The 288,358-nt window shown below is 36.8% G+C and overlaps 1 protein-coding gene across 5 annotated transcripts; it reads left to right on the plus strand.

Moving 5' to 3' along the window:
* Positions 1-7,940: 7,940 nt before the first annotated feature.
* On the plus strand, positions 7,941-229,125 carry LOC149563971 (transducin family protein / WD-40 repeat family protein). Of its 5 annotated transcripts, none has more exons than XR_016364136.1 (16): positions 7,941-8,454; positions 52,070-54,805; positions 56,521-56,998; positions 67,298-67,526; positions 70,501-70,665; positions 75,876-76,148; positions 76,319-76,594; positions 76,960-77,364; positions 77,528-78,946; positions 79,354-79,410; positions 103,461-103,886; positions 148,263-148,437; positions 148,609-148,742; positions 180,234-180,515; positions 180,930-181,108; positions 228,551-229,125. XR_016364136.1 is itself a non-coding variant. In XM_089827077.1 (16 exons), exons 1-16 carry the CDS (start codon positions 8,028-8,030, stop codon positions 228,659-228,661), a joined length of 7,803 nt encoding a protein of 2,600 aa, XP_089683203.1. In that variant the 5' UTR covers positions 7,947-8,027; the 3' UTR covers positions 228,662-229,125. The 5 variants fall into 5 exon arrangements, 3 of the variants coding, with proteins under 3 accessions (XP_089683203.1, XP_089683204.1, XP_089683201.1); XM_089827077.1 differs by having other exon boundaries at positions 7,947-8,454; positions 148,578-148,742; XM_089827075.1 differs by having other exon boundaries at positions 7,949-8,454; positions 148,263-148,486.
* The last annotated feature ends 59,233 nt before the right edge of the window (positions 229,126-288,358 follow it).

Consider the following 288,358-nt stretch of genomic DNA (forward strand, 5'->3'; position numbering starts at 1 on the left):
TTCTCCTCCATCACCCAATTAACCAAGCTTCCAATATTCCACCCCCATCACACTAGCTATTCGTGTCAATCCACCTCCACCTCTGACACACGAGTCTCCAAGGAATCTCCTAGAGGAAATACAAGAAAAGTTGCCTCCAACAGTCGGTAAGCCATGTCATCTAATCCAACCATGTGAAGTAGTCAATAATGAAGCTTCCCCATCTATAATATCACCTCCATCTCCCATAGCTATCATCTCCATACCACCCATTGAATCGCTCCACATCTCCTACTCCAAGCATTATCCAAATCCCATATAATGAACCTCATGCATCCACTCCCATCCATTCCTGTCAAGATCTTGTCCAAAAGCATGTTGAACTACCCTCCAACAGAACAACAAATCCTGCCATCTCACTTATTCCCCTACATGATCCACTTTTACCATCCCCTCCATATCTAAATCCTACCATCTTACTTACTCCATCTCAAGATCCCTTTCACTCAACCCACCCAACTCAAGATCCTATCCTCCCATCTCCTCTGCTTCATGATCATACATCTCCCATAATCCATGATGATAGATCCATCGAAAAAGAACTAATTATCATATCCAAAGCTCCAACTCCTTTAGCTAGTAATGGACTCACATCTTGTGTTCCAAATAATGAACATCTTATTGAAAAAAGAAATGAAAATGTATTTCTAGATGTTGGTATCCCCGCTATTCCTGCATGGTCCCAAGTCCTTCCATCTCCACCCCAAAGTTCCCATCCATCTTATTCTGCATCTATTTTGGGCCCTCATCCCACTCCTTATCTCCAACCCTCCATTTTGGGTCCATATATCCCTTATCTAAATCCCACACCCTTTCCATCCATTTTGGGTCCTTACATACTTAAGATGAATCCTTTATCCCCTCCATCTATTTTGGGACCTACACCTTCCCCGTTTTCATCTATTTTGGGCCCATATCCTTCCCTCCCTCCATCCATTTTGGGCAATTATATCCATCCATATCCTATGTTCCAATCTATCCTTCCATCCCCTCAAATCCACCAGCTAGATCATCAAAGGCACTCACCCTTGAATCCCTTCCAACCTTTAAACCCTATCACTCCATCAATTATCCCTCCATCTCCTCCATGCTCTTGTTCCCATCCCATGGCTAATAGAAGCATATTGGATGCCAAAATACAAAAGCATAAATCCAAAAATCCACAAAAATCCAAGTCTCAACATGTCACTTCTAAAATAGATGTTCAAAACAAGAAACATTTAATCCCAATCAAAGAAAAAGTCAAGAGGCCACAAAAGCCCAAGCTAAAAAAGTCAAAAATCATGTGGATACCCAAGATGCTCATAAAAGAAATGCATCTCAAAGAAAAATCTCAATTGGCATCCATTCATGCTACTCAAAAAGCCTCATCCATCCATCCTTCATCCAAATCCCCATATAAGCATCCTTCATCCCCCCAATCCACTTTTAGTCCATTGCTTCTTATCCTAAATTTCCCATCCTCCATCTTCCAACTCTACTTTTAGTCCTTATCTTTCTCTTCCTCCATTTTCTCCTCAACCTCGCTCAAAACCATCTTTCCCACTACTTTATCACCTCTCAAGGTGTGTGCCAATGATGATCTTTCCATCTTCCTCATCCATTTACCCACAAGCCTTATGTCTTCGCATCCATTATCTGTCAAACTCCCACCCACCATCCCACTTGTTCAATCTAATCCTTTTTCATCCATCCTACCAACATCTATGAGCCAAAAATAGCTGAAGAAAGCCAAAATCATTCCAGCTAAGTCCAAAGTCAAAAAGTCAAAAAAAAGAAGAAAAAAAAAGAAAAAAAAAAGGATAGGACCACACACATCTGAATGCACTAGTTCAAGAATAGTTCTTTCCTTTACATTAGTTCTTATTGGAAATTCATTTCTATGTTGTTTTCCTAATGCACATACATCGCAACTAATTCTTTCATCCTTAAATATTGGAAGACCTTGCACCATCTCTTTTCTTTGTAGAGAAATCAAATCTTTTAAATTTAAATGTCCATACCTCTTATGTCATAACTCTTCAGTAGACACACTTGTAGAAGTTATTTCATGATGATTTTCCATATTGATATTAAGTTTATACAAACCTCCTATCCTGATTCCTTCATCAATCACATCATTTTGATTTTTCATATCTTTAACTTGGCAACCTCCCTTCAAGAACTCAACTTTTAGACCTTGATCAGTAATTGTTGAAACTAAAATCAAATTCTTTTTTAATTCCTGGGACATACATAACATTAGAACGTTGCTTTAAATGGCCATTAGGTAATTATATACTTATATCACCACATCCTTTTACATCATGTAGACCAATTATCTCCTAAATAGATCTTTCTACCATCATCTTTCTCTTGGATATTTTTTGACCAACTTTTATGACATGACATGTGAATTGATGCTCTTGAATCTATAAACCAATCATTACAATTACTTGATTCAATTGAAAGAGAAGAATAAAAAACAAACAATTTTAAATCATGAAGGTTTTCACTTATTGTATCTTGATGACCACTCACAAAATTACCTTCATATTTGTTATTTTTGGACTCGTTATACTTCTTTTTTCTACATTCATAAGCATAATGTCCAAACTTTCCACATTAATTGTACAATTACCATTTTTCTTCATATTTGGTTTAGATGACAACCTTTCATGATACCTCTTTTCATCGCTATACCCTTGATTGTGAAATTTTTTTACCTTCGTTATTCTTTGGCCATTTTTTTTTCCTTTGAATGACTTCTTGTCTTTTGCCATCAAAGCTAAATCCACACTTTGAAATTTGTTGTCCACATGCTTGTTCCTTTCTTCTTCTTATAGAAGGACACCTGCCAAATTCTCAAAAGGAGTGTTTCCTCTTGTAGCCAAACCAATAATAAATACTTGATAATCACACACCATTCCATTCAAAGGAACAGTAGCTAAATCACTACTTGAAATTGATCCACCAATATTAGTTAATTTATCCCTTAATCCTTTATTCTAGATAAATAACTACTAAAATTTTCATTTGCTTCCATTTTAATTGAAAGTAACTTGCTCTTTAAAAACAAAATTCTATTTGAATTTGTAATCTCATACAAACCTTTTAAGGCATTCCAAGTACCAGTAGAAGTAGTGATATCCCTTATATGAGGGATGATAAAGTCTTCTGTAGACATTTATAAAAGAATCTTGGATTTGCTTTCTCTTTTCTCGCAATCTTGAACAACATTTGGAGGTATAGTGGGCTTAGCCTTAGAATCATTTACAATGGTCCACATATTATATCCCTCAATTAGAGTATGCATCTTAAACTTCCAATTAACATAATTGGAACCATCTAACTTATTTGACTCGGTTAGATAAGAATCAGACAAACTTGTCATTTTTGAAGTAACCAAAGAACAACAAATAATGAAAATTTACCAATCCTTGAACTCAAATCAGATTGTTGAACATATACCTGTTACAAATTTGAGCAAATCAACTCAAACATGGCATCTTCACAGCTACTCCACTTCCTGAAAGCTGGATTAGACCTCTTTCATTATGAATTGCTTTTACAACCTATCAAAAAAGGCTACACTAAGCAAGAGACAACACAATAGGGCATTACAACATTCCTAAGCTCTGATACCAAACTACAAAATAGAATAACAAGAATACAAAGCATAAAACATAGCAAATGAAGAGCTCACTGATTTTGTCTATTGAAAACAACATAAGCAATGCATATTTATATACAAACCACAACCAACTACTCTCCCATAAAACCAGAAACAAACTCTACGTCTAGTTGTGACTAATTGACAACAAATTAAGCCTTATTGACAATAAACTAGAACTGTTGACAACAAACTGGAACTCTGAATAGATCACCAGTTCTTTACAGACTCCTATTAGAACTCAAACTATGACTCTCTCTTTGTTGATTTATTCCAACAAATATATTAATATTTCACAATATCTCTAGAAATATCTTTTATTTGCTTTAGTCTTTAAAGTGTGCCTCCATATTTTCCATACATGTGACAAAAATTCAATGCTTTGAATTATGCTTTGATGAATGTCCACGCCTTGTCTTATTACTCTAAACATCACACATTAAGCTTTATTTCAAGATCAAAAGTGTTAAATACTCAAAGTTGACTTATTTTTTCCAAACTTATTTTTCTTTTTAGTGTGTGATGTTTAAGGTGGCCCTCCCATTTTGGATAGGCCAAAAGGATGTTAAAAATGTCTATCAGAGCATTCCATAAGAAAAATAATTTTTTGGATAGCGAAGTCAATGTCACAAGCTTAAATGGTTACCATTCTCCATGTGCTTCTTTAAAGGATTGATATATTTAGCAATCAAGAAGTTGCCTACCAATCATGTAGATTCCAGAGTGGTGTTGTCAAATTTTGCATGGCCCAACCTACCAAAGATGTCACTCAAGGAAACATTTGTTTAGGCTTGTAATGAACAATATGTATATTATGTATCTATATTACCATTTATACAAGATGTTTATGATGACCCAATGAGTTAGAGCAGCTGTCAAGGGAGGATGTGAACTAGCCTCGCAATGAGGGAAGCATTGATTCCAAAGTACATTGTTTTGTCTCGACTTATGAAACTTAATTTAGACACCCATGATTGCTATTAAAATAGGAGTAAGATCATAGTAACACAAATTCCATGCTTTCTTATGTATTAGGCACGTGTAAAGATGCTAAAAGCATAATAATCCATGTAGTTCTAAAGTTTATTGTTGGGAAAATGTAAAAGAGCCATTTTAAGAGTGATGCTAGGTTATAGGTCATTTGTGAGTAGATTTCAAAAATAATATTTGGAATTCTTCCAAAGTTTTTAAATTTCAAGTTTCTTGGGTTTGGATTTAAACTTAATTATAAGTAAGTGAAGATTTAGCCATTGGCTAAGCAACTGAAAAATGCACCCGACGTGACAATTTTTTTAATTTATTAATTAATTTAAAAGTCAGAGAATTGGTTCTTCGACTTAAAAAAAAATAAAAAAATCAAAAAATCATAGGTGCATTTTTTGAGTTGCTTAGATGTTGTTGAAGATTTAACATGACATAGTTAAAAAATGTGTTTCCTCATAAATAAGGCACTTCTTTAAACCAAAAAAATCAACTATTTCTGGGATGGCCTTGATTATTATCCAAATTTACTCTTTTATTAAATCGTAAATTTTTATATGTCGAATAAAATTTTATTTTTATCAAAATTTTCATTTCTTCTATATATCTATATTGTATTGTATATGATTCAACTATTTATTTTATATATTTTTTTAGTTATTGAATAATTAGAAGAAAAAAGAAAAGTTTTTGATTGAATGTTTTTGAATAAAAAAATCTTATTAAAATTCTTCTCTTTTATTTGATTTGATTAGCCCATAGATAATGGGTCAAAGTCTAGAGTATTATTAGTACTTGTCCGTAGGCTAAGTACTATTGTGATAGTTTTTAGATTTCATGCATTAACTAGTGATTAAAACTTTTCATTTCTAAGGTTAGAATTAAATATTTCTAAATTCTATTATAAATTAATACATTATGCATAGTATAGATGCAAGAGTTTTAATTTTATAATTTATAAAAAAAAATTCTATTATTTGATTGGATGAATCCAGTTAACTCTTATATGGGGAAATTTATGGATTGTAAAACTAATGTGATATGTTTGAGTAGACTCCAACCTAAGATCTTCAAGATGAGAGGTTTAAAGTTTGTAATTGTGTTTTAGACTCTTTCGATAAAAATAAGATATTGTTTTAAAAATTAGTTGACAAATTAAATATATAAGAAAATGTTTCTTTGGTCTTCTTAATGTGTTAAACCCCTTTTGATTTATGATTTATTTATTAGAATCTTTTTTTGTCAAGAATACTTTGGAAAATGAAATATTTGTGGTATTCTTTTCAACTTTTTAACCTAAATAATTGAGACACTAAATAAGCATTTAGGTGAAAAGTGAAAAACCACCATTACCAATATCAAATTTTAGAAAAAATATATATTATAAGAGTGACATTGATGAAAAGGTTAAAATTTATGAAAACATATTGCTCAATTAAATATAAAGCATGTTGAAAATGTTTTTGTATAAAGCTAACTAATATTGAAACACAATTAACCTTTTAAATTATAAATTATAAAAAATAGATAAATTGATCTCCAGTGAGTCATAGGTGTACTTTGTAAACTTTATCTTAAAATATCAATCAACCATTGAACCTTAATCCAAACTAATTGAAAATACAATTAAGCTTAAAATTCAATATATGAGAAAATATATAATTATTTAGTTCTGAGAATAGATTGTACATAGGTTAAATAATGATTTTTTATGATGACACTTCTTATAGGACATTAATTTTTTTTTTTTTTTTGTGTGTGTAAAAAAAAAAGTAAATAAATTGGATCTTTTACCATTATATTGAAATTCTAGAAAAGGTTTGTAAGATATATATTTGATATACTTTTTTAAAAAACTTTAAAACATCCCACCCAAATCTAATAAATTTATTTAGCTAAATTTGAATTTATAAGTAATTTAAATTATAGTTAAGAAAATAGTTGGTGAAAACCAATGGATGAAGAAACATAATAATAAAATGGAAGAGAAGGGAAATAAGAAAGAGAAGAAAAAGGAGGAGGGAGGTAAGGAGAAGCATAAGCATAAGGAGAAGAAAGAAAAAATGGGAAGGAAGAAAAGATGGAGGAAGGGAAGGAGAAGCATAAGCATAAGGAGAAGAAATAGAAGAAGGGGAAGGAGGAGGATAAGGAGAAGCAAAGGTAGGAGATGTAGAAGATTAGAACAAAGAAGGAGATGACTAAGAGGAAGAAGGAGAAGAAGAGACATAAGGAGATGAAGGATGAGCAAGAAGAAGAAGGAGATGAGACAACCAAGAAGGAGGAGGAAGACAAAGAAGGACATTTTCCATGAGATATTGATACTTAAAAATGTGTGTCGTTATTCATTGGGTTAGGGTTAGTATTATGGTTAGAGACAACGTGTGTCATATAAGGATTAAGATGTGATTTATGCTTCAATTCTATTTGTGGATATATCTTAATAGGCAACTAATATGAAATCTTAGATTGACTACATGATCTTTTATAAATTAAATTTGATACCAATGGGTTTGCAAAGAAGCAAGTGTTGGGATTTAGATATTTGGGGAAGGTTTAAACACATTCACAATACATGGGGTCATTCTCCTTGCTTTCATCAATACATTCATGAAAATCAATCTTATGGGTTGTAATTATCTCACCATTTTCACAGAGGGTATTTCTTGAGGAGGCTCTAGAAGCTTTTTAACAAAGACAATCAACATGTGTCAAAAAAAATTAGCAACTTTGGAAATTCGTATTAACATCCATCAAAGCATAAATGAGAGGATTTTTTTAAATATTGTAATTGACCTACTAGACATATATAGAAAATATGAGAGGACAAATAAAGTCATTGAGCCATTTGCCAAAATGCCTCAAGGAACTATGGTTTCATAGAATACTATGATTGTAGGCTATTCACAAAATGGACTTGGTGAAAAGGCTAATCTTTCAAGCATATGCAAATGGCCAAAGAAAAATGTAGCACACTCAATTGTCTCCTCCATGTATTAGTTAATATACGTTTACACTAACAATAAAAAAATTAAAAATATATTATTTGTATATCTCTATCAGCACAACTATTACACTTTCTTTTGATGCAAAATACTAGCAAATATTTTTTAAAACAATCACCTAAAATTTTCAAACCAAAGAGAAATATAAAAAAAAAAACAAAAAAAAAAACCAAAAAAACTTGGTGATAAATGCCATACAAAAATTTTTAGTTGTTACAAAGACAAAAGTACATAAATAGTTACCCACCGGAAAGGGGTAAAAAGTGTTAAAGATCAGAATATTAAAATAGACCGAGTTGCAGTGATCGACAAAAATGGGCGGATTGATTTGCAGTTAGAGATCTGAATTGAAAATGGATACAGGTGAGGAGTTCGAACCGCTGCAACTTAGACCAATTCAGTGCATTCCACCCGCCCCGAATTCGAGTACAACTGCCATTGATTGGATTCCCGATTTTGTGGGCTTCGGATGGGTGGCATACGGAGCAGGCCCATTTGTGGTGATCACCACCACCCAACTGCCAGAAGGGGAAGAGGAGCCAATTGGCCCCTTCTTTCAGCAAATTCTACAGCCCTTACAATACGAGAAGAGCAGAAAGAAGGATAATGATGACGACAATGACGATGATGACGAATATGAAGAAGACGAAGACGAAATCAGGGCAGTTGCTTGGGCACCTGTTATTCCTTCTAATGGGCTACTCGCAGTAGGAGCTGGAGAATTCGTCTATGTTTATGAACCGCACAGTTTAGTTGCTGGCAATGCAAGTTCTGTTCCAGGTATTTGTAATGCTATTTTGGTTTTGATTCAAATTATATTTTTTAAAATCTTGAACATGTTAAATTCTAGTAACCAAGCTACAGATTAATTGCACAATAAATTCACACAGAATCTGTATCTGATTACTCTGGGTTAATTAACTGAAACTAAATAGTGGAAGCAAAATAACAAAAGCCAAACACACATAGACAATAGCACAAATATACCCAGGAAACCTCAGTTTGGAGAAAAACTTGCAAGTGTTGGGATTTCTATTTCAACCTTACAACACACTTCCTTTCAAAGCTAAATAGAAACCAATTCAATTGTTGGATCTTCTATTCAACCTAAAAGCAGACTTTCTCTCAAAGTCTAGTAGAATTCAATTCACAGTTTGCTACTACAATCTTACATAGGTACAACTCAACTGCTCTACTTAGCTTGCAAGAAAAGAATGTTTTCTTGCTTTCTTATGCTTTTCCAACTTAAGTTGCTTTAAAGCAACTCCACTCCACCTTTCGAACTAAACAACAAAAAACTAACACTCCCTCTTAGCGAGGAAGGTGTTCTACACAACACCCAACTTATCCTTGAAGAATATACACTTATTCTCCACCAGAACCTTGTTAGTATATCTGCTATTTTTTTGCCAATAGGAAAGTATTGGAGTTCTGCTATCCAATTCTCCACTCAAACTCTGATGAAGAAAACCTACACTTGCACCTTCTATCCAGCTACAAGAGCAATAGCAGACTATAAGATTGCCACAACAGTTATACATAAATAACTTTAGTCTCACAATCCCCTTTCTGCTAAGAAAATAACTCTCACTAAATGTGCACACAAACACTATGTCAAGGAACTCTCTTCCTCTCAATTATTTCTAGGAAATCTCTTCCACTCCATATATCCAGGAAATCTCTTCCTTCCTCTTTATATCTCCAGAAAATATCTTCCTTTCGATACCTAGGAAATCTAGGAAATCTCCTCCTCTTAATATATAAAGGAAATCTCTTCCTCCAGGAAATCTTTTCCTCAATGTCTCTATGCAACCCATCCTTGCTCCTTGGATCCACACCATGCAAACCCCATGCCAAAAGATGATCACCATAGCCACCCTGCAACCTATCTTTACTCAATCATTGATTGTCATAGCCATAACAAAAACTAGAGACAATTTTTTTTTTCCTGTAATCTTTGTCATAGATCTTGGCTTTGTATTGAGAGTGCATAGCACTGATACCATGCTAATTCTCATAGCTTTGATAGCATGTTAAATTCTAGTAATCGAGTTACATATTAATTGCACAATAAATTTATAGAAAGAATCTCTATCTGATTTATAACAATTATTACTCTGGGTTAATTAACTGAAACTAATAAGCAGAAGCAAAATAACAGAAGCCAAATTCACATAGACAATAACACAGATATACCCAGGAAACTGCAACTGTTGGAATTTCTGTTTAGCCTTACAACAGACTTCCCCTCAAAGTCTAATAGAATCCAATTCAATCATTGGATCTTCTAATTAACCTAACAACATACTTTCTCTCAAAGTCTAATAGAATCCAATTCCCAATTTGCTACTGCAATCTTACATATATAGAGCCCAATTGCTTTACTTAGCTTGAAAGAAAAGAATGTTTTCTTGCTTTCTTATGATTTAAATCATATATATAATCACTTCCTATTTTTCTCAAACTCACAAACTTAGAAATGTTCTTTTAAAGAATTAAAACAAAACTATTGCTAAATATCCAACTTAAGTTGCTTTAAAGCAACTCCACTCCACCTTCCAAGCTAAACAACAAAAAACTAACAGAACATGGGTTATATTAGATTATTCTTTGTAATTTTCACACCACAACCTCAGCACATGGAGTTATGAATATTCTTATTGAATAAACTTGTTAAGCATGTCCAATGGAGTTCCATGTAGCCTTATGCAGCGAGGTGATTAAAACTTTTGTCACACCCACCATTGTATCATAAATCCCGACAATTAGTTGATTTTTTTATTGGAATGGATATATAGGAGTAACAATTTTAGAATGCCACCATGCAATAAATGCCTGCTTAATTGAAGGCCTTGCAACTTCATTTCACACTAATCATTAATTGGGTGTAGAGATCTTTTGAACTTTTGATTTATAATTTTTTTGTTTAGGAGTAGTGATTGGTATTATTATTTATAAAATAATATAACATGCACGCAAAAAAAGGTGGAAGAAGTCACACCCCAAGCCCAAACATGGATAAAATCTAGATGATGACACAATAACATGTGGCAAGAGTTAAAGAACTAGTGCAACCTTAGCAGACTACATAATATCTATGGGAGGCTCCCAACAATCATGTCATCATTCATCATTATCTTCTGTCATCAAGAGGTTGAGTGTCACACGTAGGTGATATAACGAGAGCAAAGTGAGGGGATTTGCAAGAGTTTAGCCAAATACCATACTTACATGAAAACAAAAGTAAATACTGAGAGGGGTAGGGGGCCAATCAGTATTTTAAATTTTATCAATAGTCAAGACAAATTCATCACAGTAAAGTTGAGACAATGATGCTCAAGATTTATCACATGGAAACCCTTTTGTGTAAAAACCATGGTTCACTAATAATCAGGAAAGAGGTACAACTCAGTACAAAAGACCAACAACTCATATTTAATCAGCTACCAAGTTTAGGCTTCAACCTCTATCACCATGAGCAATGACTCAACTAAGCTGATTCAAATTTCTCACCCATCTATCACTATATGAGGTATAAACGAGTTGCAAAGAGACCACTAGGCAAGGATAATTGTCTTGAACCCAACAGGCTCACGCTATTGTAATATTGGATAATTTTGTTTTTGTTTGGAAATGTCTTGCAATTTTGTATTTTTTCAGAATATGATGTTTGAAATTTCCAGAGATATGAAATACTGAAATAAATGCTGGAAAGAATAGACAACTCACTTCTAACAATGCCAAGTCCCACTAAAACTTGCAATTAGGAGATTGCAATTAATTGCTAGCAATTCTGGAAATTACAATGAATTGAGATGAACCTGTAGGTTTAATTGCAGTAGATGCAATGAAGAAGATCACAGCTACGTCTCTCTCCTATCAATGCCAACACTGCCAAGAACAGGTTGCAGTGATACTAAAAGCTCACACCAAATGACGTGAGTGCAATACAGGGATAGACGCCCAACAGTGGTATCAAAGAGACAATCTGCAGGCTATTTTGAATGCCCAATCTGCATACACATCATCCAAACACAAGGTCGCTTAGTATGAAACATAAAGCAGGAAGAATGGCACTTGAAATTACTGATGCAACTTTGACACGGGCCTTAGGATTGTAGCACAGCCTTAAAATTTGCTACCGTACCCCTTCGAAAATGATGACAAACACATAAAATAACTGATCGCCGCCTCTGAAGTGTAATTGCAGCAAGTAATCAGACCACACACAGTAATCAAAGGACTGCCTAGGCAATAAGAATGTGGCATCATTCAGCTAGGAAGACTTCCAATGCCAAGCACCATAAAGCTGCCCAAGCTAAGAACAAATAGCAGTAATTTTAATGCCAAAATGCAGAGATAATTGACGTCAAATTCCAGAGATGATAAACAACAATTTAGCAGCACACATTCACCTTCCAAATTACAGTAACCTCAGACTAGAAGGCTGGAATGTAAACGTTGTTTACCGCATAGGGTAAGAAGTCCAACACAAGTATAACACGATTCAATTCCGAACAGGTACTTTATTTATGTATGCATTTGCAGATTACAATGACTACAATGATTTCCGATTACAATTATGATTCCAAAGTCCATCTCGGAGGTGTACATATACCTTTCCGAAGGGGTGACTCAAGCGTCATGCGCCTGTTCGGATACTACTCTACCCGTTGGCTACATTATACATTTTACCGACAACACCATCCCCCCCAAAAGAAAGGTCGTCTCCGGACGACAATACAACAAAAATCAAAATTTTCTAACGCAATACATCAATGCATAAGTACTAGACAGAGGGATGCGTCCCTGGCGTAGTGGCCGTCCGCGTTCGCAACTCGTTCACCTCTGCTCTTAGCTTGTAGACCTGTTCCTTCCCGATCTTCAGCTCAACTTCTGCTTCCAACTGGAGTTCTAGGGCTGACTGCATCATCTCTCCGACTTCCCCCAATTCCCTCTCCTTTTCTGCTGCCATCTTTTCTTTTTCTGTCGTCAATTGTTCATTTTCTATTGCTAACTGTTCTTTTGCTGCTAACAGGGCTATCCTCTCGGATTGCCAGGCCACCCTCTTCGATTCCCAGGCTGCCTTCTCCGACACAAACCTGGCAGCTGACTCCTCTCGAGCTCTCTCAGCTGCTAGCTGGTTCGCCTGACTCCTCCGAAGGGTGTAATATATCTCCTTGTGTAACCTTGCGATCTCCTGAATCAGTATCTCAATCCGGCTCTCCTTCACAGGTTCCCTTGTGATGGACCAATCCTGTCGCATCTCTGTGGTTTTCACATCGGGTGTAATAACCCCAATAGGTTATAACTTCTTCAAACACCAAAAAAATCTTTATACTTCAGTTGTTTGACATTTCATCAAACACTTTGCAAGCAAGCTCTGATACCATTGTAATAACCCCAATAGGTTATAACTTCTTCAAACACCAAAAAAATCTTTATACTTCAGTTGTTTGACATTTCGTCAAACACTTTGTAAGCAAGCTCTGATATCACTGCAATAACCTTGCTCAAATCTGCCCTCAAAAATGCTGATGAAAGCTCAAGGAATTTCATCAAACAATTCACATGCAAGGGATGTATGACTGATATAGTATTTCAGCTAGCTTCAAATGACTTTTTTTCCAATTTGCATCAATGAGAATCTAGTGATAGAAGATTACAATGAACTACACAATGACCTAACATGAGTGTGCTCCTAATTTTGACAATATTTAGTGCATATATTATGATCTAAGCATGAGAAAAGAACACCTACAGCCAACTGGCATTTTTGCAAACAGTTGGTATGCAAACTATCTAGCTGATAAATAATGAGATTGAATTGCTTAAATGACACCAGCAACTATTATCTTTTTGATTGCAATCAAATTTCTAATACAATGCTCATGAAATATGGCCAAGACTTTGGCATTTACATGGATTACCAAAATGACAATGCTGGTATAATGCACACTTACAGCTGAAACTTATAATACCCTAAAAAAAACAATACTAACAAGGGAACCTGGTTGTAGATGGCTGTAATAATTTTCCTTCAATGCTGCCCCTTCTGCTTTACTTTTTCGAACTGCTTTTTCGGTTCCGCTTTTTCCGCTTGCTTTTTCGATTCCGCTTTTTCCGCCTGCTTTTTCAGTTCCGCTTTTTCCACTTGCTTTTTCGATTCCGCTTTTACCGCCTGCTTTTTCGGTTCCGCTTTTTTGGACTGGTTTTTCGTTTCTGCTTTTTCGGATTGCTACCCTGTTGAATCTCAAGACCATATCTTTCAATGGCGTCAAGATTTTCAACTTGAAGGGATTTCGTCCTTCAAACTATTAAGACATAACCTCTAGAAAATTCTCCAATTTTTTTGATATTTCCAACCATGCTTAAAAGAAGCTCTTCCATTTCTTTTATAGTGTTCTCACAAGAGCTCCATCCTTCGTTTTCTCAATGTGGGATAAAACATAACTCTCTTTATGTAACTTATGTCTCCAATGTGTTATAAAATAAAAGGAACTCTTTTAATTTAAATATTTTCCACAAACTATAGTCTATGTATTAATAAAGTTAAATATTTAAATTTAACTTTATAAAATAGCTTTATCAATGCAAAAAAAATCTTATCAATGATAAACAAGTCTTCTTGCCGATTTTAAACAATTACCATCAACATACCGCTGCCACTGGATGTCCACCCATGCCCAAGATGACTTACTATAAATAGTAAGTATGCCCAAAGTTGCCTCAAAACCCCTCAGAAAGACCTGCAACTGAAACTATCTAGGCCAAATGGCCTCTAAGCCCTTTTGATGTCCTGGTTAGCCTACGGGACCGTGGGGAAATAGGCTAACGACAACATCATGCTATGAATGCTAAAAAGGGGACATTACATCGGGCCATCCCCTCTCCTGAAAACAAACGGTAAAGACAGCTGGACACCCCATCCTCATGAAGGATATGACTCCCTCCAGCTCCTTCCCTACTGACTCCAATGCCTGCATCTTTGCCGAATCTATAACCTGGCGAGCCCGAGATGCTAGAGCTGCGACATCATCAAGAAAAATTGCCTTTGTCCTCGTTGCCTCCTGCACTAGTGGGTGCTTCTGCTATGTACCCATAGCCTTCTCTACTTCATCCGCCATACGCTCAACAGCGCTACGCGTTACTCCCTCATTCTATGCCTGCGCAACCTCCTGTAGTGGGTTCTCTGAAACTGCTTCCCGCGTGGGTGTCGGCAAGTATGTCACTCGAGGTGCTGGAGTTCGGTGGAACTTTGTACTCAGAAAAACACTCACCCTTTGTGTCCGGTCCTCTCTCTCGCTGTCCTGCTCAGGTGATACCAACAGTGTTGTGTCTTCTGCAACCACTGCATCAGATCCTGCTACATCCAGTAGGACACTTGATGTCCCCAATTTCTCACCTATGGGTACCTCCAATACCCCTGTCTCCGTGTCTATCTCCATCTCCCTGTCAGGTACAAAATTCTCTCCTGTATCTGGTAGAGTCTCATGAGCCGGTTCCATTGGTGCCACCGGGGCTACTATCTCCGTCGGTGCTAGATGTGACTCTGCTACAGCTCGTGTCTCTATAGTGGGCTGCGTCGTAACTGAGACTGGTGTCATCACTATCGGCTGTCTGATTTGTCCAAACCCTGGGATACCATGTATACCCACCGGAACCAAGTGTGTCGTAGGCGAAAGCACAGGCCGTGGAAATCTCAAGGGTGTAGCCGTGATTACTCCTACCTCTTCGTCATCTTCTTTTTCCCCCTCAGACCCATTCTCCTCTGAAGATGTTTCCTCTCGGCCACTATCGGTGTCACCATCATCCGGCCTTGGTCGCTTTTGCCCTATTGTTTTGGTGCCGAGGGTATCCAAGTGCTTCTGCATTATAGGTGGTTCGCCAGGCGCGAGTGGTCCTGGTTTTGCCTCTAGGGCATCATTCGGGATCAGCCGCGTCGTCGCATCCAAAAACAGACCAATAGCATAATGTGGCATATAGAACGTTTTGTGCTGCAGTGTCATAAACTCTGACATCCGCTCAGCCAATAGTGCTGCCCAGTCATATACTCTGCTGTGCAAGATTCCGTTCATCATGGCTACGTGTGGAAACGAGATATTTGAAGCGCGGCTCGAACCTGTGAGATGGCTTTTAACTATGTTCATCAAACAACGCCAATGCCCCTCTTGGATATTAGATTTCTTTAGTCCTCTGCCTTTGGACGTGACTGAAAGAGCCTCCTGTTCTACCTGCGACAGGTCTCCGCACACAAGTTGTATCAATTTCATCTTCACTTCCTGGCTTAACTTCTTCGGCTTGCTTTCTATTTTTTTCCCACCCTGAGCATGACCAGGTATGCCAAATACTCGTGTAAAATCTGCCGGTCTGAATGCTACCGTTAACTTGCAACCAAGATATTCAAATGCACTGCTTCTGGAGAACCTGTCATATGTTTCAATCATAATGCGCAAAAACCCCTCGTAGTCTCTGATGCAAAATACAGGCATTTGCACTACCCATTCCACCTGTGCTCTTCGGATACTAGCCTTCACCTGGTGGTTGTCTGGGGTCTCCTGCCACTATTTTCGGCACTCTGCACTATTTAATCCTTCGAATGTGATACTCTGTACTGTAGGAATTTCTCCTTGCTGCCTGGTTTGCTTTGCTTTCTTACTTGCGCCTGCACTAGTGGTTCTTGTATACATCCCTCCTGCTACACGAATTCCTGACGGTAGTGTCTTCAGGTTCTTATTCATGTCCTCGTCCAATTTTCTCTTCCAAGCCCTCTTTCCAGCTGACTCCATATCGTTACCCTTTCGTCTTTTGTGAATAAATGTCACACCGTTCTGGCAGTTACTTTTCCACAGGTTTTCTAACTTCCGTACTGTACGGCTTCTTAATTCCAGCCTCCGTAGTGATGGTACAGCTTCCTTGAAATTTTCTAGTACGGCTCTAAAAGAATTTCTTTTTATCTTGCTTGGAAATGCTCTAATGTTTTTTCAATCCTTAAGATATCCTCCCTCCTGTATTTCCATCTGCTTCAAATCCCTTCTTGGTACGGTCCTTGTAATATATATATATATATATATATATATATATATATATATTTTAAAAATCTTTTTCTAGCCGTCCGTACGTTTGATCTCCTCAAGGAATTTATCTCAGCCATACGGACTCTTCTCCTTCTTATTTGACTGGGTTAGCAGCCGTACGGTCTCCAACTGCCATTTGCTCCCCAATCCGTACGGTCTCCAATAACCAATTGCTCTCCGTATCACTGTATGGTAATGTTCCTCAGGCCGTACGGTCTCTTATTTTCCTCAGGCCGTACGGTAATGTTCCTCAAGCCGTACGGTCTCTTATTTAGCTTTCCTGTCTCCTAGGGGCCGTACGAGCTTTCATTTAATTTCCCTATGTTCGTACGGGCTTCGTTATTATCTCCCAAAGGCCGTACAGTCGTCTTCTTCTATGCTGGTCTGTCCGTATGGTCTTCCTGACTTGGATATTCTTGTATCGCCTTTTTAATCTTTATTTTGTTTATTTTATTTACTTATTTATTTTTTATTTTTTAATTTATTTTTTCTTTCTTTCCTTTCACCCTCCTTGAGCCCGTACGGTCATGAAGGTGGGCCTTACGGTCTTAAATCCTGCTCCTCAAAGACTCCTGTTGCCAATTTTACCTCTTTATACATTTATTTTATACTTCATTTTAGCAACTCGTGCTTTTCCAACTTCAGTTTATTATTTCATATTTAAAACTATATTCGATTTTAATATTATACATATATACACTATTTACAGACATTTTCTTCATTCACTTATTTGTCTGAGGGGAATCCTTCTTTTCCTTGTATATTTTTAACTTTGATCCATTTACGGCATCTGGAATTTCTTTTCCGTCTAGTATCCATAATTTAATTGCTCCGTTATATCCAACTTCTCGTATTTTGTACGGTCCAACCTATTTAACTTTGAATTTCTCAGGCCTTATTTCATTTCGTCCATTATACTTCAGTACTAACTGACCTGGTTGAAAGTTGTTCAATTTTAGGTGCTTGTCATGCCACGCCTTTCTCCTTGTTTGTGTGACTTCGATGGCCCACTGCGCCTGCAACCGCCGCTCATCGAGTTTGTTCAGGTTATACAACCTCTCTCGTAAGCTCTCCATATCGCCCAGTTTATTCTCGATCGCTATCCTTAAACTTGGCACCATGAAATCTGTCGGCACCACTGCCTCCTGTCCGTACATTTGCTGAAACTGGGTATGTCCTGTAGTTACTTTATACGAAGTGCGGTACGCCCATAAAGCAGATGGTAACTTCTCTTCCCAATCTTCTCCCTCAACTGCACAGGATTTATAAATCACTCCTACCAAAATCTTGTTCGTTGCTTCTGCCTGTCCGTTAGCTCTTGGGTAGTACGGGCTCGACAATGAATGGTAAATTTTGAAATCAGTAGTGAGTACTCTAATTACATGGTTAACAAAATGTCCCCCACGATCACTCGTCAACTGGAGTGGGATCCCGTACCTTGTAATAATTTGTTCATATAAAAATTTTGCTGTGCTGACTGCAGAATTGTCTGGCAATGCGCGTGCCTCCACCCATTTAGTTAAGTACTCCGTTGCTACCACGATGTATCGGCACCTTGTTTTGCTCACCTTCAGTGGTCCGATAAAATCCAGTCCCCACCTCTCAAACAGTTCCTGTGCATGCGAGGGATTCAAAGGCATAAAATCTCTCTTCAATGGTTTTCCAGCCCGTTGGCATGTATCACATGCAACGACCCACTCCCTGGCGTCATTGTATACAGTCGGCCACCATAGTCCTGCCAAAAGTATTTTCCGCGCAGTAGTATTTGGCCCCATGTGTCCTCTCGCTGGGCCTTCGTGTGCTTCCGTTAGTACTTTCGGAATTTCCTCCTCGAGGACACATCGTCTTAGAATCTGATCTGGTCCCATTTTATATAGTAGGCCATTAATTAACTGAAATGTCCGGCTTCTCAATACCAATTTTCGTCTTTCGTTTGGTGACATGTCGCTTGGAAACTGCCCCCTCGATAGATATTCTCCAATGCGTGTGTACCAGGCTGGTAGTACTATAACGTGAAAAAGTTGCGCATCTGGAAAATCATCATTAACTCCTTCAGGTGGCTCCCCCGATTTTATTCTTGATAGGTGATCTGTACTCACATGACTCTTCCCTGGCTGTACCACGATCATAAATGTGAACTCCTGTAATAATAACAACCATTGACTTATTCTTACTTGAATAATCGGCTTATTAACCAAATAGAGTAATGCCTGATGATCTACATAGAACACAAATGGAGTGGCCAACAAGTAGTGTCTAAACTTTTGTACTGCATATACCATCCCCAACGCTTCTCGCTCTGTGGTACTATAATTTCTCTCCGCTTTTGACAGCAATCTGCTTGCAAAGTACACTGGATGGTCCAACCCGTGGTTGCTAGTCTGTGCCAGTGTTGCTCCGATGGCATAATTTGAGGCATCTACATGGACATGAAATTCTTTATCCCAATTCGGATAGGCCAAAATTGGAGCCGTAGCCAACCTTGTCTTCAATCCGTCAAAGGCTTCGTTTTGCTCAGCCTCCCATCTGTAAGTTTCACCCTTGCAGGTGAGTTTGTCCAGCGGATAAGAAAATTTTGCATAATTTTTGATAAATCTTCGATAATAACCGATGTGCCCCAAAAACGACTTCACTTCCGACACATCCGTCAAGGGTGGCATCTCTAAGATCACACGGACCTTGTCTGGATCCGTCTTCAGTCCTTCTTTACAAACTATATGCCCAAGCAGCTTCCCCTGCGGTACCATGAACCTGCACTTCTTCGGGTTCAATGCTAATCTTGCTCGCCTGCACCTCTCCATACATTCTCCTAACGCCGTTATGTGTTTGCCTTCTGTGCTAAAAATTGACCAATCATCTAAAAATGCCTTAAGATTTCCAACAGACATTTTATCAAATATATATAGGATAATCCTTTGGAAAGTCGTTGGAGCATTACATAATCCGAACGGCATCCTGTTATATGCATATACTCCATCCTCGACAATGAATGTCGTTTTTAATTTATCCTCCTCAGCGATGGATATTTGATTATACCCCGAGAATCCGTCCATGAATGAATAAATTTCATGCCCCGCTACTTCCTCCAAAATGCTATTTGTAAATGGTATCGGAAAAGGGTCTTTAATTGTCACGGCATTCAGACATCGAAAATCCACACATATTCTTATCTGTGTCGTATCCTTTTTCAAGGATATCACGATCGGTGATACCCACTCACTTGTCTGCACTTTAAAGATGATACCCGCCTCTAGCATCTTGTCAATCTCTTCCGTGACCCGTGCTGCATTGTTTTTGTTCATTCGGTACGGTCTCTTCCGTACAGGTACTGCGCCTTTGATTAATGGTATCCGATGGACACATAGTTTTGGTGGTACTCCTTTCAAGTCCTTATACGTCCAAGCAAAAACATCCTTGTATTCCATAAATATTCTGAATGCTGCTGCCTTTAATATTGGGTTCCAATCGTCTCCTACAAGAATGTTCTTCGGATTTTCCTCATCACCCAAGTTCATTGCTTTCACTGTCGGCTCTTCATATTTTATTAGTTTATCTTTACTAAACGTATGGGTGGGTGTTTCATCCACCTGCGCTTCCCCCTCCTTCAGTTCACTGTACTCCTTCGGAAACTCCTGGCCTTCTTTTCCCTCCTTGACACTCAAAATATTACAGCTCGGAAAGACCTCATAGTCTTGCATTTGCCAATGTAACAGTCCATTCACGGAGTCAAATTCGTCATCAGTTGAGCCTCCTTCTAGTCTCAACACCCCTTCATCATCTGGTTCCATCCTTCTTTTCCCTTCGTCATCACTCTCGCCATTGCCTTCTGAGTCCAACGACGCGGCTTCTTCCCCTACCATCTGTGTATGCAAATCGATTATAAATCTCCTACCTCCCTTCTCCATTGACAGGGTGTTCCTTTTCCAATCATGCTTTACCTTAGCCTGCACCAACCACCCTCGTCCTAGGATGGCATCATACCCTCTTCTCTTTAATGGAATGACTACAAAATCCAGCAAAAATGGTTGTGTCCCAATTGTTATCGACTGTGCCATCAGAGTGCCCAAGGGTTTTATTCCATGTTGATTTGCTGTAAGTAACTGAAAGGTGGGTGGCCATAGTGTTGGTTGTCCTAGTTTTTTCCAGATATCTTCCGGCATCACATTCACTCCCGATCCTCTATCTACTATTGTATCTGTTAACATCGTACCCAGAATGCCCATCACCACTACTGCTGGGTGTCTGCCTGTTGTCAGTGCTAGTAACATCGGATCTGTTGCTGCCGCTGGGGTTGTTTTCTTGCTATTCTTTGTTCCCTCCTGGCCATCTTGTGCTTCTTCCATTGCTCTCGGAAATGGTGTCATATTTATAATGGCCGTACGCAGCTGTGGCATGGTAATAAGAAGATCATTTAATTTAACTGGCACCTCCATTTGCATTATCTGTTTCACCATACTTTGTTCTGCCAAGTTTCTTTTCGGAGTTACAGTACTGTCTTTTATTTATGACTTCTCTGCTATCATCTACTTTTCTATCTCTGCTCGGGCTTTCTGTGACCTCTCTTTTTCTTCTTCCGCATTCGGATAGTTTGCCTTCCTCGCTTGCTCCCGTGTGATCGCCGACACGTTCTCGTTCCTTGTTTCAATACTTAATAAATTTACACTTTGTTTAGGACATTTCGAATCTTCATGGTCCCTTGGACCACACCATCTGCACAGTAGCTAGGGTGCCTCTTTCGTAGTACAGTCCCTCGCAAAGTGACCCCAAAGATTACATGCCCAATACTGTATCATCGGTCTTCCACTTGCATCATATTGTATTCTACTTCGGCCTCCATTGTTGTTGTTATTGCTTCCACCCCTTCTGCGTCTATTGTTATTTCTATATCCACTTGAAGTTGCATCATTGCCCGCGTTATTGCTATTGTTCGACGCTTCTTGCATGAGTAACACCTGTTGGTGTCCTTTTGCTTTCAAGTTAAACGGACACTCTTTTAGGGAATGCCCCACCACCTGGCAGAGGTCACAAAACTGCTTCTTTGAGCATGAACCCTTCGTATGTCCGTCCTCCTTGCAATCTGTACACCACAATTCTCCTTTTACTGTATCTAGATTCTTTTTCAAATTTTTGAATTCTTTCATCATCCGTAGCATGTCTTTCTGTAGCTCTTTCACCTTCTTGTTTGATTCCTCATCACTACTACTACTCCCCGAGGATGAATCATCTGAATCAGAGGACTTATGCTTTTTCTTCTTACTCGTCTTCTGTTCACTTTCTAAATCCATAGCGCGAGTATACACATCGGTGTATGATGCCGGTGGTACAATCTTCATTTTCTTTTTAAGAGCCGGCCGTAGCCCCTCCACGAACCACCGTTTTTTCAACCCATCCGCTGGTTGACTCTCCATCTTTCCGATCAATTCCTTCAGTCGCCTGGCATAGGTTCGGACTGTCTCATTCTTTCCTTGTTTGGTACTGTAGATTTCTGCCACTATTTCATTATCATCTCGAAGTAATCTGAATTCTGCTATAAATTCTTTTTTAACATTATCCCATGTATTAAGTTTCTGAGGACTAGTGTTAGAAAACCAGTCTATCGCCACACCCCATAGGGTCGCTGGAAGTTGTCTTACCCAATCATCCTCATCCGTCACACCATTTGCCGTCCATATGGTTTCACACGTTTTACAATGTCTGATAGAGTCTGCTGAACCATCACCGTGAAACTTGGGTAACTTTTCTTTAGGGCCAGCCATTGTTACTTGTCTTGGATTCTGAGGTACTTGTGTACCCACGCTGTTCTGAACTCCCGCGCTGTTCTGTGTTCCCGTGCTATTCTGTACTCCCGCACTGTTCTGTGCTCCCGCGCTATTCTGGACTACCGCGCTGTTCTGTGCTTCCGCGTTGTTTTGGTCTTCCGCGCTGTTCTGGACAACAGTCTTGTTCCCAACAACTGCGTTGTCTGGTGACAAGTCTTCAAGTGATGTTCTATTCTCCACCTGTATCCATTCGTCCGGTGTATCAGGAACGAAGAGATCCCTCCACGCTCGTGCTCCCTCGGCACTCCGAGCCATGCGAGTTGCTTCCCTTCCGTTCGAACACTCTCCCCTCAGTGTATACAGGTTAAGAAATTTTTTCCTTGTTTCCTCCACCAAATTCAAGCGTTGTCGAGTTTCTTCCAGCAATTCCTCGGCACTCCTTAGCCTACTAGGTGAGTGCACTCCCTCCGTCTGTGCCTCTTCACCCCTTCGGTGCCCCTTGGCAATCTGCTGAAGTCTCTGTCTGCATTTTGCTTGCTGTGTTAAAATTAAAATTTCTTTTGCTGTACTTAGTTCATTCTTATCTTTCACCTTATTCCGATCTTTGTTTGGCAAATTCGGCATCAATCTTCATATAAATTCCTTCGTTCCAAGTTCGTCTGGCGACGGCGCCAAATGTTTACCGCATAGGGTAAGAAGTCCAACACAAGTATAACACGATTCAATTCCGAACAGGTACTTTATTTATGTATGCATTTGCAGATTACAATGACTACAATGATTTCCGATTACAATTATGATTCCAAAGTCCATCTCGGACGTGTACATATACCTTTCCGAAGGGGTGACTCAAGCGTCACGCGCCCGTTCGGATACTACTCTACCCGTCGGCTACATTATACATTTTACCGACAACAAACGTCCAATTTAGTTCAGAATTATCAATCCAATTTGCTCTACAACAGCAGGAAATTGATTCTCAGTTCAAGCGGAATCAGTCCTCGAGAAAATTCACAGCTCAAAGCCTCACATGAAAATATATCAAAAGCAATAGACAAGAATGAATCTATTTGCTTGATGAAGCCTCTTATATAATGCAACCTGGCTTCTCCAATACACCTTTCATTAAAGTTGCTTCATCAACACTCCTTTCAATTAGAAGCTTTCATCTAATTATTTTAAATAAATAACTCTCAAACACATGGCTTTTATGAAGACACTTTTCACTTAAGAGGCTTCTTCAACACACCATCAAATTATAATATTTATATTATAAAGTCGTTTGTTAAAATAATCTTAATATACAACTTATAATATAAAGCTCCATGAATTTACCCAATTAATCACTGAAGAATCCAAATCACTTGGTGCCTCAGTTGCACTGCTCAAAATAGGAATTGGCCACAATTGACTTACTATCAACAGCAAGTCAATCGATAGGGACCCTCAAATCACACTGTCAGCTCATGAGGGTTGCAATGATGAACTGACTAAGCCCAGCTGGGACATTACAGTAATCTGGGATGGTATATGAGAGCTTACTCTTGATTAATATCTCTGCTAACTATATCACATAGTTTAGAATAAAAATATTGTATGGTAGTGAACCATATCATCACACACTTCCTTTTCAGTTCAAAACATGCACTCCAGTGTCTTCTATGTTCAGCTTAAAATCTCAAGTCTTAACAAACTTTTCACTCTTTACATTTCCAGCATCTGGTGTCTAGCAGCAACCTTCAAAAATTTCACACACCCCTATTAAAACTCACGATATGTTCTTATATCTATCTCTAAGAACATCCTGCCCTTTTAAAAATGTCATGTAAACATGTTTCAGCTATTCAATATTGTCGTGACAAAAACATTACAGCTTTGCAATATTATAACATAAGACAAAACCATTATGAGATAAAACCTTCCAGCATTTCAATAGTTTGTGTTTTTTTATACTTCAGGTCCTGTCATAGGCTGCAAGAAATAACACTCGATACCACAATCTTGCCTTTTCAAATTTATTCTGGACCTTAGCTTTTAATTGCAGAAGCGGTGTGTATATTTGTTTTGTTCATATGCCCAGTATTCTATTAACTTCTCAAAAATGACAACAGCACAATATGTTTTAGCAACCATTTCATAATCATTGTTTCTGTACCTATATGCAGAGCTAGAAAGAAGCAAAACTCCTGTCAGAGTTAGAAACTAACAAAACTCCCGTCAGAGGCATATAAAACACATGGCCAATATGTGTGTTACAATATTCAGAATGCACACACTAGTTGAGAAGAAAAAATGTGACTCCTTCCTGGCAGATACTGCCGTCAACAGTTACTTTGAACCTTGCAGGCAATAGCAGAGATTCCTTCTGCACATGCATGATCATTTCTAACAGACGTCGTGATGAAAGATGCCTTGTATAGGATGAGTTCTGGCATGTTTTCTTTTACCAATTGTCAGGCCCACTAAACCTGCCAGCACACCATTCATGCACTCAGTGCATACACATTAGATTTGAACACACATGTCAACACTTGATGTATTGGACACCATCAACACACCATTAGATTTGAACAGTTATTCAAACAACAATCATCAAGGAAAATAACTAACAATCTCCCCCTATTTTTCATTGATGGCAACCCCATTTTGGAACCAACTGCAATAAGAATGTCCTGCAAACATACAACTTTCCCTGACGAGTACTACTCTCCTTTTGACATCAACGACCATCAAACATTGAGGTGAAAGATAAATCATTGAAGCACTCCCCCTGAAGGTAGGCATTCAGTGAGGTAAGAGTACACCAAGTCTGCTCTAGAGATATTTAAAGTGTTCCCGAGGTAATGGTTTAGTAAAGATATCAGCCACCTATTCTTTAGTGCACACATATTGTAGCTTGATAACATGGTTAACAACCTGCTCCTTCAAAAAGTGAAATCTGATTGGAAAATGTTTAGTATGTAAGTGAATGACAGGATTCTTGGAAATATCTATAGCGCTAGTATTGTCATAGTAGATAGAGATAGGATCAACAGACTAAACTTTAAAATCGAGCAACACTTGTTTCATCCAGATTACTTTCGTGCAACACAATACAACTGCAATATATTCAACTTCAACTGTAGATAGTGAAGTGCAAGATTATTTTTGGCTTAACCACGAAACAAGACAACTACCAAGGAAAAATGTGCTACTACTTGTGCTTTTCTTATCATCAACTGAAATGCCCCTATCTGAATCAGTATAGGCTGCTAAAGTAAAATCAGAACATTTTGGATACCATAGACAAAAATTAACTGTTCCTTTTAGATACTTGAAATCCTTTTTACTACTTGTAGATGAGTCTCTTTAGGCTTAGCTTGAAATCATGCAACATAACATGAGTTCAAAACAACTCAGGTCCCCATATTTCATTTCTTTAGGCATCCAAGTTGGTGACCAACTTCATTTTGTATATTTAACACCAAAGTGAATATTAAAGCATAACTTTATTACCTTAGAGCAGAAATGATAATTGACTGATTGAATGAGTAGTTACAAAGGAGACAAAGGCTCCTTAGATAACAGAATACAAAGATGCTATTTGTAAAAGAAACAATTGTTAATTAAGAATTAAAATATATGTGGCTTTCATTTCACCAAAATCAGAGAAAAGAGTTGAGGCGTTTCCTTTCAAAAGGCTCTTTAATTATTAAAAAAAACTTTAGTCCACATTTTTCATTTCCCGAGGCATCCATATTGGTGAACAACTTTATTTTGTATTTTTGACTAATATTAAAACATTACTTTATTGCCTAACTGGATGCATAAAGTGACCAGATACATCTGAAGATACATAAAGTTATAAGATACATTGACTTAAATGATCATTACAAGGTTAACAATACAATATTATCCTAATACCCTCCCTCAGTGGCTAATTTATTAACTAACTCTCCTACATAACTCTTAACAGATTTGCAGGTCATTTGGCCATGAATGCATAAAAGGGTGTCCTCTTCTCTTCATAACACTCTGCTACATTAGCCTTCTGCTAAATGCCTCCCTTGTGTTGCAAAACTTCTGAATATGATCAAGTTTACCATAATCTTTCCAATACGATGTTGAATATTAAAGCTATCCCTCCATTTATCCAGAGATATCAAGATCAGCTAAAAAAGACATTAATAAGTCTGGAAAACAACGATTTTGCCTAAAATAGTCAAAAGTAGTGTTATCCTCTACTGTAGCTTGGCAAAAGTCATTGATAACAAGACACTTTTTTTTCATTTTGTAGCCTATGCATTCTATGCACACATTTTGAGGTAATCCTTGAAAGCCCATCCATGTGATTTGATCACTCATAAAGTCTATTTGATCTCATCACCATCTTGTACTTTTGCTTTCACGAAGTCCTTTCTGTTTGGGTGTTAGAAATTTTTAAAACCTTGCAAAGTTGGGTGTTAAACCCGATATTACAAGTCTTCTTTTGCACTTAGTTGCAATTTGGGTTTCAAAACCCAAACTGGAGGGTTATTTTATGTCGCAAGTTTAAATCACTTCTAATTGTGTTTCTAAACTTCGATTGCAATTGGAATGCATTCTACCCAACTCTTGCAATCGGGTTTTTAAAACCCGATTGTAAGAAACTCAAAAGTTAAAACTATTCTTTTGCAATCAGGTTTTCAAAATCTGATTGGAAGACATCCTTTGCATTTTTTAAGATACCTAAGTCAGGTTTTAGTAGTTATGCAATTCGGTTTTCAAAACCCAATTGCATGTTAAGTCACTCCCACTTGCATTTGGGTTTTCAAAACTCGATTGCAAGGTAATCTCTATCACACATGTAACTGGGGTTTTAAAACCCGATTACATGTCAAAATTCTAGCTCTTCCTTTTGCACTTGCAATTCAGGTTTTAAAACCCAAATTGCAACTTTGTCATACTTTGTGACTTTTTTTCTCCAGCTTGCAAATTTCGGGGTTTTCTTCCAATGTGACACGAACCCTTGTCAAAATTTCTCCAGATCCAGCAATCTTTCACATCCATGCTACAATTCCATTTCAGATGCTAGTTTATGCACATTTGAATTGAATAACTATGAGGTACGAGCTACCACGTGAAGATATGAGGACTTCATTGGTGAAGAGTGTTGGCAACAGGTCGTGTCTCTAAACAGTTTATTTTCAGTCATGCATTATATAATTTGTTTTTGACATATTACATGTAAAGTGAGAAATAGTTATTACATTAGTAAGATAAGATAAGATAAGATAAATATATTATTGTCCAACAAAAGATCACCAAAACGTCTATGGGACTGAAAGATTATAGCAAGATATCTGACAACAACAGGACCACCAAACGGTGTCCGAGAAAAGCGATCAACAAAAACAAGAAGAAGAAGAAAGATATAGAAAGTGGCAGCAACAAGGACTAGGAGTACAAGTCAAAATTAAGTAGGAGTGTACTGTTGAATAAGTCAAGAATCGTAGTTCTTTCCTTCCTTTTTCTCATAACCTCCCCACTATAAGTATAAGATTGCTCATTGTAAATCATCTTTTAGGTAAGGAACTAAAATCTGCCGGAGTTATGTAGCACTATAAAACTTTTCTTTTACATTGCAAATCGCTTTTTAAGTCAATAGAAGGAGCAATTGTGTGTTCAAGCTTTGAGTTGGAGCATAATCTTAATTGATCATAGGGTTCTTTCACCATTGTGGTTGCATAACTTTGAATTAATTTGAGGTATTGTGGATATTGTTGTTGTGTTTTAGAGGAGTTTTAAACCTGATTTTTGTAATCTTTGAGCTCCAAGTGTGAGTTTAAAGAGATAGTGACTAGTGTTTGAATTAAGCAAAACTTGACATTAATGTGCTACAATCTTTTTTATCTTATTGCACAAGTCTTTGAGCTTGTGTAAAATTCTTGGTTAGTTTGCTGGTATGCATAAGGTTCTTTTATCTGACCCTATGGATATTGCGATTATTGTTTAGTGGAGTTATAATTTTTTTAAGAGATTTGTTTTACTTAACATCCATCCTGATTTTTTTTAGAAACCCTCCATTCATGATTTTTGTCAAAAAACTGAATGGAAAAATTCCTTTACATGAGCATTAAAAAGCCCTCTCCATGGGAAAATGCGAAAACCCTAAAATTTGACAAACAAAACCTCCAAAAAAATGCAATTCTGAGGTAGAAACCCATCACACTCAATAGAAAACCATAGTTCCTAAGCTGGACTTGGCAAGGCTGACTCAACTCATGACTCGACAAAATGAAAAAACTCTTCAAATTTAGAGATTTTAATGATTAAAAACTATTTCATGCACCCTTTATTGCATATAATTTAAAAACATTATAACATCATCAAATAGAAGCTAACATACATAAACAAGAAACATAAATGATAAATCCACCACATACGTAAAATGTAATTTGTAGCTGAAGTAAATAGAAAACATAGGATCATATGACATAGATATATAGAGTTATAAATGTTAATCATGGAGGAAACTCCATAGTTTAGCACGTTTAAGCTGGAGTAGTACTAGGATGGGTGACCTCTTGGGAAGTTTCGGTGCTTCACCTCTGTGAGCATCACCTAGATCCAATGAGTGTTAAATGTTCCATTTTATTCTCATGAGAGATGGATTTGTGTGATGTGATGATCTGTTCCCTGTAACTGCTCTCAAACAACTTTCTCCAAAAAAATGTCAATTAGATGAAATACGTACGAAATTCTAGAGGACAGTTCAAATAGGTGAATTGGTGTATGGATGCCAATGTACGAGCAAATGGGAGGCCGTATGGTACATGCCATAAGGTATAGTGTGGGACAACAGGTGTGCCATACAGTGATCGAAGAGGGAGGTACAGTGAGCAGCTCTTGCCATACGATGATCAAGGAGGCCACACAGTAGATGAAAGGGGATGTAAAAGCATGCGGTGAGGGCCAAGAAAGCCGTACGGTATTATGATGTCCGTACGGTAGAACAAAGGGGTGTCGGAAGGGTGCACGGAGAGGAAAGACTTATTGAGGCTGTACGTCCGTACAATCATAGGGGTAGGAGGATGAATGGTGAAGTAAAGATGATGATGAAAAATAGAGAAGTTTGACAACGCCGTTTCAACCACAATGCAATATATAAAAAATAAGAATAACTTGCAGATAATTAGCGACCAAATAGATACACACTTGTACCAAATAATAATAATACTCCACATACAAATGATGCTCCAATTTGCCAAATGTGAGCCAAATAGTCTATAGACGAAATAGAATCCCACCGAAATCGAAGAGCCAAGTAGGGAAGATCTTTCACTTCCGAAATGGTGAACGAAAGAGAATCCCAACGGGAATTTCCAGTACAAAGAAACAATCCAAATTGCATACCAATGACTACCTACAAGCTGTGCTTAAATACCTGCCTGGGAAACCTTTCTGAGGGTGTACAAAGATAGCCGATGACTACACCATCTTACAAAAACTAAAATAAAAATGGGTGCGAGATATACTAAATTAATCGGAACTACAAATACACATTATTAATTTGGGTCCCGTCTTAACTAATTAAAGTAACTAATTAAAGATCCTTTTGTTATATTATTTAAATTCTGGGACCAGTTAATTAATTAATTAAATTAAATTATAACATCCAAATTTGGGGACATGACACAGATGTGGAGTATTATTATTATTTGGTACAAGTGTGTATTTGTTCGGTCTCTAATTATCTGCAAGTTATTCTTGTTTTTAATATATTGCATTGCGTTTGAAACGGTGTTGCCAAACTTCTTTGTTGTCCATCATCATCTTTGCTTCATCGTTCATCCTCCTGCCCCTGTGACCATATGGACGTACGACCTCAGTAAGTCTTCCCCTCTGTACACCCTTCCGACACACCTCTGTTCTACTGTACAAACATCATAATACTGTACGGCCTTCTTGGCCCTTGCCACATGCTTTCACATCTCCTTTCATCTACCGTACGGCCTCCTTAGTCACCGTACGATAGGAGCTGCTCACTATACCTCCCACACTATACTGTACGACACACTTGTTGTTCCACACTATACCGTACAACCTGTATCGTACAACCTCCCATTGGCTCGTACATTGGCATCCATACACCAATTCACCTATCCGCACTATTCTCTGGAATTTTGTACGTGTTTCATCCAATTGACATTTTTTTGGAGGGAGTTGTTTGAGAGCAGTTACAGGGAACAAATCATCATAGTGGTATTAGAGTTGGTGATTCTGCTAGCCTGTTGGAAGAATGGAGAGCTTTGACTTGGATTACACTATGGCTCAGTTTTCAGCCAATTGGAGGGCACATCTATTAGTCGAATACTCCAAGAATACTTTTGCGTGCCAACTATTGGATGGTCAAGTACAAGATGATAGTTACAAGGTGATTGGCTAAATCATTTACCACAAAGGCAGAATCTACTTGGTACCCAAGACCAAGATGAAGGAAATGAGTTCGGAAGTAGGTACTTGCACAAAGATCATTGAACCAACGCTCGATGATCAACTTGATGGAAATTTGGGTTCTACGAACGACCCTCCGAACAAGCAAGCTCTACCAGTAGTTGTTTAGCCTCTTGGTGATGTGGATTCGATCGAGGGTTATTTGCAGGAGCAATCTTTATAGTTGGCTGATTATGAAGTCTATTCCCCAACAACAATCATGATGGATTACATAGATGAATTTCAAGTTTGGGGTCTTGGTGATTTGGGATGAGACAATATTTATATCAGAGTGGCGCAACGAAAGTTTGACGGTAATGTGGTGTTGCAGAGGATTGATGTCATTTCACTTGTCTCGCTTGCGCGTTTGATTTGGGACCCTAGAGCTATTGGCATTTCGTTTGATGATGGATTGCTTGAGGACGAGCAATCTTTGGGTAGCGAGGATTTGTCATGTCCCCAAATTTGAATGTAATAATTAAATTAAATTAATTGGTCCCAGAATAAAAATAATATAACAAAAGGACCTTTAATTAGTTACTTTAATTAATTAAGATGAGACCCAAATTAATAATGTGTATTTGTGGATTTGATTAATTTAGTATATATTGGACCCATTTTTTTAAGTTTTCGTAGGATAGTGTAGTCGTTGGCTATCTTTGTACACCCTCGGAAACGTTTCCCTGATAGGTATTTAAGCATGACTTGTAGGTAGTCGTCGGTATGCAATTTGGCTTATTTCTTTAAACTGCGAGTTTCGGTTGGGATTTTCTGTTGTTCGCCATTTTAGAAGTGAAAGATCTTTCCTACTTGGCTCTCTGGTTTCATTGGGATTCAACCCTCACCTTATTCCATTTGTGTACTGTTTGGCTCAGATCTGGCAAATTGGAGCATCATTTGTATGTGGAGTAATATAATTATTTGGTACAAGTGTGTATTTGTCTGGTCTCTAATTATCTGCAAGTTATTCTTGTTTTTAATATATTGCATTGCGTTTGAAATGACGTTGCCGAACTTCTCTGTTTTCCATCATCATCTTTGCTTCACTGTTCATCCTCCTGCCCCAGTGACCGTACGGACGTACGACCTCAGTAAGTCTTCCCCTTCGTACACCCTTCAGACACCCCTTTGTTCTACCATACGGACATCATAATACCGTATGGCCGTATGACCTTTGCCCTCACTGCGTGCTTTCACATCTCCTTTAATCTACTGTACGACCTCCTTGGTCATCGTACGACAGGAGCTGCTCAATGTACCTCCTTCCATCACTGTACGACACACCTGTTGTCCCACACTATACCGTACGACCTCCCATTTTCCCGTACATTGGCATCCATATGTTTACCGTACAGGTAAAGAAAATGAACGCATACAGACAATGAACATGAACAACATAATTATATTCGCAATAGTAGATGAATGATTTACAATGATCCCAGACGGGATATAAATACTACTGCCGAACCTTCTCGAAGGAGTCTGTCGGCCACAACATTACATCCGCTACAAACTATTTACTTGTCGGCTACAAAATACAAAACATCGACGGTAGTCAATCCGTCGGCTACAGAAACACCGCCGGACCCATCCAGTCGGCTAACACCATACATCAATTCACCTATTTGCACTGTCCTCTGGAATTCTGTACATGTTTCATCTAATTGACATTTTTTTGGAGAAAGAATTGTTTGAGAGCAGTTATAGGGAACGAATCATCACATGTGAATCGCTACTCATGAAACATGGGTCAATGAGTTCGACTCAAAAACAACATAGTTAAATCCTGATAACAATATCACAATTTCACTTACTGTGGAAAATATCCCCTACTTATCAATTGATGAGCTTAAGGGGCTTTCTAATAAATGGTTCATAAGGCACAACACTTGGTGAAGGTTTGCAAATGGGGTTGCAAGTAGAGTGGGTTTAACTATGGAGAAAACTTCGTAGTTAAGTGCGCTCAAGCTGAAGTAGTACTGGGATGGGTGACCTCCCGAGAAGTCCTGTTGCTTCATGAGTAACATCTAGATCCAATGAGTGCTAAGTGTTCCATTTATTCTCATGAGAGATGGATTTGTAGGATCACTACTCATGAAACTTGGGTCAATTTGTTTGATTCAAAAACTACGTAGTTAAATCTCGATAGCAATATCACAATTTGACTTGCCGTGGAAAATATCCCCTACTTATCAATTGATAAGCTTAAGGGGCTTTCTAATGAATGGTTAATAAGGCACAACATTTGGTGAAGGTTTTGCAAATGGGATTGTAAGCAAAGTGGGTTTAAGCGTGGAGGAAACTCTGTAGTTAAGTGTGTTCAAGCTGGAGTAGTACTGGGATGGGTGACCTCTCAAGAAGTCCCGGTGCTTCACCTCTATGAGCATCACCTAGATCCAGTGAGTGCTAAGTGTTCTATTTATTCTCATAAGAGATGGATTTGAACCTAGGTCAATGAGTTTGACTCAAAATCTACACAGTTAAATCCTAATAGCAATATCACAATTTGACTTGTGTTATCAATTTTCCACAATTCATTAGAATTTTTCAAACCAACTTTTGGTTTAGATTGTGTAAGATTTTTTTTATCATCAACGTTTCGGATCACACTTTGTGATCAACTCATATGATTGCATGCTTCTCTTTCTGGCATCTTAATGATGGATCATAGAGTGTGATCCGAAACATTGATGATAAAAAAAAAAATCTTATACAATCTAAACCAAAAGCTGTTTTCAAAAAAACAATTTGACTTGTTGTGGTAAATATCCCCTACTTATTAATTATAAATGTTGTCAAATCATAAATGTATGTAAGATCCATGATGATGAAATAGTAACACTGTAAACAACAAATGAGTCTATCTTCTCAAGCTCTAGCTCAAGCCTCATCGTCATTCTCATCATCATCCTCAAGCTCGGTTGCAACCTCAATCTTTGAGTATCCTATCTGCCTACTAATAAGGCGTCTAAGGTAGGTCCTAGAGGCCTGAGTAGCCATAGCCCCCGCATGTGAGGCAAACTCACACCAATAGGGTGTGTTGTTTGTGGCTGTGCATGCGCATATGCGTTTGCTAGAATGTGTGCTATCCTCTTTTGCCATAGTCGTAGTGTTAACCTCTATATCTACCTGGTCAACCCAGTCAAGGTCCTCCTCACTGAAGACTGAATTGGTAGCCTCAATGAGCCACTCTGCCTCTAGATTGATCTCCTCCAAAGTGATTAGAGATGTGTTAGGGTCCAAAATATATTTGGACCTAAGAAAAATGTTGTAATGAACAAAGACAAGATCATTCAACCTCTGCACAAACAACCTATTTCTCTCTTCGAGTGGATATGATTGAACATGGACCAATCGCACTCACATCCAGAAGCACTGCCTGACTAACTCAAAATACGAACGACAATTTTCTGAAGATTTGGGGTTGAGGGCCCAAATATTTGCCACCATCTATTTGAAATAAGGGAAAATAAAAATAAGTAATCTTATTTACAAGTACAACTTTAAGGCTAAATTACAAAATCAAAAGTTAAAATGCATAACTTATAACTTTATAAGTCATAAACTTAAGAGTATATTATTTTTCCTTGGCTATAATGATGTCCGAGCATCTGCACATCCTGCTATAGAAAATCACCTCTTCTTGATTATTAAATTTATCTAGCTCAATCGCTGCATCATTGTATATAGGTCGATAAGAACCTCCTTGTTCGCCTTGAAGTTAGGACAGAAACAAAATGTTGGATTTAGGTAATAAGTTGCTGCATGGATGGACACGAGAAACTGATATTGCTATCTCCTATCAATGATCTCCCAAATGGGCCATACTTTTCTTGCACTCCTGCATATTGGGATCTAATGACCTCCTCAGCCCTAGCCATACAATCATATATGTAGCCCATAGAGGGCTTCTCCCCATCGACAACTCATAGGAGATTTGAGGTGCTCAGTGGCTTGTGTATAATGTAAAAAAAATTTAACTCACAAATTAAATATAAAAGTAAAACTAAATTATTAAACAAGTACTAAATGTTGAATTGTAATATATTTACCTCCAGTATTTCTGTAGAAGGTGTCCAAAAATTAGTCTCATCAAAGATGCAATTTGCCACATCTATCCCTACAATGGTGGTAGCTAAGGAAGAGGAAGTCCACTCCACCCAATAAGCATACGCCTTAAATATTCCCTTGATTTCAACAAAGATTGCAGTGTGAGGAAATTTGAGGCAAATCTCGTGATATTAGGTTGAGCTAACTCCTTTTGCCCTATGTATTTCCTCATTATGTCTAATGTCTCCTTTTTTAGTAGATTTTTGCAGTTGGCTTTTTAGTTCATCAACGCGATTCTCATGTGCTGACAGTGGGATTTGAGGGCCTCAGTTGTGGGGTTATAGGATTTTCAACAACCTTTAGTGAGTTTTGACTCAATTTTGAGGAACTTACTATTTATAGTAAGTCATCAATTGGTTCCGATGAGCTTAGTTGAGTTAGAGGGGTTGAGTGATGCTCTCAGTTTTTATTTTGGGCTCCAAGAATTTTGAAGGGAGCGTCTATTTTTAGTAAGTCACCCTGTCAGGTTGATTCATCCTTATTCTTCATTAGGATCACTTTACTGTTGTTAGATTTCGAAGGGCCTGCTTTGAGTTTCTGTTGGCCAGCATAATCATGTGTGAAGAATATATAATTTGCTGCGAACTTGCCGATAGCTAAGACGTGATCAGGTTCATTTCAATTGTAAAACCATTTATAGCCACATAGTTTGTTAACAAATAAATCCTTGTTTCATCTATTTGATTTAATACATCAAAAGTTGCAATTTGAAGTTAATTTGTGAATGGGCATATTAGTTGAGTTTGTGGTTTAATATTTCAGTACAACTATTTTAATGTATTTATCTATCCAAAATGTAAATAAAACCAAAAAACATTAAATAGTAGAAAAAGAAACAGCACATCCACATTGAGCAATTGTGAGTTGGCTCCGGTTCTTTACATTATGCTAAGGACCATTGGATGATTGTAGATAAACTTGCAGATATTCTTGGCCCTTTCAACGCATGATTTGACCCACTCAAGCTTACTAATATCCTCCAACATGAGGTCAAGGGAATGAGCCACACAAGGAGACCAAAACATTTTGGGGTGCCTATACATCAAAAGTTTACAGGCAACAATTTTAAATTAATTAGAAACTTACACATGTTAAGAAATTTAGAATTAAAAAAGTTCAAATAAATCTATAGATTGTCTTTCCATCAAATTTTCAAAATTTGTAAAGTTAAAAGTTAAACGCTTACTTGTAGCAATATAACTTGCTGCATTATTTGTCACCACCTACACAACATCTTCTTCCCCCACCTCTACTATGACTTCCTCGATAACGTCACATAAGTATTTGGTATTTTTAACATGAGATCCTACAAAATTTAAATAGAGCAAAATAGTTAATTATCATGGATCATCATCAATCAAAAGATCAAAATTCAAATATTCAATCATGATTCACAATGCATGTAGGAAAGTAGCTTGATCAATCACCTCTATAGGAAACAAGAAAATTTAGGAGTGTTCTATTCCTCCTATCCCTCCAACCATCAGTCATGATAGTGCAACTCTTTTGGGTCCATGCCTTTCGGTGGTCCTCTAGCTCAAGCTTCATATCCTCAACCATTTCATCTAAGAGGTAGCTACTCAACTCAACATCAGTAGGGGCTTTAAACCTTGCACCACAAACAGTTGCGGCATCTATCATGCCTTGCCAACAAGAGACTTGTTACAAATAGATTATGGTTAGATGATAAATCATTATGTAAAATGAATTTATGATTATAGAAGTAGAATTAATTAAAGTTTTAATTTTTACTTTAAAGAAAACAAATAAATAAGAATTAATTACCTAGCTGTATTAAATGGAATGTTGCAAAAGTCAAAAAATTTGCAAATCTTTTTTTTTTGGCAGCATCATGGATGTCCTTGTTCCAATCCATGCTCTCAAGTGAGGATTGTGCGCTAGCAATAGTGCGTGGCACAAAATAACTATCCAATATTGACTTCAGCACTTGAAGTCGAAATGTAAAAGGGCTAGTAGTAGGTGTAGCACTAACACTAGCACTAGCACTAGGACGAAAGAGAGGCCTAGAAGAACCCTTTCCAACTCAACCTGCGGATGAGGATGTGGATGTGGGAGGATGGGAGCCAAAGGCACTAAATTCTTCAAGTTGCCTTTTCTTTTTTAACTTCTCTTGGTCAATATATTATAAAATCGGTTTATGTTAGTAGTTTGTTGAGTGCACACAGTAACATCATGTCCAGATATGCCAGTAATATGGTATTTGAATCTATAGATGCCACCATAATTTATTTCATTATAAAAAATACATTTTGTTTGATTTTTTGATCTTCTACGAAATTCATTAGTATTTTTCCAAGCTAGATCCAATGGGGGTATTGCCAAAAATGAAAGTTAAGGTTGCTACAATAAGAAAATTCAATTAATAACTTAAGCTAATAAAAAAATCCGGAAACCTACATTTTTTTGAGAAAATTTTAAATACTTTTTTTCAAATTTGTTCCAAAAACATTGTAGGGTTTGCACCTTTTCACTTCACAAATTATTTAAAAACATTCATGAATTACAAATTAAAATTAAAAATAATTTAACAAACAATGAAGGATATATTAACATACAAGAAAGACAATCTTTTGGAATTTTAGAATTGTAAGGCTTTCTAGGTTTCCCCTTTCTTTCTCTCTTAGGACATTGATACGACAACCGACCAAATTCTTTACATTGCCAGCAAGCAAAAACTTTCTTACCTTTAGGTCCTCTTTTGACAATCAATGATACAACTTCACCAATCTTCTTTTCTTCTTCCTGCATTTCTGCCCATTCTCTAGCATAATCACCACAGGTACTTGGACTTTTGGTTAGTACTCTCTTATCCTTATTCACACTAGCTCTAAAAGCAGTCTCAAATCTAGATAGATTAGGCTCCATTCTAGATTCAAATGCTTGCAACTTTCCAATCAAAGTTTCTCTGTTAAAATTTGACATAATTGGAATGACTTCTTCTACAGCAATTACCTCTGTTTCACAAGCAAGAGTTAATGATCTCAGAATTTTATTACATACGTCATCTTCAGTTATAGTTCCACCACAACCTTTGATGGCTGCAACAATCTCAGTGATCCTTTGAGCATATGACCTAACTGATTCATCTTCTTGGATCTTTGCATTTTCAAGCATAGTTTTCCAATTCTTTAACTTAGACTTCTTTGCATATTGATCTCCTTTATAAAGTGCTTCTAACCTTGTCCAAATATCATAAGCAAGTTGTAGACCTTTTACCTCAACAAATGCTGTTTCTGGAAGTGAAGAGATCAATGCTTTTGTAGCATACATGATGTACATAAAGAGTTCTTTCTCCTCATTAGCGCAAGGTGTTAATTCTGTAACTATGAAATCATACTGGTCTGATTCTATAGATTGTACAAATCTGAGAATGCATGAAACCCCTTTGGAATTAAAGCCTATAAACAATTGTCTCTTCCTTTGGTTATGATTGGCGTCTTCCTTGGAAAATACTATTAAGACTAAACTTGATCAAACTTAGTTTAAACACTAACTAAATGTCTTTAGCATTTGATGCCGATTGCAAGGAAAAGCAATTAAGGCCGACTAGAAGGGGACATGTCCTTTCTAAGGACATGCCCCTTGGTTGCTATATTTAATAGGGTGTGAATGTGGATAAAGAACACACATCAATACTAAGTTTGCTTCTTTAGCATTCTCTACGTCATTTGAATTATAACAGAAGTAAATATTATTGCAGAATTGTATACAGTCAAAGGAGAAATAGTATTCAGTCTGATATAGACAAGACCATCTCCAACACTAGAAGGCATTTCATCAGTCTGATTTATTTCAGAATTTGCAGAAACTTTACATGGTATCAGAGCTCTGGTAGTTGAATCTTGGCTCTGTAAATTGACAATCAAATTTAAAATACCTAGCAAGTCCTTATACCTTCAATGACAAACACAATCAGACCTGAAGATAGGTTTGATGGAAAAGAACACTTCATTACTTAAAAATTCAGAATTATGATGATTCTTGAAGACAATAATGTTATACAGTTTGTCGATACAGAATCCAAGTGACCTGATGTTGATCCTCATAAAACTATCTGGATTAAAGGAAATAGGAAAGACATGCAAATCATATTAGATGGGGTTAAAAATGAAATACTACCTACCCTAATCAAACATCATACCACATTTAATATGATGAATGCATTATTAAATGCATGAGGTTAACAATGCGACTAGAACCCTTGCACTAAAAAGACAACTAAATCATAAACAGATAAAGAAGGGAGAATCTATGAATTCATACTTCTTAAGGGTGGCTAGTCTAAGAGATGAACTTGCAAGCATAGAGACCATAATTGAAGACAAAGAGCTAACATTTATGACTATAGATGGGTTACTGGATTCATGGGAAACATTCTCACAAGGAGTAAGTGCTAGAGACAATCTTCCAGATTTCGATAGACTCAAAGGAGATTGCCTTCAAGAAGAATCTAGGAAACTTAAGAAAGGAGGAAAATTGAAAACTGAAGATGAAGAACTTCATATTCTCAATACAAATTCCTATAAAGGTAAAAGAAGCTTCAAGAAGAAGAAGGGTAATCAAAGAAATGAAAAACTTAAGAAAGATTTATCCAAAATAAAATGCTTCAAATGTGAAAAATTTGGACACTATAGATCTAATTGCCCTGAGAATACGAAGCAACAAGTAAACTGTACAAACGTTATCGGGAAAGAAGAAAACTATGATCTTGAGAATCATGTATTATATTCTGCATTGTCAAATGAAGTATCAAGCAAAGCATGGGTAATTGATAGTGGATCATCTCGACACATTACAAGATATAGAGAAGTACTAGATTCTATATCAGAAGTTGATGGCAAAGTTACCATTGGTGATCATTCCTCTCATTCAGTCAAAGGAATTGGGAATTGCACCTTGAAATTAAAGTCAAGTATTTCTCTACATCTCAAAAGAGTACTCTTTGTACCAGGAATAAAGAGGAATTCAATCTCTGTTACAACACTTGAAGATGATAGACATAATGTTGCATTCATGGATGGTATGTTATTTCCTTGTAACTTTGACAAGACAAGTGTTCTGATTTTTAGATCAGTCTGATTTGGATGCATGAGTTCCCGTAAGTATTGGTCACTAGAACATATTGTCCCCTCTAAACAGATTGGCATTTTCCTTGTGGCTTTTATAAGCCTTCTTATTTACTAATGTGGTTAGTTAGTTACTAGCCATTAGTAATTCTTGGAATGGGCACCAATCTTGAGGAAACAATTATGTTGTTAAATAGGCCAACCTAGAGAGGGAATGGACATGTCCATTCAATGAACATGCCTCCTGAGTTAGGTATTAGGGAGGGCTAGATTGTAGATTAGAAGACACACATAAATCTATAAGTCTGCTCTTCTAGCAATCTACCCAATTAGAATCATCTATACAAATGTAAATATTTGCAAAAGATCCATGACCTTAACATGGTATCAGAGCAAGGTTCCTTTGAAGAAAACTTTACCGCTTAAGGAAGATCCTATAGACTTGAATACAGATGTTCCGAATGAATGCAAAGGAAGAAAGTTATGTGATAGACATGAAAGACATTTTTGAGCAGTGCAAAAAAGGTAGAAGGTACCTTAGAATAGAATCTTGGAAGAATATTAATATATTAAATAATTTAGAGAAGTAATACGAATTGTCATACTCATATTCCCTTTACAGTCAACAACATGCAAATCTTTAGTGGAGTATGATTGTAATCGCAAACTTCATCATCAATGGGCAATATGTTTGATTTGGACTCACTAATAATAGAATACTGGAATTAAATAAAAAGAAGAATGTAGGTAAAGGATAATATCACTGACATTTTAGAAATATTGAGAACAAAAAAAAAACAATCATCAAATGATAGATGGGTGATAATCTTGGTAACTATTGATTATAAGCAGTGGGTGCAAAGATAAATGGCATAAGAAATATGTGGCAAGAAAGACGAGAACCTCATTATCTATATTACAAGATGACCATATTACAAGTCAATATGTTTTTTATGACCTTGAATTCGTGCTGATGGAATGGAGTTTTCCATGGTTGTCAGCAAGAACGATTTGCAAGTTAGGAGGCAAAGTGGCATTTTGTCATTGCGGGCGTCACAGAGGGAGAAGCTACTTTGCTTTGCAAATGACAAATGTCGAGTGGATTGTTTGATTAATCAGGTGGGTGAACAAACAGAGAAATCAGGGATCACAGGCAGCGAATTGAATTCCACTCTTGGGAAACCATTTTATTAAGTTGGAAAGTGTATCTAAGGCTTCCTCATTAATGTAGAATTGGTCGAAAATTAATCAAAAGGAAGAGCATGTGGAAGTCTTTTGTGAAAATTAATCTAAAGTCTGTTTCGTAACATTTTACGGAGATTATGACAGGTCATCATAGAACGAAACCTAACCACCTTGGAATGAAATTGGGTGGATGTATGAAATTAAGTGAGCGACACTTTGGAGTACATAAGGGGTCGAACCCATATCTTAAACATAAGTGATCAAGGGAAGATCCCTCATCGACAATCTCAAATGCCACGTGGATTCAATGGACCTGCTGGCAATGAAGTATAGATTGAATGAAAAGATAGTAATATATAAGAAGTCCATTGAGGGATGTAGAAATATAAGAAGGTAAGAGTAACGTTGGGTATATTGTAATTTATAAGTATTTAATAGACCACTCACGATAAGACAAGGTGAGGGATATAAAGTCATAAAGGGTCACCAAAATGAAACCCGAAATTATCGGAGGTCAAACAAGTGAGGTATGTTATGTGAAGTTCATTGAGCAATTGGGGGGGCTCATCATTAGTCTACACAAGAGGCGAACAACGCTACTTAAGTCTGCTTGAGTTGCCTTGCTGTCCCATAGGCTATTTTTAGCCTCGTGGACGTTAAATTTTTATCTATCTATCTATCTATCTATATGGCTTATTTGAACCTTGGACATTCAAGATAAGTCGCAGAGTTTTGGATTGTTCATTATTATGAGAATAGTGACAACGTTGTTGTAGAATGGTCATTATATGAGTCATTGTGTGATGCTGGGATTACCTTCTGCATAGAACAAAGGATATGAAAACAAATGAGACAAGTCTACAACAACATGTGGCCATTGGGACTGCACTTATTGCTGCACATAGTTCATAGAATAGTTGGATGGCTGAAAGTAAGGGTTATTAAGAAGCCACTAAATCTATAAATGAAGTTATTACAATATGTAACTTCCTTTCCAATATATTGAAAAGGGAACCACTATAAAAGGGAACCTTGGAATAAGAACAAATGATTCTATTATCTTAGACAAACTCGATTATTTTGTCTGAGAGGGAGTTTATCAATGAAGATAACTCATGGATAGAATCACTGATGAGATGCACATGGATAAAGATTAAATCATGAGACTACAGATCATTTTACTCAAGGCATTTCTGATCTTCCCTCAAGTCCAAGAGGGAGTGTTAATGATTGTGGACTTAGAAAAGATGCATTCTATATAACCTTATAACTATTCAGATTATTAGTATTGGTTCTCTTAGAAAAAAGGGAATAAAGTGACATCATGTTGTGACACTAAGATCATGGATATTAGCGTGGTATGCCTTCCTGACAAAAGGTGAAGCTAAATGATCTTCAATGGTGAATCTTGACTCAGAGGGAGTAGACCATGCTTTATTGATTCTCAAGTAATAAAGAATTTGTAGCAAAGAAATCATAAGTATCATTTTATAAGAAGGTTATATGTCAGAGAGAGTACCTAGAAGATCAAGTTGACTTCCCGAGATCTAGGTTATACAAACTCAGACTGAGTGTACCATGTCAAGATGGTGTATACTCATAAAGTACAAAAGCTTTCATCAAGGTTATGATGGAAAGATAAGTATCTATTGTACTTGAGCTCTTCTTTTACCTTATGTCTACAATATCTTTCATTTGTATTTTTTTTATAAGAAGAGTATGTGCCTTGATTTTTTTCTGAAGAATGTTCTTGTAAGAAAGAATTTTTGGATTAAGAGGGAGTTTGACATCTCATCAAGGCAACCTTGAATAAGGAGCTCGAAAGATTTGATATTGAGTAGGAGTCTAGAAAATCTAAAGTGAGCAACCATCTGATGGGCCTACCTTTATAAACATCATGGTGTGGAAGCATTTCTCAGCAAACAGTCTTGCAACATTAGTTTGCAATAATAGAAAACAATCCTCCAACATGAATTTGTAGTGATAGCAAATGAGCTTATGTTGTTTCAAATCAGTAGAAGACTACTGGCAAATCTTGAATAGATTCCAGATTGTGTTGTGAAAGAGACATTTTGATGTCTATGAATCACAACTTGGATAAAGAGAGAATTTAATTATTCTCTAGACTTTATCCTATTAGAAAGTAGGTATTCTTATCAAACCTCTTTTAGAGTGATCATCTCAGGAAAGATCCAAGTATGATTGAATTGTTTTGTATTCTTATGATAATTTATATTATTGTCAGGATATTGATTGTTATGGGGCTTCACTATTTGTGTTTGTTATTTAAGAGGTGATGATCTCTGAAATAATGAACACTTGTATAAAGACATTATAAGAGATGACAATCTCTGAGATAATGTTCTGACCAGTAGAGAACTACTAGCAGATTTGGATGGAATTAAGATCATGTTGTGATAGAGGCATTTCTATGTCTATGAATCACAACTTGGATAAAGGAAGAATTTAATTATTCTCTGGATTTTATCCATTGTACTGACAGATCTTAATTTAGGATCATTTTGTGATATGAGCTTGTCAGTGCTTATGAGTCACAACTTGGATAAAGGAAGAACTTAATTATTTTTTGAATTTTATCTCGTGTAAGGCATTCTAGTAATGGATTGCTAGTAGAATCAAGATCTTGGACGAAATCAAGATCATGTTGTGACAGTGACATTTCTAAAACTCCAGACGTCACAACTCGGGTAAAGGGAGAATTTAATTATTCTCTAGTCTTTATCCTTAGTATTGCATTCTATGCAATACTATTATCACAAGTTTAGGTAATACTTCATATCATAAGCCTTGTCAAACACCCTGTGTTACAAGCCTAGGTGATTTGATAGTTTGTATTACGAACGATGCTTAGTGATTTGATCACAAGCTCCAATGATAACTTATATTACAAGATTTGTAATATGATGTGTTTTCAAGTATCATTTGTATAATGATACATCATGCTTGAAATTCAGAAAGGTATAGAGTGTATATCTATGCTTAGTCATCTCTATTGATTTTGCTAGATATGTCTCTATCACTTATCTTATCAAGTTAAGAGGGAGTGTTAATTCCTTGTAACTTTGACAAGACAAGTGTTCTAATTTTCAGATCAGTTTGATCTGAATGCATGAGTTCCCCTAAGTATTGGTCACTAGAACATATTGTCCCCTATAGACAGATTGGCATTTTCCTTGTGGTTTTTATAAGCCTTCTTATTTACTAATGTGGTTAGTTAGTTACTAACCATCAGTAATTCTTAGAATGGGCACCAATCTTGAGGAAACAATTACGTTGTTAAATAGGCCAACCTAGAGAGGGACATGTCCATTCAGTGAACATGCCCCTTGAGTTAGGTATAAGGGAGGGTTAGATTGTAGATTAGAAGACATACCGAAATCTATAAGTCTGCTCTTCTAGCAATCTGCCCAATTAGAATCATTTATACAAATGTAAATATTTACAGAAGATCCATGACCTTAACACGGTAAAGTAATGACCTAGTCTAAGAACTCTTCATTTAATAAATCAAAGTTGATTGGTCAAAGAAAGGGATTCTTGTATGAATTAAATACAAAACCTAGTCAACCTATTCAAGCCTTAATTCATGAAGCTGCTGATATAAACAAAATATGGCATAGATTGTTAGGACATCTAAATTTCAAAGCCTTTTCGACTATGGAGAAGATGGTTACTAGTTTGCCTAAGTTGAATAAAGATCATTCAAGCATATGCAAAGGATTCGCTCTGGGTAAGAACACCAAAAGTCCATTTCATGATAGCAGCAGAGAAACCAACAATGTTTTGGAATTAGTCCACTTAGATTTATGTGGACCTATGTCTATTCCTTCTTTTGGAGGATTCTGGTATTATATAATTTTTATAGATGGCTTCTCCAGGAAAACTTGGAGTTACTTCTTAAAATGTAAAGAATCAAAAGAAATCCTTAAGAGATTTAAAGAATTCAAAACCTTAACTAAAAACTTATCAGGACATAAAATGAAAACTCTTAGGATTGATAATGGAGAGGAATATGCTTCAGATTTTCTTAAAGAGTTTTGTAAAGAAGTAGGAATTAAGAGGGAATATACTATTCCTTATAACTCGCAACAAAACGAGGTAGCAGAAAGGAAGAATAGAACAATTATAGAAGCAACAAGAGCTATGACATTTGATCAAAATTTAGAATATTATCTTTGGGCAGAAGCCTCTTGTACTGCTATATATATTCAAAACAGAAGTCCTCACTCCTCCCTTAGAGATAAAACTCCTAAAGAAGTCTTTACTAAGGTTATACCTAATATAAGCCATCTTAGGATATTTGGGTGCCTAGTATATATACATGTTCCAAAAAAAAAGAGAATTGAGTTAGAACCCTCCGGGAAGAAATGTATTTTTGTTGGGTATAGTGAAACATCTAAAGCATATAGGATTTTCATACCTGGTCAGAAAAATATTGAACTTAGTAGGGATGTAATATTTGAAGAAGATTTAGCATTCAAAAGAGCCCTAAGTTCTGAAGATCCCTCTCCCTTACCTAGTTTTGAAGAAAATACTAAATCTAAGTTTCAAAGGGAGAACATTGAAGAAATTGAAGATGAAATTCAAAATCTTAATCTTGAGGAAGCTCAAAATCCAAAGAAAAGACCACTTTGGGCCATTAAGACAGTAGAGGAAGCACAAGACTTCGCTGCACTATCTAGAACCTTCAGAGAAAGCAAAAGATCCAAAAGATTTTCTAGTTATGTATCAAGCATGATTGATTTATCTAAATCCAACCAATGTTTTAGATGCTATTAAACATACAACTTGGAAGGATGCTATGACAGAAGGATACCAATCCATTATTAAGAATGATGTTTCGGAAATTGTTCCAAGACCTGAAGAAAAATCTATTGTTTATTCTAAGTGGATATTTAAAATCAAGGATGCTGCTGATGGTAGCATTGAAAAATATAAAGCCAGATTTGTAGCCAGGGGATTCTCTCAGAAAGAGAGAATTGATTATGAAGAAACCTTTGCTTCTATTGCTAGATACACCTCTGTAAGAGCAGTCCTAGCTATTGCAGCATTGAAGGGATGGAAAGTATATCAGATGGATGTAAAAACAACATTTCTAAAAAGAAGAGGTATATTTAGAACAACCTAAAAGATTTGAAACTCATAACCCTAAATTTTTTGTTTGTAGGCTCAAGAAAGCTCTCTATGGGCTTAAATAGGCTCCAAGGGTATCTTACCAAAGAATTGATAAGTATCTCACTCGTTTAGGATTCTCCAAGAATGAAGTTGATCCAAATCTCTATTATAAAAAGGATAAAGATGATATGATAATATTGATACTATATGTTGATAATTTACTAATAACAAGTGATGATCATCTTATAGATGAATGCAAGAAAGATCTAATCAGAGAATTTGAAATGAAATATTTAGGACTCCTTCATTACTTCCTAGGACTGGAAGTATGGTAGAATTCTGACAGCATCGTGCTTAATCAAGTAAAGCATACATTAGACATCTTGAAGAGATTTGGAATGTAGAACTGCAGGCCTATGTCTTCTCCAATGGAGACTAATCTACATAAACTTAAGGAAGCAGCAGCAAAATCACTCTCTATAGATTCTACTCTTTATAGACAGATGATTGGGCCTTTTATGTACTTGGTAAATACAAGACCTGATATTTGCTATGTTGCTAATGCTTTAAGTCAATTTATGTGTGAGCCAAAGGTGATTCACCTAGTTGCAGTTAAACACATCATGAGATACTTGCAAGGCACTCTTAACCTTGGGCTCAAGTATGAGAAAGTTGACTTGAACCTACATGGGTACACAAACTTAGATTGGGCTGGAAGTGTTACTGATAGGAAAAGCACTTCAGGATGATGTTTCAGTTTAGGCTCAATTATGATATCTTGGATATGCAGAAAGCAGGCATCAGCAGCACAAAGTTCCACAAAAGCTGAATACATTGCCGCAACAATGGCCTCTCGGGAAGCAGTTTGGCTTAGAAAGTTACTTGTGGGATTATTTGGTCAACCCATAAATTCTACTATTATTCATTGTGATAATCAGAGTTGCATCAAGCTTTCTATGAATCCAATTTTTCATGATAGGTCCAAGCATATTGAAATTCCTTACCGTTATGTAAGAGATATGGTGGACAGGAATATTGTAAAATTAGAATACATTTGCACTGCAGATCAGACAGTAGATATTCTTACCAAACCTCTCTCTCGAGTGAAGATAGATCACTTCAGAATAAGACTTGGTATGGTTGAATTGTAATACATTTGTATTATTTAATTATTAATAATTTTGAATTAAAATTATTATTGTCAGGCTATTGATTGTTGTGGGCTTCACTATTTGTATTCATTATCTAAGAGGTGACGATCTCTGAGATAATGGACACTTGTATAAAAGACATTATGAGAGATGACGATCTCTTAGATAATGTGTTGAACGGTAGAGATCTACTGTCAGATCTAGATGAGTTCAAGATCACATTGTGATATAGACATTTCTATGCCTATGAGTCACAACTTGGATAAGGAAGAATTTAATCATTCTCTTGATTTTATCCTGTGAACTAGTAGATCTTAACTCAGGATCATATTGTGATATAGGTCTGCTGGTACGTATGAGTCACAACTTGGATAAAGGAAGAATCTAATCGTTCTCTGGATTTCATCCTGTATGTTGCATTCCATGCAATACTGTTATCACTAGTATAAGTGATAAGTCATATCACAGGTATAGTAGTATGACATAGTATCATGTGTTCAATGATACCACATGTTTAGAAGATTCAGATAGATATAGAGTATCAATCTATGCTTATTCATCTTAATTGATGATGCTAGATATATTATCTCTCAGTATGATTATCAAGTTAAGAGGGAATGTTAATTCTGTAACTATGAAATCATACTGGTCTAATTCTATAGATCGTACAGATCTGAGAATGCATGAAATCCCTTTGGAATTAATGCCTATAAACAATTGTCTCTTCCTTTGTTTATGATCGGTGTCTTCCTTGGGAAATACTATTAAGACTAAACTTGATCAAACTTAGTTTAAACACTAACTAAATGTCTTAAGCATTTGATGCCGATTGCAAGGAAAATCAATTAAGGCCAACTAGAAGGGGACATGTCCTTTCTAAGGACATGCCCCTTGCTTGCTATATTTAATAGGGTGCGAGTGTGGATAAAGAACACACATCAATACTCAGTCTGATTCTTTAGCATTCTCTACCTCATTCAAATTATAGCAGAAGTAAATATTATTGCAGAACTGTAACAATCAAAGGAGAGATAGTATTTACTCTGATATAGACAAGACCATCTCCAACACTAGAAGGCATTCCATCAGTCTGATTTATTTCAGAATTTGCAGAAACTTTACAGAAGGAAGATCCCTTTCTTCCTTTACAGTCTTCCAAGTTTATAATCCAATATTCAATACCCATGCAGATCAAGTAATTTATCATCTTGTTATTCCAATTGTCATAGTTAATCTCCATCAAACTTCAGACTTTCCTTTCTCAATGCCATGGATCTCCTCAAGCTGCTAAGCTTCATTATCAACAAGGACTTGATGCTTTGATACCAATTGTTAGAAAGTGAAGTCCACCAACTCAACTGTGGGCTGGGGGGGGGAGGGGGAGGGCAGGGGTGAATTAGTTGTGTCCCAAATATGCAACTTAAATTCAACTTCAATAAGCAAAATAGTGAACAATGCCAAGAGATAAAACATGCACAATGTGTTGCTAACTAGGGAAACCCTTGATTAGAGGGAAAACCCAGATGGAGATGGTACCCACAAAATGATGTACTAATATAAAAGTTCCTCGTGAAAGGATGTGACCTTGTTAGGAGCCAATTATAATATAATCAGTACATTAGTCCCTATTAGGAGACTTTAAATCCTTGTTCAGAGGATTCTAGCCCTATTAGGAGCATAAGGAAGACAATTGAACACATTGTCCAAATTGCTTCTGCTACTGTTATACAAACAGATCTTTGGGATAACAAATCCAAGCAATGAATTGACCAAAACAACAACTCAATTGCCAATACAATTCCTTTGAAGTTCTCAAACCAACATCAACTCAATTTTCTACTTTGCTTTGATCAAATTCACATCCTCAGAATCCGAACATAATCACGTATTACACAATTGTTACACTTCAACTCAAGGAAACAATCTTTCCTTTATACCTTGTCCTAACAACTAATTAGATCGGCCTTTGAGCTTCCCCAATGTGTAACTTTTTACGTAGGACCTCATTAAGATATTACATTGATGCTCCACATGTCATATTGCAGTTTACAACCTCCAAAATAATCCTCAATACAAGAGTCAGCTCATAGTGAACATATCACACTTTACAGGTTTAGCGACCTTCCCAAAATGATCTTCAAGATGTGCTAGCACCAGTGTCTTTTGTCATGATCTAAGCTCACTCACCTTAATTCAATCTCGCTCATAAGATATAGCCAATTATCTGCAACTTGCTGTACTGCACATTGGTCTATTACCAGTCTTTGCAAAATGATCTATAATTTATGCAACTCTCCATATAAACATATTTGAACACAGATATAGTATCTGGAAACATTCCCGAATATTAATATAAGCTCGCTTAATGTATATTGTCATATCCCAACTTTGCTGATCAATCCAATCTCTGTGATGTACATAATCTCTGCTTGTCACGAGCATAAACATATTTATGTCGACATCAATGACAGACCTGTCATCAATACAACACATAACAGTCATATCCGCTTCCTAACAGATGTAATAAATCTGAAGGAAGCAGGAAGTCAATCCTTACATAACCGATGCCACCAAGTACTGATGTCACCATGAAAGTTAATCCCTGATGCCCATACATTTATGACGGTGACAGAAGAAGAGAGCTAGTACACCTCTGACCCTTCAAATATAGAGACAGTAAAGAAAGAATGTACAGAGAAGATAAGATCTAGTATTTATAATGTCTTTGATGAAGCTTTATACTAGAAAACATAAAAGTCGTGTCAAATATTGAATAATAATCTTTCCAACATAAACCCAAATTCAGCTATCGGACTAGCTTTTGTCCAAGGCACTTATTTATAGGTTCCAAATGCATATTCTTTTAGGGATACAAAAATAGTAATTAATTATCTGGCAAGCGCCTATAGCACAATGGTAACCTTGTGAGCCTCTCATCTGGGTGGTCTTGGGTTCAAGTCTATTCAAGCTCAACACCTAATACTGATTAATCTTAATAAATAATAATAATTAGTCTAGTCTTTGGCCATTTACCTATCAAAACGAAAGAAAATAGTTATTAATTATCCCCAAAAACTTTAAAAAAGAAGAGAAGAAAGATATAAATTATATCTAATCTAAACAACTAGTATAATTAAAATTAAGGTGGCCTAAAACTTTATTGGCCAGAAAAAGAACCATTGAAAAGAACCATTGCTAAAAATAACAAATTGATGCAAGAACATTCACTAATTTTGAGGTATGAAACCTGAAGAAGCAGTTGTACCCGGCAAAACAAATTTCTATAGATAGCATCTGTTTAAAAAAGGGAGTTGGATGAATGAAACCCCTCTTTGTGATTTCCTGAAAAAAAGCAATCTCCTGAAAGTAGCAGATTTTAAAAACAGAAGTTTTTGTTCTCAAAATATGGAAAATATTCTATTGAACACTGAAACTACAACATGAAAAATCCTGCTGTAGTGAGTTACAAACACTAAGATGTGCAAAACAGGGACAGACAATAACTTTACATCTTGGCAATGCCCTTTCTGCCTTCTTGTGCCAATCAGATCGGTCAGAAACCTCCTTGACCATGCTCCAGATGATTTTTTGCTGCTTAGTCCGGTTAATGGGTACTAGGCACATAATATCAACTCAGCTATGTTCAAGATGCTGTTCATGTCCAGTCTACCATTTCTAGGCTGATTTTCTTGAATCATCAAACTTTTCTGGTCTAATCACATAGTTTCTTGTTTCCTTTGTTGCAGACCTTTTTTTTCCTTTCATTAGAACCTTAGCTGTAATAAAATCATTCCTCTTTTTGGCCTTTTGAATGCTTTTGGAAGATGGTTTAAAGTCCTGATATGGGTTTCTTGGCCATTTTCAATGTCTTAGACTCTTGTTTTCGCATAGATATTACCTTTTATTATTCTAAGATATATGTTTAAGCATTACCATTTAGGAACATGACCAAGGAGGTTATGTATATTATTATCAACTCCTATTTTAATAAAGTGAACCAAATTATGATAGTTCTATTATATATGTTGGCCTAGTTACACAGCTACACTAAAATGAATAGATATATTAGATCAATAACCGCGTTTCATTTTCAAGGCTCCTGTATCATAATCATAATTAAGTTACTAACCTATGCAACATCCTATATTTACAGCTTTTGATATTTTAGAGTAATCATTAGTTCATACCCAGATGTATGCAACATTTAGAATCAGTTGAAAGAGACATGTCAAAAGCCTAATTGATTCAGCAGTTGTTATCTAAAACATATAGCACCGACTCCAGAAATGTTTGTTACTTTATTTGAGAGATTATTGAAAATGAACTGATGCTTATTTTTTCAATCCTTTTCCATATTATGTGGGATTTGATTCTTACTTCCCTTTTTCTTGTATTTTTAGATGAAAAAAATAGTAACTATCCACTATTTTGTGCAGAACTGCCTTTGGCTTGGAGGCAAGATAAATTATTATCACATTCTTCCAGAGTTAATGTAGTTGTATGGACAGAATCTGGAGATGGCTTACTTGCAGCAGGATCTGATGTCATCATGTGGGTTAAGGGGGAAAGTGGTTGGGTTCCACTGTGGAAGTCAAACCTTAAGCAGCCTCATTTTCTTGCTTCTGCAACATGGTCGTCTGTGGGATTGGCAGCAACATCAGCTGATGGCTCAACACATGCAAGATGCCCATGGTCTATGACACAGACACCTGCTTCATATAGGGGGACTTCAAAGGGCCAGGTGAGTATTTGGCATTGGAATGAAGTTTCCAGTCTACAAGAAATTGAGCTTTCTCATCCACAACCTGTTTCAATGATACAATGGAGGCCATCAAACTTTGCTTGTTTCCAAAGAAAGGTATTGCTAACTTGCTGCTTGGATGGATCTGTGAGGTTATGGATGGAGATTGATAATAGGAGAACAAAACTTGACAATGTACATAGGAGGGAACTGTCTGATAAACACACAAAGGCAACATTTTTTGTGACTGCAATCATAGAAGTGAATCAGTGTTTGAATGGATTTCTTGGAACAGACATCTCAGTCAGGTGGACACGTGAGATGGGAGGTGATGGTATACAAAGTAGAGACAAAATTGAGGTAAGCAGTTTTGATGTGGTCTCCAAAGGCAGTAATGCTGGTAGCTGTGAATGGTTGCTTGGAACTGGTCCTAATGCCTCTGTTGCTTGGTGGTCATTGCATTGTCTAGATGATATATCTCCTCCCAGATATCCACGTGTATCTCTGTGGAAGAAAAGAACTGATCTGCTTCCCCAAAGATTGAAGCTTCCATTAGTTGGGAGCTATTTAAATTCAGATGCTTGTTCTGTGCTTGTCAAAGCTTTCATTCAGAGGGTTGGCAAGATGTTGTCAGCTCCACCATCTTCAGTAGACTTATTTGAGCTGCTACCACAAAATATCTTCAGCTTGTCACGGTTAGAGGCCTCAATGTCAATTGCTGGGTTTGGCTGTTCACTTGAAGAAAATTTAAATTCTAATGAAGAGAGTGTAAAGAATTCACGTGTCTCAAGTGAAATCCTTAACCGAGGTGGTCACTCGGGAACTATTTTACAGGTGGAACTGCATCCTATTATTGAAGCTGAACTTGCCGCCTCATTGGATTCTAATGGGATTGTGCTTATTTGGTCTTTAAACTCAGTTGTGGAGCCTCAAGTTGAGATTCCAACATTTATACATCCTGCATGGAAACTATCTGATCAATTGCGAGGTTGTAAAATCTCCGAACAAATCAAATATTGTTTTCTTACATGGGCACCCCTGCTTTTGAAAGATAATCAATCTCTTCTCTTTGTTGGACATTCACAAGGATTTGATTGTGTTTTTATTCAAAAGGAGAGTATTATTAGAAGAACAACTACTCAGCATGAAGTGGCCCGTGCTATTCGATTGCCTGAGACTTCTTCACAGCAACTGAAATCCATCTACGCGACATTATTGTCAGCTGTCTCAACTAAAGACTTCATTAATTATGTTGTTCTGGTTTTAGGATTAGGGAAGAGAAATGAGATAGTCATGTCATGGAAAATTTTGCTCCATGTTCGGCATGAGGGCGAGATTCCTTTAGAGCAGTTATCTGAATATTATTTGAAGAATGGAATTGCTCTAAATATAAATTATAATAATGAAATCAACCTGGCAAAGAATGGTTATTATATTTCAGCTGAAGCATGTTTACCTAAGTTTGTCAATTCCAGTGCTTTGGTCCAGGTCACAAGTATTGCTGTTATGCCTACAGGCAATCAGTTTTCCTTCTGTGAACAATCAGGTGGTGCTGTACATGGTGTAGTGTATAATACCTCTGCCTATAACTTTGCCACATGCCATTCTGATGGTGTTCTAAAGCTTTGGAAAGTAAGTGTCCCCCAAGAGTCTCTGGTCCCACATTTTCAGACAGTAGAGATTTCATGGAACTGTGTGGGCCTTATTAAAATTCCCAAGGGTACAGCGAGAATAATTGCTTTGGCTAATTGTGGCTGTAAGATTGCAACTGCAAGTTATATTGTATCAGAAGATGCAACAACTATCAGTATTTGGGATGCCGAAAGTTATTTGGGAGATGGTAATTTTGTACTGGAGGACATAATATATTTTCAACATTGTGTCACTGCCTTGGATTGGCTTGCTATAGGCAATGGCCAAATGCTGCTAGGTGTTGCTGTGCAAAATGAGGTGAGGGTTTATTCTCAAAGAAGGCATGTTAGTGACATATCTACAACACAACAAGATACAACAAATTTACATATTTGGTTTTGCATTGCATCAATTTGTACTACATCATACATAAGGGCTCTTTCTTGGGGACCAAAAGCAACACTGCTTATTGTTTCATCTAAGCTTGTTTGTATTGTTAGTCAATGGGCATATACTGCAGACAGGAAAATAAAAGAATCAAAAGGACAGAATTCTGCTCATTTGGATAGTCTTTGTTCGCAGGGCTGGAAATCACTAAAGGATGATTGTGAAGCATCATTAAAATTGTCAACTAATGAAAATGGAAACAAATGTTTAAGCATGGCCTTGGGGAACGTTATTGAACATTACCTTCAACATGTACATGGCTCAATTCACAGCCTCTTAGAAATAGCCGATGAAGTAGGTGGGCCATTACCAGCTTATCACCCGAGTGCAGTGCTTCATTATCTGTTGATAGGTATCATTTTGACAACTGATCATATTATATCTTTTCAGAGACTTTTGATCATGAGTTGTAATGGTTTGATCTTTGTGCCTTGAATCAAATGTAAATATGGATAATATCAATTTCTATTTATGCATTATATTTAAATCCATGATGCCAATTTTTGATCTTCAATATAATTAGTCTTTTACTTTGTTGTTTGCAAGAATTCATAAAACATAAGTATGGGGAGATAAAATGCCCTTCAAATTAGTAGAGGAAGCTCCTTGATCTAAATGAAACCTAAGCTGAAGTTAAATTGACCCTAGACACCAAGTACATACAAGATATATAAACATATATAATTTACAAGATTCTTTGGTGAGTGTGTGGGGTTGCAGAAATGGAATTATCAATCTATTTTTTGCCTCATAGAAAGGCACCTAATTATTGACAGCAGTACCTTGCGAATGAGGTGTCCAGATTATAAAGAGTGAAAGTGAAACGACGATTCTAAAGTTAACACACAAACAACACTTCCTGGCAGGGTAAACCTCAGACTAGCTATCCAGTGCAAATAAGATTCAAAAGAATAACATTTGTGTCACATAATTCCAAAGAATAATCAACTAGTTTGCATGCAAAGTTACAATCTAGTTGAATAAAAACATATCAGAACAAACCTTGACTCTCATTATTCACAGCCAGTCTAGTCGATGAAATCACAAACACAGGCTCCAAAATATTTCTGGTAACATAATCATTAGCATAAACCATCGTTTCTATTTCATGTGGTCAATTTCAAAGAACTTATTTATATGAGAGAAACCTCCAATCAAGAATTGTCTTGTTTCATACATTGGAGAACGTTAGAATACAAGGATTGCCATTGGCAAAGTTAGCATGCTATAGTCATTAGATTGTTGAATTTGAGTCATGGTTGGCAGGAAATGCCATTTTTGTAGTGCAAAAATGCATTTGTGCAGAAAGCCAATAGAGCAGTCCCATCTAAGGTCAAACTAGAACATAATCAGTTCTCTTTGAACTTAGTCATTCCTCTTTGGTAACAAGTTTGACAACAAAACCTGGTGTCTCAAAGACTTCAGGAAAAATTTAATATTTATTCTCTGACTTGAGTATACAATGTCTTTATTAGCTCGTGCTCATATGCATATATAAGGAACATCATAATTCCTATTCAGTTACCCATGCTCATAAGGGTTCTATAATATCTATGAAGAATGTTATATCAATGGTATTATATGAATATTTGAAAATTTCTTTATTTTTAACAGTTGTCTGCAGCTGTCCCTTAAAAAATTGCCAAAAACTACCCCCATGCCAGAAACATGTTCCTCCATCCCCTACCATCCCAGTCCTGGAAACTTGGTGGAGCTTAGAATTTCAGGCTTCTTGGAGCTTAGAATTTCAGGCTTCTTGGGTGGTATATTAGAGTTCATATCCATAAGATTGGATGTCTTCTACTCCTCAGTCTTTCCTTTCTTTTATGTGAGTCATATAATTCTACATTTTTCATTTTTATCTACATGCTGATTTCATCCAATGGAGATTTAAAGAAAAGTTTTGGTTTTAAAAAATAGATGACAATAGTTAACGAAGGCAAGACAAATAATTTGTATTGCTATAGAATATAAATTGACTATATTTTATTAAATTTGATTATAAATTCTCATTGAATTTGCAAATAAAAATCTGACATTGTTCTATAATTTTTTGACATTTTTCAGGAAATAGAAAACGTGCAGTTGCCTCTATGAGACATCTCATGGCATATGTCAATTCAGGAATCGCTCACAAAGAAAGTAAAGAGCTTCAAAAGCCAATCCTTTGTATACCCCAAGTAGATTTGTCTAAATTTTTGCAACTGAGATCAACAGAAAGAAACCTTGATAGAGAACTGCAACGGGGTGTTGGGACAGGTTCTGTAATTTCTACTACTAATGTATGGACTCAAACTGGCGCATCACATTCAAATGCGAGCAGTTGGTTTACGGGGGAGCAAAATCATTTTGGCAAGGATTGTGATGACGTATTTAGTAAAACTGAAGTTGAGAGCTTCATTACAGCTCTTGAGAAATGCCCTAGAATACCTGGTATAACAGATGGTGAAAGAATTCACCTTTTTGCTTTATTAGATCTTTTGGCAGAAATTAGCAGTTCTCACGAAGCTGCACAGTATGAGAATTTTGATGAGCCAGCTCGAAGGTAAAAATTTTAATCATGAATTTCAGAACTTTTTAGGTGTACTAGAAAGGAAGTCATGATTATTCCAATAGGCTTCATCTTGTGAATCAATTCATTTACTGAAATTGTGCCATTGTTTAGAATTTGCCTTTTCACATTGTAGAGGAATCCAGAAAATTTAAGTTAATTTTATGATATAAGACGACCATTTCTTCATGGGAGCTATTCTCCAAATTATCTCACTTAATATTTCTTATATCCAAAAAATTTAAATCAATTTTATGATACGAGATTATCTATTACTTCACAAGAAGCTACTCTCCAACTTCTCTCACTTAAGATTCTTATAGATTCTGGACTGCAATTGTTATAAATGAGAGTGCCTTGGAAAAGTTTAAGCAATTAGTGATGGAATGGAATTCCGGTATATTTTCTATTAGTTCCTCTTAAAACCTTTAAGTGTGTTAGATTGTGAGTGATCACATCATCGTGTCCAACACATGTGATTGCATCAATGTGGATCACATGGGGAAAGTATTGTATTATCATAGTTACTTGTTACTTTTAGCTGTCTCCTAGTACACATTGTCAAACTTTATTAGGAGATGGCATGCTAGTATCTGTCCTAATATCATATCCCATTACTTGTATCCATAGTAACGATCTTTGACCTTTCTTGAAAATGGCCTCCTCTGTAAATCATACCATTAAGAGTATCCACCAATGTGTTTCTATGAGCACCAATAGTTTTCTCTAGTACCACTTTTAGTATCCATCTCTTGGTAATTATGCAACTAAGTGAACTTAGTATTTAATTCTACTTCTTTGTTGGTTGTTGTATCAGCTAGTTCCCTTTGTAATTTGGTGAGATGGGATGAAGACCATAGGGACAATTAGTTGTATGTACAATATTTGCAACTCTTGTTTTGCAGCTAATACTGTGATGATACTTTTGAAGCTTGCTAGTTTGTGGTCCATCTACTCCACATAAGTATTAATGTGCTCAGTTTTTGACAAGGTTGTTGAATTGTGTGACATTCTCTCATAGGTTTGTTGATATCTTTGTTTGTATCTGACAGGTGCTCAGCTAGTTTGGATTGTATCAAGAACTTTTTGTGAAGGATCTTCAATCTAGTGACCAAACCAATGACAAGATGGTGAAACCAATCTTCATGTTCTACTCTTTAGAATTTTGCATGATTTGGTGAAGGTTGCGATGTGGTCATTTGGATGTTGTGTGCCATAACCATGAACTTTGGATTTTTTTTCCTTGAACCCCGAGGAATGTAATTGCATTCCACAAGAAATGAAGGGCTAATGCTAGATTCCCATGAGAGAGGAAGTGGAGGCTACACATTGTTGTTGTTATGGGTATTGTCATGCCATGTGTGTTACGTAGCCGGACAAAAGACCCCTGACATATTTATAATTTTCCAATAGGCTATTGATATTCTGCAAAGGGAATTTAATAATTCGATTCAAGTCATCTAAAAAGGTAGCTTTATGTTTTATATGTTTTATTAAAACAAATCTGATTTTGGTTGAAATTATTAAATGATAGTATCAAATGTAAAAAAAATTGAATTTATTTTCAAAAGGTAAAAATGGGAAAGGGGAACATATTAGATTCCCTCAAAAATTTATAAAAGAGGGGCTTGTGAAAAAATAATGCATCCATGTTCAAAACTAAATTTATTCAAGGTTGAATAGAGTTCATCTTTGCTCTTGAGGAAGAAAGCCCTTGAGTCCTCCGAATTGAAGGTGAATGTAATGTCCCCATTTTTGCCAGTATCAAAGTTTGAGAGATTAGCCTATTATTGTGATACCTATAGGCTAATTATAGTGGATAGAGGGTCTTTTGAGGCAATGGCTTGGCTTGGGAGGGTCTTATCATCTCCAAAATTTAGTAAGTTACAAGTTGGTCTTTGTTTGGCTTAGATTGGACTTCATTTGGGCTTAGTTTTGTCTACTTACTATTTGTGGTAAGTTGGGTGTTGATTGAGATGGACCCTTTCTATATTTAGAAAGTGCATTTGGTCACATGGAGAAATAATAGGCGTGACTCTTATTTCAGACGACATATTTAAATGATGAGTATTTTGAGAGTTATAATATTTTTAATGACCAAATTATTATTAAATCATTAAATAATTTATTATAAAGTTATAATTTGACTTTATAATATCACTTAAGTTGAGGGTTGAGTCATCATTGGAAGGGGCCATTTATTTCTTTAAAATTATGCCCATGCCAAGTATTAAATATTGCCAAAAGAGTTAAGTTGGAAAGTTTAAAGAGTTGAGTTCTTTTGGAAACTTTTGTTAACAAAGGCATTATAAATATGAGCTCATTTCATTGGGAAAAACATGCTTGAATTTATTTGCTTTTATTGCTTTTGTGGCTTTTTGAGGTTCTGAAGTTTGTGCCCTTGTTTTTTTACCGCATAGATTAAATGATTCAATGATTAATGCACACAAATAATGACACGAACAACAACAGTACTCCTTTATTCACATATGCCAACAGGTTACATACGGAGCATGAGATAAGATCCGATAAGATAAGATGCTTTACAATGATCCCAGACGGGGTATAAATACTTTCCGCCGAACCTTCCAGAAGGGGTCTGTTGGCTACATACAACATGTCCGCTACAAACTAATCATTGACGATGTCGGCTACACAATACAAAATCTCCCACGACATCAACCCGTCGGCTACACAGTGTTTACTGACGACATTATCCCCCTAAAAGAAAAAAAGTCATCTCCAGACGACAATTACAAAATATTTGAGACAAATTAACAAAACAAAATACATTAACTGACTAACAAGATAGATTTGATTCTGTCACACCACTTTCACATTCATCCCGTGCCTGCACCAAACTGGTCTGCAAACCACGATGCATCTGTAGCCTCTGCCAACACAATACTGTCTCTTTAATCAAGCTGACCTTGATAGCCACCCATGCTGCTTTCTTTGTTTCCAACTCCTGGGGACCCTGAGCCAAGTGGTGCTGCACTGCCTCCAACTGGATGATCAGCTCCTCTCGAGCTCTCTATGCATTCACCAAGACAACGTCACATCCAACACCTACTCCAAGTGCCTCTGGTACACAGACACTCCATGCTTGCAGTAGCTCCAAGTCTTCATCAACTGGTCATACTTCCCACGAATGATATCCGCAACGACTAGGGGTCCAGGGGGCAATGCCCGCAGCAGGGTCGAGGGGCAGTGCCCCTCGCCACCAAGACGAAATTAACACTCCAAAACCCACACAAAACTGCATGAAACACACTGCTTTTATAATTTCTTCTGGTCCCACACTCTTTCTGGCAATCGTTGATACTTCCCCTTCCCTTTGGCATTGTGCATTGCTCATTTCGAATTGCTTCAATTTGTCGTTTTTTTTTTTTTTAAAGAATCTCTTGCTTCCTGAAAGGTACGACTCCTTCCTCTTGGTACACATGCAACCCAGTTACATGCTGCTCACGGGTTGTAAGGCACATGAATTGTGAATGCCGTTAATGCTAGCTCCAATCTGGAATCCTCCGAGGCTAATATGGTGTTAATTGCTCTAGTGAATGAAGTAATTCCTGCTTTAAGAAAAATTATCCAAATGTTTACTGCATAGATTAAATGATTCAATGATTAATGCACACAGATAATGACACGAACAACAACAATACTCCTTTATTCGCATATGCCAACAGGTTACATACAGAGCATCAGATAAGATCCGATAAGATAAGATGCTTTACAATGATCCCAGACGGGGTATAAATACTCTCCGCCAAACTTTCCAGAAGGGGTCCGTCGGCTACATACAGCATGTCCGCTACAAACTAATCACCGATGATGTCGGTTACACAATACAAAATCTCCCATGACATCAACCCGTCGGCTACACAATGTTTACCAATGACATTGTTGAAGTATAAAGGTCTATTTTGAGGATTTGTTATCCATTGCTGAAGTATAGTGGAAGATTGTCTGAAAATTGGCAATGCAAATTGTTGCTGAAGTATAGCAATTTGATTTGTCTTCTCAACTGCATCAATTGTGCAAGAGAAATTGATGTTTGTGAGTGAATTGGTCTGATTCGAAAGGGTTTAGAGATAGAGATTATAATTTGTAGACCTGCGTTTTCCTTTGGAGTTTGATGTTTTCTTTATTGGGGCAGCGTCTATTACATGCTAACTGTGATCTGCCTTAAGTTGGAGGGAGCATATTGTTGTACTTTGTTCCTCGTACAAATCTGCTGCAATTTGATATCTACAGCAGTCACCTACAGGTTCTTCATTTAATTGCAAATTTCATGAGAGTTATAGTTATGTGTTTCAATCATTAGATTGCATGCCAAGTGTTAGTAAAAGTGCCTATTGACTGTAGATGCACATTTCACAGGCTGAAATCATATGTATGTATTTAAGTGGTAAAAAAAGATTGCATTTGTACTTCAGCTTCTTTGTTTGGACATTTAATAACCATTTGCATGCATCTAAACTAAATTTGAACCATTACAAGCAAGCGGAAGTAATCTAAAGATAAAAGACAGCGAGATAGAGATTTCATGCAAAGTGTTTGATGAAATCTGAAACCATTAATCTTGTGAAGAAAAATTGATGTTTAATTAAGCTACCACTTGTTGAGGGGTATTACATTGGTATCAGAGTGGTTTCCTACCATCCTGTGGGGTAGGAAAATATTTATTATTTCAGATTTTCTGTTGTAATTAAAGTGATCAGCACTCTTGTTGATTCTAGCTATGGATAGATACAAGAGGCCAAATAGTTCCGAGAGCTGGAGGAGTAGTGAGGAAGATAGCAAAAAATTAAATTCCTTGAGAGAGAGTATAGAAAAAATTAAGCTTCATCAATAGAGGATGGTAGAGAGCTTGTTGAATCCGGAGATAGTTGAGAGGGCAGCAACTTTATGGTTTCTGCCTTTAGAAGGTCGATAGGAAGGAAGCTTGAGTTTGCCTCGACAGGTCTCTATGATTTAGATGTACCTCTATTTAGTACAACAACTGCTAGCCCTATCTGTAGTGTTGATAATGAACTTGTTTCATAGAAATCAGTAGATGTGTCAGTACCCTTGGTGGATAGCGGTATTGAGCTTCAACACATCAAGGCTCCCACAGTTGTTATCACTGATACTTCAGGCTTTCTTGCGGAGGGGATTATTATTGGAGACTTATATGTCAGCTATCGTAGTGTTGCTCTAGTGTAGGAGGCAATTCTTCCTTAGGTGGGACCGAGGCACATATGTAGTCACCCATCTATGATGTTGGTGATCCGGGTGTTAAAGTGGAGTTAGTATATATGGGTTCATGCTCTAGTATTATTGATTGATAGCTTGACGTTGAGTCATGTGTGCAGAGTCAGGTGCCAACACTTGAGGCTTTATTGGGAGATTTGGATGCAGAGAGTATGGACGCATCTAATGATCCATTTGATGATGCTATGAGCATCATTGGGTATGACTCCCCTTATCAGATATTGGGTGATGGCTCCAAGGAGGTTTTGGATGGGTCCTCGAATCGATGTTTACAGGATCTTACTGTTGAGGTGGAAGTTGAGACATGTGAGGGCATTGATACTACGAGGGCTTCCATTTCTTTGGATGAGGAGTTGGTTGAGGTACATAGTAGTTGTATTTTGGATGCAAAGTTGTGCTAGGATGATAGCACACGTATGAGCAATCTTGTGGTGGGAAGTTCTAATTTAGTTCCATAGCACAGTGCAGTTAGTAAGATAGAGAGCTTGCATAGGAATCAAGGGTTACAAAGGCATCATGTGACTTGTCAGTTGAAGGTGAGTGAAAGTGACATTTCTTTAGCTCTTGAGCATTATGATGCTATCCATTAGATGCTAGCTACATCTAGTTGTGGTGCTCCTATGCCAGATGAGCATAGTGAGAGTAGTCTTTCCTTAGCAGAGGTTCATGCACTTTGAGAGGTCACCAGCATCTTGAAGCACAACTATTCACAGTTAGTTGCTGACAAGGATTACCTTCTGGAGTGTGGTAGCACCTGTTATGAGATTTTGTTAGAGAAAGAGGAGGAGGTGGTTGAGCTCACCTAGGAGCTTGAGGTGACTGTGGACTCTCTTCAGTGTATTCAGTTGGCTCTTCAGGAGTCACAGTCATAGTTGGATGAGGTTATTGTGGAGTTAGAGTTGGTATAGTTGACACCAACCAGATCTTGTTCAGTTGCATATTGTGGTTGGTGGTGGGTCTCCTTCCACGGTTGGGGATGAGGGGTGTGATGATGTGGCAAACACATCCATTTCGGATATGGGTGCAGTAGGTACGGATGAAGTAAGAGTATTAGTGGAGATGGGCTCTCGTGGTGATTTGCTTCTATTTGCTAGAAGCGAATCTATTTCTTCATTTCATACAGTTGGTAGCATTGGATAGTTGGTAGTGCCACATTTTCAGAGAAATCAGTTGTGGATCATAGGGGAGCAGGTTGATGCTTCCACATTTAATTTCTACTGCATAGAGTCTTTCAGGGAGTATCTTTTGGAGAGTTTAGATGTGCGAGAAGATTCATACAGTGTCTGAGGGTACTCTCATTCAAGGCTGTCATGCTATTCGAAGGTTGGTGGGAAATATTGTAGAGACTCTGTCTACAATGCTTCCCCACAGGGATTTTATGGTTGGGTTTGCTAAGAGGGTTGCCTAGGATCTTGCCCAACCGGTTGTTTGGAGTCAGAGATTGGAGCCATTTTTTGATTCCTAGTTTGACACTAAGGAGCCCTTGACAAAGATTGGGAGTTTTTATCGGCATTACACTGTGAGGAGTGCTCATCACTTCTCTTTCAACCCACAAGTAGAGCATTTGGTTTCACATAGGTGTGGGTTGACTCCATTTTCATAGCATCCATTATGAGATGGGTTGGCACCATCTTTTGCAGATGGGATCGACAGTTGCAAGTTAGATCACTTGCATTATCTGCACACCTAGGACAGCTTATTAGAGGTTGGAGTTGGTGATAGTAATTCAAGTACATATGGTTGTTCTCATCTCTACAGTGTGGTTGGGTCTGTGGATAGTCAGCACAATCCATCATGGTCCAAGCCACACAGTTTGGGAGTGCAACCAACTAGAGGTAACACTAGTAGAAGGACGACAATATAGAAATAAAAACTACCAAAATTTATTAGCAACAGGAACGACCCCATTAGACATTTCCATACATGTGAGACAATTTGGCTAAGGAATGGAGTAACTGATGAAGATGAATGGGTCCAACAGTTTCCAACAACTCTACACGAAGTTTCCATTGATTGGTACTTCGATATGGACAAATATAAGTACCTGGGATAACTTGAAGAAGGAATTTTTATATTGTTACGCTTGTTTCAAGATGATAATGAAATAGTTTTCTGAATCTACAGTACGAAGTAGGAGAAGAAGAAAACCATGAGAGCTTACAATTGGAGGTTGAAGGAATTACTGAGGAAGATGGAGAGCCAGCTTGTTGACAGATTAAAAAAGAGATGGTTTGTGGAGGGATTGAAGCCTTCTCTCCGAAAGTAAATGAAAATTGTATTGCCCATGTTTTATGCTGATGCCTACGATAGAGCCATGAATCTTAAAAGCAAAGACAAAACTTCTAAGAAGAGGAGCAAGTCCTCATCCGAGAGTGATGACTCATTTGAAGAGAGTAACAACGACGATGAGTAAAAAACGAAGGTGCATGCTCTTTTAAAGGATATGGAACAAATGACGAGGGAGTTTAAATCTATGAAAGAGAGTTTGGGCAAAAGTGATCGAGGGGAACTATGGTGCATTGATTAAAGGTAGAACGGGCACATAGAGGGTTTCACCATTGAAGAGCATTCTGCAACATTTGTCAAGTTATGGGTCATTTCAACAAGGATTGCCGACAATTCATGAAGACAAGGAGCCAATAAGTTCTCTTTACACAAAGACAATTGTCCATCTTCGAGGTAGCAAACACATGCCAACAGACAAAAAGACAATGCATCATCAGGCGGGTTTTGAAAAAATTGGCACAAAGGGAGATGAAATAATGACAACAAGAACAAAAGTTGGATACAATATGATTCTACTAGACAACTGATGATCCATTGTTGAGCATGTAAACAGTGGGGTTGCTTTGCTTGAGATTGTCAAAAGGACACACCATAGAAGTTGTGCTGATGGTGTGTCTCTGGAGACCATGAGGATGTTAAGTGCTCAAAACCTAATGTTAACCTGCTAAACATTGAAGGAAGCATGGGTGAAGAAGAGGTACTAGTCGTCACTTATGCCCAAGCAAAGCAAGCAACATATCTCAATCCCTGTATTGAGAAGCAAAGGGTATAGTACTCCAGAGAAGAGATTAAGAAAACAATAAAGGTACAGAAGGAGACACATGAGAAGGTGTCCACTTCTGGGGAGATAGAAGTAGAGCATAATATATTAAGGAAGATGTTACAAATAAAGGCACTAATCAAGTTCCAAGACCTCCTTCATACCATGCCTCAGTTGTGGACAACATTGTTGAATACCTTGTCTGCACAACCTAGTACCACACAATGAACTGATCTTCCTGTTAGGTCTGCAATGGAGCCGATGTTGCTCCCAGTAAATAATGACTGACACCTTGGGGTCTTAGAGATGGGCATCCTCAAAGCTATTCTAATGGATACCATTGTAGATGGTGGGTCCAGGGTAAATGTTCTTTCGGAGGAGATGTGGAAGAAACTCGGAAAACCAACTCTGTGGCCTCCTACTTTCAATTTACTAGGTGTAGGCCAATAGGGAATCAAACCCTTGAGGACATTAATGGTCAAATAGGTTACTATAGGAACACAACCATTCATGTTGGACTTTGTGGTGATTCCACAAAAAAAGAAATGATATGATGCCATGCTTGACAGGGGATGGTGACAGTGAGGGTCAATCACAATTTGAAGAAAAACACTCTCGATGGAGAGCGAAGGGCGGAAGTTTGTTATCGGTCTCCGTACTCAAAAGTTTACTCTCTATCATGGTAAAGTCGTGTCTAATATTTTGTTCCCCAAAAGTAAAAAATAATGAAGGCTTTCTGTTTCAAGCTATCTATAACTAGTGTTGTAAGAAAAAAACGTTGTCATCAAAGTTAATCCAAGTCTACTAAATCAATGTAAGCAATTAAGTGTAAACTGTAGGAATGATAAATTGATAATCAAATGTGTATAGAGTAAAATATTTAATTTTAAGATTAATCTGGATGAAACTTTTTGATGTTATATTGAGATCTAGTTTTGAATTTTCATTGTGTAACGACATTTTGAGACTAGACTATTGTTATTTTTGTAATTTATGGATATAATCTATTTAAATATTCTATTGATTGTCAATTGTGAGTATCACTGTTCTTATAATTTTTAATATTGAACTCACACACGCATACATTTAGACACACCCACACACACACATAGATTCCCATGCTCATACCCCAGGTTTTCTATGCTCTCTTAGATTCTGATGCCCGCTCCTGCACCCACACCCATACCCACACCCACACCCATACCCAAACTGTTAACTTAGATTTAAACTTTATAAGTGCAGGAGGTTCTTCCTATCAAATGTTGTCTCATGCTTTGTAGGTCCTGAAAGCTTTATATTCTTTTCAAAATTAGTTTTCCAATTATTTATGTGGCCACTTAATGCACATAAAATGACATTGAATTTAGAATTAGTATGCATTTTTTTCTTATTAATATTTAAATGCATTTCTGAAATGAAAAGTAATTGGCAACACCATGACACTCCCACTTGGCTGTATTGTGGTGCCTGTTTATTTGAAGGTCCAAAGAATATGAACTTAAGATGACAGCCGCAACAACCACAATATGGTTCTCTCAACTGAATAAAATCAATTATGTGATAAATATGTATGGCATAGAATTTGGCTCATCTGGTGGTTGTAGATAATATTTAAGAGCCTAGTTCCCTAATCGGTATTATATGGTATTATTGCCTGTTGCCTGGGAAAACAGAAGTAATCTCTTTCATTGCCTTTTGAATCTTTGCTAGGCTACAATAAAATGTATCGATTCATTATTGTAGCCACAATTATTTCAGATATGCGTTATTTATTGTTTCAAACTGTCAATAGAGTATGAAATTTAATCTGTACTGTCACCATCAAATTATTAGTTTATTCCAATTCATATGTTCCTTCCAAAACTATTTAATTTTTATAATTTTTTTACTTTATTCCTGCAAGAATATATCTTGTACCAAAGTGCTAATAGCTTTTCCTCAATATTCTTACAATCTCCACTCACGGTTCTGTTTACTGTTCTGCGCAAAAGGTTCTGGATGTTGGTGCATTTTAGACGACTTTCTTTAATGCGGAAATTGGGAAGAGCTGCAACAGCTGAGGAACTGAAAGTAAAGTCAATGACACAAGCATGGGCTTGTCAATCAAATTGTCAGGATGTTTTGCTTGATTTATGCCTGTCAGATGAATTATCCTGGCCTGCATTGCAAAGTTTAGGAGTGGGGTTTTGGTTTACAAATGTGACTTCACTTCGATCAAGGGTAAGAACTGCCTTTTCTTTACAGTTGTTTCCTTTCCTTCTTTTTGATAGAATTTTATTTCTTTTTGACTAAATTTTTAAACAAAGTGTTTTTAAATACACCAAAACCAGCCTGGTAAGGTCTTCGAAACGGTAATTGGATGAGACATTTTATTAGAATTTGTTATCTGTACTAGCAATAACTCCTCTTTTGCATACATCCCGTATAAACTTATGTCATTGATGCAATTATAATTTGACTCCATCAATACCATTATTACACTTGTAACCTAGTTGCTGTGCACCAGCTACATGGCCTCCATTTTTTGTAAACACCCCGATATGTATTCACAGTTGAAATCTGTTGCAAACTATTGTGATGATTACACAGTTTACTTCATCAACTTTAAGCAAGAATGGATTGAGATTAGTTGCTGGTACTATCAATATATTTGTGAATGTTAACAGTCAAATGCTGCTTTAGCTCTAACCATGACAAAGGAGTTATCTTGCATGAAGAAATCTGTAGTGAATGTTTTCGAGGAAACTCTGATTGTGTGGCTGTGACATTCTTCTTGTAATGATAGCTAGAGATCATTATCTGTCTCAAACTCAAAAGCTTGATAAGCATTCAACCTTGTTGAGTCAGTTTTTGGCATGCTGATATGTTATTTATTCAAGTTATAAATACTATAGTAAATCAATTGTGCTAGGTTTTACTATGATAGCACAATTTTTTTGTAGATTCAATTTAGTCTATGTTTATTCTCAGTAATAAGATTAATTTTATTAATGAAGTAAAAGCATTACAAATTAAAGATCAATTGTCTGAACAAAACACCACCATCCGGCTCCACCATCAAACTCATCCCCACCACTTTTGGCATGATCATTTTCAATTTTCACTACAAAGATGTCAACGGCCTAAACCTTAGCCCTGCACTACAACAGAGACCACCCACGTCTTCATATTCAAACTCCAAAATTGCTGGGACCCCAAGAAACAAAAGATCAGTTCTGAATGATTTACAATTAACATTTAACATTTAAACTAAGAGCCAAAAGGACACAATCACCAGGACCCTTCCTTGACATTTACAGAGACGCCTACATATTTAAAAAAAAAGAAACATGACATTCTTTCATCCCACTACCCCCAGAAACCATTACACAGTCTACAAGAAAAGGTCAGACCCATTATAAACAGAAAATTTCAACTTTCATAAAACATCACCCAGAGACAAACAACATTATAGGAACCCTACGTTCTTAGCTTCCTCATCTTGCTAGTGCTACACTGTGTTCATTTCTTCGCCATTACATGCACATAACCACTCATTCAGTCTCGCCTCATTGAACTTAGGCATCCCAACATCATTCTTCCTGCCCTGTTCATCTCTGCATGCCTGGAGCCATTTGTTCATTCTCTTATCGTCCTCCTCTGTCCATCCACTCGCCTGCTTCATTTCTTTGATGTCCTTATCCAGGAAGTGAATCGTTACAACCAATTTTAGTACTAACCAGCCACGGGGGGCCTCCTTGAATCTTTGCCTCCAATGTTTCTCATCAAACTGCCAGACATATGGGGTGTATTTGGTACCTTCAATCTTCTCCGATCCACCTTGTCGATTAGACAGATTTATCCCCAATCTTAGGATTGACTGCTCAAGAATGTTATCCATGACCCCAAGAAATTCTCTTGGAACAATGGTTTCTATCACCATTTTGACAATTTCCTTCTCTTCACCTAACTACAAACCCCAAAGCCATAATCTGCAATGTACCCATTTTTTAGTTGTGGCGGAGTTGATGGATTCAATCCATCATTGGGTCCTTGTAGGTTGATATTGGTGTTTAGTGGACCTCGTTATGGAGTTATTAGGCTCTCCAGTGGCCAGTGGTGAGTTTTGAGGGACTTACTATTTATAGCAAGTCAATAGATTGTTCCGATGATCTCAGATGGTTAGAAGAGTTGAGTGATGCTCTTAGTTTTTAGTTTTGGCTTTTGAGTTGGGCTCCAAGAATCTTGGGAGCATCTATTTTTAGTAAGTCACCTCGTCAGGTTCATTAATCGTCTTTCTTCATCAGGATCACTTATGCTCCCAGATTTTGATTTTGACACTTCTTAAGTCATTTTCACAAGATGGGTGAGTTATGATTATTATTTAATTAAGTACGCTGAGGTTTTTATTTTTGCTGGTATTGTATATTGACCACCTGATTGTCATTGTTCGTTGGAACTGGGTTGAAAAGTTTTAAATCTTGGGCACAAGAAACAATGGTCTTGTGTGTTAGAATATCATTTGAAACCTATTAGCATTTCATTATAATTTATTCGGTACATAATACACACTGCAAAACATAATGTAAACAGCAATATGAACATAAATGATAAAATTCTGTTTTCCATGATTCATGGGCTAAGCTCTCATTTTATTTTCTTTGTATATCTCTAACTATTGAATTAACATGAAATTATAAAAAAAAAAAAAAACTTACCTTTTGATATCCAAAACTTTTTTCATTTTTTTCGAAAACTCTTAATCATTTGGTTCGCCGATTTTTCCCCCAATTTTTTTGTGCTGCCATGCCCCATCAGCTCTCATGTGACTCTCGTGAAGCAACATCCCTTTCTTGTGTAGCTTTTGTTTTATCTTCTTATTTGAGTTATTTCTTGCTGGTTATTCCACTAACTGATGAGTAAAGTATCTTGTCTAGATGAAACTGGGAAAATTTAGTCTTTCCAAAGCTGTTTTAGATGTTCTGCCATTTGGTTTCTTATCTCCAAAATGGGTAGTCATATCTTAGATTTGCATTGTATTTGCTTTAGGTCACCAGAAACTTCTTAGTAGACATTTCAGGGTTCCTATAAGGATTTATTTTCTTTCACAAATAATTGATTGGCATATGCTTATGTGCCGGATCTTGCTATAAGATATACCCAATTTTCTTCTTTAGAGAAGAGCTTCCAAATAATGATTGTAGGTACTTTGCAGATGGAGAAACTTGCTCGGGCACAATATCTGAAAAGAAAAGATCCTAAGGATTGTGCACTATTATATATGGCTTTGAATCGACGGAATGTTTTATTGGGGCTTTTCAAGTTGAGCAGAGATGAAAAGGACAAGCCTTTGGTTGGATTTTTGGCACGTAATTTTGAGGTATTAGTTTTGTGGTGCTTTTCTTTCAGAAGATTTATATAGTCATGTATTTTATCTGTTTTTGCTACTTTTAACAGATTACAGATTCTCATAAGAGAAATTTGTTTTTACCCCCTAGAAATAAAGATTTTGTAAATGCTTTTAAAGAATTCTTTTTGTATCTTGATATTTAATTTTTAAACTATGTTAGCTAGACTCTTACTTGACACTCAATGAAAGGCATAATTTAAATGACTCTCTCAACACATTTAGCAGTCGATCTTTCTATATTATGTTTGTAATGCATTTGATCTAACCTTGTAATCCCTTGGATGGTGTACCACTAGTAGTGTCACTCCACATTCTGTTATAATTGCACTCATCTTTGAAGAAGTGGAAGTGGCTATAATTATTGTAATTGCATTCTCCACTGAATAAGTGAAAGTGGTTGTGGCTCATGAGTGTTGTGGTTGCACTGACCACTGAATAAGTAGAAGTGGTTCTGATTGCACTCACCACTGAATAAATGGAAGAAGCTATAGTTGTTGTAATTGCACTTAGCACTGAATAAGTAAAAATGTTTGTGAGAAGTGTATTTGTTCATTGTAATTCTAAACTCCATTTACTAAACATTGAAGTGTTTTCCTTTCAGTTCTTGCATAGCACAATCCAACGAAGAAGTAAAATTCTGGTTGGCATTGCCACCAAGAGTATTTTTCTTTTAAGTCCCTGCTTTCCAGATAGTTGGTGTGGTCCTATCACCTTGTTTTGTCAGCCTCACCCAGCTTGGGATCTGGGCAATTGAAAAGTGACAAGGACATTGCCTTGCAATTTATTTCCTTTAAAAACTTTAATTTTGTTGGTGGTGGTTATTACACAGCGTTAAAAGAATATGGCAAGTCTTCTCCTACGAAACTACGGAAAGAAGCAAACTTACTAGTGCGCCCTTTTAAATTTGCAACTGCTAATAAATGATGTCTCTTAGGGTGCTTGTAAGATGTATTTGGTGGTGATTTTTGCCTTTTAAATCATAGTTTTCACACATCCAAGTTTGCTTATTCTTCAAGTAGAAGATTAAACTCAGAACAATGAATGGCACGAGTCACCATATGGTAGTTTCTTTTTGCAAATAAGTCACCCTACTGCTAATATGTTGCTGCAGTGTTGGTTGTAATTTTGATAAAAACTCTCTATGCCTACTTCCATGATTTCTTATGATGGAAGTATTGTCATTAATGTCAAAGGTAGGTCATTCATCTCAGTAAGACTGTAAGTAAATAGTTGAACAGTTTGGTGAGAATATTTTAACAAGAATGTTATACTAAATTATCATTAATACAAATAAGAGATGGGAGCTATGAAGGATCCATGAGTGGCTTGGCTTGATCATATTCAAGATTACCAACAGGCAATCAAATTCAGTTCTATGGAGTCCCTTACATTGATTGGAATATATAATTGATAGCAATGCATTTGATTATAATATTAAAATATCGAGAATGACATATAATGAAGGTTTTACAAATACTCCTTTAGAACAATGATTGGCTTCATATATAGTAGTTAAACCAGACAGTAAACAATAGATGAAAATAATAAAAGGATGTGTTTTGTCATGAAACATTCCAGTCAGCATATAAGGTGCCACGCAAGTAAGGAAGAAGCATAATTCATGACATGTCAGAGATAAAGGAAGGTAATCAATGAATATAGACGGTGGTAAAACGAGGAAGTCGGATAAGAGTATTGACCAAGAGACAAGAAATGTAGCAATATTATAAGACGGTGATCTTTATCAACCAATGATTAGAAAAGGACAACTTCAGATCGAGACAAACATATTTTATGTTGACACTCAATGATGTGGAGAAATTCTAATCAGACGTATAGACAGCAGCAACTAATGAACGGTCTTCAGAGAGAAGACGGTGACAAGATTATATGCTATGATAAGTACGACAAAATTAGACACCTATATGTTGTAGTCATAAGTTAATGTGATGGACGGATATCCTCAGCACTGGCAGGTGGCATCAAACAGAGAAAATGTTCCATACCAATTACTGTGTCGTGCTCCTATGTGTTCATCAAGGATATGAGTATGCAACGATGAATTGTTATGGCAGTGATAATAACAGAGGAGTTGGCACCGTTCAAATGTTCCAGAAACTTTGTTGAAGTCAAAATCCTAAATATGGCAAAGCAAATGAAGGCAGCGATTAAAAGACAGAGGAAAGGAACAATTCAAAGGGGGCAGTGGTTATTGTTATTAAAAGATCCATGAAAGAGAAATGTATTGTCATTATTTAGAACAATGCAAATGAGCGGTAGGTTGGAATTTACATTTCAAACCAGCAACTGTTTATTTTTAGAAAATATGAAACGACTTCAGCAATAGGTTGTGAAGGCAGTAATAGATACAGCCATATGTGAAGTCTGAAAATGATTAAATTTCATATGCGTCAACAGCAATCGCAAGAATATTAAGAGGTTTGAAAATGGACTTATGGCAATCACGAAGAAATAAGAGAAGGATTTAAATTCAAAGTGGTAGCAATCGAGATTTATAATATCTATTGATATTAGCCATATAGAATAGAAATTATTGAACATCTATGAAAGACCAGATGACCATGCCACGTCAGAATTTCCTCAGTCAAAGAAATGAAGGGCACGACAATGTTTATGTATAACAAAGAGACCTTTAAGTTTTCTACACGTCGAGACCAACCACGATGACCAAGCAGCCATAAAAGATCAGAATATGTTGTGGTATGAAGGTTTGAACAAAGTCACGATAATATGGTCAGCGATAGACAACGACATCATAAATGGTTGATGCATCGATAGACCCATAGTGTTCGTAGTTTAATCGAATAGTTATATGCAGATTGCAAACATAAGTTTGCAAAATCAAAACATTAATAATTTGCAATTTGGAGAAGGGTCGATAAGCGTTGATGGCTGTAGGAAAATCTTAAGAAGCAAACCAATTGACCAAAATGTTCACACCGTGGAAATCAGATAAGGAGCATTAAACATTAATTCATTTTCAGTAGTGCGTCCGCAGAACTGGGCAAGGATTATTGTCGCAGATTATCTTCAAAACAATAAATTTATATAAACTGTGACTAAATATAAAGGATGTTGGACAGCAACAGAAAAGGTGTTTGTATTTAATAGAAACATACTTGTTTGGTTAGATATTCTCATTATGTGCGTTAATTAAAAGAAAAGTCAAAAAGGTGTTATTTATGAAGAAGAATTAATATTATGACTTTTTCATTTGAAGAGTCACAACTCTAAGGGCCCGTTTGGCAATGGGAATACAAGCGGAATAGGCATATGTAAATTCTTAAAATTTTGAATTCTTCATTTGGATGCACCAAAATGGAATTGGAATGCGAAGTAAAATAGGAATACGTATTCCAATTTTGGCCCAAAAATGGGGTTTTGCAATTCCACCCAAATAGGTGGTATTGGAATATGTATTCCTATTCCACTTTTATTTATTTTAGAAAACATAAATTTTGGGGTCCGCGAATTCCCCATCAAATATTCGCTGAACTAAACAGAGAACAGGAATACGTAGCCCCATTTTCTATTCCAGAATACATATTCCTATTCCTACAGCGAAATGGGCCCTAAACTAAGGGCCCGTTTGGTTGATGGAATAGGAATAGAAAAATTGGAATACGATTTTTATTTTCTGTTTGGTTCGTCACTTAGAATAGGGAATAGGAATACATATTCTCATTTTGCCTCTAAAATGAGCTTATACCCATTCCAAAAAATAGCTGTTATTGGAATAGCCATTCCTATTCCCAATATTACATGCCTATTCTCCATTCTTCTGCCCGCAGCCAAATGGGCCCTAAAAGGATATATGTAACAAGAAGGATATTGAAAAACAGATAAGTTAGAAGTGGAAGTGTAGAGTCAATGTGAAGGAAAAGAATATGAGAAGCAGATCAGTAGTTTTGAGTAAAAAGAACGTGAGGAGCATGTCCAAGGAAGTATGTGAAGAATATAAAGGAATAATATAATCAGATTAATATCTGATTTATATACATACAGATATACATCAGAAGTATGGCATCAAAGCAAGAGAAAAATTAAAGAGCATGTAAATAGAGATCAAAGAATAAATTCAAAGCACAAGATAGAAAAATAAAAGGCGGTTATTTCAGAATATAAATAATAGAATAAAGAGTGGAGGTGAATGAGAAGTTATGCAGATATAAATATCAGACCGAAGAAGATGAATTAATTGTCCATGATCAGTTGAGTGAGCAATATAATCAAGGTGGAAAACAGTTTGTGTGCAGTGGGTTGGTGCTCACAAAGACAAAAGTGGGAGTTGGAGCTTTGAGTAGGTCAGAGCGTGCGAAGTGTGGGAGTAGGAGCTTCTAGTGAGTTGGTGCTCATAAACATAGGGGTTGGAGCCTCTAGTAGGTCAAAGGCTACAAAACATTGTAAAAAGAACAGTTCATATAAGAAGGCAATTATTTGCCGTGGTTTTCTCCTACATTGGGTTTCAACGTAAAACATTGTGTCCTTGTGTTCATGTGCATAATTGTTCATTTCAGCATTTGGAGTTAATTGTTTGGATGAAAGTTTAAATTGACAAACTTGTTATTATACTGATTCACCCCCCCTCTTAGTATAATCGTGTGCTCTTCACTTTACCAATGTATTGCAGAATCTTTTGACATTTTACACTTTGAGAAGGCATCAATTGACATCAAGAACTCTGTGTCCATTTAGAACCACTAGTAAGTTGATTGACGTGTGATTTCTACCATCCATCTACCATTTAGGAAAAATAATGAGACCTTTTTCTCTGCGAAATTCTATTTGAACTTTTACCATCACCTCATTTTTTTTCATAACTTCTTCCAAGTTTGCACAAGGGCTTACTAAAAGCTTATGGACTAGGAGCTTTGAACCCTATTTCAGCAACAGTCAATTCATTGGCTGATTCCACTTATTCAGCTTGACTTATGTTTGTCACATGCACTTTGAGTCATTGCATGCATCTCCTTCCAATGAATATTACTCTATAGTGGATATTTTATCTTTATATTATGGTTCTCTGAAGGTTTGCCTCTTGCATGCCTTGATGTTGAATCTTGCTCATTACAATCATGAGTCATATCATACAGAGCTTTCTGCAATCTATTAATTTAATCGTGATCATAACTCACATCCTGGTCAATATGGGATTACAGGAAGAGAAAAATAAAGCTGCTGCTTTGAAGAATGCCTATGTCCTGAAGGGAAGGCACCAGTTTGAGCTGGCAGTAGCTTTTTTCTTGCTTGGCGATGATCCTAGTTCTGCAGTTTCTGTTTGTGCAAAAAATCTAGGCGATGACCAACTTGCATTAGTGATCTGCCGTCTTGTTGAGGGTTCAAATGGACCACTGGCAATGGACCTTATATCAAAACATATTCTTCCGACTGCAGAAGGAAGGAAAGATTACTGGCTTGCAAGCATGTTGCAGGTACTTAGGATTTCTGGTGCAATATTACAGCTATACTGATGACTTACTACCATTTCAATTCATAGTTGGATATAACACATTATACAAGTTCTTCAATGATAATCTGGATGTCATTTTATATGTGCTAACCTTTTCGCTGAAATGAAAATCGCTTTATAATGTTGTTGCAGTGGTTACTTGGAAATCCTATGAAAGCTTTCCATGAGTTGATTCAACCATCCACAGCATCCATGAGCACAGAACAAAGCATGCAGATGGACAACTTATTGTCTGGCTTAGCTGAAAGTGCCGACTTGGCATGTTTAGACTCTAACATTGGCCAGTTCTGTGCAATGCTAGCTATGAAGAATAGTGTAAAGAGAAGTATAGGGGAGAGTAAGGCAACCTATTTAGCAAGGTGGGCTATTATGAAGACTTCAAATGCCTTGAAAAGGTCTGGATTTCCAGTAAGTTTCTTGGGCACTTCATTAGACTTGTAGCTTAAGTGGAATGCACTGAAGCATTTTTAAAATCCTGTTGCACTGTGACATATTAATGGTATTTTCTTGAGTTTCAAATTTATAAAACAATTAAATGAATGTTTGATACTAAATAGAGAACAGTTTTATATAGAACATGGAATTTATCTAGAATTTTGTGTCTTTTGTTTTATCTTCTTGCTGGAGAATTGTTACAATATTTGATATTGATTTTTGGATACTATCCTTGTTTACCATTATTCTTAATTTCCACATATTACACTCATGTCCGTAGGGTTCATTTCCCAAAGGAGTTTTAGTCCACTAAATTATTATTATTTTCTTGGTCTAAGGTTGAAGCCCTGGAGTGTCTTTCTCTTTCCACAAATTTTCCTTTTAAGGAATCATTCAAAGAACATTCTCTCCTTGAAAGCCATGAAGATCCTTTGGAGAATTATGAACCCAATATCAATAAAGGCACACAAATTAACTGGATATCGAGAACCTTAGCAGGAAAGATGGAAAGAACATACAGGCTAAACTTAGCAATGCAGTATATGTCAAAGGTTGTAATTGCATATCCACAGTGGGGATTCTTGCATCCATCTTCCTGTAAACTAATGCTTGATACAGGTGCTGAAAGCCAGGAGGAATCTCAATATCTTGTGTTAGTGAAGGAAGTGGATCTTAAGTTGGGTACAGGTCTTTCTGTTATTGAGCAGAGGTACTTTATACAAATTACTGATGTGATTCAGGAGGTATGCTTGTGTCATATAATTTGGGAAACTTTTAATTGCTTGATGCTGGTATATTACTGTAATTTGTGGCCAATCATTGCATATTTTTTGGTTTGGTGACTGCTTAATTCTTTTTCTTTATCTCTGGAGGGGTTAATAATTTTGTACTTTGATTTTGTGACAGCTTGCGAACTTTTGTTACCATCATGGACGACAAATTTTCTGGTGTCATCTATTACATGCCTCTATATATCCTCAGTTTCCAAATGCATTGCAGATCACAAAAAGCCATACTATGTTTCCCTTCAAAGCCGAACTGCTCCAGAGAGCTACAAGAGATACCTTTAATGTTCTCAGTAGTGTTGTTCAGGCTTGTGGTAATAATATTTCATCAAAAGATGTCCTTATTAACGTTAATGGATCCGGTGAAAGTGAATCTGATTATCATTACTGTTTTTTAAATCTTAGAGAGCTTCTATATATTTCTTATGACATAAAACTTCATACACAGTATGTGATCAATGAAGGGTCACATTTTGAACAACAACAGGAAATTTTCAAGTTACTTGATCTCTTAACCCTGGTCATTTGTGTTGCTCTTGCCTGGTTAAGAAGGGATGCAAGAATGCTACTTACACTGATTAAAACCACTATGTTGCATGATAAAGATAATTCTTCAGAAAATATTAAGATGAAAGGAGGACATCAGCAGCTGTATTCACTTGCGGATCATGCACAGCAATATCCAATACTAAATAGCACGGCTAAAACCTTTAATGACAATCAACAACAAGAAAATAGTAAACAGGAAAAGTTCAATTTGCAGCTAATTGGAAATCCTAGCAGGTGGCAGCTTGTTGGAGTTTGTTTATGGGGCCGTCTTATGACTTCGATCAAGGAACAGTTAAATGAAGTGTCCAAAAGGAACAGTTCTTGTTCAAGGTCAGGTGGGTTTGATATAGAATTTTTTAAAAGATTATTATCAAGTACCTTGGAATCAATTTCTGCTGGCTTAATAAGGCAGTTTGCATGGTATTTGAGGCAAAATTTACATACAGTGCCACCAAATCCTATTCTGTTGTGGCTCTCAAATATGGGTAATTTTGTGAAGAGGGAAGCTCAAAACAGAGCTTTACACAATGTTGAGCATGAAGATTTTCAATATGAAAATGACAACATTTATTTTTCACAATTGGGAATCGATGATCTAGTGACATCTGAAAACTGTAGTGATGTTAATTTAAAACAAGTTTCAGAATTATTAGTGATTCAGAAGGATCTTTTCTGTCTTCTTAAATCAAAAGGGTTTACAGAATTTGCATACAGAAATAGGGCAGGTGTTGACAGTTGGTCTCACCTTGCAAAAGAGTCAAATGATGAGGACAGTGTTGTGACTAGTACGGGAGATATTCAAAGAGCTCTAGGAAACAATAGAGCAGATGGTCTGAGAAGAAAGTCCGTTGGATCCACAGTGAAGAGTTCAACATCTCATGATCAAATTGTTCTGGGTACAGAACAGAAAATAGCATCTAGAAAAGAGAAAATAAGCAAATCTTTTCAGAAGCCAAAAGAAGTATACCGAAGAAATGGAGAATTGTTTGAGGTAATTCAATAATTTTGATATAGACATTTATTTCAACGTTCTCTAAATGATTAAGTTGATTCCAAGTATGATCTCTCGTGTTGTGCTCCTAACTCTCTGCAGTACTTCTATTTTGTTTCTTTTGACATCTGTGAATGTTGCACAACTGCTATCTCATACAGGAACCTTATTGCTACAAGTTGCATAGGCATCATGTCTCATGGATGCCAATGAAAATGTCATATTAAGTTTTACCTATTCCATGCTTTGCAGTTGAAACATTATTTGTTGTTTGATCTGGAGGGAGATTGCTAGTCATGTTTGACAAATCCATTTCCACTATTTTGTAGCGATTTCTTCTGAACTGCTTCAGACTTCTGGATCCTGATGGTGAGAGTAATTTGAATTTATTTGTTGTTTCTGAACAGGCAATATGTGTGAATTCTTGCAATCCAGAACAAGTGGTCATTGCAAGCAATCGCAAGGTTCTAGCTCTTCCTTCTCTCCATTGATTAGCCAATAGCTTGTGTCATTTTTTAAAGCTTTTATTGTTCAAATGGTAATGGAATCCTGATATTTGTTCTTATTTTACCAAAGTTAGATCATGTGGTATTTTGGCTACTTAGCCATGAGCTAAGAAAAATATGTTCCAAACAGTGGAATAGTTGAGTGACAAAACTCTTAACTGTATTAATTTAGATGTCTTATAAGTGGAATAGAAAATTATATTAATATTAGGTTCTGTAGATGGTATACCATAAGGGAGATGTATAGGCTTCGATTTTTCACTAGTCATATCTATTCTTTGACTAAGCTTATTTGATCAAAATATATTCATAATATTTCATTTAATAATTACTTGTTGAAAATGTTTTCATACCATTCCATGTAAAACCCCTATTTAAATTACACAGTAATATGCAAATTCGAAAACAAAAAGAAAACTTTGACACAAAAGTTTCTGATTAATAATTTAGTTTTGTATTTTTCTATTTACTTATATGGGGTGTTATGCAAGGAATATAATATAAACATTAAGAATACAGAAAACTGAAATAAAAGAACATGATATTTGCAACCACCAAATGATAAATGATTATTACAAATAAAAGCAGACCGTTCTTAATATAAATTCGCTCATGATTTTTCCCAAAAAGATGTGATGTCCCCAATTTTGAGTTGCGGCAGAGTTGATGGATTCAGTTGGGTCCTTGTAGGTTGATAGTAGTGTTTAGAGGAACTTGTTGTGGGGTTATTAGATTCTCTGATGGCCAAAAGTGAGTTTTGGCTCCATTTTGAGGGACTTACTATAACAGTAGATTCCGATGAGCTCAGATAAGTTAGAGGAGTTGAGTGACGCTCTTAGTTTTTATTTACAGCTTCTAGTTTGGGCTTCAAGAATATTGGTGAGATCATCTATTTTTAGTCACCCTGTCAAGTTTATTCGTCATCTTTCTTCATCAGGACCACTCATGTGTTGTCAGATTTCAATTATGATGTTTCTTTTGTCATTTTTGCAAGATTAATTATTATTTAATTAAATATGCAAAGGTTGCTATTTTTTTTGGTATTGTATATTGGTCACCTTAGTATCATATCTTGTTGGAATCTTATTGGAAAGTTTTAAATCTTGGGCATAGGAAACAGTGACCTTGTGTGTCAGAATATCATGATATTTATGAAAAGGTCATTTTCGGAGCCAAAGGGAGTTAATAAATTATATTATTCAAATATATGCTTAAGTATAAAGCAAAGGGGATTTAAGTGAAAAGTGTATTCATGAAGCTCCTTGCAATTTGGTTCATGGATGAAGCCACACTTCATTTAATGTTATATAAAGGACTTCCTTATGAAGATTGATCATTCCTTTGCCCTTTGATTTTATTACATTTTGTGATCTATTGAGGATTTCAACATTGTTGTTTTGTGAGGACTGACTCCTCCATTTTCTATTGTGCTCTGAGCCATTGAAATATGGTGAATTGTGCTATGATTTCATAGGTTTAATTATGTGATAAGGATTGGAAGTTTGGTGTTCTATACCAAATTATCCATTAATCTATTGCTGTTTGATCAGGGTTTAGAAGCTAGGGTTTGGTCTTCATTTCTGTGTGAATCTGTTGTTACTTTGAGGGTGGTTGATATCTGCAATCAAGCATTACTGGTCTGCGATTACATTCCCACCCTGTGTGGCCAATTTGATGGAATTATCAGGGGTTATCGGGAGTCATTGTGGAGTTGCGGCTTCTTGTTTTGGAGCTGCACTTGGGCGTTCTTTATCTGCATATTATAACATTTCTTTGGCAGCCTTTACTGAGAGGTAGTGTGGGAGTTTTCTATAATAGCATTCCATACTGGGAAGCTGCAATTCATTCTGCTAAGCCTGCTAAGCAGTGTTTGTATAGGGCTGCTACAACAAGGCTTAGCATGGAGTTTGGTGAGGTCTGGATGCAATATACATTGGACAGCAACAATAATCAAGGGTCCTTATTTAATTACTTTGCGTAAGTATTGACTGTAATAATTTGCAAGTGTTATAATTGCAAATCAATAAATTTATCCTGGCTTACTTAGTAGTTCTTTACTAGTTATTTGTTACAACATTCTTATATTATGAAAATACCAAAAATATAGAAACCAGTTAAGTAGCAGCAATAATCTTAGGATGGAAGCAAGAATTTCACATCCGATGACAATTGACAGGGCAGCTAGGTATATGGTTTCCATTTTTTAAAGGTCTTCAATGAGAAAGCTGGAAGATAAACTTCAAGTGACCCTGAGGAGATGCAAAATGCTTTCTATAGTTTTTACAGTAACTTATTCTCTTCAGAGATGACTCCAGATAGAAGAGTAGTTATGGAAGAATGCTTTAAACTCATTCCTCTCAAAGTTTCTGAGGAACAGAATAATCTTAGTAAGCATATCTCGGTGGGGGAAATTGAAGCTGCTATTGATACCTTTCCTAATGGAAAGTCTCCTGGTTTGGATGGATTTCCAGCTGAGTTCTATAAGAAAAATAAAAGTTGGATCTGCCTTGAGCTGTTGGTTGTTTATAAAGAAACTTTTAAGAAGGGGTCATTAGGGGGATCCATTAATAAAGGAGTTATTAAGCTACTGCCTAAAGTGGGGGATAAGTCTCTGGTTGAGAATTGGAGACCTATTACTTTATTAAACCTGTCCTATAAAATTCTTGCTAAAGTGCTTGTGAGAAGAATTGCTTTGTTGCTAAATAAATTTGTTTCTCAGACACAAATAGGTTTTATCCAAGGGAGGTATATTCTGGAGAATCTTATCACTAGTTGGGAGGCCATGAATGGGGCTAAAGATGATGGGCAAGATGTAGCTATGATTCTGTTAGATTTTGAGAAAGCCTATGATAGGATTGAGTAGGGATTTGTTATTGGTATGCTTAAAGCATTTGGCTTTCCGGAAACATATTGCAATTGGATAAATGTTTTATTCAAGGATGCCAGTACTGTCATTGATGTGAATGGATGCATGTCAGAATCTATTGTGCTAGAAAGGTTGATTAGGCAAGGTTGCCCGATTGCCCCTTTGCTATTTGTCATTGTAGCGGATGCTTTGTTTTACATTCTAAGGGCAAAGGAGTTGGGACCACCCCTAAAAGGTATTTCCTTGCCTAATGGGGAAGTTTTTCTTAATGCTCAGTTTGCAAATGATACTTCTTTGTTCTTAGGGCTTTCAGAGGAGAATTTTGAGAATGCCTTTAAAAGGATTAATTTCTTTTGTATGGCCTCCGGGTCCAAGATTTCACCTTCAAAGTCTAATGTGTTGGGTTGGTTTGCTGATCCACCAGATTGGTTGGTTAGCAAGGGTTAGCACTGGTCTGGCCTGAATTAGATTGTTAGATACTTGGGTATCCCTTTCTCAGTTGATCCAAATCTCAATAAGATGTGGGAATGCGTGTATGAAAAAATTAATAAGAAACACTTGAAATGACAGACTCATTCCTTGTCTTTTGCTGGTAGATTGCAAGTTGTGTAGAAAGTTCTTTCCTCTCATCATATTTTTTATGCCTCCGCTTGGATGTTTCTTAACTCCCATGTGAATATGTTAGAAAGAATTCTGCGAGATTTTCTTTGGTCAAATGGAAAAGGGAGTAAGAAGAGACATTGTGTTAAGTGGGAATGGTGTTGTCAAGTAAGAAGTTAGGGAGGTTTGGGTTTGAAGGATCTTAAAGCCCAAGGAATGGCTCTAGCATCCAAATGGGTGTTAAAATCTCTATGGGGAAATGAACCATGGAAAATCCTTATTAGAAATAACCTTTTGAAATTAGTCATTAGGAAAGGCAAGAATCAGAAGGATATTCCAGTGATTGATATTGTTTTAGGGGAGTTTAAGATGAGATTGTTCAGGTCAAAATTTTTTCAGACCTTTTGGAAGGCTTGGATTGTCAGCCGACTGGATTGTCGTCGGTATTTTTGTAGCCGACGGAATGATTTTCGTCGGTGTTTCTATACTCTGTAGCCGATGGGTAAATAGTTTGTAGTGGACATAATGTTTGTGGCCGACGGACTCCTTCAGGAAGGTTCAGTGGATAGTATTTATATCCTGTCTGGGATCATTGTAAAGCATCTTCTATTGTTGATCTTATGAAGCATAATGTAATGTCTGGCATATGCGAATATAATAAAAGGAGTTTTCTGTTCGTGTTCCATTGTTTGTATGCACTCATTTATTTTACCCATACAGTAAACATGGATCCAGGTGAGGAAGTTTATACAGGAAGAGAAGCAGCAGGAGGACCTCCTTATTTCCTTGTGAAGGATAGATCCATTTGGTGGGGGCTTTCGTATAATAATAAAGCTTTGGCCCTTACTCAAAGTTGTTCTGCCAAGGCTTGGAACTTGAAGGGGATTTCATTGATTCAGGATATCTTGATGGGTGGGCAGTTAGGGGAGTAGAGCAGTTAAAAGACAGATTTAATATTCCCAATTCTCAGAAAAAGACTTACACATTGATTAAGAAAGTGATTAAGTTCAATAGCCCCTGTGATATTATTGATTCAAAGGTCTTTCTTGATAAAGCTAAATGGGCTGATGGTATTCTGTTGAAGGATACCACTTCTAAAGGGTTGTATCTGTGTGAAGAATGATTCTTCTCTCATTGCTAGAGTGATCTAGTGCTGGGGGCAAATTAATCTATTCTCTGATTGGTCTTTCTTTTTTGAATTTTTTTGGAAAGGTTAAGCCGAGCCTAAAAAGATTTGTTTTAAATGGTTGCTGTTGTTAAAAAAGTTAGCCGTTGGTCAAATTCTTTCTTCTATTGGTCTATCCCCTATGTCTTGCAGTTTGTGTAATGTGACTAAGTCGTTTGAACATTTACTTTTCCAATGTGTTTATGCTCGTAAGTTGTGGTCTATTTTTCTTGGCTCGTCTTGTCTATGGAACTATGAAGGTAGTATCACCTGGAGTGATTCTTGTTGGTTGTGTAAAGAAATTTGATTCTAAACTTAACACTTTTTGGTTTGCTCTTTCAACCGAGATTTTATGGACTCTTTGGAAGGATAGGAACAAAGAAATCTTTTAGGAGAGAAGGGTACTTACTGAGTTTAATTTTAAACTCACCCATTTTCACATTATGTCTCAGGTTGCTTTGGTGTTACATATCTCCAAGAGTGATTTCATGATCCTTATGCGAGAAGGCAGCCTGCTGATCAATAAGGATAATGTGCATTCAGCAAATTATATTGCTGAGTACCAGAGTTTGTTAGCTCCTTCAGAGGCAGCAAATTTGAACAATGTAAGTAATATGTTTCAAGGATACAGTTCAGCCAGTCAGGAGGAGGCAACTGCTGATGTGACTCAAAACCTTAATGAAGTTCTAGGGGCTCAACCTGATCATGACAGCCATAATGATGGCTGGAGCTAGTTTGTTTCTTAAGTTTAATTTTTGTTATGATAAATATGTAAAAAGCTGTAATCAATGAAGTAAATGTAAAATCTGATAGTGCTGCGATCTTTTAAGTTTTGATATCACTCCCCAAAATTTTTGTAACTGTATATGTAATTGGGGGTGTGATTTTCTGTTTTATCTTAGACTCTTGGATATGCTTGTAAATGTTTAAACTATCTTAATAGAAAAAAAAGCTGGAAGATAAACTAGGTTTTTTCACAGGTAAAACATCCATAAGTCTTCACCATGAGTTTTTAGCAGTTGGCGATAATGGTAAAGATGTTCCCGTGCTTAGTGTGGTAGCCACTAATCCTATCAGCACTTATGATGTTGGAGATTGTACACAAGGACATGTAGATGTGTTTGTTTCATTAAAGGACAATAACATCAAGTAGTAGCAGTTTGAGGATTTTAGAGTTAGTGTTTTGGAAAATGCTAACTACCTTTGATGGTAATCTTACATCAGTTGGTAGTAGTGGGGATATGGGTAATATAGGGTCTGATTTTCAGGGTAGGAGTCCCTTATGAGAGTATGTTGATTATATTGTGGATAGTGTGAGTGCAAAAGATGCAGTTGTTACCATTGTTAGCATAGACTCTCTTGATGACAGTGTTGTTTTTGAAGAGGGTATGAGCACTGACACTTCTAATTTTTATGGCAGTAGTCATAGTGTTGGGTCAATGTAGGGGACAAAAATATTCTCATGTGTAGAGAATCAGGGCATGGAGCTACTTAGTGATGCTACTCATGATTTCAGTGTTATAGAGGAGTCAGGTGATGTAAACTTATGTCCTAGTGTTGTTGATTCACATGATGACATTAAGTCATGTATGCAACAATAGGTGACAACAAAGGGGTCTCAGTTGGACGGTGTTGATACTAGTGTTTTGGAGACATTTGATCTTCACACATGTTGATGATTCATGGTGCAACTAATCTAGTATATCATATCAAATGTTGGGTGATGACTTAGAGTATTTATTGGATGATGATAAGTCCCCAGATTATGACTTACAGGGATTTACTAATGAGGGGGAAGCAAAGAAATTCGAGGAATTTGATACAACAATGGCTTCCACATCTTCAGAGGAGGTATTGGTAGAGGTACCCAGTATAAAATCCGAAAATCCGATATAGGGAAAATCCAAAAATATAAAATATATAGGAAAATTTGCATATATACATTACATTCATATGAAGACATGGATAAACCATGCCATTCAATCGTAGCCCAGTTAGAGTCAAGAAGAGATAGACCCCAAATCATTGCACCATAGAGAATAGTGGGTCTAACCAGGGAATCCAATAGACAAAGCTTGGACTAAGTGTCCTAGAAATGGTGTTGGAAGCATTGCCTCTCCAGGAGGGCGAGAGATCCCATGCCCTTGGCCACTCTAGGAAGGTGGGCCAGTCTCATACTGAAACGAGGGCCGAAGAACTTGACCCCCAAGTAAGTGTAAGAAGAGACAATCTCAATCTACTGGCCCTGAAAGCTAAAGTGGAGCTGTGAAGTCTTCAAGCAGTTAAAGACCATAACTCGAGTCTTGCTCAGGTTCACTCATAGCTGGCGCTGATCACAAAACAAAGCAAGTCGATCAATAAGCCTCTGGAGCCGCTCTGGAGAGGAGGCCGGTAGAACCACATCGTTTGCGAACATGAGAATGGAGATCAGAACTTGGTGCAGGTAACAACCATCCCTAGGGAGCGAAGCCTCACTGAGGAAGGACTCACTGAGGAAGGACTCAAGCTCATCAATACAAGTGTCGAATAGTGTAGGGGAGAGCGTACATCCTTGCTTCACCCTGATGGTGTTGTGTATTGGATCAGAAAATCCCTCTAGAGTTCTAAATCTGCCAACCACTGTCTTGTAGAGTCTCATGATTGCCATCACAAAAATATCAGGAGTACCAATATCTCTGAGTCTCTGAAAGAGAGCCCCCCTAGGCACCGAGTCAAACACCTTACGAAAGTCTACAAAGCAATAGTAGACTTTCGTAGAATGGTGTCGTGCCTCCTCAATGATAGCTCGTAATGTCAAGATATGATCCATGGTCTGGTAGTTTGCACAAAATCCAGCGTGCCCACGAGCATGACACTGTCGCCTATCAACCTATCTGGTAAGGATAATGTTTAGCACCGTGGCATAAAGCTTGGCGAAGGTACGCCCAATCATGATGGTCCTATAGTTACTGGGGTTTGAAGCTAGCTTGGATTTATGAATCGGGTAGATCACATTTCTCGACCAGGAAGTAGGGAAACCAGTACAAACTGCCATGTTGAAGAGCATCGGAAGAATGGGGCACAGGATCAGAGTATTGAGCTTGAAAAGCTCAGCTTGAAAACCATCTTTGTCAGCCGCTCCACTGTATCTCATGAGTCTAATGGTCTCCCCAACAATGGAGGGAGTGAAGAGGTGGTAGTGGGTGGGAGAGGTGGGGTGAGTGGGAAGTTGGTCCGGGATATCGTAGAGGATGAAGGCATGCAAAACTGGGGTGTGCTAGTTTAGAGTGGAAGGTAGGGGAACAAAGTGCGCCAAAAGGATTTGGGATCATTGGTGAGTGTGTCGCAGAAGGATCAGCACTAAGAAGCCACAAAAACATGCTTCTTGTGGCAGGTAAGTTGGTCATAAGAGGAGTGCAACTGTGTATGAGGGGGAGTGGGCAGTGAAGGAGGCATGCAAGGAGAGGTGGAAAGACTTACACTCATCGTCAAACCAAAGATTCATCAGGCAGGATTTATGGTTAGTATGACCGAGGGGGGAAGGTTTAGTGGGGGATGGAGAGGAGGGCAGATTCCCAAATACCATCAACAACTAGGTCAAAAAGGGGTGATATCTAGGAGGGGTTAGTGAAGCGGTCCGGGTGGAGCAGTCGTCTGAGATGGAGGGTGAAGAGGTAGTCATTGCCATCAGAAAAGTGAAAGGTAGTATGGGGACAACGGGAAAGGGTGGGGGGTGGAGCTGGGGTATGGGTGGGGGCGAGAGGGGTGAAACTGATACAAAGGCTAGCGATAGAGTGATCAGCCGGGGGGGGGGGGCGGGTAATGGTGAATCTGGTGATGGAAGGAATAACAAAAGAAGGTGCAAGAATGTAGTCCACCATACTTGCGCCGCCGCCATGGGGCCAACAGGTGAAGGACTTAGAGCTTAGAAAGCAACGGAGTCCATTCATAATCAACAGGTCAAAAGACACACAAAACTAAAGGAGATGGCGACCATAACTCGAAAGAGGCTCTAGGCTGTCAGAAGAGTCACGCTGAAAGCCCATACCGTTCGGATCCCACTCCTTTGTGCAGATTGAATCAGTAAGGCGGTCGTGCTGGGAGGTCTGGAGGTCTCTGGTCCGAGCATTAAAGCCTCCCAAAATGTGATGTCGCCCAACCCAGAGAACTTCGAGATGCACTCAAGAAGGTTAGAGAAGGGATCACCATTGATAGGACTATGGATAGCGTATGCAGAGGAGATCGGTGGGAAGTAACATACTACAATGAAGATATCTTTGGAAGACTTCACAGAGTGGCTGACTTGGATCTAGATCCACATGAATCGAGCTGCAGTATCAGAGTGGACAACCGAAGTAGCATTGAAGAGGTCGTCTTTGATCAAACAAGCAACACCACCCAAACCCCGAACACCCCCAAAAGTACAAACCTCCTCCCTACAAATTGAGAGCCACCTAAATCCTTCGAACCCTGGGAGAGGGCGAACTGGACTCTTGCGAGTCTTCGTAACCACAAGAATATCCACCGAGCCCAGAGCATCAACAAACAAACCTAGTAATGACCAAGGAGTACCATTACTGTTCCAACAGTTGACATGGAGGGAGGTAGATGAGGAGGTCACAACTCCATGCGACTGCTGGTGGGACCGTCATTTGGTCTGAAGGGTTTGGCCTCTGATCCTAGCCAACGAGCGGGGAGTCACGAATAATAGCTCTAAGGTTATGGATCGTTGTCCATTTATTGGCTTGCCTCGCCTCAACAACCAAACTCCTTGAATGTTGCAATCCAGCCACCTGCGCTCTTGTGAGGCCCTCATCTAAGAGGATCTTTTCCGAGAGAGGGAATAGCTTCCTCTACGATCGGAGGGCTTTCAATTTGTCCAAAGGCGAGGTGAATCTCAAAAAGAGTGTACCATCCGGTCCCACCCAACACGTGTCCAGCGAAATATCAGTGATACTGAGCTGGTTAGCGAGAAAGGAAGGACTGCCCAACTGCCATGGGATCTACAATAATCGTAGGGAGGCCCCACACTCTGAGGTTAAGCTCACGGGCCCTCCTCCATCGTTCCTTGGTAATCTGTCCTTGGACGATCTTTTTGACACCAATAAGAGGATCTGATATGGGATTCACACAGAAAGAGACCCACGACTTAGCCTTTTCTTCTGTTTCCAATAGAAAAGTAGTGTGTTTCATCACAAGATCACATTGCTGGTTTCTGAAGGAGTCCAGGTCTGCAAGCCGATTGATGACCATGTCAAAGTGTTTTGTTATGTCTGCTGTTTCTGATAGAAGAGTAACAGAACAAGTGGAAATGGTGGACATGTTGGATTCAACCTGTATTTTAATTGCTGCCATAGTCTTAGAGAGTTCAAGAACAATATCTCTTAGGTCCTGGTTATCAACTTCTGCCTTCATCAACCTGTCAGGGAGTCTTTGATATATGAGTGGGGGTGTTGGAGTGTTTGCTGTTAGTATAGCAGGTCCAGTTTTTGGGAAAGGCTTAGATGATCCCATTTGAAGCTAGATGCAAAGTGCTAGCCGCAGTGTAATGGGCACCCTTGAATGTCCCAAAAAACTAAACCAAATTGCTGAAAGGAATTATGTCAAATAGTTTGCATTCAACCTCTTATTTCTCTGTTTAATGTTTTAAACCCCTTATAACTTCGGAAATCAAACGTTTATTTGTTTGTTGTGTTTTGTGCATGGAATTGGTATCATACAACATAAACAAGAAAGAAACTACAATAATATGCAAAGTGGAAATGAACTACTGCCAATAAAATGTTATTTTCGAAATTCATAAAACCAAATACATGGCAGATTTATCAACTCACTAATTACTTCAGCATTATTGACATAATACTCTAGCCCATGCTTTCGAACTTGCTGCTACAGTGCCGCATGATTAGTGCTGCTACAGTACTTTGTCCTTCAATCAGTCCACTACCTTCGTAATATCATTCCCTCAAAGCGGCATAAGCGTCGGACAAGTAGTGAAGAAGATATGAGCAAAATACCAAATCTGCCTGTAGCTGGAAATGCAACTAAACTGCCTGATAATGAAGCCGATAACAAAGAATTCCAAAGGCCAAACCCCAAGGGAATGACATCTAGAATGTTACAAGAGAGGATAAACGTCCTCAAATGCCAAGAACGGAGCTGCAACTCACACACCAATTTCTTCTCATATTCAACCTGTCTAATGAAGCCACAAATGCTTCCTTTTATTCTATTTCCAAGGGTCCGCTCAACTCATATGGGCAATGTGGGATAAAAGATGTGTAATATATAAAACATATAGTAAAATACCCCTTATGTCTCCCTTGGGTACACATCCCCATAAAATAAATATTAAAGTAACACTTTAATATTTTACAATTAAATTAGACGTTACTTTAATAAAACTTCAGGCATTAAAATGTATTAGCAATCAGACTCCGAATAATGCGAGTGATAGCTCATCGGAAAGCTCTCACCAAGGAGTATCAAATCCAATCACCAAAATTGACCTGCACTGTGTCCTTCCGACTTACTAAAAATAGTAAGTATGCTTGAAACTGAGTAAATCAACTTCGTTTTGGCCCAAATTGGAAATGACTAGGCCAAAACACTCCAGGATCCCATTAAACCCTTCGTTAGCCCTCGGGACCATGTAGAACAAGGCTAACGCACACACACTTGGTCAACTGCTAAAATGGGGATATTACACGCAGCGGCAAGAAGAAGCCACCAAGTATGTGCAACAATCGTGCATCAAGGTTGTTGTTACCAACAAAGGCCGTAGGGAACAACAACTTGGGTTGAGCAGGGAACAACACCGCTAGTCGAGCAGAGAGCTGAGAGTTGTAAGCAAGTAGGTGAAAAGGATTAGGAGCCAAAGCAGTGATGGTCGTCATGTGGGAGAAAAAACAAAACCGGGGATAAAACATAGTCACGCAAGGGTATCCACTGGCAAAGACACGAGGGCGACATAAGGGCAGCCACCGGCAAGCTCGAGCAAGGTCGGGGCTCCAAATGTGAACAGGGAGAGGTGTGCGAGTAGGGTGAGCAACCAACGACAACGAGAAACCCGCACTGGTTTGGAACACGATGCTAGTAAAACCAGTTCGAGCAGAGAACAAACACGAGCAAAGAACAAACATGGGCAAAGATGGACGCCACACTAGATCAAAAAAGAAGGTAACCCTTACCAATAAACGTTGCTAGACACATGTCATGCGGGAACAAAACCAGGGCCATCGAGGGTTGACGCGTAGGAGTCAAGATGGGCGGGAGTCCAAAAACATCAATCTGCAGAAGAATCTTGGAATTTTGAATAAGAATTGACAACAATGTTATCAATGGCAACGAGAATGGGAGAACATATTTAGAATTCATTTTCAATAGCAATAAGAACAATAACCCACCTCCAAATTGAAATACACTACTATCATTTAATTTTGAAACTACATTTCTGATTCATTGTAAGTATTAATACAAAAGGGTCCTCTATACAGTTTTGATAATGATATAGGTCTGTTATAGTAAGACGATATCTTGATACAACTTCCAATATTCACCATATCTTCCACATAGGACCAAAATCAACCCAAGACCAACCTAGCACTAGTGTATTGTGAGAAAATGACATAAGGATGCATGTTTTAGGTCTATTATGCACTTTTCAGACTTTCCCAGCACCTTGCAAATAGTCTGCAATAGAGTTCTGAGCATGTAGCATGACTATAACAGCAATATTAATTCCATGATTCTTAACAGAATGTTGTCAAATACTAATAAGAGGGCCCCAAATAGCAGGAATTAACTACCAAACAGTAATAAGCACATTAGGGCGAACTAGGAAGGAGGGGTCCACTTGAAAGTTAAAAAAGAATAATATTTTATAAGTGCTGATGTTGTCTATAAAATTGGGGACACGCAGCCATCTTGGGGATTTCCAAGGCATCCCCAACCATCCCTGGGACGTACAAACATCCCAATTTTTTTTTCCTAAAGTCCTCAAGTTTTCGAGACTTTTCCTGGAAGTTTTCAGAAAAGGGGGATGGGAGAAGCCATAGAAAGGGATGTTATACATGGATAGTTTCCTAAATAGGTAAGAAGTCTATAGATCTTGAGAATTATATTCATATGATGGTCTTGAGATAACTATTTAGTGGGATATTGAGGTATCTTGTGTGCTTGTTATGTATTGTAACTTGGGAATTCAGAAGGAACTTCAACACTTTAGAGACATTGTGGCTTAACTTTATAACACCAAACAAGGAAAAAATGAAAGTGTACGAGCTTACAGTTGTAGGATCAAGAGTTGTTGGGTAAGTTGGAGATTCAAAATGTCGATGTGTTAAAGAAATGTTGGTTCATCTAAGGATTGATTCCTTCACTAGGGAAGAAGATGAAGGTAGTAACTCAATCCTCATATGTTAAATCTTACAATTAGGTGATGGACTTTGAAAGCAAAAACTACATCGCGAGGAAAGAATAAAATAAGTGTTGAAAAAACTATGGAAGATAGCAGTAGCAATAGTGAATCAAAGGTGGTGCAAGCCCTTCGATGGGATATGTTGTGCATGATGAAGTAAAGGGCCAAGAAAGGAGGCCTCAAGGAAAACAAATAAGTATGGCACACAGACTGTAAAGTATGCCACAAAATAATGGTGAAAGGGGATACTACATTGATCTCATAATATATGGTCAAAGGGATGCTCTTCTTGACTTCGTGGTCAAGCCTTGCATATGCTTGGGCAAGTTCATTCAGATTAAGGTTGGGTGTATTTAATCTCCTCATCTCCTCTTCATTGCCTTTTCATATTTAAAATAAGAGGATGAGTTGTTTCTAGGGTTGATCCTAATATAGTTCTATTGTCACTTTCAGTTTGGTTAGAAGTGATGTCACCTTCATTCTTTGGTTGGGTCTAAGAGTATTCATGGTGATGGTTATATTCTATAGAGGTTGAAGAGCTTAATATGTTTGACCATTTTTCTCCAAAAAAGTCTTCAATTCATTTCCATTTGTTCACATCTTTTATTTCCTTGGCTTGCAAATATCTTCTATTCCCTTTCTAGAGCCCTTAAAGTTTAAAAGCCATTTGAGTAAGTAGCATTAACTATTGTTTGTTAGTCTGTGGTGACTGATAAAGGAAGTACTATACACTCACCATAAATTTTTATTGGGGCTATTTTATTGCCTATTTTTCTGAGGGCCGACATGTAATTATTCTAGCCCTAATTTTGTAAGCGACAAAAAAGATTGTATAAAATGGCTTAGGGTTATGGATTTTATAGAGTGTGATGAGATAGTAGCTTCATGTGGCGGTATTGAGCTGTAAGGGATTATAGATTGTAATCCTATTGTAATCATTGGATCATAAAAATAAGTGACTTGTTGTTCGGTGGATGTAGCCTAGGTATTGGGTGAACCACGTTAAATCTTTGTGTCTTGTGTTCTCTTCTATGTGGTTTATTATTTTCTGATATTGGTTATATTTGCATATAATCGTTATTTTTGTCTTGTTAATCCTAACATTGTTTGCCCCTTAGGCGAGTAGGAATGATTCTCTAATACCACTTGTAATGTCCCAAATTGTAGTTGACCTATTTGAGTGCAATTGACATTTCCAACAATAATGTGCTAAAGTGAACTTTATAATCATTGATAGTTTGAGAAATAATGAATAAATACATTAGTATGTGTAATACAAGGTTATAATAAGAATTATGACTGGCTAATCCCATAACCAATCATAATTTTGGTAGGAAACTCAGAAAGGCTCTAGTAAATTGCTTGACCCAACTAAGCCTAAGAGCACACACTTATCCAAATTCCACAAGCAACAGGAATGTCCAACTATAAAAAGTTCCATCTCTTGGGTAATCAACTCACCTTTCAGCCCAGGCATGAATGTCTATCTATGACTATTTCCATCCCTTGGGGTAACCATCATTCCACAAGCGATAGGAATGTGCAACTAGGATTAGTTCTATCTATTGGCTAATCAACTCGCCTCTCGGTCCACAAGAGGTAAAAATGTCTAGCTATGACCAATTCCATCCCTTGGGTTATCGTAGTCAGTTCGTGGGAGCTACTAAACTAGACCTCCCTTACTTCCTCCAACTTTACATTTTATTGATTATGATATAAATACATGGCTATATATAAGCAAAAATATAGTATAAATATGAGTTTTATTGTAAACAATATTTATTGATGCATATAATCAGATCGAGTGCATTAAGTGCTTACAAACTGATTTCTACAAATGAATATAGGTAGATAAGTTGCATAAAATATTTATTATTCATAGCACAATTACTGATTAAATGCACAATGGCTGTATAATACGATCTAAGCTATTCTTATTCTTTGTAGCAGAAAAGTCATGTCCTTCCAAAGTCACACCTCTTCCTTCTAGGCATAGTTGGAAAACTCATCGAGGCATGGAAAAAAATTCGGAGAAAGCTTGGCTAATTATTGACCAAGATCTAGGGAACTTATTAAATTGCTTCAATTTAACTAGAAATGCATGTTTTTTGCAAAATTCAATAAGAAGATGCATATAATAAGTCAATAAAAGAGAACACAAAAGAAACAACTTTAGTCTAGATGTATTAAAACACAAATTGGGTACAAAATCACATTCTTGTGAGGAATGCTGATGGCTGGAAGCAAAACAGTAAATAATTTTTGTAAACCTAAAAGTAAATACATCATTACAATTACATCTTCCTTTTCCCAACTCTAGTAAAAACTAAGGGAGAGGTAAAACTACAGGGTCTAGTCCTACAAGTTTGCACTAGTAATTGTAATACATCATTACAATTGTGACTTGAGGTCGCCAAGTAGTGATTTCTGCATAGACATGTGCATTGGAGATAGTGGTGCAGAAGTTGGAGTAGGTTTTATCTTTCATGCAAGTTGGTTGCCCATCTGCCTTTACAGTATGCTTCAATGCACGAGGGTGGCCTAGCATAGAGACTCTAGAGATGAGGCAGGAGTGGACTGCTAGAGAGCCTGTGGTAGAGAGCCGAGTGGAGAACCTGACGCAGGAGATAGTACGGCAGTATTTTACTGCTTTGTATCTTTTGTTACACTCTCCTTTGTACATGCCCTTTACGGCCGTACGATGACTGAAATGTAATGTGCCTGAAACTTTCTTTATCTATGTTCGTACAACAACTGAAATGACCTCCTATTAGAACTTAATACCATGTTCCCTCTATCTCCTTCTAAAGCCGTACGGTGCTCTTCCTTTCCTATAGCATATGGTTGCTTCTTTGCTATCCTTTCCCTTTGCCCAGTCCGTATGGTGATCCAACTTAGCCTTCTTGTTTTGAATGGTGCCTACTAGGTTGTATGGTCTTTAAGTTTTACCTCCTTTGGTCATACATTACATTTTTAACTCATGTGTTGGGAAGTGTCTGTACAGTTTTTGGTTTCCTCTTATGGTGTTTTGATATATTGTTTCAAGTCATACTTTTATATCATAATGCTAGCAATTGCCTATAGTTTTTAATTTTTTTTTTTTGGTTCAATATGTATATATTTTATTACTATTATTATTATTAATTATTCGTATTTGATTTGTTCAGGTATCACCTCAACCGTCATTCCTCTGATGGTAAATATTTAATTTTGAACCATTTACCGGGTTGGTCACTTCCTTCCTGTCTAGCATCCAGAGTTTGATTGCTTCGTTATCGCCCACTTCACAAATCTTGTATGGTCTAACCCACTTTACTTTGAATTTACCAGGTTTGATCTCATTCTGCCTACTATATTTCAATACTAATTGGCCTGGTTGGAATTTGTTCAACTTCAAGTGCTTGTTGTGCCAAACGTGTGCCTAAACTATGAAACCTCGGTGGCCCATTGTGCTTGTAGTCTTTGTTCGTCGAGCTTGTTCAGGTTATATAAGCTCTCTTTGAGACTCTCCATGTCTCCCAACTTGTTTTCAATTGCTATTCGTAAGCTTGGTACCATAAACTCTGTTGGTACTACAACCTCCTAACCATACATTAATTGAAATGGGGTGTGTCCCTTGGTGACCTTGTAGGAGGTCCAGTAAGCCCATAGTGCCGATGGTAACTTCTCTTCCCAATCTTCACCTTCGACACTGAACGATTTACAGATCACTGATACCAAGATTTTGTTTGTTGATTTTGCTTGTCCGTTTGCTCTCGAGTAGTATGGGCTTGAAAGTGAATGATAGATTTTAAATTGTGTCATAAGTAATTTGATGACATGGTTGAGAAAGTGTCCTTCGCGGTCACTTGTCAGTTGAATTGGTATGCCGTACCTTGTAATGATTTGTTAATAGATGAATCTCGTCGTACTGAGTGCAGAGTTGTCTAGTAGGCCCCTTGCCTCTACCCACTTTGTGAGGTACTCCGTTTCTACGACGATGTATTGACATATGTGGGCTTTGCTTATCTTTAGGGGTCCAACAAAATCTAGTCCCCACTGTTTGAACAGTCCCTATGCATGTGAGGGGTTTAGGGGCATAAAATCCCTTTTCAATGGTTTTTCGTCTCCTTGGCATGTGTCCAATCCAACGACCCATTCCCTGGCATCGTTGTGCACTGTAGGCCACCACAATCCTGCAAGAAGTATCTTGCATACAGTTGTGTCTGACCCTATATGTCCGCCTGCGGGCCCTTCATGTACTTCTTTTAATACTTTCGATATCGCCGGAGGATTTGGTCAAGTCCCATCTTGTATAGTGAATTTAATGTCCCCATTTTTGCCAGTGAATGTAATGTCCCCTTGAGTTCCCCGTGTTGGCGTAGTTTTTATTCATGCGGTCTGGTTGCTTTTGTACGGGTACTGCTCCTTGTATTAGTGGGATGGCGGTGGACACACAATTCTGGTAGTATCCCCTTCAGGTCTTTGTATGTCCATGCAAAAACATCTTTATACTCCATGAATATCTTAAATGTGCCACTTTTAGTACTAGATTCCAGTCATCTCCCATAAAAATGTTCTTTGGGTTGGCTTCGTCTCCTAAGTTCATCGTACTCACTGAGGGTTCTTCATATTTAATAGGTTTGTCTTTGCTGAATGTATGTGCAAGAATTTCATTGATTGGTGCCTCTCCTTGACCTCTTTGTACTCTATTAGAAATTCATTTTTTCCATCTTCGTTATTTCCTCCTTCCACTCCTAACATGTGACAACTTGGAAAGAGCTCATAGTCCTCCATTTGCCAAAGGAATAAGCCATTCAATGAGTCTAGGTCATCGTGGGGTCCTCCTAATTTCAGGATTCCTTCCTTATCCAGTTCCATCCTCTTCTTTCTTTCGTTGTCTCCCTTTTCACCTTCAAAGTTCGACAAAGACGCTACATCTTCCCCCACCATCTGGGTGTGCAAGTCAGTTATAAACCTGCAACCCCCTCTTCCCATCGAAAAGGTGTTCCTCTTCCAGGCCCTTCTTACTTTTGGCTGTACTAGCCAACCCCTTCCGATGATGGCGTTGTAACCTTTCCTTTTCAACGAAATGACCACAAAGTCGAGTAAGAAGGGTTGTGTCCCGATTGTTACAGTTTGTGCCGCTTGAGTTTCGAGGGGTTTGATTCCATGTTGATCGGCGCTAAGCAATTGGAATGTAGGCAGCCATAGGGCTGGTTGTCCCAACTTCTTCCACGTTTCCTTAGGTTGCACATTTATGCCCAATCCTCCATCCACAAGGGTGTCCGTTAGGATGGTATAGAGGATACGCATCTCAACTACTGCAGGGTGTCTTCCTGTGTTTAATGTGAGTGGCATTGGTTTGCCATGGGAACTTCACTTCCACTGTGTGTGTTCTTCCCTGGCTCATCCGCCATCTTTGGGGATGGTGTCATGTTTAAAATTACTGTTCGTAACTGAGGCATTGCAAGAAGGTTGTTTAGTTTCATAGGAACCTGAACTTGCATTACCTACCATATAATGTTTTGTTCTATGTGGTTCCTCCTTGAGGTACCCGCAGTGTCCTTTGTTTGCGTTCTTTCGACCACCATCTCTTTTTCTATTTCTTCTTTTGCCTGTTGCATCATTTTCTTCCACTCTTCAGGATTTGGGTATGTTGCCTTTTTCACTTGTACGCGAATGATGGCTAATGTTTCTTCCTCACATCTTTCTATAGTCAACAGGTTCACCTCAGGCTTAGGGCATTTCAAGTCATTGTGGTCTCCAAGACCACACCATTTGTAGAGTAGTTGTCATGTTCCCTTTGTAGTACAATCCCTAGTGAAGTGGCCCCATAGTTTGCATGCGTGACATTGTATCATTGGCCGTCTGGTTAGATCGTATTGTATCCGGCTATGACAAATGGTTTGTCCTTTATAATCATGTTTTGAATTCTGTATACAATTTAAATATAAGATAACACGGTGATTTGGCATCTTAAATATGACCATCATAGATATAGTGAAAGATCAAATTGTTTCTGTAACTGTGTCCTGTTTGTCTCCCTACCGGAGGAGTTAAAATTCAATCTGGACTAATTTAAGATTGCATATATATTTGATCTGTCGCATCTTGATTATTTAATTCTTAACCATATAGGTGCGTAGAATTTTATAAAGTTGTATGTGGAAATCTTCATTGTAGTTGACTTTATTGCCTGAATAAGCAGAGTACTGATCTTTTTATTATTGAAGTCAGAAAATCTATATCTTCCTTCCTACAAGCATCAAATTCATTATTGACAAACCTTACACAAAACCTTCAGTTCAAACATTCAACATTCAGTTTCATTTTGATCGAATTCAAAGACCTTGCCAGCCGGAGAACTCCCAAGCTTAGATTCACTTTAGAAAAGCTCTAAACCAAGTGATCAAGTTCGAGGAGAAGGTCTACCCACCTAGGTGTAGCAGAGCCTGAAGTGTAGAGGAATCAAGGTGATTCCCATTCGTTGGCCAGAACTGATTGAGAGATCCTATCGGAGAAGTGGCAAATTCTTGGATTTCCAATCTGCGGTTTTAGGAACCAACAGATTGGTGACTCTAATGGGGAGAGTTGCTCACAATACATATTGTGAAGTTACCTAGAGTTTCAAATTTCGTAGACTAGAATCAAAAAGTAGTTATATCAGTTTGTTTGGAAGCGTGCTTTGCTGGAAATAAGAACCTGGAAGATCAACGCATTCCTCGAAAGAGGTGGTGACTCTGCATTAAAAGTTTAGTTGGTAGCTTTGCTGTGGGAGAAGAATTAGAAGGAAATGATTTGATCATGTACTATGACTAGGAATCATATTTATGTTACGCCATGGAGGAAGCAAACATACATAGGGGGGATGTGTTTTTCAATCTGGAAAGATATGAAGGTGAGACATTGGCACATTTGTATATAAGGATGGTGAATATTTTTCGGGAGGTACCTTCAGACACATGCCTCCATGCAAGGAATTGATAAGAAAATTTCGTGAGTTGGGAATCTCACCAAATGATCCTGATTTGAAGCTTCCTTTCCAAATATTGGATGAATGTACGAGTTATCTATCTCCTTTGGATGCATTTTTGAGCTTAGAAAAACAAGAAGAAGAATTTGCAATACAATTCTTCATGAGGAGAGTTTCAAATTTTGTGAAGTTACCTAGAGTTTCAAATTTCGTAGACCAGAATCAAAAAGTAGTTATATCAGTTTGTTTGGAAGTGTACTTTCCTGGAAGTAAGAACCTGGAAGATCAACACATTCCTCAAAAGAGGTGGTGACTCTATGCATTAAAATTTTAGTTGGTAGCTCTGCTGTGGGAGAAGACTCAGAAGGAAATGATTTGATCATGTACCATGACCAGGAATCATATTTATGTTACGCCATGGAGGAAGTAAACGGACACCCTTGGATGCATTTTTCAAATTGGAAAGATATGAAGGTGAGACATCGGCACAATTGTATGTAAGGATGGTGAATTTTTTCGAGAGGTACCTTCAGATATCATGCCTCGATGCAAGGAATTGATAAGAAAATTTCGTGAGTTGGGAATCTCGCCAAATGATCCTGATTTGAAGCTTCTTTTCCAAATATTGGATGAATGTACAAGTTATCTATCTCCTTTGGATGCATTTTTGAGCTTAGAAAAACAAGAAGAATTTATAGTGCAATTCTTCATGAGGATGTTTAATGCCTATCAAAAAATACCTTCGGAATGTAGACCTCCATCATCTGATCTTCTCAATAGAATGCAAGAACTAGGTCTCTTGTATGATCATCAGTTTCTTATCTTTCTCAAGCTTATGGATAATGAACTAGTTGCAGAAGAGAATGAATGCAGGACTGAAGTAACATATGAGTCTAATGATATTTCAGACTTGGAATGGAGAAGAAATTTCTGGACAGTCTAATGAGGAATCCGATTATGATGATATTTGTATGACTACAGATGTTAGCGAATGTGAAAATGAGGAAGAGGATTCTCTCAGTGTGGAAGAAATCAGCCTTGTTAGATCTAGAGTATCAGAAATATGTTGAAAGAAATGGTCCAAAGTTTTTCTCAATTCACCATGGTGAGTAAGGTGTTGGATCAGTTCATTCTAAAGGGGTACTGGATGAAGGAGATGACAATTCATAGGAATCCATTTGTGAAGATGAAATAGAATTGCATACAATGTATGAACATGAGGAAGTTTTAGGAGATAATGAAGATTTTAGTCTTGTCGATGAAACATTTCATGATCCGAAAGAAAGCTCTCATGATAATACATCTGAATTCTCTATATTCTTGAACCCATTGTTCGAAGAAGAAGAAATAGAAGATACATCTGAATTCACTATATTCTCAAATCCATTATTTGAAGAGGATTTTCTATGCAATCAAGTCTATCAGCAACATGGTGAAGATAGCAGGCCTAATGGAGTTTATGAAGCTCATGATATGCATTCAGAAGGTGAGGTGTCTTTCAGCTCGTCCTATGAGCAAGAGTTGTGTAATGAGATGGAATCAGCCAAGCATGATAAGGAAGATAGATTGAAGGATACTTCTGATGATTGCTCATTTGATCATACCCTTGGTATGTGTGAAGTGACGTCTTTTGAATGTGGATTGTCTTCAAAGTCTTATTGCAGAAAGGATATGCATTTTGAGTATGGAGTGGAAAGGAATTTTACACGAGGATAATCAAGCAAAGGAGTGATCTAGATGTTTGTATGACTGATCAAGTACATAAGAATCCTCAACCCAGCAAAAACCATAGTGCACTTGATGACTTCTTGAAGGCTGAACAAAAGCCAAACTGTATAAATAAAGCAATGAATATTGTAGTATTCAGAAGAGCCAAAGTGTTACATGATCAGAATTATGTGTTTGATAGAAGAAAGAATCAACATTCATTTTTGGAGGGCCTAGGGCCACCCAATTTCACCGTGCATCATGTGAATCATGGATGCTTGGTCTGCTCCTCCAGGGATAGCTGGAATCTCATTATGCCCACAAGGAGCATATGTCCCCAATAAGAGCAACTGATGCAGCCCAAATTTTATAAAATAAGGGCTTCCATTTATTTCCCTCTTACATCCATATCACTATCAATTTAATCTTTTGGATCACTAGCTTGTTGCCATAAATTTTTATATCTGATTAGTTATGATGTGATTTCCTCTTATATCCCCAGGTTGCATTTTCAAATTTCAAACATGCAAAAATGCTCGACTTAAACAGATGCATCAAATTAGATGAAAGATGAATGTCAAATGCTTTTCCTTCTCTTATCTGTATATTTTTTTTTCTTTCATTTTTTGTTGTCTCATGCAAATAATTGTACTAGTTAATGTCTCGGTTTTCTCTTTTTTTTTGGCTTTCTCAAGTCTCAAATTTCTTTCTTATATAATAAAACGCCAAGATGGTTAATGAATGTTTTCGGGATCCTAGGATGCCCCTGACAATGTAAAATCATGGGATTTGTGCACGAGATGGTTCTCTAAGGGTCTGAGACATCTTGGGAACATCAAGAAGGAGAGGAAAGAAGAGAAGACATAGGGGGATGTTCGTACCTTATATGCATCCTTGGAAGGGCAGGGGGCATTTCGTGTCTTGTGAGAGCCAGGTAGTAGTGTTTGTGGAACATTATTGTTTCTGGTGGCTGCTGCCTCTGTAGGTTGTCTTTGTTTAATAATCCATTTCCTATCATTACAGTGGGCCAAATGTTTGTTTCATATTTTTAATAGATAACCTATTTTTATTTTATTTCTCAGTTTGTCTTCTTGCTTTTGGGTTGTCTGCCTACAGTTCCTATTCTAATCCATTTTTTCACAGTGCTTTCTTTCTCACTTTTTTCTCTGTTCATCTCCTTTTTTTGTTACATTGTGTTTATCAGTGGCAAGTTTGAGAAGTTTGGTAAGGACTAATTGTAGCTGACTATGTACAAAAGTAAAATCTTTAGCAAATTGTTAGAAATAATTTAGTAATAGTAACAGAATATTTAATTGAATAAATATTAATATATCTGTCTATCATAAGATTAGATGTTCAGTTTTTATATTTTTTAGGAACTTCTAATGTAATCATAATTATATGCAATTATAAACATCTTTTTTATCATTTTATTCCAAGCACTTCCTCCTGTGTTGTCATCTCCCTAGGTGTGCTTGTTTTACATTTGTTTCTTCAGCCTTTACCCAGTTGACTTCAGGAGGTTAAGCTTCCTTATTATTGTTTTCTGAGGCAGTTGTAAGCTCTAACTGTGCATGCCAAAGAATTCTCAAAATTGAATTTGGGTTTCTCATAGAAATAATATTCTCTTCTGCATTTTATCCTTCGCTGCTTTTTGTACTCTCCTCCACCTCTGCTGGATTTCTTACATAAGAAATTTGTTTCTTTAGGTTTTTCAACAAGTTTTCTCTTTTACATTGCCAGAAAATGTGTCCTGCTCTGATAGAAAGGAAATCTTAAACACAGCCAGTATGTTGTTTTAACATACAAAACTAAATACATTTAGTTTTACTAATCTTTTACCTATTTGCTTTTCTTATTACTAACAGGAGGGCATCTTATTCAATGTGAGTTTACTGGATGTTTTTGCCTGGATTTACAATTATAATTGGCATTAAAGGAGTGTAATGTTATAATGGAAATAAATTGACCCAAAGGTATTGGAGATGTGAAATTGAGAATGTTTTTTCTAATTATTGTCAAATAAAAAATTCATTTTTGAACACATTGAAAAGAAATACGAAACTTAATCTAATTGCCATTCTCATTGCTAATGAACCATTTTGTTCTTGAGGCTATCAGGTCATACATTATGCCTTTAACTTTGATGGAGGGATTAAGGATTATTTTTCCAGAAGTTATGGTTTGCAATATTTTTTGAAATGTAAATGGAGCTTATATCTACAAATTTAAGCTATGTAAATAGACATGGATCATTTAACTTCAAGTTTTCTTTTCCATCTACAACTTATATTCTTGCTGGCTTTTCTTTTTGTAGGGACTTATCTATCTTAACTTGATTACCGCGGAACCTCACTTTGATTCATTTGAATATTTATGGTCAAGTGTTGAGTGGCCAAGGAATGGGTGGGCTGGATCAGAGTCTACTCCAGTGCCTACATTTGTGTCACCTGGAGTGGGGCTTGGAAGAAAAGAAGGTTCAAGCCTTGGTTTGGGTGGAGCTACAGTTGGATTAGGTTCATTACCAAGATCAGGCAAAGATTTAAGTGGTGTAACTTTTGGTATTCCTGGCTATGCTGGAATTGGAGCAATGGGACTAGGTTGGGGTGAATGGGAAGATTTTGAGGGATTTATTGATCCTCCTGCCACTGCCGAGAACGTAAGCACAAGGGCACTGGCCAGTCATCCTTTAAGGCCTCTATTTCTTGTCGGATCCAGCAACACCCATGTTTATCTCTGGGAGGTAGATATCTTCATTGTCCACATAATTTCTTTAAATGATTTGATGGTCCAACATCAAGCTAATGAGCTATGTTCACGTAGGAGATTAAGTTTATTAAATCCAAGCACAGTTTCATTTTAATTTTTCTTTATCCCTTTCTTGGTGGCACTAAGGGGTGTATGTAAATGGACGTTCTTTCTCTCTCGTCTTGTATTTTGGGTTCAATTTATTTTCATGATTCATATTATCTCCTTTTGGCACGTAAACAGACAATTTCCTGCTACTTTCGTCCACTTGTTACATCCTTGACATTTAACAGTAGGTTCAGGATTTTATTTTTCTTTATAGTTGGCTGAATATGATATATTAGTAAATCTTGAATGCCACACCTCCAAGATGGCCCATAACTAGCATTTTCAGATATGAGGAAAACCTTAGATAAACACAAATAATGCCTTTTTGATGTCAACTTTATTTAATCATTTTGATGTGATCTAACCTTCTATCATAAACCGGATGGGCAGTGCTATATATTGCTGGAACTTTGATATGTTATTAGTGGAAGAATATAACAACAGATAATTGAGAACTGCATTTAATTGCACAATGAACAAAATATTATAATTGAAGTGCCAAATGAGATAACTGATAATAGGTGTATGTAATAAATATTATGTTGCTGTTAATAGAGACTCTGCACAAGAATAGCTTATGTACAGGTTAGTGCAATACTAGTAACATTATTTAGGATGAGCAAAATATGTAATGTAATAAGAAGGGATGTGCTCTTCTACTTGTACACTATTGATCTTGTCAGGTTTAGTACATTGAACATGTCATACAATGCTGGTCCTTTCTGCCATATGCCATCTTCACCAGAAGCATCAGTTGTTCTAAGAAAACATTGTTATACCACAAATTCTTAACTCATTCTGTTCTATGTCTCACAGATCTGATATTGTCTAAATAATTTCGTACAGATATTCAAGAAAGTTTCTAGAATAGTGTTATCTTGCATTTTGTCACCATAAAATGTTGGTAATAGCATGAAACTTTTTCAACCTAGTTTCGTGTTTCTGTAAGGTTGAATTTGATATTCATTTGTTTAATGTTGATCGATTGATCAATTTCAATTCGTATATCAAATTGTTTTATTGAAGGCCTTCGTCAAGTTCTTTTCGTTTTGCTTTCTATCAAGCCTTTGCTTGATTTTTGAAGCCTTCATAGTCCGTTCTTTGCTTTTGAGTTTGCATTTGCTTATTTTTAGTCCTTTGGTTTTGCTCATGTCATGCCTTTCAATTTTACCTTCGATTCGGTCTAACCTAGAGGTCAATCGGAGTTGCCAATCAAGAGTTATACCCATTTTAGTGCCTCAAAAGTGGAAATTTTAGGTGCAACAACACGAATTAAAAATATGTTATATTTTCAATTTGACATTCACTTTTTGAAAAAATATAACATTATATTCACTTTTTGTTATGTTTTTAAGTTACTCTTACTTTAAATTTATAACTTAAAGTGACTATAGTGCACTTTATGTTATAATTTTAAGTTGAGTTACTTTTAAATTTTTCACTTAAAGTAACTATATAACTATATAGTTACATTTTAAATTTTTGCTTTTAAAATCAAATACTTATTTAAATGTCACTTTAAAATGATGTTTATGTATTATATTGAATAATATGATAAATGAATATTGTTTTTTGACCCATTTGGTGACATTTTTATAATTTTAAATGAATTACATGAGTAAAAGGCTTCAAAAGTGGACTTTTTATATGCAATTGCATGTAAAAGCTATGAAAAGTGGAAGCTTTTCATGCCATTGCATATAAAACTCACTTTTGAGGATACGTTTCATGCCATTACATCAAAAAGTGCCTCAAAAGTGGACCTTTTTAATGCTATGACATGAAAAGACAAGTTTTTATGCCTAAGCATCAAAATGATGAAGACACTTTAAAATATGCAAGTGACTTCAAAAGGTTCGATTTTGCATTAAGACATATTTTAAAATGTGTTATTTTCATTGAAAAGTCCGATTTTGAGAAGAAAATGTGTTCTTGCTCCCGAAGAATCCAATTTTGGCCATAACTCAAGATTTTCTTCATGGATTTGAATGAAATCTTTTGCATTCAAGGCGTTTTTACTTGGTGATGATTTTGCTTGCATCAAAGATGAGTTTAATGTGCTGAAAATCATTTTTGGGAGTTCATATCTAGGGCACGTTTTTGTGGAAAACTCCAAAAATTTTCATTTTTGCTCAACGTTTTTGCATGGGGATGAATCGATTTGCTCTTTTTGAGTGATTACATTGTATCTTGGTTCATATTTTGGTGTTTAAACACCAAAATGTTTTACATGGAAATCTATGGTGAAACACGTTTTTTCTAAAAATGTCCCATGAGCATAAATCTTAAAAAATGTTGGAAGTTGGAGAGTGTTTAGGGCATGTTTTGGCATTTTGCAACAAATTCTCCTTGTTTGCTGCCCTCTCTCATTCAAATTTGCAAGCTTGGAAAAGGTCTCACCATTTAAAAAAAAATTTCAAACCAAAGAGCATCTTTTTCCTTCATATTTGGCACTTATTCTTCATATAAGTGGACTTCTTCCCTCTTGTAATATAATTCATGCTTATCTTTGCTAATTTTATGAATGAAATTATTAGATGGATGCCATTTGTGAAAATCTTTGCCAAGGAAAGTGCATTTTCCCTTTAAATATGAAGTTTTCTTTCATTTTCATGTTTTTGGTTCTTTCCCAAGTCCCAATTTTGAATTTCAGCTTTGAAGTGCATTACATCTTGGCATGTTTGAGTTATTTTCTGAAGGTATGTTTTTTGTGTTTTGTGCTTGCTTGCCGATTTCTCTCCACTTGGAGAAGTTACAAGTTTTTTTCCAAAAACTTGTTTTTGTTTCATTTCATGTGAAAGCATCATCATCTTTCACATTCCATTTCCATGTCACGACACTTCATCTCTCACTCAGCAAAATGCAATTACATGTTTTCCATCTCATTCGCCATCCGCACGTGCACGTAATCCCATTTTCCACTTCCATTTTCACCCATCTCATTTTTCGCTTCCATTCGCACGACACGATTACATGAAATGTTTTACTTGTAATTACATCCAAAAGATCCGATTTTGATTTAAAGTCATATTTTGGAAAGTCAAAAAGATGTCATTTTCACTTCCCATGTACTTTGACTTCTTTTCACTAAAAGTGACTATAAAACTCATTACCTCATCTCCATTTTTCATTTCTATTTCTTCATATGCATTTGTGTTTACATGAGTAAATACATGTTTCCACCTCATTCCATGCTTTACATCTTGACCTTCATTCGCACATACATGTAAAGTTTATCCTTCACTTGTGTTTGCATCTCATTTAACCTTCCACCTCTTGTTACATATTGCATTTACATATACTCATTTTTCGTATAATAAAGCCTTGAAAATGCTAAGTCACTTTTGAAATCAGCAACTTTCACTTTGCACGCATTCTCAGGCGTTTCACCTTCACATTCCATTTCATTTCATCTTCCATTTTCACATTTTCATTCCATATTTCGTTCATTTCATTTCACTTTCCGTTCCATTGCATATGCATATGCTTTCTCTTTGAGGTTACTTTGTTGAGTTTGTGAAGTCTCTAATCCATTTTCGAATCTTCATTGCTGATTTGAAATTCACTTGTATAGAGGTTACTTTTGATGATGTATTTATGTTTTGGGATTTTTGTGTTGCAGCACAAGCACAAGATAAGTCCTCGCGATCTAAGTCCAAAGGGAAAATGAAATATCAATATGATAAAGAATTGGCTCATATAGCTCCTTCTTCAGTCACATTCTTTTTGGATAACGTGTTGGACACGAAAATTGGTCATGTAGATGTGGCTGACTTTCTACAACAAATTAAAGCTCTGACTAGTCATGAAATTAAGCGCATTAGGAGAAGCAACATTCATTTGGTATCTACTTTTCCTATGGCAGCTATAGAACCTGACTTTGTTTATGGATGTGCACAACGTTTTACTTCTAAGACAAGGACTATAAAAGATGCTGATGGCAAGGTTATCATTAGCCTTGATCCAGAGATTATATAACAAATCTTCTAAGTTCCACATAAATCAGAATGTGTTGATTTGACTAAAGAATCACCATTGGCTTGTTGGAATGAGCAAAAGAGTAATTATCAGAAGTATGTCAACCTTTACTGGGTAGACAATAAAAGAAGCAATTTTTCCAAATGGCCAAAGACGCTTCATCAGTCAAACTTCAAACAAGAGTACAAGGATCTCATCATCCTTCTCAGCAAGATTTGTGGCCTTAAAGATTCTTCTGATTTTGAGCCGTGGATGTACAAGTTTATGTTTCAAATTATGGAGAATAAAGAAGACATCTTTTGGGAAGAACTTATCTGTAATGCACTTTGCCAACAGATATGTAATGTGGGAACATCAACACCTTTCTACATGAATTCTTATCTAGTCTACATCGCTGCTGCTATGGGATCTTTCTCTAGTCTTTCTACCAAAGGAGATCGTCTTCAAGTTCCTATTTGGGACTACTATGACCAAATCACTTTGGTAAATAGTAAGTTCCACTACAAAAGAGTCCAAGATGCCTTCTTTGGACATTGCAGGTGCTTGTTTGATAAGCTGTTGTCCATCAAGAGATTATCTGATGTAGCATGGGAGAAGGTGAACTAGTACAGCTGCATTTTTCTTCAGTTTCCCACTTTCCAATACTTGAGAGTTGGATATTTCAAGGGAGAACCGTATACCTTATCTAGGTCTGCTACAGATCGAATGATCCTGATGGAGCTAGCTAGACAGCTCATGGACGTGCAGAGTGATTAGCATGCTTCACATAGGCCTGGATTTGACATTACCTCAGCTAAGCCTTTGGCTATTGGCAATTATTCAATTGTTTGTGTGCCTAAAACAAAGAATATGGAAGCAAAATTGCAGTTGATTACATTGAAAAAGTTCAAGGCTAGGTTTGATTTTGACTATCGAGAAATGAATTCTCAGATAAAAAGAGCTTATACTCATGTTCATCGCATTGAGGACATTTGGAGTAATATGAGAACAGAACTTGACATCATGAAGATGGATTATTGCGGATTAACTTTGCAACAAATAATTGATCTTAATATGTTGGAAATCTTTTTAGATTTCAAGTTGAAGATGATGGCAACATCCTTGATTCAGAATTTCATCAAGCCGACTTTGATAAGAAGTGCTCTTTTTCTATTCAATGGCAACAAAAGGAAGGTACATCTATCATGGATGGGTTTCAATCCATCCTATTAAACACTAACAAATGGTTGAAAAGTAAAGGCCTTAAAAAAGTAAATCCTAAGATGGGCCTAGATTGTGGAAGTTTTTTTCTTCTCGGTAGGAAATCACAATTTGAGATCATAGGGAAAGATGGTGCGTTATCTTCAAATGCCAAGAGTTCCCTCAAATTCAAGTTAAAGGGCGAAAAAGGAAGTGAAACATCTCAAATTCTTGAGTCAATTCAAGAATCAACGACAGAATCAAAAGAGGATTTGGAAACAAAATCTAATAAAAAAGTTTCGGATGAAGAAGGGCAAATCATGATTACATCTCCCCCAAATCCCACACAAGCCTGTACATCTTCTATACATGAAGAAACCCTTTTGCAAGAGGTTGATGTTGATGTAGATTCATTTTCTATTGTTTTCACTCATTCCATTCCAGTCTCGGAGGTTAACACCATGGCTCTTCCTATTTCATCTGTTGGTCCTTTTGTTCCTGCACATGAACAATATGATCACTTAGCTATCACAGAGACATTTGCAATTCATAAATGTGTCAAAGAGATGAATGAAATGGAACAAAACTTGATTTATTCTATGACTCTAGAAGTAGATAACCTGAAAGAAATCCTTGATGATTGGGATGAAATGATAAAATTTGGTCTAGATGCTATGGTCTCATGTGATATTCTTCCATCATATGAGATGTTCTTCAGATTTAAAGGGCTCATTGGTTATAAGGAGGAGACATTAAGGAAGTTGATGACAAAGTTGCAGGTGGCCTTGGGAGATTGTCAAGCAGTTGAGACAAGTGTTACTTGTGATTTGGAACAGATGAGATGACGTGTTATTGATGATTTTGGTAATCTTTTGGCAGCAGAGAGAGTGATTTCCAAATATACAATCAGGATCAATGCTAATGTAGATTTTAAAGATTTTGGTTCGCACACGATGAACAAGTTTGTTTTGTATAAATCTTTGACAAAACACTTGTTAGATACTACAACAGCAAATTCCAAAGTTGTGCAATCAGCACATGAAAATGCAGTAAGAGTTGAAGCCATATCAAAGACGATGGAAATTGCCGATCTTCCCACAGTGCGTGACATCGTTGTCAAATTCAAGGCACTAAGAAACAATCTCTGAGGTTGTTGTTTTGTTTCGTGTTAGTAGTTGTAAAAGATGTATTACATGAAGATGTGTAATTACATGTAATGCGAGTTACATGAATGTAAAAGGATGTAATGCGAGTTGCATGTGCAGTTGAATGTAACCCTTTATTTTCTATAGTTAGACTAGGTCAAAGTTGGTTGAGCTGCTCCCACTTTTTCCTCCACCTTTTTCTCAACTCTTGTGCCTATATAAAGGAGTGCCCCCTCATTGTAAAATTATCATTATCTTTATGCAAGAGAGCTTTGGAGGAATTGTGTTAGCAGAACTTTGTTTGTGTAAGCACTATTTTGAGAGAGTGAATACAAAGGAGCATTTGTGTTACATTCCAATTTTAAAATACTCCTTTGTAATGTTTGTTGCAATTTCAAGTTCATCGAGGATGAACCACAAGGGTAATGGTATGTTACATCTCAATTTTTGACCTAATTTGAAATATAGCTGTTGAGGTTCACATGAAGTCAATTGGTAGTTTGATTTGTCATAATCTGGCGAAATAGTAAGATAGTTAATCATTATGATTTCAAGTAAAAATGACATGTTAGTTGATTGTTAATCACGAACTCATGGAACTGAGAAGATGGTTAACTGTTATGATTAATTAGGATTAAATAATTCATTATGATAAAATAATTTAACTGTAGGGAATTTTCTTGCAGGAAACATGTCGATAGGGGGGAACATTGTCAGAAAGGAATTAGGCACAGAAGCATCACCATCACTGAGTAGATGGGTAGAGGATCTAGCGACTTGAAACAAGATACATCTGCGGGACCCACATGGGTTATTTAATAAATGATTTATTTAAAATAATTGAGTTAAAATATAAAACGTATGTTAAAGGATTTTAATTTATCTTTCATCATATTATTTTAATAATAATTTATATTCATGCTTATAATATAAAAATGATTTAGTATCATTATAAATTAATAATAAAGTGATGTTTGCATGTAAATATAAATATAAGATTATAATAATGTTCAAAATATAATATTCGAATTATTATTTTTTCCAACTCTACTCTTTTTTTTTAATATCTTTGCTTTTTAACACTTGGCATGGTTAATTGATTTTATTTTCTGGCAATTCGAATTGTCTTTTCAACTCTTTATTCTTTTCCTTCTTTAGTGTTTTTTTCATATATTATTGTATTTTTGCGTTCGAATCCTTCTTGATAATTGAAGGTAGCCGAATAGCCAAGCCGACCATTAGATAAGAGTATCGATGATCGTTTTGGGGATAACTTCTCCCTCTTTGCATTTTCGTGATCCTTCCGATCACCTACTATTGCTTTTAATCAATGTCAAGAGTTGAAAATTAACGCACTCTTGTGACTTTGGTGCTACGGCACATTCATTCTTTTTATGCTTAGAAACCTGTCTGAACCATCTGATAATATACCCATTGTAGGAGGGCATGAGCGAGAGAAGAAATAACACAAGGGAGTAGTGATATGCCATACGCCTTCCTCTCTCCACTATTTTTTCCAAATGATCACAGAAAGAGAAGTGCAGGAGATCATTGTTTCCGGCCACAGGGTACAAAATGTTCAGGTCACGTAAGGTGTATAATGCCCAATTTTTAAAACATGTTTTGTCTATCCTTTCTTTTATTTTCTTACTGACATACTAGTGGGTCCTGTTATGTTCTGCTTTACATAATACTGTTGCCAAAGTTATATACAGTCCGAATGGAGAATGTTAAAGAAAAACATAGCTTCTATCCTTAATTGTAACTTCTTAGGGATTGATATCGTGTCTCCTGTTTTGCTATCAAATAACCAAGAGTTTGTCTCAGATATGGATATGTAAGATAATCAGAGTTCCGCTGAAACTTGCTAGAAATCCGTTAATACATTTAATCATAATGCTATGCCAGTTGAATATTCTACTATGATCTTCTTTCATGTAAAACTAATTACTGTTGCCAAGTTAAATACAGATTGAATGGAGTATGCATTTATATAATTTACTAGTGGGAATTCATAGAGTCTGTTTACATGTCACTGTTGTTCTTTAACCATGAGATTATATCAACCATGGATATGGGAGATGAAATTCTAATGATAACCATGAACTAATGAACCAGCATTTGAGACAGATTGATAAACTTTCAAGCAGCACCATTCATCTTTCAGAACTTATCAAGTTATGTGATTTACCCAAAACTGAACCTTGCATTGAAACTTCTACCAATTTGCTTCAGCTTATCCAATTTTTATAGCAGTTTACTACAATACTTATCATGATAATTCGTTATCTGGTTGATATTATAAATTCTCTTTAAAATAGGAAGTGATAACCAAATAACCATAGAATGGATCCATGAATCATTACACCACTAGACATTATAATTAAACATTCAATTCTGAAATCTTTTAATTTGCAAAATAGCTAAGTATTCTTACTTTTAGGAGTCTTTGTGCCCTAATTGTAAAGTTTTACCATATAGAAGTACGACCGGACTTAGAGCCAAACTGGTACATTTTCAAGTAACCTTTGAGTTAGTGAAGGTTTATCGGTATCACTGTTTCCAGCTCTTAATAGAAGTGTAGTTAGAAATTTACCTTGCCCATTACTCGTTCCACGAGTAAGTGGATCCTTTCTGGAAAGTTAAGAAGAAAGGATATTGGTAACACTCTTTTTACAAAATCTCTTGACTTCTTGCTTACCTTGAGTTGATCCAAGGAACAGTGAGAAGGGGGAGTCTTCCCTGTAAGGTAGGAGAGACTCTATCTCACACGCTGTGGCTAGTCATCCTATTTTGTGACTGGATTTTTTACCCAAAACTGTCGGTTGCAAAATATTCCCCCAACAATTTTTTGGCGACTCTGCTAGGGATCACGAACGCATTCGGAAGCCTCTTGCTTTCATTTGAAGTTTAGTTCCTTATTCTGATTGGCATTACTAGTTATCACACTGGCAAGTTTTGAGCACGTGTATTCCTGGAGAAAGAAGGGAGATAGTTCTTCTAGTTCTACCGGATCATTTTGGGCACAACGGGCTCATTTTGATTTACTTATTAGCATTCCCTCTCTTTCCTGTACTACAAGTTATCCTCCTCCTAAAAAGAAGTCAATTGTTCCTAGTTTTTCCTCAAACCCCTTGTGTCTATTGCACAATTACACCTAGCTACTACCAACCTTCCAGTTATCAATATAGCTACTAGTCCTTGGGGAGCAACTTTTGGTTCGTTGAATCTTGCAACACCATTGCATGCATTACCTCAAGGTTCTCGTAAGAATTTTCCCAAATTCTACGAAGACGGTAAGCAACATTTTGATGAACTCATTACAGCCTTTTACATTGTTGTGGGAGTCTTTGGTATTGAACATGAAGATATATCTGTAAGGCTCTTTATTGAGACTTTACAAGGTATAGTAGCTGATTGGTTCTATAATCGAGAACCTAATTTCATCACTGATTGGGCATCTCTGCATGTTAAGTTCCTTGAAAGATTCAAGCCTGCAAAAGATGAGCATGCTCTCCTAGCACAACTCACTCAAATGAAGGGGGCAAATGATGGAATGCGGGAGTTTATTGCTAAGTTCAATAAATTAGCTAACATAATTCCTATTGCTTCTCAGCGCACTGCCACGAATTTGAAGTGTTTCTTCATCAACACTTAACTTCCTGAAGTTAGCTTTTTACTTCGAAGGGTTGCCCCTCCAACATTGGCTCTCACACAATCTTTGGCAACTGAGATTGAAGATGATCTGATCCTGGTGGGAAAGATTCGCAAAGATGCTAGTTAATTCAAGAATAATTCCTCTTCAGAATCCTCTTTGTCGGGTACATCTGATCCACTGGTTCAAAAGCTGGCAAATGAACTTCTTGCTCTCAAAAAACAGATATCTCAAGCTTCTTATGCAGCACCAAATAAGGATATTCCAAGGTGACCTTATCTTAATACTGCAAACAATTATGCAGCTAAGAATCAGAATAAGCTTCGAATGGTGACATCATATTATTATTGTGTCCAAGGTTATACCTATTAGGTTATGCATGTCTAAATACTTGTATACTTGGGAAATTATTTTATCTTCATATCCTCTCAATGTATATGCATATTTATATATATGAATGGTAATAGAGATAAGCTTGAATAATCTAATACTATGGTGACACCATACTTTTATACTTATGTGCATCTATATATATATATATATATATATAATATAATGATGAGAATGCCAACATAAACCATTTAAAGGTACGTATTTTGATTATGTTTAAATGTTCAATATTTTATTGATTGTCCAACTAGCTCATGCATGTCCAATGTGTGTATCTAGTATGCAGTCACTAGGTCCTCAACTATGGTGATTCAAGATTCATACCCATTTGCCCGGTGATGGTGATGCCCTTGTGCCCAATTCTTTTCTGACAATGCTTCCACCCCTTTGACGTGCTTGCTACAAGAAAATTCTCCACAATTAAATCATATTACCATAACAAGTTATTAATCATAAATGATCATAACGGCTAACCGCCTTTTCAATTCCCATGAATTCATGATAAATAACCATCTGCAATAGCTTTAAAATATCATCATAATGGTTAACTAACATATCATCTTGATATGAAATTATAACAATTAACCATCTTACCATTTCACATGATTATAACAAATTTCAACTGTCAACCGACTTCACGTGAAACCTTAATGGCTATATGAACATTTTAAATTGGGTCAAAAATTGGAATGTAACATTTATGTTATATTTTCATGTTGAGTTGCTTTTAAAAAATTTCACTTAAATGACTCTATTAACTATATCATTGATTTATTTCTCGAGTTACTTTTTGTTTTATTTCAAAACATATAAGTTAATATTGCTTTTTGAATAATATTTACACATGATATATTAAACTATATAGTGTAAATACTACTTTTGACCCAATGAAGTGATATTTCCTCAAAATTCAATTAAACATATGCTTAATTGGTCTTTTAAGTCGTGAAAACTCAAGTTTCAACCCATTTACATGTCTATGTACAAAGGGCCGCCAAGAGTGCGATTTGCACTAGAAAGACATTTTTACCACTTGAAATGGGTTTTTAAAACATGTAATAGACCTTCAAGAGTGCGATTCGCATGAACTTGGTCTTTAACATGTTAAGTATAACATGTGAATGCATTTGGAGTCCATGATTTTTCTTTAAAGGCGAAAATCGTCAATGTGTATTACATGTTGCATATTTTAAAACATGCAAAAGAGGTTAGAGAGTGTGATTTGCACTTCTTTTCATTTACATGCAAATGAGATGCATGCGTTTGGGCCTAGAGAGTGCGATTGTTCTCTCAACATCCAAAGGCATAATTTTAAAACATGTAATGAAGCCTTGAGAGTGCGATTTGCATGTTGGACTTATATGCATTTTAAAACATTTAAAACCTCCTGGAGAGTGTGATTTGCCTCATCTCCAAATACATGCATTTTAAAATATGGAAGCTCTCCAAGAGAGTGTGATTTGGCATTTTAATACATGCACATGCATTTGGAGACCACGATTTTGCATATTGAATCCAAAAACGACTCATGCCCATAGAAGAATAGGGCACATTTTTGCTAAAAATGCCCAGATTTCTTCCTTTGCAAGCCACAAAATTCATCACAAGCAGGCATTTTTGAGTTTCAAAGTATACAAACGCATTTGGGGCTTATGATTTTGCATATTCAAGACAAAAGTGACCCAGATTTTTGCATAAAAGGGCACGTTTTTGTAAAAAAAGTCTAGAATCAACGTTTCCAGCCCATGAATATGCATTTGGAAGAGACGTTTTGGTTTTTGGATGCATGATTTTCTATCTCAAGACCACGTTTTTCCTCCATTTCTCCAAAAACAACTAATTTACATGCCTTTAGAGGGCACATTTATACCCAAAAACAACCCAATAGATGCATTACATCAAAAATGTCTTGCATTTGGAGGTCTTTAGAATCATGTTTTTGGCATTTACGTGTAAAAATGCCTCATGTTTTGACATTGGAGGATCACATTTGCAAGATTTGAATAGTCGAGAGTTGTTTGGGAAATTTGAATTTGGAGCAAAGTCATTTATTCCAACTTCTCTATCTTCCACATTTGGCTCTTTGATCTCTAAGTAGAGGTCTTCAATGTTGTTTGTCTTTTCTTGCTCACTTTGCTATTTTGTTGCATATTTTGGCTTATCCTCGTACATTTGTTCAAAAACACGCCATGTATTTTGCAAATTTTCTTTAAATAAGATGAAAACCTCTATTTTTGAATACTTGAAATTTTTGCAAACTTCAAAATCAAAATTGCATATAGGAGAGCAACTTGATATTTGTCATGTCCGAGTCTATAACCAAAAGGTATGTTTTGTATTTTGTGCATATTTTTGCTTGTGATCTGCTTGGTGTTTTGTTTTTTTTTTTCGAAAAGAGCTAAGGATTCTTTCCCAAGAATGCAAGAGCATATTATATCATTTCACATTTCACCTTTTCATGCAAGTGCATCACATCTTTTCATATTTCACCAACACATGTCAAAGCATATTATGTCCATTTTCCTATATATGCAATTACATCCAAACCCTTTTACATGTAATTCCATCCTCCAAACCTAATTACATGTTTACATCAAGTAACAATACACGTAAATTACTTTACATGTAATTACATCTAGAAAACTCGATACTGCAAAAAGGTCACTCTTTTAAATACCAAAGTCATCATTTGCATGCATCCTTACATGCCTAGCTTGCTAGCTTGCATTCTTTATCATTTATAGAAAAACCCCATCCTTGCCCACATGCAATCCATCCTTCTAAGTCCCATCTTGGCCCTTTTTATTCAAATACATATGCTTTCTGGATCATTTCCAGCCTTCATATGTGCTTCATGAGTATCTAATCAATACTTAGAACCCTTATCCCTTATGGATCCATCATTTTAACTCACATCCCAGAGTTTTCAAGGATCCAATCTCATTGGAAGATGTTTTTATCTTCATGTTGCGACACATTCAAGATATCTGAGAACTTCTCCAAAAAAGACATCTCATCAAGGAGACATGCTTTGATTTTTAGGACGCAATTATTCATTTGATCTCCGTTTTCCCAATGGTTGTCTCAAAACTTGAGTTTGTGTGGGAATGTGCCAAATGCTTTGCTTCAAAAAAAGCAAAAGCAAAGAAAGAGTTCAAGGTGCTAATGAAAAGTTATTTTGAATTTACATCTGAACACCATCAAGAAGGTTTTCAAAGTGTCTGAGACTTCAAAATGTACCAATCTACAAAGGATAGTTCACAACAACTCAAACGAGAAAAAGCTTGATCACTCATGAAAGAGAATGTAGTGGTGCGGAATACATGAATCCCTGATCCCACAATCATCACGAAGTACAGGCTTTTGTTGATAGTCTACATGATTGATTCATTCATAATTAACAGTTTCAACATTTTCTTCAAGTGTTTTCCAGCTTTGTAGATGTAAAAGATGGATTGCATGTAATTCAATCGCATGTAGGTCAAACACATGCAATGCAATCATATATATTCCGATTACATGTCCCATGACATGTCATCTAATAATTTTTCTCACCAAGTTTGACTAGGTCAAGGTGGCTGAGTTCCTCCCACCTTTTTCTCCTTTTTCTTACTCCTTTTTCCTATATAAGGAGTGCCACCCCATTGTAAAAATCATCTTTTGTTGTATGCAAGAAAGATTTGCCAAACTTGTGCAAGCATAACTTTGGTTGTGTCGTACGAATTTGAGACAAAAGTGATCAAAAGAAGCAATTAGATTCGAAGCTTTGACTGGAAGCAATTGTGATAGAGCAAATTAGAAGCTTTGATTGTAATTTGTGCCTATTGTCCTTGATTCATGTTATTATTGTGTGTTCAATAATAGAGCATAGTGAGTTAAGAAGTGTAATGTCCCCATTTTTAGCAGGTTCCTGCAGTTGGCTTGGTTAGTTCACCATCGCGACCTTCGTGAACTAATAATGGGATTTGAGGGGCTTAGTTGTGGGGTTAAAGGCTTTTTAGAAGCCTATGGTATGTTTTGGCTCCATTTAAGGGAATTTCTATTTCTAGTAAGTCAAATTGTTGGTTCCAATGAGCTCAGTTGAGTTAGAGATGTTGTGTGATGCTCTCAATTTTTATTTTGGGCTTCCAGTTTGGACTCCAAAAATTTTGGAGGGAGCATCTATTTATAGTAAGTCACCCTGTTAGGTTCATTCATTGTCTTTCATCATCAGGATCACTTTGGTGTTGTTAGATTTCGATTCTGATGCTTCTTCTGTTATTTTCTCAAGACGGGGGAATTATTATTATTATTCATCTAAATATGCTGAGGTTGCTATTTTTGTTGGTCTTGTTGGTTGGTAACCTCAGTTTCATAGCTTGTTGGAACCGGGATGAAAAATTTTAAATCGTGGGAACAAGAAATAGTGGCCCTACATGTCAGATTATTAAGTTATGGTGGAAAAGGTCATTTTTGGAGCCAAAAGCAATTAATAAATTATATTAATGACACTTTATTATATTTTAATGTTGTGTGTGAGAAGTTTCTTAAGCGAAGTTCATTTGGGAAACTTTGTGCCATTTGGAGATTATAAATATGAGCCCATTTGATGAGTAAAGCATTCATTTATTTCATTATCTTATTTTTTTTCTTGTCTTTGTGACACTTCTGAAGTTCTAAAATTTTGTGCCCTTGCTGAAGTATAAGGGTTTGGGATCTATGGCTGAAGTATTGTATATTCAATTCTGAGATTGCTTGGCAGATTGTGCTGAGGTATATGGTTTGTCATTTCTTCTATTGTATTAACTGTTGCTAAGGAGAAGTTTAATTTTTATTGCTGCTAGAGGTTGTTTTGGAATTTGTGAAGGGATTCATTAGAATTGTTATATCAAATTGTGTGCTGGTTAATTTGGAGTTGGTTGAGCGTCAATTTATATCTGTTCTTGGGTGTTATTTTCTATCTCCACTTTGGGAGCAACATTTTCCAAATCTGCGGTTGCATTTGTTTGTCAAAGAATTCTTTGTTGCTGCTAGTCTTCATATCAGAGGGTTTCAAGGCATGTCTTACCTGTAAGTTTATGGATTGTAACTTCTAATTTTTCTAGGTATTGTTGATTTAGATAATAAGGGTTATTTAATCGATTGGGTGGTTGGTATTTTGTAAAAATACTCAATATCTAAATTGATATTGAAATCTAGAATTTTTCAGTTGTATATTCCCTATGTAATATCTAAATATTTGAGTTGAAATTATTATTGCAAAATCTTCTAGTTTGCTGCTATATTGTTGTATCAAAATTGCAAAACCTCAAGAAGAAAAAAAGAAATCAAATTTTCAGCACAGATTGTTTGAGAGCCACTTGGGTTATTGCAGTGGTATCTGCATGTAAAGTATTTGACGAAAGGTCAAACAACTGAATTATAAAAGAATTTGGTGTTTGATGAAATTATAACAGTTGGGGTTATTACAAGAAGCAACTGGAGCCGAAGCTTTGACTAGGAGTGGTTGTTGTAATACATAGACTAGAAGCTTTGACTGTAGCTTGTGTTACCATCTCAAATTCATGGAAAATAGTTAGAATTTCCCTACTTTTGGAAGTCTTTGTGCCCCAATGATAGAGTTTTTTCTTATAGAATAGATTAAAATTAAAAAGAAGTTATAGAATAGAAATCATCTACTTCTGCAAGTCATCGTGGCCCACTGGTAGTGATTTTCCTTACAAATTAGACAAACAAGACTTAGAGCCAAACTGATACGCTTTCAATCAACCTTTGAGTTGGTGTTGGTTTATCGGTATCACCTTTTCCAACTATAAGATAAAAGTGTAGTTTAGAGATTTAATCTTGCACATTACAAGTTGCACATGTAAGTCGATATTTTCCTGAAAGAAAAGAGGAAAGAATATTGGTAACACCCCTTACAAAATCTCTCAACTTCTTGCTTACCTTGAGTTGATTCAAGGAATGGTGAGAAGGGGGAGCCTTCCCTTTAATGTAGGAGAGATTTGGTTTCGTACACTATGACTCGTGTACCTATTTTGTGACTAGAATTGAACAAACCGTCGGTTGCAAAATATCCACCCAACTAAAATGATTACTTATTATAGTAAACTTGATTTTATAATGAGGAATATATTATTACCATGGTAATTCTCTTTTGTAGGAGCGTGATGAAGGGAGAGAAGCATTGCCAAAGAGGAAATTGGATAAGGGAAACCAATCCACCTATGGGCCGAGAGGTATGAATTCTAAGCACCAAGGCTAAGGGGTAAATGATTAGGCAAGAAAAAACATACTATGGATTACCATGAGCTAACCTGGTGAATAAAAAAAAATGATTATAAAAGGAAAGATCACTAAGCATTAATCAAAATGAAGAACTAATGTGTTACCTTATAAATTGGAATGATCTTAGAGCTTCCTGTGATATCTGGCATGTTTTTATATAACAATACCATAGTATCTACATATGCTTGCATATGTATACACACGCACACATATATGTATGCGTAAATTCAAGTGAGACGTGTTGGGTGAATATTTTGCAACCGACAGTTTTGGGTAAAAATCTAGTTGCAAAATAGGATGACCAGCCATAGCGTGTGAGACAGAGTCTCTCCCACCTTGAAGGGAAGGCTCCCCCTTCTCATCGTTCCTTGGATCAACTCAAGGTAAGCAAAAATTCGAGAGATTTTTATAACCTGGGTGTTACCAATATCCTTTCTTCTTATCTTTCAAAAAAGAATCCACTTGTGGAACGAGTAATGGGCAGGGTGAATCTTTAATTTCACTTCTATCAAGAGTTGGAAACAGTGATACTGATAAACCTTTACTAATTCAAAGGCTAATTAAAAATGTACTGGTTTGACTCTAAGTCTAGTCCTACTTCTATATGAAAAACTTTACAATTAGGGCACAAAGACTCCTAAAAGTATGAATACTTAGCTATTTTGTGAATTAAGAAGATAATATAAGCTACAGACAAAGCTTCTAGCTATACACTTTCACAATTGCTCTTGGTCAAAGCTTTGGCTTCAATTGTTTCTCAACTCTTTTCTATTCAGTTCACTAGAACAATTACCAATAACACAAGACAATATGAATCATAGACAAAGCTTACAATTCACACAAATAACAATCTCACTTAATCAAAGTTAAGTCTCAAATGCTCCTTTGTATTCACTTTCTCTCAAAATGGTGCGCAAATAAAAATAACAAATTCTCCAAATTTCTCTTGCATAAAGATAATGATAATTTTACAATGAGGGGGCACTCCTTTATATAGGCATAGGAGTTGAGAAAAAGGTGGAGGAAAAAGTGGGAGCAACTCAACCAACTTTGACCTAGTCTAACTACAGAAAATAAAGGGTTACATGCAACTGCACATGCAACTCACATCACATCCTTTTGCATACATGTAATTCACATTACATGTAATTACACATCTTCATGTAATGCATCTTTTACAACTACTAACACGAAACAAACAACAATATTAGAGATTGTTTCTTAGTGCCTTGAATTTGACAATGATATCACGCACTATGGGAAGATCAGCAATTTTCATCGTCTTCGATATGGCTTCAACTCTTACTGCATTTTCATGTGCTGATTGCACAACTTTGGAATTCGCTGTTGTAGTATCTAACAAGTGTTTTGTCAAAGATTTATACAAAACAAACTTGTTTATCATGTGCGAACCAAAATATTCAGAATCGACATCAACATTGATCCTGATTGTATATTTGGAAGTCACTCTCTGTGCTGCCAAAAGATTACCAAAATTATCAGTATCATGGCATCCCATCTGTTCCAAATCACAAGTAACACTTGTCTCAACTGCTTGACAATCTCCCAAGGCCACCTGCAACTTTGTAATCAACTTCCTTAATGTCTCCTCCTTATAACCAATGAGCCCTTGAAATCTGAAGAACATCTCATATGATGAAAGAATATCACATGTGACCATAGCATCCAGACCAAATTTTATCATTTCATCCCAATCATCAAGGATTTCTTTCAGGTTATCTGCTTCTAGAGTCAAAGAAGAAATCAAGTTTTGTTCCATTTCATTCATCTCTTTGACACATTTAAGAATTGCAAATGTCTCTGTGATAGCTAAGTGATCATATTGTTCATGTGTAGGAACACAAGGACCAATAGATGAAATAGGAAGAGCCATGGTGTTAACCTCCGAGACTGGAATGGAATGAGTGAAAACAGTAGAAAATGAATCTACATCATCATCAACCTCTTGCAAAAGGGGTTCTTCATGTATAGAAGATGTATAGGCTTGTGCAGGGTTTGGGGAAGATGTGATCATGATTTCCCCTTCATCTGAAACTTCTTTATTAGATTCCGTTTCCAAATCCTCTTTTGATTCTACTGCTGATTTTTGAATTGACTTAGGAATTTGAGATGTTTTACTTCCTTTTCCGCCCATTAACTTGAATTTGAGGGAACTCTTGGCATTTGAAGATGAGGCACCATCTTTCCCAATAATCTTCAATTGTGATTTCCTACCGGGAGGACCAAAACTTCCACAATCCAAGCTCATATTAGGATTTACTTTTTTAAGGGCTTTACTTTTCAACTATTTGTTAGTGTTTGCTAGGATAGATTGAAACTTGTCCATGATAGATGTACCTTCTGTTGCCATTGAATAGGAAAAGGGCACTTCTTATCAAAGTTGACTTGATATAATTCCGAATCAAGGCTGTCGCCATCATCTTCGACTTAAAAATCTGAAAGGATTTCCAACATATTAAGATTGATTTTTTGCTGCAAAGTTAATCCGTAGTAATCCATCTTCATGATGTCAAGTTCTGTTCTCATATCAATCCAAATGTCCTCAATGCGATGAACATGAGTATAAGCTCTTTTTATGTGAGAATTCATTTCTCGATAGTCAAAATCAAACCTAGTTTTGAACTATTTCAATACAATCAACTGCAATTCTGCTTCCATATTCTTTGCTTTAGGCACAAACAATTGAATAATTGCCAATAGCCAAAGGCTTAGCTGAGGTAATGCCAAATCTAGGCCTATGTGAAGTATGCTGATCACTCTGCATGTCCATGAGCTGTCTAGCTAGCTCCATCAAGATGATTTGATCTATAGGATACCTAGGTAAGGTATACGACTCTCCCTTGAAATATCCAGCTCTCAAGTATGTGAAATTGGAAAACTGAAGAAAAAAGCAGCCGTACTGGTTCACCTTCTCCCATGTTGCATCAAATACTCTCTTGATGGACAACTGCTTATCAAACAAGCACCTGAACCGTCCAAAGAAGGCATCTTGGACTCTTTTGTAGTGGAACTTAGTATTTGCCAAAGTGATTTGGTCATAGTAGTCTCAAATAGGAACTTAAAGACGATCTCCTTTGGTAGAAAGACCAGAGAAAGATCACATAGCAGCAGCGATGTAGACTAGATAAGAATTCATGTAGAAAGGCGTTGATGTTCCCACAATACATATTTGTTGGCAGAGTGCAGTCCTGATAAGTTTTCCCCAAAATATGTGTTTTTTATTCTCCATAATTTGAAACATAAACTTATACAACCATGACTCAAAATTAGAAGAATCTTTAAGGCCACAATTCCTGTGAAGAAGGACGATGAGATTCTTGTACTCTTGTTTGAAGTTTGACTGATGAAGCATCTTTGGCCATCTAGAAAAATTGCTTTTTTTATTGTCTAACCAGTAAAGGTTGAAGTACTTGTGATAATTACTCTTTTGCTCATTCCAACAAGCCAATGATGATTCTTTAGTCAAATCAGCACATTTTGATTTACGTGGAACTTTGAAGATTTGTTTTATAATCTCAGAATCAAGGCTAATGATAACCTTGCTGTCAGCATCTTTGATAGTCTTCATCTTGGGAGTAAAACACCGTGGACATCCATAAACGAAGTTAGGTTCTATAGCCGCCATAGGAAATGTGGATACCAAATGAATGTTACTTCTCCTAATGCGCTTCATTTCATGACTAGCCGAGGCTTCAATTCTTTGTAGAAAGTCAACCACGTCTACATGACCAATCTTCGTGTCCAATACATTATCCAAAATACATGTGACTGAAGAAGGAGCTGAATGAGTCAATTCTTAATCATATTGATATTTCATTTTGCCTTTGGACTTAGATCGCAAGGACTTATCTTGTGCTTGTGCTGCAACACAAAAATCCCAATAAATAAATAGATCATCAGAAGGAACCTCCATACAAGTGAATTCCGGATCAGCAGTGAAGATTCGAAAATGGATTGGAGACTTTACAAACCAAACAAAGTAACCTCAAAGAGAAAGCATATGCATATGCAATGGAATGGAAAGTGAAATGAAATGAACAGAATATGGAATGACAATGTGAAAATGGAAGATGAAATGAAATGGAATGTGAAGGTGAAACACATGAGAATGCGTGAAAAGTGAAAGTTGCTGATTTCAAAAGTGACTTAGCATTTTCAAGGCTTTATTGTACAGAAAATGTGTATATGTAAATGCAATATGTAATGGGAGGTGGGAGGTTAAATGAGTTGCAAATGCAAGTGAAGGATAAAGTTTACATGTATGTGCGAATGAAGGTCAAGATGTAAATCATGGAATGAGGTGGAAACATGTATTTACTCATGTAAACACAATGCATATGAAGAGATGGAAATGAAAAATGGAGATGAGATAATGAGTTTTATAGTCACTTTCAGTTAAAAGGAGAAGTCAAAATATATGGGAAGTGAAAATGACATATTTTTGACTTCCTAAAATTTAACTGAAAATCAGACCTTTTGAAAGTAGTTACACGTAAAACATTTCGTGTAATTGTGTCGTGCGAATGGAGGCAAAAAGTGAGATGGATGAAAATGGAAGCGAAAAATGGGATTACATGTATGTGTGAATGGCGAATGAGATGGAAAACATGTAATCACATTTCGTTGAGTGAGAGATGAAGTGTCGTGACATGGAAATGGAATGTGAAAGATGACGATGCTTTCGCATGAAATGAAACAAAAACAAGTTTTTTCCTGGGAAAAAACTTGTAACTTCTCCAAGTGGAGAAAAATTGGCAAGCAAGCACAAAGCACAAATTGCAAAAGAAATAACGTACCTTTGGAAAATAACTCAAACATGCGAAGATGTAATGCACTTCAAAGCTCAAATTTGAAATTGGGACTTGGGAAAGAACCAAAAACATGAAAATGAAAGAAAACTTCATATTTAAAGGGAAAATGCACTTTCCATGGCAAAGATCTTCGCAAATGGCAACCATCTAATAATTTCATGCATAAAATTAGCAAAGGTAAGCATGAATTAAATTACAAGAAGGAAGAAGTCTACTTACATGCCAAATATGAAGGAAAAAGATGCTCTTTTGTTTGAAAAATTCTTCAAAAATGGTGAGACCTTTTCCAACCTTGCAAATTCAAATGAGAGAGGGCAGCAAACAAGGAGGATTTGTTGCAAAATGCCAAAACGTGCCCTAAACACTCTCCAACTTCCAACATTTTTGAAGATTTATGCTTATGGGACGTTTTTAGAAAAAAATGTGTTTCACCGTGGATTTCAAAGTAAAACGTTCTGGTGTTTAAACACCAAAATATGAACCAAGATGCAATGTAATCACTGAAAAAGAGAAAATTGATTCATCCCCATACAAAAATGTTGGGCAAAAATAAAGATTTTTGGAGTTTTCCAGAAAAACATGCCCTAGATATGAACTCCCAAAAACGATTTTCAGCACATTAAACTCATCTATGATGCAAACAAAATCATCAGCGAGCAAAAACGCCTTGAGTGCAAATTGTGGAGCAAGAACACATTTTCTTCTCAAAATTGGACTTTTGAATGAACACAACACATTTTAAAATGTCTTTATGCAAAATTGGACCTTTTGAGGTCACTTGCATATTTTAAAGTGTGTCTTCATGCAAAATCACACTTTTTGGAGTGCATTACATATTTTAAAACATGCTTATGGGCAAAATCGGACCTTTTGAGGTCACTTGCATATTTTAAAGTGTGTCTCACCTTTTTGATGCTTAGGCATAAAAACTTGTCTTTTCATGTCATAGCATCAAAAAGGTCCACTTTTGATGTAATGGCATGAAAAGTATCTTCAAAAGTGAGTTTTATATGCAATGGCATGAAAAGTTTCCACTTTTCATAGTTTTTACATGCAATTGCATATAAAATGTCCACTTTTGAAGCCTTTTAGTCATGTAATTCACTTAAAATTATAAAAATGTCACCAAATGGGTCAAAAAACAATATTCATTTATCATATTATTCAATATAATATGTAAACATCATTTTAAAGTGACTTTTAAATAAGTATTTTATTTTAAAACCAAAAATTTAAGATTGAACTATATAATTATATAGTTAGTTTAAGTGAAAGATTTAAAAGTAACTCAACTTAAAATTATAACATGAAGTGCACTATAGTTACTTTAAGTTATAAATTTAAAGTAATTGTAACTTAAAAACATAAGAAAAAGTGAATATAATGTTATATTTTCAAAAAGTGAATGTCAAAATGAAAATATAACATTATATTTTTAATTTGCGTTGTTGCACTTAAAATGTCGACTTTTGAGGCACTAAAATTGGCATAACTGTTGACTGACAACTTTGATTGACCTCTAGGTTAGACCGAATTGAAGCGAAAATCGAAAGGCATGACATGAGCAAAACGAAAGGACTAAAAACAAACAAACGCAAACTCAAAAGCAAAGAATGGACTGTGAAGGCTTGAAAAATTAAGCAAGGGCTCGATAAAAAGAAAAATGAAAAGAACTTGATGAAGACCTTCAATAGAAGAATTTGATATACAAATTGAAATGGATCAATCGATCAACATTAAACAATTGAATATCAAATTCAAGCTTAGAGAAATGCGAAACTAGCTTGAAAAAGTTTCATGTTGTTACAACATTTTTTGGTGACAAATTGCAAGACAACAAGACGTAAGTATGCACCATCACGTAATGTATGACGTATACATTAGATATGTTGTTGGAATATCACACATATATATACATGTGGACATACATGCACAAGTGTAGGTAGGTATAGTATGATATTTTTATATTAAGACATTAGTATGAAATTATTTTTTTCCACCATGGTGATGGTTCTATTATTTTATCGTGAGCCACCATATTTTTATATTCTTCATTTGGCCTTTTATATGGTTCGGTGACCATTTTAATAGTTTTGCCACATAAATTTTTCGATGGATTTTTGGTTGTAACTCCTTGCCTCCTTCATACCTTCTTGCTCGTAACTGGGTATGTAGCTGAGTAAGGCCAAGATCTTATTTTGTGCGATGGTTCATATTGAGTAGCATTCAAAACATTACGACAAAGGTATCACAATTTCATAATGCCTTTATTGAATTTTGTATTTTTTTTTCAAAATTCAATTTGCCTATGAATCTTTCATGCTTCCTCACAGTCACATACAATTTCGATTTTCATTTGTTTTCAAAATTGAATTAGGCATCACCGTGGTGTGACCAATCCACTGAGAAATCTCTTGCGCATATCTTACCATACTGCGTCAGACTTGTTTTTGGATCATACAAGCATAGAAGTGTCTTAAGATGCAATAGAGACTGTTTTCAATAGTTCACTACTCTACGTTGCAACCTTGGTCTTGCTTTCACTAGCAATTTCTTACAGACCGATTGAGCTTTCAAAGAAGCAATATTACAGTTAGGTCATGAAATACTTCCGCTTATTTATGCTCTTTAAAATTGACATAAGAGGCTTGCAAATATTAGCCTGAAATTAAGAAGGCACCATTAGCATAGATAGAGCCTTGATTTGTAATGAATTTGTGTTCATTTGTATAAGATTTGTAAATATGCTCTAGATTGAGCAAAAATTGTGGCAAACCTGTAATACCATCTTCTTTTCAGAATTATTGCTTAACTTGGAGTATGATCCAACTGTGCAAACTTATATAGATGTATTTTCTATGTCCACTCTGAGATAAGAGACACCACTCTTATAAAAAGTCATGAATAAATTAGAAGTATCATGAATCTTTTGATAAACCATAAGCCTAGGTTGGGCAGAATGCATTGGTTGTGATTATACAATTTTTAGAAAATCACCTATAAATTCATCAAGGAAGACCAACATGGTCAAGATGACGCATATTGATAACCATTGTACTACGGGCTATCTTTGCATGATAAGAAAGAACAATCAGTAACAAATAAGCAAGTAAAAAAAGTGTTTTAAATCGAGTTAGCTCATGGTAGTCCATTGTATAGGTCTTGTTGTCAAGTCGAGTAGTGGGTGATGATGTACATAGTACCCACACAAATCCTTGGCCAAGGTAGGTTAGTGGCATGTTTGCTGTTGTGATCACTAGAAGTTAGAGCTGCTAGCAGTTGGTAGATAGGTGAATGGGAGGTCTCCATAGTCTAGCTGGCTATTGAGGCGACACTCTAACACCAGGATGCTCAATAGCTAGACAGTGGTGTGCCAAGCCTAATCCCAGGGTAGGGAGAGCCTTCTTAGTAGAGATTGTGAGGGGATACTTAAGGGTTTTCGGTTGGGAGGTTAAGCCCTTTGCAATCCTCTCTTTTGGATGCCAAGGCTTGCACAACTCAAGGATAAAATCTGCATGCAAGATAGTTATGTTTTAGGTATTTTACTTTTATGTTTCCGCATTCTAATTTATGTATTGTTTAGATGGTTAGTATAGTTAAGTTAGTTTCTCTTTCATTGCATTAAGAATCAGTGAAATGTGTTATTCCTTTTTACTTGAATGTATAAATTGAGATGAAACTATATTTGATGTGTAAATGATACGATGGTCATCATTATTATTGTCCTTCTTGTGATTCTAAAAAAAATGTTATTTTGTTATTTAAATCAATTAAAATAGGATTGGAAAATTGGCTTGTTACAATACTACTGACAACTAAAGGAATTGCTGGGTAAAATGGAAGACCAACCAATAGACAACCTCAAGAAGTGTTGGTTCATGGAGGGGCTGATATATTCCCTCAGGGGAAAAATGAAGATTGTTTCCTCTGCATCATACAAGGATGCGTACAACAGAGCAATGTACCTCCGGAGGGAGAGAAGAACCTTTCGAAAGAAAAAGGACCGATTATTACATGAGAATTCCTTAGGGGGAAGCAAGAATGACGAAAAATCAACAAAAAGGTGCAAGCTCTTTAGAAGTTCATGTACCAAATGATGAAGGTACTTAAAGAAATTAGGGGGAGAAAGAGCAAGAACAAAGGTGAGATATGGTGTATACACTATGTGGAAGGTCATACTAAGGGCAAATGGTTAATGAAAGCCTTTTGCAACATTTTCTAGGTGATGGGAAAATACACCAACGAATGCCCATATAATAGGAAAACAAGTGGTCCACAAGTACTTATCACTCAGGAAGACACCTGTTTTAGTGGGCACCTCTCAGACATAGACACAAACCAATACCAATGTATCATGAGGTGGATACCATAATAACAGATGCGATAGTACAAGCAACAATAACAACAACAATGGTCGACTGGATCCTACATGATGCAAAGGGTTGCCCCATGATTTAGTGTCTAGCTTGTAAGCATGTGGGGTACTTTATTCACGAGTTCTAGAAGGAAGAAACCCCAAACAATCATGCCATTAGTGTGGTCCGGTGACTACAAGCGTGCCAATTGCCCCAAACTTGGAGTCAACTTACTGAACATGGAGAGATGGGGAGAAGACAAAGAGCTAGTGGCAATCACTCGAGCATAGGCCAAGAAGGAGCCTTCTGTTTTGGCCATCCATTGTATTGGAGTCTTCTATATAAACCATACTCTTATCATTTATAAAAAGGAGGGGCTTGGAGAAGTTAATGCCATAATGCTATCAAAGTACTTGTTAATTCATTATTGGTCTCCATGGTGGATTACTTGTGTTGCTTCAGTGTGTTGCCTAGTTTCTTAATTTCCTGACTTAGATAAGATAAGATAAGATAATAATATTAATGTCCACGAAAAACCAACAAGGTTTATGGGACTGAGCATACAAACAGAAGAGCCGGCCAAAGCAAAAGCACGAAAAGCTGACTGAGAAGAAACACAATTCAGAAACAAAACAAGAAAGAAGACAAGGTAAGGACTAAGGGTCCTTCCTTGTCACAAAGAAGTCAATAATAGAAGGGTAAACCCATGGACGATCCATAGTCTTAGACTGCCGTCTAGAACTGCTGTAGGATTGTCGCTGCCTGGAGAGACTGGTGCAATGTCTAATCGCTTTGGAATGAGAATTACGGGAAGGCTTTTTCAAACCCTGTGGAGGAGACAAGGGAGAGAAAAAAGCCGTAATGAGCTGGTCTGAAGTACATCCCTAAGGTATACAAGACTGCAAGGTAATGTCCTCAAAGATGGGTGGCCTCTTGAAGATAAAATGCAAGACACTGCTGATCAATATAACTGAAGAACATCGAAAGAGAAGAATAGTCTCTAAAAAGGCAGTAAAATCTCCCTTTGATCTCATAGTAGAGAGGACATCGAAAAATGAAGTGGATCTCAGTCTCAACCTTTGCCAAAGTACACAATTGACATATTTGACCAGCTCGATCCATATGGTGATCAGTTTGAGCCCGGAGGCATAAAAACCAACCCTGAAAGAGCCTAAAGAAAATCGTAAGGCATGATTCCAGCGCTAATGGAGATAAGCAGGGCGATTAACAATACCATCTTGAATCACAAGAAAATGCTCAGTATAGAATGCCATCCTAGGTCGAAGACCTCCTGGGGGATTACTCAAGGTAGTGGTAATGTATTGTCTATAAATATCCTATCTGACATGCTCGTTCAACTCCTAACGTGAGGGGAGAAGATGAGCAAGAGCATCAATTGAAAATTGATAAGGAGGAAGACGATATATCTCAATACCAATCGAACCCAACAAAGAGGTGGCTTGGGTGTACCAACTACAGGGTCTAGTAGAGGTGTCAAATCGCAATATCTCAATAGAACAATATGCTAGATGAGAGTATCTGTGTTGGTCAACTCCTGACTCCATAAAGCCATGAAGTCGATGAAGAAACCAAATCAAGTAAAAAATGGCGGCAAGTTTGAGAGGATGAGCTCCAAACTCAGCTAAGACAATGCTGTGAGGGGTGAGTCTGTGGCATCTTATGATACGCTGTAACATCAATGTTTGAATCCTCTCAATAGAAGCCCAATCAGAAGCAATAAGAGAAGGCCCCCAAGCCACCGAGCCATAGAGGACTGTCGGACGAACCAAGGAGTTAAAAATGGTCAACTTGGATGAAATATCCTGGAAATGATGCTTGAAGCACTATCTCTCCAACAAAGTCAAGAAACCCATGCCCTTTCTAACTCTGGACTAAATAGCTGGTCTCAAGCTAAAGCGCGGCCTCGAGAACTTCATACCGAGATACATATAAGAGGAAGTAATCTCAACCTCCTGACCCTAAAAGAAGAAATGAAGATGAGAGGTCTTTAAATAGTTAACGACCATAACCCAAGTCTTAGACAAATTGACCACAAGTTGTCACTGATTACAAAAAGAAGCTAGACTATCAAGGAGTCTCTGCAAGTTGTCGGGAGAAGAGGCCAAGAGAACCACATCATCAGCAAAAAGGAGAATGGAGATCAAACCTTGATGTAAATAGCACCCATTGCCCGATTGAGAGGAGTTCACAAGGAAATCCTTCAACTCATCAATATACAAGCCAAATATTGTAGGAGAAAGAGGACAGCCCTACTTCACTCCAATGGTACTCAGAATCGAAACAGAAAAACCCTCTGGAGTCTTGAGCCTACGGGTTACCTTCTCATAAAGCCTCATAATAGTAATCTGTAACATATCTAAGATCCTACTTCTCCTAATCTTAATGATGGTAGTGGTCATCCTTAACTCTCCTATTATTTGTCCTAGTCCTCTAGGATCTCATGTATGAACTTTGAGGAAGACTCCCAACCCGTTGACCTTGTGGGACCACTGATTCATATTAATATTGTAGTTTTTGTCTTGCCCGCAGTATATTCTAGATGAAGGATGGATCCCCTTGATATTTCCCTCACCTTGAACTTGTACTTGTTGAGGTAGGAGCATCTTGGGGCATGACGATCTTGTTGGTTATCGAAATTGTTGATTATAAACCTACGAGCCTTGCCTGCTCGATGTTGGGTATCTAATCGATTTTGGCCAACTTGACAGGATCAATCGAATTGATTCAAATCCTCTGCGTTTTTGGCTCCGCTAGACCAAGGCCTGTTCACCCGAATCTTGGATAGCAAAACTGGGATCCAAGATGATTTATAACGGATTATAACACAAAATAAAATTCCTCAAGTGGCAAGTATTCAAGGAAATCTTCTGGATTGTAATTAATAATTATTATTCTTTGAACTTTGATTACTTTATTAGAATTGTGCATTGCTGAAAAGAAAATTTTAAAACGAATTATTAAGACAAACAAAATCAAACCCTTAAAGGAAAGAGGCTAAATAATTGCCAGCATATGAATTGAAATTTATGAGTAAATTCGTGATCAATGCCAAATTTTAATTGGGTAATAGAGTCAAATATACATTTCTTACATACAACTTTATGATACTGGTGATATCATATTTGTAAATAATTCAATTATTACGATGCCTCAAATTGTTACACTTTTGCATATTCAGATTAGTCTATTATGCTTTAACCCTTATATGGACACAATAGATACAAATAAAGAAAATGATTATATTTTGCAATATTTGTATTTATCAAATCTAAATAGTGATGAACAATTCAATGTACCTATCGAAATAATAAATTATAAAAAAATAAACAACAAAAATCACAAAGGATGAGTCATATATACTTCAACTCTAAAACAAAATGAAAATTGTACAAATTATATTGTTGGAAAATTGGTACTGAAGACACTCTGATTTCCAATGCTCTGTTCAATACCACTTTGATCCTGTACAATGTCTGGAAATTATACTCAAAAAATTTGAATCTCACTTGCTTGGTTCAAATCCCATACTCTTCCTCAAAAGAACTCAACAATATCTGTGCTCTTTTAAAAATGCATAACCTCATTTAGAACAAAATGCGAATGGTATCCCTGTTTGATTTTTACATCACATATTTATAAATATTCTAAGGGCATCGGTTGCTTAACCAAACATCGTGCCTTTTCATAATAAAAACCAACTAGTGTTTATATAGTTTAATCAAAAACCAAGAGCAACCACCGGTTTGCTCATATGTCTTATATATCTTACGCGGTAGATGTTTATAACTCCTGCGTTTGCTGTGCTTGCATGTAACTCCACCTTTTCTCCATATGCATCCACAGTTAGACATCCGCAAGTGAAAACCCGTCCATATCATCTTCAGGTCTTTTGCCAATCTCCCACTTCCGCATATCACTGGCTCAATCCTGACATGGCTCCTTTCACTTTGTCGTGTAAGAAGAAGGTCTTATCCTCCTTCGTTACATATTACTCAAGCTCTCGACCTTCCTATCATTTGCGTATGTGCTCCTCGTGATCTCTTTTTCCTGTGTTGTCGTGAACCGATACATCCCATGTCACCACAGGTTTCACACGACTCCCTGTTTCCGCTCACACCAACATCATCTCCAGGTGTCAGAATAGTCAAGTGCGCTCAGCTTATCCTTCTCTTTTCCGTGAACGTCATGAGCCTGCAATAACAAAGAGTATTATTAGATATCTATTTCCGCAATATTGGTTATTCACTCTAACAAATACTTGAAATGATAGCACTCTGCCCTCAAAGAGTGCCATCCACATAAGCCTTCCTAATAGATATCAACTTCTCAGCCATCTCTACTAACTGCGGGAAATAAGATCAAGTTTCCTTATCCTTCAATGCCCAGCGTATCAAAATCATCAAATAATCTGAAGTGTATTTAGGTCTCCATTCGATGATGATTCTTCCTCCTTCATTCCCTGTACCGTGTAGACATATGGTGATATTCAGACAAGAGTTTGCAGAGTTACAATAATAATTTTTATGGGACTGCCTTTCAATTCATGTCTATATATTTTCCTCTGCAGATATGCTAGTTTTTCAACTTTTAACTTTATAATCAAAGACCTTGAGAATGGCATTTGATGTTTGTGTTTCTTTATTGGACTGATTGTTTTGTATATCTCCCATGGTCATCATCTTCAGTCCACCTGTTATGCATGAAATAACACAAGCAGTCACATAGGACTGTGGCCATACGACTGCCACTGCACTGCTTTCTGACAACTCCATATGTAGTATAGAAAAGCAATCATTTCAAATTCTGACTTCCTGGTTCAGCCTCTGTCGCAAATAATTTCTTGCTTGTATATAGTTGAGGGGTGTTCTTATGCTCATGTTTATAATGTTTGGAAGTTGATCTAACTTCAGAAGAGAATCTCCACTTCATTGTTTTAATTTCCCAGGACCATAGCGTTTTGCTGCCTTCGTCCAACACCCCTCAAAATACGTCAGAACATCATATGCTGTAGGCTCTCTTTGGTCCACCAAATTCTATACCCCCATAAAGGTTAGGGTATGATTCAGTTTGCAAATTTTGAAATATATGGTGCTCTGGAATATCATGATATAAATTACAGTGATCAAGTCCTCCAAGGAAAGCTGTAACCCTTCATTATACAGATTGAATGTATTGCTTTTACTTGATCTTATGAGCACGATGCATATATAATAGCTGAGAGATCATGCTGGCTGAAATCATAACTGTTATCCATGCTCGATGATTTCTGACTTCATATGCTTTCTTTACCTGCATACTTAAGATCCATGCTTATGTTCATATCGACTTGATGGCAAGACACATCAATGTTAAATGTTTCACTGCTTATTTTTGTCCTCTGGCTATTCCTTCTCTGTGCTGCAATTATTATGTTCCAAAAAAGTGTTAAGCTTTCCCTTAAAGATCTTATCATCGTTTGTCCCTCAACTTCACAATGAGAAATCGATGCCTCAGATTCTCTCCCAACTACATGTGATACATAAAGCATCAAGTACTGCAGTCATCCCAGACAATCCACTATGGCATTCTCCTTATCATGACTTATAGTATCTTGAAGTATATTGGTTGAATATAAGTAATGGGTAAGATCTGAAAGTTATCCTCTTGACATGGTGCTTGGGACCTTAAATTTTGGAAAATTTAGTGTTCTATCAGATCTTGCATTAACCAAAAATATTTGTTTTCAGTTTGTTTTTGTTTAGTCAGTTTTTGTGTTTCCTTCAATGTTCCTTTGAGTTGGCTTGTTGGCTCATGTGAACCTTGTTGCATGTTCTTGGCATCATGTTTGATCTTTGTCTGGGTTTGTACCAATCTGATTCTTTACGGTGGAGCTCTCTTGGATTCTTACTTGGACCTATTTGTTCTTCACATTTGTTGCCTAGTTGGAGTTTTTGGATTTTGCGAACCATTTCCTTGGTTTGTGATTCTATTTGGCTGATTGTTTGATGTTTCTAAGCTCTTGACTAACCTACCTATTGGTGCACGCTCCATCAGATCGTAATGGAGGAATTCTTTATGATTTAGGTCCTGATCTATATTTTGTATTATGTTTTTGTCAGCTTGGAGAATGTGATATTTCTTGGCCGACCTAGATGCATTGCGAGCATCTATGAATTGATGTATTTGATCTATGTTTAGTAGTTTTTAGATATATAACCTCTTGAAGGTTCAAATTGAAGGATAGTCTATATTTTCATCTGTAATTAAGCCTAAATGCTTGGAGTGTAAGTCTGCATGTTGCTGATTAATTGTACTTGAATTTCATGAATTTGTAATAAAGCGAACATTTGATCTTGCATTCTCTCAACTCCTCATTGTGTTTGTTGTTGTCTCTATTGTGTAACTCTTGCTGCACGATTTGGACTGTATTCATTGAGGATTCTCCTATTGTGGATGCATCACTCGTGATGGAGACCAAACCTGAACCTTTGTTGGTACTTGTACTTGTGCCAGAACTTGTACTTGGGGAACGTGTGCTTGTTTGTAGGCACTTGTTGTCGCCTCAGTGGCCTAGGTGGCAACACCTTGTGCTAAATCAACACTCATCTCAATTCACCACCTCCTTGTCCCCCATCATCTCAACGGCTACTCACTCAGTCTCTTTCAATATCCTCCTCTGCTTCATTGCTCCTCTTGCGCCTCCTACTAGGTGGAGTTGGTATCTTATTCTCCTCAAATATAACTAATGTTTGCTTGTTATCCTAGGAGATGAATGTGCTACAAACCACTCCACAAACTCAGGCAACATCACTACATTCACCACATCTATATGCAGTTCCTATGGTATTCATACAAGAATGAAGCCAGATGATAGATTTACAATAAATTTTCATATATTTCTATGATAATCTATATTTGACTATAATATTGCATTGCATTTCATTTCATTTGATAATATTTAATCCAAATCATTTAAACTTTGTGTTTGTGTGAACTCTGCAAGAGCCACCTCATAAGACAATGACAACCTCACCATCACCACCTTTTTGTGTCCTTGCAAGATGGAATTTCTCATTGTCTTGTTGACCACACCTCAAATTTCACTGTTAGTTCTTATTCTTCGACCAATGATCCACTATTTTTGTTTGGATCTGCTTTATGTTTACCATACAGGTAAAGAAATCAATGCATACAGACAATGGAATAGAATAGCAGAATAATATTCGCAATCGTAGATGATGATTTACAATGATCCCAAACAGAATATAAATACTACTGCCGAACTTTCCTGAAGGAGTCCGTCGGCCACAAATACTCTATCCGCTACAAACTATTTACCGTCGGCTACAAAATAAAACACCGACGACAGTCAATCCGTCGGCTACAGAAACACTGCCGGACTCATCTAGTCGGCTAACACCATCCCCCCCCAAAAAAAAGTCGTCTCCTGACGACTAACAAAATTAGGAGACAACATACAGACAACAGAAGAAATACTAGAGAGAAAGGGGCGTCCCAGAAGTGTGCTGCTAGCGACGTAACTCATACACTTGCTCTGTCCTGATGCGGAGATCTGTCTAAATCTGAGAATTAACCTCGACGGCCTCCTTTAGAAGAAGTGCCGCATCCATAGCCTGCCTCCTAGCTAACTGCATCTCGTGCTCAGCCGCATCCTTATCTCAAACCGTTGCCTCTGTACCTTGCCTAGCCACATCTCTCTCCTGTACTGCTGCTGCCCTATTTGCTAGTAGTGCTTCCCGCTCTGTGGCCCATGCTGCTTGCTGGTCAGCCAAGTCGGCAGCTAGCTTCTGTCTAGCCTCACTCTCGGCTGCCAATGATCTCTCTGCTGCAACCCTGTCCGCCTCCGCACGTCGACGACCATAGTAAACATCCTTGTACAATCCCACAATCTCATGTGCCAGCTTCATCATAGGGGTGTCACTGGGTCCCAACTCCGGCTCAGTGGCCCAATTTGCCAACATCTCAGCTGTCTCTGTTGTCGGCCAACCCCTGTCTACAAAGCAAGTTTGAAATCGCCGAGGACAAATCCCGCGGATATATGCTTTGATCAATTGCCACTACCTCCGCCGAGTCAAGGCCTGAATTGCCACATCATGTCCCTTCTTCAATGCAGACTTCAGAGTCCTGAGGTAATCCCAGCACCTGTCCTCATCCGACCCATAGTCCTCCTTGGCGAAGTCCTCCAATGACCATTCCGCATCACTGTTCTCCTCCTCATTAGCGGGAGCCATGCCCACATCCGATGCCGCCTTCTCTGTTGCTGGCGCAACCATAGCATGTGGCATTCCATCCTCCTTAAGCTGAGGCTCTGGTACTGCTGGTGATGTTCCTGAACGCCTAGGAGACTGAATGGACGGACCTCGCTTGGCAGGAGGGAGTCGGAACTGCTGCCTCAAAAACTCACTAGCTCTATCCATCACCTCCGGTTGGTCAGATTGCGCGAGCTCCATGTTCTCCTCCAGTATTGGCTGAGTTGACTTGGCCTCTGCTAAAAAAGATGATGAAATGGTGACCACTGCATCACAATCAATGACCTCCAACCGAACTTGCGGCTCAGACTCTGGTGGTGGCAACTGTGCTCTCAGTGGGATTGCGACGGTGACATCTGCTGGTACAACTGGAATCACCTCTGCTACAGCTGTCGGCAATAACTCGGCAACTGTCCGTGGGACGACATCTATCGTTGCCTGTGGGACCATCTCCGTCATTGTCCGTGGGACATCTGCCTCCGCTGGAGGAGTCATAAGGACTGGGGCATGGCGCTGACCAAACGCCGGAATGACTGTCGGAAAGGTAGTCAAGTGCGCCGAAGTTGACAACTAAGGAGGGGTAAAGAATGTGGGCCCACTACCCGTTGCCTCACCATCAACTTTCGTCGATGTGCTCACCTCTTCTTCCACGGACTCAGCCCCGTCACTCATCGAAGTGCCATCCCGTCCACTATCTGTGTCTCCGGAAGCAGCCAATCTGCGGAGTACTTTCTTGTGACCTGCTGCTGATCCTCCTGTATCCAAGTGTCGCCAGTAGAATATGGGAGGCTCCCCGTCTGCCAACTTGCCCCTTGGAGGAGCCTCAAAACCATCTAGTGGGATCTGGCTAGCAGTAGCCTCCAGAAACAGCCCGATGGCATGGTGCAGCATAAAAAATGTTCGATGCTGAAGCGTCATGAATTCCTCCATCCCGTCGGCAAGCACTGAGGCCCAATCATATACCACTTCCTGCATGATACCATTCATAAACACAATCTGCGGTAATGCTATATCCGAAGCTCGGGTGGCGTCTGTCAACCTGCTCTTGATAACGTCCATGATACACTGCGAATGACCCTCCCGAATAAAGTTCCTGCAAAGCCCTCTACCCTTTGTCCCCTGAACCGCTGTCTCCCTCTCCACGAGTGTAAGGTCCCTGCACACTAGATCTATCCAATGCTCCTTCTGTTCTCGTGACAATTTATGATTCTTGATTTCCACTTTCCTCCCATCGGGCCCAGGGATGCCGAAAACCCTAGTGAAATCCCTAGGTTTAAAAGACACTGTCATCTGATGCTGCTTGTACAGGAATGTACTCGTTCTGCTCCGGGCGCTATATGTCTTTATCATAGTGCGTAATACTGATTCAAACAACCGGATGGAAAAGATGGGAAGCTGAATGGCCCAATGCACCTGTGCCTGCATCAAAATCTGTTTAATCTGGTCTGCCTCCGGGGTCTCCTGCCATCACTTCTGGCATTCGCTCCCACTAAGATTCTCAAACTGGACGGTGAGATAAGTGAGTTCCTCCTTGGTCTTCTGTTTCTTGCTACTGGAACCGGAAGGGCCTGCAACTCGAATCCCCGATGCCAAAACTCTTGAATTCTTCTCCATATTTGCTGCCAATTGACTCTTCCACGGCTTCCGCTTGCCCACTGACTCCATGCAAAATGGTATCGTCTTCCCTATATAGTCCCTCCTTACGCTCTGTGGCAGGCAATGGAAACGGTCGGTAAATCCGCGGAAAAGAATTGTCTGCCCAGTCCCCTTTGGGGGAGAAAAGTATCGGTGCAAACTCGTCTAAATACAGAGGACCAACCTGACCAAGAAACTCTTCAATAATGATGATTATGAAACTGCTGCCGTCTGATCATTCATAGTTTGTGCTCCTGTATTATAGATGTTTTCTCTGATATGAAAAATCCTTGCACCAACGGTGGCTATGGCAACCTACCGTGCTCTAAGTTGAGCGTCATTCACACAGGAATATATCGAATACCAATTATCGATTCTTCACTTGCCTTGGAGAGCCGATTGGCTTGTAAATATGTGTATCAACTGCGAAATGCTGTATGGCTGTCGCTGTGATTCACGTTGCAATTACAGGCTTACACAATGTCCGTGCGGCCTCACTGTATGTGATAATAACAGGCAACGTCTCCCTCTGCAGATTGTTGCAGTCTCCTAAGAGTCTTGCTCTCCTCCACAGACGCTGGCCATGCGTTTTGTGTTCTTGCGGAAGAAATCTTAACAGCAAAGGTCTTTTTGTTTTATGCCCGCGGTCTTTTCCCTTTTACGTGCGGAGACTGCCCGCGGAGTTCTTCTGGCGGAGGAGATTTTAAATTTTTTTTAGAGCAGAATGTTTTTAAGTCCGTGGGGCTTTCCTTGGTAGAGGACTTAATAAGTTTTATGCCCGCAGACAGGCTGCCTGCAGGGCTTTTATCAACCCGCGGACAGGCCATTCCTTTTCACGCCCGCGAACAGGCTGTTGCCTGCGGGGCTTTTCAGTCCGCGAGGCCCTCGTTTTTTTTTTTTTGGTTTTTTTATTATTGTTTATTATTTTTTATTTTATTTATTTATTTATTTTTCAAATTTTATTTTTTTATTTTTTTATTTTTCTAAAAAAATCAAATAACAGAGGTACCTCCAGATGACGATGACGGAGGATTCAACGACGGCGAGAACTTTCCTGGGTGATATAGTTTCAACTTAGATCCGTTAACTGACTAAGCCATCTCTTGTCCGTCCAAGGTCGCCAATTTGATTGCTCCAGTGTCGCCAATCTCTCGGATCTGATATGGTCCAACCTATCGCACCTTGAATTTTCCCGGCTTGATTTCATTACAGCCATCATACTTAAATACTAACTGTCCCGGTTGGAATCTGCTACATTTCAGATGCTTATCATGCCAGAGCTTGTGTCTATTCTGTGCCACTTCCATCGCCCACTGTGCCAACAACCGTTTCTCCTCCAGCTTATTCAAATTATTCAACCGCTCTTGTAAGCTTCCGTCGTCATCCAATTTGTTTTCCAACGCTATTTGGAGACTCGGAATCATGAATTCCGCTGGGACCACTGCTTCCTGTCCAAACATTAACTGGAATGGTGTGTGCCCTGTTTTCACCTTGTACGCCGTGCGGTAAGCCCACAGGGCAGCGGGTAGATCTGATATGGTCCAACCTATCGCACCTTGAATTTTCCCGGCTTGATTTCATTACAGCCATCATACTTAAATACTAACTGTCCCGGCTGGAATTTGCTACATTTCAGATGCTTATCATGCCAGAGCTTGCATCTATTCTGTGCCACTTCCATCGCCCACTGTGCCAACAACCGTTTCTCCTCCAGCTTATTCAAATTATTCAACCGCTCTTGTAAGCTTCCGTCGTCATCCAATTTGTTTTCCAACGCTATTTGGAGACTCGGAATCATGAATTCCGTTGGGACCACTGCTTCCTGTCCAAACATTAACTGGAATGGTGTGTGCCCTGTCGTCACCTTGTATGCCGTGCGGTAAGCCCACAGGGCAGCGGGTAAGTTTTCCTCCCAATTAGCACCTTCCACCGCCTAGGATTTGTAGATGGATACTAGAATTTTATTGGTGGCCTTTGCCTGTCCGTTCGCTCTTGGATAGTACGGACTCGACAGTGAATGATAAATCTTAAACTGAGTGGTGAGCAGTCGAATAACATGATTAACAAAATGACCTCCCCTATCACTTGTTAATTGTAACGGGATTCCATACTTGGTAATGATCTGTTCATAAATAAATTTCGCAGTTCTGACAGCCGAGTTATCTGGTAACGCACGTGCCTCCACCCACTTGGTGAAGTAATCAGTTGCAACAATGATGTACCGGCACCATCGAGTCTTGCTCACCCTCAGTGGTCCAATGAAATCTAGTCCCCATCTCTCAAAAAGTTCCTGCGCATGAGAGGGTTGAAGTGGCATGAAATCTCTCTTCAGCGGCTTCCCAGCCCGTTGGCAAGTGTCACATCTGACGACCCATTCCCGTGCATCATTGTACACCGTCGGCCACCAGAGTCTTGCGAGTAATATCTTCCATGCAGTGGTGTCGGGCCCCATATGTCCTCCTGCGGGACCCTCATGTGCTTCTTTTAAAACCTGAGGTATCTCCTCTTCCAACACACACCGTCAAAGAATATGATCCGGCCCCATTTTATAGAGCAATCCATTGATCAATTGAAACATACAACTCCTGATTATCAACTTGCGCCTATCATTTGGTGACATCCCCATGGGAAACTATCTTGTTGACAGGTACTCACCAACACTCTTGTACCATTCCGACAGTACCCCAATCTGAAACAACTGTGCGTCAGGGAAGTCGTCATTCACACCCTCCGCTGGTTCCCCTGTTTTGATCCGCGACAGGTGGTCGGCACTGACATGTTTCTTTCCTGGCCGGACAATGATTTTGAAAGTGAACTCCTACAACAGTAGTAGCCATCTGCTGATCCTCCCTTGGATGATGGGTTTATTAATCATGTACAACAGGGCCTGGTGATCAACATAAAACACAAACGGTGTAGCAAGCAAATAATGACGGAATTTTTGCATAGCATAAACCATTCCCAACGCTTCTCTTTCAGTCGTGCTGTAGTTTTGCTCGGCCTTTGAGAGCAACCGACTGGCAAAGTATATTGGATGATCCAGTCCGTGATTACCAGTCTGTGCCAGGGTCGTGCCGATCGCATAGTTGGAGGCATCCACATGAACATGAAACTCCTTATTCCAGTCCGGATATGCTAGGATGGGTGCCGTAGCCAGTCGTACCTTTAGCCCTTCAAATGCTTCGTCCTGCTCTTTATCCCATCTAAATGATTCTTCCTTGCAGGTTAGCTTATCTAACGGTTGGGACACCTTGGCAAAATTTTTAATAAATCTCCTGTAATAACCTATATGCCCGAGAAAAGACTACCTCCGTCACATTAGTAGATGGCTGCATTTCAAGAATGACTCTCACCTTGTCGAGATCCGTCTTTAACCCTTCCTTACAGACAATGTGTCCGAGCAGTCTTCCATGCGGAACCATGAATCTGCACTTCTTGGGATTCAACGTTAGCCAGGCTCTGCGACATCTCTCCATACATTTACCAAGTGCTGCCAGGTGTCCGTCCTCCGTGCTAAATATTGACCAATCATCCAAGACGGCTTTGAAGTTTCCCACAGACATCCTGTCGAAGATATGCAGTATAATCCGCTGGAATGTGGCCGGTGCATTACACAACCCAATTGGCATCTGGTTGTATGCGTAGACCCCATCTTCGACGACAAACGTCGTCTTCAACTTATCCTCCTCCGCTATAGAAATTTGATTGTATCCGGAGAACCCGTCCATAAAAGAGTAGATTTCATGTCCCACGACCTCCTCCAGAATGCTATCTGTGAATGGAATTGGAAATGGATCCTTGATTGTGACTGCATTCAGGCATTTGAAATCGACGCATATCCGGATCTGAGTAGTATCCTTCTTCAATGAGATGACTATCGGTGACACCCATTCGCTGGTCTGTACCTTGAAGATAATGCTAGTTTCAGCATTCGGTTGATTTCCTCCGTAACCCGTGCTGCATAATTTTTCTTCATCCTGTAGGGTCGCTTCCGTACAAGTACAGCTCCATCCACCAGCGGGATGTGGTGCACACATAATTCCGGCGGCACTCCCTTGAGGTCCTTGTATGTCCATGCAAACACATCCTTGTAGTCCATAAATATCTTGAATGCCGCGACCTTGAGTACAGGATCCCAATTATCTTCGACTAGTATGTTCTTCGATTCTGCCTCGTCCCCCAAATTCATCGTTTGCAGCGTAGCTTCATTATACTTGATTGTCTCCCCTTCACTGAATGCATGGGCGGGCGTAACATCCAACGGTGCCTCCCCCTCCTTTACTTCACTAAACTCCTTTGGATATTTGTTCTCCATTGACAGGACATTGCAGCTATGAAATAATTCATAGTCCTCCATTTGCCAGTGGTAGAGACCGTTGACGGAATCCAAGTCCTCATCCGTTGTTCCTCCGTCCAATTGGAGAACGCCCTCCTGATTGAGTTCCATCCGCTGCCTGCCTTCGTCCTCCTCTCCCTCAGAATCTGACGATAGGGCCTCTTCCCCTACCATTTGGGTATGCAGATCAATGACGAATCAGCGGCCTTTGCTTTCCAGTGATAAGGTGTTCTTCCAGTCGTGTCGAGCTCTTGCTTCGATAAGCCACCCGCGACCGAGGATGGCGTCATAGCCTTTCCTCTTCAATGGAATCACCACGAAATCCATTAGGAACGGCTGAGTGCCAATGGTTACCGGCTGTGCCATGAGGATTCCCAGTGGTTTAATGCCATGCTGATCGGCGGTCAGCAGCTGAAATCTCAGAGGCCACAATGTCGGCTATCCAAGTTTCCTCCAGTTGTCTTCTGGTAATACATTTATGCCGGACCCTTCGTCAGCGATGGTGTTTGTGAGAACATGTCCAAGTATCCCCATCTCAACGACTGCAGGGTGCCGTCCGGATGTCAGTGCTAGCAACATTTGATCTTCTCCTCCAACAGCAATTTCCTTTTCCTTCCCTCGACTTGGTTCTCCTGGTGACTTCTCCTTCCCTTTACTTGATTCTCCTGCAATATTTGAAAGAGCAGATCGAAGTTGAGGCATGGTGAGAAGCAAATCATTTACCTTTACTTGCACCTCCATTTGCAAAATTTGCCGTACTATGTTTTGTTTTGCGGAATTCCTCGCTGAAGTGCCGGCACTGTCTAGAGGTGTTACTGCTTGGGATACTTTTCCAACCTCTGCCTGTGCTTCCGCAAATTTCCTCTTTTCTTTGACGGGGTCTGGGTATTGTTTTGCTTGTTGCCGTGTAATCCCTAGAACTTCTTCCTCATCCGGCCCGACAGTGATCAAGTTCACTCCGGATTTTGGACACTTTGAGTTGTCATGATCGTCGGGTCCGCACCATTGGCACAACAGTTGAGGTGTATTTGCTGTTGGACATTCCCGTGCAAAATGCCCCCACAAGTTACATGCGCGACACTGAATAATTGGCCGTCCGTTTGCATCATACTGGATCCGGCTTCTGCTCGTATTGGTATTGTTATTGTTGTTATTTTGTCCACGCCGATTATTCCTATATCCTCCAGATGTAGCGCTAGCGGCATTCGTGTTTTTGCTACTACCCGACGGGGAAGCCTCCTGTGTGAGAAGCACCTGCGGAGATCCTCTTGTTTTCATGTTAAAGGGGCAGTCTTTTGTCGAATGGCCCATGATCTGACAAATGTCACAGAATTGGTTCTTCGGGCACGATCCTTTAGTATGACCGTTGGTCTTACATTCTGTGCACCACAGTTCACTACCTTTTGGCTCCTTTTGCATATTTTTAAACTCCTTCATCATTCGAACCATATCCTTCTGTTAAAAATGAACCTTTTTGCTACTACCTTTGTCGTCGCTGCTATCATCTCCGGAAGATTTGTCGTCATCAGAGTCAGAGGAGCTAGTTTTCTTCTTCTTTGTCTTCTGTGTGCTTTCAAGGTCCAGTGCTCTGTTATAAGCGTCCACATATGACAATGGTGGCACAATTTTCATTTTCCTCTGCAACTGCGAGTGTAGGCTGTCCACAAACCATCTTTTCTGCAATCCGTCCGCCGGCTTGCTTTCCATTTTGTTTATTAAGTCTTTTAATCTCCTGGCGTAGATGCGGACAATTTCGTGCTTCCCCTGTTTTGTATTGAAAATCTCTGTTACGATTTCATTATCGTCCCGCAAGAGTTTAAATTCCGCCAGGAACTCCTTTTTAATCTTATCCCAGGTATCTAGCTTTTGCGGATCCGTATCCGAAAACCAATCAATCGCAACACCCCGTAGGGTTGTCGGAAATTGCCTGACCCATTCGTCGGCATCTGTGATTCCATTTGCTTGCCAGATCGTCTCACATGTCTTACAATGTCGGATGGGGTCGGCTGTACCATCGCCTTCAAATTTCGGCAGCTTTTCTTTGTGTCCCGCCATCACAACGCTGGAGGTCTTCACTCCTGCACCGGCGGTCTGCACTCCCACACTAGCGGTCTGCACTCCCACACCGGCGGTCTGAACTCCTGTACCGGCGGTCTGCACTCCCGCACCGGAGGTGTCGACAGCTACGAACCTTGGTGAAGGAGAAGGATCCTCTGAAATTGTTTCCCGCGGAAGTCTATCCTGGACGAAGAGGTCACTACACGCTCGTGCTCCGTAGGCACTGCGAGCCGTGCAAGTTGATGCTCTTCCGTCTGAGTTTTCCTCCCTCGGCGAACACAAGTTCAAGAACTCCTCCCGTGCTTCTTCCACCAATTCCACCCGCTGCCGAGTCTCCTCTAGCAATTCTTCCGCACTCCGGTGTCCGTCGGCAATCTTCTGAAATCTCCGTCGGCGTTCAGCTTGCTGTGCTAGAATTAGATTCTCTTGCGCAGTACGGATTCCATCTTTTCCCTTTGCCTTATTTCGATCCTTGTTAAGCTGATTTGGCATTAATCTTCATTCCTCCCACCTTCTAGATTCATAAGGCAACGACGTCAAATGTTTACTGTATAGGTAAAGAAATCAACGCATACAGACAATGGAATAGAATAGCAGAATAATATTCGCAATTGTAGATGATGATTTACAATGATCCCAAATGGGATATAAATACTACTGCTAAACTTTCCTGAAGGAGTCCGTCGGCCACAAATACTCTATCCGCTACAAACTATTTACCGTAGGCTACAAAATAAAACACTGACGACAGTCAATCCGTCGGCTACAGAAACACCGCCGGACTCATCCAGTCAGCTAACACTTTATTTGGTTTTCTGCCCATCTTTGAACTATTTTGTTCCCGTTTTCTATTAACTTGCTGCTGTTATTAAATAGTAATTTTTATTTGTGTTCATTTCAATTCAGCAACATTTTAATTTTGTTTCTTAGTCTCTGCATTTAACTGAAAATACAAGCATTCATTAGCTCTGTAAGATCTCTGTCTATAGTAGATAGAGAATTTTAAACCAGGTGTAGTTTGTTTGCCCCCTAGCTTGAGAGCAAAAAGAAAAATTTATCTTTTAGGTTTTTTGTATTGCATTTTTGAATTTCTTAGGTTTTAGGTTCTATAAATTGCAGTCCTAGGAAATATGTTGTTTACTTTACTCGTTTGAGAGGGGATCTTTCCCTCATAATTTATAGAATAGCTATACCGTATAAGCAGTTCCACCATGTCACACTAAAAGGTGCAACTTAAGATGCTAGCAAAAATTTCAAGATTTCTTTTTCTCCAAGTTCTTGGCCCCTCCTATGCAAGAATAACCATTTAGACTGGTCTTAAAAGACTTTTTTCATCCTATTGTTGCATCAATGGAATTTCCTGATTGCCACCTTCATTAGCTTCACTTTCTTGGTAAAAGAACAATGTATTCTCAGGTTTTAGCTGTGTTTTTTGTCATTCAATCCATTTATTAATAAAGATCACCTGAAAAGTTGCAATGCAATAATTGATAAAAAATGCCTTTCAGGTGCCACCTTTAATAGTAGCTGCAGCAAGTTGTTGAATCAAATATATAATTTTATTAACCTGAATTAGTTTCTTTCATTCAATCTATTTATTAATAAAGATTGCCTAAAATGTTGCAATAAAATTATTGATAAAAGATGCCTTTCAGGCATCACCTTCAATAGTACCTGCAACAAGTTATTGAATCAATTATAGAATATTATTGGAAAGATTAATGGCAATGTTGATGTTATGCAGGTTACTGCATTGTAGTTTTAAACTTGTAACAATGTTTATGAACATAGTTTTCCAGAAGACAGTGTGCTGACAGTGATCATCCAATATATCAATTTATTCATCAGTGCTGTTGTACATTACGCAATCCTTTATTGTCATTTATCGAAGACACTAATAAACATTTATGTACGAGCGTCTGAATAAAATTTAAATATTATTTGACTGACTATATGTCCTTAAAACTGTATAATTTGTAAGATTTTATTGTACAATTGATTGGTTAGTTTTCAATGGGTTTGGATATGAGCTTTCTTTGAGTACGGAAAAATCAGAACTGATATTGTCAAGTAGATTGCATGATCAATGTTGTAACTGACATTTAGAAATCATTGTGAAACCATTTCCTATATTTTTTTAATGGTGGGTACTTTAAAAAGCAGTTTGGGAAGGCGACTGCGATTTCAACTTATGGAGTTCTTCCAGCTGCAAATATTCCTCCTCCTTATGCTCTTGCATCAGTTTCAGCTGTGCAGTTTGACTGTTACGGACAAAGGTTTACTACTGCTGCAACGGATGGCACAGTTTGTGCATGGCAACTTGAAGTGGGCGGGAGAAGTAATGTTCGACCTACAGAATCTTCTCTTTTATTTCATCAGAATGCATCGTATGTTCTTTGACTGAATCAAGTCAATCTTTATTATAAATTGTGATGTTCCAAGATCTTTAGTTTGAATAATTATCCTTGTCTGGTATAGGATGTCTGAAGTTGTTTTGCCTCTGTATCAGAGATGTAGCTTTTGTTGGAGCAAGTAGTTCTATTCTTGCTGCAACAGGCCTCAGTACAAATGGTCACAATATGGTCATATGGGACACACTAGCTCCTCCAACAACTTCTCGTGTTTCTCTTGTATGCCATGAAGGTACTGTTTATTTGCAAGTTTGTAATGTCTTAAACTCATTTATAAAATATAATATTTCAGAGTTTTATTGAGAAGAGAACATTTATGATAAAAAAGGGGATTTTTTTTCCTCCAAGAATTATGAGTTCAAAGCTATTTTTGGTAGCGTTTCCAGGACAGGGATGACAAGTAGATAAATGATGAAATAATAACAGACTGAAGATTGAAGATGCCAATAATAACAGACCCTAGGCACTTACTTTGCCAATGAAAATGACGCCTACAAATATTGCATTCAACCCCCAGATTGCATTTAAACTCAGCACCAGATTGGTCTATCAAGCACTAGTATGAACAGGTATGATAGACGCTACAGTCAGCCTCAGGATTGCAGGTCGACCTTGCTCAATTTGCAATAAGTAACACAATCAGAATTTCAAAACAACAATGTCTCCCACTTGCAAATTAAATTGCAAGCCACTCACAGCTACTTTAGTTTCCTTAGCAACAGTAAGCAACAGAAAGAAGACTCGCCAATTCAATGCTATCAAACTCTGATTAAATCTGCCATAACTCAGCAGCAGATGAAATACACCTCTCAGAAATTAGACCTTTATACCTCAGCAAGGGCATGGAAATCAACCTCAAAAATTTCTTCACAAGCAACAAAAGCAATTAGTCAATCAGATGCTTTTTCCTTCACAATGAGCTCATACTTATAATCCCCAAATGGAACTTAGTTTCCCAAACAAATCTCCACTTAAGAAGCTTCATCAACACAACATTGTTTTATAACATTAAATATAATAAAGTGCCATGTAATAATATAATCTTTAATAATTAACTAATAAATATGAGTTCACGCAATAATTAGCCCCATCGAATGCAAGTGATAACCAACTGCTAGCATCACCAACTGCACTGCCAAATATGGCAATTGCCCAAATTAGACTTACTAAAAATAGTAAGTCCACGATTGAGACCCTCAAATCTCATTGTTAGCTTACGAGGGTCACTATGATGAACTGACTCAATCAGTTGCAGGAGCTTGCCAAAAATGGTAACATTACACCTCTGAGAATTCATATGACTTAACATAAATGATAAATAGTATGGACCTAAACGTCAAAGTGACTTATTAAAAATAGTGTGTATAAAGGAAGCATAAAAGACTTCTAAAAGGCAAACCACACATAAACTGATGCACAGAGATGGAGAGTATTGAAGTGCATATTTAAATGGTAAATGTAATAACTTTGAATCACCCTAAAAGGGTCACTTAATAATAGGCCAATTTTTGAAAATAATTGATGTTTAGGAAGACACAAAAATGGGGACATTACACTAGTCTCCAAGTACCTATCTTGGTGCAACCTTGTTTTTAGGCTTCACATGACTAGAAACATGAATTGCATTGACTTGATTGGGCTCTTTATTCTCCAACAATTCATCTCTAGAAGGGGGAGCATCAAGAGAAGTGTTATTGATATCATCCTCTCGGTCCAAGTTATCCTTATGAGTAAAAGACAAGCTTTTGTAGATAATATAAGATAGGATAAATTTATTAGTGTCCAACAAAAGACCAACCAAAGAGTGTAAGGGACTGCCAAAAATAGAGTACCGACCTAGTACAAAGAAGGAGCACCAATCAATGTCCGAAGGAAGACAATGGAAAATGCAAAGGACCAAAGAACCAAAGCAAGTGGGAGCCGCGAAGCAAAGGAAACCTGCGATCTAGCTGGTCCAATCTATTGGGAAAAAATCAAGATTCAATGGATAGACCATAGGAAAAGAAATGCCAAGTCATCTCTGAGAACTCCTGACATTACTAGTAGAAGAAAGCCGCTGCTGAGTAGATGCAGATCTGCTTCATTTGTTGAAGGGAAGTTATGCACGTGAATAGAAGGTTAGGCAACTTTTGGAAACATAGCCATTATATCGTTCTCTTGCCCCAAATTATCATCATAGGGAAGGTATATTTTAGGAGGAGGATCAATATCATCCCTCAAAACCTTGTCTCTAGGATGGAGATTTTTGAAAGGATTGTTATTTATCTCTTCTTGTACCAAAATGTCCACATCAGTGAGACTAAGTTTGAGAGAGGGAAAAGCATGGATGGAGATGAAAGAAAGAGTTATCATCAAGTGCATAGAGTGGAATATTAGGAATGTCTTGGATGAAACTTGGAATAGAACTAGCAAAAAAAGATGACAACTCCATTTATCAAATGCATGATCATTGATGATTAAACAAGATGGTCATATGCTAATCAATAATGAGCTAATTAAAATCATTTTCAAGTAATATATGTGATGAATCTCTAAAAACTTAATGCAAAATCAGATCAAAAACTGAAATTAGAAGTTATGGATGTGTAAGATATGGCGAGTTCACCAAAATGTAATGTAGGAAAATGTGGTCTTGCTTAAGAATGCATAATAGGAACTAATTCCAAACATTTACGTTGGAGAAGAGCCAATTATGCCCAACTTCAGATCCTTGAGAGAGCTGGGCTGTTTTGATTTTTCTCTTTTAATTCGATTGATTGAATATTTTTAGAGTTTGAAAATGGAAGAGCAAGGTTAGATGATGCTAAATTGATTATTAAAAAACAAATCTAGAACCAAAACGCAGCTAAGATGTACAAAACTAGAAATGATATGTAGAGAGGAACCTGTGTCATTTACTAAGGCTCAAAATGGCTGCTCCTTGTGGCTAGGTGCCATAGTTTTGAACTTTTGATAGATTTTTGGGTTCAAGTATGTGTCAAAACTGGACATAGGGGCCTCCAAACCGACTTTTGGTCAAGTTTCGGGTCAAACTATTTGTACTATGGCATTGTAATGATCCCTAATAGGGTCTTAATTTTCTGTCAAAACTGCCAATTAGTGTTTAGATTATGTTTATTTAATTCTAAGAGAAACCCAACTCTCTGCCATCATCATATATAGAAATAAGAATTCACTTATAAGAAATAGTTAAGTCTTAATTCCTTACACTTCTCCTAATCACCAACCCTAAGGTGGAGGGTAGAGTTGTTGGCAATGGGCTAGCATCCTTCGAGGAGTTTGCGAGTTGGTTTAATTGCCTCCTGTGGTTCTCTAAGACTACTGGTTGTTTCAGCTATTAAAAGGTCTATCTTTTGGTACAACAACAGCCCTACCCATTCTCATAAGTGGTATCAGAGCTTGGTCACAGGTTTGAATCCGCGCAAGCCGTGGCAAGTGATGCTAGGAGGGGGATTGTTGGTTGGTTGTTTCGGGCATTAAAAGGTTTATCTTTTGGTGCAACGAAAACTCTACCCGTTCTCATAAATGGTATTAGAGCTTGGTCATAGGTTTGAATCCACGCAAGCTGTAAGAACCCCAAATAGGCTCTACGCTGATCACTGTTTGTTTTCCTGGGTGTAATGATTGTTTTTGGTTTGTTTTTGAATGTTTTAAGCTGTTTTTGGGTTTTTGAGTTGATGAAAAGAAAATACAAATATTGAAAACTAATCTTACCTAAAATTATAACTCAAATCTGGTTATAATGCTAATCAAATTCATTTATTCAGATGGCTCCTAATGTATGTACAATACTTATTGCTGGAAAAATACATTAAAAACATCATCATTAATAGTTGGTAAAACCTGATTTTTGTCTCCAATACGCAACCACGCTGCTGGTTGCTTCCTCCTTGGGCAGCGCCTATCAAAAACCACAATATTAAATCTCTGATTTTTAATTCACTTTAGCGCTGTACTGTTCACAGCACTGTAGCTGCTGTTATAACCCCTTCCAACCTGTAAACGGATTCATCCACTTTTTTCCTACTAAAACACAATATTGACTCCAGAATGAAGTCAACTCACAGGCAAAATTCAAGTGATATTTCACACCCTCAAATTGCATCAACTCTGAAGATACTACGTTCTCCACAGTCTGAATTCTTCTCAAACTTGTAGAAACCCTTGTTGCCACAACTTCAAGAAATTTCACAAGGCAAAGTTTTTAAGCAATTCTCATAACCTGATCTTGAAGGAAGACAAGGTTTGTTTATAAGGACTCCTCAACTCCAGAATGAGTCTCCACGCTCAATGTGGGATAAAAGATATAATAATAACATAAAAAATGTTATTACATTAAAACTTAGAAAATTCCTTTTAATTTTTCCATAAGCTTGGACCCACAATTAATTGAAACGATGGCCCCTTTTATGATATCATGACCCTCACTTAAGTTATATATTATAACTTAACAATATAGGCTTAAAACCAATAATGTTTATTTTAACTAAATAAACATTAATATCTCCATTATTACTCAACATTTTTGAATGTCGTTTGGACTGGGAGCTAACATGATAGAACTACATATGACCAATCCCCTTTTCTAAAAATAGCAGGGGTCTATCTTTATAACTCCAAAACTGCTAAAAATAGCCTGACCAAGCCAAACTCAAAGGAAAACTCATCATAAACAAACTCTGGCAACCCAGAAGAGTACTCTGCTCTGGTCCTTGGAGGATCTCCACAGCAAGGTGACCCTCTATCCAATCTTATTAGCCTACGAGGGTCTCTGATAGGCTAATCACCAGCTAAAGTGATGTCTCTAGCTAGAAGGGACATCACACAAGCCGTGGCGAGTGATGCCGGGAGGGGGATTGTTGGCAGTGGGCCGACATCCTTCATAGGGTTGACGATGTGGCTTAATCGCCTCTTGTGGTTCTATATGACTACTAGTTGTATTGGGCATCAACAGTTTGATCTTTTGGTGCAATGACAACATTGACCATTCTAACAAGAATTAGCATGACCAAGGCACAAAAATGTCTCCAAGGGGCTCCCTCATGAACAAATCCCGTTTTGGGAATCTTCTCCTCACTATGACTGAATTACTCTGCCACTCTCATGAAACACTTATCCACTTAGTTGTATTAGTGAGGGAATAATCTTAAATACAACTACAATATATCTAATTAGTAAATCATTTCTATATTTAGATACTTACATATATACATATGTAAATATCTTATGATTAATTACATTTATTTATTATTTATTATAATTATGTACGAATAATTTCATATTATATATTATGACTTTATTGATTATTGATATTAAATATTTCACATGACCAAATTAATTTATAAATAACTATATTATTTTTTATTAATCATATTTATAGAAACTTTATATTTTAAGAACATGAATTAAAAGAAAATCAACTTTACATAACCTTTTAGGAAGGGAAATTCTTTAATGTCTTTACATTTGCTAATTTTCCACGTTGCCTTTTCTTAGCCAATGTTTTTAGTTTTTATTCTCAAACGCCTCTTTCTTTCTTCTTAAATCCTCTTTCCATATCTTTAGGAAGGATTTCATTTTTGTCTTCTTCTTATTACTTTTTTTTGTCATAATATATTTCAACCTTAAACTACTTTCTCTTCCTTATATTATATTTTTGTTTTCTCTATTTTTTGTCCTTGATTTCCTCCTTCATTTTCTCTAGTTTTTCTTATATTTCTTTACTTGATTTCCTATTGAATAATTTACTCTTCTACTATTATTCTTATCATTATACTTATTTGTTTTCTCTTTTGTTAATGGTTCGTCCTTAGTCGTGATTGAACTTGAAGCCATATTTATAGTTTAATGTCTAGCCACAACCCTTTCTATGTAGCTACTGTGTTAGAAACATTTTAAGATATGATATTCATTATCTTTTACTGTAAATTGTAAACTTTTCATTCAAATTATAATACTTGATGATCTCATACTAATACATATTTATTATCAATATATCGAATATTAGGATCAATGATTGTTTTAAATTTAATTGTATTTTTATTTATATATTAATACATAGATTTATTATTATAGAAGCAACATATGGAATTATTTAATTAATTATGGACTAAATAAGGGGTTCATGTATATATTATTAGAGCAATAGATTGAGTACATATATTTAGGGTGTTATTTATATTATGCATCAGTTAGGGCTCATGATAGGCATTAGGTGTATGATGGAGAGTCCTTGTAATTCACTGTACCTTGATTCTTTTCTTGTAGTCTTGTTTTAGCTTGATGATTCCTTTTGCTTCTCCATGTTATTTCCGTTGTTTTTACCAGTGAGTCTCATTGACCTATTTTGGTCATTTGTGATCATTAATAGGTGTCAAAACTGGTCTCAAGCCTCCAAACCGACTTCTGGTCAAGTGTTGGGTCAAACTATTTGTACTATGGCACTAGTTGTATGATGGAGAGTCATCGTAATTCACCCTATCTTGATTCCTTTTTTATAGTGTTACATTGACGTGGGGGTGTGGCGGTGTGGGGGAATGTCGAGACGAGTTTTACCTGTGGGAAAAAAAAAGGGCCTCAATTTGGGGATGACAGGGGTGTGGGGGGGGTATATATGACTGAAAATGCTAACTATGAAATGATATGTCAATATATTATATAACATACCAATTATAGTTGAATATAGAAAATTAAAATGCGATTCACGAACCATAAGTTCAAGCTTGAAACTTGAAACTTCATAACCATTACCAATGACCATTGAGCTTAGTAAAATAATAAACCTTTTAAACATAATAATGATAATAATGAATGGAAAATATAAAGCACACAATACCATGTATGATGTAAGTCAACAATTGACTATCAATTTATCAAATGAAAAAGATGGAAGATTCAAAATTTATTGTTCAAATATGAATATCATATATCATAAAGACGCTCATGATGACAATGAACTGAGTAGCATGAAACAATGAAATAAAATAATGTATCATAGCCATATCAAAGTGATTACAATCAACAAAATGGCAAATTGTCAATACTGAAAATGGAATCATCCCCAAGTGCTCTCTAATCATCCCCTATACCGAAGTCCTCATCACTAGAACTACTAGATTCCTTGTGGATAAGATCCTGATCCTCTAAAGGAACACTAACTAGCCCTACATTGGCTTCTATTGCATTGTCATCCTCAGTAATCCGAGTTGGATCCTTTAGCTCCACATCCCATCATGATACTGGACTCTCCTTGTACTCATGTGTCTTGCGATCTTTGAGCCGCAAGAAACCATGTACAACAACAAAATTCTCCACTCTCTTAGAGGTAAGTATGTTCCTCTTAGCAGAGTGGATGAAGCTATCGGTGGACTAGTTCCTCTCTGTAGCTGAGGAGCTAGAAACTTGAGATAACAAAGTTGAAAGTTACAACTTACAAAGAAACGTTCATACAATTTGTAACAAATGATAAATGATAAATCGCATAAATCAATAAAGTAAAACTCTTAAAGTTAAGATTATAAAAAGGTGGAACTACAAACCTGAGAAAGCAGTCGGATGACTAGTGAGGTGATCTTTGATTTCTGTGACCCATGACATTTCCACCACAAAATGGGATTCTTTTGTGCCATAGTTTTGAGATCCACCTTTGCAATATCCAAGTATCCTACAAGTTACAAGTAACAATTAAAAGAACTTATAATTATAAAGAGTTTAGAGCATTGAATCAAGATTTAAGGATTACCTGAAAGACTAGCGAATTTAGACCACTCGGTGTGAATCTCATTGGCAGTCTCAGTATCATACATCCTTGCAATGCCCTAAAAGAACCCATTCTCCACCTTATCATCCTGAAGTGGTGTGACTCTACTAGGCCTAGTTATGTACCACTTTGGGTTTAATGCATAGGCAATCATGTGCAAAGGATTATTCAGCTTCTCCCACCTACGGTGAATGATAGGCTCAATGTGCTCCGTATAGAATGCTAGAGTGGGGTCTCTCATACGCACAACCCTCATCTGCCCAAGCATGGAATCAATGCACTCATAAACCTCTCCAGGGCTAGTTGAATCTGCATATCCATATCTAATCACCTCAAACATTGGAGTAATGATGGAGACTGTATTTTGTGTCACTCCAAAACTGATCACTCTTCACTATCTCCTTTACTCTCTTCCCCTACTCTATTCTGGACTCAGGCCATCGATTCCATTCTTGTGTCATAACCATGAGTTGCAATGGCTCTTGCAACTCAGTCATTCCCTCCAAGAGAATATAATATGATGCGTACTTGGTCTCAATTGGTTTCAAAAATTGTTTCGTTTCGGAGCTCTTGGAAAGTCATGTGATGTATGGTGATTGAAGATAAACATTTGCACCTCTCTCCCATCATTAAGCACCTATCTAATCTAGTCAATTTTCCCCATTCTTTGAGTGCATTGTTCATGACATGCACACAACATGGAGTCCACCAAATATGCCTATAGGCTGAGTCAACAAGCCTCCCTGCAACTGTGCACACATGTGGTGCATCTGTCACAACTTGGACCACATTTTGTGGCCCAACCTCCTCAATGGCTTCCCTAGCACATGAAATTGAAAATCAGCATCTTTACGATGCCCTGAACAATCAATTCCCTTCAAAAAGTATGGGCCCTCGGTGCATGTAACCATAATGTTGATGAGTGGACGATGACTAATGTGTGTCCACCCATCCATAATAATGTTGCAGCCTGAATCCATCCAACATCTACTGCTATCCTTTGTTGAACTATGTGTAGGCGAGGAAAATGATGGTGTAAGTGACATAGTCCCTGCTCTCTAAAGCAAGATACAAGTAGATGTATCTCGCTGCCCCTGTAATTGTTGTATACTCTATACTTGTTGCCTAGCAGCGAAAGATCTAGGCACTTAGACTTCAATATCATTAGAAATGCCCTTAGTTGCTGATTCGTGACATGAATCCGATTCGGGCACGTGAATCGGATCCGTGGATTTGGAATTTTTTTCCTCAATTATGATTCGTGCATATATATATATATATGTATATGCATTATATATACTAAAAAATAAGAAAAATATACATAATTCTAAAACTAAATCATTTCATAGTATGAATCTATGATTCTAGTATGCATCTATGAATCTAGTATACTTGATCAATGATAATTAATCTATTTTCACAATTATAAAGAAAATCAACACATTCACATTGAATTACTGAAAGTGAAAGTTTGTAACATTCAAAATATAGATCAATTAAACTTAAAGTTTGTAACATGATTTACTAATAAAAGAGTCAAGAGTCGAGACTAAAGTTTTTGATTTAATCATCAAATGGATTTTCAAGAAAATTTGCATCAGAGGGGTACTGATGAGCTGCAAGTGTTGCATCTGTATTAGTAGAGGAACCCAAACCACTACTAGTAGAGGGGATTGTTAACTCATAATCCTCCTCCTCATCATCCACATCAATCAAAGTGGATCTAGCAAGATCCCGAATGGTCATATCTAAACCAAGAGTCTCGGGTGCTACATCCCAAAGCTTTTCAGGCCCCTTCTTGTACTTAGGATCCTTCCGTGACAACAAACATAGATTGTTGGGAATGAATACAAGGTCTTTAGATTTTTTTGGAGCCAACCGGTTGCGTTTGACTGAGTGGATAAAGCAGTAAGTACTCAATTCCGCTTAGCTGTAGAAGAGCTGGCATCCTAAAGAGAAATTAAAAATTATCAATACAACAATCAAGATAAATAAATTAAGCAATAAATTCAAGGAATTGAGAGTGTTAACTTTAAGCTTAATTTTACAAACTTACTTGGGATAGGACCTTTATGGCAAGAGGTTGGAGGTACATGAAGGCTTGTCCATGAAGGTACCACCATTTGATGGCACCCATCCTACTTTGGTTTCCTATGGCAATAGGATGGAAATCCTCACCTGAGTTGAAGGCAACAAATTCACTCCTCACAATTGCCCCAATCTCTGGATCTTGGAATATCTTAGCTAGTGCTCTCTTATACCCATCTGCAATCTTTGCATCTCTAAATGGTGGCACTCTACCTGGAAGGCGAAGTACATCTGCACTATAGTACCTGGGGATAACAAAAGACAATTAAACACTATCAAATATCAATAACACAAACATTGGATAAAATAAGCACAAGCATTTGATAAGAACTACAATACGTCGGGGATAGAGCATATGCAAGGAGGTGCAAAGGTGTGGTCAGCTTGTTCCATCGATGATGAACAATTTTTTTCACCTTCTTGTAAAGGATGTCCTTAGGATCATTCTCCCTCATTTGTATGACCTAGGATATGAGATATGAATAATAATTATAATTAGTGAATATGTCAATTTAAACTTTAGAATCTAGATATCTCTCAAATAAAAAATTGTTGTAAAAGAGCGTAGAACTTACCATTTTAATTTTTTCCAACACAGTGTCCATGGAATCATAAATATCCCCAAGGCATGGCTCATCACTGTCTGTAAAGTGAAGCATAGCCATTATTGGATCAGTGATTTACAACACATAACTCACAAGACCCCACCATTCCTCATCTAGTATCATTCTTCTCATATTTAAGGCCCTTGCTGTATTGGAATTCTTCCAAACGCTCCATTGGGGGCTAATGACCATATGTTTCAATGCTTCTTTTACCTTGACAAGTCATCTCAAGACAATTCTGTGAGAGGCAAAGCAGGTTTCGGCAACCGAAGAACATGTTAAACTCAAGTTAGTAATACATTTAAAAATTAAAACATGTTAATGTAAACAACAACAAAAATTATGGAATCCAATAATATTCAGTTATATATTAAATATACAAATTTACCTTCAATAATTTCAAGTTTGAGAAACTCGTAAAAATTGCTTGTGACATGTGGTGATTTGTCACAAACATTTGAATCTCTTCAGCTTCCTCATATATCCTTTTCACCCAATCTATTTCGGTGCGAATTGCTTTCATCACTAAATTGAGAGAGTGGATGGTGCATGGTGTCCAAAAGATATGATCATATCTAGACTCTACAATTATCCTTGCAACCCTACAAACTTTTGCATTGTCTGTGACCACTTAGACAAAATTATCAAGACCCACTGGCTCTATGGCATCAACGAGAATGCTTGAAATAAATTTTGTATCTTTGACTTGCCCTTCACAATCAACTGCCTTCAAGAACATTGCCCCCTTAGGGCATACAACAATAACATTGATCAATGGACAATTTCTACAATCTTTCCACCCATCCGAAATAATAGACAAATGATTGAACCCAAAAATCTCTTATTGGTTGAAGTTGAGCCTCTACAGGTTTCCTCTCATCATGTAATATGGTAGTGTGCAACTTCTCATAACCAGGCGGTTTGTAACCATGGGGTGCATCATTTATTGCTTCCACCATCTCCCTAAAATAAGGTGATCTTACAAAATTAAATGAAACACCATTTGCAATTAAACAACGTCCAATTTTGTGATCAGCAACGTCTCTCTTTTCATTTTGGAATGCTCTATCTAGTGGGCCTCTCTTGCGGGTGACTGGAGATGGGTCTTCATCTTCATCATTTGTAGTTGGCATAGGCAAAAAAGGATGTGTTCTTGTGTTTGATCGGATAATGGTGTTGGTGTATTTGTTATTTTGGAAGCACCACATTTTGCTTTTGCAACTGCTCTATCAGCATCATCTTGCTCTTTTGCTAGCGCTGCTATTTGTGTAGCTGGTAATCCCTTCTTATCACTACCTTGACACATGTTAATTCCTTCACCCGCAGGGCCCAAAAAATGTAGTTTCACTCGAGAATAGGAGATTCTATGTTGTATGTTGCAATAAATACATTTCCATACCCTTAGGACATTGTGTGACTCTTGTTGTGTGTCTCCATAAAGGAGACCCCTTATCAATTTTGAAGCTTGGTGATGTAGGTCCACCCCCACCCACTAGCCTTGACTACTCATTGTTCTATTCTTGCAATCTAGAAAAAAAAATGAAAGAAAACTATGCTTCACACCTACACAAAAACTTGAAAATTTGGAAAACTAAAAATAAATCAATAATCTATGAAAGAACTCAAGAATATGATTGAAATGCATACCTTAAACACTTCTTGCAAGGTATTTGGAATTCCACAACCGATCTCCTTTGAATGTAAGCACTTTACTTCAAACTAGCAAGTATGAGAGAGCAAAATAGAGAGTAAATGAACTTGCATTATGACTTAGAGGGTCGTTTTTAGGGTTTAGGGCCTATAGGAAAAATAAATTTAAAAACTCAAATGGGCCCACTTTTTTGCATTTCTTTTTGGGCCCTGCCGCAAATTCACACGAATCCGCACGTGGATCCTCGAGGATCTAGGCAGGATTCGTAATCCTGCTTGTGGATCTGTCAGGATGACGGATCCACAAGCAGGATTACAGATCCTGCCCGGATCCTCACAGATCCATGCGTGGATCCGGACCCGAATCCGGATTCGAGGTCGGATGTGCGAATCTGACAACTAAGGAAGTGCCCCATAGTTTGTTCACTTCAATTCTGTATTTCACATTCTCAGGAATTGCCAAGAATATGCATGAGGTCACACCATAACTAGTCTAAAAACGGTGTGCATTAACTCTCGTAATGCTGCCAAACCATTTTGCGCCACATCTATTACCCTTCCATTTACATGTGCCAGCACCTATAGATGTAGAGAGAGTAATTTTCATAGCAAATTGTTTTAGAGGGGCCTTTGGATTATAAGGACCCCTAGCAAACTGTGCCAAAACCCGTGAAAGGCTATTAATAGAAGGTACCCTTGGTGCAACATAAGGAGGCTCTTCCTCAAATTGGGCATCTACATTAGCCCCATGATCACTTCCCTTAGGCTCAAGCTCATAATTAGATGCACTTCCCTTATTAATTTCCATGTCTTCTGCACTTTGATTGGATCTAGATGCCATTTATAAAACTGCATTTCACAAAATAAAATAATAAAAATGATTATGAATCGTAATACATTTCAGCCCAATTAATTAATAATTATTTAAAAAATATTATAACAGCCTACATAAAACTGTACTATTTAGGAAAAAAAAGGAAGCTAAATATGTTTCAGCCTATTTTAATAACAAAAAATAATAAAAATCATAGAACTATCAACTATCTACTATCAACAAGATTCAAGAATGAAACATTCAAAAATTCAAAGCTGAAAGTAAATTATAAATTGATTTCTAAAACAAAAAAAAATGTTGTAAAATAAAAAAACCTACCTTGAACTTGATGAGACACTTACTAAATCAAATCTTCTTGCTCCTCTTGATCTAGCAATCCCTTGCAAAATCATCCACTAACCTCTCACAAACTCTTCCAATGTCTTTTGCTCACTTTACTCCTTGCTGCTCCAAAACAATGAAATGACTTTGAGGTGTATTGGCCTTATGAAGCCTTGAAATAGACCACATGGGACCCACACCCAATTAGGGTTCCCTTGCATAAAAAAACAATAAAAAGAAAATGTCAAAAAAGTTACTTTTTGACTTTTTAGTCAATGTGCCGATCACACCATGTGCACACCCCTACACCCCAGTGCCTGCATCCTCACATCCCACTCGGGTGCTTGTGCGATGCGGCCACGCTTTTTCAGCCGATGGGGGTACTTGGGTGCCTGACACACCCTTACAGGGGATGTACGCACACCCGGGTTACTTCTTTTTTGTACTTTTGTTTTAGTTTTAGCTCAATAATTCTTTTTTCTTCTCCATGTTATTTCATTTGTTTGTATCATTGAGTCTCATTGACCTATTTTTTTCATTTGTGATCAACATAATCTTTCTTTGTATCATTTAAATTTCATTGACATTATGTTTTGTCACCCATATTTTGCAAACATCATATACTAATTAAGGTCCTATTAACTTTTAGTCTGGGTCATTTAAACATTCAACAAATAACTTATTATATTTCATTTTGTGATCTCATTGCCAATTTGAATTAAAGATCAACATATTTCTGCATTTTCAGTATCCGATAGAAAAGATGGTTTTTCCTTTTGATCCATACCATGCATGCACAGAACGATTTGTATCAACACATATACCAAATTTAGAAACTAGGGCAATTCTACCACTGGGCAAATATTGGCATTTGTAATGTCCCCGTTTTTGGCAAATTTGTGCAGTTGATGGAGTTAGCTCATCATAGTGACCCTCATGAGTTGACAAGGTGTTTTGGCAATTTCAGTTGTGGACTTACTATTTTACGTAAGTCTATTTTTGGCAATTGCAATTTTTGGTAGTGTAGTGGGTGGCTTTGGAAGTTGGTCGTCCTTGTAATAAATAAGGTTAATAATTGCAGCAGCTCTTATTTATTCATTAATTATTAAGTTGAATTATTATAACAATATTTATGTTATTATAAGAATGACATTAAGAGATATTTCTAAAAAATGTGTTGGAAAGTTTCAAGTGTTGAGTTCTTTTGGGAAACTTCCACAATTTCTGAAGTGGAGGTTTTTTAGAAAACTTTGGCCAACAAAGGATTATAAATAAGAGCTCAATTCATTGGAAAAAGCATGCTTGAACATTTTATTTTCTTTTGATGCCTTTGTGGCTCTTTTTGAATTCTGATATTTCTCAAAATGGTGCACAAATAAAGTTTTGTTGGCACAATTTCTCCAGATTTCTCTTGCATAAAGATAATGATAATTTTACAATGAGGGGGCACTCCTTTATATAGGCACAAGAGTTGAGAAAAAGGTGAAGGAAAAAGTGGGAGCAACTCAACCAACTTTAACCTAGTCTAACTACAGAAAATAAAGGGTTACATGCAGCTGCACATGCAACTCACATTACATCCTTTTACATACATGAAACTCGCATTACATTTAATTACACATCTTCATGTAATGCATCTTTTACAACTACTAACACGAAACAAAACAACAATCTTAGAGATTGTTTCTTAGTGTCTTGAATTTGACAATGATGTCATGCACTGTGGGAAGATCAACAATTTTCATCATCTTCGATATGGCTTCAACTCTTACTGCATTTTCATGTGCTGATTGCACAACTTTGGAATTTGTTGTTGTAGTATCTAACAAGTGTTTTGTCAAAGATTTATACAAAACAAACTTGTTCATCATGTGTGAACCAAAATATTTAGAATCGACATCAACATTGATCCTGATTGTATATTTGGAAGTCACTCTCTGTGCTGCCAAAAGATTACCAAAATTATCAGTATCATGGCATCCCATCTGTTCTAAATCACAAGTAACACTTGTCTCAACTGCTTGACAATCTCCCAAGGCCACTTGCAACTTTGTAATCAACTTCCTTAATGTCTCCTCCTTATAACCAATGAGCCCTTGAAATCTGAACAACATCTTATATGATGGAAGAATATCACATGAAACTATAGCATCTAGACCAAATTTTATCATTTCATCCCAATCATCAAGGATTTCTTTCAGGTTATCTGCTTCTAGAGTCAAAGAAGAAATCAAGTTTTGTTCCATTTCATTCATCTCTTTGACACATTTAAGAATTGCAAATGTCTTTGTGATAGCTAAGTGATCATATTGTTCATGTGCAGGAACACAAGGAGCAACAGATGAAATAAGAAGAGCCATGGTGTTAACCTCCGACACTGGAATGGAATGAGTGAAAATAGTAAAAAATGAATCTACATCATCATTAACCTCTTGCAAAAGGGGTTCTTCATGTATAGAAGATGTACAAGCTTGTGCAGGCTTTGGGGGAAGATGTGATCATGATTTCCTTTCATTTGAAACTTCTTTATCAGATTCCGTTTACAAATCCTCTTTTGATTCTTCCGCTGATTCTTGAATTGACTTAGGCATTTGAGATGTTTTACTTCCTTTTCCGCCCTTTAACTTGAATTTGAGGGAATTCTTGGCATTTGAAGATGAGGCACCATCTTTCCCAATAATCTCCAATTGTGATTTCCTACCGGAAGGACCAAAACTTCCACAATCCAAGCCCATCTTAGGATTTACTCTTTTAAGGTCTTTACTTTTCAACTATTTGTTAGTGTTTACTAGGATGGATTGAAACTTGTCCATGATAGATGTACGTTCTGTTGCCATTGAATAGGAAAATAGCACTTCTTATCAAAGTCGACTTGATGAAATTCCGGATCAAGGATGTCGCCATCATCTTCAACTTGAAAATCTGAAAGGATTTCCAACATATTAAGATCGATTATTTGCTGCAAAGTTAATCCGTAGTAATCCATCTTCATGATGTCAAGTTCTGTTCTCATCTCAATCCAAATGTCCTCAATGCGATGAACATGAGTATAGGGTCTTTTTATCTGAGAATTCATTTCTCGATAGTCAAAATCAAACCTAGCCTTGAACTATTTCAATATAATCAACTGCAATTCTGGTTCCTGACAATTGAATAATTGCCAATAGCCAAAGGCTTAGCTGAGGTAATGCCAAATCCAGGCCTATGTGAAGCATGCTGGTCACTCTGCATGTCCATGAGCTGTCTAGCTAGCTCCATCAAGATGATTCGATCTATAGAATACCTAGGTAAGGTATACGACTCTCCCTTGAAATATCCAGCTCTCAAGTATGTGAAATTGGAAAACTGAAGAAAAATGCAGCCGTACTGGTTCACCTTCTCCCATGTTGCATCAAATACTCTCTTGATGGACAACTGCTTATCAAACAAGCACCTGAAACGTCCAAAGAAGGCATCTTGGACTCTTTTGTAGTGAAACTTAGTATTTGACGAAGTGATTTGGTCATAGTAGTCTCAAATAGGAACTTGAAGACGATATCCTTTGGTAGAAAGACCAGAGAAAGATCCCATAGCAGCAGCGATGTAGACTAGATAAGAATTCATGTAGAAAGGCGTTGATGTTCTCACATTACATATTTGCTGGCAGAGTGTAGTACTGATAAGTTTTGCCCAAAAGATGTGTTTTTTATTCTCCATAATTTGAAACATAAACTTGTACAACCATGACTCAAAATTGGAAGAATCTTTAAGGCCACAATTCCTGCTAAGAAGGATGATGAGATCCTTGTACTTTTGTTTGAAGTTTGACTGATGAAGCATCTTTGGCCATCTGGAAAAATTGTTTTTTTATTGTCTAACAAGTAAAGGTTGACATACTTGTGATAATTACTGTTTTGCTCATTCCAACAAGCCAATGATGATTCTTTAGTCAAATAAGCACATTCTGATTTACATGGAACTTTGAAGATTTGTTTTGTAATCTCAGGATCAAAGGTAATGATAACTTCGTTGTTAGCATCTTTGATAGTCTTCGTCTTGGGAGTAAAATGGCGTGGACATCCATAAATGAAGTTAGGTTCTATAGCCGCCATAGGAAATGTGGATACCAAATGAATGTTACTTCTCCTAATGCGCTTCATTTCATGACTAGCCGGGGCTTCAATTCTTTGTAAAAAGTCAACCATGTCTACATGACCGATCTTTGTGTCCAATACATTATCCAAAATACATGTGACTGAAGAAGGAGCTGCACGAGCCAATTCTTTATGATATTGATATTTCATTTTGCCTTTGGACTTAGATTGCGAGGACTTATCTTGTGCTTGTGCTGCAACACAAAAATCCCAAAAAATAAATAAATCATTAGAAGGAACCTCCATACAAGTGAATTCCGGATCAGTAGTGAAGATTCGAAAATGGATTGGAGATTTTACAAACCCAGCAAAGTAACCTCAAAGAGAAAGCATATGCATATGCAATGGAATGGAAAGTGAAATGAAATGAACAAAATATGGAATGACAATGTGAAAATGGAAGATGAAATGAAATGGAATGTGAAGGTGAAACAAATGAGAATGCGTGCAAAGTGAAAGTTGCTGATTTCAAAAGTGACTTAGCATTTTCAAGGTTTTATTGTACGAAAAATGTGTATATGTAAATTCAATATGTAATTGGAGGTGGAAGGTGAAATGAGTTGCAAATGCAAGTGAAGGATAAACTTTACATGTATGTGCGAATGAAGGTCAAGATGTAAAGCATGGAATGAGGTGGAAACATGTATTTACTCATGTAACACAAATGCATATGAAGAGATGGAAATGAAAAATGGAGATGAGATAATGAGTTTTATAGTCACTTTCAGTGAAAAGGAGAAGTCAAAGTATATGGGAAGTGAAAATGACATCTTTTTGACTTTCTAAAATGTGACTCAAAATCGGACCTTTTGAAAGCAGTTACACGTAAAACATTTCGTGTAATTGTGTCGTGCGAATGGAGGCAAAAAGTGAGATGAATGAAAATGGAAGCGGAAAATGGGATTACATGTATGTGTGAATGGCGAATGAGATGGAAAACATGTAATCACATTTCGTTGAGTGAGAGATGAAGTGTCGTGACATGGAAATGGAATGTGAAAGATGACGATGCTTTCGAATGAAATGAAACAAAAACAAGTTTTTTCCTGGGAAAAAAACTTGTAACTTCTCCAAGTGGAGAAAAATTGGCAAGCAAGCACAAAGCACAAATTGCAAAAGAAATAATGTACTTTTGGAAAATAACTCAAACATGCGAAGATGTAATGCACTTCAAAGCTCAAATTTGAAATTGGGACTTGGGAAAGAACCAAAAACATGAAAATGAAAGAAAACTTCATATTTAAAGGGAAAATGCACTTTCCATTTTAAAGATCTTCACAAATGGCAACCATCTAATAATTTCATGCATAAAATTAGCAAAGATAAGCATGAATTAAATTACAAGGAAGAAGAAGTCTATTTACATGCCAAATATGAAGGAAAAAGATGCTCTTTTGTTTGAAAAATTCTTCAAAAATGGTGAGACCTTTTCCAACCTTGCAAAGTCAAATGAGAGAGGGCAGCAAACAAGGAGGATTTGTTGCAAAATGCCAAAACGTGCCCTAAACTCTCTCCAACTTCCAACGTTTTTGAAGATTTATGCTCATGGGACGTTTTTAGAAAAAAATGTGTTTCACCATAGATTTCAAAGTAAAACGTTCTAGTGTTTAAACACCAAAATATGAACCAAGATGCAATGTAATCACTGAAAAAGAGCAAATTGATTCATCCCCATGCAAAAATGTTGGGGAAAAATAAAGATTTTTGGAGTTTTCCAGAAAAACATGCCCTAGATATGAACTCCCAAAAACGATTTTCAGCACATTAAACTCATCTTTGATGCAAACAAAATCATCAGCAAGCAAAAACGCCTTGAATGCAAATTGTGGAGCAAGAACACATTTTCTTCTCAAAATTGGACTTTTGAATGAACACAACACATTTTAAAATGTCTTTATACAAAATTGGACCTTTTGAGGTCACTTGCATATTTTAAGGTGTGTCTTCATGCAAAATCGCACTTTTTGGAGTGCATTACATATTTTAAAACATGCTTATGGGCAAAATCGGACATTTTGAGGTCACTTGCATATTTTGAAGTGTGTCTCACCTTTTTGATGCTTAGGCATAAAAACTTGTCTTTTCATGTCATTGCATCAAAATGGTCCACTTTTGAGGCACTTTTGATGTAATGGCATGAAAAGTATCCTCAAAAGTGAGTTTTATATGCAATGGCATGAAAAGTTTCCAGTTTTCATAGTTTTTACATGCAATTGCATATAAAAAGTCCAGTTTTGAAGCCTTTTAGTCATGTAATTCACTTAAAATTATAAAAATGTCACCAAATGGGTCAAAAAACAATATTCATTTATCATATTATTCAATATAATACATGTAAACATCATTGTAAAGTGACATTTAAATAAGTATTTGATTTTAAAACCAAAAATTTAAAATGTAACTATATAATTATATAGTTACTTTAAGTGAAAAATTTAAAAGTAACTCAACTTAAAATTATAATGTGAAGTGCACTATAGTCACTTTAAGTTATAAATTTAAAGTAATTGTAACTTAAAAACATAAGAAAAAGCGAATATAATGTTATATTTTCAAAAAGTGAATGTCAAAATGAAAATATAACATTATATTTTTAATTTGCGTTGTTGCACCTAAAATGTCCAGTTTTGAGACACTAAAATGGGCATAACTCTTGACTGACAACTTTGATTGACCTCTAGGTTTGACCGAATTGAAGTGAAAATCGAAAGGCATGACATGAGCAAAACCAAAGGACTAAAAACAAACAAATGCTAACTCAAAAGCAAAGAACGGACTGTGAAGGCATCAAAAATTAAGCGAAGGCTCGATAGAAACCATACCCACTTTTTAATTTAAATCAATATCTAAAATTTGAAGAGGGAAGCCAGAAAATGGGATTGCAATTTCATTAGAAGTACAGAGCTAGAACAACTAGCACTTGATATATTCAGGGTATGAACCAGTTCTGCAATAGATACTGATGATAGTGGTTTATTAGTTGAGGTTTATCAATCACACATTTAGAATGCCTTTCCACCAAATTTATGTGCTAGCCTGTTAAGTGAAGTTTATGCTTCTTTAATATAACATACTGTGTTACTGATATTTGGGATACAAGTCCTATATCCAGATTTAATCCAAATCATGTTTGTATTTTCGTTTGTTTTGGTTGGGGGTTCCCAATGGGGATGATGAAATCACTGTAGATTCGTCTCCAGTGGACCTTGATAAACCCAAAACAAATGAGATGAACCCAACTGGCTCACATTGACAACTGAGGATATATGTATTTTGAATGCTTGCAAATTGTGGTTTCTTTTATTAAATTTGAAATGCCAAATTCAGATATATAGACATATGAAAGCAAATACATTGTGACATAGCAGTATTAATAACCAAATATGATGTAATAATAGTTTGCAATTATTTATGAATTTCAAACCACAGCTACAACTCCTTTACTAGTTCAATTCCAAATGTAAAGAACCTGCTAATTGAAATGCTTGTAGCAGACCATACAAAATCAATCCTCTCTCAGCTGTTGTAGAACTGTCTGGTTAATAGTAGCCACTTTAACTACAGATGTACACCATGCATAAATTCAATATTCCCATGCAAGACCCCCTTTCGCAGCCTGATCAGTGGTAGACGCTGCTCAGTAGATGTCTCCCAAACACTTCTAATGGCTGCAACTGTTGCACCCAAATGTAAGGAAAGCTCACATGCAATAGGAGGAATTTGCTCGGCCAAGGACAGTAGTTTTAACTGCCAATTTGCAGACCAAGCAATGCCAGATATGGCGTTCAAGTATCACAACCCAAATGATGATAGTATGCAGCAGTAAGGCGACCCGTTGTGACGCAAATTACACAGTCCAATAGGGTAAATATCACTCCGAATTGCAACAGAATTAAAAAACACCACAGGCAGGAATTATGGCATCTAAAGTCAAGACACAGTAGCTTCAGTGCAGAAATGCATCCACACGCAGATCAATGATATGGTGGCATCCGGATATAGGGACTCGATGTCCATGTTGCAGTTACTAAAACGCCTCAGACAGGGATTGACGTTTCATGAACCAGAAATCACAGTTGCTCAAATAGCAGAGCCAAAGGTGTCCCGAATTGCAGATATAATTTGGCAGTCAAACAACAGAGATTAATTACCAAATTCTTCTAGCACACAATATCCTACTGTCGTCAGTAAATACTGTATCAGGATGTATCCCGTTAGTGTATCAGGATACATGCCGTCAGTATTAGGATGGGGTGTGTGTCAGGATGTATGCCGTTAGGCCGACAGGGTTTGTATCAGGATGTATGTCGTCGGTATTGGGAAGGTTCTTGTGTATCGGGATGTGTGTATCGTACTATCGGGAAGGTTCTACTATATTAGCCGACGGATACCTTTGGGAAGGTTCCTCAGATAGTATTTATATTCCCCTTTGGGATCGTTATAATCATCTCATAGCATCAGAAGCATAATGTAATGTTCTAGCATATGCGAATAAAGGAAGAAGTTTTGCTGTTCTCATCTATTGTTTGTACGCATTGATTTCTTTACCCAGTACGGTAAACATTTGCCATCGTTGCCCGATGGAGCTGGAAAGGCAGGAGAATGAAGAATAATGCCGAATCAACTGAACAAGAATAAGAACAAGCTGAAAGAAAAGGACGAAATACGCACAGCACAAGGTCATCTAATTTTGGCATAGCAAGCCGAACGCAAAAGGAGGTTCCAGAAGATTGCCAACGAACATAGAAGCGCGGAGGAACTGTTGGAGGAGACTCGACAACGGGTGGAGTTGGTGGAAAAAGCAAGGGAAGAGTTTTTGAATTTGTATTCGCCAGGGGAAGAGAATCCAGACAGAAGAGAATCGACTCACACGGCTCGGAGCGCCGAGGGAGCAAGAGCGTAGAGTGAACTCTTCGTCCGCGATACACTTCCAGAATGGATAGATTCACTTAACAGAGACCCTTCTTCACCAAACAACACAGCTGTTGGGATACCAAGCGTGAGCATTGGGATACCAAGCATCGGGATGGCGGGACCAAAGGAGAAGTTGCCTAAATTTGATGGTGATGAAGCAGTTGATCCCATCCGACATTATAAAACTTGCAAAACGATTTGGAGGACCAATGGCGTAACGGATACAAACGAATGGGTGAGGCAATTTCTAGCAACCCTACGAGGTGTTGCGATTGATTGGTTTACTGATATAGATCCACAAAAGTTAAATAGTTGGGATAACACTAAGAAGGAGTTTATCATAGAATTTCAAATATTGCACAATGATAATGAGATTGTAGGGGAGATATTCAATACTAAGCAGGGGAAGAATGAAACAGTCTGAGTCTTCACCAGGGTTGAAGAACCTGATCAATAAGATGGAGAATAAGCCGGTTGATGGGCTAGAGAAAAGATGGTTCATTGAAGGCCTTCATCCGAAGTTGCGAAAGAAAATGAAGATCGTGCTACCATCGACATACACTGAAGCGTACAATTAGGCAATGAACCTAAAAAGTGAGCAGAAGACAAAGAAGAAGAAGAAGAGTAGCTTGTCCGATTTAGATGATGAGGAACCTTCAAGAGAAAATAGTAGTGATGATGAAGGCAGTAGCAAGAAGGTCTGTGCTCTCCAGAAGGACATGATCCGGATGATGAAGGAGTTCAAGAACATGAAAAAGGAGACTAAGGGCAATGAGCTATGGTGCACAAAGTGCAAGAAAGAAGGCCATACGAAAGGATTCTGCCTGAAAGATCAATTTTGTGAGATTTGCTAGATCATGGGACATTTGATAAAGGAATGCCCTTTCAACCTGAAAACAAGGACACCGTAGCAAGTGTTCCTCACACAGGAAGTGTCTGCGTCCGAAGGGAGCGGGAACAACAGTACAGAGGCTGCCACGTCGAGAGGATACAAAAATAATTTTCGCAGCCAAAACGACAACGACGACAATAACAATAATGGTAGCAGGAGTCGAATTCAGTATGATGCGAACAGCCGGCTGATAGTTCAATGCCGCGCATGCAATTTGTGGGGCCACTTCGCCCGAGAGTGCACAACGGCGAATATACCGAAATTGTTATGCAGATGGTGTGGACTTGACGATCATGAGGATGCTAAGTGCCTAAAGTTGGGAGTAAACTTGATCACCGTCGGGACGGATGAAGAAGAGGTTCTGGCCATCACTCGGAAGCAAGCAAAAGTATACCAAGACCCAACAGAAGAAAAGAAGTGACTAGAGGATGTACAGGCAGAGATCCAGAAAGCAACGCAGGTAGAGAGGGCACACCTGAAGGACACTACTGGTACCTCCACACGGAACTGGGCAGAACAGAACATCGTACAACAAATATTACAAACCGAGGTACTAGTCAAGATAAATGATTTGTTGCTCACTATGCCTCAACTCCGTACGACACTCTCGAATATAGCTCCACAACCAGCAGAACAGGGAAGGGAGAAACAAAGTGGCGCAAGTGTGGAAGACCCGATGCTATTAGCCCTCTCATCCAGATGCCATTCGACAGTCGTCGAAATGGGAATTCTCGGGACTGTGTTGACGGAAACAATTGTGGACGGAGGGTCCGGCGTCAATGGAAAAGGTTGGGGCAGCCAACATTGTGGCCACCTACATTCCAGCTGCTAACGGCCGATCAACATGGAATCAAGCCATTGGGAGTCCTGACAGCACAACCAGTGACGATTGGAACACATTCATTCCTGCTCGACTTCGTTGTCATTCCGTTGAAGAGGAGAGGGTACAATGCTATTCTAGGCTGTGGATGGCTAGTGCAAGCAAAGGTTAAGCACGACTGGAAGAAGAATACTCTCTCAATGGAGCACGGCGGCAGAAGATTCATAATTGACCTGCACACACAAATGGTAGGTGAGGAGGCAGCATCGTCAGACTCAGAAGGTGAAAGCGAGAATGATGATGAGGGGAAGAAGAGAATGGAACTTGATAAAGAGGGAGTATTGAGACTGGAAGGAGGGTCGAGTGAGGATGATCTAGACTCATTGAATGGCCTTTTTCACTAGCAGATGGAGGATTACGAGCTCTTTCCAAGTTGTAATATGTTAAGGGTCGACGAAGGTAAGAAAGAAGAGGAAAATGAATGTCCAAAGGAATACAGAGAAGTGAAAGAAGGAAAGGCGGTTACGCTGAAGCTAAGGGGAAGAACATACAGTATGAACCCAGAAAAAGGAAAGATCCCACCATACGACTGCACAAAAAGAAAATGTTACATCGAACCACGGATATAAGAGAAAGGTGCCGGCAGCACAGAAGACACATCATACGGTCTGCACAGGAAACAAAGAAGAAGGGTTTAATAAAAGTTGCAGCAATATGCAGTGGAGGTTTTATTGACGGCAAGAAGGGGTAGCCAACAGAGTCCATGGTATCGAGCTTCGGGAACAAATTGGGCGATATGGAAAACTGGAGGAAGAGATCGTGTACCTTAAATAAACTAGATGAGCGACGACTGCAGACACAATGGGCCACGGAAGTTATACAAAACAGGCGGAAGAGATGGCTGAAGAAGTTGAAGTATGACAGACGAAACAAGATCAAACTAGGCAAGTTTCAAGTGAAATGGATCAATGTGCTGTACCAAATTCGAGAAGTCGGTGATATCAGAGCAATGAAATTATGGACACTAGATGGAAAGGAAGTGGCCGACACAGTGCATAGGTTGAAGATGAATGTCTACCATGAAAGCAATAACGCACCTCCGTGGACAAACAACTGAGAAAAGAAAAATAGCTATAAATAATGTATATAGGAAAATAAAATATAAAAGAAGATGAATAAAAAGTGAAGATAAGTTTAAAATTCAGCTTGGCGTGCAGGTTTAAGTCTCCAGTTGCCGAAGTATAATCTCCAGTCTGGTGTATGGATTTCATAAGTTCTCAGTTGAGCACGCACGAAGTTTGAAGACTCTCTAATTAGGCCCGTATAGACTTTGAAGCTTGACTCCTCTGACACCATATGGATTTCCAAAGGATAAAGTTCTTTGTTACCATCGTACGGATTTGAAGGTTGGGCGTGTACGGATTTTCCAAGACTAAGTTCTCTGCCTACCATACGGATTTTGGATATTTGCTTCTCTGTTTAGGGCATAGTTCCAAAAATCGCCATGAAATCGCCGAAATCGCCGAAATCGCGATAAGATTCATGGCTCCTGATTTTTTTGGAATCGAAAATTGCTGGTGGCGATTTTTTCCTGTGAATCGCCTGAATCGCCAAAATCGGCGATTCATGGCAAAAATCGCCAAAATCGCCATCGTGAATCTCCAGAAATCGGCCGCAGCAGCAAGGATAGAAAGTTCAATTTAAAAAAAAAAAACACATGTTTTATTTGCTTTCTAAGTTGACTTTCCTCTTTGTTATAACCCTAAATAGCCTTCTATTTGCTTAGTATGTGTAGAAGAGAGGAAGAGTGAGAGAAGAAGAGAAAAGAGAATCCATAGGTTTCCAACCGGCAAGAAGGAAGAGCACCAAAGAGATCAGAAGTCCATTTGGGGAGGCCATAAATTGCATTGGAAGCATTAAGGAGTCAATATCAACACTCCTCAACTCATTTGCAAGAGGTAAGTGTTGGTTTTTTTTTTGCATGTTAGTGTAGTATGCATTTTTTGTTAAATTTTTTTAGTGTTCATTTGCAAATCTTGAATGTTTTTTATTTTTACTAAATTGCAAACTAGGGTTTGTTGTTTTGTAGTTTTTGTTTATTAGTTGCAAACTTTGATTTTTTACATGAATTTTTTTATTGCAGCAGCCCTTTGCTTTCATTTTCCAATTTCCATAATGGGTAAAAAAGATGAATGCTGGAAATATAATGAAGAGTTTCCTGGGAGAACCAAATATCAAAAAAAATGTATATTTTGCAAAGAAAAAATAAATTCGGGAGGTATCTATAGATTGAAATACCACATTGCTGGCATACCTGGCCATGATGTCACAGTTTGCACTCATCAAACCGCTGAGGCAAAACGTACTTGTTTAGTGGCATTAGAAAAAATTGAACAAGACAAGTTGACTAAGAAAATGCAACTTGAAGGGTTAAGAGGTATTGGCTCCCGTGCTCCCACATCCGCAACCGCATCTACATCTGCAAGTGCATCTGCATCAGCTTCCGCATCCGTAGGTTGTGTTGGAGAGGGTTCTTCTAGGCCTCCTTTTCATCCTAGTGCTAGTGCTCATGTGAGTGTTAGTGGTAGTCGGTCTCATACTGAGACAGAGTCCAACACCAACCTATTGCGGCCTAGAGTGCGGAAAAATATAATGGATAGTTACTTTGTGCCCCGCACTACTCCTGGCTCCCAACCCACGCTTGAGGGCATGGGTTTGAACAAGGAGATTCATGATGCTGCCAGAAAAGAGATTTGCAAATTCTGGTACTTTTGCAACATTCCATTTATTGCAGCCAGGTAATTGATTCTTTTTTCTTTGTTATCTTCAAAGTTAAAGTTAAAAGTAAAAGTAAAACTTTAATTATATCTACTTGTTTTATGATTTTAGTTTTTGACATCTAAATTTCTAATCAATATCATTATCTATTTGTGACAGGACTCCTTATTGGCAGAACATGATAGATGCATTTACCATTTGTGGTCCGGGGTTTAAAGCCCCAACTGAGGCTGAGTTGAGTGGATACCTCCTGGAGGAAATGGTTGAGGATATGAGGCATGAGTTTGAGGACAACCGAAAGGAGTGAATTGAAAAGGGTTGCACCATCATGACTGATGGTTGGACAGATAGGAGGGGAAGAACGCTCCTCAATTTTCTTGTATCCTGTGGAGGTGATTGATCATTCTACTTTCCTACATACATAATTTTGAATCGTGATTGACTATTTCAAATTTTGACTTGTTGATTGCTAATAGTAATTATAATTCGTTGTTTTGTTACTTGTAGGATATACCATGTTCCTCAAATCCATTGATGCTTCTGCTCATGTAAAAAACGCCACATACTTATGTGAGGTTATTGAGGAAGTTATAGCAGAGGTGGGGGAACAACATGTGGTGCAAGTGGTGATGGATAATGCAACAAGTTATGTTGCTGCAAGTAAACTTTTAACTTTTTAAGTTTTGAAAATAAATTTATTTGAATTTTGAACTTTTTCTAATTCTAACTTAGAATTCCTAAGTTTCCTAAGTTCTAACATGTTTGAAATTTGAATTTCTAATTATCTTAAAATTGTTGTAGGCAAACTTTTGATGGAGAGGCACCCCACCATATTTTGGTCCCCTTGTGCAGTACACTGCCTTGACCTCATGTTGGAGGAAATTGGCAAACTTGAGTGGGTCAAGTCATGTGTGGAAAGGGCAAAAATCATATGCAAGTTTATTTATAATCATTCATTTGTCCTTAGCACAATGAGGAAGTAGACAGGAGACAAAGAGTTAGCTCGTCCAGGGATCACGAGGTTTGCCTCGAATTTCATCACCTTGCAGTCCTTGTTGACATCAAGGGATGATTTGAGGAGCATGTTTGTTGGGCGGGAGTGGATTTCATCTTCCTATGCTACGACCACTGCAGGGATAGATGTGGTGGATTGCATATTTGATGATGATGGTTTTTGGAAACCTGCTAGAGAAATCCTTAAGGTAATTTTATTGCAATTTAACATTTAATATTTTACAGTTTGCTAATTGTTTAATGATTTAGTTTTACCTTAAGTTATATTATTGAATTATTCTATGTTTAAGTTTTGACTCAAATTTTTGTTTTACTTTATATGTAGGCCACTGAGCCCCTTGTATCTCTCCTACGAACTGCTGATGGGGAGAAGCCCTCTATGGGCTACATATATGAGGGCATGGATAGGGCCAAGGAGGCCATTAGAGCTCAGTATGCAGGAGTGCAGGAGAAGTATGCCCCTATTTGGGACATCATTGATAGGAGATGGCAGAATCAGCTCCACAGACCCATCCATGCAGCAGCTTACTTTTTGAATTCGGCATTTCGTTTCCGTCCTGACTTCAAGGCGGATGAGGAGGTTCTCACCGAATTATATACAGTGATCTAGAGGTTGAGTACTGATGAGGATAGCAGTGCTGCAATTATTGAGCTTGATAAGTTCAATAATAAAGAAGGGCCACTTTTCTCTAGCAGGGTAGCCATAGATGCTCGGGAAACAATACAGCCAGGTAAAAATTAAATAATATATTCAATGTTCATGAATCTAGATTCTAAACTTAAAGTTGATTATGTAATTTTAGAGTTAACTTGTAATTTGTAATTTGTAAATGAGACTAATTATTTTTATTTTCCCTTATTTCAAATAAATGGTGGCAAATGTTTGGGGCCACAACCCCAAAACTTCAAAAAATTGCCATTCGTATTCTGAGTCAGCCAAGTAGCGCTTCTGGATGTGAGCGCAGTTGGTCCATGTTCGAGCACATCCACTCGAAGAGGAGAAATAGGTTGACAATGCAGAGGTTGAATGATCTTGTCTTCGTTCATTACAACCTCCGTCTTAGGATTAGACAGATTGTGGGCACTGACTCCTCTCCGATCATTCTAGAGGAGATTGATCCAGAATTAGAGTGGCTCACAGAGGTTGTAGATCTAGTCTTCACTGAGGAAGACCATGCGTGGATTGACCAGGTGGATATAGAGGCTGAGGCAACTAGAGCACGTTCTTCAGGCATTGGTAGACGCACACGTGCACGCACAGACACATGCCCTAGCGACGTTCGTGAGCCCATCTTACATGCGAGAGATATGGCTCGACAGTCCTCTAGGATCTACATCAGATGCCTTGCTACTAGGCAGACTGGATACTCAGAGGCTGAGGCTGAGGCTGTAGCCGAGCTTGAGGATGATGTTGAGGATGATGATGACTATGAGCCTGAGGCTTGAGCTGGAGCCTTGTTTTTATATTTTGTTTACAGATATTGATACTGAATCATTGATAGACATATGTTTCAAACTTTCATGGATCTTCATCTTAGATTCTTACATACATTTATGATTTGATGTCTTATGGATCATCTTACATACATTCTATGATTTAAATCATTATGATCATTTGATTTCTATTTACTTCAGCTAGCCTACAATTTACATTTTAGATAACATAGTTACGTATGTGATGGATTTTATGTTCCATGTTTATGTATGTTAAGTTTTAACTTCTATTTGATGATGTTATAGTGTGCTTAAGTTATATTCAATAAAGGGTGCATGAAATAAGTTTTAAATTGTTAAAATCTTTAAATTTAAAGGTTTTTTTCAAATTTGCCGATTCATCGCTGATTCATTGCCGATTCACGATTCGATTCGGCCTTGCTGATTCCGATCCGATTTCGATTCACGTTTCTTTGGTTTAGGGGCTGTACAACTTTTGAAAAACTATTCTCTTGCTTCTTATCGTACGAATTTGATCTGAGGGATAAGAGTTGCCAGTGTACAGATTTTGAAACTCCTTGTTAGGCACATACGGATTTTTATCTGTTGAAGAATATAGCCCTGTTCACTACTGTACGGCTTTTAAGTATGTGTACAGGCATTTAAAGTGAAACACCGTACGGAGTATTAAGTATTCACCGTACGACATATCCTTGCAATGTATTGAGTGTTCACGAAGCATTAATTGGACCATACAGCCTCCCCCATATACACCATGTGGATACCATACGGCATCATAACAAGACAGTGCAGCATTATAAAGGGATTTTACGACATCATAAAGTGACCGTACGGCAGCTAAAGGAACCGTATCAAAGTCTCTGAACCACACGGCAACATTGAGGAAGTCACGATGATAGAAGCACAGTATTTGGCGAACAAACTTCCGTAGGATGGGAAGGCATAACAGGAAGGAGTTTAGTTATCACTATTGTGTGAGTGTCTGGTAAGCTTAGCGTGGCGCAGAGGATCTTGTAGGGAGAGTATAAGCAACCTAGTTGAATTAAACACGACTAGTCTAGAAGTTGCTAGTTGGTGCAATAAGGAAGGCAAATAGAGGAGCGCAGCCATACAGCGTCCAGGAACAGATGCAAAAGAAGAGTGTCAGAGGTTTTATTCATAAAAGAAAAAAAAACGACGACAAATCATGATTGTTTAGAATGAGTAACGAATGATGCCAAATAGAAGGGAAAGACATGAAAGGTAGTAAAATGTAAGCGGTTGGTTGAAAGAGTGGGGGATGGGAAGAAAATCACAAAAATGGTGTTTTGTGTGGCTTCGAAAGTGCTAATTTGGTATTTTGTGTGCCTCGCTAATCACTTATTAAATAACAACTCTATGAATACGCGTAGTCCACTGCTGATAAAGATTAAGTGCCAGTGCCTCCACACTACTAAAAATAGAAACTACCTCAAAATAGACTCGCTAAAAGTAGCAATTCCGCCTCAGAGACCCTCAAAACTTATGACATGCCAGCTCACAAGGGCCGCAAAGATGAACTGACTTAGCCAACTGTAGGAGCCTGCTAAAACTTGGGACATTCACAACAAATCACAGTGCGATTTTTTAACTTTGGATCAAATGTGGTGGGTTTTCAATCTTTTCGGTTCAGTTTTCCTGATCTTTTTTGCTGGAATTTGTATATATAAGGGATTCACATACTGGAAAATGTGTATCATGCAGCTATATTGCATTACATGACAGGTGTGTTTTTCAGATATACCATATATGGAATGAATTGGGTTTATATGTCGCAGATATACATAATACATTACAGGTGTAACTCTAACCAAATAAATCATGATAGATACATGCATAATGGACATCTGTAAAATGGGATACATTAAGCCTTCCATACATTTATATTGAATGTTATAAATATAATATGTTCGTTTGGTTTAAAATTTTTAACATGTTTATATATATAAATCAAAATAGATATGTTTTTGTACTGATAAACTCAAACTGGTCAATGCAAACCTGAATTAGTACCAAGATTGGTAACATAGCTAACATGCAAAGAATAGGCTGAAGCAACCACCAAGCTCTTTTGTAAGATCCCATTGAGATGATTTAATAATTAATTAACCTTGAGAAAAAATGAAATAGGGGCCACCATATTTTTTAAATTTGATGAATAAGAAATTGATAAAGTGCACACAAATCTTTTGTTGTCAAATAAAAATTATGTGCTTCTAATATAATGCCCTTTGGTATACTGTATACCATTTGGTATCTTTCATAATACCACCTCTGATTGAGAGGTGAACATTAGTTTAGATAAATGAATGGAGATCAGTTCACAAGCCTGTAAGAAATGATAACTTTTGCTTGTTAGTTTTTTCTAGTCAGTGTCCCATCTTTAGAATCACTAATGAGGGTCTAGAATTCCATATATTGATTATTTCAATTCTGTACAGGTGGTGCTCGCTCTCTTGCCGTTTTTGATCATGATGTAGGAAGTGGATCAGTATCACCGTTGATTGTTACAGGTGGTAAAGCAGGCGATATTGCAGTGCATGACTTTCGCTTCATCACAACGGGGAAAACTAAACAGAAAAGGCTTAGTAAGGAAGAAAACATGTTTTCATCTTCCCCTCTGAAAGATGTACAGTACACAAAAGAAGCATTTCACCCACCCGGAAAGCTTGGTGAACATGATTCTAATGGGATGATTTGGTACTTACCAAAGGCGCACCTAGGTACTTGTGAATTCATTGTTTTTGAATGATTGTGTATTCACTGGTTTTGATGATTATGTCAATGTGGTAAGTGTTCAAGTAGTTTAAGGAAAGTGAGAATAATTTGGGATGCTAGTACAGGATTGTACTAAAAAAGAAGTTTTATAATCAGTAGAGCAAATCTTTAGTTTTTGTGGAAAATTGAATAGTTTCTATGAGGCGGTCTTGTTATGGTTGGAAGATGGTATGTTAAAACTTTCATCGTTTTTGTAATCCAGTTTCTGGGCAGCTAGTGTGACCTTTTATCTTAGACTCTCCAGTTGAAATGGAATTATACAAAAATAGAAATATCTTCATTTCAAACTAAAAAATGTTTGGGAAAATAAAACATTTGTCTTAACTGCTTTCGAATGGATTTCTGTTCTTGTCTTGTAGGAAGCATATCGACAATATCAACCATTCCTGGGACAAGCTTATTTTTAAGTGGCAGTAAAGATGGAGATGTTAAGCTTTGGGATGTGAAAACATTTGAACTTTTGTGTCACTGGCCCAAAGTTCATGACAAGCATACTTTTCTTCAACCAAATTCAAGAGGATTTGGTGGAGTTGTCAGGGTAATGTCTGAGAACCATCAAAATAACAAGAAGATTGATTTGAAGGAATGGGCTCAAAAACATGGAAAGTATTATGGAACAAATTATAAAGGAAACATTGTTAAGCTATTTAGAGTCTCGAGAAATTGAAGATAGTCATATCTTTTGTTTTCATATAATAAAAATTGCATCTGATTTTCATGGTTAGCATTAGTAATTTTTTATTTCAAAGGAACTTAGTCATTTCTATTATTGTTTCACCAGTTTCTGCCAAGGACAAATAGAATGCCCCTCTTGTAACTCTACTGCAATGATACATTTTTTGTAAGCTCTAAGTTGAATGATTCCTTCTTAACTGCATGTCCGAGAGAGGAAATTATGAACTATATGATCATATACTGAAGAACAAGACAAACATATCAAACTTGAATACTTGCAGCCCTTAATATTCTCTAGCTGGAGGATTTATTAGGATCTGGAATTTGACTTATATAGAAAAGCTATTGCGGTACTGCAAAGAGAAAGTTGTGCCAGATTTTTCATTCAGCTACTCACTACCCATTCTGTTGAATCATTCTGTGGCTGATGTGATTCTCTTTGGAAATGTTTCCTATTGTTGTCCTTCTTGTGAGGGAATCTCTTGGACTGAAATTTGCTTCTAGAAGTAGAAGCCTCCATATGAATCCTTTTTTATGGGTTTCTGTAGTGTAGGTGGATTGAGAGCCTTAATCCAACCTCAGTGGATTTGTCAACCCATCTGTAAAAAGAAACACGAGACCTGTCTCTGAAATATTTATCAGTAACACTGGAAGTCTCTAAAAAATTGCAATATATGTATCAAATGAAGTCATCCAACCATGTCCCCTAGTGATCATTCCACGATGCCACCACTCATGTAGTGCAATCAAGATGTATAGCTCCATATTTAGTAGTCTCTCCTTTGGCATAGGATTGATTTACAAATAGGTCTCTACCTTTTGGACCCAAGCTCTGGGCGAAAAGCCTTCTCTAAATCATTATAATAAGGTAAACTTCCTTACCTTCTTATGCAAATTACAATTTGGTGCTCTACCACCACTATGGGTTTGTGTTTCATTCTAACATCCATATATAGTCCAGTCCACCCTCAGCACGCATCCTTCCTGTCAAATTCCCCAGTATTTTGGGAACAAAGATGCACCATGGGTTTGGGATGGTGTTCCGACATCCCCAGTGGCACAACCACAATGTCAGCCCGCCTCTGTAAATGAGGAGATGTTCCTGCATTGTTGGAACATTGGGGAGACACAACGTCCCTCAAACTTTATAGGGATGCTGAGGAGTCCCCGTGACGACAACATAAAGGGATTAAAAAAAGAAGCAAATGTCTAAATGCATTCTTTGATCTATTTTGATTTTGTACATTTTTTGATATCATGCTATTCAATGTAATCATCTTTATGGTTAGATACTCTTGATATCATATGATATAATAGAACTCTTCCATTTGTTGTTTTGAGAATTTAAAATTAAAGTTTATCATTATGTAGCATTGACTTGAGTATTCTTATTTCTAAGTAATAATTTGATAGTGAAAATTTCAATATTAAAATGTTTATTGTTGAATGCAATGTTCAAGTATTTAGTAAACTTCTATTTGACATAGCCAAGATTTTAAGTACCATATATATAGTATATACTATATACACCTCCCCTCTCACCATCCCTTTGTTGTCATCCCCCCATTGCCCCCCTAGTCCCAAAAATGAGGACCCTTTGTCCCGCTGTCTTGGAAACCTATCCCACCATTCAGATCTCCCTTGTCCTTGACGATGGTGTAACTATGATATAGCCTCTTAATGAGATAGCTACTTGGAACTTAGGGCCTCCACTCTTCCAATCTTATCAGTTTCAAAACTAGGTTATCTCAAATTCATTTTCACCTTGTGCTAGTGTCCTAGGTGGAAAAGTAGGCATAAAAGGCCTTACATTGATAGTTCCATATTATATGGCCTCTTCCTTTGGTATAGGATTGATCTACAAATAGTTGTCTACCCTCTAGGTGCAAGCTCTAGCCGAAGCCTTCCCTAAACCATTATAATAAGGTAGAGTTAACTTCTCTACCTTCTTATGCAAGTCACAATTCGGTGCTCTACCATCGATGTGGGTCCTGTTCGAGGTTTTGGTGGGGTTGCTTGCCTTTTTAGTGACTATTATCAAAGATAGGCTTCATTTCTTTTGTCCAACGATTGCGCTAGATTCCTTTGGGCCTGCATTTCTCAGGCTGCTCCCCATATTAGAAACATGTACATTGGCATCTGTTACTTCCCTTCGACCTCCTTCTCATTTGTTGTTCATAATAGTATCGACAGTGACCCTTTTTTGGCCTTGATAATAGTATTTCCTAGTTCTTTGTGGTCAGGGATATCCTTATTGTCAGTGACTAATGCTTGGACTCATGTTGGTCATACACCTTGTCATGATTAGTCCTCAAATGCTTTTATAGTAATGACATGGATCCTTGTATTGCTGTACTTCAAAGGTCTTTTATTGATGCTTTAGGCCTCTTCACAAAGTACAGTCATCATCTCATTCAGTTCTACGAGTCCTCTGTTCTAGTGGTTTTGAATTGCCTTTTCCACTTTCTGACTCCAATTTTTTTTAATTGTAGACCTCATTGTGGTGGTGCGAGTGTCACTGACTATGCTCTTTCTAGCCAGTCATTCATCCCTTTATCCTACTTTTCCTCCATTTCGCATTTGATCTTTCTCCTCTTCCCCCATATGACCACTCTCTTGTTCCTTCCTCTCAAGCCTAGGAACACCTGTTCTATGAGCAAATGACATGGGGAGGAATGTGAAACTTACCATCAGACCTTGCGTTCTGCTTTCTGCAGTGTCCCCATTTTTGCCGACATCGGAGTTTGGGAGATTAGCCTATTATTGTGATCCTTGTAGGAAAATTATTGTGGATAGAGGGTCTTTTGAGGTAGTGGTGTGGCTTGGCTTGGGAGGGTCATGTCTTCTCCACAATTCGCTAAGTTACAGGGTTGTTTTTGTTTGGCTTAGATCAGACCTTGTTTGGGCTTAGTTTTGTGTACTTACTATTTGTGGTAAGCCGGATGTTGATTGAGATGGACCCTTTCTATTTTTGGAAAGTGCATTTGGTCATATGGAAAAATCATGGGTGTGACTCCTATTTTAGACGACATTTTTAAATGATAAGTATTTTGGGAGTTATTATATTTTTAGTGGCCAAACTATTATTAAATCATTAAACGACTTATTATAAAGTTACAATTTAACTTTATAATTTCACTTAAGTTGAGGGTTGAGTCATCATGGGAAGGGGCCATTTATTTAATTAATTATATTCCTAAGCCTAGTATCAAATGTTATAAAGTTATTTTGTGTTTGAGAAGCTTTGTAAGTGAAGTTACATTTTGGAAACAAAAGGGCATTTGCAGATTATAAATATGAGCTCTTATTGAGGGAAAAAGGTTCCAATTATTTGATTATCTTATTTTTGCTTTGTCGTCTTTATGACATTTCTTGAGGTTCTGATTTTTATGCCCTTGCTGAGTTATAAGGCTTTGGAGGTTTGAGTTGTTCCACAACTGAGATATTGTGGAGAATTGCTCTGATAGTCATGTGCAAATTACTGCTCAGGTATAGTAGTTTGTCTCAAATTCTCATCTGTGGTAACTGTATTGAGAAGTGGATTAGTGTTGGTGTTAATTCTTATTTCTGAGATTGAGTTTTGAGGATTGGAGGAGTTATAGCCTTAGTATGCCCTGCGATTCTCAGCTAGGAGATCAAATTGCACAGAAGCGGTTTCAATACTCAGGCAAAGGGTAGCATTTGGGCTTTTAGGAAGCCTGTGACTGAAATTGCAGGTCTGCAATTTGTATGTGAGCCTGTGTTTTATCATTTGAAGCCCACAATCATCTTTTGGTAAGATCTGAAGACAATGAATTTGCATCTGGATGCTTCCTGTGCAGATTTAGGGGCTGCTTGTGTGGACATTTGCTGGAGGTGTTTTGCCCTGCAATGTATAAACATCCATTGACATACATTGGACGCCATTTTCTAAGAGTTTCTCCTTATATTTTCACATGTTCGGGGGGCCATTGGGCTGACTGCTGGTTTGTGATTTAAGTTGCAAACTGGGCATACCAACTGCAGATTGGATGCTCGAATTCCTAGTTGTTGGCATAAGTGCATATGGTTCTACGATAGCTATGTCTTTTTCAAGGATTGTTGGTGATGATTAGGATTCCAATCTAGTATATACATTATATGGGTGGCTACAAGGAAAAAGAGTTTTTAAAGATCTCCTATGGAGTTATCTTCTAGTGATGCCCTGACTTTTACATCATCAGCATAGTTATTGGGTGTTATATTGCAAGCAATGTTGATGTCCCTGATGATATTGGCATGCAGTTGATTTAGGGTTGATAGGATGCCACGCACTTCTTCATTTGGGATCCAGGTGGAGGTTGGAGTTTACTGTGTTGTCGTATTGCTTGAAGACAAGTAATCTCAGGGAGGAGGATTGTAATGTCCCCATTTTTGCTGGCATTGGAGTTTTGGAGAATAACCTATTGTTGTGATCCTCGTAGGCTAATTATTGTTGATAGAGGATCTTCTGAGGCAATGTCTTGACTTGGGATGGTCTTGTCTTCTCCACAATTCAGTAAGTTATAGGTTGGTTTTCATTTGGCTATTGGGCTTAGTTTTGTGTACTTACAATTTGTGGTAAGTTGGATGTTGATTGAGATGGACCCTTTATATTTTTGGAAGTTGCATTTGGTCACATGGGAAAATAATAGCTGTGACTCCTATTTCAAACGACATACTTAAATGTTGAGTATTCTAGGAGTTATTATATTTTTAGTGGCCAAATTATCATTAAATCATCAAATGGCTTATTATAAAGTTACAATCTAACTTTATAAATTCACTTAAGTTGAGCATTGAGTTATCATGGGAAGGGGCCTTTTATTTAATTAATTATATGCCTAAGCCAAGTATTAAATGTTATAAAGTTATTTCATGTTGGAGAAGCTTCGTAAGTGAAGTTACATTTTGGAAACAAAAGGGCATTTGCAGATTATAAATATGAGCTCTTATTGAGGGAAAAAGGATCCGATTATTTGATTATCTTATTTTGCTTTGTCATCTTTATGATGTTTCCTGAGGCTCTGATTTTTATGCCCTTGCTAAGGTATAAGGGTTTGGAGGTTTGAGTTGATTCCATAACTAAGATATTGTGGAGAATTGCTCTGATAGTCATGTGCAAATTACTGCTCAGTTATAGTATTTTGTCTGAAATTCTCATCTGTGGTTACTGTATTGAGAAGTGAATTACTGTTAGTGTTAATTCTTATTTCTGAGATTGAGTTGTGAGGATTGGAGGAGTTATTGCCTTAGTATGCCCTGCAATTCTTAGCTGGGAGATCAAATTGCACAGAAGCAGTTTCAATACTCAGGCAAAGGGTGGCGTTTGGGCTTTTAGGAAGCCTGCGACTGAAATTGCAGGTCTTCAATTTGTATGTGAACCTGTGTTTTATCATTTGAAGCCTGCGTTCATCTTTTGGCAAGATCTGAACACATTGCATTTGCATCTGGAGGCTGCCTGTGTGGACGTCTGTCGGGGGTGTTTTACCCTGCAATGCTTAAACATCCTTTGGAACATGTTGGCCGCCATTTTCTGAGAGTTACTTCTGATATTTTCAGATGTTCGGGAGGCCATTGGGCTGACTGCTGGTGTGAGGTTTAGGTTGCAAATTGGGCATTCGAACAGCACATTGGAAGCTTGAATTCCTAGGTGTTGGGATCATTTTCATATGTAGACTTGGGCACCAGCATTGGTATTATCTACTACTACAAGGGTGGCATTTGGGACAGAGGTTAGAATCACTGGTTGATCGTGGATTATCAGGTTCTTATGAAATTAAAATAAATGATGGAATATGTTCAACACATGATACATATGTAGAGATTAATATTGTATTGGAATTTTCCTTCTCTCAGGTTATTTAATAAATGATTATCCATTAGAGTTCTTGTGGATGCAAGTTCATAGTGCAGAATAATATTCAGTATTTATCTATGCAAAATTAAATAACCAAATTGAACTGAAAGTTGGTAAGCATTTCCTTGCATTCTCTAGTTTGGGGTTTGGATTTTAGAATATCATTTATTCAAGGATAATTGTGAATGTTTGCTAAGTGTTTGATGAAATACCAAATTGCCTGATTGGTGTAGTAAATTGGTGAAGTCATAGTGTGTCAAGTTATAGCCGGGTCCTGGTTATTACACTTGCAGCCATCACCCTTCTCATCCAACTTAAACGCCTCCTTCCGCCATCTCCTCAAGAAGTGGTGCTTCATTTCCCAATGTAGAAGGATCCTGCATCACGCTCTCACCCATTCTGCTAAGTCCTTCTGGCTTACCCTTTTTCCCCTTTCTTCTGCCCTTCTTGCCAAGTTGAACCATGTTTCTTTGGCTGTTCTTACCTGCATTGGGAAACCTTTAGAGAGTCCTTTTAGGACTTGTTGGTGGTTGTGTTTGGCTTTTATGTTTTGTCATTGATGTCAACATATATGTCTATCAGACAATGTTCCTGTTGATGAACAATGTTTAAATAGTTTTTATGAAATAACGGTTTGTTGTACTAGAGCCTATGAATCGTAAGGGATGATGTTTGGTGAGTTGACATGGTATGATGATCATCACATGTGTTTCTAAGTTAATTAAAAAAAGTCACAGAAGTTTTACTGAAGTCTAGTTGCTGATAGCACTTACTACTATCTGTTTCAGACAGAGGTCCAGTATACTCTTCAGTGAGTTTTTCTGAAGCAGGGTTTCAGTCTACGATTTGGGATACATCATGAAGACACAAAATCATGTCTAACAGCGGATTTGCTTGAAGATCGATTCCTTTAAAGTTAGTTTTCTCGTTGGGCAGTGGAAGGGAATTTATTTCCTAGTCTCAGTCAGGAAATGTGTTGATTGGATTATTCTGATTAACTATTGGATGATAGCAAGTTATTTGATATTGCAATGTATTATTCATGTGTTCTAGCTAACACTTTTGGAATTCTGTTGGTTGATGTAATTTATCTTGTAATTAGGCTGACCTGATAAGTGTTAGAGACTTGTATAAGGGAGTGAATTCATTTGTTAAACTCAGAAGTGTGAGAGAGTGGGGATGGAGAAGAGCTAATGGAAGGAGTGTGATGATGGGAAGATTGGATCAGTGGCAGAGATAAGAGTTGATTGAGAAGAGGTATGAATGGAATCTCATATTGTGCTTTAAAGGAACTATGTTGGCATAATTGATACTTTTAGTCAGTTCATCTCAAATTGCTATCCATAGTGAAGTATTAGTTCACCTATTTGGATTGTTGTCCAATCATGGTTATTGTCCTCGTTGTAATAGAGTAGTGAGCTCTAGGCAAGTTACTGAATGCATTTGCATTCCTTATCTATCTTTAATAGGGTACGATATATACTACTACATCATCTCAGGTTTGATCCCCACGCTGGTTTTTCCCTTAGTAGGGTTTCATCCAAAAAAATCTGGTGTTATGTGTTATAGTGTTATTTTCTTTGCATTGCATTTAAGTTTGCAGATCTGATATGTCATGGATGGTTTAATGTTTTAATTTGGTCACAACTGATTCACCCCACCCTCCTCCTTTTTGTTGTGTGTTGAATTGTTATTCCTAAGAATTGGTACTAGAGCTTTTCGGTTCTCTTTTTGAATCTTAAATGCTTGAGGAGGTCTACAATGATCTTTAAGAAGGAAAGTTCAAATTTGATGGAAAGAACAAGATTAGCTATGATAGTTCTACAAGTTCTACTAGTTTGGTAAAATTTGGTAGATATGCTAAAGAATGAGAAGAAACTGAGGAAGAGGAAAGGGAGCTAGAAGAATTGGAAGATATGATTGCAAAGAGGATACTGAAAAGTTTAGTAAGTGTGAGGAAAGACTGCCTCTGAAATGTTTTGCATGCAAGAAGATTGGTAATTTTGCTTCTAGATGTCCAAAGAGAGTTCTTAAACATAAACAAAGGAAGTTTGCGACTAGATATCAAAATAAATTTTATTATGCTGATGTATTGGTGCTACTAATGATAAATCTGGAAAAAGTGAGGAGGAAATGTAAAGTTCCTGCTAATTCTGTGATCTTTGATCAGACTTATCAACAATCTTTATGTGATGAATACTGAACTTCTCAAATTCTGATGCAAGAAGGAATGATCAACCTTTGATCTGATCTGAAATGGGAGTATCTCTGCGATATAATCGCTGGATATTGATGCTTGAAGGAACAGACTGAATTGTGTTTGTGTGTCCTCAAAACTACACCAATAACCTCCTTAAATATCAACACTAAAGGGTATGTCCCTCAAAGGGACATGTCCCTTCCTAAGTCAACAATTATAACCCATCTAGAAGTCGGCAATCTGCAAGGAGAATCATAACATTTACTAACACAATGTGTTAGATTAGTTAACTATTATCAAACAACTCCTAAGAAGTTTCCGGCTCTCAAGAAGAATATATAATACAATGCAACACATAGGATATTTAAGGTAAGAAGGTCAAGTGCAGTTATCGGGTTACATACTGAACACTCCCTCTTAACCTCATAATCATACAGAGAGATATTATATCTAGCAACATAAGCAAGAATTAATACTCTATATCTGTCTAAATCTTCTTAGCATTTGGTATCATAGAACACATAATACAATGTCATATTACTAAATGTGGATATGACAAATCATTGCTACTAGTGATAAGATACAGGATAAATCTGAAGAGTAATTTACTTTCTTCATTTATCCAAGTTGTGACTCATAGATACTAGTATTTCTATATCATAACCTGATCCAAAGTTTAAGATCTACCAGAAAATAGGATAAATCCGGAGAATACTAAAATTCTTCCTTCATTCAAATTGTGACTCGAAGACATAGCAATGTCAATATCACAATATGATCTAAAACTCATCTAGATCTTACAGTAGAACTCTACTGTTTAGCACATTAACTAAGAGATCATCATTTCTCATAATGTTTTTTATACAAGTGTTCATTATCTCAGAGATCGTCACCTCTTTAAATAATGAATACAAATGGTGGAGCCCATAACAGTCAATAGCCTGACAAAATAAAATAAAATAATTTTATTAATAATCAAAAGAGTACAAATGGATTACAACTCAACCATACCAAGTCTCCTCCTAAAGTGTTCTATCTTCACTCTAGATAGAGGTTTGGTGAGTATGTCTGCTGTTTGATCTGCAATGCAAATGTATTCTAATTTTACAGAATTCCTGTCTACCATATCTCTTACATAATGGTAAGGAATTTCAATATGCTTGGACCTGTCATGGAAAACTGGATTCACTGAAAGCTTGATGGAACTTTGATTATCATAGTGAATGATCGTAGGATTCATGGCTTGCCCAAATAATCCTACAAGTAACTTCCTTAGCCAGACTACTTCTTGAGAGGCCATCGCTGTTGCAATGTATTCGGCTTCTATGGAGCTTTGAGCTATTGAAGACTACTTTCTACATATCCAAGATATCATAACTGATCCTAAATTGAAACATCTTGAAGTACTTTTTGTCTTTAAAACTTCCACCCCAATCTAAGTCGGTGAATCCATGCAAATCTAAAGCAATCTTCTCATATTTGATCCAAAATCAAGAGTGCCTTGTAAGTATCTCATAATGTGCTTAACTGCAACTAGGTGAATCTCCTTTGGCTCACAAATAAACTGGCTTAAGGCATTAATAGCATAGCAAATATTCGGTCTTGTATCTACTAAGTATATAAGGGACCCAATCATCTGTCTGTAGAGAGTAGAATCTATAAGGTGATTCTGTTACTGCTTTCTTAAGTTTATGTAGGTTAGTCTCCATTGGAGAAGACATAGGCTTGCAATTCCACATTTCAAATTTTTTCAAAATCTCTGATGTATACTTCCCTTGATTAAGTATGATACTGTCAGAATTCTACCGCACTTCCTGTCCTAGGAAGTAATGAAGGAGTCCCAAATCTTTCATCTCAAATTCTTTAGTTAAATCTTTCTTGCACTGATCTACGAGATGATCATCACCTGTTATTAGTAAATCATCAACATACAGTATCAAAATTACTATCTAATCTTTATCTCCTTTATAATAGAAAATTGGATCGACTTCATTCTTGGAGAATCCTAAGCCGGTTAGACACTTATCAATTCTTTCATACCAGGCCTTGGGAGCCTGTTTAAGCCCGTAGAGAGCTTTCTTGAGCCTACAAACAAAAGTGTTAGGATCATGAGTTTCAAATCCTTCAGGTTGCTCCAGATATACTTCTTTTGTAATCTTTCCATTTAGGAATGTTGTTTTTACATCCATCTAATGTACTTTCCATCCCTTCGATGCTGCAATTGCTAAGACTGCTCCTACAGAGGTATATCTAGCAATAGGAGCAAAGGTTTTGTTCATAATCAATCCCTTCCTTTTGAGAAAATCCTCTACTTACAAATCTAGCTTTATACTTTTCAATGCTACCGTTAGTAGCATGCTTTATTTTAATTTTCCATTTGGAAGAAACAACAGATTTCCTTTAGGTCTAGGAACAATTTCCCAAACATCATTTTCCATAATAGATTGGTATTCTTCTGTCATAGCTTCTTTCCAAGCTGTATGTTTAATAGCATCATAAGGATTGGTTGGTTTTGTTTTGGATAAATTACTCATTTTTGTTGTATAACTAGAGAATCTTTTAGGTCTTTTGCTTTCTCTGATTGTTCCGGAAGGTGCAGTAAAGTTTTGAACTGCCTCAACTGTTTTAATGGCCCAAAGTGGTCTTTTCTTTGAATTTTGAGGTTCTTCAAGATTTAGATTTTGAATTTCATCTTCAATTTCTTCTAATTTCTCCCTCTTGGATCTAGATTCACTATTTCTTTCAGAACTAAATAAAGGAGAAGGTTCTTTAGAACTCAGGGCTCTTTTGAATGCAAGATCCTCTTCAAAAATCACATCCCTACTAAGTTCAATACTTTTCTAACCAGGTATGAAAATCCTATATGCCTTGGATGTTTCACTATACCCTACAAAAATACCTTTCCTTCCAGAGGGTTCCAACTTGGTTCTCTTTTCTTTTGGAACATGGATATATACAAGGCACCCAAAAATCCTAAAATGACTTATATTGGGTTTGACCTTAGTAAATACTTCTTCAGGAGTTTTATCTCTAAGGTAGGAGTGAGGGCTTCTGTTTTGAATATATACAGTAGTACAAGAGGCTTCTACCCAAAGGTAATATTCTAGATTTTGATAAAAAATCATAGCTCTAGCAGCTTCTATAATTATCCTATTCTTCCTTTCTACTACCCCATTTTGTTCTAAGAGTTTTAATTTTATGCCCTGAAAGATTTTCAGTTAATGTTTCGAATTCTTTAAACCTCTTTAGGATTTCTTCTGATTCTTTGCATTTTAAGAAGTAAATCCATGTTTTCCTAGAGATGTCATCCATGAACAAAAAATAATACCAGAATCCTTCAAGAGAAGGAACAAATAGGTCCACATAAATCTGAATGAATTAATTCCAAAACATTATTTGTTTTCCTAGTACTATCATGAAATGGACTTCTGGTGTTCTTACCCAGAGCGTACCCTTTGCATATGCTTGAGTGGTCTTTATTTAGTTTAGGTAATCCAATAACCATCTTCTCCATAGTTGATAAGGTTTTGAAATTTAGATGCCCTAATCTTTTGTGCCATATTTCATTTATGTTTGCAGCTTCATGGACTAAGGCTTGAATAGGTCCATTAGATTCTGTATTCAATTCATACAAGTATCAATTTCTCTGACCAATCAACTTCGCTTTCTTGATTGAGGAGTTTGCCCATGTTAATACTTTGCCATCCACGAATGCAACATTATGCCCATCATTTTCAAGTTTTGTAATTGAGATTAGATTTCTTTTAATTCTTGGTACGTAGAGTACACCTTTGAGAAGAAGAGTATTTCTTGATTTTAGTTTCAAGGTGCAATTTCCAATTCCTTCAACGGAATGTGCAGAATTATCACCAATGGTAACTTCACCGTTAACCTTCTCTGATAAGGAGTCGAGTGTTTCTTTGTATCCTGTTATATGTCTAGAAGATCCACTATCAATTACCCATGCTTTACTTGAAATTTCATTTGTAATGAGGAGTACAATACACGATTCTCAGGATCATAGGTATCTTCTTCCCTAGTAACATTTGTACAATTTGCTTGTTGTTTAGAATTTTCAGAACAATTTGATCTATAGTGTCCAAATTTTTCACAATTGAAACACTTTATTTTAGATAGATCTTTCTTGGGTTTCCCATTCTTTTGATTTCCCTTTTTCCTTTTGAAATGTTTCTTCTTGCCCTTATAGGAGTTTGTATTAAGAACATGAAGTTCTTCATCTTCTATTTTTAGTTTTCCTCCTTTCTTTAGCTTTCTAGATTCTTCTTGCAGACACTCGTTCTTAAGTCTGTTGATGTTTGGAAGATTATCTCTAGCACTTATTCCTTGTGCAGAAGTCTCCCATGAATCTGGTAATCCATCTATGGCCATTAGTGTTAATTTTGTGTCACTAATTATGGTTCCTATACTTGACAGTTCATCTCTAATGTTGGCAACCCTTAGGAAGTAAGAATTCATTGATTCTCCTTTCTTTATTTTAATGTGATTTAGTTTCCTTTTCAATGCAAAAACCCTAGTTGCATTGTTGACCTCATATGCATTTCGTAATGCTTTCATCATATCAAATGCAGTTTGATATTTTGTAAGCATGGGTACGATATCATTTTTTACTCCATCTAAAATGATTTGAATGGCTTTTCTATTTCCTTTTCTCTAGATAGATTTATGAGGTTCAACTAGAGGTTGTTTGGATGCTCCATCAACAAATTGTCTTACATCATTCTCTTCAAGAATCATCATGATTCGATTATGAATTTCTAGGCATCAAAATGTTCTTTCCCATCAAACCTATCCTCGGGTCTGATTGTGTATGCCATTAAAGATAGAAGACTGTTGCTAGATATATATGAAGTCTGATAACTGAATTTTGCAGAGCCTATGTTCGACTACCAGAGCTCTGGTACTATGTAAAGTTCTTGCTAATTCTGTGATCTTTGATCAAACTTATCAACAATCTTTATGTGATGAATACTGAACTTCTCAAATTTTGATGCAAGAAGGAATGATAATCCATTGATCTGATCTGAAATGGGAGTATCTCTGCAATATAATCGTTGGATATTGGTTCTTGAAGGAGCAAACTGAATTGTGTTTGTCTGTCCTCAAAACTACACTAATAACCTCCTTAAATATCAACACTAAAGGGTATGTCCCTCAAAGGGACATGTCCCTTCTAAGTTAACAATTATAACCCATCTAGAAGTCGGCGATCTGCAAGGAGAGTCATAACATTTACTAACACAATTTGTTAGATTAGTTAACTATTATCAAACAACTCCTAAGAAGTCGTCGGATCTCAAGAAGAATATATAATACAATGCAATACTTAGGATATTTACGGTAAGAAGGTCTAGTGTGGTCTGCACTTTCAGACCTGTATATTATCGAGTTACATAATTAACAAAAATTATGTTAATTGCTATGAATGATGAAATATCTTATGATTGAAGATAAGGTGAGATAAATTTATTAATGTCCAATAAGAGATCACTGGAAAGCTCTAAGGGACTGAAGGCAAACAAACAAGGTAATAACCTACAATAGGAGCACCAAACAGTGTCTAGCAAAAATCAAGCAAGAAAGCAAAAGAGCCGATGAGGAAAGACTAGACATCCTTCCTAGGCGAGAAGGAGTCCAACATTGAGGGGTACAGTCCAAGGTGACCAAGAGCCTTAGACTATCTTTGAGTACTATTAGAAATGGAGTGTCGCTGTGGGGTCTCATAGATCTAGTGTGATTTGATATAGGAGTACTTAGCGGTCACTTCATGCCCTGGGCATGAGACATGTGCGAGAAAAATGCTTTGATAAGATGATCTGATGTTTGGCTCAGTGCGAATAGGAGCTGCAAAGTGTGGTGACGAAGTTGTGTTATCTCCCAGAGGTAAAGTGCAAGGCACTATTGGTCAGTCTATTTGAAGAAAGTTGAAAGGGATCTACACTCTTTAAATAGGCCATGAAGCCGCCCTCTGATCTCATAATGGATGACCTAGCGAAAAATGAAGTGTTTCTCAGTTTTCGCCTCAGCAAAGGTAAACAAGCAACAAATCCAATCTTCTATGTTGATATGATGATCAGTCTAATTCTGAAGCCAGTAGGAGACAACTCTAAAGGAGCCCAAAGTGATATGGAGGATGTAACTCCAGAGTTGAGTCAAGTGGACGAGATGCACAATAATCTCATCCTGACTATCCATGAAGTGCTAAGCATAGAAGGTCATCCTCGAATCCAGCCCGCTTAGAGGGTTGCTCCAAGTTGTGATAATGTATTGTTCATAAATATTGAGTCTAAGATGCTTGTTCAGCTTGTGCCAAGAGGGGAGGAGGTGAGCGAGAGCATCTAGTGAAAATCGAAAGGAAGGGAGATGATCAATCTCAATTGCGATTGAGACTAGCAAAGTAGTAGCATGAGTGTACCAAATACAGGCCTTGGCAAAAGGGTTGGAACCATCGACAACAACAGAAGAAAAATAAGCTAGGTAGGTGTATTTGTGATGACTAACAAAGTTCGCAAATCCTTGAAGATAGTGAAGGAACCAAACCAGATCAAAGATGGCTCTAAGCTTGAAAGGATAGGCCCCGAACCTAGTGAGAATAACACTGTGGGGAGTAGAAAGATGACACCTGATGATATGTTAGAGGAAAAGAGTCTAAAGTCACTCAATTGAGGCTAGTAAGAATTTGGGAGACAGGGACTGCACACCACAGAGCCATATAACATAGTCGATTTGACTAAGGAGCCCAAGAGGGACAACTTGGATGAAGTGTCTTGAAAGTGATGTCTGAAACATTGCCTTTCTAGCACGGTTAGGGATCCCAACCCTTTATTAACCCCGGGTTGTATGGTGGGTCTAAACTCAAGCAGGGCTCAAAGAACTTAACCTCAATGTAAGTATACGAGGAAGCAATCTCAATCTCATGGCCTTGAAAGTAAAGTTAGAGATGGGAGTTCTTAAAGTAGTTGAAGACCATAACACGGGTCTTACCCAGGTTCACCACTAGTTTTTGCAAGTTAGAGAAGGAGGCTAACCGAACAAGAAGCCTTTGAAGACCCTTCGACAAGGTTGCTAAAAGAACCACATCATTAGCAAAGAGGAGAATGGAAATCAAGACTCGATGCAAGGCACAACTATCATTGGGAAGAAAGGAATCTTTGAGAAAAGCCTCAAACTCATCAATGTAGGTGCCAAAAAAGGTGGGGGAGAGAGGGAAGCCCTACTTCACTCCAAAGTTTCTCTGGATCGGATCGAAGAATCCCTCTGGAGTCTTGTCTACAATAGTCTTATAAATCCTCATAATAACTGTCACCACTGTCTCTGAGATCTTGGTATATCTAAGCCTCCGGAATAGTTCCACCTAGGGGATAGGGTCAAACACCTTATGAAAGTCCACAAAAAAGTAGTAGACTTTCATTGAGCGTTGTTGAGCCTCCTCAATGATAGTCCACAATGTCAAGATATGGTCCATGTTTTGGAAGTCGACACGAAAATCAATTTGACCCCTTGCCCGACAATGTCTCTTGTCGAGCTCCTTGGATAAAATAGTGTTCAACACAGTGGCATAAAGTTTGGCAAAATTATGCCCAATCGTAATGATCCAGTAGTTGTTAGGGTTTGAAGCCAACTCGGTCTTATGGATCGGTAGATCATGTGCCTCGAAAAGAGTATGGAAAGCCAATACAAGCCACTCTATTAAAGATCACAAGGAGGAAGGAACCCGAAATTGAGATACCAACTTGAAGAGTTCCACTTGGAGCCCTTCCTCATCCACCGCTTTGCTAAACCTCAAAGATCTATCGACCTCACAAATGCAGGAGAAAGTGAATAAGTGACAGTGGAATAGAGGGGTGAGGTGGAGAGAGGGTTGGACAAGAATGTGATAAAGAGTGGAGGTATGGGAAATAAGGGAGAAGAAGGGTGGAGAGCAGAGGAGGGTGATGGGAGAACAAAGTACGCCGGAAGAGCTTGAAGTAGTGCATGAGCATGTCGTAAAGTCATTTGCACTACGACACAACATACAACCGCTTGTAGCAAAGAAAGCAGTGGTAAGACAGTTGTAGTTGGGTGTAGGAGTCAATGAAGGACAAATGTAAAGAGCGGTGGGAGACTTACAGTCATCATCAAACCACTTGTTCATAGGATAGGTATTCTGGTGCTTGGGACTGAGAGAAGAGGGAGCAGTGCAGTGGGGAATGGAGAGGAGAGTCGACTCCCAAATCACAGTGGCCAAATCACAGTGGCCCAAATCTAGCAAAGTTGATGAAGCCAACTAAAATATTATGCAAGGTATGCCCCATGGGGAAACACATAAGAATGACTTTTGAAATGACCCGAAAGTAACATATGAATGATATAAATATATATTAGGATACATATGATTTTGTTGAATATAAATATATAAGATAACATCAAACAAGTTTCAAACACACACACACACACACATATATATATATAAAGGTATAAATAATATGTAAAACATATTTTTAAATGATTAATAATAAATAAGAACTAAAAATAATATAATTAGTACACATAATTAAAAATAAAAACCTATCTTTTGATGAACATAATATGATCATAATAATTATTTTGATTAAATACCAATACATAATTGATATATCAATGAGATATGTAATAATAATAAAACATTATGACATCATTTATTCGTAAAATAAATATTGATCTCTTGAATAAACACAAAATGAGAATATAGATAGAATATTCAGTAACACCATCAAACATACTCTACGAAAAGAGACTAAGTCAATAGTTATTGGCAATGATTGACTTCATATTGAATATCTTACCCATATACAACAAATGTAATAACAAATCAAGGAATTGATAGAAGCAACATCAATGAATGATGAGTCTATCCTCTCTAAAAATCGATAACATATAAAGAGTCTCATTTTCATGAAGACAATCACCTACCCATTAACCTCTATCATTCCATATTGACTATCGATTTAGAAGATTAGTTAGTGTCAGAAGACACCATTTAGAGGAAGATTAAACACTATTAGTCAGCATTAGTTTATTTATAAAAATATATAAATGACATCACTAGTGAACAAGCCATTCCCATCAATTAGTGATTAACGTGTATTATGTTAGGAACAAGGCATAGCTAGTAAAAGGAATACCATTAGTTACTATAGATGAAAAATATTATTATAAAAGATCAATTTGGGAGTGCAAGCCAATCGGTGTAATTAGTACCAAGAGGTGATTCACAAGAGACAAACGTGTCTCATTTAGTGCAACTTCTCAATTCAGAATAGATATAAACATATGTATTCAACAAGGAATGGGAGGAAGGGAGAACTACTGAATGAAGGAACATATGAATGAATGAAGAAAACTGACGAGATAGATGGAAATTACACATGTAAAGACATCAACCAAAAGGAACATATGGTTATTGACTAGGGAATGAATACGGGCATGTATTATATTAACATGGACAACAAGGAATATGTCAACAAATACAACAATACCATTATCACAGTCATTGGCAATTACAAGCAATTGGTATGGAGGAATACGTAGGCAAAGAATTAAGAAGAAACAAAAATTGTAATAACAATGACATGTCAAATAATAGACATTGAAACCAAAGGTCGGAGACTAAGGGAAATAAATATATTTACATCATACATGATAGGGAGAATGATGGTGAAAGGTGGTGCCCACAAACCCATGATAACTAATTATAATGGACAAAGGTTAAACAATTATTGCAAAGGAAGTATCATGTGGAAAAAGAAGCATCGAGCCATCTACTTGCAAAAATTCTATGTATGCTTTGATAGAAATTTCAGTGCCAATTGAACAATGTTGCTGGGTTTTTTCTTGTTTTTATTAGAATTAATTTTCAGAATATATTAAAAGCGTAGGAGGAATGCTAACAACACAACTTCAGCATTATTCATAATTTTATGTAGGACGGAAATACAAAGAACATATATTGAATTCCACCAATTAATTGAGTAAGGAACCTAATTTCCTTATAGCTTAATTCGATGTGCTTGCCGGCTGAAAGGGAAGACCAGAATATGAGTCCCACGGCAGCTTCTCAACACACGTCTCCAAGGATATCCACAAATGCAGGCCGAAGACACTGTCAAACTCTCCGTAGTTATTGTAGAATGCCCCCATAGCACATTGCGGCTGGAAGAGGATAAACGTTGAGCTACTCACAAATCGTAGGCTATTAATTCTGAGTGCCCCCTAGTACAATTCCGCGTGGCACAAATAAACTTCAGCAATTCACAGCCTTGGCATCAAGCTGATGGGAATCTCAAACGCCAACCTCAGCTGTCACCAAATTCCTCAAAACTTCATCAAATTGATTGCTAGTATGCAACATAATATAATCAATTTCCTTCAAAAGATCAATCTTCGTAGCCATAGTGATTACAATAAGGAGACTTGGAAAATTGTTTATAACAACACAATTTGCAATGAAATTACCAGAACAATCTCCCAGACACAGGAAACACAGATAGGAGATTTAGATAGTGAAATCACCATACATCAGTAGTGACTTCAAACATCAGAAAACTTCAGAGACCCGTATACATAAGCAAGGGCATATAGTTAAGAACCTAGGAAAAAGCCACAAAGCCAAAAAATAAAATATATAATCAATGTGTGCCTTTCCCAGTGAAATGAGCCCTCATTTATAAGCTCTCATTGGTAGAAGCTCCCATAAAACTCCACTTCAGAAATCATGGAAGTTTCCCAAAAGAACTCAGCACTAGAAACTTTCCAACTTGCTTTTTAGAAATATCACTTGTTATTATTAAATAATATAAACATTATTATAATAATGCAACTCAATGAATAATAACTAAACAAGAGGTCATGCAATTATTAACCCGATCAACTGCAGGTGACGACCAACTGCCAAGCCATCCACTGGGCTACCGAAAATAACAACTACTAAAAATAGTAAATCCATAACTGAGACCCCCAACCTGCCCTGTCATCTCACGTGGGTTGCTATGGTGAACTAACTTGGCCAACTACAGGAACTTGCTAAAAATGTGGACATTACAGTCCTCCCTCCCTAAGATTGCTTGTCCCCAAGCAATCCCGGAGAAAAATAAACACACAATCCACTTAGATCCCAAAGGTAGAACTATGTACCATCCTTGCTATGTACACGCAACTCCTATAGCACAAACACCCAAATAGCGGACACCAACATCAGAATCATCTGAAAACTGGCCCGAAGTGTTGATGGAGACAACAACCCATCGGAACTCAACACAACTGAAATACCAACTCTGTCAATACTTGAGTCCCCATCAAACTGATACTCACACCCAACCACATTGTGGAGATGGTGACAACCATAGGTACTTGAGACAGTACCACCAACTCCAATCTCTACCAAATGGTCCTGGGCGTGTAGAGACTGCAAGGGGTCAAATTTGCAACTATCAATCCTATTAGTAGAGGATGGTGCTAACCTATCCCATAATGGATGGTAAGAAACTAGAGCCAACCCACATTGACATGAAACCAAATCCTCTAGTTGTGGGCCAAAATAAAAGTGATTAGCACTCCTCACAGTGTAATGTTGATAAAAACTCCCAATCTCTATCAAGAGCTCATCAGTATCAATCTGGGAATCGAAAGATGGCTCCAATCTTTGACTCTGAACCACCTATCCTCTCAACAAACCCAATCTCGAAATCCCTATTGGGAAGCATTGTAGCCAAGGTCTCTACAATCCTTCCCAGCAAACGTCGTATAGCACGAGAGCCCCGAATGAGAGTACCCTCAGATACCCTGTATGAATCCTGCCGCAAATCCGAGCTCTCAAACAAATAATCCATGAATGACTCAATACAGTAGAAATTATATGTGGAAGCATCAACCTATTCCCTCACAACCCACAGCTGATCCCTCTAAAAATGTGGCACTGCCAACTGTCCAATGCTATCAGCTGTATGAGATGAAGAATTAGATTCGCTTCCAGCAGAAGGAAGCAAATCAGCATAAGAGCCCAACTCCCCTTATACTCTCATCTCATTTGTACCTACTGCACCCATATCCTAGATGGATGTGTTGGCCACATCATCACGTCCATCATCCCCAACCATAGAAGCAAACTCAGCACCAACCATAGTATGCAACTAGACTTGATCTAGGACTGGTGTGGTCCAAACATGCTCCAACACTACGGTCACCTCATCCAATTGTAATTGTGACTCTTGAAGAGCCCACTGAGTACATTGAAGAGAGTCCACAGTCACCTCAAGCTCTTGGGTGAGCTCCACCATTTCCTCTTCTTTCTCTAACAATATCTCATGACAAGTGCTACCCCACTTTAGAAGGTAATCCCGGTCAACAACTAGCTACGAGTAATTATGCTTCAAGATCCTAACAGCCTCTCGAAGTGCATGAACCTCTGTTAGAGAAAGAGTATTATCACTGCGCTCATCAGACATAGGAGCACCCCAACCAGATGTAGCTAGCATTTGACGAACAACATCCCAAGAGTTGAAGAAATGTCACTATCACTCACCTTCAGCTAACTGGTCACATGATGCCTTTGTAACCCCCGACTCCTATGTGATCTCTCTGTCTCACCAACAACACTGTGATAAGAAATTGAATCAGAACTGCCCACCACAAGATCACTCATATGTGTGCCATCATCCTCGCACAACTCATCTTCCGAGACCACTCATCATCCGAAGAAATGGAAGCCCTTGCAATATCAATCTCCTCGCATGTCTTAGCTTCCACCTCAAATGTAAAATCATGAAAACATCAATCCTAGGATTCATCAAAAACCTCCTCGGAATCATCGCCCAATATCTGATAAGGGATATCATACCCGGCGCAGCTCATAGTATCATCAAATGTGTCCATACCATTTGCATCCACATATCCCAACTTCGTTGGAACACCTATATCACCAACATCATGGTTGGGTGACTTCATATGTGCTTCGGTCCCATCTAAGGAAGTAACTGCCGCCTTTATTAGAGCAACACTACAGTAGTTGACATATAAGTCGCCAATAACAACTCCCTCCTCTGATGAATCTGACAAGTCAGTGACAACTACATAATCAACTACCTTTAAACTAACCATAGGGACTACTTTGGGAGCCTCAACCTGCTGAAGCCCAGCGCTACTATCCATCACAGACACATCCACATGTCCTTATGAAACTAGTCCATCATTAATATTATGGATTGGACTAGCAGGTGTCGTACTAAATGAGGGAACATCAACATCATGGACACCTATCGGGGAAACTCAAGCTTCCTTCCTTGCAACCTCAATGTCGGCCTTCTAAAGGTGGAAACCATATGCCTTGCTGCCCTCTCAACTGTCGCTAGATCCAACAAGCTCTCCACCAACCTTTGTTGATGAAGCTTAAATACTCTCCTACAAAGCATTCATTTTTATGCTAACTTCCTCATTACTCCACCGACTTCTAGAACTGCCAGTCCTATGTCTGTCCATAGCTGGAGAAATGATGTAACAACAAATTTGAAATAAAATAAAAATTTCCTACCCTAGAGGATGGCAGCAAACTGCTCTGATACCAATGTAAAAACACTATGTATGTTTTGATAGAAATTTCAATGCCAATTGAACAATGTTGCTAGGTTTGTTGCTTTTATTAGAATTAATTTTCAAAATACATTAAAAGCGCAAGAGGAATGCTAACAACACAACTTCAGCATTATTCATAATTTTATGTAGAAAGGAAATTCAAAGAGCATATATCGAATTCCACCAATTAATTAAGGAACTTGATTTCCTTATAGCTTAATTCGATGTGCTTGCCGACTGAAAGGGAAGACCAGAATATGAGTCCCATGGCAGCTCCTCAACATACGTCTCCTAGGATATCCACAAATGCAGGCCGAAGACACTGTCAAACCATTTGTAGTTATTGTGGAATGCCCCCATAGCACATTGCGGCTAGAAGAGGAAAGGCATCCAGCTACTCACAAATCGTAGGCTATTAATTCTAAGTGCCGCCTAGTACAATTCCATGTGGCACAAATAAACTTCAACAATTCATAGCCTTGGCGTCAAGCTGATGGGAATCTCAAACACTAACCTCAGCCATCACCAAATTCCTCAAAACTTCATCAAATCGATTGCCAATATGCAGCATAATACAATCAATTTCCTTTAAAAGATCAATCTCCGTAGCCACAGTGATTGCAATAAGGAGACTTGGCAAATTATTTATAATAACACATTTTGCAATGAAATTACTAGAACAATCTCCCAAACATAGGAAACACATATAGGAGATTTAGATAGTGAAATCACCATACATCAATAGTGACTTCAAACATCAAAATATTTCAGAGACCCTTATACATCAGCAAGGGCATACAGTTAAGAACCCAGGAAAAAGCCACAAAGGCACAAAATCAAATATATAATCAATGTGTGCCTTTCCCAATGAAATGAGCTCTCATTGGTAGAAGTTTCCATAAAACTCTACTTTAGAAATGTGGAAGTTTCCCAAAAGAACTCAACACTAGAAACTTTCCAACTTGCTTTTTAGAAATATCACTTGAAGTCATTATTATAACAATATAAACATTATTATAATAATTGAACTCAATGAATAATAACTAATTAAGAGCTCATGCAATTCTTAACCAATCAACTGCAGGTGATGACCAACTACCAAGCCATCCATTGCGCTGCCGGAAATAGCATCTACTAAAAATAGTAAATCCATAATTGAGACCCCCAAAACGCCCTGTCAGCTCACGCGGGTCGCTATGATGAACTGACCTGGCCAACTATAGGAACTTGCTAAAAATGGGGATATTACACTACCATAACAAAGAGGGAAGAGTGACAAGTAGTTTCCTATATGAATCAAACCAAATTAAATACTTGCAGAAAAAAGGAGGGATAAACTATGACGAAGAAATAATGATAGAAAATATAGGGAATTAAAACAAGAATATAGTTACAAAAGTAGAACCAACAGAGATATATATCTCAATTTGATATCAATAGAACATTCATCATTGTAAGAATTATTAATCATATCAAAGATGAGAACTTATAGTTCTCATAGAGACCCAGTGGATCCTTGGTAGAGGACATCCATTTAGGACATTGAGTTTTCTCTCGAGGGAACTTAGAGATTAGAGGGCATTTAGAAATGAATGCTGGGATTGGAGTCCCAAAGAGAGATTTATAGAGAATCTCTTAGAAACTTGTAATTGTAGAGGTTAATTTTATGCATGTTAGAGCTAAGAGACATGGTTAGAGGTGGGATCTCTACCGAGTAGTTTTTAGAGATCCTAAAGGCCTTAAGGAGACATTCTTCATATGATGATTACCAATCTAGAATTATTTCTCATTAGAGGGTTAGATGATTTGAGAAGAGCTCTTCCTGAAGGATTGGGATGGGTTAGTAAGGGATAGTATTTAGATAGATATTTAATGAGCTTGATATTTCTAAGATGTAATTGGATTTTAATATATATTTTCCGTGATGTACTAACGACGTGTTGCAGGTTCTAACATTCATTTCTTAAGCCAGAAGAGGGAACACTACAACTTTCAAGAACAAAACATATATTGCTCTGAGATTTCAGATTTGGTTCATGTAGATCGATGTGGTCCTACTAAGACAATGACTTGGTATGGTGAGAGATATTGCATTCTATTTATTGGCGATTATTTTAGAAGATGGTTGCATTTTTCAAGGAAAAGTAAGAAGCTTTTGATAAATTCAAGATATTTAATGCCAAAGTTGAGATTGGATCTAGAATAAAGCTGAAATGTTTGAGATGTGACTTAGGTAGAGAGTTTGCATCTGGATAATTCAATGCATATTGTGAAGAACATGGAATAAGAAGACAAATGTATGCTCGTAGAACCCCTAAGGAAAATGGGATGTTAGAGTGAAGGATCAAAACAATCCTTGACACTGCAAGGACTATGATGTTGGAAGAAAAAGTGCTTCGTATGTACTACAGAAAAGTTGTTGCCACTGTAGTCTACAGATTGAACAAAGTTCAGATAAAGCATAGTACCGGTAAGACACCTTATGGATTATGGTATGGACATGTACGTACAGTTAAGTATTTCAATTTTTTTGTAAGAAAATGTTGCATTAAGAGAGATAATGACCTAGGAAAGTTTGATCCTAGAAGTGGTGAAGGAATATTTCTTGGTCAGTCTACTTAGACAAGACCCTACCTATGCTATAATCAGAGGTTAAAGAAACTTATTGAGAGTGCTAATGTGAAAGTTGATGAAAGATTTCGGATATAGGAGAGATTGTGTGGTACTGAATCATATGATAAAGATAATCTGTTAGATATCATAGACGAGAAAAATAAGAATCTGAATAAAGAAAAGGAAGGTTCGCTTGAAGAGATTGACAATGGAATTGAAGTTATTGAGTCTCATGCCCCTAAGAATTTGAGGTACTTAAAGCTTAATCATGCTGAAGATTATATTAGTGGTGATAAGAATTAGGGAGTTAAGACTAGAGGAAAGATTGCTGGAGATGAAATTTGTTTGATTTCACAAGTTGAGCCTAAAAGTGTTATTGAAGTTTCCAAATATGATAATTAAAACTATGAAAGAAGAACTAGACCAGATTGAGAAGAATAAAACATGGATTTTGTTCAAAGACCTAAAGATAAAAATGTAAATGTTGAAGTGGTTAGAATCGAAGTTAGATTATTTTGCATAGGATGTTCACAGATGGAAGGTATAGATTTTAGTGAGACATTACACCTATTGCTAGAATTGAAGCTGTTACAATGTTTTTTTCCTTGCGCCACTTACAAAAATTTCAAGGTATATGAAATGGATGTTAAATCAGCATTTCTAAATGGAGATCTTGAGGAAGAAGTCTATGTTGAACAACCTAATGATTTACCATGGATAATCAAAAGGACATGGTTTACAAATTGAAGAAAGATTTTTATGGATTAAAGAAAGCCCTTAGAGCCTGTTATCCAAGGTTAGACAAATATTTATTAAAGCTTGGATTCAATAAAGGTGTTGCCAACAATTATCATACTTTAATGTTAATTCTGAAAGTATTTTGTTTGTTGAAGTTTTTGTGGATGATATCATTTTTAAGGGTGTTCAGATTTTTCTAATGAAATGCAAAAGGAATCTGAGATGTCTATGATAGGAGAGATAAAATTATTTCTTGGTTTACAAATTACTGAAACTAAGACAGGGATCTTCATATCATAGAGAAAATATGTAAAACACTTATTGAAAGAATTTGGTATGAAAGATATAAAGGCAGTTGGAACACAGATGGTTAGAGGATATAAATAGCCAAGGATGATGAATCTCAGGGTACCATTCAAACCAGATACACATCTATGATTGCTGGATTGCAATACCTAGCTCATACAAGACCTAACATATCTAATATAGGTTGAATTGTTGCTAGATTTTTAGTTGAATCGAGGGAGTCACGTATTGCTGCTATTAAAAAAATATTTAGATACATGAAAGGAACAATGGATTATAGATTATGGTATGACAAAGCTGATAATTTCACACTTCATGCATATACTGGCACAGGCTGAGCAGAAAATATTGACAATAGAAAGAGCACTAGTGGAGGAGCCTTCTTCTTAGGAAGAAGTTTGGTTTCATGGTAAAGCAAAAAGCTGGATTGTATTTCACAATCTACTGCGGTAGCTGGATATGTTACTGCTGCTACTAGCTATACACAAATTATTTGGATGAAAAAATGATGAAGGATATCATAGTTACCTATGATAAACTGATTATTTTTCATTGTGATAATTCAAGTGCCATAAATACATCAAAGAACTTTGTGTTACATTCAAAGACAGCATATTCTAGTCAAGTATCATTTCTTGAGAAAGAAGGTGAATGAGAAAGAGTGAAGCTAGAGTATGTGACTACTAATGAACAAGTTGTTGACATCTTGCAAAGTCCTTCCCAAAGGATGCCTTTGAATATCTCAAAGGTATGCTTAGGGTGATGGCCCATTTTCATATTTGATTGATGCAAGAAGGCATTTGTCCAATGGTCTTAATTGACTTATCCTACATCTGGATGTGATGTTTTGGGAGCTGCTCGTAAGAGCAAGTAGCTATGTAGTTGAGTAGAGCTATGAAAAGGAAGAGCTTAACCTTTTCATTGATATCAAATGTGGAGGGAGTTAATTGAAAAATAGGGCAAAGGGAGAGAGAAGAGAAGGAAGAGTTATGGGAGAAAGAGAGATCTTATTTTGCACATTGAAGTATTTTCACATCATATGTTGCCATCAATGCCGAAGGGGAAGATTGTTTAGAGATTGCTAGAAATTTCTATTAGGGAATTTTTTTGGTTATGTGTAGCATTAACGTTTTGTCATTGATGTCAATATATATGTCTATTAGATAGCATTCCTATTGATGAGTAGTGTAGAAAGAGTTTTGGCGAAGATGCAATTTGTTGTACCTGAGCTTGCGAATCTTATGGGATGATGTTTGGTGAGTGTACATGCTATGATTGACATCACGTGTGTTACAAGCTAGGGTTACCGTTGCACCAAAAGATCGATTTGTCAATGCCCAATACAACCACTAGACTTATAGAACACAGAAGGTAGTTAAGCCATGTCACAAATCTTGAAGTGGAACATTGGCGGTTAGTCCAACAATGCCCCCCTTAATGTTACCCGAGGAGATTCGAACCTATGACTAAGCTTTGATACCACTTGTTACAAGCTAGAGTTGTTGTTGCACCAAAAGATTGACTTGTCAATGCCCGATACAACCACTAGACTTATAGAACACAGGAGGCGGTTAAGCCATGTCATGAATCTCGAAGTGGAATGTTGGCAGTTAGTCCAACAGTGTGTGTTTTTGAATTGATTTAGAGAAGTTACATAAGTTTTATTGAAGATTGGTTGCTGATAGTATTTTCTAAGAACTATTCCAAATGGAGGTCCATTAAACTCTTCAGTGAGTTTCAGTGGAGCAAAATTTGGTTCGCCATTAAGGATACATCATAAAAAAGCACAAAATCATGTCTAGTTGCATATTTTCTTGAGGATTGATGACTCAAAAGCTGGTTCATTGTACAATTAAAGCGAATTTATTTCCTGGTGAACTCAGTCAGGAAATGTGTTGATTGGATTATTATAACTACCTATTAATGATACATGTTATTTTATGTTGTAATATATTATGTGTTCTAGTCAACACATATGGAATCACATTTGTTAATGAAATTTATTTTCTAATTAGGTCTTGTATTGGGACGACCTAATAAGTGTTAGAGGCTTGTATAAGGGAGTAATTTCTCATTTGTAAATTCGCAAGAGTGTGAGAGAGTGCAGATAGAGAAGAGCTAGCAAAAAGAATGTGACGATGCGAAGATTGAATTAGTGACAAAGATCAGAGTTGATTGAGAAGAGATATGAGTGTAATCTAATAGTTTTCTCAAAGGAATTGTATGGGCATAACTGATGCTTTTATTCAGTTTGTCTCAGTGGATTGTTGTCCACAGTGAATTGTTGTTCACCTATTAGGATTTTTTTCCGATTAGGGTTGTTACCCTTGTTGTAATAGAGCAGTGAGCTCCACACAAGTGCCTGAATGTATTTGCGTTATTCATCTATCTTTAACACGGTATTATATGTGCTAATACATCATCTAGTGGGTTTGATCCCCACCATGGTTTTTCACTTAACCAAGTTTCCAAGCAATTTTTTTGGTGTTGTGTTATGGTGTTATTTTCTTTGCATTGTATTTAAGTTTACAAATTTGATAGGCGATGGATGGTGTAACATTTTAATTTGGTCACAACTAATTCCACCCCCCTCAATTTTGTGTTATGCATTTTTTTTCCCAACAACTTCTTCACTTTATGACATTCTAGACTAGCTAATCATTCAAGGTAGCCTCCCTCTTATTGTCACCTTTTCACCTACACAAACATTAGAGATGTCATTAGATCCCTTAACATTGGTAGGGCTACCAATGAGGAGGGATTCCAAGCCAAGTTCTTTAAGTATGACTTCGCCATCTTGGATTCACATTTATCTAACCTTTTCAACCATTTTGTCTTCACAAGGTTTCCCTCCTCATGATCATGCCATCTTTCATGCAATTCATAAATTGGGTCTTGTGTCTAATCCCAACAATTACTGGAGTATCATGGTTTGCCACACCTCCAAACTCTATGCCACATTTCTCTGCAACATTCTTTCCTAAGAATTGGATCAATATAGTATTTGTGATAGAGGGAAGGACATTTTTAGGCTAGATTATTATACTACCAACCACATACTAAGTCCTTAGTCTACTATTGAGGAGACTAGACATCTCTTCTTGAAGGTCTTTTGCTTCTTTGTGGATTTATGATAAGTGTTTAATTATATTCCGAGGATGGCCTTGTTTCAGAGACTTTACAAGGTTGTTTTGAGACACCTTACGACCTCTACGGAGCTTCCCAACTTCATTAGGAGCATCATTGGTGTTAACAAGAATGCTCCTATCTCCTACTTTATTCGATATCTAAATTTATGTGTTGGAGAGGTTTCTGCAAGAGCATTCTAAGGCAAATGACGATTGCTTGATTCTCCATGTCCTTACATCCATCTTGCCTTTTGTTGATGATTTGGTTCTATTAGTGTCCTCTTTGGAGGGTTTACAAAGACAACTTGATGGCCTTGTGGCTTTTTGTGATCTTTTATTGATAGTGCATTTAGGAGGACGAAGTGATTGTCTTCAATCATCTCAAGAACCCCCCACCTACATTTTTTCTATAGAGGGGTGGAAGGGGAAATCTCCCCATCATACTCATACCTAGGGTTTAAGTTCTTTAGTCCTTGAGTCGGGCTCTAATCAACCCTCTTACCACATATCAACAAGGGTTATGGTTTTTTGGCCCTTCTTGAGAGACAATGTTTCTAGCATCACTTTCAAAACACATTTTCCATACTGACACTTATGGACCCTTGGATTAGATGTACAATTCTCTATGGTGTGATGTTTTGGGGCCTTCTTTCTTGGATTTTGATTTGGCTTCTTCTGAACAAGTTCAAATTTTCTACGAATGGTTCTATATGGCCCAATGCTTTGGGGCCTTCTTTCTTCGATTTTGATTGGGCTTGTTTTGAACAGATTCAAATTCTCTTTCTCTATCAGATTATTAGATTTAGGCAGTCCATTCCTCATCATATTATCCTTGGTGAGTTGGGGGCCCACCCCTTTAGACTTGGACCAATTTTGACCTTATTTAGTTCTTATATTGCATGAATGGTTTCTCTAACACTAGTGTGGGGTGCTATAGGTACTCCTACCTTGCTTACTTCTTTTCTAAGTTCATTGTGTCTTTTGCTACTTTGGCTTGGGCTTGTTGTTCATTTGATAGGGCCTCGACCCTCCTGGGTTCCATATGGATTGAGATGGATTATCTCCCTCCCTTTTAGTACTCTCTTGATGACACTCACTTTCTTCTCCTATCTAGATAGGAGTTGAAATGGCGCATTGAGAACAACATCCATGAGCAATTCATTTACACTACTTGGGTCAATCTCCATGGGGGTCTTCATGCAAAAGTAATGTTTTATGTTGAGTATTATTTGGAGTTGAAGAATAGATTGATTTCCCATGCCTGTTACTTATCCCACCATTGGGCACATTCCTTGTGGATCCTCTTGGTTTATTCTAGGTGAGCTCTCATCATCTTCACATTGAGCTTGGTTGGATAGAGAGTATAGGATATGCCACTTATGCAACATGGACGAGTTTGCATTTGAGGAGCACTTTGTTTTCTGTTGCCCTATATACTGTGAGATTACATGTAGATTTTTACTGTTCTTTAAGGGGGAAGTTTAACCCCTCCACAATCTCTTGATTCACTTGTTAGAGGTGTTTTGATCTTTACACCCAAAAGGCCACTAGCTCTAGATCACTCATTTCATCATCAACACCAACGTCATGCCACCACAAAACCTAGTTAGCATATCACCTCCTCCGAGGTTCACTTAGGGTGTGGTTCTAAGACTACTTAGTCATCACCCTTCTAGCCATTCTCGGTTTGCGAACCCCTGAATGGGTTCTTGCTTGTAGCAATCCTCTTCTTCTTCCTCTTCCTCTCCTATGAAGCATAGGAAGTTTTTCAAACTCCCCTTGCTTGTTCCTCGGATTATCCTTCTATTTTGGAGTTTTTTCTAGCAGCTGAAATCTTGTACTGGGAGCTTGGGTTCTCCCTGTTGGAATTTCCCTCCCCATCTAACTTTTCTCTTTCTCTGTCTATCTCTCTTAGACCACGCTTGGGGCTTGTTTGTTTGTTTCTATTGCTCTTTTTCAAAATACTGTTTGATGTCCCTGCTTTGAGCTGGCCCCTTTGTCTTGTTATTAGCAGTCCCTTGGACCTATTTTGTGGTCTTCTGTTGGACATTAATAGATTTATCTTATCTTATCTAGAATTGATTTAGTCCCTTAATGAGATAGCTGCTTCGAACTTAGGACATCCACTCCTCCAGTCCCATCCAAACTGATTTTTCAAATTCAGCGTTAAAACTAGGTTATCTTTGATTCATTTTCACCTTGTGCTAGTGCCTAGGTGGAAAAGTAGGCAGAGAAGGCCTTACATTGATAATTCTTGTGTTTTGATGTACATTGCCTCCATGAACTTAGTTTTCCCCTTGATGATTATTACTTTCGTGATTACCTTCATTGTTTCCTGCATTATAACCTCCCTTTTTGCACCAACATTTATCTACATTTATTGAGCCATCATGTTTGGTAGTAGATTCATACATTAATTTTGTTGTTGTACGCTTTTTTCTACAACTTCTTTCCCTTTAATGAAGGTGTCCGAAAAAATTACAAACCTCTCTTAACTATTTGCACTAGAGCAAGATTAGCCGTTGGAGCCGGTCTTCGGGAGAACTAGAGTTGGTGTGGCCCCTACTATTCTATGGGTGGGCGATTCATTTCATATCAGCAATCAAAACTTTCTATAGTTGTTGTCAACAACTATATAGAGTTCATTTAGCATGGATGGAGGTGCAAAAACCCGAGCTTCAAAGAGGCATTGCCGGGCCCCTAAAATATATTATTGTGGGGATACAATGCAAGTGTGAGTGGGTGGTTGTGGAGGTGCATTGTATCTCTTACATATTCCCTTTTTTCAAATCTCTTTATATTTTGTAGTTTAAAAAATCTATGGCTACTACATCATCGAAGATCGACCTTAGATGCTTTCATGGCAATGAAGTAGGCTCCTTTGAGAGTCTGAGGTATAGAATTGTAGTTTTTGTTTTGATATTTGTTTGGAATTATGATTTCATATTCAATGAGTTCTTTATACATTTGGCAATACTTTATATATCTTAGAGTGTTATTTCCTTAAGCTACAATTTGTGCTTATACTTATAATTGATGTTACTTGTGTATGTGATCAGATTAGCTTCTATTTGATGATGTTATTGTCTTTAAGATTTATTTAATAACATGCGCATGAAGCAAGTTCTAGATCCTTAAAAAAATCTCTAAATCTCTTGGGTTTTTCACTTTGCCAAGTCTATGTCAATTTTTTCATTCGAGTCTCCAGTTCCAAAAGGAGTCACTCTTGCCTACTTTGTGCCAAGTCCATGACTTGTAACTCTGCCTTAAGCTGCTCAAATCACCTTATCGTTTATAATTAATCCTTAAATCACATAACCTGTAGTATAGCACTCATAACCTATACTAATGATGGAGTTAGAATATCACCGTAAGAAAACCCCACAAGAAATATCTTCATGCTAGTCCCCACACATATAATATATACTGGACTGGAATCCTGATCAACGATCCCTTGAAGAGACATAGCTACTAGAGAACCATACGCACTCATGCCAACTGTATCAACAATAGGTGTAGCCACATCAAAATTTGTGGACACAGGAACATTAACAACTGTCGCAACACAAAATTGAATCTTTATAGATGGTGAAAACTGAGTCCAACTCCACTTAGGTATGTGATCAACCTCAAACAACGGATTGTCATAAGAGAATGTTGCATCCATGTCGAACATGGGATTGTCCATCTCCACTTAGGTGAGTGATCAACCTCAAACAACGGATTGTCATAAGAGAATGTTGCATCCATGTCGAACATGGGATTGTCCATGAAGTGAACATCAACACTTTGTTGATCGATAGTATAACATGACTTCGTCACTATACCACTCACCTCATCAACAATAACAAGTGTACTATCATCAGAGCACACATCTACAGCCGCATGCATACTGCTAAACTCCTCGTTGGATGGCTCAATCGACACCGAAGTGGTTGTTGATATTACAGTATCCTCGCATGCTCCTACTCCCACTATCGTTGCATCACCATAAAATACATGACTCGGGAAACTCATACCAACAACTACATTATCTGACTTCGCAAAAATGATAGCATGCCCTACTCAAATATCAGACTTGAAATCAATTAGGTCATTCGTTTGTGATTTTGATTCATCTCATTCTCTAGCACATCCAACTGTTTCATAATACCCTATATCTCAGAATCTCCATCCCTTGGCGGAGTATGCCCTCTACAGGTATAATAAATACCAAACCTTCTGTCACCATCCATAATGCTGAAAACCAAGTCCTCTACCTGTGGGGCAAAAGAAAAGTGATGAGTACTCACAGTGTAATGCCGATTAAAACTCCCAATCTCATCATCATCAAACTGGGAATCATAAGTTGACTCCAAGTTCTGACTCTGAACTATTGGTCGAGCAGGATCTTGGGCAACCCTCTCAGCAAACCCAAACACCAAATCCCTATTGAGAAGCATTTTAGCCAAGGTCTCTACAATCTTCCTCACCAATTGTTGTATAGCACGAGAGCCCCGAATGAGAGTACCCTCAAATATACTGTATGAAACCTCCTACAAATTTGAGCTTTCAAGAAAATACTCCATGAATTACTCAGTACAATAGAAATTATATTTGGAAGCATCAATTTTCTCCACTGCAATCCACTGCTGATCCCTCAAAAAACGTGACAATGTCAACTGTCCAATGCTACCAACTGTATGAAAAGAAGAAGTAGATTCACTTCTAGCAGAAGGAAGCAAATCACTATGAGAGCCCATCTCCATTGATTCTCTCACCTCCTTTGTACATACTACACCCATATCCTAGATGAATGTATTTGCCACATCATCACGTCTCTCATCCTCAACTGTAGAAAACTCAGTACCAACCACAATATGTAACTGAGTAGGGTCTAGGGCTGGTGTCAACTATACCTCTTCTAACTCCATGGTAACCTTATCCAACTATGACTGTGACTTCTGAAGAGCCAACTGAGGATACTGAAGAGAGTCCATAGTCACCTCAAGCTCCTGGGTGAGCTCAGTCACCTCCTTCTCTTTCCCTAACATCTCGTAGCAGGTGCTACCCCACTCCAGAAGGTACTCCCTATCAGCAACTAACTGAGAGTAACTATGCTTTAAGATCCTAACAGCCTTTTGAAGTGCATGAACCTTTGCCAGAGAAAGAGTACTATCACCATGCTCATCAAACATAGGAGCACCCAACTAGATGTAGCAAACATTTGACGAATAACATCATAATGCTCAAGAACTAAAGAAATGTTATGATCACTCACCTTCAGCTGACAAGTCACATGATGCGTCTGTAATCCCCGACTCCTATGCAACCTCTCTGTGTCAATAACTGCACTAAGATAGGAAATTGAATCAGAACTCTCCACCACAAGATCACTCATACATGTACTATCTCCTTCACACAATTCTGCATCTGATATACAACTGCCATGTACTTATGCCAACTCCTCATCTGAAGAAATGAAAGCCCTTGTCGTATGAATCTCCTCGCATGTCTCAACTTCCACCTCAATAGTAAGATCCTGTAAGCATCGATCCTGGGAGTCATCCAAAACCTCCTCAAAGTCATCACCCAATATTTGACAAGGGGAGTCATACCCAGTACATCTTATAGCATCATCAAATGGATCATCAGACGTGTCCATACTATTTGCATCGACATCTCCTGACAAAGCCTGAACTGTGGACTCCTGACTTTGCACACATGACTCAACGCCAGACTACAAATCAATATACTAGAGCACAAACCCACATCTATTGACTCTGGTGAAACACCCACATCACCAACATCATAGTTGGGTGACTCTATATGTGTCTCGGTCCCACCTGAGGAAGCAATTGTCTCTTGCACTGTAGCAACACCATGAGATCTCACATACAAATCTCCAATAATAATCTTGTTCTCGAGAGAGCCGAAAGTATCAATGATAACAACTACATCAATTATCTCTGCACTAACTACAGCAATAGCTTTGGGAGCTTCAGCCTGTTGAAGCTTGGTGCCACTATCCTTTGTTGCCACTGACACAACCACATGTCCTTATGAAATAAGTCCATCGTCAACACTGCAGATAGGACTAACATGTGCCGTACTAAATATAGGTACATTTGCATCAGGGACTCCTGTCAGGGAAAACTCAAGCTTCCTTCCTTGCAACCTCGATGTCGGTCTTCTAAAGGCAGAAACCATATACCTTGGTGCCCTTTCAATTCTCTCTGGATTCGACAAGCTCTCTATCAATCTTTGTTGATGAAGCTTAAGTTTCTCCATACTCTCCTACAAAGCATTCATCTTTGCGCTAACTTCCTTATTACTCCAACTTCTAGAACTGTCAGTCCTCCTATGTTTGTCCATGGGTAGAAAATGCTGGACTGTTGGTCACTCCAAATGCAACAACAAATCTGACAATAATTAATATTTTCCTACCCCACAAGACGGTGGGAAATTGCCCTGATACCACTGTAATAACCCCAACCGGTTATAACTTCATCAAACATCAAATTCTTCTCTAATTCAATTGTTTGACATTTCGTCAAACACTTTGCAAGCAAGTTTTGATACCAATATAATATCCCTTGCCCAAACTGACTGATTTTAGCTTAAGGAATATTGTCAAACACTTGTATGTTGCCTCTCTTTTTTGATTTTTTGTGTGTTTCAGATTGTTTGATATAGTTTGAATGCTGCTAAGAAATTTAGAATGTTCGCAAATGATATTACAATACATCTTACAATGAACTAATATCAAGTGCAGTTTTTTTTAGTATTTTCAATGCATATACATGAAAACTAGATATGGAATGCATACCTACAACCAACTGACATTTTGACAAACAATTGGCATACAACTATTATGCTGATCATATATGCTATTAGATGAACATTTCATCAAACAAATGGTATGCAACATATATCTCCTTTATTGAATTCATTCCCATGTACAATGTTGCTATCAATTTGCCAATACAAAATGAACTTACAATAATGACTACAACAATGCCAAACCTAATTCTGGTTATCACTTACAATAGCAAAATTATATGTCTAAGATTACAATGCTAACTACTAATAGTTGCAAGAGGAACCTGATAATAGTGATGCCTAAGGATGGAGATGAAAATTGCAATCAAAATCAAGCATAAATATTGTAGCACGACACTGTTCATGCGCACTGTAGTAGCAAGGAATGTCATCGGTAGAAATTGTGTATCGGCCGACGGGTCCCTTCAGAAAGGAAACTGTGTATCGGCCGATGGGTCCCTTCGGAAAGGAAATTGTGTATTGGCCGACGGGTCCCTTCGGAAAGGAAATTGTGTATCGGCCGATGGGTCCCTTCGGAAAGGAAATTGTGTATCGGCCGACGGGTCCCTTCGGAAAGGAAATTGTGTATCAGCCGACGGGTCCCTTCGGAAAAGTTCTTGTTATGTAGCTGACGGGTAAATAGTTATGTAGCGACATGTTGTATGTGGCCGATGGACTCCTTCGGGAAGGTTCTTCGGAAAGTATTTATAACCCCTTCGGGAAGCATTGTATTCATCAGATCAGATCTTATCATCGAAGCATAATGTACTGTGGGCATATGCGAATAATAATAAGAGTTTTGTTGTTTGCTGTTCATGTTCGTATTCATTGTCTGTGTCTGTTTCTTAATTAATCTATGCGGTAAACATTTGGCGCCGTTGCCTGATGGACCTGGTACACAAGCAGGCGGATATGAATTAAATGCCGAATCAGTTGAAAAAAGATAAGAATAAGCTGAAAGAAAAAGATGACATACGTATTGCGCAAGAAAATTTAATTCTGGCTTAGCAGACAGAGCGTCGAAGGAGATTTCAAAAAATTGCCAACGGAAACAAGAGCGCAGAAGGATTGTTGAAAGAGACTCGACAATGGCTTGAGTTGGTGGAAGAAGTGAGGGAGGAGTTTTTGAACTTGCATACGCCACGGGAAGAGAATCCTGACGGAAGGAGATCAACTTGCATGGCTCGGAGTGCCGACGGAGCACGAGCGTGGAGTGACCTCTTCGTCCGAGATATACTTCCGGAACGAACAGCTTCGGTTGACGAACCTTCTTCCTTACCAAACAGCGCGGAAGTAGAAAACAACGCGAGTATTGAAAACAGTGCGGAAGCAGAAAACAACATGGGTGTAGAGAACAACGCAGGTGTGCAGAACAATGCGGGTGTGCAGAACAGCGCGGGTATTCAAAACAGCGTGGGAGCTCAGAACAGCGCGGGTGTTCAAAACAGCGCGGGTACACAACAAAACCCCCAACATATAGTGATAATGGCAGGTCCGAAGGAAAAATTGCCTAAATTTGATGGTGATGAAGCAGCTGATCTCATTTGACATTGTAAAACATGTGAAACGATTTGGAGGGAAAATGGCATAACAGATACAAATGAATGGATCCGACAATTTTTCGCTACCCTACGGGGTGTTGCGATTGATTGGTTTACTGATACTGATCCACAAAAGTTAAACAGTTGGGATAACATTAAGAAGGAGTTCATAGCAGAATTTCAACTTCTGCGCGACGATAATGAAATTGTAGCGGAGATATTCAATACCAAACAAAAGAAGAATGAAACAGTACGGGTCTTCGCCAGGAGGTTGAAGGACTTAATCAGTATAATGGAGAATAAACTGGCAGATGGGCTCCAGAAAAGATGGTTCATTGAAGGCCTTCACCCGAAGCTGTGGAAAAAGATGAAGATCGTGCCACCATCGACATACATTGAAGCATACAATCGTGCAATGAACCTCGAAAGTGATCAGAAGACGAAGAAGAAGAAGACCACCTCATTGGATTCAAATGACGATGAGCCTTCAGGAGAAGATAGCAGCGACGATGACGAGGGAAGCAGCAAGAAGGTTCGTGCCCTTCAAAAAGACATGATTCGGATGATGAAGGAATTCAAGAACATGAACAAGGAAACTAAGGGCAATGACCTATGGTGCACGGAGTGCAAGAAAGAAGGCCATACGAAGGGATCATGCCTGAAAGATCAATTTTGTGAGATTTGCCAGATCCTGGGACACTCGGTAAAGGAATGCCCTTTCAATTTAAAAACAAGAACACCGCAACAAGTGTTCCTGTCACAGGAGGCATCCCCGTCAGGAGGGAACGGGAACACCAGTACGAAAGGTGCCACATTGGGCGGATACAGAAACAACCGGCACAATCAAAACAACAATAGTAGCAACAACAATACAGGAGGAAAGAGTCGAATTCAGTATGATGCGAATGGTTGGCCGATAGTTCAATGCCGCACATGCAATCTGTGGGGTCACTTTGCCCGAGAGTACACAATGGCGAACACACTGAAGTTGCTATGTCAATGGTGTGGACCTGGCGATCATGACGATGCTAAGTGCCCGAAGTCTGGAGTAAACTTGATTACCATCGAGATAGACGAGGAAGAAGTTTTGGCAATCACTCTGAAGCAGGAAAAGAAGAGACTGGAGGAAGCACGGGTAGAGATCCAGAGAGCAACGTAGATAGAAACGGCACACCTGAAGGACACGCCGAGTACCTCCGTACGGAACTGTGCAGAACAGAACATTGTAAGGCAAATATTGCAAGCTGAGATACCTGTTAGGATAAGTGATCTGTTGCTCACTATGCCTCAGCTCCGATCAGCACTCACAAACATCCTTCCCACTGCTCAACTACCAGGAGAACATGGAAGGAAGCAGGAAAGTGGAGCAAGTACAGTGGACAAAAAGGAGAAGGAAAGTGGTGCAAGTGCAGAAGATCCGATGCTGTTAGCTCTTTTATTTGGACGCTATCCGGCAGTTGTTGAAATGGGCATTCTCGGGACTATGTTAACGGACACGATTGTGGATGGAGGGTCCAGTGTCAATGTGCTGCCAGAGAATACCTGGAAAAAGTTGGGACAACCAACATTGTGGCCACCTACCTTCCAGTTGTTAACAGCCGATCAACATGGAATCAAGCCATTGGGAGTACTCACAGCGCAACCAGTGACGATTGGAACACAACCATTCCTGTTGGACTTTGTCGTGATCCCACTGAAGCGAAGAGGATATGATGCCATTTTGGGCCGGGGGTGGTTGATACAAGCCAAGGCAAAACATGATTGGAAGAAAAATACTTTATCACTTGAAAGCAAAGGCCAGAAGTATGTCATCGATCTACACACTCAGATGGTTGGAGAAGAAGCTCTATCGTCGGATTCCGAAGGAGAAGATGATGAGAGGAGGCAGAGTATGGAACCCGATCAGGAGAGAGTCCTACGATTGGAAGGAGATGATGATTTGGATTCAGTAAATGGTCTTTACCACTGGCAGATAGAGGATTACGAGCTCTTTCCAAGTTGTAATATGCTAAGGATCGACGAAGGTAAGAAAGAAGGAAATGAATGTCCGAAGGAACACAGAGAAGTCAAAGGAGGAAATGAATGTCCGAACGAACACATAGAAGCTGAAGAAAGAAATGAATGTCTGAAGGAACACAGAGAAGCCAACAAAGGAAATGAATGTCTGAAGGAACACGGAGAAGCCGAAGGAGGAAATGAATGTTCGAAGCAACACAGAAAAGCCGAAGGAGGAAACGCGGGTATGACTAAAGCTGAAGGACAGAACATACAGTACGAACCCAAAAGAAGGAAAGATTCCACTGTACGACTACGCCGGAAAAAAGTATTACGTCGAACCACAAATATAGCAGAAAGGTACCAGCAGCAAGGAAGACTCATGATACGGTTTGCATAGGCAATAAAGAGGAAGGGTTCAATAAAAGTTGTAGCAGTACAGAGTGAATGTGTTATTGATAGATAGAAGGGGCAGTTGACGGAGTCCATGGTAGCGAGCTTCGAGAACAAACTAGGCAATATGGAGATGACACAGAACAGGCGTAGCATGTTTCAACTCGGACAGTGGGTGTTGAAGTACGACGACCGGAATGAGATCAAACCAGGCAAGTTCAAAGTTAAGTGGGTTGGGGACAATGGAGCAATAGAATTATGGACTTTGGATGGATAACAAGTGCCTCAGGCGGTGAATGGCTCGAAGCTGAAGGTGTACCACGGCCGGAAGACTTCTGCATCAAAGAATGGCCTTCGGGCGAACCCTTCGTCGTTGCAGACCGACGATGCCGACGGGTAAAGGGAAAATTAACTTTCCTATTGAGAAAACAAAAAAAAAAAATTAAAAATTAAAATTAAAAAAAAAAAGTAAAAAATTTAAAATTTAAAAAAAAAAAAGAGAGAAAAAAGTATCGTACAATTTTCAGGGAAAAGTACCGTGCGGAAAAGTGTCATATAGCGTCCATATGCACCGTACGGATTTCATAGTTGAAAGGAAGAGTACCATACGGCTCCATATTTACTGTACGGTTTCATATTTGAAGGGAAAAGTGTCGTACGGTTTCCATATCTGAAGAAAAAGGTAGCACTGTACGGTTTTTAGACAATGTACGATTTTCATATTTGAAGGTTGTTGTACGGTTTAATGTTGTACAGCTTGTAATTGCTCACCGTACGAATTTTCTACTGAAGATGCAATGTACGGGTTTTAAAAGGCTACCGTACGGTGTTTAGCAGGCAGGCTATGTACGGGTTTTATGCAATCACCGTACGGCTTTTGAGTCCCTGTCACCGTACGAACTTTTCAAATGTAGTGTAACCGTACGGATTTATCAGATACAGTCAAATAGGCACTGTACGGATTTGGAATTTCTTTGCAGGGCTGTGCACGGATTTCGGAAGCTAATCACCTTACGGTTTTGTTAAAAGCTTGCTGTACGGATTTTCTCATTTTTGTACGGAATTGGTGAGTCTCAGTGCGGATTTTTTTTTAAAACAGCCATCATACGGATTTTCCAACATGGTCACCGTACGAATTTTCTGAAGCGGCCAATGTACGGATTTTCAGTATAGTATGGTGTACGGGTTTTGCATAAATGATAAATATGGCGTACGGATTTGACGTATGGCTTCTACCTATTATTGCATTTAGAATGGCATTCCAAGTTATTGCATAAGGAATTGGCATAACATTGCAGAGGGTGGCAAGAGGTTTTCTAAAAAAAAAGAAAAAAAAAATCGACAAATCAAGCATGCTTAGAATGAGTAACGGAGGATACCAAAGGGAAGGGGCAACATTAGCGATTGCTAGAAAGAGTGTAGAATCGGTAGAAAATGACTGAAAGGGTGTGTTCCGTGTAGTATTGCGACAAGGAGCGCACCTGGGGCACTGCCCCAGGACCCCACGAGGGGCGCTGCCCTTTGGACCCCCAGTCGTTGCGGATATCAGTCGTGGGAGTCTGACCAGTTGAGAAGACTTGGAGCTACTGTAGGCATGGAGTGTCTGTGTACCAAAGGCACTGAGAGTAGAAGTTGGTCGTGAGGCTGTCTTGGTGGATGCGTAGGGAGCTCGGGAGGAGCTGATCATCCAGTTGGAGGTAGTGCAATGACACTTGGCTCAGGGTACCTAGGAGTTGGAAGCAGAGAAAGCAGCACAGGTGGCTATCAAGGTCAGCTTGAGGAGTCAGTATTGTGGTAGCAAAGGCTATAGATGCAACGAGATGAATGTGAAAGTGATATTGTTGTATTAGTTGTTTGAGTTTTGTTCTGTAGTCGTCAGGAGACTACTTTTCTTTTTGGGGGGGATGATGTCATCGGTAGAAATTGTGTATCGGCCGACGAGTCCCTTCGGAAAGGAAACTGTGTATCGGCCGATGGGTCCCTTCGGAAAGGAAATTGTGTATCGACCGATGGGTCCCTTCCGAAAGGAAATTGTGTATCAGTCGACAGGTCCCTTCGGAAAGGAAATTGTGTATCAGCCAACGGGTCCCTTCGAAAAAGTTCTTGTTATGTATCTGACGGGTAAATAGTTATGTAGCGACATGTTGTATGTGGCCGACGGACTCCTTCGAGAAGGTTCTTTGGAAAGTATTTATAACCCCTTTGGGAAGCATTGTATTCATCAGATCAGATCTTACCATCGAAGCATAATGTACTGTGGGCATATGCGAATAATAATAAGAGTTCTACTGTTTTCTGTTCATGTTCGTATTCATTGTCTGTATCTGTTTCTTAATTAATCTATGTGGTAAACAAGGAAAAAAATGATTATTAATCGCTGCTAAAGATGAAGCTTCAAGTGTGCACTTGATAGTTCTTCAATATTCTTCAAACTCATCGGTTATTCCTTAACTTAAAGCACAAATAGAACTCCAGAATGAAGCTCTCCTGAATGCCAAATTCAGTGGATATTTCACCACCTCAATTGGTTGCAACACTGAAGAATTGACACTCCCCAATGGCTACTTGAAATCAGAAACCCTTAGATTCTTCTCCCAAGTTCATATCAAATGCAATTGACAATAATCAGATGCCTAACGATGAAGCTCTCGCCTCTATTTATTCTTTTCCTTCACCCTTCTAGAAGGAAATAAAATATTATTTAATTGCACTCTCTAGAAGGTTCCCCCTTTCCAATACAATAATTAGTTGTGCTTCTACAAAATGTACTCTCTAGAAGCTTCCCTCTTTCCAATACAATAATTAGTTTTTCTTCTAGGAAATTAAATTAATTAGATATAAAGTCACCTTTAGATTTATTTATTTATTGACTTTATTTTAATTTATTTATGCTTATTTCTCCACTTAGCCTTTGCAGAACGAAAAGCCAAGAACTCCATTGAGGGTCTAAAAGATGGGGAACATTATAGTCACGTACAACCTCCTCAATGGAAATATTTTGCAAGCCTAATGTGTGGCTTCCCACATAAATACAGACCATAACAACATGAAATATGAAATATTTCTATATGTAAGGCGTACTCAACACAACACCCTGCCAACATCATGGCCACATTGTAGGTTTTTCACTTTTCTAAAATCTTCTTGATGGACCTACTGCATGTGCCATTGATGCATCTAGAATGTGCTTGATCTGAACTTGTCAAAGGGAACACTCAAATTAGTTGGGAGTAAAAACAACAAAAAAATGCTCCCTGTCTCTCTCTATCCATCTATATATATTGTTGAAGTTGGTAGCTGCAATAGAGATCTTTATCTCTGATAAAACTATGTTTGTTATGACTGTTATGGTCATCTTCAGCTGAAAGAGATATTTGGGATTATATTTAAGTTAAACATTATGCAAAAGACGTGTCATATGACATGCGAATGAAAATGTGAAGTGTTGAATATGTGGAAGAAGGGTCTTAATTTTGGGAATCAAAGAGATCTTCGCATGTAAGATGAAAAGTCTTATGCAGTCTATTTATATGATTGCTTGGTATATTGTAATTGAATTAAGTGAAAGATTTGTACTAATATTTTGCTGGTGTGGTTGGGTTTTTCCCTTCAAATGGAAGGGTTTTCCTAGGATAAATATTTTGAGTCTTTTGTAAATTTTTTGTACTCTTCTTTGTTGCCGTTTATCTAATATCTAGGCAAAAACATCAACATGGTATCAGAGCCTAGTTTAGATAACAATTATGGAAGTTTTTTTTTCACAAGCTCATGTATATTTTGAGGTTTACATAGGTGTTTTTAGGGTGTAGGGTGAGGTAGTTGTAGAGGGCATTTCACAATGCCAAAGTGATGTGATTGTGCTTGTTTGTAATGATGTCGAAGAGCACCATTGGAGTAGGGAAGTTTGGGAAACAAGCCAAGATCTTGTCGAGATCTGTTAAGTATCTCTTCTATTACTGCAGGCTTCACGGTATTGAGATTTTCTACAACATGACACATATGGCCTCAGAAGTATCAAGTTTTTGGGCGAAGTTGTCCTTGATCTAGAAGTTGATGTTGTTGTGTCCCGAGGTGGAGTTCATCTAGTGGATAGTCTATGATGCTATGTTTACTAACATGGTTTTTGACTTTTGAGCCCCCTTGCGAGAGCTTCAAGGAACATGTTTTTTTTTATGCATGGGTGGGAAGAGTTTGTTTATAATTACTTGGGTTGGGCTGTATACTGGTTTATTTCTGCTAAGGATTTTTGCAGTGGTTGCTGTATACTGGCTCATTTCTGCTACCTATTGATTGCCAAAAGTTTAAAGCTGACAATCGGTCGGCCATTGTTTACCTTCTTATTATTTGATCATTTTTTTTTATGATGAAGACTGGGTAGAGTATGTAGTAGCTTTAACGCCAATTCAAGATTGGTCTTGGAGCTTATGCAGATTGTTTGGAAGTAGAAGAAGCCAATAGCTTCTTATCCATCACCAGAGAGTCTTCCACTGATACAAGTGACATCAAATAACACAACCCGATATTGAGTTTTTTGGGTTGAAATCATGGAAAACGGGAACTTACCATACGATTGGGCATTCTCGCATTGTCTTGTTTTTGCATGTCAATTCAAGAGCAGAGTTCTATCTTTCATTCTTTTCTTTGGTCTCTTTTGTAACTATGGAATCCTTGATGAAATGGCATCACCTATTTCTTATTGTGGTAGTCGTGATGAGTTATATGGCCGCTTTGTATTCTTATTAGATGTCTTTCAGTTTTATTATTATTTTGTCAGGCCAATGCAAAGAACATTATTGTTGATATAACACAAGAACTAGAACGTCAAAAGGAGCTCAAGAGTTATTGAAAATTCATGTAATTTTTATAGTAAGTCTTGAGGCTAGATGTCTTGGCGAAGTGTTTGTCAAAAGCTTCTCGTGGCTGCTAGAGAACAATTATGGCAGCCTATTTTCTTCATTGGATGGGATTGGAACTTGCCCGAGGATTATAAGTTAGTGCGATCATTACCTGGATATTGTATATGCTGGTGCAACCACACTTCTAAATACTTTTTCACTGCCTAATACCCATCTCTTAAATCAACATATCCCATCTTTTGGATATCTTCTCATTGTACCTTCCAACCAAGCTGGGAAAACTTTGATCTGCTACTTTCTGCATCTATTGATTGATTAAGTAGTTGGGTTTACAGCAATAGTTGTAATCTCATATTCGTTGACACCGGTTATTGGGTGTGTTTGTAATAATTTGATCACAATTTTTTATCCTAGTGTGGGGATCTGCTTGTCTCAATATGAAAGGTAAAGGGGTTTTGAAGTTATTCTTGGGCAGCTTGGTTTTAGAGGTATTGATATTCGGCCGTGGAGGCCTCAAATGTGCAAGGAACTGTGTCAATTATTGTTCTGTGCATCTGAAAGTTGTAATTGTGGATGTTGCAAAAGCATTTAGTTGTCAAGTTCAAGTGTGAGCAAGGCCACAAACAAGCAGCTTTAGGAGCTTGATTGGAATACTTGTGTCAGAATCTGTGATATGGTCAAAGCCTCTAAACTTACTAGCTAGGATGTAGTCCAAGCTATCAAGAAGCATTTCACAGTCAAAATCCCTTATGAGTAGATATCTGTGTGTGTGTGTGTGTGTGTGTTGAGATTAGATCTCAATGAGATAATATTTATTATTATATCTCTTGACAAGTGATTTATTTTACCATTGATAAGTTGATGTTAATTTAATCTATATTGGTTGCAGGATGCAACAACATTGATCTTTAGAGAGAGACTATTCAGCTTCAAAGAGAGATTACGTGACAAAGGGAGATGTCCAATCCTTTGCAAGTTTATGCAATAGTAAGCAATCTTATTGTGATAATATTAAAATTGTCCCTGCTGAGAGGGAAACACTGTTATTAAAGTTATCCTTGTTGAGAGGGAGTCACTGTTATCAAATTCTTCCTATTGGGAGGGAGTCTTTGTTATTAATGTTGTCCTTGTTGAGTCTTTGTTATCTTGCCGAGAGGGAGACTCTGTTATTAAATGTTGTCCTTGCTGAGAGGGAGACATTGTTATTAAAGTTGTCCCTACTAAGAGGGATCTCTGTTAAGAGAAAATCTCAGTTATTAATGCATTCTTCTCTGGGAGAAGTTTGTGGTGAAAGTCCTCGTTCCACCCTCTGTGAGTAGGTAAGGTGGACCATCCTCTGCAAGTAGGCATGGTGGATATGCATTCTTCTCTAGGAAAGCCTGAGGTGAAAGCCCTTATTCCATCCTTTGCGAGTAGGTATGCTGAATCACCTTCTACGAGTAGGCATGGTCGAAATGTATCCTTCTCTGGGAGAAGTTTTGAAATAAATGCCTTCATTCTATTCTTTGCAAGGAGGCATGGTGAAGTCAAGAGAGTGACTCCATTTTATGTGCTTATGAAGTAACTACGGTAGATTATGTTATGGTGAGATAACATATGTGAATTTATCATTTTTTTGCAGCTATGTGTGCATTCATCAGTAAAAGATCTCTCTTGCTAAGAGGGAGTGTTGAAGTTTGTAGCTGCAATAGAGATCTTTATCTCTGGTAAAAATATGTTTGTTATGACAGTTATGGTCATCTTCAGCTGAAAGAGATATTTGTGATTATATTTAAGTTAATATTATGCAAAAGACATGTGTCATACGTCATGCGAAGAGGCATGTGTATGAAAATGTGAAGTGTTGAATATGTGGAAATTTGAAGAGTCTTATTGTTGGAACTCAAAGAGACCTTTGCATGTAAGATGAAGAGTCTTATGAAATCTATTTATATGATTGCTTGGTATATTGTAATTGAATCAATTGAAAGCTTTGTACTGAATTTTTTATTATTATGACAATAAAAGATATTTTGCTGGTGTGGCTGGGTTTTTCCCTTCAAATGGAAAGGTTTCCCAGGGTAAATATTCTGAGTCTTTTGTATATTGTTTGAACTCTTCTTTATTGCTGTTTATCTAATATCTGGGCAAAAACATCAACATAAATATGTATATGTACATATATGTATATGTGATATATATTAATATACACATGTATGTATATATGTGTGTGTGTGTGTGTGTGTGTGTGTGTGTGTGTGTGTGTGTACATACATATGTAATATACATATATGTGTGTGTGTACACACACACATAGGCCGTACCAATACTAGGATTGGGGAAAGGGTTGAACCCTTGTTCCTGTACTTGCACCTTGGTAACATAAAATAACAACTTTGAAATTAGTCTGAATACAACAATTAAGTTTTTTAACTCCTAATCATCTCCATTTGATCTACAATATGACATTGGTTCTTCTAGCCTGACCCTTGATAGAAATGCATGGCAGTTTATTACAACTCTTGGACTTCTGTCCTTTCCCTACATGGTGATCTATCGGGTATTTAAGTTTCATGGTTTACTCAATAGCTTTGTTGTCTTTTTATTAGTTTTTTATGTTTGGTTATACCAGCTTCCCTGTATCCCTGTACATCTGTACTGCAGTTGTATGTACGTTCAAGTCCATTGACCTAATTTAGTCATTTGAGGATATTAATGTAATTTAGTCATTTGAGGATATTAATGGTTGACATAATATATTACCTTCTGTTCTATTCCACAGCTGTATTTAATTTGTCCTTTTGGCTAAATTGTCTCGTTAAATGATTTTGTCAACTGACTGAAAGCAATTGTGGTGCATTTTATGTGCATGTAGTTTCTAGTTGACCGCTTCGGTAACTGTGGATTTTAGTATAATTTTTTCTTTACCCTCTCCCTCATTTTATTTAGCTGTATGGCATAATGAAAAATATTAGCAGCAAATTTAATTTTAAGCCATAACATTTCATAGGTTTGTCCTTGTACAACCTCGCATCTTTATGCAGATTACTTTTATTGGTTATATGCATGATATCCATAAATTCTATATGTACACATGTTTTGGTTTACTCACATGTTTTGTAAAAAAAATTCTATTGTCAATTTATTTCATAATACTACTTGGAGGGATGCATTTTTCTGAAGAAATGCACGACTCCAACTATCTAGTTCTGTGAACTCAAGACCTGTATTGGTTTTGTAAATATGTTTGACTTGTTGAAGGGTAAACTTATGTTCTTTTTTCTTCTCTTTTGTAGGCTGCTGTGACAGATATCCAACTCTTTCCAAGCGGTTTTCTTACTTGTGGTGGAGATGGTGCCGTTAAGATATTTCAGCACGCAAATGAAATATCTTATAAACAACCATAGGCACTCCATGCATAGGCAGTTGACAGAAGTCTGTATTATTTACCTCAAGAGCCTCAATGCAAGTCATAGAGAAGAATATTTCTGTGAAGATCAGCTCCAATAAATTCTTAATGAGATAGTGTAAGTTAGTTCAAAGACAAGGTTCACTTTGTTTCAAATATATTGCTTGAATCAAAGGTGAAGGAAAGTTGCTGCAATTGAACTAGTATAAGGTCAAATGCCTTCTCATTACAGGTTTTTTGAATGTTGTATGCATTTTCTAGTGGCCCAGGTTAAGCTTTTCTGCTTAAAAGATAATTTTTTATTTTGATAATCATGGACAATTAGGAATGCTATCTCTTCTATGGCGTGAGTAGGAAGTTGCATCTCTCTAGTGCCAGTTTTGATGTAATATATTCCTTACGTAACCTTTCAGTATTTTGTTTGCCAGAAAAATGAAAACCAAGATAACACATATTAATCAATGTATTACATGTATGTATGGACTAGAGTGGTATTTTTAATGAAAACAGAAGAGCATGAAGGTTTCACGTATAACAAGATTGCCAAATTAAAAAATCACCGTTAATAATCACACTATCACTAATGATTTTTACGTCATAGATTTGGAAGAGACTATGCAATGCTAGTGACCCAATTGATGTCATTTATTGAAAAATAAGCTCAAAACTTCCGAACTATAGAGTTCATGTTCAAGTAAAATGGCAAGAAAATCAGATTCAATGGTTTATTAAATGTCACTCTAAAGTAGTTACAGCAAAAAAGTTGGAGAGTATATTCAGACACAGTAACATTGCATGGGCAGACCAATCTAGTCTTTGGGGAAATACCATCGGAAGTCCCCCACATAGTGGATTTGAACACACAATCGAACTTGAAAAGAGAAAAACTAGTTAGTACCACTTTGTATAGACATCCTAAAAAGTTTAAGGATGAGATTAAGAAATCTATCAATGAGAACGTAAGCCAAGTTCAAGACCATTTGCATCCTTTGTGGTTTTAGTAGATAAGGATGAAACCCTAAGAATGTGTATTGATTACTTAGCCCTTAGTAAGAAAACAATAAAAAATCTGTATCCCATGCCTAGGATTGATGATTTGTTGGATGAGTTACACGGGGTCATCTATTTTTCGAAGATTAACTTAACATTAAGCTATAATCAAAAAAGGGTGTGGGAAAAAGATGTCCACAAATCTGCTTCTTGAGGTCACTTTGACTATTATGAATTTCGAGTCCTGCCTTTTGGCCTAAAAAATTGGATCTGCAACTTGTTAAATATGTAGCTTCAGTTGGATTGAAGCATACAGTAAATCATAATTGAAATGATACGTTATAATATATATATATATATAAATATTGGATGGTTCAAATTATAAACATGATTTAAAAATAATGAATGACCTGTTATGAATAGATTGTTATACATCATTATGAACAAATTAACAATTACTTCTAAGCACCCGCATGTTATGATTGGGCCTATCTAAATTATATCGGTCAGGCTCATCTTTCGACGACAATGCTAATGTTATCGGGCTTATGTTATCGAGTATCATAATAATTCATTACTCACGTAGGGTCATGACCTTATGTGGCTGCATGCCCTACGTGGGTATGACTCTCTAAATATATATATATATATATATATATATATATATAAAATTCTTGGTGTCGCTATTTGGAAAATCATTAAAAAGACATCAATTCATTTAAATTACCTACAGTAACATTTGAAGTTAAGTGTTTTCTTCCACAAGCATACTGCAAATAATATTAAATAGACATCAGTAATATTATCACAGATTCAGAACTGTCTTAAGGAGTAAAAGAATGAAATCAGTACTACCATTCTGTCTGATTAAATTAAAATAATAAAATCGCTATTGCACTCTATCTCTGATCTATATTCCTTCACATGGTATCAAAGTTAAATTGATTGAGTTTGAATAAGATATTGATCCAAATATTAGAATTACATAAAATCTATTCAAAAGTGTAATTATCATTTATGGCTAATGGTGTCAGACTCAAAGGTGCATCAAACTTTGTATCATGGTGAATTCGAATAATGAATAATGATCATTCTTGGGAACTCAAATTAGAATCATATGTTTAAGAAAACAAACCATGCCAGACGATGAACTAGATAAAACCATATGGAAAAGTGCATATCAATAAAGCCATGAAAATTATTATAGACGTTGTAAAGGATCATATACTACCAATTATATAAAAAATGGAAACTGCCTATCATATATTTGTCTCTTCAAAACATAGATGGAATCAATAATACAAGTAGGCTTCTTACCTTGAAACAACAACTTCTTGATATCAAGATGAATAAAGGGGAAACAATTACATTGTAGTTTATGAGAATTTTGGAATTCTAAGATCAACTTTCAACTATTGGAAATCATGTAGAAGAAAAAGAATTAGCCTTGATAGCCTTAAAAGGGTTACCAACTTTTTGGTAGTGTGTTATTCAAGGGATCAATGCATGGCCTGAACTACCTAAATTTGATCAACATAAGAATGATTGTACTTAGGAAGAATCAAGATTAATAGCGAGAGGGATCAATATAAATAAAGAGGGAGAAATACAAGCCCTACATGCAAACACAAACAATAAAGGAAAGAGAAGAGATTTCAAACAAGAAGGGGGAAGAATAATCCTAAACGAACCTACGAGAGGAGAGATATTTCTAAAATACAATGCTACAAGTGTGATAAATTTGGATACACTCACATGTACTGCCTGGAAAGAAACAAAATGCATGCCTCTATAGCTGAAATCAAGGAAGCTGAAAGTATAGTATTCTTTTTAGCCTCATCAAATGAACTAAACACTAACAAAATACTTGGATAATTGATAGGGGAGCATCTTGACATATAACTAGATTCAAAGATCAGCTCAAAACTTTTGAAGGACACTGAATTGAAGAAGTTACAATAGGGATAACTCCACCTATCTTGTGCAAGGATTTGGGACTTGTTCAATACAATTGAAAATTGGAGTGCCTTTGCAACTAAAAGATGTATTATTTGTACCAGGCATTAAGAGGAATTTGGTATTTATTTCTGGCCTAGCAGACCAAGGATATCATGTCACTTTTCAGAAGGATTAAGTTCTATCTTGGCCTAAAAATTCTAACATCAAGAATGTAGTCAATATAGGATTTAGATATGGAAGTTTATATAATTTTTGTAATACTCAAAACCAAGCATTAAGCCATGAAGTTTCCAAAACTAATTAGATTTGGCATAGAAGGTTAGGACACCTCCATTTTCGTGCCCTACTGATAGAGGGCCACACCACCCTTACCCACTCACAATCAACAAAGCAACAATATGGAGACCAAGAGAAATTAAAAAAAATGCTTCACAAGAAATTTTATTATACTTGAAGATCCTTACAACACCCACAAGATGATATCAAGCTTCTCCTTGAACTTCTCCTTCCACAACTTCTACTTCTCAAGTTTCTACTCCTCGAGCTTCCTCTTGAGCTTGATTAGAAATGCTCATATGCCTTGCTTAAATAGGCACTTACCACCCTATGCATGACTTATCCACAACCTTCTAGAATTCCTCCTACACAATATCCACAACTTTCTAAAACTTCCATAACCTTCTAGAATTATAACTAAGCACCACCATGTGGCCCAATTAGAAAATTACATTTCCTTTATGAATCACAACAAATATTAAATGCAAGATTTAAGAAACTTTCCACAAGCTTCTAAGATGCCACCTACACACCTCGATTAATGTAATGACAACTATTTTTTTTTATTTTTCTATTTATGCCACCTATGCACCTCGAAAATAAAAATCCTCTTTTCCTTTCTTTTCTCCTTTTTATTTTTTATTATTTCTCCTCTAATTTTCGTCACTTTCTCTCTCCTCTACAATTTTTTTTTTTCTTTCCATGCAAGATGCTCCTGCATCAGACTCCCTTGGTAAATAGAAAAGTGTGTCCCACACCTTGACGCCAAAAGTAAGATCTACCACCATCTTCATCTTCACCAAAGGCTTCCACCTCAATAGGAACAACAAAACCACCATGCAAATCTTCCACATCTGCATTACTCTATCAAACACTCGAATCTCAACCATCCAATCAGCATGCTCACCCTCAGAAATAAATTGAACATAATGCTTCATTACCAAACTTTCATTCACATCAACAACTAGTGAATCCATACCAGCAATAACAAGCTCTACATCAGCATCAACATGTAGATCTCCATCAACACATTTCACACTCACAACATCAGCAACCTCATTGCTCACAATAAGATGCTCTGCAACATACAAGTCACCACCACCAACAACTGGTTCATCCACAACCGAGTGCTCCACAATCTCCATGTCAGACTCAACCAACTGATCATGAAAACCAACCTCTGTCCCAACATCAACAACATTAGGAATATCTTCAGCAACAACCTCTAGTTGCTCTGCAGGTTCTGCATCAGACTCCACAAACTGATTAGCAAAACCATCCTCTTCCACCTTGACCTTCTTAGCTTTAGCATCCAACCGAGCAAACATCTTAGAAAAATTCCTCTCCACTATATCATGGATTTTCGCAATCATCTTAGGGTCCAATCCTCTTGGAGCCATCTTCCAAGATCTTCGTAAACCCTCTGCAACAAATCCTTCCCACGCTCTTTGTGTCAACCAAATTGTTTGCAAGTCAGATCGCAACCTGTCACCTTGCACGAACAATCAGGAACCAAATCACAAGTCTAGGACAACGAATCTGCAATCCACCAACTCTCCACAATCATGACTCAACAAGTTCAGTCTTCCATCTCCGCATCAATCAATCAATCTGCATGTCCTCCCAAGGTCCTAGTGCAAACTGCCTCAGCTTCGGCGATCTGTTTACACGCTCAGGAACTCCCACTCTAATAAACTTCACCCAACCAAGGTCCTGGTACAAACTGCCTCACACTTCGGCGATCTGCTTGTACACTCAGGAACTCCCGCTCTGATACCACTAATGACGGTACGCTCTGATACCACTAATGAAGGTACAGCTCTGATACCACTTGATAGAGGGCCACACCACCCTTACCCACTCACAATCAACAAAGCAACAATATGGAGACCAAGAGAAATTAAAAAAAATGCTTCACAAGAAATTTTATTATACTTGAAGATCCTTACAACACCCACAAGATGATATCAAGCTTCTCCTTGAGCTTCTCCTTCCACAACTTCTACTTCTCAAGTTTCTACTCCTCGAGCTTCCTCTTGAGCTTGATTAGAAATGCTCATATGCCTTGCTTAAATAGGCACTTACCACCCTATGCATGATTTATCCACAACCTTCTAGAATTCCTCCTACACAATATCCACAACCTTCTAAAACTTCCATAACCTTCTAGAATTACAACTAAGCACCACCATGTGGCCCAATTAGAAAATTACATTTCCTTTATGGATCACAACAAATATTAAATGCAAGATTTAAGAAACTTTCCACAAGCTTCTAAGATGCCACCTACACACCTCGATTAATGTAATGACAACTATTTTTCTTTATTTTTCTATTTATGCCACCTATGCACCTCGAAAATAAAAATCCTCTTTTCCTTTCTTTTCTCCTTTTTATTTTTTATTATTTCTCCTCTAATTTTCGTCACTTTCTCTCTCCTCCACAATTTTTTTTTTTTTTTTTCCATGCAAGATGCTCCTGCATCACCTACCCTCTATAAAAGAAGGTGGTGACAGGCTTACCCAATTTAAAATTTGAACATGTTGGAACCTGCAATGGATGTGCTTTAGGAAAGAACTTCAAAGAATCTTTTCCATGCAGTGAACATAAAACAAAAATTGTACTTGAATTTATTCACATTGATTTATGTGGTCCAATGACAATACCCTCATTAGGGGGATTCTTGTATTACTTAATTTTTGTTGATGGCTATTAAAGAAAAACCTGATTTTTTTTTTCCAAAGCTTAAAGAATCAAATGAAGTATTATTGAAATTTAAAGAGTTTAAAGCATTAGTGGAAAATCAAATTGGAAAGAAAAATAAGACTTTGAGATCAAACAATTGGGGTGAGTACATTTCCAAATTTTTAAAAGAATTCTGCACTTTTGTTGGGACTAAAAGGTAGTATATAGTACCTTATAATATGCAATAGAATGGAGTAGCAGAAAGGAAAAATAGAACCATCATTGAAGCTACTAAAGCCATTATGCATGATCAAAACTTTCACATAGCATTCTGGGTTGAAGCCTCAAGTACAATAGTGTACATTCAAACTAGATGCCCTTATTCAATTCTAGAGAATATAATGCCTGAAGAAGCCTTCACAGGAAACAAACCAGACTTATGCCGCTCAAGAATTTTCGGTTGCCTTGTAGATATTCATGTTCCCAAAGAGAAGACGTGTAAACTAGAACCCTCTAGAAAGAAAGGTATATTTCTTGGTTACAATGAGTCTTCCAAAACCTACAGAGTATATATTCTAGGATGAAAAACAATTGAAATTAGTAGAGATGTTAAATTTGAAGAAGATGTTGCATATAATACTTTTTAAAATATTGAAGAACCAAATGATGAATCAAGCACATAATTAGATGAAAACCATACTATTGAGATTTAGAGGAAGAATTATTCAAAAGATCATGGACCTATACAATCTAATTCTGAAAATCCTGAGATTTCGTCCAATAGGAAAAGACCACTATGCACAACGAAGATGATTGAATAAAATAGTGTAGCCCCTAACGAAATCGTTAGAGAAAGTATGAAAGCAAGAAGTCGCTCATGCTACATTGTGCTTATAAGTGAGCTCATCAAATCTAAACCATCAAAAATTGTAGAGGCCTTGACATGTCAAGCTTGGAAAAATGCTATGATTGAAATACCAATCTATCTTCAAAAATAATGTCTAGGACATTGTACCTAAACCTAAGAATAAATTAGTTGTCTCCTCTAAATGGCTATTCAAAATTAAATATACACCAAATGGAAGTTTTAAAAAACATAATGCTAGATTTTTTGTTAGAGGGTTCTCTTAGAAGGCTAGAATTGAATATAAAGAAACATTCACCCCTGTTGCTCGATATACCTCGTAAGAACCATAATTGCCTTTGTTGCATCTAAAGTATAGAAGATACATCAAATGGATGTAAAGACCACATTCTTAAATGGTGTTATTGATGAATAGATGTATCTAGAGAAACCAAAAGGATAGAGAAACCAAATGGTGTTATTGATGAATAGATGAATCTAGAGAACTCCCATGTCTGTAGACTGAAGAAAGCTCTCTACAGTCTTAAACAAGCTCCTAATGTATGGTATGAAAGGATAGACAGTTATCTTACTAAACTGGGATACTCCAAAAATGAAGCAGATCCAAAAATATACTTCAAAGTATCTAATGGTGACATGTTACTACTTGTTCTCTATATTGATGATTTACAAATAACAGTGGAAGATCATATCATTATAAAATGTTAAAAAGACCCTGTGTTTGAATTTGATATGAAAGACATGTGTCTCTTGCACTATGTTTTGGGACTAGAAGTGTGGCAAAAAGTGAACCATATTTTCTTAAATCATGGCAAATATACTATTGAAATATTGAACAAATTTGGAATGATGGACTGTAAACCCTTATCAACACCAATGGAGACAAACCTTTAGAAGCTTATAAGTGATGCATCTGAATCTAAATCTATAGATCCCACATTATAGCAAGATAATTGTTTCATTAATGTATTTGGTGAATACTCGTCTTGATATTTGTTATGCAACAAATGCATTAAGTCAATTCATGTGTGAACCTAAAAAAATTCACCTTATGGAGGCCAAACACATTTTAAGATACTTGCAAGGAACCAATGGTGACATGTTAATACTTGTTCTCTATATTGATAATTTATTAATAATCAGGGAAGATCATATCATTACAGAATGTAAATAAGACCTTGTGTCTCAATTTGATATGAAAGACTTGTGTGTCATGCACTATTTTTTGGGATTAGAAGTGTGGCAAAAAGTAAACAATATTTTCTTAAATCACAACAAATATATTATTGACATATTGAACAATTTTGGAACGATGGACTGTAAACTCTTATCTACACCAGTAGAGACAAACCTTGAGAAGCTTAGAAGTGATGTGTTTGAATTTGAATCAACAGATCCCACACATTATAAATAGATAATTGTTTCGTTAATATATCTGGTGAATATTCGTCCTGATATCTATTATGCAACAAATGCATAAAGTCAATTCATGTGTGAACTTAAGAAAATTGACCTTATAATAGCCAAATACATTTTAAGATACGTGCGAGGTACCAGTGCCCTTTAGTCTAAAATATGATAATGTTGAATACAACTTCAAGGGTATTCATATTTGAACTGGGCCAATAGTTTTGTTGATTGTAATAGCACTATAGGATGTTGTTGTAGTGTAGGATCTATAATGATATCTTGGTTCAATAGGAAGCAATCTGCAGTCACATAAAGTTGTACTAGAGCACAATACATAGCATATGGGAGCTCGAGAAGTAGTTTAATCAAGAAAGTTACTAGTTGAATTATTTGAGAAATCCTTGAACCCTATAGTCATAACTTGTAACAATCAAAGTTGTATAAAATTATCAGTAAATCTAGTTTTCCACAACAGATCAAAGCACATCGAGATTCCCTATCACTACATCAAGGACATGGTGGATAGAAATGTCATCAAGTTAGTATAAATCAACACTGATGAGCAAACTATTGACATATTTACGAAACCTCTCTCAAAACTAAAAGTGGAGCACTTTAGAGGTAAACTCGGTATGCTTTGTTGTCCTGCATTTTGTTACCACAAAATGTTGGTAACAGCACGAAAATTTTTCAAGTTAGTTTCGTGTTTCTTTAAGTTTAATTTGATATTCTATTGTTTAATGTTGATAGATCGATCAATTTCAATTCGTATATCAAATCGTTTTATTGAAGGCTTTCATCAAGTCTTTTTATTTTTGTTTTTTGTTGAGCCTTTGTTTGATTTTCAAAGCCTTCATTGTCCTTTTCTTTGCTTTTGAGTTTGCGTTTGTTGATTTTTAGTCCTTTGGTTTTTCTCATGTCATGCCTTTTGTTTCTCCCTTCAATTTGGTCTAACCTAGAGCTCAATTGGAGTTGTTAGTCAAGAGATATGCTTGTTTTAGTGCCTCAAAAGTGGACCTTTTTGGTATAACAATACGAATTAAAAATATCATGTTATATTTTTAACTTGACTTTCACTTTTTGATAAATATAACTTAAATTCACTTTTTGTTGTGTTTTTAAATTGCTTTTGTTGTGTTTTTAAATTACTTTAACTTTAAAATTTTCACTTAAAGTGACTATATAACTATATATTTCCAATTTAATTTTTGATTTTTAAATCAAATGCTCATTTAAATGTTACTTTTTAGATGATATTAATATGTTGTATTTTTGAATATGATAAATACATATTGTTTATGACCCATTTAGTAACATTTTTATGAAATTAAGTGGATTAAATGACTTTAAGTTATTAAAAGTGGACCTTTTATATGCAATTATATGTAAAATATATCAAAAGTGGATGTTTTACATGTCATTGCATATAAAACTCAACTTGGAATCATAAGTGGACCTTTTTGATGTCATTAAATAAAAAAGGATATCAAAGTGGACCTTTTTTATGTCATTGCATCAAAAGGTAAGTTTTTATGTCTTTGCATCCAAAATGTGAGATGCAACTTAAAATGTGCATTGCCCTCCAAAAATTTCGATTTTGATCACTTGCACATTTTAAAATGTCATTGATCCAAAAAGGTCCAATTTGCCCTATTGAAGGATTTTAAAACATTTCATTGACCCAAAGAGGTCTGATTTAAACTAAAAGCATATTTTAAAATGTGCATTGCCCTTCAAAAAGTCTGGTTTTGAAGAAATACATGTCATTGCCTTCCAAGAACTTGATTTTGATCAGTAAGGGAGATTTTCTTGATCGATTTGTATGGGATCTTGTCATGCCCAAAATTTAGGACAAAAGACAACTACATTTTTTTTTGTAATGACTAAGTTCATTTGTCTTAACTATCAAATATCTTCAAACTAATCTATGAACTAATTCCTACCATCACCTATTACTAAATTATTAAATTGTTGTTAGTATCACATTCCACAACTTAACTCTTAGGTAACAACTATCTATACCCCACTTTCGAGGAATCTTTAATCCATTGATTTATAATCGTACTTCATACAAATCTCCAATGTACACTCTTTCTTTCATATTGAAGGTTACCTAGATCTATGCAGACTATAATTACGTGATCTAATTATATATTTTTATTCAACTCACATAATACTAAATCACATGATATAACGTATATTTATTAACCACATATATGCTATCATTACATCATAACACCCATGTAACAAATCACATCTAAGATATACTTATTATACATGTCATTGTTTTTTTTTAAAACATATTTCAAAATATACTTTAAGGATAAATATACTATTATACTCCACCTCTTAACTATAATACTACTAACTTCTAACTTCCACTAACTAACTTTATTATTATTATTAGATAAAGAACTAATTAAACTTACCCCAATTAAATTAATTCTAAATTCTACTTAATGCATTCCTAACTAGCTAGCTCGGATTCATTGCATAACTAACAATTAATATAATTATTAATGACTATCCTATACCTTACTAACTATATAATTCAATCTTCCAATCAAATCTCCAAATTTTGATCCTATTAACTCTTTCCCCTATCGATTTCCACCCATAACTCCCCTAATTTTACTTTTACCAACCAAACCAATGCCAATCTTTAGTAAGTATTAAACTCCCTTCCAATCTTCCCTCTAGCTCCAAGTTTAATATTAATTATCCTTAGTTTCTAAATTTAACTTATTTAATTTTATTATCTTTATTTTCTATTATTCAGTTATACTATTTTTCACGAGCTCTAGGACGTCGTTATTTCATTAAGTTCCTAACTAGTACTATTAATTTGACTATTGACAACGTATTTATATATGTACTATTTATTTATTCATTCATTTATTATTTTGTTTTATTTTTCAGTTCTCTAAGATCTTATTATGGATTGTCAACTTTATAGTGTCGATTAACACCTAATTGGATCAATAGTTAAATAAAATTAAATAAATAAAAGAAGACAGAATAATAACTTAAATCCTATCCATTAACTAAACTTAATTTACATGTACTCATGTATGTAGAAAGATACTAAGAAATCTATTAGTAAATTTATTTATTTTAAACAAAGTTTGCTAGCAACACAATCCTATACTAATTATTCAAAAGTAATTACTAAAACAAACTACACACTAACATTTAATAATAATAATAATAAAACAAAACTAATTATCATAGAACTACTAAAACAAAACTACATACTAACATCTCCCATTTACCAAAACAATAACTTTCTATTATGTTATTCTACACCTAGCTACCTACCCCACCTAAGACTTCCCCATGCCCTAGGCGGCCATGACAAGGTTCAAACATTTGACTCAAGGATGGCCGCCCTACCCCACCTAAGACTTCCCTAGGCGGCCATGACATCCCCCAAAGCACTAAGACCATTACAAGTTATGTCCCGTGCAAGTTATGTCAGGCGCCTTTTTAACCTTGTCTGTATTATTGTTATTTTTTTCCTTCCTAAGACTAGCGCCTAGGTTTTCTAGATGGGTTTCCGACTTTATGTATGCATGGTGCTTTTATTTATTTATTTTTATTCATTTGAAATGATTTACTTGTTTGACTTGTCCCCGTACCAAGAATGGTGACTTTTCTTAGCAGTATAGAGGTTTGTTTGTTTATTCCTTTTTATTTTGTTAGGTTTATTGTTTTTATCATCATTTTTATATGGTAATGGTTGTATGGTACTCTCCTTTGGTCTAGGGTCTAGGTGTTTGGGGAAAAGGCCCAGGCCCTGACTTTTACATGAATTTTCTTTTTATATTGGCACCGGCTACGATGCAACTTATTTGCACCGTGCCGTCAACAATTTTCGTCAGTGCCGTTTCCATCTGTGTTGTACCGTCTCCTGTCGTACCTCAGTGATTTGACAATGTTATGGGTAAAGAAAATGCTACCTTGTTTGTTTGTTTTTATAATTTTAGAAGAATATTTTTTTATATAATGTTTTTTATAATATAATTGTAATATAATTTAATAATATATTAAATATCTCAAATAAAGTAATTTAAAAAATATTTTTATATATAATGTTTTTATAATATAATTTAATAATATATTAAATATCCCAAATTCATATAAATAAGTTTATATTATTAAAATTTCTAATATTATTATTAAACTTTAAATAAGAATATTATTATTAAAATTTATAATATTATTAATATTTAAACATAAAAAAATATAAATTATTTTTTTAAAATTAAGAATTCTTAGTTTAATAAAGAAAGGTAATATATTAATGTTATCTAATTTTATATTAAAGAATTCTAATTTAAATATATTAGGTTAATAAAAGATTAGGTTTTTAAGTATTAAAATTCAAGAGAATTAATTTTCAAAATCTATAAATGATAAACAAAAAAAATCCTAACTAAATAAAATCTATAATTTCTAATCAATAATAAATATTTAATTTTTACTTTTAATTTTTCAAGAAGAGACCAGAACAATCATAATAATTTAACATTTAATAATAATATCTCTATAAGTATTCTAAAAATATCTCAAAGCATCACTTTGAAACTTGACTATTGAGATAGATGATGGAGTGGTTTTGATATGGAAAGAAAATATTTCAACCTTTTTAAACCTTGAAATTTGCATGCACTTATCACTCAACGAGTCTAAACTTTCACAATTAACAGATTTTTTAAAACAATTTGTATATAATAAATAAACAACCAAAACTAAATAAAGAAAATCTATAATTTTGATGAAGTGAATATTATACTTAAGTTGTTTGTTGGCGTTATAGTTGTGATAATGATATACTCTATAATTTTGACTCAAACTCATTGACCCATGTATCATGAATAGTGATTCACATAGGAATCTCTCATGAGAATAAATGATAACCCTTGAATATCACATAGAAAGGAAGAAATTTAGGTTAGAAAAATAGATCAACTTTAAATATTTAACACATTTTAGACTAGAAATCAAACCATAGTTTTCCTTCCATGTTTTGAAAATATCACTCTTCAATTGATATACACTACCCCATCCCATCCATGTCACTGATATACACTACCGATTGAGTATGTTGGTAAAATGTTACAACTCATTACACTTACAAATGTCATAACTTCGAACTGATTAAAAAAAAAAAATGAAATATATTAAATTAATTTGATATAAAATTATTAAACTTAAAAATCTTATCATTTATTAACCTAATATATTTAAATTAGAATTCTTTAATATAAAATACGATAAGATTAATATATTATCTTTCTTTATTAAACTTAGAATTCTTTATTTAAAAAAAAATAATTTATAATTTTTTATGTTTAAATATTATATTAAAATTTAAATTATATTATAAAAAAATTATATATAATTTAATAATATATTAAATATCTCAAATTCATATAAATCTTTTAATATTATTATTACTAAACTTTAAATCTTATTTGTAATATTTAAACATAAAAAATTATAAATTATTTAATTAAAAAAAAATTTCTTAATTTAAATATTAATAATATTAAATTTTTAATAATATAAATTTATTTATATGAATTTGAGATATTTAATATATTATTAAATTATATTACAATTATATTATAAAAACATTATATAAAAAAAAATCTTCAAAAATTATAAAAACAAACAAACAAGGTAAAAGACATTTGCTTTACCCATAACACTGTCAAATCACTGAGGTACGACAGGAGACGGTACTTGACACAGATGGAAATGACACTGACGAAAATTGTTAACGGCACGATGCAAATAAGTTGCACCGTAGCTGGTGCCTTTTATATTGAGTCACAATGGTCACGGGATTCAAAGAGTCTTCACTCATAATTACTTATGAGTTAGGTGTCTATTATTTCTTTTGAGTCCTTATCTCCTAGCACATAGGTTGTCTTATCAACATTTGATATACAAGGTTCCAAGAATATCCCTCCTCAATAAAATATTAAACTATAATAGGAATGGATATTTTTGCCAATCCTCATACAAATTCTAGAGGATTAAATGCCACCTAGCCTTGCTTAATTTTGCATTTGGACTATGTATACATTTGTAAATATTTTTTCTATGCAATCTATGTTATTGTGAGTCTTAACTTGGCATTAGTTTGATGCTATTTTGATAGTTCAACAAATTTTTTTTTTTAATGGATCTACTGGAAAACACTTGTATAATTACCTAGTACATGAATTTCCTTTAAACAAGAACAATTATGAACTAATAGGTTAAACTATTCTTTCAGATGATGGAACTTGAAAAGATATTTTTTTATTGAACTAAGGCATCATGACATTTCTTTATATGAACAATATTTTGGAAATGTATTGATTCTTGATTCCAAAAATGAGCAAGATACAAACAATGCAGGTTCATTACAGGAGCATCGACAATGAGATATCTTATAACATGAGTTTCTCTTACATTCTATTTATGACTATTATGATTGTCAACCTTTCCATTTCATTCTAACTAAATACATGTCCTTATATCTTCCAATACAGTTACATAGGACATTATCCACATTTCTTCATTTCTTTCATGGATGCATCTCTCACAAAACTAGACCTAAAATGAAGACTCCACTTTTGCAATACAATACACAAATGACAAAATTTAAGGCTTCATCTTTACAATGTAACATTCTACAACATAGAGAAAGAATCCATCCTTTCAAATGCATTATGATCTAACACATCCCTTCCTTGCTTACTATGCAATTCATTCCTTGCAACAATACAAAAAAAAGGTGGAGAGAGATCCTCCATAGCATGCACAATGCACAAAGATAAGCTTCCTCCTTCAAGCACGTCTACAAGGTGACCATTCCAAGCTTGATTTCATTGCTCCCATGAGCTCAACTTTGCAAATAAAATCCAACAAAAAAACAAGGACCATGGGTGTTTTCCACCCAACCACAAGCCTCCAAAGAGACCACCCCTGTGCTAGGGGAACAAGGCTCAAACCGGGATTCACATACAAACTTGCAAGAACATATACCTTACATCTCAAAGTTTGAACAATCCCATCCCAAGGATAAATCACAAGGGTTCACCAATGAAACCATAAATATAGTGTGAAGGTGTGCTTTCCAAATGGAGATTTTCCATATCAAATAATACCTGCAACAAATAAATTTCATGCCCTTTCGGGGCTTCCACCATATAACAATTTCATGCCCTTTTGGGGCTTCCACAACATCCTCCATACACACTACCATGAGCTATAACTCTCTTGGAGCCCATACTCCATGAAATTCATTTATACATTATACTTCCCTTATCACCCCCAACAAGATATGAATCATCATGGCATACAATGGAGTCCATACTCCAAGGGTCTCAATACATTTTCAAGCCCAACTAACCCTTTCACCCTGGACTTCTCTTCCCTCCTCAAAGGGTGAGTGAAGCCCTCACACCCATAACAACACTCATGCACAAAATCATGGAAACCCAAAAAAAACAAGAGAATAATGAAAACCCAAACTCCATGCTCATCATACACAATACAACACAACAAGATACAAGATGATATCACACATTTCTTCTTACAAAGGCATTCTCCTTACCTACATACTCATGAATGCAATACCAAGATTCAACTTCAAAATGGAATCAAACTAACTACATGGTAAGAACACCATTCAAACATTTATATGAATACTACATCACAATACAATGCCATGAAATCTACTCACAATATGAACTCACACCCCTGCATGCTCATGAATGCAATACCATTATGCAAGATTTGAAGAAAAATAATACATGGGCAAGAAGAAACCAACCTTGAATCCTTTTGCAAAATGCTAATGAATGGTTGTAGAAGAGCTCCCTCCAAGCTTACAACCCTAAGAGTCTATAAAGTTAGAGAGTGGGTAGAAAACCCCCTAATTTTCTCCCAAGCCCTCTAAAAGGTCTCCAACTTCTCACTCAACTAAAAATGGCCCAAACAAGAAGCCTCCCTTTCTTTACATCCTTGCCCCTTTCTAAAATTGTATCTTAACCAAGTGGAAGAAAACATGTGAACTCTTCAATTTCGAAATTCTAAGAAAGTGACATGTTTAGAGGGTTCCCAAGGTCATCTAGGCCTACTAAAGGTTAAATTTAGACCCCCAACCCATAGTACTATCATGAGAACACTTATTTTTCACCAAAATAACCCCCTAGGACCACTTTTTGATCCTTAATGGTTAATAGGAAGTTGGAATTTGAATTTCCCTTTGATGGAGACTTCTCTTAACACTATACCATAAGGGGTTAACTTGGGTGCATTGGGTTAGGTTTTAGGTTAGGTGACTTTTGCCCAAAACTCTAAATGTCAAGTCATCAACACATGGACAACACAAGTGTCAAGTAACACATAAAAATAACATATTACATTTATAGTCACATGTCTCTAGTTATATATATGATTTAAACTATTACACACCCATACAATTCATGTTTACGAAACAAAACACATTACACTGAGGTTTGAATCTTTTCCACTGATTCAACCTTGGTTATGTTATATTCATATGGCTTGAGCCTTGGTACCCCCTTTAATCCCATGGTCAAATTCCTGCATACTAAACTCGAGCATCAATAATCCAAGAAAATCATATAAGCAATATATAAACAAGTGCAATAAATCAATTTCACATTCAACATTAGGCTTGCATAGTTCATCAATTTCAAATTAGCTTTCCCCTTTCTAATTATTTTCATGTAAAATATTTGAAACATTAAAATATCAATCCCTACATATCAATATTAATCTTTTCTTAACATGATCTGAATAACATTCTGAACAACCTTATAATCTATTTCTATCATAGTGATGAAATATTGAATCCATGACTATTAAGTTACAAGGCATGTGAGTTGGGTTCGTTTGCATATCTCAATCTATCCTTGGCACTAATTTTCATTTCAACATTACAATTTGACATTCAAGTATTTCTACAATTCAGTTTCCATTAAAGTAATTGAAATAATTTAGAACATGAAATGAAATCATTAAATATATCAACTAGGTCCTAATATGTAGACAAAAGTGTGAATCATCAAAATGCAAATATTAAAATGACATAACCCTATAGTCTTGAAAGTATATCAAAACATCAAATTAGAAGTACCATAATACAATTATGTCATCTATACCATGGCTGATCGGGTGAGGCCTCACAGATCTTCTCCATTGAAGGCATTTTTTTTTTGCAATGAGTTATCTTGCATCAAGAATAGATTTAACATGCTGAAAATCATTTTGAAGAGCTCAAACCTAGGGCACATTTTGAAGAAAACTTCAAAAAACACCATTTTTCATCAATTTTTTTGCTCCAATACAAATCAATTTGAGCTTATTTGTTGATTATATTGCGCGTTGGTGCATATTTTAGTGTTTAAACACCAAATCAATTTGATCTTTCATCTTGGTGAAAAATGTTTTTCACCAAAAATGTCCTAAGCATGAACATTTAAAAAACATTAGATCTTGGAGCATTTTTAGGGCATGGTTTGACATCTTTTAACAAGAACTCCTTATTTGTTGTGCTTTCCAATTTGAATTTATAAAGTTGGAAAAAATCTTAGGATTTTTGGAGAATTTTTCAACATTGGAGCATCTTTCTCCTTCATTCTTGGCACTTAATCTTCACGTAAGTGGACTTCATCTTTCTTGCTATTTAATTTGTGCTTATCTTGCTGATTTTATGCACATAATTGCTTGATGATTGCCACTTGTTAAAATTTAAGCCATGGAAAGTGCATTTTTCCTTTAAAATTAAAGAATTTTTTCATTTTCATGTTTTTGGTTCTTTCCCAAGTTCCAATTTTGAATTTGAGTGTTGAAGTCTTAGTATGTTTGAGTCACTTTCCAAAGGTACATTTTTCTTTGTGTTTTTGTGTTTTGTGTTTACTTGTTGGGTTTCTCCACTTTGGAGAAGTCACAAGTTCTTTCCCAAGAACTTCTTGCTGTTTCACTTCATGCAAAAGCATCATCACGTTCCATATTTTGTCTCCATGCCACAACACCTCACCTCTCATTCGACGTATGTGATTACATGTTTTCCATCTCATTCACCATCCACACATGCATGTAATCTCATTTTTCGCTTTCATTTTCACTCGTCTCACTTTTCGCATCCATTTGTGCGACACGATTACACGAAATGCCTTACGTGTAATTGCATACCAAAGGTCTGATTTTGATTAAAAGTCACTTTTTGAAAATTCAAAAAGATGTCATTTTCATCTTCCATGTACTTTGACTTCTCCTTTCAACCAAAAGTGACTATAAATCTCATTATCCCTTTTCCATTTTCCATTTCCATCCCTCCATATGCATTTGCACTTTCATGAGCAAATACATCTTTCTGCATTTTTCCATGCTTTCCATCTCATCCTACATTCACACTTGCATGTAAAGTGCATCCTCCATCATCTACATTTAGCATCTCATCTCTTGTTACATGTTGCACTTACATGTATTCATTTATCATGCAATAATGCCTTGAAAACCCTACGTCATGTATGAAAATCAACAACCTTCATTTGCACAAATTCTCATGCTTTCCACCTTCACACATTCTCATTCATTCCATCTTCCATTTTTCCACCTTCATAACACTTCATTCCACATTTCATTCATTTCATTTTCATCCATTGCATATGCATATGATTTCTTTGAGATCATTTCATTGGATCTACCAAGTCTCCAATTTGTTTCCAAATCTTTCTTGATAACGAATCAACTTGTATGGTGATTCCATCTAATGATGTATTTATGTTTTGGGATTTTTGCATTGCAATACAAGCACAAGAAATGTCCTCACCATCAAAATCCAAAGGCAAAATTAAAAATTGATAAGATAAAGAATTGGCTGATGCAGCTCCTTCATCAGTCATATATATTCTTGATAATGTGATGGTCACAAAGATTGGTTATGTGGACATGGCTGAATTTTTGCAGAGAGTTGAAAATCCACTTGGCCATGAAATGAAGTGTATCAAAAGAAGTAACTTTCACTTGGTGTCTACATTCCCTATGGTGGCCATAGAACCTGATTTCATTCTCAGATGTGCATGATGTTTTACTCCAAAGATAGAGACTATCAAGGATGCTAACGACAAGGTTATCATTAGCCTCAATCTTGAGGTCATTGAACAAATCTTCAAGGTACCACATAAAGCAGAATGTGCAAACTTGACCAAAGATTCATCTTTGGCATGCTAGAATGGGTAGAAAGGTAATTATCATAAGTATGTCAATCAATATTGGTTAGACAATAAAAGAAACAACTTCTCAAGATGGCCAAAGATCGTTCATCGGTCTAACTTCAATCAAGAATATAAGGATCTCATCATCCTTCTCAGTAGAATTTGCGGTCTCAAAGATTCTACTAATTTCGAGCCATGGATGTATAAGTTCATGTTTCAAATCATGAAGAATAAAGAACACATCTTTTGGGGAGAGCTCATCAACATTGCACTTTGCCAACATATACTCATTGTGGGAACTTCACTGCCGTTCTACATGAACTCTTACCTTGTTTATATTTTTGCTTCCATGGGATCTTTCTCTAGTTTCGCAACCAAGGGAGATCCTCTTCAGGTTCCTATTTGGGATTACTATGATAAAATCACTTTGGAAAATAGTAAATTTCATTACAGAAGAGTCCAAGATGCCTTCTTTGGGCATTTCTAGTGTTTGTTCAATAAAAAGTTATTTGTCAAAAGAGTATCTGATGTGGCATGGGAAAAGGTGAACCAATACGGCTATATTTTCATTCAGTTTCCAAATTTTACATACTTGAGAGTTGGATATTTTAAAGGTGAGCCATATACCTTACTTAGGTATACTATGATCGAAACATCTTGATGGAGCTAGCTAGACAACTCATGGATGCATAGAGTGATCAACATGTTATGCATAGGCCTGGTTTTGGCATTACCTTAGCTAAACCTTTTTCTATTGGAAACTATTCAATCATTTTTGTACCTAAAGAAAACAACATGGAAGCAGAGTTGTAGTTGATCACCTTGAAGGAGTTCAAGGCTAGATTTGACTTTGATTACCGAGAGATGAATTCTCAAATGAAAAGAGCTTACACTCATGTTCATCACATCGAATTTTTTTTGGATTGATATGAGGATAGAGCTTGACATCATGAAGATAGACTATTGCAGATTAACCCTACAACAGATAATCGATCTTAACATGTTGGAGATCCCTTTAGATTTCCAAGTTGAAGATGATGACAACATCCTTAATCCGGAGTTTCATCAAGTTGACTTTGATAAGAAGTGCCATTTTCCTATCCAGTGGCAACAAAAGGAAGGTACATCTATCATGGACAAAATTTCAATGTATCTTGGTAAACACCAACAAATAGTTGAAAAATAAAGGCCTTAAAAGAGTAAATCCTAAGATGGACTTGGATTGTGGAATTTTTGGTCCTCCTGGTAGGAAGTCATAGCTGGAAATCACAAGGAAAGATGGTGCCTTATCTTCTGATGCTAAGGGTTCCCTCAAATTCAAATTGAAGGGTGGAAAATGAGCCAAATCATCTCAAATCTCTAAACCAATTCAAGAATTAGAGGAAGAATCAAAAGAAGAATTGGACATAGAATTTGATAAAGAAGATTCAGATGAAGACGGGAAGACGGGGAGTCATGGTCATATCTCCCCCAAACCCTACGCAAGCTTGTGCACCGTCTATACATGAAGAGCCTTTTCTGCATGAAGTAGATGACAATGTGGATTCATTCTCCACTACATACACTCCTATTCTAGTCTCGAAAGTCAATACAATGACTCTTACTATTTCTTTTGTTGCTCCTCGCATCCCTACAAATTAACAATATGAACATCTAGCGAATGTGTTTGAGGATTTTCCAACTTTTACAAGTGGTTAAGTTTCCCAGCTTGATATGTCTTTGACAAGTTTTGAGATTTTCATGACAGAGTCTTCTCAACATGTTACTATACCTTTAGTTGTGTAGACTAAATCTTGTTCTATTACAACGAAAATACAATTAGGACCAATGCCAATGGTTTCTAATGTATTTGCTGCTATAGACGAAAGTTTTAGTATGCTTGCATGGTTGAGCAAAATAACAATGAAGAGAAGAAAAGTGGTTGTTCCTCGGGACAATCTCTTTATTAAGAAGACCAAATCCAAATCTTTGAAAGATAAGATTGTTTCAAGGATTTTGGTTGATTCAGATAAAACTAAATTTGTTGAAGTTGTTGAGCCCTTGGTAGAAAAACCTGTTGAGGAACTTACTCATTCTGATTACAAGTTTACTAAGGTTGAAATCAGAAAGCAATCATGTTTGAGTTGTTTGCAAGATGCTCAAGATGCATTGGCTAATGTATCAAAGAGAAATCACAAGCTATGCAAAAAGAAAAATCAACTGAAATAGGAGGTCTCTCGCTTGAACGAAGTCATTTAGCAACAATCTTCTCAATGTGTTGACATTATGTCTCAAACATCTAAGGAGAGAAAGCTAATTGAAGTTGCCAAGTGTTACTTGTGATTTGGAATAGTTGGGATGCCATGTTATTGATGAATCTGGTAATCTCGTTGCAGTAAAAAGAGTAAAATCAAAATATACAATTAGGATCAATGCTGATGTAGATTCTGAAGAATTTGGTTCACACATAATGAACAAGTTTGTTTTGTATAAATCCTCAATGAAACACTTGTTAGATACTTTGGCAGAAAATTTCAAAGTTGTACAATCAGTGTATGCAAATGCAGTGAGAGTAGAAGCTATATCAAGGACCATGGAAATTGTTGATCTTCCCACAGTGCATGACATCATTGTCAATTCAAGGCACTGAGAAAAAATCTTTGAGATTGTTGTTTTAGTTTTTATTTCATGTTAGTATTTGTAAGAGAATGCATTACATGAAAAAGTGTAACTACATGTAATGTGAGTTACATGTATATAAAAGGATGTAATGTGAGTTGCATGTGTAGTTGTATGTAACCCTATATTTTCTCCTGTAGTTAGACTAGGTCAAAGTTGGTTGAGTTGCTCCCAGTTTTTCCTTCACCTTTTTCTCAACTCCTGTGCCTACATAAAGGAGTACCCCCTCATTGTAAAATCATCATTATATTTATGCAAGAGAGCTTTGGAGAAATTGTGCTAGCATAACTTTGTTTGTGTAAGAACTATTTTGAGAGAAAGTGAATACAAAGGAGCATTTGAGACTTAACTCTGATTGAGTGAGATTGTTACTTGCATGAGTTATAAGATTTGTCTAAAATTCATCTAAGTTATCTTTGATTCATGTTATCTTGTGTTCTTGATAATTGTATCTTGTGAATTGAATATAAAAGAGTTAAGAAGTAGTTGGAGCTAAAGCTTTGACTAGGAGTAATTATGGAAATATATAGCTAGAAGCTTTGTCTATAGCTTATACTTCTTTCTTAATTCACAAAATAGTTAAGCTGTTCTTACTTTTAGGAGTCTTTGTGCTCTAATTGTAAGGCTTTTCCACATAGAAGTACTATCGAACTTTGTAATATCCTTCTAGATAGATATTGAAATGATGTTGAGTTTCTAACCACAAAATTTTATCAAACAGTTGGCAAACATAATTCTACTATTTATTAGTGTCTCACTAAATCTTAGTTAATGACCATATACCAATCCAACCTTCAGATGTCTAGCTCTTTGTATTAATGTTTGCAAAGGCTCATAGTATTGATATATTAGATATATAAAATGATAAGATAGGGTTACCGTAAAATAAGAATGCAACAACTCAATAATATCTGATAACCAGATGGTTTCTTGTGTGTTATTGAAAATCATACAAAGCCCATTTGGAAGTTTAAGAAATCAGACTGAAATACAATAAATAAGCATCATGATTAATTTGGTAATGAAATAGATGATCTAGCTTGAAGCATAGTCCTATGTAAAACCGAGGAAGTATCAATGCTACCTGCATGATATATAGTAACGGCGACCTTAGAACTAAGTCTATCTGCTGATACTTGCTCTCGTGGCCTTAGAACTAAGTCTATTTCCTGATACTTGCTCCCGTGACACTTTTATATTCCCTCCTTGGCTATGGTTACTTCTCTTATTGTGTGTTACCCATACATGGACTGTCTACTAATGTGCTACTATAATAACTGTCTCTCCTCTACAATACTCCTCATGACTTCTAGTGGCAAACAGTAGGTATCAGACATAGTTCAGTTGTTATATGAACCACTCAAGACCAAAAGATGTGCCTATATCATTGCACTGGCTACTTCCTTAATTCTGAATGCATCATCTATTATTTCTACCACTAAAGAGTACCAGAATACCACTATTAGATTTATAAGTACCAGTTCTTGAAGTATCTACCAATATTTATGCTTACTATATTATTGAACCCCTACTTGTAAACCTTCAATGCATCAATCTAGAGCTACAATTCTAAAGTGTAAATGTGAGATACTAGGTTTGTGTCTAGTCTTACTGTTCTTTCCTTAAGGGGTTTTGTCCTTAGGAAATACCTAGTCACAATTAAGAAACCATTAGGATTTATAAAATAACATATATTCATTTTCTTAATCCCAACATAGCTCCATGTTTTTTTATAACTTTGATATGAGGGAAGACACAAACAACTAGGCAATGTGAGATTAAAAGCCAATTTTGTCTTTTAGTCACGTAAGTGACTTTATAACTTTATAACATTAAAATATTTAAATAAATCACTTAAGTCACTTAAACTTTAATATCTCTTGAAATACTTTTCTGATTGTCATGCCGTCTGAAATAGGAATCTCTCCTCATAATTCCCCATGTGACCAAATACACTTTTTAAAAATAGAATGGATCCATCTCAATTACCCCTAACTTGCTATACATAGTAAGTATGGAAAATGGAGTCCAAATGACATCGAATGAAGGCCAAATCCATAAATCATTGAATGTTGGAGATGAACTAATCCTTACAAGACCCTCTAACCATCCTCATTAGCCTAGGAGAATCCAATATTAAGCTAATCCCTGAAATATTGATGTTGGCAACCATTGTGGAGATTACAGACTTAGAGCCAAATCAATACATTTTTAGCTAGCCTTTGAGTTAGTGAAGGTTTATTAGTATCACTATTTCTAGCTCTTGATAGAAGCGTAGTTAGAAATTCACCTTGCCCATTACCCACTCCATGAGTAAGTGGATTCTTTCTTGAAAGATAAGAAGAAAGGATATTGGTAACACTCATTTTATAAAAATCTCTCGACTTCTTGCTGACCTTGAGTTGATCCAAGGAACAGTGACAAGGGGGAACCTCCCCTTTAAGGTAGGAGAGACTCTGTTTCACATGTTGTGGTTGGTCATCCTATTTTGTGACTATTGGTTGCAAAATATCCACCCAACATGATTAAAGTATAATTATAATTCTTGAGATTGAATCTTAGTTATGTTTAAATTTAAATGTGATATATTTATTTATATTATTTAAATGTTAAATGAGTTACTAGTTTGCATATGTGGATACTTCCATGAAAGGTGACAATCTTTCATTGATGTATTTTTGAGGTTGCTATTGTAAGGTGACAATCTTAACAATGGCTTGACTTGTTATCATGTTGGGCTACATTAAGTTTCCCTAGAGATCATGATACTTGTTATGATGGACTCCATTAAGTTGCTATCTCAGAGATCATGAAAACCTAATTGTTATTCATGATAGACTACATTCAATTGTTATCCTAGAGATCATAATGGCCTAATGATAATCCTAATGGAATACATTTAGTTGTTGTCCTGGAGATCAGATTACACCTATCCTACTCTAGGATATGGCATAGAGAAAATATTTTCCTAGTAGGCATCATGCATTTGATGCTAGTGCACATGCCAAGAAAGTATATGAGGAACAGATTGGATGATGTCATCTATGCCAATTTTAAATTATGTCATTCACAAGACATCATTATTGTTAGGAATAAGGTGTCTCAACCTTGGATTATTCCTATTCTTATTATTTGTTTTGTAAATGTATTTTTTGCAAATAGTGTGAGTATACATGTCTAGTTGGCATGTTGATGTGTCACTCCACTTGCATGTGTCGGCATCTTGAATTGTGTGTAAGGAAATCATGACTAAAATGGTTATGGAAGATTCCTATGATGCGTAAGAGCTATCTTTGGAATATTTAATTGTGTATAAGGAAATCATGAATGAAACGGTTATGACAAATTCCTATGACACATAAGAGCTATCTTTGGAAGATACCCTAAAAATGGAAAGTGTATTATATAAGCACTTTGAGAGTTGTAGATAGTGTGAGTGTGAGTAGTGTATTGTTGGTTGCTATTGGATAAGTCTTTTGTGTCCTAAAAGAGTTTTCACTGTAAGTGTGTTGTAACCTTTAAGTTGAGGATAATACGTTGTGCAGGTTTTGGAGGGGTGGGGTTGTTTTACCGAAAAGTTTTTCCCCATCGGCATATCTTTGTGTTTATGTGTTATTATTTCTCTATCTGTTTTCTATATTCATGGTTGATTGCAATATTGTTGTTTTACTAAAAGTGAATATGAAATTGTAAGGATTTAAAAAGAATTTGCACAATACTTTCCTTAAGGGATTAGTGGAGGAAGTTGTTTTCGCACTTGAGTTTCCTTTCAAGTGGTATCAAAGCTTGATCAACTTTTGATCCTAGTTGTTGGGTAGGATTTTTTGAGCTAATCTTAAGTTGAGTGGGAGTTTTGTGAAGAGCATTCTAAATATTATTTGCAGATTGAGTTGGCTAGTCCATCATACGAAAAAATGGAGGTGGAGAAATGTAATGGCAGTAATTTCAAGTTGTGGAAACTCAAGATGGAAGACTTGCTTGAATATTGTGATCTGTGAGAGGCAACTTCACTTGATGTGAGACCTACAACAATATCTCAAGAAAATTGGGATCTCAAGGATCAGAAAGCTAAGGGTCTCATTAGACTCTGTCTAGCTGATTCAATTCTCCTAAATGTTCTTGATGAGAAGACCACAAATTTTTTTGTGGACAAGGCTTGGGTTTATGTATCAGGCCAAATATCTGGTGAACAAGTAGTTCTTGAGGAAGTTGTATTTTCTAAGAATGGAGGAAGGAGGATCTTTTAAAAATCATCTAAATGCTTTTAATTTACTGATTACATAGTTGACATCATCTAGTGTCAAGATAGAGGAGGAGGATCGATGTATGACCCTGTTATGTTATTTGTCAGATTCATGGGACCATCTTGTGGTGGCTCTTGGAAGTAATTTAGTCACTTTCAAAATGGATGATGTGGTGTCTTCAGTGTTATCTGAGGAGACAAGGAGAAATTCGTCAGATTTGGCTAAGGAAGCTCTTGTTGTTCATGGTAGATCCAATGACAGAGTGAAGCAAAATGACAAGAAGTCTAGAAACAATAGATCCAAATCCTATGAAAAATCAAAGACTACTGGAAAATCCAAGGCAAAATGTTGGAACTGTGATAAGATTGGGCACTTCCGTAAAGACTATAAAGAGCCAAAGAAGAAGAAGGAGGCCTTAGATTCATGTTTAGAAAAATCTCAAGAAGATGGCGATGCTTTCATTACAGGCTTGGCAGTGCATGCATTTGATGATGTGTGGTTGATGGACTCAAGTGCTTCTTTCCACATGACCTCTCATCGAAGTTAGTTCTCAAAGTATGAAGTTTTCAATGGTCGAAAGGTGTACTTGGATGATGATTCTCACCTAAAGTTAGTTGGACGAGGATGGGTCTGTTGGAAATGATTGAAAAGATCATGAATGAAGACTAATGGAATTGGTAAAGAATGTTTTCAATCATTGTTTTGTCATTGATGTCAAACTTGCTACTTGCAGGAATGACAATTTCTTAAGTGATCCAAATACTATCAATTGGTTGATTGTCAAGGAGGTGGCAATCAATAAGATGTAACTAGAGTAGCTAGAGAAAGGTTGAAGTTATGATGTTGTAATGAAGTATAAAGATCAGCTAAGCCATTGATGAAATAGTGTATTGATGACATACTCTAAGAAGATGGACACACTAAGACACAACAAAGATGTAAGGTTTAACTAAGTCATTTGTAAAACCTAACTAAGTTCATTAGAGAGAGCTGAGCAAGCTAGTTAGAGCCGAACAGATTCTCAGTTGAAGCTGAGCACACTATGCATGCCTAGCACCCTTTAGGTGCTGAGTGAAGATCAAGTGCCGAGTGACTTCAAGTGCTGAGCATGATATAGGAGCCAAGTGATATTTAAGTTCTGAGTCTTCAAGTATTGAGAAAAGCAAAAATGCTATAGGTGCCAAGTGCCAGTTAAATAACAATAGAAGGCGAGTAACATAGAAGGAGCCAAGCATTAGTAAACCAATGATGTTGAGTTGTTGCATTATTTGTTAAGTCAAAGATTCACCAGATCAATAATGATAAGTTTTTTACATTGAATTTTTTGAATTAGTTGGATGATAAGGATGATGAGTAGATGTCACAGAATTTTAGGTAAACCATGCAAACTAATTCAAGGCGAATGCTAATGGATTTATCATGAAGTTTCTAGAAGAAGCAATTTGGAGGGAAAATAATATCATTTTCTCATATCAAATTAAAATTTGAGCTGGAAATGAAGAACAAGACTTCTATATAAGGAGTCACAGGTATGAGATCAATAGAAGAGAGATCAATGTGTGTGAGAGGGAGTGTGCAAGAGAAGCCAAGAGAAGGCTAGTGAGAAGTGTCAAGAAGAGGACATAGTGAGGAGTAAGTATAGAGCGTTAAGACTTTGAGTTGATCAAGTGATCATGGAGTGCATTGGCATAATGAGTGGAAGAACTCAAGGAGACAGATCTTGAAGGGTGAACAAGTTGTCAGCACTGCAAGGTAGGAAAGCCAAGCAAAGAAAAGGACTGAAGAGCGATCTCAAATCTGCAAGGTTGAAGTTGCAATCTGTATTAGGTCAAAACCCTTCTAATACTTTCTTACCATTGTATTAGACATTGAAACCCTACATTGCTAGGTTAGCTTAACAGCTAGGTGGAGAAGCCTCAGGAAAAAGATAAAGAGATCCCCAGGAGAAGGATAAAGAGATCCTTAGGAGAAGGATAAAGAGATCCTTAGGAGGAGGATAGGAGATCCTTAGAGAGGGATGAAAGATTCTTTTGAGAAGGTGACTATAAATCCCATGGACTTGGGTGAGCCTAACAACTCCATGTAAATCCTTTAACAGGGTGGCATTCTAAGTTGAATGTTCTTAAGTCCTCTAACAAGGCACACTCCTAACAGGGTGTAGAAATCCTTTAACAGGGTCACATTTAATAATGTGTTGTAGCCTTTAACAAGGCAAACCATCAGAAGTGGTTGAAATCAATTGCGTAGTTATTTTGTGGGAATCATCCCCACCCCAGTTTTACCTTCTTATTCCTAGAGGGTTTCTGGGTCATCAAAATCCTTAGTGTTATGGTGTGATGCATGTTTAATTTTCATGGTTGTTTAATGTTTAATTGCATGCATGATAATTTCAGTTATATGTCATCAAAGATTTGAAGACAAAGTTGTGTTGGACATCATTGGACCTTGGATAACTAATTCACCCGCCTCTTAGTTATTTTAAAAGAATTCTAACAGGGTCATTATCAAATTCCCTGATGGATGAGTAAAGGGGATCAACAGGGTAATGCACATCCCTGGTTTGGCATGAAACCTATTATCTATAAATATAGTGAATGATGTAGGTGTGAAAGTTGTTTTTTCTAAAGATGGATGGAAGATGATGAGAGGAGCTATGGTGCTTACTAAGGTTACTAGGAGAGGTACTCTATTTCAGCTTGATGCATGCATTTCTCAGTGCAATAGTTCTTCTGTTTCAAAGAAGAGAGTAGCTATCACTTCATCTCCACCATCTGAATGAGCAATAAAGAAGACTATGGTTATTGGTTCCGATGGCAGTGCAACATGTGTACCTAAGGATGAAAACACATTGGAAGGAAAGCTTCTTGCAAAAAAGACAATGTCATGGCATATGAGATTTGGCCACATTGGTGAGAAGGGTCTCAGAACCCTAAAAAACAAGAACTTCATTGAGAGATTAAATGATTGTAATCTCAAGCTTGACTTCTGCAAACATTGTGTCTATGGTAAACAAAATCATGTTAAGTTTTACTCTAGTTCTCACAAATCTTCTGATATTTTGGATCTTATTCATTCTGATGTATTTGGTCTTGTAAAAGTTCCTTCAATCTCCAAGTTTGTATTTTTGTATCTTTCATAGATGATTACAGTAGGACATAGATTTATTTCCTAAAAAGTAAGACAAAAGTCTTTAGTCAGTTCAAGGAATTTAAAGCCCTTGTAGAGAATCAGACTAGTAAGAAGATTAAGTATGTGAGAACTAACAATGGTGGTGAGTTTTTCTCAATAGAGTTTAAATAGTTCTATAAAGAACAAGGTATTGGGAGGCATAACACAACTCCTTATACCCCATAGAAAAATTGAGTTGCAGAAAGAATGAATAGGACACTAATGGAGAAGGCTAGGAGTATGCTTAGTGGAGCTAGTCTTGAACAAAATTTTTGGGCTGAAGCTATAGCCACTGCTTGTTATCTAGTTAATAGATCTCTTAGATCAACTCTTGTTGGTTAGACACCCATCGAGGTGTGGTTTGCTAAGAAGCCTTCAATTAGACATCTTCATGTTTTTGGTTGTGAAGCTTATGCACATGTTCTAAAGGGGAAAAGATCTAAGTTGGAAAGCAAAGCTGTCAAATTTATTTTCATTGAATATGGTGTTGGTATGAAAGGATACAAGCTTTGGGATCCTATGACTAGTAAAGTGTTGTATAGAAAAAATGTTATTTTTAGAGATCTAACACATTCTCCTATTGTGCTACAACTAGATGAAAAAGAGAAGAAAGAAGATATTGTTCAATTGCCTCCTACCCCTAAGAAGACTGAACAGAAAGACCATGTTGGGTCTAATGATGAAGAGAGCTCTAGTAGCTCTAACAGTTCAAAAGAAGAGGAAGAACAACCTCAACCTCAGCTCTTGAAGAGATCCACAAGAGTAAGAAAGTAGCCATAAAGGTTTGGTTATTCTATGTTAGATTTCAGTTGTGCTTTTGCTTTGATTACTAAAACTGATGAGCCTAGATTTGTGAAAGAGGCTTTGGATATGGAAGATGCAAGTTCCTGGATTAAGGCTGTGGATGATGAGATGGCTTAATTGGATAAAAATAAAACTTGAGACCTTGTACCTTTTCCTAAAGGATGAAAACCTATTGGTAGAAAATAGGTGTTCAAGAAGAAAGTATGTGCAGATGACAGTGTTGAAAGATACAAAGCTAGATTGGTTGCAAAGTGGTATTCATAGGTAGAGGGAATAGATTATGGTAAAATATTATCTCCTGTTGCGAAGTTGACATGCATTATATTTCTACTATCTCTTGCTACATCATATGATTTAGAGATAGAACAAATGGATTTGAAAAAAACTTTCCTTCATGGTAATTTGGAGGAAGAGATTTATACGCCATAGTCTGAGCACTACATTGTTAAAGGTAAAGAATCTTTGGTTTGCAAATTAAAAAAGTCCCTGTATGGTTTGAAACATTCTCCTAGGATGTGGTACCTTAAGTTTGATGCCTTTATGTTGTTAATCGGATTTGTAAGATCGAAATTAGATCATTGTGTTTATTTCAGATTTGAAAATGATAACCTTCTTACTATTGCATTATATGTTGATGACATGTTACTATTTGGGATGGGTAAGGGTATGATTTTTTATTTTAAATCTCAATTGTCAACACACTTTGAGGTGAAAGATCTTGGGGCAGAAAGGTACATCTTGGGTATGGAAATCAGAAGAGATAGGTCTAACAGAAAGATTTGGTTGAGTTATAGTAAGTATGTGAAGTCTATGTTTGAAAGGTTCACCATGGCAGATTGTAGACCATTGTGTGTTCCTGTTGCTATGGGAACGAAGTTATCTATAGATGATTGTCCAAAATCTCCTAGTGAGGTGGAGGACATGAGTAGAGTACCTTAAGCTGGTGCAGTTGGCAATCTTATGTATGCTATGGTTTGTACTAGACTAGACATTGCCCAAGTAGTGGGAGTTCTGAGCCAGTTTATGGCTAATCCTAGATGGGTACATTGGGATGCAGTTAAGAAAATTCTCAAATATTTGAGGGGTACATCAGATTGCTCCATTTTTTTTTATCATGGTAACTCTTCTGGAGCTCCACATTCAATTTGTATTCCTGGGTTTGTGGATTCAAATTGGGTAGGTGATATTGATAGCAATAGATCCACCAGTGCTTATGTGTTCACTATGTCTGGTGGTGCCATCAGTTGGATGAGTAAGCAACAACCTGTGGTTGCTTTGTCCACTATAGAAGCTGAGTACATGGCTACTACTCATGCTTGTAAGGAAGCCCTTTGGCTTAGGAGATTGTGTTCTGATATTGGGGTTGATGCAAGATATATTACTATTTTTTCTGATAGTCAGAGTGTTATTTGCCTTGCAAAGAATCCAACTTTCCATGCCAGAAAAAAGCACATTGATATGCAGTTTCATTTTATGAGAGATAGGTGGAAGATGGAAAGGTAAATTTGGAGAAGGTAGATACTATAAAGAATGTTGCAGATGCATTGACGAAACCAGTAGGCACAAAGAAGTTCAAATAGTGTTCAGAGTCTATGGGCCTTCTGACCTATAGCAGTTAGTTCTTTTTATGTTTTTGTTGCTCTTACAAGGTGTTTGACAAGTGGGACAATCTTAGGACTAAGGTGTCTCAACCTTGGATAATTCCTATTCTTATTATTTTTTTTGTAAATGTATTTTTTCCAAATAATGTAATTAAGTGTGAGTGTACATGTCTAGTTGGCATGTTGATGTGTCACTCCACTTGCATGTGTCGGCATCTTGAATTGTGTGTAAGGAAGTCATGACTAAAACAGTTATGACGGATTCCTATGACATGTAAGAGCTATCTTTAAAATGGGAAGCACATTATATAACCACTTTGAGGGTTGTAGATAATGTGAGTGTGAGTAATGTATTGTTGGTTGCTATTGGATAAGTCTTCCATGTCCTGAAAGAGCTTGCATTGTAAGTGTGTTGTAACCTTTGAGTTGAAGATAATACATTGTGCAGGTTTTGGAGGGGTGGGGTTGTTTTACTAGAAAGTTTTTCCCCACCGGCATATCTTTGTATTTATGTATTATTATTTCTCTATCTGTTTTCTATATTCATGGTTGATTGCAGCATTATTATTTTACCGAAAGTGAATATGAAATTGTAAGGATTTAAAAAGAATTTGCACAATAATTTCCTTAAGGGATTAGTGTAGGAAGTTGTTTCCACACCTGAGTTTCCTTCAATTATAACTTCAGTCAGATTGAAGCATACAATAAATCATAATTGAAATGATATATAGTAATAAATATATGTATGTATGTTTGCATATAGACTATATTAATATTATATATATAGTTTTTTAATATTGGATGATTCAAATTTGGGAAATCATTAAAAAACATCATTTCATGCAAATTACCTACAACAACATCTGAAGTTAAGTGTTTTCTTCCACAAGCATATTGCAAATGATATTAAATAGACATCAGTAATACTACCATTGTTTTAGAACTGTCTTAAGGATTAAAAGAAGTAATTCAGCATTACCGTTCTATTTGATGAAATTAAAATAATAAAATCACTATTGCACTTTATCTCTGATCTATATTCCTTCACACAACTTTCTAGTCTCACAAATGGATCTGCAACTTACTAGTCCTACATGAATCACATATTAGGTAAATTGTGTAAGTTTTTACTTGAATAATTTGATGATATTCTTATATATTAAAACCTAGGAAAAACACTTGAAACATTTGGATCAAGTTCTACAAATAATCAAAAGACAATCCCTTTTTTCTGACAAATCAAAATGTAAATTTGCAGTGACCAAAATACTATGTCTAGGTCATATCATAAATGAAAAAGAAGTATAGGTACATCAAGAAAAGATACAAACTACTTTAGATTAAACCCCACTAGAAACCTTGTTTGACTTATGTAATTTCCCCCTTTTAGCTCACCCCAGTTGGTGGTTTGGATTAGCCTATTAGTGACCTTCATAGGCTAAGTCAAAAGGATAGAGGATCCCAATTGGCAGAACCAAAGGCTAATTCTCACTCGAGAGGTTAAGGATGTTCACCATTACTCTTTTTTTGGACCAATATAGCACACTAAAATGTATAGTAAGTGTATTTCATTAAATTTAGGGTTTCTATCTTTAGCAGGGCACTTGACTAGCTTAGTGGTAGTGTTGAGATTTAGTATCGTTGACTAGAGTAGTTATTTAGAGACTCACTATATATAATAAGTCATTGCTGAGGAGTTGTTATATATGGCATGGGCATTTGGACTAATGGTATGCACAATGATTGACTCATTCATCAATTGGCACAGTTTGAGAAACTTATTATTATAGTAAGTCAAATTTGGCCAGTTGCTACTATTGGTGTTAAATCTATAACTTCGATTACCATACTAATTTGATTGTACAAATCACACAAAAATAACATATTATGCTCCTCTAACAATACTACCCTAGACGAATACTTGTAGAGATAAAACATTTCTAGAATAATATTTATATTATTTGTATCACTTCATTCAAGTCTAGTTATAGAAGATCATCAACAACAAGAAACAAAGAAGGTATTATCTCAATCTGATTCCTAGTATAATTTGTAGAAGTTTTACATGGTATCAAAGCTCTGGTAGTTGAACCTAGGCTCCAAAAATTGAAAATCAAACTTTATATATCTAGCAACCTCTTTCTATCTTCAATGGAAAGCACAATTAGACCTAAGGACAAGTTTGATGGGAAAAAACACTTTGTTGTGTGGAAATTTAGAATTATAATGATTCTTGAAGGCAATGATATGAAATAGTTTGTTGATTCAGCATCTAAGCAACCTGATGTTGAACCTAATAAAACTATCTGGAGTAAAGGAAACAAGAAAACCATGCATATCATATTAGATGGAGTGAAAAATGAAATAGTATCTATGCTAATGAAACATGAAATAACATTTCATATGATGAATGCATTATTAAATGCATATAAGGTTAAAAATGCAACTAGAACCCTTGCACTAAAAAGGAAACTAAATCATATACAAATAAAAAAGTGACAATCTATGAATTCTTACTTCCTAAGGGTGGCTAGTCTAAGAGACGAACTTGCAAGTATAGGGACCATAATTGAAGACAAGGAACTAACACTTAGTGCTATAGATGGGTTACCAAATTCAAGGGAAACATTCTCACAAGGAATAAGTGCTAGAGACAATCTTCCTTACTTTAATAGACTTAAAGGAGATTGCCTACAAGAAGAATCTAGGAAACTTAAGAAATGAGGAAGATTGAAAATTGAAGATGAAGAACTACATGTTCTCATCAACAAATTCCTATAAAGGTAAGAAGAAACACTTCAAGAAGAAGAAGGGTAATCAAAAGAATGACAAACCTAAGAAAGATCTATCCAAAATAAAATGCTTCAAATGTGAAAAATTTGGACACTACAAATCTAATTGCCTCGATAATACAAAGCAACAAGTAAACTCTACAAACATTACTAGGAAAGAAGATAACTATGATCCTGAGAATCACATATTGTATTTTGCACTATCAAATGAAGTATCAAGAAAAGCATGGGTGATTGATAGTGGATCATGTTGACACATTACAAGATACAAAGAAGCACTAGACTCTATATCAGAAAAAGTTGATAGAATTGATTACCATCAATGACAATTCAACTCATTCAGTCAAAGGAATTGGGAATTGCACGTTGAAACTAAAATCAGGTAATTCCCTACATCTTAAATGAGTACTCTATGTACCAAGAATCTAATCTCTATTAAAACACTTGAAGATGATGGACATAATGTTACATTCATGGAAAATAAAGTAATGACCTAGTCTAAGAACTCTTCATTTAAGAAATCAAAGATGATTGGTCAAAGAAAGGGATACTTGTATGAATTAAATACAAAACCTAGTCAACCTTTTCAAGCCTTAATTCATGAAGCTGCTAATATAAAAGAAATATGGCACAGAAGGTTAGGACATCTAAATTTCAAAACCTTATCAACTATGGAGAAGATGGTTACTAGTTTACCTATGTTGAATAAAGATCATTCAAACATATGCAAATGATGCACTCTGGGTAAGAACACCAAAAGTCCATTTCATGATAGCACTAGGAAAACTCACAAAGTTTTGGAATTAGTCCACTCAGATTTATGTGGACTTATGTCTATTCCTTCTCTTGGAGGATTCTATACTATATAATTTTTATAGATGACTTCTCTAGGTAAACTTGGAGTTACTTCTGAAAATGTAAAGAATCAAAAGAAATCCTTAAGAGATTTAAAGAATTCAAAACCTTAATCGAAAACTTATCAAGACATAAAATTAAAAATCTTAGGATTGATAATGGAGGGGAATATACTTCAAATTTTCTTAAAGAGTTTTGTAAAGAAGTAGGAATTAAGAGGGAATATATTATTCCTTGTAACCCACAGCAAAATGAGGTAACAAAAAGGAAGAATAGAAAAAGTATAGAAGCAACAAGAGCTATGATATTTGATCAAAATATAGAATATTATCTTTGGGCATAAGCCTCTTGTACTACTTGTTAGAAATGCCTTAGAATAATCGAGAGGGGGGGGCTGGATCAGTTATTCAAGGTCCAAATGTCCTAATAAAACTTTTTCACCAAGTAAAGTGAGCCCATTTAACTAATCATGTATCTAAGCTTAAACTTTCCTACTTAGGAAGTTATTGTAAAATCAACATGCAAGAATAACACATCAAGGATCAACACATAACACAATGATTTATGTGAAAACTCAATTTGAGAAAAACCACCAGTAATATGCTACTCAATTCTCACTCTTCTAAAGTGATGCCTTGTGAAAGGCCTACCTTGTTAAAGGCTACAACATAGTATTAAACGTGACTTGGTTAAAGGATTTAACCACCCTGTTAGAAGTGGGCCTGGTTAGAGGACTTTAGAACATTCCCTTGGAATGCCTCTCTATTAAAGGATTTACAAATGGCTATTAAACCAACCTAAGTCCATAGGATTTTTACCCTAACTGATAGAATTATTAGAGAGTAACAATAAGAGCTTTTGACCTAATACAACTCACAACTTAACTTGCAGATTTTAGATCTCAGTTCAATTCTCAAATTTTCATGGCTTTTAATCACTACGTCTCTAACAACTTGTAGTCCTTTCAAGCTTCATCTCCTTGAGTCTCCATGCTCGATATACTAGTGCAATCTCCTCTATAGTCACCTATTGAAGCAGAGTCTCTGTACTCTGTTCTTCCCCTCTCTTGATGCCTTCACCTTGACATCCTATCGACCACTTCAACAACTTGGCAACTTAGCAACTCTTGCTTCTTGACCTGTAACTCCTTAAATAGAAGTTTGGAATAATTTTCCAACTCTTAATCTTCTTGCTTTTAATTTCAATTCAAATGGATTAGGTAAGATTCAATGAATCTACCTCTTATCTTGTTTCGTCTAGAAACATCATGAAGAATCCTCCTAAATTTGCCCAAAAATGGTTTACATAAAATTCTGTGCCACCAACTCATCATCCTTATCCTCCATCTAGTTCACAAAATTCAAGGTAACAAACTTTTTCAGCTTAGATCTGGCAAATTTTTTACTTTTCAAATAATGTAGTAGCTTGGCACTATTGAAATTATGATGCTTGGCATATACTATGTTACTCGGCACCTACTATGTTTTACTGATGTTTGACACTTATTGTGGATTCACTCAAAATCAACTAAATTTTGTTGATGCTCGGTACCTATTACTTGTTCAACACTTGAAGTTGCTCGGCTCTTGTTTCACTCGGCACACACTAGATTATGCATTTGCTCGACATTTACTGAAAATATGCTCAACATTAACTAGCTTGCTTGGCACCCACTAATGAACTTAGTCAAGTTTTGTAGACAACTTTGTTACAACTTATTCTTCCAAAGTTTTTAGGTTTAGCCAACATTTGTATCTTCAAGTATATTATCAATACATCATTTTATCATTGTCTTAACTGATCTTTATACTTCATTACAAAACCATAACTCAACCTTTTCCTTAGGTACTTTTGTTACGTCTTATTGATTAAATCCTCTTCATCAATCAACTAAGTGATAGTACTTGGATCTTATAAACAATTGTCATTCTAGCAAATAGTAGGTTTGACATCAGTGACAAAACAATGATTGAAAACATTCTTTATCAACAATCTCCCTCTTTGGAAACAATCTCTCTTCTTCAATAGTAATATTTTCAATCAGATTCCAACACTGTTGTATATATTCAAAATAGAAGTCCTCACTCTTGCCTTAGAGATAAAACTCTTGAAGAAGTCTTTACTAAGGTTAAACCTAATATAAGCCATCTTAGGATATTTCAGTGCCCAATATATATATATATGTTCCAAAAGAAAAGATAACTAAGTTAGAACTCTCCGAAGTATATATACATGTTCCAAAGGAAAAGAGAACTAAGCGAGTGCCCAATATATATACTTTGGGCCATTAAGATAGTAGAGGAAGCACAAGACTTCGCTACACCATCTAGAACCTTTAGAGAAAGCAAAAGACCCAAAAGATTTTCTAATTATACATCAAACATGAGTGATTTATCTAAATTAGAACCAACCAATGTTTCAGATGCTATTAAATATATAGCTTGGAAGGATGTTATGATAGAAGAATACCAATCCATTATTAAGAATGATGTTTGGGAAATTGTTCCAAGACCTGAAGGAAAATCTATTGTTTACTCTAAGTGGATATTTAAAATCAAGTATGTTGCTGACAATAGCATTGAAAAATATAACGCCAAATTCATAGCTAGGGGATTCTTTGAGAAAGAGGGAATTGATTATGAAGAAACCTTTGCTCCTATTGCATAATACACCACTATAAGAGTAGTCCTAGCTATTGCAGCATTAACAGGATGGAAAGTACATTAGATGGATGTAAAAACAAAATTTTTGAATGGAAAGATTATAGAAGAGGTATATTTGGAACAACCTGAAGGATTTGAAACTCATAACCCTAAAAATTTTGTTTGTAGGCTCAAGAAAGCTCTCTATGGGCTTAAATAGGCTTCAAGGGCCTAGTATGAAAGAATTGATAAGTATCTTGCTAGTTTAGGATTCTCAAAGAATGAAGTTGATCCAAATCACTATTATAAAAATGATAAAGATGATATGATAATATTGATACTATATGTGATGATTTACTAATTACAAGTGATGATCATCTTATAGATCAATGCAAGAAAGATCTAATTAGAGAATTTGAAATGAAGATTTATGACTCCTTCATTACTTCGTAGGACTGGAAGTATGGCAGAATTCTAACAGCATCATACTTAATGAAGGAAATTATACATTAGACATCTCGAAGAGATTTGGAATGTGGAACTGCAAACCTATGTCTTCTCCAGTGGAGGATAAACTTAAGGAAGCAACAACAGGATAAACTTAAGGAAGCAACAACATGATCACCCTCCATAGATTCTACTCTTTACAAATAGATGTTTGGGTCTCTTATGTACTTGGTAGATACAAGACCCAATATTTTCTATGCTATTAATGCCTTAAGTCAATTTATGTGTGAACCAAAGGAGATTCACCTAGTTGTAGTTAAACACATTATGAGATACTTACAAGGCACTCTTAACCTTGGGCTCAAATATGAAAAAGTTGACTTGGGCTTTCATGGATTCACAAACTTAGATTGGGGTAGAACTGTTAATGATAGAAAAAGAACTTCAACATGTTGTTTTAGTTTAGGATCAGCAATGCTATCATGGATATGCAAAAAAAGTCATTAGTAGCACAGAGTTCCACAAAAGCTGAATGCATTGCCGCAACAATGGCCTCTCGTGAAGCAGTCCGGCTTAGAAAGTTTCTTGTAGGATTATTTGATCAACCCATGAATCCTACTATTATTCATTGTGATAATTAGAGTTCCATCAAGCTTTCTATGAATCTAGTTTTCCATGAAAGGTCCAAGCATATTGAAATTTCTTACCATTATGCAAGAGATATGATAGATAGGAATACTGTAAAATTAGAGTACATTTGTACTACAAATCAGACATCAGATATTCTTACGAAACCTCTCTCTCGAGTGAAGATATATCACTTCAAAAAAATAATTGGTATGGTTGAATTATAAAACATTTGTATTATTTAAATTATTAATAAAATAATTTTTATTGTCAAGTTATTCACTATTATGGGCTTCACCATTTGTATTCATTATCTAAGAGGTGACAATCTTTGAGATAATTAACACTTGTATAAAAGACATCATGAGAGATAACGATCTCTTAGATAATGTGTTGAAAAATAGAGAACTACTATCAGATCTAGATGAGTTTAAAATCATATTGTGACGTAGACATTTCTATGTCTATGAGTCACAATTTGGATAAATGAAGAATTTAATCATTCTCCAGATTTTATCCTATGTTTTGGTAGATCTTAAACTCAGGATCATGTTGTGATATAGGACTACAATACCTATGAGTCAATACTTGGATAAATGAATAATTTAATCATTCTTTTGATTTTATCATTTATGTTGTATGCTTTGAAATACTATTATCACTAGTATCAATGATAAGTCATAGCACAGGTATAGTAATATGACATAGTATCATGTGTTCGATGATACCACATGCTTAGAAGATTTAGATAGATATAGAGTATCAATATATGCTTTATCATTGTAATTTATGATGTTAGATACGTTATTACTTAGTATGATTATCAAGTTAAGAGGGAGTGTTAAATCTATAACTCCAATTACCATACTGATATGATTGTATAAATGACACAAAAAATAAATAGTCTACTCCTTTAACACTACTACCCTAGATGAATACTTGTAGAGATAAAAAATTTCCAGAATAATATTTATATTTTTGGTATCACTTCATTCAAGTCTGGTTATAGAAGATCATCAACCGCAAGCAACAAAGAAGCTATTATCTCAATCTAATTCCTAGTAGAATTTGTAGAAACTTTACAGTTGGCAGGGCACATAGGCACTAGGTTTTGATAGTGACCATTTGGATATTTAGTTGATCATTTGGAGGAATTAATAAGCTATTTATTTGAACATTAGTTATTAATTATAATTAACATACAATTAAGTTAAAGCTTATTATAAAGCAATCTAGTTCATTAAACAACTATATATTGAAGTTACGCTTGGGTGCCTAAGTCTTGGAGGGAAATACAATTAAATACTACATTTCAAATGCATCAAAAACATTTTTTTCAAAAAGGTAGATGATGTTTAAGTTATGAAAAGTGTATGGATGAAGATAAGATAAGATAAGATAATAATATTAATGTCCACAAAAAACCAATAGAAGTTTATGGGACTGAGCATACAAACAAAAGAGTTAGCCAAAGAAGAAGCACCAAATAGTGATTGAGAAGAAACAAAAGCCAAAAAAAACAAGAAAGAAGACAAGGTAAGTACTAAGGGTCCTTCCTTATCACAAAGAAATCAGAAATAGAAGGTAAACCTGTGGATGATCCATACTCATAGACTGTCATGTAGAACCGTTGTAGGACTGTCATTGCCTGGAGAGACTGGTGCAGTGTCTAATCAATCTAGAATAAGAAGTATTGGAAGGACCTTTCAAATCCCATGGAGGAGACAAGGTAGAGAAAAAGGTAGTAATGAGCTGGTCTAAAGTACGCCCCTGAGGTATAAAAGACTACAAGGTAATCTCACGAAGATGGGTGGCCTCTTGAAGATAAAGTGCAAGACATTGTTGATCAATATAACTAAAGAGCATTGAAAGAGAAACACAATCTTTGAAAAGGAAGTAAAATATCCTTTTGATCTCATAGTAGAGCGGACATCAAAAAATGAAGTGGATCTCAATCTCAACCTCTGCCAAAGTACACAATTGACATATCCAATCAGCACGATCCATGTGATGATTAGTCTAAGCCCAGAGGTGGTGAGAACCAACCTTGAAAGAGCCTAAAGAAAATCGTAAGGCATGATCCCAATGCCAATAGAGATAAGCAAGGCGATTAATAATAACATCTTGAATCACAAGAAAATGCTTAGCATAGAATGCCATCCTAGGTCAAAGACCTCTTGGGGGATTACTCTAGGTAGTGGTAATGCATTGTCTATAAATATCCTATTTGACATGCTTGTTCAACTCTTGACGTGAGGGTAGAAGATGAGTAGGAGCATCAAGTGAAAACTAATAAGGAGGAAGATGATCTATCTCAATACCAATCAAACCCAACAAAGAGGTGGCTTGGGTGTACCAACTACAGGGTCTAGTAGAGGTGTCAAATCTCAAAATCTCAATAGAAGAACAATATGCTAGATGAGAGTATCTATGTTGGTCAACCCCTAACTCCATAAAGCCATGAAGTCGATGAAGAAACCAAATCAAGTAAAAAATGGCAGCAAGTTTGAGAAGATGAGCTCCAAACTTAGCTAAGACAATGTTGTGAGGGGTGAGTCTATGGAATCTTATGATACACTATAACATCAATGTCTGAACCCTCTCAATAGAAGCCCAATCAAAAGCAATAAGAGAAGGCCCCCAAGCCACCAAGCCATAAAGGACTGTCAGATGAACTAAGGAGTCAAAAAGGGTCAATGTGGACAAAATATACTAGAAATGATGCCTAAAGCACTGTCTCTCCAACAAAGTCAAGAAACCCATGCCCTTTCTAACTCTGGACTAAATAGCTGGTCTTAAGCTAAAGCGCAACCCTGAGAAGTTCACACCAAGATACATATAAGTGGAAGTAATCTCAACCTCCTGGCCCTAAAAGAAGAAATGAAGATGAGAGGTATTTAAACAATTAAAGACCATAACCAGAGTCTTAGAAAAATTGGCCACAAGCTATCATTGATTACAAAAAGAAGCCAAACCATCAAGGAGTCTTTGCAAGCTATCGAGAGAAGAGGCCAAGAGAACCACATCATTAGCAAAAAGGAGAATGGAGATCAAGACCTGATGTAAATAGCACCCATCACTTGGTTGAAAGGAGTTCACAACGAAATCCTCCAACTCATCAATATACAAGCCAAACAGTGTAGGAGAAAGAAGGCAACCCTACTTCACTCCAATGGTACTTTGAATTGGAATAGAAAAACCCTCTGGAGTCTTGAGCCTACCGGTTACCTTCTCATAAAGCCTCATAATAGCAGTCTGTAACATATTTGAGATCCCAATCTCATGAAGTCTTTGAAATAAGGCCAACCTAGGAACATAATCAAAAGCCTTATAGAAGTCCACAAAACAACAATATACCTTCTGAGAGCGGTGCCTAGCCTCCTCAATGATAGCTCGCAGTGTGAAAACATGGTCCATAGTTTGATAGTTTTCTTGAAAACTAGCTTTCCCTTTATCTCTACAACCTCTTCTATCAAGTTCACTAGATAACATGGTGTTTAGAGCAGTGGCATATAGTTTGGCAAAAGTACGTCTGATCATAATAGTTCTATAGTTACCTAGATCACAAGTAGGCCCAAACTTATGAATAGGGTAAACCACATGTCTAGACCAGGACTCAAGAAACCCAGTGCAAACCATTCTATTAAAGAGTGTAGGAAGGTAAGATCCAAGAACCGAAGCACCAAGTTTGAAAAGTTTTGTCTAAAAACCCTCTTCATCTGCTACTCTGTTGCACCGCAAAGATATGATGGCCTTAATAATACTGAAGTAGGTGAACAAATGGAAAAAAGGAAGTGGAGTGGAGTGAAGAGGTGGCTATATAGGAATGTCATACAATGTAATGATATGGGAGGTCAGAGAGTGGTAGTCGAGAGTGGAGGATGGGGGGGAGCATTGAGGGAAAAGGGTACGTCAAAATATCTAGGGATTCTGAATAAGCATGGAGCAAAGGGTTTGAAACTAAAAAGAGGGAAAAGAATGTTTGTTGTGGTGAAGAAAATGGAGGTACAATAGGTGCAGATGGGTAAAGGCAGGAGACTAAGTCTCTAGGGAAACACGAATCGAATGATGAAAAACTTTGCAATTAGAATCAAACCATTTATTCATAGGACAAGTATTTCTACACTTAGCTCTAAGAGAGGGAGGGGAATGGTGAGGAATAGAAAGGAGAGTAGAATCCCAGATGGCAAAGACAAGCGAATCAAACATGTCAGATGCAATAAGTGACTCACTAAAACTAGCAGGTGTCAAAAGTCTCTTAAGGTGATAAGTGAAAAGTTCAGCACCGCTCTTGGGGTAATGAAAGCCATTTGGAAAGGAGACAATATCAATTGGGCTATGAGAAGAGATATAGTCAATTTCTAAAGGAAATATAAAATCCAATGAAGAAATCGAACCATCTCATGACATTTTCTTTTGCTGACTTTGTGAAGAAGCTTGAAACAAGTGTTTGCAGATTTCAAGCTTGGAGAAATGATAATTCTTTTGAATATTTTCAGAACTTTGAATTGGTTGAATGCCCAATGGCCTTATTCAGAGGCTATGATTAAATTAATTAGTTGAAGATATTGGTGTTGGATGCTATAGAATTTTCAAAATTATTTGTAGAGGTTGAAGGTCTTCAAATAGGATAGTTTGCAACTTGTAATAGTAGCAATATCAATAAAAAAAGCATCCATAGGCATTGGAAGTTCCATGAGACTGTAGTTGAGGCATGAGTTGTTTAAGGATGCACATTGAGGTTTTTTAGTGCATCATTATATATCAGCATTAGGCACCAAGGATCAGAATTATCTCAGAATACAACTACATCAATTTTGGGGTCTTAAGTTGTGATCATTACCAAGTTCTTTAAATTTGTAATTTAGTAAATTATCAATGCATGCTTTCATACTTGCATATATTCCAGTTTCTTGAATTCCCAAAAGAGGAATTTCTATGAACAATTTATAGTAGTTAGTTGTATGCAAAATGTATGATGAAACACCTTTGAATAATTTGGTGTATGAAATGTCTACCAAGTTTTTATGTTAATGTTTGTTGTGTGTATGAATGAAGTTGAGAGTTTTAAATCTGGTTTAACCTTTTATGTGTTTGATAAAATGCTTATGAAAGAGTTTGGGAAATTGCAAAACAATGAATGTCTATCAATTACCAGAAGTAGGTGAGTTAGAATTTGTTGGGGCTCTTACAAGTTACATGGATTCTAAGAGCTAGGTAGGTATTGAAGAAGGTTTGTCAAAGGCTTCTTCAATATTACGGTCCAAGAAAGAAGCTTTCAAATGGTCAAAGGAAGCATAAAAGGTTTTTGACAACTTAAAGGGATCCATTAGTGCCCAATTTTAACACTTCTTGACTTTAATTGATCATTTGTCCATAAATTTGGTGCATCAGGTGAAGGATTAAGAGTTGTTGTAACTTATCATTTTTCTAGGCAGAAATTAGAGAACATATTCAGAGATTATAACTGGATTTCATAACAGAATGACATAGGGTAGTTATATTTGTTACTTCATATAGAAAGAAAACTATCAACTAAATTCATTGTACAAGAATAAGTAAACGAAATTAAAGCAATGACTATTTCAATTTCGTATGAAAGAAACTGATATAACTTCTATAAATACTATAATTACACTTGATAGAAACTTAATGTTAAACATATATACGATTGTGCATTTCAAAAGTAACATGTAAAGTATGTACAAGAAAAAGGTTAATTATCATACATGTATCAAAATAATTGTCAACTAGTTGTGCAAGCCTCGACATTTGGTGAAGAGGACATGCATTGGCTTAGGCTTAACCTCCCAAACATAGACCTTAACATATCCCCATGCAATCTCTTATGAGAAAGATCCCCCCTACCCTGGGTTTAGGCTTGGGGCACCATAGTCCTACCATCCAAGCATTCTAGTGTTAGAGTGTCAGCTAAGAAACAAACAAGGCTAAGAAATTCCTCCCTCAACCTCTCCTCTATTAGCTAGCACTCTAGCCTATAGTGACCAATTGCAACAAGCATGCCTCTAATCTACCTTGGCCAAGCATTTAGATGGGAAAATGAACAGCCCAATCACCATAGCTTGACCTGACAACTAAATATACTTTGGACAACCATGAGATGACTTGGACTAAGAAATTTTAAATGTTCATGTACTTTAGTTACTAATTCTCAATTTGTTCTTGTAGGGATGCCTCTCCTCTTCACCCATTTATGCTTGAATCTATTGGTCTTGGGTGCATCCTAAGAGATTTTTTGGTTTCTATGTATTCATTTATCAATCAGAATTTATTTATACCAATATGATTCTTATCTCAAATGGCATATGGATAATACCACTATATAGTCAGATATATACCTTGTGAAATATAAAGGAACTGACTCAATGCAAAATGCTTATGATATGCATTTTACAAGTGTTTATTCAACAACTATAATGGATAAGTAGGAGATATTTTCCATAGCAAGTCAAATTATGATATTTCTATCAGGATTTAACTATGTAGTTTTTGAGTCAAACTCATCGACTCATATATCATGAGCAGTGATTCACACATTAATCCATCTATCATGAGAATAAATGGAATACTTAGCACTCATTGGTCTAGCAACATAGGAACAAGATGGATGAGGCAATGGGGTTGATTGCTTTATAGGTATCCAACAATCTATAGTTTCATATTGATGGGTGTAATACCCCTCTAGATATGTGGACCAAGCTTGATGCCTTGTTTGGTCCATTGAATGATTTCAGGGCACTTCAGATCAAGGCAGATCTTACCTCTCTTGTACCAGATTCTTTTCCTTCCATTGAAGACTTCTTGATGAAGTTCAAAATAGAGAATTTTATTGCAAGATTATGGAAAAACAAAGACTAACACTGAGTGCATTTACTTGATTTTTTCTAAGCTTTATGGAAACTTAGATATTTTTGCTTCTACCTTCTATTCCATCAAAGATGCTTTGGGTAATAGATTTACCATGCCATCCTTTGAGGTTTTTTGTGATCATTTGACTCAAGAGCAAGCTAAGCTCTCTCAACTGGATTCTCTCACAGGCTCACAGACTTATGCATTGGGAGCTCAACCATCTTCTGAGACAAAGGAGAAGACATAGAAATCACATTCTACAGAGTCTCAAATTGATTCTAGCCCTCACACTTCATCAGGGCCACCTCCTCCTAAAGGGATTAAACCAAAGCTAGAAAGACCAAAGTGTGTTTATTTCAATAAGCCTAATCATGATGAGTCATATTGCTATGAGAAGAAGTTAGATGGTTATGCAAAACATGTTTCAAATTTAACTACTCTCCTTCAAAAGAGAAAAATTGATATTCCTTCTACTTCTCATTGAACATTTTCATCATCATCATTTTAGTCAGATGGTAAAGATATAGGAAATGGTCATGCATTATGTGCAATTACTACTCCACATTCTTCTAGATGGTTATTGGATTTAGGTGCTTCACACCATATGATATCTTCTTAGGATTTGTTCTCTTCTTTTGAGGCTTCTCCTACTCCACACATTTTGATGGGGAATAACACAGTTATGATTGTATGTGGGAAAGGTTCTATTGTCATTGATGATGGTACATTTCATGATGTACTTTTTGTTCCATCTTTTTCCTCTAACTTTCTCTCTATTTATCAGATTACACATAGTGGGACAGAGAAGACAGTTGAGTTTGCACAAGATGTGGTGTACATCAGAGATAGTGAGACATGTAATATTGTTGCTATAGGGATTGTTGATTGCTCTTCCCACCTATACTCCTCTCATTTTGGTCCACCATCTCCACTATCAAAGACTCATACTCCTTCTACACAAGAGACTATTGAGGTGAAGTTAGGTTGCTTGAAATTATGTGTTGTTCTTGAGACTAGTGTTGTGATTTCTACACATCCACCTCATGTTCAAATTCCATCTATTGCCCATGATTACTCGTCAACATTGCCTACCATTATAGCTCCTGTCATTGATTCACCTACTCTAGTTGCTGAGGATATATTAGATGACACACATCTCCTCTCAGATGACAGATTCATCGCACCTATTATCCCACTTCTTTATTAAGGTCTAATATAAATTTGAAGGATGCATATATCATTTATAGATTAATATGCATATACTCCATTCATTTTAAAACATACATATACTATATCCAAGGGTTGAATCATGATCGGTCATGACTATTCAATATGAAAAGTCATGTTTAGTTAGTGAATACTAAATAACAATTAGTCACCAAAGATTAACAAGCATAATAGATACTATAGGCTTAATTAATTTTCATCTATAGGATGCATGATATTGAATAGACACACACACACACACACACACACACACACAAAGTTCACCTTAGTCTAATATGATTATGCTTTTAGATTTATCAAGTCAAGCACATGTATGTCTTATATAATTTGACCTACGCTATCATATCTCAACACTCCCTCTTAGCTAGGGAAGATAACTAAGTATGAATAGATGTAGATATCACCTCACTCATGAAATCAAGGAGTATATTAAACATCAATTCACATGACATTCATATATCCTTGTTATGGTATGAACATTGACATCATGTTACATGATGCCTACCATAACACATCATGGTATTTCACCATGATTATCCCATAAAGAACATAATGATCTGCAATAGGTATCACATTTCATGATATCCATAAAAAAATTCTCAAGATATACCAAGTATGACAAATTTTGATATCACCTCACTTGTAATATCAAGGAGTATATTGAACATCAACTCAGCATAAACTTCATATATCTTGGTTATGGTATGTGCACTAACATCACGCTGCATGATGTCTACCATAACTCAACATGGTATGTCTATAGTTATTATGTCACATAATATCCACCATGGTTATCTGATAAATAACATATTGATACACAATCGATATCAAGTCAGAATGATATCTATCAACTATCAAGACATTTCCATGAATATCAAGTTGACATGATATTCATCATGATAGTGAACATTGTAAAGTCATCACCTTACGTTGTTGAATACAAGCATGCATTATTAGAAAGATCGTCACCTTTCCATAATGTTCATAGGTTGGTAGGCCCATTAAAGTTGTATAGTCAAAAAATATGACAAATGATGTCACCATGAATTGTATCATGCAGTGTTGTCATGGTGTCACACCATGAACCATATCAGAGGATGGATCCACCATAGCTACCCTCAAAGGGTGGAATAAGAGATTTTACCTCAACCTACTAAACAATGTATCATGAGGGATTGTACATCGAATTTTCCCTTCATGAAGAAGAGCTCATGAAGTAAACATGAGCCTTTTGACCTCCTCATCAAGGCTACTCTTTAGGATTGTCAAACTCCATCTAAATGTTAGATATCAACCTTCTAACTTCCTCGTCCAAGGTTGCATGTGATGGATATTTAGACTCCCTTTGAATGTTTATTATTCCTCTAGAAGAACTATAACCACTTTAAATATGTGCAACCAACTCAGCCTCATGGAAACAAGCAACGACTTCATCCTTCCATTTGTATGGCTTTTATACAACATCCATCAGTCTTTTCTCTTGAATGTTTCTTCGGTCATGGAAGCTTACATGATCTCAATCATGATATCCATTTCCAAAGAGACTTCTTATCATTTATTATGATTCCCATACAACTAAAAGTGTGGGATCCAATAGTACAATGGACCTGTTGTCATAGGATCATTTTATCGCAATCTCCTTGTCTTTTCTTTATTTCACAGTCTTGGATGTTATCACTCAATAATATGCTTCAACAACATTCCTAGTGCATCATTCTTCTTTTATAGGAAGAATATCCCTTTGTACATCAACATATTTGATACAAGTTTCTCTAATGAGGGTTTATATGTATCAAAGGATGGTTTAATTTGGAACTCTCATGGTGTCCTTTCTATAATATCTTCCCTTAAAGATGGTTCAAGTGGGAATGGAACATTCGTTATTATTACCCCCCACAATCTAAAATTTCCACTCATTCCATTTTATAGGGTCATAACATTTCTTCCAATTTTCTTTGGGAGTGATCCTATAATCCATCTATGATCTCAACATATATTTGCATATGTATCGGCTGGAGTATTTCCATTTCTAGTTGTAATGTAGGAGAAATGTTCCATGTCAATGTGCTTCAATGTATGTCCATACATTGACTTGGGTTCTCATTATTAGAAAGGACAACCGACATATTTTTAAACTTTACTAGCCTTGGACTTAAATATCTAATGAATGGATTTGGTCCTTTATTTGCATGAGATGATAACTTTTGATCCATAGGCTCCAAAACTTTATATGCCCTTGCCAATTGTACGTTCAACAAAGTCTATAATGTCTTTGCAATCTTCAAAATATGTAACTTTTATCCATTGTATGTCAGCTCTTTAAAGAATTTTGACCAATAGGTATCATGCACTACATCATGACATGTCATAAGACCACATATCATATGAATGAGTTCGGTCCCAAGGATTTCAGATTGATAAAACCAAATTCCTTTTCTTTTTTTGTACACAACATTACTGGACTTGGCTAGCGCTATTGGGTATAAATACGGAAGAAATGAGACAGTAACATGCTTGGAATAACATTTGGATAAGGTTGACAGATGAGAAACTAGCACAACCCAATTTACACTTTGCACTCCTATTATACCGATTCTAGTTTCCATCACCACTCTTATAAAACCCATCATATACAAGGTCTCCATCTTCGTGTATAACCTGCTATTGAATCTCTTAAAAATTGAATAACACCAAACCATAAGCATGTCTACTTTTTCTTGCATGGCATACACCTAATGGAGGCTCCAACACATGGCATGCATGAGTCGTATCCTGGGATGGTCAAGAAGACTTCAAACTAAAAATAGAGCATGCACCATTGTATACACCAAAGGCATCGAGTCCTTCACCTCCTCTGTTCATGTATCTTTGACTCATCAAAGTGTAGGCGTAATTTACTCTCCTATGCAAGGTATTAAAAATAAAAAACATCGTCTTAGTTTTGTCTTGGTGAATCATGGTAACAATCGATATGGAGAATGATGAGTTGGATGCTTCTGGTTCTAGTTCTTGCATTCATGTACACACATCTTTGACTATCTCAAATTAGTCAATTTAATTTCCCAATGCATACTATTGTCTCAATCCATGAATTTTCTCATGAATCTCTAATATCCTTGATTCTTGTGGTATGGTGTAGAATTCCAGAGTTGTATCACTCTACTACTCCTTCATTGTTTCAACATCAAACTTTTAGTCATTTTCATCAATTTATTTGTATGTGATGTAGATCTTTTAGTATGAACATACTTGGGGTTCATCTGCTCTGATACCATGTTAAAGTATGAACAAGATTTTGAATAACTTCTTTATTAAGGTCTTATATAAATCTGAAGGATGTATATATCATTTATAGATTAATATGAATGTACTCCATTCATTGCAGGGCATATATATACTATATCCAAGGGTTGAATCATAATCGGTCATGACTATTCAATATGAAAGTCATGTTTAATTAGTGAATACTAACTAAGAATTAGTCACCAAAGGTTAACAAGGATAGATAGATACTATAGGCTTAATTAATTTTCATCTATAGGATGCATGATATTGAACACACACACACACACACACACACACACACACACACACACACACACACACACACACACACACACACACACACACACACACAGTTGGAAATATTTGGGATAAGATAGGTTGCTGAGAGGGAAGGGGTGAATCAGTAACTTATAAAACTTTAAATCAATTCTGAATATTAATCATTTACCATTTATTCATCTGATCTACTGCATAACTGAAAGAACAAGCATTCATTGCACATGTACACAGAGATTTGGTGACCCAAAAACCTTCCAATTAGAAAGTAAAACTGGGGTGGGGATGATACCCACAAAACTTCAATACTGCAGTATAAAGTTGGCCTGTTAAGGCTTACAATGATCACTTCTGATGATCTGCCCTATTAGGGGCAAGTAGGACTACTAGATCCACCTTGTTAGAGGATTTACAAACATAGACTGAAGTATACACTCTGTTAGGCGATTTACAAAAGACTATTAAGTCTACCCTGTTAAAGGATTTAGAAACTGATTCACCTGTTAGGATGAAGCAGTGGATCTGCTTACAACTGTTTGCTGATAAGATCCTTTTTGCATTGATCACCTGATGTGATAGATATAACTTTTCTGCTCCTATGCTGACATTGCTGAATCCCTTTTACCCTGCTACTGATTTGCTTTCACTTTTTTTCAAAAAATAGCAATACCTTTTCACATTATTCTCTTTTTTTCATATATACCATTCTAATATTTACAACTACAAGGTCAGCCAAAACATAAGTGAACAAAATATTACTAAGTTGGCCAGATAGTAGAAAACTTGGGTTCATTGAACTGACTCGGTGACCTTCTGATATTCGACATCCACTACATTACTCGGCATCGTCATGCACTCGGTAGAAGTGAAGGATCAATCCATAATAATCACCTGACATAGTTCTGAACTTGGTAACCATAGGTGACTCGGTAGATATAGTGTCACTCGGTAGAAACTATCTTCTTCGTTTACCTTGCTGTGCTCGATGAACATAGAGTCTTGTTTACCTTCTTCACTCGGTAAACATTGATTCCTTTGTTTACCTTCTTCACTCGGTAAACACTGCTGAACTTCATTTACCTTCACTCGGTAAACACTACTAAACTTCGTTTACCTTCTTCATTTGGTAAACACTGCTGAACTACCCATTCACTCGGTATCCTCTGGAAAGCTTGGTGAAAACTATTTACCTGCTGAGCTTGTAAGATAACTACTGAATACTCGGTGTGAATTGCAGACTAAGTGATGAGCTCGGTAAGCATTCATAATCGAATAAGTGTTTGCACTAATGACAAATATATCATAATTCCAACAATCTCTCCCTTTGGTATTAGTGACAAAAACACTTATGAGTCAAAAATTATGTGCAAAATTTGTGATGCAAATTTACATATATCTCCCCCATACAATATGCACATAGTATTTACAAGTATCTCTATCTTTACATATGGCTTCCTTATTTACATATATTCTCCCCCTTTTTGACAATAATGCCAAAGTAATTAGTATGTATTTACATAGAAACACCAAAATGAGAGATAAACTTAGAATGTACCTTGAGAATAGAGCCAAGGTCTTATCCCAATTTTCTTGCAAAATTGTGTAGGTGGAAAGTGCTATTTGAACTTTAGCTAAAAGTTGAATCATGTGATCTGCAACTGAAAAATTGTTGTCATGGATCAATGTTTTGGAGTAGACAATGTGTTTCTGCATTGTGTCCATGACAGGAAGAATCATATTCTGAATGTCAATCAATGTAGATCTGATCCTTGCTTCCTCTCTCAGTAGTTCTGCCTGCTTTTCTGACAAAAATCTGATTCTGAGATGATGGGATGAACTTGAACTGGGGTCAAGTTGCAGCTTTTGGGCACTGACCTTCATATCCTCATCAATTTTATTTAATTTCTCTTTGATCTCCTTGGTGTATTCAGTAACATCACAAAATTTGGCAAAAAGTGAAGTTACATTATTGAAAAAAATTTCAAGATTGACCAAAATTGTGGTCAATTCTACCTGTTTTATTGCAATATGCTGAGAAATGTGCTCAATCACCTTATTATCAAATTTCTTTTCCGCATTTTCAATTAGTTTGTCCTGACCAAAGTTGTCCTCATTGAATTTATTTATAGCCTCTTCTAACTGAATCAAAATGTGTTGAGTAGAATCTACTTCAACACCTATAGCTTTTGTAATAATATTCTGAGAATTCTCAATTATTCTATATTCCTTATCCCTTTCAGACCTTAACTTCTTTTGCGTAGCCTTCATCTCATTTAGTTGACTAGCATACCTCATTTCTTCAATGGTAGCATTTTCATAGTCAATTTTAGGAATCAGTATTTCTGTGCCTAGGTCAATATCCTCAAGAATTTCTTTTTTAGTGAGTAGAAGTCTTAATGGTTGCTTTTGTTTGGCTTTTGTGATGACTGGTTTGACCTTGGGAACAAACAAAATAGTGGAGATGGAAGGACTAGCAATGAAAATTGGGATACTTGAGGATTGAGTGCCAATAGGAGTATTTACCGAATCAAAAATTGGAACACTTCCCAAAAATGATGATACACTCGGTAATGCAGTATCTGATCTAACTAGATTTGAAGCAGATGCAGATAGTGCTAACAAAATTGTAGAACAAATTGGAATTGACAAAATTGTGGAACTTACTGCCATACCGACTGAAGATGATGGAGTTGAGGAGGCTGGCTCGGTAGCTGAAGAAGAGGGTTGCAGCTCGATAGATGAAGTGGTGGACACTTCCATTGATGATACCTAGAACTATGATGTGGCAGGTGCAGATGTTAAATATGATGTGGATGATATCAAACCTGCTGAAGCTGACTCCAACCTTGATGATGTGATAGTTTTAGGTGGAGAGTGAGGAAGGGATGCAATAACTTCTGCTGCAATTTTCACTAGATCATCTTCCTCCTTATCTTCCTCTTCAGCTGCTTCCTCTTTGCCTTCTTCCATTAATGCATGCAGCTCTCTTGGTGAGATTGTGATGGACAGAGTGCTATCAAAATCTTCACCCTCACTGCTATCATCATCTTTGATTTCCACTGGGTCTTCACTAGGGTTATGCAGATGATAGATATTTTTTCACATGTTTGTAGTATCATTTACAACATTCTCAATGTCTTTGATCAAAATCAAATAGGTGTGGAATCTGATCATCATTTTACCTTCATGATTTTTCATTTCAATCTTTACTTCTGCTCTAGTGAGACTTGGTCTCAGATTCTTTAGAGATTGCTCATAGATGTCTTTTACCGTTTGGGTTGCTAACTCCCATCTTGGTTGCAATCTCTCCAGTAGTTCCTTTGAGATTTGAGGGGCAATCTGGTCTGGGGAGTATTTCCATTTACCCATCTTGCTTAGTACCAGTTCCTCTATTTGCATTTTCTCAGCATCTATTCTTGTTTCAAATTTCAATGCCTTGAACTTTGTGATGCCAGCTCCTTCTTCCAATTGTTTAAGCCTTTTCTCAAATGTAGGTGCAGGCCTGACCAATATAGGTTCCTGCTTACCTTTCCTTGTCCTTCTTGTGGATACTGCAGTAGGCTTCTTCTTAGGTTTGGTAATTATTACCTTACCTTTCTTCTCTGGCTGTTCTTCTGCAGATTCTTCTTCTTTTTTTCTTCTTCTCCTCCTTCTTCTTCTTCACCTTCTTCATCTTCACCTTTTCCTTCGGTGAGCATAAGAGGACCGGTTGTAGTTTTCAATTTAGCTATTTTCCTCTTGCCCTTGCTTATGGCCTGTGGTAGCTTGATTTCAAGCTCAATTCTGGCCTTAGCTTCATCATAGGTTCCACAATTTTTTTGCCTTGGGTCTTCTAGCTCATTTACCAGTGCTTTTATGATGTCTCTGGTTTCATCAATATTTACCTCATAGGGAAGAGGTTTCACACATGCAACTCAGGGTCTAACTACCTGAATGTATACCTTGTCATAGTCGACCATAAAGCATACATCATCCTTATAATCTTCAACAAGCTTAGGAGGAATCTGGAACCTATTATTCATTCTCTCCTTGAAACTTCAAAATAGTTGTCCATGATGCTATCGAAATTCTCACCCATCTCTGCTACAAACTCACTTATTTGATACAAAATTGGAATGTCTTTTCTCCATATGATAGTTCCTTTGGATGGAAAGAATTTTTGTACATAGAAAAATAAACATATTAACAGAGAATCAAATTTACAAGGGTTATTTTTGGAAGTCCTTATACTATCCATATTTTTATTCAATTGTTTCACTAATACCTCAGACAGATCAAGTTCAAGGTTTTTCTTTACAACCTTGAGGGCCAAATCCATAGCTTCACAAGGTACACTATTCAGTCTACTGGAACTATATAATTTATATGCAATTACATAATTGTCGAATCTTAGTTTGACATCAGATACAATGTTTACCTTTAAACCTCTACCGTCCCATTCGACTAGGGTTTGTTTTTGTAGCTCTTCCCGACCTAGGGTTTTGGTGGCTTTGGCTTTGGTAAGCATAGGGAGACCCGTGATTTTGTGAATCATCTTCTTTGTTATCACTACGGGTTGCTCCAACCACAATTGACCATTATGCACCCGACTCAAGATATACCTAATCCATTTGGTTTGGAAGTTTCTAGGCATATGTGAGATATGAGTCAAGCCCTTGGTTTCCAGATGCTTGAATTCAGGTTTCAGAGAGCCATCTATAATCATTTCACCTAGGGCATTGTCCATCTCTAGGTTTCTGATTTCTTGAATAGAACATTTGAAATGAGTACAAATATCATTGATAAGAAGTACCTTAGGGAGTACAAATACCATTGATAAGAAGTACCTTGGGTGGTATTTGTGATTGAGCTCCATTTGGGTCAAGTGATTCTGCAACAGTCGGAACAATCTTGAAGTTGGGCGCTTTCCATTCTGTATTCTTTACCAACATTTCTAAACCTCTTTTCGCCTTCTACTGCTGGTGCTTGCGGATGCCATTGCTATTTGGTGAATGATAAATTCTTCAAACAAATTCTTCATAGGAAATTTGCTTCAAATCGCTTTGGAATCATTGTCGTTCAACTGGAAATCTCTTAGCTCTTTAGTCGCGGTGAAGAATGAAATCGAATTCTGCCCTTTTGACAAAAATATTGTCATTAATGCTTAGTACGAAGGTAGCTGAGATGACATAATGCTTGTCAGACTATCATTGATCTACTCGGTAGAACCTTGGAACTCAGTGGATGAACAAAATCTTTGATACTCCCGACTTAGGTCGGTGAGGTCTTCAACCAACCTTGCTCGGTAGATGCAATATGGTGAATGATAACCTTTCTTTAAACTTTGTATCTGAAATACTGATTTGATCATTTGCACCCTTTCACTCTGGAATTGCTTAAAATATGGCTTTAAGATGCAGTTCTTGATTCCTCTTAAATTTAATTGGAAATGGTGGAGTCACCCATTTCTTTAGTGACATGACCATCATTTGAACTATCTTGCTTGGTAGATTTAGGAATCCACTGTTGTCTCATCTGCTTCTGAATGTTATCAGCTTTAGCTTTCTTTTCATCTTCAATTCTTCTAGTATTCATGCAATTCTTGGCTATATGGCCAAGTTCTGTACATGTATAGCATCTTACTATTGTATCTCTTTTCCTCAAGTGATGCCTTGAATAGTCTTTGCCAACGTGTCCATATTCTCCACAATAATGACATATGCACCAAGTATTGTAGTCCCATCCAAAGATTGCTTTGACAAGTTGTTCAGCTAGATTGAGTGATTTGGATCTACATTCAGATGCTTTGTGACCTTGTTTCTTGCATTTGTGACATTTGCCTTCAAATTTTTGTTTTTCTTTGCATTCATTAGCTTTGTGACCATGCTGATTGTAGTTGAAGCATTTACCATTGAATTTTGCTTTTCCATTACTCCAACATTTGTTTGATGTATGACCTATCTTGCCACAATGATTGCAAGTGGGTCTTTGATTCCTTTGGGCACCTTGTCTGGAGGATTCACCTTCTTCCTTATATCTAAGACTAGCTTTACCTTTTTGTTTATGAAAGTTTTGCTCACTTTTCTGATTTAATTTAGTCATGTCTGCTTGAGATTTCATCATTCTCTCATTGATTTTCTTTTCAGTGATTAAGTCATTTTTCAAACTTTCATTGATTTTTCTTTCAGATCTCAGATCACTTTGTAAGCTTGAATTGATTTGTCTTTCAGTGATTAAATCATTTCTCAAACTTTCATTCTCAGATCTTAGATTCGCAATTTCTTCATTTGCATTAGATAGTTGACCTACAAGATTTTCATGCTGAAGGGATTGATTATTTCTTACCTCTAAGTCTTCATTTGCCTTGTTTCTCTGTTCCAAAACTTCACATAGCCTGATGGATTGGATTTCTTGTTCTATTTTAAGCTTTCTTACTTCTTCCTGCAGAGAACCATTCTTTGCTAGTAGTTCCTTTATTGCTTCATTAGCTTCATTTGAGCTGCTTGATGGTAAAAGATCTTCAATCTTTTCTTCAACATATTGATGATCATTCATTTGTCTTGCAAGTTCCTTCCTTATTTTTAGAGATTGAGAAAGATGCTCCTTTGATTCTTTGAGTTGAGCCATGGCCATTTCCAAATCTAGCTTCTCATTTTCAATAGATTTGTCAAGTCTGAATATCTCCATTGTCCTTGATCTTTGCTCAAGCTATCAAACTTTATCCTGAGAACCACAATGCTCTGATACCAATTGTTGGAAATATTCAGGATAAGATAGGTTACTGAGAGGGGAGGGGTGAATCAGTAACTTATAAAACTTTAAATCAATTCAGCATATTAATCATTTACCATTCATTCATCTGATCTACTGCATAATTGAAAGAACAAGCATTCATTGCACATGTACACAAAGATTTGGTAACCCAGAAACCTTCCAATTAGAAAGTAAAACTGGGGTGGGGATGATACCCACAAAACTTCAATACTGTAGTATAAAGTTGGCCTGTTAAGGATTACAATGATCCCTTCTGATGATCTGCCTTTTTAGGAGCAAGTAGGACTGCTAGATCCACCTTGTTAGAGGATTTACAAACATACACTAAAGTATGCACTCTGTTAGGAGATTTACAAAAGGCTGTTAAGTCTACCCTGTTAAAGGATTTAGAAACTGATTCACCTATTAGGATGAAGGAGTGGAACTGCTTACAACTGTTTGCTGATAAGATCCTTTTTGCATTGATCACCTGATGTGATAGATATAACTTTTCTGCTCCTATGCTAACCTTGTTGAATCTCTTTTACCTTGCTGCTAATTCGCTTTCACTTTTTTTCAAAAAATAGTAATACCTTTTCACATTATTCTCTTTTTTTCATATATACCATTCCAATATTTACAACTACAAGGTCAGCCAAAACATAAGTGAACAAAATATTACTGAGTCAGCCAAATAGTACAAAACTTGGGTTCATTGAACTGACTCAGTGACCTTCTGATACTCGGCATCCACTACATTACTCGGCATCGTCATGCACTCGGTAGAAGTGAAGGCTCGGTCCATACTAATCACCTGAAATAGTTCTGAACTAGATAACCATAGGTGACTCGATAGATATAGTGTCACTCAGTAGAAACTATCTTCTTCGTTTACCTTGCTATGCTCAGTGAACACAGAGTCTTGTTTACCTTCTTCACTCGGTAAACACTGATTCCTTTGTTGACCTTCTTCACTCAGTAAACATTGCTGAACTTCATTTACCTTCTTCACTCGGTAAACACTATTGAACTTCTTTTACCTTCTTCATTCGGTAAACACTGCTGAACTGCCCATTCACTCGGTATCCTCTAGAAAGCTTGGTGAAAACTGTTGAGCTTGTAAGATAACTACTGAATACTCGGTGTGAACTGTAGACTAAGTGATGAACTCGGTAAGCATTTAGAATCGAATAAGTGTTTGCACTAATGACAAATATATCATAATTCCAACACGCACACGTGTGCACACACACACACACACACAAAGTTCATCTTAGTCTAATATGATTATGCTTTCAAATTTATCAATTCAAGCACATGTATGTCTAATACAATCTGATTGGCACTATTATATCTCAACACATTCTCCTTTAAGTATCAATTTTGTCTTTCAACTTCACCTTACATTCATGTGTTTTACCCTCCTTGTCCACTGCCTTTGTTTCTTTTAGATTGGAGCCACATTGGTATGGCCACCAACATAGGAGCTCTGTCATTCTGGGGGGGCTATGGAGTCTCAAGCTTCTATCATAGGGGGTTATTGTACTTATGGTCTTGAGAGAGTCTCTTGAGATATTTCATTTGTACATCCCTTTCTATCTCTTTTTGGAGTAGGGTTTTTCCCACTGGGCTTTCTCTATTTCTCTATTTCATAGAGATTTGGTTGTGATTAGGTACCTCATTAGGCCTTGTTATCAGGACTCAAGTTTTCTTTCAGCATTGCATTGTAGTTTCCTTGCTTTTTCTGCATTGTTTGTAGCTACATTGTTGGTCATCTTAAGAGCGGGTGTTAAGTAAACCGTTAATTTAATTTAATTTATTAAATTATCTGTACTCCCTTCATAATATTTCAATATGCACTTTGCATTTCCATTAATAATTAATTAGTAATTATTAAATGTCATTTACCTCTTACGATTTCCCTTTTAGGTTTTTGATCTCCTATAAGGATTGATCTTTTGTAATTAGCTCTCATCTTTTCAATCTAATAATATAGTTCTCATATTTTTAGAGCAAAAGCCTTGCCTCTTCTTTGT

The sequence above is a fragment of the Cupressus sempervirens genome, chromosome 4, assembly GCF_028749045.1.
Source record: "Cupressus sempervirens isolate cs-2001-9-10 chromosome 4, ASM2874904v1, whole genome shotgun sequence".
Classification (NCBI taxonomy): Eukaryota; Viridiplantae; Streptophyta; class Pinopsida; order Cupressales; family Cupressaceae; genus Cupressus; species Cupressus sempervirens.

Coding starts and splice junctions, on each gene's coding strand:
- LOC149563971 (XM_089827075.1), top strand. CDS start 8,028: ATGGATACAGGTGAGGAGTTCGAACCGCTGCAACTTAGACCAATTCAG. Junction 56,999..67,297: donor TTTGATGAGCCAGCTCGAAG/GTAAAAATTTTA, acceptor TCTGCGCAAAAG/GTTCTGGATGTTGGTGCATT. Junction 103,887..148,262: donor CCCATGTTTATCTCTGGGAG/GTAGATATCTTC, acceptor TTTAAAAAGCAG/TTTGGGAAGGCGACTGCGAT.